Source organism: Passer montanus, unplaced genomic scaffold, assembly GCF_014805655.1.
Source record: "Passer montanus isolate IOZ18808 unplaced genomic scaffold, ASM1480565v1 scaffold59, whole genome shotgun sequence".
Classification (NCBI taxonomy): Eukaryota; Metazoa; Chordata; class Aves; order Passeriformes; family Passeridae; genus Passer; species Passer montanus.
The window spans coordinates 3,721,855-4,010,212 of NW_024370926.1; the positions used below are offsets into that span (position 1 = coordinate 3,721,855).

The 288,358-nt window shown below is 43.9% G+C and overlaps 2 protein-coding genes across 3 annotated transcripts; one reads left to right on the forward strand and one right to left on the reverse strand.

The window, feature by feature from the left end:
* The first annotated feature begins 60,936 nt into the window (after positions 1-60,936).
* On the forward strand, positions 60,937-203,497 carry CRHR2 (corticotropin releasing hormone receptor 2). Of its 2 annotated transcripts, XM_039726560.1 has the most exons (13): positions 60,937-61,354; positions 74,988-75,081; positions 103,529-103,648; positions 137,573-137,658; positions 144,428-144,534; positions 161,419-161,536; positions 163,919-164,072; positions 166,776-166,836; positions 170,938-171,010; positions 182,994-183,079; positions 185,489-185,624; positions 186,258-186,299; positions 201,769-203,497. In XM_039726560.1, the coding sequence occupies exons 1-13, from the start codon at positions 61,289-61,291 to the stop codon at positions 201,907-201,909; spliced, it is 1,284 nt and encodes a 427-aa protein (XP_039582494.1). In that variant the 5' UTR covers positions 60,937-61,288; the 3' UTR covers positions 201,910-203,497. The 2 variants fall into 2 exon arrangements, with proteins under 2 accessions (XP_039582494.1, XP_039582495.1); XM_039726561.1 differs by lacking the exons at positions 60,937-61,354; positions 74,988-75,081 and adding an exon at positions 102,944-103,386.
* A 54,050-nt stretch (positions 203,498-257,547) lies between these two features.
* On the reverse strand, positions 257,548-280,701 carry GARS1 (glycyl-tRNA synthetase 1). The gene is made up of 17 exons (XM_039726538.1): positions 280,512-280,701; positions 278,155-278,256; positions 275,625-275,727; positions 274,451-274,592; positions 273,714-273,802; positions 272,289-272,365; positions 270,830-270,975; positions 270,187-270,336; positions 268,534-268,696; positions 267,361-267,525; positions 265,045-265,152; positions 264,584-264,729; positions 263,315-263,400; positions 262,722-262,831; positions 261,300-261,393; positions 259,432-259,622; positions 257,548-257,895 (listed from the first exon to the last, which is right to left on the reverse strand). Exons 1-17 carry the CDS (start codon positions 280,647-280,649, stop codon positions 257,770-257,772), a joined length of 2,136 nt encoding a protein of 711 aa, XP_039582472.1. The 5' UTR covers positions 280,650-280,701; the 3' UTR covers positions 257,548-257,769.
* Between the last annotated feature and the right edge of the window lie 7,657 nt (positions 280,702-288,358).

Genomic DNA, 288,358 nt, shown 5'->3' on the forward strand with positions numbered 1-288,358 from the left:
GTGAGGTATGATGAAATAAAAATTAATTAGAAAAGGCACATTCCAAAAAAAAAAAGAGTTTTCTGGCAAAAATACATCTGTCTTTAAATTCAGACATGCTGCAGGGATAGAGATGAGCTGTTTGACTCCACTTGTGATATTCTCATCAAGCCCATGACACCACATAAGACAAAGCCAAGTCTGCAATTCTTATTTCAGTATTCCAGGGTATCCTGAAATTCCAGGGTATCCTGTAAGTTCAGGTTATAGCTCAGACTTGCAGCAATATCTGGAGCTGATGTGCATCTTCTCAGCTTCTAAAAGGCCACAGTCTCCTGTGGCTCTGGTTGTGTACAAGAAATCCAAAGCTGAGCAGGTTTTCCCAATGCTTTTTAAATAAATCTCCATCTCCTCGAGCTGCCATGGTGTGTGGTGACTGCACGTGCTGCATGTGACTGCACACACATTTTTGAGCTGTTGCTGCCATTGCATAAATCCCAATCCAGACTATTTTAGGTGCTGACAAGACGGGAAATGTGTTTTTCCCCTCAGCCTGACGATTTTTGGTTCCAGCCTTTCCAGCTCTTGTCTTGAAAAGGTGAACAATGTGAAATTATGAGAGCACACACAAGGGTGATAGGGAAGGCAGCACAATGCACAACCTTGCATGGGTTTTTTTTTACTGGGTTTCTGTTCCTAAGGACACTGGTGTTTCCTCAGTGCCATTTCAGGCTCACCATAACTGCAGACCCAGGCAGCTCTGGAGGAGGCTGGAGCAAGGATCTGCCTTTGGATGTGTGTGCAATGGAAAATGACCTCAGCAAAATGAGTTGTCACAGAGCAGTGGGGTGCTGCTGTCAAACTGGAGCCAGCTGCTGTCCCAGCTCCCCCGTGCTCACCTCCCTCCTGGTGTTTTCCTTCTCCCTGCTCCAGTGCCAAGGCAGAGGGAGGAATCTTTCCAACACATCCTTAGGGCTGCAGTGGGACCTGGAGTGACACACTCTGCTGATGCAGATGGAAAAGTGGCTGTCAGGGCTGACATCACACTCTGTTCTTGCATTGTTCCCAACAAACACAGCTCATTCATGTGAAACCCCCAGTGCTGGTCTTCCCAAGAGGCTGCTGCTCCCATGGGACTGGAGGGATTCATGCAAGGACAAATCCCTTGGGAGCACTCAACAGCAGAGTGGTGAAAATGGCACTGGCTGCTCTCTCTGCTCCAGGGCTGACACAGCTCATTTTCCATGTGTTACCTGGTCTCCTGAGTCCTGCACATTTAGAGCCAGAGGCAAGGCAGGCTGTTGGCAGGGACAGGGACTGGAATTCCATGCAGTGCTGGGCTTTCAGCAGAGTGCTTGGATTGCTCATTTGTAAAGGCTGGTGCTAATGCCAGGCAGCTCTGGGGCTATTTGTGTCCTTCCCTGAAGTGAGCAGCTGCTGTGGCATCCCTCACTCAACCCCTCATTCTGCACGAACCCCAGACAGACCCCACGTCCCAGTCAATCCTGTCTGCTCTGCTCACACTTTCTGGAGCTCCTGGCTCCTTTCCGTCTTGATTTATTGACTCTGTGGTCTCTGAGATCTAAAACCCATGACCACTGTCTCGTGCTTCCCTCCAGACTCACATTTGCCTTTCAGTTTCTGTGTCCTCTGTGTGCTCCCATCCACACTCAGTGAATTTTGGGTTGGTTTTTTTTTTTGTTCTACTTTATCCTTTATATAAAAATCATTAGTGATTAAAGCACCTCAACTCGAGCCCATAAAGAGATCAGACTGCTGGCTCTGTGGTTCTATTGGTTCAATTCCCTTTGAATGAAACATTTTGGCATCTTTGGGGGCTTTGGTTTGTGGATCTGTCCATATGTATATTGTATATAAAGTGTATATTGCTCACCACACAGGAGCTGGTATGGGGGGAGAACAGGGACGCTCCAGAGCTGCTGGAATATCATGGAGACAGTTGCTCAAGTCCTCTAAAAACAGCAGAACTGAACAAAAATATGAAATTGCCCTGTTTATTCCCATATCCAGAAGTATGTTTATAGGGGAAAGGATCAAACAGCAGCAGCTATAGGCAGATGTGCTGTCCCAGTTCCCTGATCTGTGCATATCACACCTTGGGTTGAGTTTTCCTTGGTCTCCTCTGCAGTCTCTGCAGACTGGCTGGAAATCCTAAAGTGGGTAAGGAGTGCAGAATATTTGCTGTGACCAGAAGCACAGCATGTGGCAAGAGGAAACTGATAAAAATCTGCCTGGTATTACAACCTGGATGGACACAACCAGGATAAATGGTTCCTGTCTGGGAACCCCATCAAGCAGGTCTCTGCTGGAAATTTAGATAAAATCTATCAGTCCCTGCCTTAGACCTGTGCATCCTGTTGCTGCTTGCTCCTAAAATGCATCCACATAGGTCCCAGGTTGTCATTGCTGGAGGTGCTTTATGTGAGCTGGGCCATTTTTCTTGGCATTCCATTAATCACAGAATGATGGAATCATTAAGGCTGGAAAAGACCTCTCAGATCACTGGGTCCAAATGTTAACCCAGCACTGCAAATCCACCACTGCAAATCCACCACTAAATCCCGAAGTGTCACACAGCTTTGGAACCCTCCTATGGATGGCAAATCCTCCAGTTTCCCAGGAAATGTTCCAATGCCTGACTCCCCATTCAGTGAAGAATCTGTTCCTTAGATCCAATCTAAACCTCCGTGAAGCTTGAGGCCATTTCCTCCTGTTGTGCCCTCGTATTTTTGTTGACTCTATAAAACCTGTTCCCTTCTCCCAGGGAATGTGTATCAGACTATTTATGTTCAGGATGCTGTCCTCAGGCTGGAGAGGCTTTGTGGAAACGCTCCCTTCAGAGCAGGAATGCTGCAGAGCCTTTTCCATCTGTGCTGTGTTTGCTGAGCTCATATGGTACCCTGAATGAAAAGCAAGAGCCTCCCTGTAGCTGCAGCATCTCTGTCTGGCTGCCACGGAGCAGGTGAGAGGCAAACACCCTGTGGGCAGCCTGTGGTCTGACAGAGACCATCTGTGGGACTGCTGACATGAATTTAAGCACTTTTTACACCGTTCCCAGGTTTTGCTGAAGGAAGGAACGTGCAGGAGATGCTGAGGAGCTCTAATGCAGCACGCTCATGGGGAATCTGCCAGCAGGTATTTGCTGCTCCTGTGCTGAGGGTTTGGTATAAAAGTTACTTTTGTGGCTTCTTGGAATGCCCAGTGCCCTCCATGGACCAGATATTTTTAATGAACTGTCAGCATTTGGCCCAGCAGGCCAATGAATGATTAGTAAATCCTGGTGCACGAGCTGGTTTGCAGAACTCTGCTAGAGATCAAACACCAGGAATGGGTAATATGGAATAAATTCACTCCCAGGGTGGGCTGCTTTCAAGCTCAAAGGCAAGCATGAAATACTGAGCTGTTTGCAGGCTCTGTGTTTGTTTAAAATCCAGCTTTTAAAACCTTTCTACTCAGAGGCCATTTCCCCTCTGATGTCCCTCCTGGGATAAGGGATACATCAGATTCTTGAAACTCGGTGGCAGATGGAGCAGTGGAGGTGTTCCTGACACCCTTACAACCAACAAGTGCCTGCAGAATATATCCCAGCAGCACCTGCTGCCTCCTGTGCTCTTCTTCCCTTTCCATGGAAGCAAGGCGAGGGCACAGTCCTGTTGTATAAGCAGAGCCTCTCCCTAGAGGCCCAGGAAATGTAAGGTCTCAAATTTGAGGACATTACATTTAAGGTCTCCATCCTGCAAGCTGCTCAGAGCCCTGCCAGCACGAGGAGTGGAAGTGGTTTGGCCCTGTTGTGTGTTTGGGACAGGCAGGAGGCTGGTGACAGATCAGGTGTCTGCACAGATTTTTCTTTGCTTTGCAGGCCCGTGTCAAGGAAATTCTCCCACCACCCCTGAGGAGTTCAGTGTGACATTGTAGTATCCAGATAAATGCCAAACATTCCCTTCCACTTTTCCAGAGCAATCACAGCCTTACTGCATGTCTTGGTTGGAAAAGACACGTGTCTGCTAAGGAAGGCAGAAGCACCCCGTAAAATGGAAAATATAAACCTCCTCCCTCTGAATTATTATAATTTTTGAGATAGAGGTGTTCTCAGGAGAACTGCCCCACCTCTGACAGATGGGAAATAGAATACCCCCAAACTATGTCTTACAACCCAGGACACCCCAGCACCTCTCTAGGGATTAATACTTGTCTGATTTGCAAGACAGAAGAAAAATCTGTGTGTTACTGATGGACTCACAAAAGGTTGCAGAAAGAGACTTCAGAACAAGGGAGGGAGCTCTGTCCCCACTGTGTCCAAAGCCAAGCTTTCAGACATCCCAGCTGTGCTGTGGGGCAGGTGGCAGCACCTCTTCCAGGCTGAATTTGCCACCTCAAGCAGAAAGAACTTCCCTGGCTTAGGGTCCAGCTGTACCACCCAAGAGACCTCAGCACATCGACAGGTTAGCCAAAAACCCACCTGATTTTACACAGCTCAGGATGCGGCAGCACCTACATCCAGCCTTCAGCAGATGCTCAAGCAGGCTCTGTGTCCTTAGCAAAATTTGGTGACATGAACAAATAAAAAACTTCTCAATTCTCCCATTCATCACAGCAAAAGCTGAGGTACAAATAAAAAACTTCTCAATTCTCCCATTCATCACAGCACAGCAAAAGCTGAGGTGGAAAGAAAAGGTTGTGCATTCTGACTTCCAGCTTTAGTGGGACTGGGGATAAAATGGGTTCCTGTTCCCTGTTGTGAAAATTGCTGCTCAAGACACTTTTCCATCACTGTGTCCCAAAAGGGGAGGAGGTCCTAAGAAAAGAGAAAGAAGCAGCTTTCAATTTTGGCAACATATGGTGCCAGTGTGATTTTTATGGTCATAACAAGGCTAGGTTGGACAGGGCTTGGAGCAGCCTGGGATAGTGGAAGGTGTTCCTGCCATGGCAGGGCTGGAACTGGATGAGCTTTAAGGTCCCTTCCAACCCAAACCACTGTGTGAGTCTATGATAACAATTCTTTAGTTGTACTTAGATCAAGGTGACAGCAACAGGGTAAACTGGGATCCAGGGAGCAGGTCTTGGATAGACTTTGTGTCTGAGCACTGCCACTGGAGGAATCCATGTTTTGTGTGTGTGCTCTACTAACAAAAAAAAAATAAAAATCCATGAATATATATATATATAGAGAGAGAGAGAGAGATATGTGTGTGTGTGTATATATATATATACATATACTTGTCTATTTTTATGTATATATTTCTGTTTGAACACATTATACAAACAGATTGCCATCCTGATTAGAATCACAGAACCACAGAATCACAGAATTGCAGAATCACAGAGTATCTTGAGTGGGAAGGGACACATAAGGATCACCCAGTCCAACTCCTGGCCCTGCACAGACACCCTGTGCATCCCTGGGAGTGTGGTCCAAACACTCCTGGAGCTCTGGCAGTCTTGAGTGGGGCTGTGACCATTCCCTGAGAGCCTGAGCAAGAAGCAGTGATCTTCACCTGGTCTCCAGCCTGGCTCTCCCCTGAAGCAGAGTTTGGTGAGAGGAGCACCAAGGTGAGCCCAAGCTGCTCTCAGTGAGTGAGGGCTGTGCTCTCTGCCTGTGCACAGAATTCCCTGTGTGAATTCCCGTGACATCCCTGTGCCTGGGTGTGCTCCCATGGGGAATCAGGCCCAGCCTCACTGCAGGCAGGATCTGCAGCTGTGGCAGCCTCACCTCTGCCAGGTGACTGCATTTGGTATTTCATCACCCACATACGGTCTGGTCTCTGCAGATGGGTTTTTGTTTGTTTATGATATTTTCATTCATTTTACTCTTCTCTTTCCTGCTTTCTTCCTGTGGTGTTTGCCTGGCAGTGTCGCTCTGTGCACAAGTGGTGGTGAGACACAGTTCCCTTCCTGCTCCCACAGACAAATCCCACTGGGCTGTTGTGCAGGAAAACTCAATTCACAGTCTTCTCTTCTGTAGCATTCCAACAGTATTTCCATCCTACCAGAGCTAGAGGCAACAAAGTTCTCCCTGATAGCCACTGTTTTTGATATAAAGGCCCTCACTTTTACATGCCACTTAAACCAAATTGCATAAACTCAGCCCCAAAATGACTTACAAGTTATGATGACAGCTTAACCATGAGAACAAATTGCGACTTTAAAACCCTGTAATTTAAATTGTCTGTAAGTAGGATTTGAATCTAACAGTCTACCATTTGAGGCTCAACAGTGCAGTAATTGCAGCTGTACACAGAATACAATCAAAGCACCAGGGGGGAAAAAAGAAAAAAAGAAAGTAAAGCCGTGACAACAATGCCAGAAAAATTAATTACCACATCAGCTCAGGCACTCTGAGGTGTTGGGCACTTCTGCAGCAACATGAGCTGTTCCCAGCTGGCTGTGCTTAACAGAGGTAAAACAGAGAAGAACAAAATCCAAGACAATGTAGGAATAAGAAGCACAAAACCTTTTGATCTCAGAGAAGTTGTGGACTACCCTTCCCTGAAAGTGTCCAAGGCCAGGTTGGAGGGGCTTGGAGCAACCTGGGATAGTGGAAGGTGTCCCTGCCCATGCAGGGGTTGGAAATGGATGATCTTTAGGGCCCTTCAAGCCCAAACCTTACTCGGATTGTTTTTTGGTCACACTACAGTAATTTTAATTACACCAGAGATTTTATATTACCAGAAACAACCCCTTGCTCAGGGCATAAGCTTAAACCTGTCTTTCCATGACACTTATGTAAAAAAATGTTTGAGACTTTTGCTTGAAAATGTTGAAGCTCCTGATTTCCTTGATTGCTAATAAAGATGGGTTCATACAGGCTGATCTGCCCAATTCATGCTGTGTGTCCTCTAAGCCCAGCACCAAGGGTCAAACTGAACCTTTTTAACTCCCCAGGTGATGTAACTTGTGCAGGATGTGGCAGGAGGGAAACCTCCAGTGCAGCATGTCTGAAAAGGAGAGTTTGAATGGGTGCAGCAGAAGGGAAGGCTGAGAAATCTTTTGATCATGCATAGAGAAAAACCCCAATAAAAGAGATCTCTGTTTTATGGGGAAGAACAGTGGATGCAGAAGAGAGCATTAACAGATTAAGGATTTGCAGCTGAGAAGCATGGAAATGAGGACAGGACATGGTTTTGATATCCAAGGATGACACAGATTCAACAGAGAAAACAGGGAAGAGCTGATGCAAACACAGGAGTGTGGAAAGGGAAACTGAGCAGCTGCATCTGAAACCTGGAGCTGGTGAAATGTGGGTGGCAGTGACCACCCTGTCCTGTGACCCCAGCCCTGCACACTGAGCTGGACCAAACTCACAGGAGCATCCCTGACATGTTTGCCCAGCTGTGAAAGGCCTCCCGTTCTCCTCAGTGCCATTTACCCTTGAAAGCTTTCTTTTGAGTCCAATTTAAATGTTCTCATGGCATTTTCCTTCCTTTTGTTTTTTTTTTTTTTTTTTTTTTTTTTTTTTTTTTTTTTTTTTTTTTTTTTTTTTTTTTTTTTTGGGGGGTNTTCCTTTTTTTTTTTTTTTTTTTTTTTGTTTTTTTTTGTTTTTGTTTTTTTTTGTTGTTGTTGTTGTTTTTTGGGGGGTTTTTTTGGTTTTTTTTGGGTTTTTTTTTGTTTTTTTTTGGTTCAGTGGATTTGCCTTCCCTTCTGCAGCCAAGTTTTCCACACTGGCAGGTGGGTCAGGTAAAGGCCAAATTCCGAAGCCAAAATGGTTTTGAGACTGTTCAATTTTAGGCAGACTTGTTCAAATGTGCTGCAATTTCAGACTTTGTCAACATCTAAATTCAACAGATTTTGGGTGAACAGAGAAAATGCTATTTCAGCTGAGTCCTTAAGCAAACTCAGCTTCTTAAGGCTCTGTGTCCACTTTTTCACTTCCATCCAACAACTTTTGGGAAAAAAAAAAAAATCCAGATAATTTCTTTCAAATACTACAAAAAGCAGCATCTTGGAGAAACCCAAATCAATGGTGACTGAGGATAAAAAAAAAAAAAGGCAGGAAGTTCTCAGCTGAAGACTTTATTTTCAGTGTCTGTGGCTTTCCAGTGTGTCACTCTGGAGTCTCTGCAGCCTGGGTTTGTGGGGGAGGTCTGGGTGAGTTCTGGTGGGCTCTTGTGGACTGGTGGGAGAGAAACCAGCCTGCAGATCTGGAGGAACTTGGGCTTCTCAGACGCCACTTCTTGATTTTCCTTTGCAGGACATCTGCCCATCAAAGAGGCTGCCAGAGGAACAAAGCTGCCTTGAAAAGCAGAACAACTTTTGGAAATGATGCTGCTGATATCAGGAGGCAGAAGCAGCTCCTGCACACCCTGGGGCTGCTCAGTTTCTTGAGAAGGCAGTGGGCAGAGGTCTGGCAGTGACCTGAAATGCCCATCCCTGAGCAAGTGGTGAAGAGTGGAGGGCAAAGTGATGGTGCAGGGCAAAAGCACACAAAATTTGTCAAGTTGAAGGTCAGACCTGATATTTAGTTGAAAATAATCCCTTTTCAGGTCACTTCTGGCTTATGGTTTATCAGCATGGGTTCGTTTCAATTTCATTCTTCCAGTCTGTGGAATTGATGCGTCCAGCTCCCACTTAGCACTTTTCAGCATGAATTAAAAATCTGACAGCTTGTCTGGTGTCTGCTCTTCCCTCTGCACTGCCAGAGTGAGGTTAAAGAAGGCATTAAGGATATTTTAGAGGGCCAAGGACTGTTGTGCAGTGGGAGGAAATAATTTGCTGCTAATGCACACGACAAAGTGAAACATTAAATGTAAAGGTCATTTTGGGGGTTGGAAAGGAATCGGTGCATTTCTAAATCACTGCCTCATATGCCTCAAAATGACTGAATATCTCAGGAGACAAAAGGCATCTGGAATATTTTGTAAAAGTCTGCAGGAGAACCTCATGGGTTGAGCAGGAAAATGAAGATCTCCTTCTCCAGCCATCCTGGCTTGTGCTGGAGACCAAAAACAACATTACAATATTGGGGAAATGATTGGCCAGAGTCCTCTGGGGTAAGCAAGGAAAAAAGGCTTTCTTTTACTGGACTTTTTCTGCGGGAAAATGGACAAGGATTCAAGTTTAAAGATGAAGACATTGATTCTGATGACATGCAGAGTCCCATGTGGTGTGACTGGAAGATGATTTCAGGTTAAGCACTGTGAAAGCAGCTCTCAGGAACAAAGAGCACTGAAGATTTTATGGACTTTTACAAGAGACGAGCTGGAAAAAGTCATAAAATTATGAAGAGCATTTAAATCACTAATTAAAAGTCAGTTCTACAATGCAAATAAAATGTATATCACAAACTTGAGCTGGAAGGGGAGCTTTTAGAGCACAAACTGTGCAGAACCCCTGAAATAAAGCACAGTGACCCAATCTGTGCCTGATTGGGATGAGGGATGAGACCAGAATGTTTAAAAGGGAGCTCCAAGTGAGTAGGAATCCCAAGCAGGAGGTTTTTGACTTGTCAGAGGGAGAGAGTTGAGGGGAAGAGCCAGGATATACTCAGTTTGTGTGTTGTTTTTTATCATCTTTGGGAGCAGTTCTTAAAGAAGGAGGCAGCCTGACCTACAACAGACATGCAGTAAAGCAGAATAAAACATTTGGAGAAGTGAGGCCAAGCTGTGGGAAACTTACCAAAGTAATTATTTTATCTGTTATTTTGAACCCTTTCAGTTTATTTTTCTGTTTACCCAACACCTGCAATTCCTTTGTTTTTCCCTTATGCCCATGTCTTTGCCTCTCTGCTTGTTCTCATTACTCAGCTCTGGAACATTTCCAATTGGGGCATATTTTTATTGACTTCTTGCTAATCCTGTGGGTTTTTTCTTGACATTTTGCTGAGGGCTGTGGTTTGCTGTCTTGGGCTAAACAGGACATCAAAACCAAGGTGCTCACTGGGTAGGATGGGCTGTGACTAAAAGTTTGTTATTGATATTGTTATTGGAATTGAACCCTTGCCACTGCCCACCTACACCTGCCTGCACAGTACTTTCTGTTAAGATCAGCTATGACAGGAATATTAAAAAAAAATGAGAAATTTAGAGATGTTAGATGAGAAATACGTAAGTTTTCACTTGGGTATTATCTTCTTTACTTCATATCAACAGGTTTTCTTGCATCTGTAGAGGTAAAGTGGAATTTCTCTATATTGTCCTCCTTCTGTTTCAATCTTTTTTGTCAAGGGTCCTCATTTCTGTGCTCTGGGGGTTGCTGTGTTTGATGCTTGCTCAGAGCAATACACCCACAGCCTTCCTTGTGACCTCATGTTCTTACAGACTGAGTCCACTGGCAGCACAAGGGGCTGTTGGCAATAAACAGGGAGTGTGGAATTGTTAATTTCCATCTCAGGTAAAAAAATATGAACTGCGTAGGCGGGCAGGGCTGGTGCTAAATTCATCAGGAATGGAGATTTATTCACACAGAGCAGCGTGGAGCTGCTGCTTTTCCCAGCAAGCCCCAGCCCAGCCCCTGTGGTGCTCCCTCCCTCACCACCACCACTCCCAGAATTAAACATCACCTCTCTGCTGGGTTCACCAGGCTCTGAACCATCCTCTGTAACCTGCCTAGGGCTGGCTGCAAAGTTTGCTGGCAAAATGACATGACTTTGGGACAACAGTGATAAAAACTTGGGCAGAAGATGCTGCTGAGCTGAGCTCACTCTGCTTTTCCTGTGTGCTAGGACTGAGATCCCACACAGTCCCTGGGTGCTCTCTTATCTCAATTTTTAGTAAATTCTTCTTCTTCAAGCCCCATGCTTGTCCTGGAGCTCGTGTTGGCATTTCCTCTGGGGCTCTGTCCTGTTTGCTCAGGATATTCTTGGTGCAGGACAAGACCTGCTGTTCACTCACCCCCTAAGCATGGACTAGAAATAAATTGTGATGACATCCTCCAGGTCACCTATATGATTTTTCTGAAGTCCCTTATACTGCCCTTCAGGGTCTGGTAGCGAAATGATATTTTTGTTTCTAGTTTGGAGTGTTTCTGGCTATTTTCCTTTTTTCAAAGAAACTAAAATAGCAGTCCTTCAGATTGGTAAATATAAAGGGTATCCCATGCATGAAGCAGTTCGTGATTATGTGCTGGTAGAGGTTCCAGGACATTATGAAAAGTACAATTTAAATACATGTTAGCAGCTCTTTGTGATAAGGCTACCCTCAACATTGTTTTGAAATCACACACACACAAAAAAATTATTATTCTTAAATATTTTGTTCAGCACAGTGACAAGCATGCCTGTAAAAAACCTAAGCTATTATTAGCTCTAAAAAGAGATCTTTTATTAAAAAACCCTCAAAAGATGGTAATCTACTTGCTAACAAACAAGTATCCCGCCCCTCTCTCATAAAATACTCAATCAGTTAAAGAGGGAAAAAATCCAGCAAATTTAAAGAAACACTAAAATCCTCTTCAGAACTGTTCCATCAAACTGGGTCAAGCTATTTTCAGGCTGAAGCAGTGACAGATTTCACCAGGAATATGAAACATTGATGTTGCCAGATTTGCAAACATCATTGATTTGGAGCTCGGGGGCCAGGAGCTGGAGATGGGTGTTGTCCTGGGTTGTAAAATATGTGTGTGTTCTATCACCATCTGTCAGAGGTGGGGCAGTTCTCTCTGTTCATGGGGCAGTTTTCTTTATCTCTCCCACAGCCAATCCTCCCTCCAGGAGATCTCTGCTGTCCATGGCACAGGGCTCAGCTCCTGCTCTGACTCTGGCAGTGGTTTGTTCTCTGGTTTGTTTTTGTACTATTGCATTTGTACTTTTTAAATTTTCCTAGTAAATAACTGTTATTCCTATCCCCCTATCTTTGCCGGAGACCCCCTTAATTTCAAAATTATAATAATTTAGAGGGAGGGGGTTTACATTTTCCGTTTCAAGGGAGGCTCCTGCCTTCCTTAGCAGACACCTGGCTTTTCAAACCAAGACAGGTGTAAAACTCTGTCCATGGCTGTCTTGTTTTCCTTGGAGGAAGCAGCTATTTCAGGAAGTCTTTACGTACTGAAAGAAGGATAGATTGTGTTAGATACCAGCATTTAACATCTTCCTATTTTAAAGGTCCTTGTGATAATTTCAGAGGGCTGATTAAAGGTGTTGGCTGGATGGATAATCTATGATATTGTAGGATTAGGGACTGGAGCAGGAGGTGAGGATCCAGTGCTGGAAGATTTGAGATTGAACTCAGAATGGAGGGCTGAGAGATGGGAGATGGGAAAAGGAGCATCACTTTTAAACATTTATTTGCATTTTAATATTTAACTGTTTCACACTAGTAAAAGCTCTTTTAAATCTGAAAGACTGGGAGCCTCAAGCAACCATGAGCTCCAGTGGTGACTCAAATTTTAGTTTTAATTAATTCATTTAACTTTAGGAACTCAAATATTGAACATTTGGCCCCAAGTTTAGCCTAACACCTCATGCTATGCATGGGACATATATGAATTAGATCTTTGAAGAAAACAGGTATCTATTTACTAATAAATATGTGTATTTGAAATTAAATTGTGATTGACTGGGGTTATACTTTTATCAGGCTTTACAGTTAAATATTATTATAACACTGCTCTGCCTTAATTAACGTCCTCACCAAGAATTGTTAAAATACATCACCTTTGCAGCTCTTGGTTGTTTCTCCACAGAAATTTGAAAGCTTCTGGTTTAAAGAGAAAAAAAATTGCTGCCTTGCATCTCTCCTGTCAGACACTGTGATGTGATCAAGAATAGCTGAGATGTGTAACTAAGATTTAGCCCAGTGTGCCTTTTCCCTGGATATCATCCTTGCTGTTTCCCATTTGATTTTTCCCACAGCCTCTACAGATTGAACCATGTTCCCTTTTGTAGAAAGATTTCACACATTAGCACAGATAGAGGAAATCTAGAAAGGAAGGAAATCCCTTCCCATTGTGGTTTGCTCCTATTCTGGCCATGTCACAGAATCAGAGTGGTTGGGGCTGTGAAGAACCTTAAAGATCATCCAATCCCAATCCTCTTGTCCTTGCCCAAGAGCTGGATCCTCTAACTGAAGGAACAGCCCCATTGTTCAGCCTCAGATGACTGCAGCCTCAAACCTCAGCCTGGCAGATCTGTAGAGAGAGGTCCTGACTGGGAACTGAGAGCTTGAATGGTTTTATTTGGGGTGGTTTTTGTGTGTCCAAGACACTGTGGAAGATGGAACGACCCCTCTCTCTTTTCTACAGATTGAAAATTGCTGTTTCATAAATGTCTAGACAGAGAGCAGTCGGGTTAAGAAAATATTCAGACGTAGCATACATAGAAATCAAATTATTTGTCGGAGGTTACAGATTATGGGGAAGAGTTTTGCTTTGACCTGACTCTGAAGAGGATAACTCAGAATCTCTCCATATTCTTTACTTCATTCTCCTGTTTTTCAACCACCTGTCAGTGAATACCACATCTCAGCTCCACTAAAACTGACTTTTCATTCTCATGCACTGTCATTTGTAAGTACACAACATTTATATTAAGAATAGGAATTGTGGCAAACATGAGGCCACTTGCATTGTGCAGGATTAGGCACTTCAGCTCCCCAAAAGGATTTGGAAGTAACTGAGTACCAAAGATGGTAGCAAAAGCTTGCTTTATGGTTTTTTTTTGGAAATCCTCCCTTAAAGAAGTTCTGTGATTTTGTGTGTGAGTGTGTGTCTGTGTGTTCTCCATTTTTACCAGGGAAAAAAGAGGCAAATTCTAAGGATGACAGATGATTGATGATTCTGGCTTCCTAAAATGAAACCTCCTCAGAGGTGAGTGACTTGTATTTCCTGAGCATGTTTCCTGATAAAGATCTTTCTGTTCTTTGACATTCCCATACATTTTTCACTCTTGAATTTTATTCTTGGTGAGGACTGCCAGAATTCAGGGATTGCATTTTGCATTCCATAAATCCCAGAATGTACAAAAATGACAACAGCACACATGGGTTTATGTGAGAGCACATGCACACATTATTCATGGCACTGGCTGGATAGAGAGCTTTGCTTTTCACTCCCAGCAATTCTTAGCTGAGGCAATCTCACAGCCATAAATTCACTACAGAAAACATGCTAAAACTTAGGCGAGAAATGAAAAGCCTTTAATTCTGGAAGTGTAAATGTATTCAAGCTAAGCTGTGTGAGCAAAATATGGCTTTTAAATCCTTTACCCTGCCCTATTTTACTGCAGTTGCTTCTGACTACAGATTTAATTGCTACAAGAAGACAGTGCTGAGGTTTTCAGCTCTTACTAACCCACTTTGACTGAGGCTTGGCTGACCTACAGAACCCCATGGAGCCACCCTTGTGCCAGTCAAACGTTCTGGGAACAGGTTGTACAGAGAGGCTCTGGATTCCCCAACCCTGGAAGCCTTCAAGGATAATTTCACAGAGCCCTGAGTGGTCACTCTGGTTCAGTGGAAGGTGTCCTTGCCCACAGCAGGGGGTTGGGACTAGATGATCTTTAAGGTCCTTTCCAACCCAAACCATTCTGTGGCTCTGTGACTCTGTGCCCACCACCCCATTTCTCTGCTGGTGTCACTCCACAGGCACTGCCATGGCTCCATGGCACTGGGGTTGTGCCAGGTGATGTGGCAGTGACTCAGGGGGAAGAGCTCTTTGGAAGAGATTTCATTTCAATGTTCATCCTTGTCACTCTTTGGCTTCACTTCCTTGCCCCAGTGTATTCCCTTGATGGATCACTACAGGGAATGTACCCATTCCCTCTGGGTGCATCACTCTACACACCTGCTTTAAAATGGATAAGAAAGACATTATCATTATTTCCATAAAGGAGTTGCATTGTTCAGAGAGCACATGCCCATTTCCAACACTATGCCATTGTTTTAATGAGTTTTCAGGGCTTTACCCAGGGCTGGCCTGCAAAGCAGGGTGCTCTTTTCACTGCCCCTCTCCCAGGGTCGTGGTCTCAGCACAGATGAGCGTGCCCATGCGGGGTCAGCTTCTTACTGACTCTGGCAGTGTTGCTTTGTATTACTGTATTTTTATTTTATTTTCCTAGTAAAGAACTGTTATTTCTACTCCCATATCTTTGCCTGAGAGAACCTTAATTTCCAAATTATGATAATTCAGAGGGAGGGGTTTACATTTTCCTTTTAAGAGAGGTTCCTGCCCTCCTTAGCAGTCACCTGTCTTTTCCAACCAAGACAGTAGCATTTACATTGGAGCAGGGAATTTCAACACAGCCCCACCATTTCTGAGGCCAAACCATGCAATTCCATTTGTCTGTGCTGCTCTCTGATGACACAGACAAGCTTCATTCCTCTCTCAGACAAGAAATCTTCAGAGGTTTAATTTAGAATCAGCTCCATCTGACATGAAAAACAGGGAGGCAGGGTGCTTGAAAGGCAAAGGCACAGACCTCTCCCATGTGTTTGGAGGAGCCCTGTCTGCTCTTGGCTGGTCAGACCCCACACGAGGCAGTGTGAGACAGGTGCCTGAAGGTCTTTCTTGGAGCAAAGTAGGAAACAAGTGGTACTGAACAAAACAGAAAATAGAGAGAGATGCTCCTTTTTTTCATGAATAATGATCAGTGCAAATGTCACTGAGAACAATGTGATTTTGCAGAGCACGTTTCCCAGTTAGGAAAAGCCATTACGATGTGACTTCAGGCAGCACTTTTAACTCCCCTATAGCCATGGACTGACTTTTTATTTAGTGGTTGTAGCTGTCAGTTTTCACTTGCTGGCATTAGGAGAACAGTGATGGTAGAGAATGCCATTCAGTGGTAGGTATTGCCTTCAGAGCAGTCAGTCCTCCCTGTGAAGGGATGGATGTCAGGAATCCAGGCATCCCAGTGCCTTCTTCAGCCCCTGAGCTCAAGACAGGTGCTCCTCTTTCTGTGAAAAGATTTGATTTCAGTGCGGGGAGGAATGACTCAAATCTCCTGGAGGTTGAAATCACCTGTGCATTGCTCAGCCCTGAGCAATCCCTTTGGCTTTCCGGACTCAGCAGCAATTACTGCGTGAGCGGATTCGGGACAAATCACTGGTATTAATTAGGATAACCTCCATGGGCAACTGTCTAATTTAGGCACCATTTCTATTTCCTTGTGTGCCTTTATGAAAACACTAGGACAGCTTCTTCCTTCTGCCTGCATGGGTGCTCATTAAAGCATTTCAGAAAGGAGTTGAAATATATTTTCCCTCTCCATAATTGCTCTCATCAATAACAAGTTACTGCCTGGATTCCAGCACACCGCCCTGAGCCACAGAAATGCAAAAGCAGGAGAAGGAGCAGATGGAATTATGATATTTAAACCCAATTCTGTGGGGAGTTCTCAAGTGACAGCAACCTTTGCTACTGCCATTCATTATGGAGGCTTTTTGTTGAATGTGTAAAGAGAGCCGTAATTATTGATTGCTCAGCAGGCTGCAGCTGACAGCTTAGTAAGAAGTATTAATAACTGGGATAAAGAAGTGACTAAGAAATCTTTTTTTTTTCAGCAATTGGGCGGTTTATTCCAGAGATAAATTGCAATTTTATAGCCCTTGAGAACATCAAGTGTAGGAGCAAAAAAGGTCTGCTCACACTTTCTGCCCGAGGAAACACAGAGGTGGAGCAGGTTGGTTGTAAGTTAACATTCATCAGAGGATGCTGAGCATTAACACTGAGCTGTTTTGGTGCTATTTCACTTTTCCCAAGCCACTGCATCCAGTGAATTTACAACTCATTTATGTGTTCATAAACAGGTTCTAAGTGCTCGAGTAATGCTCTGTACGAGCCGTAATTATGTGAACGTTAGGAAAGAGAGAAGTGGCTTTAGGTCTTGCAAATATTTCATTAAATTAGGCAGTGAATTTACTGGAAAATAAAGTTTAGAGAGACTAAAGCTATGTCTGGCACTTGGCCAAATTTGGTAAATTACTTTGAACTGAAAAAATCTTGAAAAAGAGCATGAAGAGGAAAGTGTTGCTCTCAGATTTGCTAAACAAAATATTCTGCTATTTCATTTTGAGAGCAGTGCTTTAGATTGAAAAATGACCCAAAAAATAATTAGTTTAATCCCCTTACATTCATGGAACATTTAATTTCAGTTCAAATGAAATGATTCAAAATTAGCTCAAATTAATTTTGACTTCCTCTTCACTTCTTCATTTCAGATAGTTGGGGAAAAAAAAAATTAAAATTAAAATCCTGCATCTCTGTGCTTATCCCCTGAGCTGAACCATCCACACTGCCAGCTTTGCATTAGAGAATTCCAGATGTAACCAGCCAGGTTTTCCAGGGATGGAATGAGCAGCACTGCAGGGTCTGGTCCAGAGCACCAGTGGAAGAGGTTGAGAAATTACAACAGCAGAAAGAAATATGAATTTACATCAGGATATTGTGGGCCAACACCCTGTAATTCCAGGACTGGGGGCTGATCTGCCCCTTCAGGCTCTCTGAGGCCAGGTTGAGAGAGAGAGGCACCTCCTGAAGGCATCTCCCAGGGCTTAGCCCTGTCCTGGAATGAGTGGGTGGGTGAGGAGGTGCAAAAGTGTAGGTGATTAATGGTAGCTGGAGGTGGGAGATCATCCTTTATGGTTGCTTCATGCTTGTGCACAGCCTCAGCCCCTGGATCTCAGTCTTAGAAAATGTAGGTCCTTACAAAACTATTGTTGGTGCTGCTCAGCTCTCACCTATCACTGGTCCTCACTGGGTACCTGATTTATTCTTACTGAGCCAAATGAAGACTAAAATTAATGTAATTCAAGTTTTTACTTTGAAATTTAATGATTTGTCCTATTAAAAACAGCCTTCTGGAAGCACAGTTTATTGAGTATTTTATTGGCTGGCATTTTTGTTTCCCTCACCAGGGAGAAGTGAAATTTAACACATAAACACTTCAAATGTTTCCTTTTGGACTGAACAATGCATGACGAAGGTCAAAACACATTTACTGTAGTTTTTCACTCTGGTACTTTGTTTAAATAATGCCACAATATTATTAGTTTGCTGTTTATGGATTCTTTGTACTCAATCTATTATTTTTTTTTCTGTTTCCTGCTATGCTTGATCATTACTGTAATACTTGGATGTCAGTAATGGACTCGGATTTTTACAAAAAAACACAAATTTGGACACATGCAGACCAATTCTGTGCCATTTACATCACAGAAAATAATTCATCACTGCCTCTGTAACCACTGGGTCTTGCTGGGAATGCTCCCAGAGCAAGATACAACTCCAAGAATCTCAGTGGTGGAATTAATACCATAAAATATCACTTTAAACTTAAACATTAAAGTGTGCTGAAGTGAGTCTCATATCTCTTTGATATTCAGTGGAACTCAGGTCCATAAATGCCTGTCTGACTTTTAAAAAATAAGACTTACTCAGAAGATTTCTGGAAAATAAGTACTCTGAAGCAATTTGCTGTGTAAAATAGATCATTCCAGGGAGGAAAAAAAAGAAAGTAATTGGTGCTATCAAACAAGCTGGAAGGTCATGGGTTGTTCTTGTGCCACACAGCAATCTCCAGTCCCTCTCCACCTCTCAACCTTGACGTAAAAAATGTCAAAAATTTTTAAACTTTCTCCTTTAGGTGCTTGAAAGTCAGCACAAGGCTTGAAAATGGATGGTCAGGATGAGAAATGCAGGTTTCCTTGAAGTGGTGAGAGAAAACCAAGCCCAGGGGCTGCTGTGAGCTGGGCCATGGGAAGCCCCAAGGACCAATTTCCACCTGACTGGAACTGGGGGGCCCAGGCTAAGCAGAACCAAGACTGTTCTTTCTCCTTGAAGACAAATAATGTGGCATTGTTTTTATCTTTAAACTGAACTCTGCCCTGACCCTCATCTCCAAAACCTGGCAGCTTCATCCAGTTGATTCTTGTTTTATCTAAAAGTGTGGAAAAGACAGAGCCAGCTGGGCCTGAAAAAGCAGCAGCTACATTAAGAAAGGAAACAACAAAATATTAATTTAACACTGCTGACATTCGTGAAGTATTTGACTATTCTGTGCTTAAAAAATGAAAGGCTTTGTTGTACCAAAGAGAACAAAAGCCCTTTGTCAATCACCACGTGTCTTATGTCCCATTTTAGTGACTTTATACACTTATTTTCCATAGGTTTCTGCAGGAAGCCTCTTTTAGCCTTCTGCAAGGAGACATGGTTAATTCTTGTTGTATTTTCTGTCTCCTTTGGTTTGATAAAATAAGAATAGCTCAAATCAATCACCAGGAAGGATGTCAAATCATTAGAAAGGATGTCACACATAGCAGCTCAAAATGAGATGGTGGGGGAAACAGTGAAGGTGGAATATTAGGAGTGAGAGTTGCCTGGAAAAGCAGGAGGTGCTGGATGCCCTCTTTGCCTCTGCTTTGGCACAGCCTCTGCCTTGAGTTTCCAGCTTTATGTCCCTGTGGCAATGGGCATTTCCCTCTCTCTGAGCCGCCTGCTGTGACTGACAGCTGAATTTTGAACCTCAACGAGCCATTTCAGGTTCTGTGACCTCAGTGAGTCTGCTCAGCACCCCAGTGGCTCCTGAGGGTTCTGTGAGACACCACAGCAGCCCTGGCACAGGAGCCCCAGAACTGCAGTAGGGTCCCAAGAGCCCCTTGTATCTCTGGAGGAACTTCTGCCTTTGCCCAGCTCTTGGCACCACAAAGGTGAGCATGGAAGGGATGGAGCAAGCTCTGCCTTGGGGATGCCAGGGTCACAGGTGGGGAATATGGGGGAATTGAGTAGTTTGGGCTGTGAGCTGGGATCTCAGCTACAGAATCCTCTTCCAAGCACCATCACCAGTTGTCTTGTGAGCAGGACCCAGGGCTTGTCCTGGGATGTCAGATAATTACCACATCTTCATTATCCCAACCTCTAATTAGCTATATCAGCTTAAAAAAAAATGCAATAGCTGTCATATTCCAAGATACCCCATATGCCTCCCTAAATCTTCCTTTATTACTGGTCTGTGTTTACCTGTTGCAACTGGTTTCCTGCTCCTACATGTTCACCAAATGGAAAATTGGTCCTTTCTGTCACCTTCAAATGTGTCGTTTTCATTATGTTGTGTACAGTTCTTCTCTCACCCATAACAGGAGACAAGACAGTTTTGTGCTGGCCAGTATTCAAGTTTTTCATTTGGCAGTCATGTCTGGCTATGGAGATCTACTGACATTACCAGGGATTTATCTCAGGGATGGATCTTTTTGTGTGAAAATACCCTGTGCCCATTCCTGGGGCTGGAGCAAAGAGTCCTCCTGCCTTGAGAAACACCCAGGAAACAAAGGAAAACTTCTGCCTTCAAACTACAAGAGCAATTATTTAGAAGCATGGACTCACAGAATCATTTAGGTTGGAAAAGCTGTCTGAGATCACTGAGTGCAACATTCCCCCAGCACTGCCAAGCCCTTCATTAAACCCTGTCCCCAAGTGCCACATCTACACAGCTTTTAAACACCTCCAGGGATGGTGGCTGCACCACTGCCCTGGGCAGCCTGTTCCAATGCCTCACCAGCCTTTCAGGGAAGAAATTTTCCCTAATGTCCAACCTAAGCCTCCTCTTGCACAACATGAGGCCACTTCATCTCCTCTCGTCCCTGTTTCCTGGGAGCAGAGCCTGACTCCCCCGGATGTCCCCTCCTGGCAGGAGCTGTGCAGAGCCACAATGTCCCCCCTGAGCCCCCTTTCCTCCAGGCTGAGCCCCTTCCCAGCTCCCTCAGCCTCTCCTGGGGCTCCAGAGCATTCCCAGCTTCACTCGCTTCTCTGGACACACTCAAGCAGATTTGGGATGTTACAGGTGAATTTAACCCCACTCCTCTGGTAAGCCCCAAAACTGGAGGATCTTGTGGCTCTGCCTGGATGGGACCATGATGATCTTGGAAATCAGCTCTGTTTATTGTGTGAGGTTTTTGTTCTGCCAAAGCAGATCACACAGCCCTCCTGTGAAGGCAGCAATGGGTGGGTGGAAATTTATAGGTCAGGAACAGAGAAAGGACCCATCCATGTACGAGATGGTCCTTAGGAAGCTCCCCAGAAACTCTCCCACTCTCCCATTATATCCTGTATATTCTCTTTGTTATATGCTGAACCCAAATAACCAAATTCTTCAGCTCCACCTCCATAAGAAACCCTGAGGGAAAGACTGAGCTATTCCTCTGAGGAGTAAGACAGGTGGGATCCAGTCTAGGACAACAAGGAGACCATCCTGGCTGACCTTTGAAGTTTTTCCAAGGTCATTCTGGAGTTTTCAAATTGGTATAATTGATTTCTTTTTTTTTTTTCCCACCTCCATAATTACTGGGAAACGATTTGTACTGTGGCCTCAGAGACAGTGAGCACTGGGAGAGCTTTGCAACTTATTATTCAGTGTGAGAGGCTTTCAAAGGAATTTTGAATGTATAATGAACTGTGAACATGGAGAGGGATTTCTCCCCCCTCACCCTTTTTTCTGAATTCCCAGCACGATGTGGATAAAATGTGAAATATCAGGTCAAGGCAAATGTGGCTGCTAAACTGTGCAGGGAATAACTGTGTTCCCTTATAATAAGGCCTCATTTCCCAACTGCATCTGTTTAGCAAAAATTACTCCTGCAGCAGGGTGTTCTTTCATGCCAGCTTTGGAATTCAGTATTTTCTTAAATTCCTTTTTCTTCTTCCTTGTATTGTCTTTTTAGGTTAACATGTGTCCTGAAAGGAAAAGGCAGGAGAATAGGCATGTAAAAAAAAAACCAAAAAAACAAACAACAAAAACCAACAAAAAAAACCCCAAAAATCCAAACAAAGACAAAACCCCAAACACCAAACAAAAAATAAACATAAACAACAACAACAAAACAAAAAACACACAAACAAACAAAAACTTTAAAAAAAACTAAAAAAACCCCAAACAAAAACAAAAAGGAAACAGGAGCAAGAGAAAGTCTAAATATGAGGGAATGTCAGGCAAGTGGTGTGAGTGGTAACTTCTGCACCAAGTGTGAGGCATATGCTGGCCTCACTCCACATCAGAGGTGGATTTGTTTCAAAAATTAAAATTAATCTTTTTAGCCCCTAATGTTAAGCTTCCATCCATAGTGAAAGAGGATTATTGGCTGTTGGAGGAGAAGGAAGGGAAGGTTTACAATAAACCTCTTCAAGCCCAGCAGCTCTGTAGAAGGGAAGTTACAGATCTCTGGAAAAATGCTTTCTCTGGGGTCTGAATTACCTGGGTGTAGGATCAGGCCTCATGTGCACCTGTGTGAAGGGGAAAGGGTTTGATAATCTCAGTGCCAGCCTTAAGAAACAATCTCTGGACTAAAAATGGTCAGCTCAGCTCAATCCTCATTTCCTTAAATTCAAACTTAATACTCCACCGTTCATAGGATCAAAGAATTGTTTAGATTGGAGAAGCCCTCTAAGATCACCAATTCCAAAAATCAACCCAGCACGGCCAAGTCCACCACTGAACCATGTTCCCAAGTGCTAAACTTACACAATTTTTCAACATTTCCAGGGTTGCTGATTCCATCACTTCCCTGTTCCAAGCCCCGACCACCCTTTCAGTAAAGAAGATTTTTCCTAACATCCAGTCTGGACCTCCCCTGGCACAACTTGAGGCCATTTCCTCTTGTCTTCTACTTCATTCCTTTAAAAAAACACTGGAATGCAGCAAATTAGACAAACTTCAATAGTGAGGCTAAAATCTGCTTTAAAAAACACATCTCCAGTTAGAGGTTGAGATGATTTATTAAGTACAAGCAGCTTGGTGATTCGCCAATGTTCTGTGATCTGGAAGTAAATTTCAATAAAAAAGATGTAAGACTGCAAGTAAACATGCAAATTAAGGAACGAGGAATGCACAGCTGATTTTAGTGCTTGCAAAGTGAAGCTGAAAAATAGGAATCTCCCATAATAATATATATCTGTATGCACAGACATCTACTTAACACACAGCTATCCCATATATTTTAAACTTGAAGTGGTGAATGTAACTCAGAATAGTAAAGAAGATGCTAATTTGACTGTGTAACAGAGTGAGAAAGGCAAAATAAAGGAGTGTAAGGTACAGGCTCTGTGTTTTAATGGGGAAAAGCAACTCACCTGAGGCTGGTGTCCATCTGCAGCTCAATGAAGCTGTAAGAATGTGCACACCTTGCCAACATCTGCAATATATCTGCAGATATATTATGATTTATCTGTGGTTTAGTTGCATCTACAGCAGAAAAAGCCCTGCTGTTTCCTAGACTGTTCCTTTCCCTGCTGCATGACTTCTCCCAGGCTTCATCCTCAGGTTTTGTGTGTCAGCAATTGAAGGAGACAAACCTCATAAATTATGGAGCTTTAAGAAAGGTTTTAATTAAACTCAGTGGTCCAGCAAAAGTGAAAGGGTGCAGTGTTGTGGTGGGGGAGGTTGATGTGCTCCCCTGTGAGTGGTGTCAGCTCTCATTGTCAAGTCAAGGTCTTTCAAACCTGGCGGAGACACTTCCCTAGAACCCACAAATTTAATAATACTGGGAATGTAATGAGTACACAGCTCATACAGACTCTCTTGGCAATCCTAAACTCAGAGCATCTGTGGTGCCATGGAAAATGAACAGCACTCACATTTCCCTCTGAAGAAGTAGCAGCACAAGTATCCCATCCAAACCCTCCTCTGTTGCAAGGAAAACCCAAAATTACATTTTCTTCCTGACCTGTGTTACGTCATTCCCAAAGGAGATAAATTACCAAAGGAAAATGGTTTGAGTTATTCAAGCTGAGGAGAATATCTGCACCCTTAGGCCACCAGTCACCAGCTTTCACTGGTGTAGAAAACATATTTTGTGCCCTCCAAAAGTTTCTTCTCAGGATCACAGTCCCACATGGGGCTGAAATGCAGCAAGAGATGTCTCCCATCTCACAAGGTTCGTGATCGTGGCCAGCAGCCCTGATAGGGGGAAGCTGATAAAGAAAATCTGAGAGATCTGCCAAGCCTTCACAGAAAGGCAGCAGTGGAGGCACAGGCTGAGCCCAGATGGGTTTCAGTGCTGGTCTGGTGCTTTTCAGAAGGAATAAATTCCAACCACGTTTTCATTAGTCTGGCATGGGGTCGATAGCAGAGTGAAGAAGGAGAGAAGTGCAGAGAGGAGAAAAATCAAAGGCAATGGGATCTGTATGCTGCAAAATGAAAACACTAAATCCTGGCAATTTGTATCCTCTGGAATTAGGGACATTTGGGGTTTGGTTGCATTTGATGGGCAATAAATAGGAACCAGGTGAAAAAAGGTTCAAAAGTTTAAGCAGATTCACCGTAAGTCCTACCAGTTAGTTAATTTTTATTTATTACTCCCCTTGATATAAAGACAACCCAGGATTTACACCCAAGTTCATCTCTTAGGTAACTGCTGGGACTGTGGAGCTGTGGGTAACCAGCAGGAGGAAAGGTTTTATATCAAAACACTCCAAACCACCTGAGATGCCTTATTTCAATTATCAATTTAAAAATAGAATTGGTTTTTGTTCCCTGATCCACTGATTCCTGCTTGGGTGATGTTAGAATCTCATTGAGGCCCAGGGGCAGCAAGCATTTAATGAGGATTTAGCTAAATGGGTGATTATTTGGCTGTGTCTCTTCTTCTTGAAAGGCTACAAGTTATCCTACACTGGTTGAACTTTTAAAAATACATCACCAGGTTCTAGTCTGCAGGTAAAAATTTGAAAAAAAAAATTAAAACCCCAAAGCTGTACCATATAAAAGTACTTAAAACTTGGTTAGACGTTACTCTACGCAAAGCTAATGCTCAAATCCTAATGGGGATTTTTTCCAAGATTTTTTTTTCCAAAAAAGAGATTTTTATTTTATTAGAAGAGCTACTACATTTCAGGAGGAAATAGTCAAGGATTTCCTTGGACATTTGACCTCAGTTGTGACTTAGGCCCCTGTCATGGCCATCCCCAGCCACTTTCCTGCACACGGCCTCAGTCCCCCACTTTATTTGCTTGTTGCCACAGTCAGACTCCACCAGAGAGGACTGTGGGCAGCAACAACACCATCTTGATTTCTCTGTGAGATGTGGGATGTGAGATTAATCATACATTCCCCAGCTTCTTCCCACTGGCAGCAGCATGTGCAAGAACAAGTGGGCATTTAGGGCCAAGGGGGATGCGAGTTTGGGGCTGCTGAAATCTAAAAAGGTTTCCTAAAAAGGAATCACTATGATGACAAGCAGGAGATGTCTGTTTCTCCAGGGAGAGACTGGGGGGGGGATTTCTGATGCATGAGAAAGGCAAGTCAATAAATAAGCATTTGCTGAAGAATAAAATAATTTATAGCCTCATCAGGAAAGCAGCTTTCTCTAAACATGGATGGCAACATGAAGGAATTGAACATCTGTGTGGTGCTTGTCTGCAGACCAAGGAGAATACATAAAAAATAATAATGTTTCTGAGAGCAGGAGGCCTGGGGGATTGGGTAGTTAGGTTTTTTAGGGGGGTGGTTTTGGTTTTTGAAGCAGCTTGCAGGCAATTTGCCCAGAGAAGTCTGCAATACAGATATCTCAAGGATCTAAGCCTCATGTGAAATTGAACTGGGCTTAATGTGTGTTTCTCTGGCAGTCAATAAAATGGGAGGGAGAGACAGAGAGAAATTTCATTGTTGGAAAAAAACCCACAGATCTGAAGAGCCAGGAGTGTCATTTGAAGTAACTGAGGGCAGATAGGGACACAATAGATTTTAAGGAGACTTTTTAGGTCCTGTGGTTAAAGGCTTTTACCCTGCACACAGAGGAGCACAGACAAACATTGTGGGGGGTTTGAGACCCCAACACCTACACAGAGGAGCAATCCCAGGACCCTGCTGGTCCCAGGGCTCCCAGGGGAGCCTCAACCCCACGTGTTGGGTGAGAGATGATGGAGACAAGAGGCTCCTTGCAGGATGTTAGGGGGAGCAGTTAGAGGGGAAAGGAGTATTTTGGCTGGCTTGGGGAGGAACAAGCATGGGAAAACAGTGGGATGAAGGGGAAAGTCAGGGAGATAAGAGACCTGGAAGGCAGATGTTGGGATGGACAAAAGTCTGGGCTGGAAATGGGAGAGGCAAGACTGCTGAGTAGGCTTCTGGAGGGACAAAGAGCTCCAAGCCAGAGAGACCATGAGGTCTGGAGATCTGCTGAGAGACTTCTTTGCTTCCTTTTGTGTAGATTCTTTATCTTCTTTGTCTGCCTTGGTCAGGATCAGGATTGAAAGCACTCGAGATGGTATTTCTTGTTTGGACTCAGATGTTTATTAGTTCTTATCTATGTCACAGTCTCACAAGCCCTGAGTTCTACAGCACTGCACTCTAAAAATACTACAAAATGGCCCCATGTCTATCTCTGCAAGGCCTTTCAAGGATAAACTGTCCCATTATGACACCTAAATTATTTTTACTTTTAACCCAATAACCCGTGCCTGCAATAGGGACTTTTTTATCCAATTACACAAAACCACCCAAACCCATGAAAAAGAATGTGAAGAAGAAGGACCAACCTCCACCCTACAACCTCCACCTTGCTTTATCTATGTTACTGTATTCTAAACCCTCAAACTCTGAGTTTCCCACCCTGTGATATCACACACTTCTATTCAAACTCCACACCCACAATCCCAGTTCTGTCATTCCATTTTGGAAGCTTCTCCATGGCCTCAGGTCAATGTAGTGTTCTCTTGGGGGTCAGTGCCTGGCAGCACAGAAGGTCTGGAATTCTCAGCAGCCAGGGCTCCAACACTTATGTGTCTGTGCATGAGACAACTGGAGAGGAGAGGATCCAAGATCAGCTTCTGGGTGGGCAGGGTCCAAGGCCACTTCCTGGAGGGATCTGTATTTTATTTATTGCTGTAGGAATCATCTTGCTCCTGGAATTCCATTTCACTCACCAGAGTGATTGCTCTTTGTGGGAAATAGCAAAGGTAAGAAGATTTTTAGAAAGATTTTTAGATTTTTTCCTGCTTTGCTTTTCCATTGTCACATTCTCCAATTTTCATCACCCCGTGTTGTCCTTTTGGATTAAAATCAACTTTCAGCTCCCTAGAACCATCTCAACAACACTGCCTTGTCTCCAGCTGCTGGTCCCCACCCTGCAGGGAGAGTCCACTCAGAAATGTCACATGAGTGACCCAGGTATCACTGGACTATTTCCTGATCCTCCAAAAATTGTTTGCCACAGCTTGTTTGATCCAGAGGAAGTTCTAAACAATAACCTAACTCCCCAGCACCTGAGACAAAAATTACTTTTTTTCGAACCCTGAAAATGCATCTGCAATTTTTCAGGGTCATTTTGAGATTTGGAGTCAGACATAGCTCAGGAAGGAATTATACAGGCAGATATTTGTCTGGCTGTCTCTGCCTAATTTCATTCCTGAAAACTAATGCTCTTTGCTGGGAATGGGTTTTTTAAATGAAGAATTTATTATCACTATGGTTTGCTTTATTTTCCACTATTTTTTTATGAAGCAAAAACATTTATAATTTCACACTGCATCACTGAGCTTTTCTGTCATATTTTTCATGTTCTTATGATAAAATAAGCTTAACTGACTGGTAGTTAAGTCCAAATTCCACACAATGAGGCAGGATCCATTTCTTTATTCCACCAGCGTGGGCAGACTATTTTATGTATTATTTCATGTTACCATTTCTGATTAAACAAAGGTTTTAAGCTCTTCTTTAAGTGCCTTAATATATTGGATTTAGGTCTGTTATAGGTCTTTTATATGGGAAATGCTGTCTGGAGACTGGGACAGCAACCCAAGAGTCAAAAATACTAAATGAGATTTCTGAGGTTATGGGCAACTTATGGTAGATTAATTTTGTCTTCTGATTCCTGCTATGGAAACAGGGAAGGAAATGGAAATTCTTTCCAAGGAGAGCCATAGCTGGTTACACAGCAATCTAAGAGTGGGTCCAAATTTTCCGTGAAAACTGAATGATAATTATATTGCAATGAATTTACAGAATTCCCAGAATGACCAGGTTGGAAGAGACCTTCAAGATCATTGAGTCCAACCCAGCCCCAACAGCTCAACTCAACCCTGGCACCCAGTGCCACATCCAGGCTTTGTTAAACACACCCAGGGATGGGGACTGCACCACCTCCCCGGGCAGCCATTCCAGAACTTTATCACTCTTTCTGTGAAAAACTTTTTCCTGATATCCAGCCTGTATTTCCCTGGGTGCAGCTGGAGGCTGTGTGCTCTGGTTGTGTCAGTGCTGCCTGGAGACAGAGCCCAGCCCCAGCTGAGCACAGGCACCTTTCAGGAGCTGTGCAGAGTGAGGAGGGCAGCCCTGAGTCTCCTTTTCTCCAGGCTAAACAAACTGGAGAAATCTGTGTTTATAGCCTGCATATTAGTGGAGTGTTTGGAGACCTCTGGAGAAAAAAAAGTAAGAGAAGCTCAATGACATTAAGGGGTATGAACTGTTCCAGCTCTGAGACCAAGGCTTGCCCACACCTGAGTGCCCAAAGTTTCTGTTGCCTGGGTCAAACACGGCATTGATAAATCCCTGCCTTGGAAATCAGGAGTATCAGGCACCTGCTGGGAGGAAAAGGAGCCAGCTGGAAACAAAACAGGAAAATCACCATCCTTGATATATCCAAAACTCAGCTGGAAAATGTTTTGGGCAGTCTCCCCTAACTTTGAACCCAACCTGCTTTCAGTGTGAGGTTGCACTGGAGGCATCAGAGGTTTATTTTCAATCTAAATTATTATAAATTATTATGAGTCCCTGGTCAATTTATATTCTATATTTTATTACATTTTATGACATTTCATGACATTTTGGATCTTTTTATGAAGGCTTATAATGAAATCTGGGAAATTTTATAACTTTATTAATCCATTAAACTGCAATACACACAATATTGATCTGTGTATGTGATGGCTAACTCCATCCTAGTCTGACCCAATACATTTGGAAATGGGGAACACATTTCTGTTAATTTATTTTATCTTCTCCTCCTCATTTTCTTGTCTTCCTTCACAAAGTAATGTTTTCTGAAGCTATTTAATTCACTGATTTAATGCACAAGGAAGTGTCAGTCACTGAGGGATATCCTGTCACTTCACACAGTTTTTCCCAAGTTTCTCAATGGAAATGTGGATGGGTGCTTTAAAATTATCCCTATAACTAGAATCTGGCAAAAAAAAAAAGTCATATATATATGGAAATGTAAATAATCACAAACCAAAACTAGCAAAACATTTAATTTTAAAAAATGCTACAACAAGAGGTTTCCACAGTGTTAAAGCACCTTTTCTTCTCTCTAGTCTTCTGGGAAAATCCCCCCAAAACAAAACCAAAAAACACAATATTTTTGGTAAATCAGTCTAGCATCTTGGGATATTTCAGGTTTTTTCTAAAGTTGTATTTTCATAGAATGCTCATTAATTAAAAAAAATATTTGCTCTGCTGATGGTGCCTTTCTGAGCGTGACAGGCCCAGCTGTCTTCCAACAACAAACAGGGCAGATTCAGTTGCTCCTGTGCCACAAACTTTTGTGATCTTGGCACCAGGAGAAAATGAAGCTGCTCCTGCTCTCAGGGAGATGTAACCTGTGTCTGCTGCTCGACATCCCCAGCTACAAGCACAGCCTGTGCTGTTAAAATTCCATCAAAATGGGTGAGCAAGCACACACCTCTGCAGGGATGATTGCTTTTCTCTTCCCTCTACAAATATCTGCCTTTGCCTGAAGATGAACATGAAAACACTAAAAATGAGAAGAGGGCCATGGGTCCATGTGAAGTGGTGGTGCTGGAGGAAAACTGCAGAAAATCAAGAGACTCAGACACTCCCAAGTACAGGAGCAGAATAAAATCATTACTCACTTAGGAATGTTTTCTTACCCCTTCCATGCCTGTTTTGGCTGTCTGGGTCAGAGCTGCCTTTACAAAATCCATGCAGTGCTCTTGAGAAAGGTTCCAGCACCTCCTTAGAGCCCTTCAGCCCTCCTCAAAGAGAAATAGCAATAAGGGAAGGAATGCCAGACTCCAGGAAGAAAGTCTTGACTGTAATGCCCCTCTTTATCCTCAGGTTTTGTTTGTAATGCTGTGGATTTAAAGGTTTGAGGGGATTTTGCTTAAAGACTACAGAAGAGTATTTAAGGGCTTGGACCAGGTAATACTTAAGCAAACTTGTGACTGGGGAGCTCTGGGGTGGACTCCACCTCACGACAGTGATAGAGATGCAAGTTTTGTGTGCTGGTGATGCCTTTTTAAGAGTTAAAAATGGACCAGGTTTCCTGTCTCTTTGTTTTACCTGATAGAAGAAAACATCCATGAAGCCTCTAAAGCCCAGTCAAGATGCAGATGCAAAAAAGCAACAACAGATTTGTATTTTTCCTTTTTTCCTACTATTCCTTTAACTGATATTCGTATGTTTTTCAGCCACAAGCAAAGATCTGAGATTTTAAAGGGCTATTCTTCCTTCACTGAACTTCAGTGCTAAGTTTATTTTGCAGATGGTCTCACTGGGCAGTAAAACCAAGAGTAAAAAGATTCTGCCTTCCTAATTTTTCCAGTCAGTGCTTCAAATGGATGCTCAAGTGAGCTCTGCCCATCACCATCAAACTGCACATGAGACTGGAGGTCTCAACACTCAGAACCCTCCTGTTCTCATGTGGGCAGTGGCAAAAAAGACTTTTGCCCAGAGATTTTTTGTTCTTAGAGAGGACGTTTTCCACCCAGCAGCATTTGTGTGACACACACACCAGGAGCTCCCAGCTGATTCTCCTGCCTTCACCAACATCTGTTCACTGCTCAGCTCCAGAGAACATTTGGCTTCTCTTGGTGAATCTTGGAGTACCTGCTCAGGGCAGGGGCTTCCTGTCCAGCCCTGCATCACACCAGGGTGTTGTGTTATCAGTTTGCCCTGATTTGGGGGATTCAATGGATCTGAAACACTCTGGTATGCATCAAAGGTGACCAGCCAGCTGGTTTTAGCAAAGTGTGGGAATCAGAACAGCAGGGAATGAATGGGACTTGGCAAAGTTCTTCACTGAGAAACTGCCTGGTGCTCATGGACAGCAAAGCTGCGTGACCTGGGAAAGACTGGTGGAACAATCTACCAGAGGAGAAAAAGTCCTTTGGGACAGCAACCATAAGGAACAATGAACAGGTGTTTCATTTTGCTTGCACAAAGCAAGTGCTTGATTTTCTCCCCCAGCTCCCAAGCAGCACTCCTTCCCTGGAGATGGTTAATCAGGACCAAACATCAATTTCTTGTTCACCCACACCCACTCCAGGCCCTGAGGTGGACAGGGAAGCTGGAGCCACACAGGCTGGTGTTTGCTGCAGGGCTCAGGTGGATGCAATGTGAATAACTCCAAGGAAACCCTGTCAAAGGCAACAGCTGTCTCTGGTCATCTTTCCCCTCCTATGGGTCTTAGAAAATACATGGATTATTCCTAAGCAGGGACATTGTCATTCTTGGTTTGCTGGAGCCAACTTTGCATGGGAGTGTCTTTGTGGAAGTCTGCAGCTGAAAGTTTATGGGAGTGGAGTATGTTTCCCACTCCTGAGAGTGCTGTTGGAAAATTAAGAGCTTCTGTATTGAAAATCTGATTTTTTGGAAGGTTTCCATGAGATCATATTGGTATAACAGGGTAAAAAAGAAAAACAAACCAACCAACAAAGAACTGACTCCAGAAAAGTCCATTATCAAGTGTCCACATGACTTTTAATTTTTGGTGGAAATTTCAGTCAGTAATTACTGAGGAACTTGTTATATCAGCAGAGGGCATTTTGTGAATCTAATGGCATCTCACATCCTTGTTCCTGGCAGGTGTCCCTGTCTTAAAAAGAAATTAAGTGATAAGAAGCAGAGAGGGACATAAATCCTGCAAAGTAGAACAGCAAGGACTTCAGTGAGGTGGATGTGATCAGCACATGAAATCCCATTATCTTTGGACCCATTAGTCTTTAACAGAGGAAATCTGGAGAGGAGGATGCACGAGTGTAGGGAGATTCCATCAGGAGACTGAAAAATATTGTGGGAATGAGCCCAGGACTTGCAGACAGAGATAATTTGTTGTTGATGGGATGTAGAGTATGTATGGTGCAACTACAAGGAAATTTAAGTTGTAGTTGGGATATTCCTGCAAGAACAGAGGAGGATACGGATATTGAGTTATATTACTCTCACAATCTGAGATGACTTTTGGTAAAGGTTACTTAAAATTACAAGAATAAAGAGAGAATAGCACTGAAATAGGTTTTTAAAGGTCTGGTATTTAAATTAATTAATAATTTTCTTCTCAAAACAATAAACTGAGACCTTCACCTGGTCTCTTGCTGAAGGGTTATTCCAGCTCCTGCACAGCAAGTCCAAGTCCTCCTCACAATGCAGTTTCTTAGACCAACAAGGCTTTTCCAGCTGATTGACAACTTAATTATTTTGTTTATAAATATAAATTTCAACTTTTTTTTATTTGATATTTGTTAATAATCCATATTAGGTTTGCTGTTGGCACAGGATCACTCCCCTCATCAGTATCACATCCTCCAGATATCCCTGGTGGAGGAGTGTGGAAGGAACTTGAGATGCTGTGGCTGGCAGCAAAAAAAAAAATTAGGAGGAGAGCTCTGACACTGAAAATGAGACATAAGAGTCAAACTCTTCCCACCACTGGCAATGGATATAACAAAGGGCAACAACCACAAGTTGCAGCTTGGGCGGCTAAGGCTGGACACACAATGTGACATTTCCATCATGTCTTGGTTTGAAATGACAGGTATCTGCCTTCAAGGCAGGAGCCTCCCTTGAAAGGGAAAATGTAAACCCCTCCCACCAAAATATCATAATTTTGAAATTAAGGGGCTCTCAGGCAAAGATATGGGAGTAGAAATAACAGTTCTTTGTTAGGGAAAAAAACAAAAATAAAATAAAAATGCAGTAATACAGAACACCACAGCCAGAGTCAGAGCAGGAGCTGCCCCTGTGTGTCAGGGTGGTGGCACAGTCCCATCCCATGGGGGCTCAGCCCTCCTGCAGTGCCAGCTGTGCTTCTGCTGGAGCAGGGATCCTGCACAAGGCTGCAGTTTTCCTCTGCAGCTCCAGGGCTGCTGGAGATGGGCCTGCTCTTCCTCTGGCAATGCAGGGCAGAAGAAAGCTGCTCCTCTGGGAATGCAGTGGGCAAAGGCTGCTGTGCTGTTCCAGGCTCAGATTGTATCCAGGTAGGAATGCTTGGCTCCTGCCCTGGGCGGAGCATCTCCCCATGGGATGCTGGAATTTGATCAGCCCTGCAGGGACACTCAGTGGCCATGGACAGCAGAGATCTCCTGGAGGGAGGTGTGGCTGTGGGAGAGATAAAGAAAACTGCCCCATGAACAGAGGAGAACTGCCCCACCTCTGACAGATGGGAAATTGAATACACACCCTTATTTCTAACTTAAGACACAGAGAAGCTGTCAGATTTCCATCCTTGGCCCAGCATCCAAGACTCACCACATCTGAATCAATCTAATGTTTGTGGGTTTGCTTGCTTCAAGCAGGAGGTCAGGCTGGAGGCATACAGAGGCTCCTTCCAAGCAGGGAGGAGAGGATCAAAGCAGCAGAAGTTCATGACATTTTATAAACCTATCTCCCACTCAACAATCATTGCAACACTGAATCTTTCCTCCCCTTGTTTATTGCTTAAATTTTAGTTTGCACACTACACATGGTGAGATATTCCTAGGAAAACGGTGTTCACCACCTCAGGATTCATACAAGAAATTTTTTGGGAACCCTCACAAATGTATTTTACTGACAGCCTGGAGGTCAGAACAGAACTATTATCTGATTCCTCACTGCCTCCTGTCCAACAAACACCTTCTGTGAAGGAGCCCAGCTCTCAGCTCACACAGCACCTTTACAGCCCACGGAGCTGTCACTATAACTGCTTTTTATCTCCAGTACACATTAACATATCTCCCTAGTCAGGATTTATCAGGAGAGGATGTTGTTATTTTCTGAAGAAAGGCCAAATATGTTTTTCAGTTGGTGTGTGATTTGGGGCGAGGAATAACAGCTGCAAAAGTGTTCTTTTCTCTTGCTGGCTGACACTGTACTTTTGCTCCCCACAGCTCAGACAGCCTCGTTGAACAGAACACAGAACACAAGACCTTTCCTCACATTCCCTTCTTATGACTGCCCTGAGGACTTAAAAATGCCATCAACTTGTTGAGGCTTAATAGGTTATCAGAGTCATCTGAGATGTCTGTGCATTTGTTCTTATCCCAGGGCAAATGGCAGGGTACACAAATTATTCCAGACTCCCTTCATTGACAGCCATACACCAAAATAAATGAGGTCCTTCAGCCCAGGGGCTGTGAGCACACACTGTAACCACACAGCTAAAATGGGCAAGGCTGTGGATATCCACAGCTCAGAACATTACCTGGTGCTTCATCTGTCATTGCAGAGAAATGGGAGTTCTTAGGGCACAAGGCACCTGTCAGGTTTGAAAAGTCTATTTAGGGCAAGATGAATAATGCCCAGCAAGAAGCTCTTCCTTCCCATTATCTCTGCAGAGAAACCAGGCAAAAAGCTCAAATGGCACTGTGGTCATCTGGCCTGATGAATCTCACCCACTGTCACTTTTTAAATCATCTTAATTGAGTGTCTGACATTTCAACTTGCAAACAAAGAGGAGAAAAAGAGGTGTCACAGACTGCCTGTGCTAAGAGTTAATGCACCAGCAAGGACTCAGTAGACAATCTCCATGGTTTCTCTATCAAGTTACTGTATTTATTGGTTTATAAATACAGCCATGTGGTATAATCAACAGATTTCAGGGCCCTAAGTGGATTCTAAGTGACATTCTGATAGAAAGAAGTACCTAAGGGACACATATCACAAATGAGGAACAGGTTAAATGTCAGAACTTGGAAATGTCAGTAACTAAAGTATTGCTGTTATGTAAGATATTTGTGAAGGTTTTTCAGGAATTTGTGTTGGTTCTGGTGCTGTTGAAGATTTCCTGCCACTTTTTGGGTATAGATAAAATGATGTGTGACAGTGAGGACAGATGAAGGCAGGACAGCTGTGCCCAGACTCTTCCTTTTGATGCTTGTAACAGAAAATCATCATCCTTTCCATGCCCAGGCCTGTGGTCTATACATTGACCAAATTCCACATCTGAGACGAGGACATGGAGAGGATATTTGGCTCATTTCCTTCAGTTTTTCCCAAAAGTGGATGCCAGGAATGCAGTCCAAGCCCTTTCCAGAGTGGCACAGAGTGCAGGCTGATTCCCTGATGGGAATAGCCAATATCTGGTTGAGCATTGCTGGTTCTTTTGTAACAAGAGATAATTTTGAATCATGGACAGAAAATATATTTGGGACCTTCTCCTGCACTTTCAAGGAAAGATCATGGTCAATTCAGTGTCCCATTACATTTTTTTTTTTGGTGATAAATATTAATTAAATTTTATCACCCAAACTACATTGTCCTCTGAGGAACCCTCTTACCTTGTCCATCCTATTGTCTGGTGTCCACAAACCTTAGAAAATGATGATATTTAGGTCAGTTCTTCACAACTTGTCTCTGTGCCTGAGCTGGTACCCCCTTGGGAATTTGAAATCTTCCAAAGGATCTTGCTGGTCCTTCTGGCAATGAGTAGAGAAGTCTCCCAAAGCCTTTGGGCAGGCAACTTTTGAAATTCAGTCCAGTCCTAGCTATTTTTGCCAGGTGAAGCTGATTTAAATATCCAATTTGCCATAGTGGCAGTACTGTACAGAGGACAAGAGAAGTTGTGATTAACTCTGGGTTTGAAGCATGAAGTGCCTGGAAAGCAGGAGATCCAGCTTGAAGTTTGTGGCAATTTTTCTTTGTGGGATAAATTGCAATTTGATTGATCTGAACAGTCTGAATTACTAACCTAAAATATTTTTATAGTGTTTTCCATGTTCTGTAGTCTCTGTCTGTGTCAGATGCCATGTAATGAACCATTTCTTGTTTCTATAACTGTCTGCTGTGAGGAGGTGGTGAGGTAACATAGAGTAGCTGTGAAAAAGGAGGGGCTAATTGGACAGTCCAATGTCAAAGGGAAAAATAAAATCATCTGCTGTGCTTGTGGGAACAAAACAATTTGGGTTAGTGCTCAAGTGTGTTTGCAGAGAGCATATTTGAAATGTGTAAACAGAATTATTCCCTGAGGAAAAGACATGCTAAAAGCTCTGTTCCCTGTGCAAGGAACCGAAATGCAGAGCAGCTCCCCAAGACATCCTGAACTCTGATGCCTGTGTTCAAACCTATGGAAAAAAATGCCAGTACAGAAAATGCAGACGTAGAATCACTCACAGATGTGATCTGACAAATATATTCATTCTCTGGACTGTTTGCACAAAGCAAACATGGCAGGAATATCAGGATAAACCAGGGTTTATTTAAAACCAGGAGTAAATATTTGCTGAACATCTCTTACATTTTCCTAGATAAAAGGATCAAAAATAAAAACCATATGTACTCTATCTGCTCTGCTGTTTAAAGATTCTCCTTATTAATAAGTCTACTTATTTTTAGCATTGCTAAAAATCTGATTTCCATGTTCTCTGTACACCCTGAATTAAAATATTCTAACCTTTAGCTTATGCATCATTCCTGCAGGGGAATAAAGGTTTTTCTCAGCATAACAATCTCAACTTTTTCACCATTCCTGAAGCACTTCACAATTTAGGCTTGTCAACTGTTGACACTGAGGCAGCAAAATGCTACTGTTGTGGGTGGGTGTGGAATCTGAGCCAGCTGTCTCCCACATCCACTTTTTAAAGTGAGGAACACGGAGGAAAACAACCCTTTGAGCACTGCAGTTCAGTGGCACAAGATTCCCCCATATTTCAGGAGAAGCTGATGTCCTCTGAGGCCACAGGCCATGGTTGCACACAGAGAAGTTGCAGAAAATCCAACTTCTCCCTCATGAGATTTTTTTTAGTATTTAGGTTTTTTAGTATTTAGATTTTATTTCGATTTTTTTAGTATGGACTCTGGTGTATTTTTGTTTGGGTGAGTAAACACCTTTGGGTTTGTGGCAGGGATCACCCCACACACACTGGGACAATGCTGTCCTAGAAACCATCAGCCTCATGATTTGTGGAGTCATTTGGGTGGAAAAGGCCTCTAACTTCACCAAGTCCAACCTTTAACCATGTTCAGCACTAAACAATATCTTCACATGCCACATCCACACCTCTTTGGAACACTTTCAGTGCTGGTGACTCCATCACTTCCCTGGGCAGCCTCTTGCAGTTCTTGACAATCCTTTTTGTGAAGAAATTTTTCCTTAGATCCAGCATAAACCTCTCATGGCACAACTTGAGGCTGTTTCCTCTCATCCTATTACTGATTATCTGGGAGAAGAGACCTGTCAGGGAGTTTTAGAGAATTACAAGGTCTCTTCTGAGCCTCCTTTTCTCCAGGATGAGCCCTCTCAGTTCCCTCAGCTGCTCCTCATCAGATTTGTGCTCCTTTGACCACTTTAAAAGCTGTTTTATTTCACTATCTTCTGTCTGCATCCCATGGCGTCCCAGAAGTTTTGTTAACCTGTCAGAAGTTCAATGAGGAGAGAGTGATGAATTGTCACTTATTACCTCTCAACTGCAGGAAAGAAGCCATTTCAGGTACATTTACATATCTATTTGCAGGGCTCTGGGTTGTGTTGCAGCTTTGATAATATTTATATACAAGAAATCATATCAGAACCCTTCTTATTTGGTAAATAACACCAGAAAATAAATTAGATTGAGAAATGGCTATGGAAGTGATTGCTCTGAAAGAGACTAATGTTTGCTCTGAAAGAGACTAAGCAGGTTTGATAAAAAAAATTCCTGGCAATTTAGTTTTCCCTTCAAAACTATCAGTGTTTTATGGAAATGAGCCGAGCGTTTCACCAGGGCTGTAATGTCTGGTCAAGTGAGGGTCTGACTGAAGGAGCAATAGCTCAGTGTTCATCCCAGGAGCTTTGGGACTGCAATTCAAATCACTCTCCTGTCAGATTTAGGCCAGGGACTTGTATTCACACTCCTGTGTCACCAAGGCGTGGTGGTGCTGAGTTATCCTTTAATCAGTAAACACCATCTAAGAACACTTTAGTAAAATAATTTTTTTTTCTGCCATCCACTCACTGTCCCACAGACTCTCTCTGCTTTAGCTTTCTGCTTATTTTCAGCCACACAGTTTTCATGTCAGCTGAATAACAATAATAAAACAATTATCACAGATAAAAGAACAGCTGTACCACTGCCCAGGAGAGAGGATTGTGTGGGGATGTGTGTGTCTGAACAGGCTGGCAGAAATAGAGAAATGACAGCTCTTCTCCTAGTCAGTCACAGCTCTTGGAAATATAAAGACTCAATACCCAGGAAACAAAATCCTGGTTTCATAAACACATTCACAACAGGGAAAAAGCTCTCTGGGAGGAGGCAAAATGAGGCTGCCATAGGCACTCACACATGGACAGGCTGTTGTTGTTGGTATTATCACTGCAGGACCCTGCCAGCACCCTGGGGGGAAATTTGTCAGGAGATCTGCTGCAATAATCCTGCGCCAGGCTCAGGTTTGATTAGCAGCCACTCTGGCCTGTCCAACGAGGCCAAGAACTGCCAACTCTTTAAACTGGATGACATTCCTGCCTTTCTGAGAGCACAGAAACCACAGCAGGATGGGAGCTGGGAGCTGCACCTCCTCTGGGACTGCTGTGAGCATTTAATCTCCACAAAAGTGTGTGGGGCAGGAGAAGGAGTGGCTACAGGAGAGCAAAATCCCCTGTCTGAGGTCAGTTTGGGGTCACTGCTGGTCCAAATTCTTCATTCACTGCTGGTCAGCAACCATGGGGCCCTCTGGATGCTACAGTGTCCTGGTTTGAAAAGACAGGTGCCTGCTAAGGAAGCCTCCCTTGAAATGGAAAATGTAATCTCCTCTCTCCAAATGATTATAATTTTGAAATTAAGGGACTCTCAGGCAAAGATATGGGAACAGGAATGACAGTTTTTTAATAGGAAAATAAAAACTATAAATATAATAGTACAAACAAACCACTGCCAGAGTCAGAGCAGGAGCTGAGCCCCTGTGGGTCAGGGTGGTGGCACAGCCCCATCCCATGGGGGCTCAGCCCTCCTGCAGTGCCAGCTGTGCTTCTGCTGGAGCAGGGATCCTGCACAAGGCTGCAGTTTTCCTCTGCAGCTCCAGGGCTGCTGGAGATGGGCCTGCTCTTCCTCTGGAAATGCAGGGCAGGAGAAAGCTGCTCCTCTGGGAATGCAGGGGGCAAAGGCTGCTGTGCTGTTCCAGGCTCAGATTGGATCCAGGTAGGAATGCTTGGCTCCTCCCCTGGGCGGAGCATCTCCCCATGGGATGCTGGAATTTGATCAGCCCTGCAGGGACACTCAGTGGCCATGGACAGCAGAGATCTCCTGGACGGAGGATTGGCTGTGGGAGAGAGAAAGAAAACTGCCCCATGAACAGAAGATAATCGCCCCATCTCTGACAGAATACATATAGAACACACCCCCAGCCACATCTTGCAACCCTAGACACACAGCAAGCATGGTGGCCACAGATACATAATTATGCTGATGGAACCCAGTGCTGCAGGGGATTATCTACAGGTGCCTGAGCAGGGCTATTGCTTTCCCCCTCTGATGCCCAGAGCAGCGTCAATAACTAAAAAAGTGTTGGCCAACTCATTTTTAATGAATGAATATTGCAAAACAGCCCTGACAAAAAAAAAAAACAAAAACAAAAAAAAACCACAAACAAACAAAACAAACAAACAAAAAAAAAAACAAAACAAAACAAAAAAACAAACACAAAACCGTCCTGGTGTTCTTTCTCGTGGCAGAAGGGTTGGAACTGCCTGATCTTTTACGTTTAGATATCCTTGTATAGGCAGCAAATGTAAGAAGCCAGTCAAGCCCTTTGAACCCAGAGTATTCTGTGATTCTGCAATTAGTGAGGGCCAAGTAAACCCAGCACCTCTCACAATAAAGGACAGAAAACATCACACACAAGAACACCTCCCTCTCCAGCAGGCTCTGGTGGCTTGAAGCAGAAAACAAGTGCTTGTTCCTCAATTAAGCCTGGTTCTTAGGAGCATAAAAGCTCCTTATTCAGAAAAGACTATTTACTGCTAATTGCTCCTTTCAGCTTGTAAACATGGCTCTTTGCAATCCAAGGATAACTCATCTGAAGAGTCATTCTCTTCCAAGGGACACACAAAAACCTGCCACAGCCTCTCAGAGTAGGCTGGTTCCTCCATGTCATACATTACATTCTGGCACAAACTGCTGGGGTGCAGGTCGAAGGCTGGGCATTACTTTCTGAAGTGTTTTGATAGGAATTTCGGGGAGGTGGAAAGGGGGGAAGAGAAATGAGAAATAACTGGGCAATTTACAAAGAGAAACTGGAGAATAAATCACTCATCTAAGGGTATTTGTTCACTGTTGATGAATGTGTTACAATTCCCTCCATGCTCTCTTTCCCCGTGTTGCCCTGATCAAGTTATGCTTGACCTTCTTTGTCTTTTCCAACACGACGTTGACTGTTTCTATTTTTATTGATCCATATAATCCCTTCATGGACTTGGTGACATTAATATCCTCAGGGGTCTGTCTGGGTTCCAAGTCACTGAGCTGTTTTGCTTTCCCTTTCCCATCTGTGCAGGGCAATGGCATTGCTCCTGACAATTAATTCAATAATCCACTGGATTGAGGAACGCCTTTCCAAGAATCTTGTGTGAAGTGTCTTGTAAAAACATCAAGCTTGATTAGACTTTCAAACTGAGCATTCTGAGCTGACAGTGAGCTTTGTGGTTTAGCAAGTACAAACAAATATCCTGATTTCCTCTGCCTAATTTAGAGCTGAAGAACTGTTATAAAACTATGAAAGAAACTAGAAAGATATCACACATTTTTTAATCCATAGGATTGGGAAGATTGTTTAGTTTAAAAGATCAGCCTACTGGTACAGGGCATAATTTTGTGATTAAGGGACAGATCCAAGGTTGAGAAAAGTGTTGGGACATTGAGACTATTCAAACCTGGCACCATTTTCTGACCAACAGGAAATGCTGAAGAGAAGAATATGGCAGAAACACTTTCTCCTCTTGATTCAAGCACTTTTGGGTAGTAGTTAAATATTGCCACAAAAATAGGGTTCAGAACCCAGAGGATGCCTGGGGGTGGATGTCTGAATCTCATATGGCAAGGGGAGGCAGAGGAATATTCCGCTTGGGTTGTTTCTACAATTTGCATTAAATATCCAGGAGGAAAAAAACATTCCCCTGACTTCAAGGTCTATTAAGGTTTCCACTTCAAGCTTTGCACAGTGCTTGGCTTGTAAGGTAAGTGGAGCAACATCTGGGGCACAGCTGTGTGCTTGAACCATCCTGGCTCCTCAGAGAGCTCATTCCTTGTGTGGGGGCTCTCTCCTGATGCTCAGCTGAAAACAGCCTGACTTTACTCCTGGTGAAACCAATGCAAAAGCAGTAATTTTTATATTGTCAATTTTATTTTGTCACCACAGCGGTGAAACATCCCCTGCATAAAATCCTGCAGGAAAAGCAATATCTGACTCTGACTTGAGCTGGAAAGGAGCTGTGATGCCTGGACCTGCTGCTGCACGCTCTGGTTTAGTATCTTCAGCTTCCTTTACTTCGCAGAATTTACCTCGAGCTGCTCCTGGGCAAAGGAGGACAAATTTAGCCTGTTTAAAGCTGCCTTTCTAAAAATAACCCGACTGAAGCACTCACCATGAGGGTCCTGCAGCTGCTGGGATTTCAAGGAAGAATTTGAAAGTTTGGCTCCACCTTCAGGGTCAAAAAACCTCGTGCTGACACAATGGGAAACGCAATGGTGAGGGAGGATCCTGTGGCAGGGACAGGCAGGCAGTGTTCCCAAACACACACTTCTATTTTTAAAGGAGAGCTGTCTTATGAAACAGATGACTTAGTGCTGCAGTCTCAAACAGGAAGTGTGAATGTGTGTTCTGCTAGCTGGGCAAGCAGGAAGATGGTATTAATCATTATTTTTGAAATGGAGAGACAGTGGGCACAGGACACCAGGCTGGAAAGGGTTGTTAGGATAGAAGAGCAGCATCAAGTCAAGGCATGAATATCCTGGATGAAAAAAAAAACCAAAAAACAATCCCTAAATCTCCTCAAATGTTCATGGCTATTATATTTCCATTACAAACTCTGAAAACCTGATCAAATAAGCTTTCTGCTTCTCACTGGCTGGCACATTGTAGGAAACAATCAGTGGCTCAGAATTTATTACAGAAATTCTCTGGTAACTCTGTGCTACCCACCCCTGTGGAAGAGGGGTATGAATTTCATGAATTCAGACATGAATTTCATGCCACACCACAATTAAGTGCTGTCAACTCACACCCTGCACTATGAGTACCCAACTAGTTCACACTTCACTTGTTTCTCCTGATTCTGTAACAAAACCACTGGAAAGAAAATTAGTGAAGAAAACCCTCAGAGCCCTCCAATTTTACTTTTGTGGGTTTTTTTGTTTTGTTTGGTTTTGTTTGGTTTGTTTTTTGTTGGTTTTTTTTATTTTTTTTTTTTTTTTACTCTGATTGGTTATGGAAAGAGTTCTGAACACTTGGTGCCAGAAAAACAGAAATCCCCTATAGATACATGGAGAAAGTTGTAAATAAGCATCTTCAAACCCTGCCATTTGGAAGACTTTTCATGATTTCAAAAAATTTAGCACTGGCAAGATCCATTTTAAAAATCCTTTCTGATCTTCTGGGTATTTACCAGAAACTGCCCAAGAAACAGAGAGTGTTAAAGCACAGGGCTGGTTTAGCTTGCTCTGCCCAATAACAATAACAATAATAATAATAGTTCTTGGATAACTTTTCATTAGATCTTAATAATTAGAGTCAAGATTACCTTAGCTTAGCCTAATGAATAAGACTTGGCAGTGGAGTATTTTTGGGGGAGGGGAGTTGGTTTAGGTTTTTATTTGTTATTTTTAAAGTCTTTTAAAAAGGCTTTTAAAGGCTCTCCAGCAGTGAATGCAAGGCCTGACTTATGATACACAATGGAAGAAGGAAGAAAAAAAAACCCAAAAAACCATCTACCTTTTATTTTTCTTTTTTCCTTTTTTTTAAAATTGTTTTAATTGTTTCATTACCTCAGTAACCCTCATTGTGATTATTATTTCAGAGGTGTGACAGTTTCATCTGAGCAGAAGTCCTGATTACATATGGCATTTTCAGTAGCAGCAAGGATGCTTTGTGCTCCCTCACTTTTCACTTCCTCATATCAGTTCAGTTGCACTCTCATGGAGCTGTTACAACTCAACTCAACAAACAAGATCCCTCAATCAGCTGGGGTGGGAAAAAAACAACCAACACAAGTAAACATTTTTCTGCCTGTTTCTGCCACTTCACATGTGCAAAATATCACCTACAAGCTCCTCAGGTGCACTGCTTTCAAGAAGCTGATGTAAATGGATTTTTTGACCACAGACTTTAAATGTTCTGGTATTTAATCTGGAAAATACTACTTGCTGCCATGGTTCAGGCTGATCTGGCAAATATTCTTTGGCCTTATCATCAGCTTGGCATTTAAAGGGAAAAGAAAACAATTAGAGACCACAATCTCTTCTTCCAGTAAGTGCCAAGAAATTCAAGTTTCATTCATCTTATTACAGAACTAAACAGCTGTTTCTTGGAATAAAGGAATTATGGTCCCCTCTCAAACTTACTTCTTGCATTTGCTGTCTGTATAAGATATCCAAACATGATCAGCCTGAGTTTATTCAGGTAATGTCTCCTGGCTGAAGCAAGAGAGGGAGGAAAATACCTGTTAATTATAGCTATGTGTTTAACTCCTAATTTTACCTACTGGTAGAGTAATGCTTGGCTTAAAGATCAAAAGTTTATCAGTGAGATTTAAAAAAGTACTTCAGAGGGGAAGTTCTAATCAGTCATTGAATATATGCTCCTCTCAAACTGTTCCACAATTTTGTGACCACTACTACCCAGTAGCACAAGACAGTTTTTATTTCCTTCACTTAAAAGAGCCTCTCTCTCCCCACTGATGAGGTTTTGGCTGGTGTGATTGCTCACCTCAGGGATTTGGAGCTACAAGATGCTATTTAAGCCAGATCCCAAGTAATGAAAAATTGCTCCCCATTTTGGGGGGGGTTGGGCAGTTTTTGTGATTTTCCTCCCCAGCTGCAGTTGCAGGTTGTAGCAGACAGCCCTGAAATGCCCACGGCAGGGAGCAGCTGCTTCCCAAGGCAGAGGGAGCAGGAGCTGAGGGTGATAAACCAGACAGCAGCCCCAGAACCTCCCTGGCCCTGATCCTGCCCTGCGGCACCCCAAAGGGAAGCTGCAGCCACAGCTCTCTTCAGAGAGAGGAGCAGGCACAATTTCCCAAGGATATTTCCTGGGAATCACAGCGAGGGACCTCTGAGAAATAGAAAACAATTCTTAGCTCTATTCTATGCGCCTGTTCTCTTGCACATGTGGAATGTGTTAGGAAGATTGTTTACCTGAAGGGAGTTCTTAATTGGATTCTGGTGATGGTTGTTTATATTAATTGGCCTATTAGGTCCAAGCTGTGTTGACTGCTGGGGACAGTCATGGGTTTTTCTTTATTATTCTTTTAGTATCTCTTTAGTACATTATCTCTTTAATATAGTATAGTATAATGTAATATAATATAATATAGTTTAATAAAGCAATTGTTCAGCATTCTGAATCATGGAGTCATATACCAATCATTCCCAGGTGTCAGGGGCACCCTAAATTAAATAGGAAGCCAGCCCAGGGATGGCCCTGACCTTCAGCCAAAAGTCTAAAATCCTCAGGCAAGCTCATGGTGATGAGGCAAGTGCAAGGTTAAGGCAGGAAGTCGGGGCTGGATGAAGTCTGGATAATCCTGTCCCTGCCATGCTGGCCCGTGGTGACAAGGCAGGTCCCAGGTGAGACTGGGTGGCTGAGTCCAGATCAGTGGTGTCCCTGTCCAAACACAGCTGGGACTGGCAAAAGGCAGATATTCATCCAGCATGACTCAGGGTGAGGCTGAAGGACAAGGACTGGACACAAATGCAGGTGGTGTCCTCAGGAGGGGTTGGGAAAGCCCCTCAGTGCCCTCAGGACTCTGGTTTTGTCCCCTTTCCCTATAAAGGGAACAAACACAAGCTCAGACACCTGCAGCTCATCAGATGCATCTCCCATCAAATCTAACACCCGTGTTTTCCTGGGTCTGCCTTGGTTCATAGCCTAAAATGAAACTCTGCCTCAAAGGAAACCTTTTACTCTAGTCAGAGGCAGGACACTTTTGAAAACTGGAATACCAGTTATTCATTACTATTTAGTTTCCATAGGAAGGATATACACTGCTTTCACAGAAGGGAATATCTGAATTAGACAATCCCTCCTCAGGATCTTTCAAAATCTGCCTGCTCTTGTGTGCAGGGCAGGCAGCAAGTTGAAGTCAATGAAATCCAACCTGATGTTGCTGAAATGCAGTAACCAACTAGGAAAACTAGAATTGGTATCCCTGAAAAGCACAACAGGCATTATTTAGGAAGGTGGCATGAAGCTTTCATGAAAAGTTTGACTCCTAATTATTGGAAAATCCAGATTTTCTTTTCTTTCTCTTATTGTGTACTACATCTTTGCTGATGATTGCTGTATTTTTCTCTTGCTAAACCTCAGGAATCCAAGCATTTATCTCCTTCAGGGTATGCTATGATGAGTCTCTCACAGTCACCTGGACAGCAGCTATAAAGAACATGACTATTTGTTTTCCATGTCTCTGTCAATTCAGTGTTTCCCAAACAAAGTATGTATGTAAAATCCCAGGATAAATTTCTGTGTGCCACCCATCTCTTTCTGTGGGACAATCTGCTCAAGAAGTTCCAGCAGCTCCATTCCCTGGTTTTCTTTCTGAAAGGTTCCAGCCCCTCAGTCTTGGAGGAGATCTCTTCCATTTTGAATTTTTCCCACACTTTCCCTCACCACCACAAAACAAAATAACTAAGCCAAAAAAGCAGCGTAGCCTTAAATACACTCTGAATCTGGGCAGGAGAAATGCCAGAGAATCTGTGGAATACTGCTGTTGCTCCTGATCCTATATGGAAAGCAATAACATATTTTTGTGATAGCTGACAGCAGATAGATTATGGATCTGTCTCCTGGGAAATGTCTACGTTCTGCCAAGGCTGAGATATTCAGTCTAGTCTCAACGAAGCTAATTCTGGACATGGAAACAATATAGTTGTGTTAGTAGGATGTTCCACTCAGATTAATTAGCCTTTCCAGCTGACCCATCCCTGCTCCCATGGAGAGGGATGTGGCCTGGGACACGATGAGTTTCCATGACTGTCATGCACAGAAAGGAAGGCTCACACCAGGGGACAGCGATGGGTAAAGCAAACCAGTCTCAAATTTAAAATATGCCAAATTGCACAAGGATTAAATCTTGTGTTCTTGATAAAATTAATCTGATTTTATGCTGGTTATTCCTCTGGAGCAGCCCTGGTAGCAGCCCATGTCTGATAAAGTGAAGGTGTTCGTGTCCATGGAGATTTTTGTGCAGTCACCCAGAATCCCAAGGTCAGCTGGTATTTACATGTCTTTGTATCTTAAAACCCTTCATAATTTTTTTTCCGAAGAATTTAGAATTGCTAGTGCAATACTTACTCTGATTTTCCTTATTAAATCTAAATATTTCTGTGTTTTCTACATTTTCGTTTCTCTTTCTGGAAGCACCTAATTATGGTGAAAAAATACACATTTTTTCTGTTCTGCCCAGTTTAACGGCGAAGGAGAATTTGAATCATCTTCCCCTTTTCTTAAATTAGGATATCTTGCCACAGCTACGCACTGAGTCCTCAGCACCTCCCACCATGCACTTTAACCATTCCACTTCTGATTTGAGAAACACATGTTTTAATTAAAACCTGAAAGGGAGACAGATTTTCTTTTTCACTTGAAATTCTGAACGGGGGAAAAAAAATTCGATTTTTCAGTGAGTACTACAGAAAAAAAAATCCCCATAAAATTTAATCAACAATTGCAATGGATGTCATTTTTTGGGTGAGAATTAAAAATTTATAATTATGATTGCCCCATTCCTGGAAGTGTTCAAGGCCAGGCTGGATGTGGCTCTGAGTAACCTGAGATAGTGAAAGGGATCCCTGCCTATCTTTAAGGTCCCTTCCAACTCAAGCCACCCCAGAATTTCATGATCTATGATTCTATGATTTCTGCTCTCTTTTTTTTTTTTTCATGGGAAATAAAGTAAAAATAAAAGAGGATTTAAAATGGAAATCACACCCTGCTGCCCCTGAAAGACTGACAGGAGAATATTTCTATGGAAGTGTTCTATTCTGATTTTTCAACACACTGTTTTATCAGCTTGACATATTTCCATGATACAATTTTCTTTTGACAGGTTGACATTTCCTCCTGGGAAATTCCATAGAATGTTTCTGATGGGTTCTTTTAGATGATCTGCAGTTCTAAAAGTGAAGGCACCACTTGTGGGATGCTGAAAAGAGTTATAATAATTCTGGGGGGGGAGTTGGAAGCAGACAGATCGCTGCATTTTGTGTCCTGCCTTAATGAATGCATAAACAAATTACAGGGCTTAAAGGAGCAGCTGACCTAGTGCCTCTTTATCATGAGAGCACAGATGCTGTACAAAATCCTTAATGTGACACTTAATGCCTTGGCTCTTGTTGAGCATTCCCTCATTAATTGCTTAAGACTCCAGATTTAAGCTCAGACATTGAGAAGGCAGAATTTACTATCAGTGTAAAATACACAGACTGAGAGGCATTTATTCCTTGAAAACAAATGAGCAGGATTGGGACTCAGCTTTTAAGCAGAGCTTCCCCACTGAGGCTGATGAGAATTCCTGCCTTTTTTGCATGCAGTGAGGGCCAGAACTGGCTCAGTAGTTCGAGTATTTTAAAAGTCTGAAGCCATATTCTCACTGGCTATGAAAGCAGAACAATTCCAGCAAAGCTGGCTTGCTTCAGCAATAGCACATTATCTCTCTTCTGCTTTAGATGATGTTCATACAAAGGCCTGTATTTTTCTCATTATTTAAAAAAATACCAAACCGAACCTGTGTGCTTTTATGTCCTCTACAAAATGACTGTTTGTGCTATTGCTTGTACTCACAACCACTCTTTAGCCATTGAACTTTTAACTCAGATGCATGAACCAGGCAGTCATTATGTCCTCAATTCTGAGACAACCAGAATTATTGATCTTGGACCTTGAACTATCAGAGGACAGGACAGTCTGTTAGGCAGTGGACTAAAAAAGGGCATGGCAAATACAAAACCAAGGGGATATTTGCTAGGTTACCCTATTTTTTGTTTCACAGTTGTATTCTGTAGCTCTAAAATGGACTATATTGCAAACATAGTGGTCTGAAGGATTAGGAGAAGATGTCAGGGAATATTTTACTGTTTCTTGCCTTGGAGAACAAAGAATTGTAAAACAAAACTACCAAGGGTCTCTTCCTTGAGCTGTGAAACTGCTGTGCTCACACAGACCTGTCCAGGAATCAGTGACATCTGCATTTTGTGTTCACTGCAGACAATTTGGTTTCATAACCATTATTTCTTCCAGCTGAGCAGCCAGGTACATAATTTCAGATTTCAGGGAGGATGTTTGCCAGGGCGGGTTGTGCTGCTGAGATGAGCAGAGCAGATATGCTCAGAGGATGAATCTGAGATACAAACCTTTACTAAACACATCCACCCTGATCGATTTTCCATGGCTGTGTTTCCTCAAGCTCCTGGAAAGTTTATCAGCATGTTTGTCATTGAAGTTTCCACTAACTTAAACCACCACTGCCTGTTGCTACATGAAATTAATCCAGACCTATTCACCTGACTGCAGACCTATTAATAACATTCTTTGCATGCTTCAGTAATCACAGACAAGCCATACATCTAAAAAGTGCTTTGGAACTACTGTCAAGCTCCTTTTTAAACCTCATTAAGATTGGATTACTTGGTTACATTAATCCTGGTAGCCTTATGCCAGTGGTCCTGACTCACAGGAGTTATTGCAACATATTGGCTGTAAAAATAGAGGAAACGGCAAATTCAAAGGTGAGACTGAAAGAAAAAGAATCACAGAATAATTTGGGTTAGAAGTGACTTTTTAAAGGTCATCTGGTACAACCCCCCTGCAATAAGCAGGGGCATGTTCAACCACATCAAGCTGCCCAGTCCAACCTGACATTGAATAATTCCACAGATAGATCATTTGTGCCACTGTTCTGCCACTCTCATCAAACAGTTTTATTATATTTAATCCAAATCAACCCTTCTTCAGTTTAAAGCTGTTACCCATTGCCCTGTCACTCCATACCATTGCAAAAAACTCCTTCTCCAGCCCTCTTACAGCCTTTTTAGGTACTGGAAAGTGCTCTCACATCTCCCTGGAGCTGTCTCTTCTCCGCACTGAAAAAAAAGCAGGAATTGGCCCCCACGGCCCTTTTAGTGTCACAGTGTTGTCCACAGGTCACATGAAGTGAGGAGCCATCATCCTGTGCTTTCAGGATTCAATTATTGTGTAGCTGAGGCACACAGAGCTGCCTTTAGTTCACCTCCAATAAATTCAGTAGCTGGTGCACCCACCATGCAGTAGAAGGGAGCTTCTTGCCTGCCATCCAAGCACAAAAATATTGTTTGTGGATATAAACACCACAAATTCCATGCTTTGCAAACTGATGCTGAATTTCATGGTAACAACAGAAGCATTTTGGCTCTTTCCAACTTTATAAGTTGGGAAAGGAAAGAAGACAGACTTAGCTTAAAACACAACATATCAGCAGTGGAATGTGTGAGATTTGAATTTCTGGCTCTCGTGCCCTTGACATTAAAACAAGGTGGTCTTTCCTTCATTTTATGTTTTGAGGGATTTTTTTCTGAATCCAAGAATCTAGATACCTGCTCCATTTTAGTTTCTGATGATTATGGGAACTGTTCTAGAAAGTCTCATAAGTCCTGTTTTTGGGAAGAGAGAGGTAAGGAGAAGATGGCAATCAGTGGGCTTCCTGCACAGAGAGACTGACAATATGTGAGAATGCAGAGTATTATATCCTAATCTCTGGAAAATTTGATATAATCTACCATTTACATATTGAAAATCAGCTGTCAAAATCATAGAATCATTTAAATGAGAAAAGACCTCTAAGAACATCAAGTCCAACCACTAATCCAGCACTGCCAAGTCATAGGCTTACGAACAAAGGGAGGAGAAATGGGCATTCCTACATATTTCTATCAGTCCCCTTGGATATCAGTGAGGAGAAATTCTGTCAAAAATGAGCCCTTTTTGAAGGCAGCACCACAGGGGTAGAGGCACTGCTGGGAGGGCTCCTCTGCGGCACTCACCACCACAGTGGCTGATGCCAGGTGTATCTAAATTTGCCTTTTCTTGGCTTTAAGTTTTACTTGTGTACCCTGCAGTCTTGTTCTGTAAAGGGTTTCCCCACTGGGCTCATGAAGATTAAGCCTGCTGCCTGTTTTAATCCTGATTGCTGCTTGAAGTAGGAGAACATGATTCCCCTGGACAGAGGGGTCAAGGGATCAGTTGGTTTTTGTTTGTAGAAGTAGTTAGAAGGCAGGAGTGGTTCCATGCCAGGAAAGGGGATGAATCCTCCAAAGCAGGCAGTGTCATCTGGAAACTCAGCTCTGGGAAAGCCCCTCTGTCATAAATGCCTTTTCCTTTCATTCAATACAGGTGTTTTTGTCTGTGTTTCACTCTGTGAGCTCTGTTTGTCTTCTCCCTAATTTTAATCAGGTAAAATTAAAAAAAAAAAAAAAATCACTCTGCTTTCCCTGGCTCCATTTGATTGACACCATCCTTGGGAAGGAGGTGTGTGGAAAACAAATCCAGGTGTTTGGGGAAGCAGGATATCAAGCCCATCTATGCTACACCTGGCTCCTGGTGTAAATCACACAGGTAGAGCATGACCTGACAAGGACCACAATCTATTGCTGATAATCACACTTCACTCTTTGCCCCATTAGGATTTCTACAAAGACTTTTCCCAAAGGAAAGATGTAAAATAAATTGCAATGAAATACAAAATTATAGATAAACCTGGATTGGAAGAAACCTCTGGAGATGTCGACTCTCCTGCTGCTCAAAGCAGGGCTGACCTCCCAGTCAGGCTCAGGGATTTTTCCAGTGAGGTACAGAAGATCCCCAAACTTAGTTTTTAAATACATTAGTTCCCTGTGGCACTGATAGGAACTCTTTGAATCTCTTTTCCTTAAATAATGTAAACTACATTGGAGCTCTTCCCAGTTTGGATCAGAAGAGATGTGCTAGCATGGTAAGAGACAATGCTGGTTTCATTGATTACTGCTGTTTCTTTCTGCCTCCATGTAGGGGACTTTCAAGATTTATACCTTTTATGGAATACTGAAACAGTTGGAATTTTTGTGGAGCACCTGCACAAATTTTAATTCAAAAAATATCCAAATATCCAAATTTTAATTCAAGCCCTATAAGGATGATGTGGTTTTGAAGCCCAGCTGAATTTTTTGCTCACACCCATCAGAGATTCCCAGGCTGGTGTGCAGGAGCCACTGTTCTCAGGACAGGAGTTGTATCTGTACATCCCAGCAGCATCCTGAATTTCTTCCTGTGGCTGGAAAGAAAGATCTGTGGGGTCTGTCTGACATTCAGCCACTCATACTGACAGCTGCAGGTATTTGGGGAATATTATTCTGTCCATCCTTAAGTGCTTTACCCAGAAGTTTTAAAGATTTCAAATGACCTCAATAAAGCCTTTGTTAAGTCTGTCAAATACCTTCTGTACCTGCTATTGGAGTCAAAAGGAAGTTGAACCGTTTTAGACACAAAATTTTGGTCTTATACAGACTAGAACTTGGTTTCTTGTGGGTTGGGTTTTTTGTTTTTTGGTGGGGGTTTTTTGTTTTGGTTTGGTTGGGGTTTTTTTTTGTTCGTTTTTGGTTGGGTTTCTTGGGGGTTTTTTTTGTTGTTTTTTTCTTTTTGGTTTTGTTTTCTGGGATGAGACTCAAAATTCAGTCAAGTGCTCCTATCAGCTTATCTGGAAAGAGAGTGTCTGGCTTGCTTTCCACCTAAAAAAAGGGCACATGACAAAAATTACACACCCTGAAGCATTTCAACTGCAAGTGTCTTTAGCTTAATATCTCTACCTCTGTTCTCATTAGAGGGTAAATTGCCTCAGCACTGACAATAATCTCTTCCCTTCCTTTTCATGCCTCAGGATGTAAAGCAGCATTTATTGACAAACAAGCAGTACCCAGAAAACTCCATTTCTGAGCAAAAGGAAATTCTTTATTACCATATTTCTGATAAATAAACATGAAATGATTCATCCCCTTCCTGCTACCATAACTCACAAAAATGCTGCTTGCAAAGGGTGCTGACACAGCAGCTCAGTACAGACTGGACCAGAAAAACAGGAGAGTAGATGGATGAAAAGATGGTTTAGAAATGCAAAGTGGTGAGCAACCAGCATAAAAATCTTTTCCTTAAAGAGCTGGAAGGAAATTTTTTTAAGTGCTTGGGTAGCTTCAGCTCTGCTAGGATGAATAAGTGGTGGAATTTTAGAGGAGTGTCTTTATATTTTTATGAGATGTTTTCCTGGTTAATCCACTGAGTCCACCCACTTTGCCACCTTCTCTGCAGTGTCCATGGAAACACTGGGGTAAAGCTAGAAATTAATTTTGTGGGCCCAAACAACCAAATTGTTTTTAATGGCAGTGGGGGATCCCCTGCTAACTTCATCTGACCCTTCAGGTGAGAGAAGAAGAATCCTCCTTACAGAGGATTCAGGTAAAATTCAGCCTGGAAAAGGCTGAGCCATCCTAACCTAAGGCAGTGTGAACAAGGCCATTATTTCTGCCTAAAAGAAGTTGTGAGCTAAAGAAATCTGATGCAGAGAGCTGCTCTGGAAAGGGATTTTGACTGATAGTCAGCCAGGCCAGAGGAAATAAGACAAGCAATCCTGGCTGAGCCACAGCAGACCCACCAGCATGTGTTTTTATTAGGTAGTGCCTGAGTGAAGCATTATTCTGTAAAATTTCAGACGCTTTGAAACTGCTGAGGCTGATTGCTGCAATATTTAGAGGGGTATTAACATGAGTGACTAAAAAGTCCTCCAGCTCTCCTGCCTGGAAGGGCTCTCATGTACAACAAGGCAGCACAAACAGCTTTGATTCACACTCTGGGAGCCAGATGTTCATCACAGGCAAGTGTTGCCAAAGGTGGCACTAATTAATTGCTGTGAACAAGACAGCAGGCTTCAGAAATCAAATGCTCTCATGCCTCAAGCTGGTGCCTCTCAGTGAGGATTTAAAGGTGTAGGGCCAGAGCATCAGTCACTGTGAACTGTCCTAATCCTGTGGCAATGAGGAACAGCAAAGTGTATGGCAAGCTGTAACATTTGCAGGGTGACTTCTTCTGTCTAAAGATTGGGTGGATTCGTGGGATTCACTAATCTCAGTTATCTCCCATTCCCATCTGAACTCACTGTTTTCAGTGTGAACTGTCCTAATCCTGTGGCAATGAGGAACAGCAAAGTGTATGGCAAGCTGTAACATTTGCAGGGTGACTTCTTCTGTAGCTAAAGATTGGGTGGATTTGTGGGATTCACTTAATTTCAGTTATCTCAAATCCCCAGCTGAACTCACTGTTTTCAACTTCTTTCACAGACAAGGGAAGAAACAGACCAAAGTGGGATGTGAGTGCTCAGATGGGCCACAGATACTGAGTTTGGGGTATTGCTGTGACTGTTGCTCAGATCTCCACTGACTCCAAAGGGGGAATGGAGAACACCCTATAAGACACCCTATAAATACTGTCTTTTTTCAGCCCAGTCCTACCTATGATGGTAATTTGTTAAGCCATAAGCTGTCTTGGGAACTGACATCTCATTTCCTACATCCTTGTTAAAAGTTTAGGGTCCCATACTGGACATCTTGTGGATGTCTTATGTGGAGACTGAAATGCTAACAGGAACCTCTGCTTGGTATTCAGTCTGTGTGCTTGCATTTATTTCTATTTATCAACATCATTTCCAGACCCACTGTTTAGCACATGGAGCTTTGTGCTGCTGCTGGCCCCAGAGACTGGCAACACTGAAACAGCTGAAGGGCAAGAAGTAAAAGGAAAAAAAAAATAATGATGTGCAAGTCCCTTGTTTCTCCTTTCTACCAGAAGATAAATATGTTATTTGTTTATTTATCAGTGTCTTGGCAGCAAGATTTTTGCAAGCAGTTGATATGCCAATGGAAAATTGTAAACGCAAACTCTATGGTCACACTCAGGATAAATATTACATCTGTGTCCAACCTGTGAGTCCTAACTCACAAGGATGCCTAATTCTCATTTTTTTAGAGAGAAAATTTCTCATGTTGCCCAGAGAAGCTGCTCCATCTCTGGAAGTGTCCAAAGGCAGGCTGGATGGACTGGTTTAGTGAAAACTGTCCCTGCCCATGGCATGGGGTGGAATGAGAGGAGCTTTAAGGTCCCTTCAAATTCAAACCTTTCTGGGATTCTGTGATATTTAGTTTTAAGTCTGAAGTAACACAAATGCATTTGTCTCCATGCTTTGAGTCACTCCAGCCACTCAGAATAGAAAAAAAACCTGCAGCAAGCATGATCCAAAATAGAAGGCAGCTATTCCTGGGAAGAGTGATGCTTTTCTTCAGGGATGACACAGCTCCATTAGGCTAGAGATGAAGAGAGATAAATTATGTTGACAGCTAAATTCCAGACAAGTGGATGTAGAAAATCCCCATTTCATGCGTTCTTCAACTCGCTAAGCCTGGTTCTTCTCCTGTGTGTACCACCAGTGTGGATTCAGTGAAACCCACATGGCTGCAGAGTGTAAAATTGGAGTATTATTGCTGGGACTGACAAATGAATATTTGTAAAACTGCTTCTGATTCATTCACCTGCCGACTGCTGAGTCAAATTTCCAGTCCTATCCACTAACACTGACAGTGTCAGGCAAAAATGACAAGAAATATCTTGAACTTTTTTGTTTGTTTGCCATGCTGTGAGATTCCAGAGAGCCTGCAAACAGTTTTTGGGGGAAAAAGAGAAAAATAAGTGATTTTCAAACCTTCCACTAGAAAAGGTAAATGAGCAGCATTGTCAGATGATGGCAAGCAATAAAACAAACATTGCACTGGCAAAAAAAAGGTTTTCCAAGGAAATTCCTGACATGCCCAGTGATAACCCCACACAAGGAAATCCTAAAGTGACTTGGCAGATATGGAGATAGAAATTGCTGATAGCTCAGCTGGTAAAATAATTGAGACCTCAAGGAATTCAGAGCAGCCTGTCAAGGGAAGGATCCTCCCAAAACTTTGGTGAAGCTGCACTTCAGCAGGGAAGTTTCTCAAGCAATGATAAAGCTTGTCAGAAATGAGAGTGAGCCCCAAGAGACATCTTTATTTGGCAGAAAAGGACTTTTTTTGTTTCATTGGGTTCCTTAGATCTCTAGTGATTACAATATGAGCTCAGCATTAAAATATTGAGGCACCTGCAGTTATTTATCTCAGTCCACAAGAGAAATCCTGACCATAGTAACATTTACATTGCAGGACTAGATTGGATGTATGAGCCTCTAGACAGAATGAATGCTACTCTAGCATGTAAGGGGACATGGCAAGCTGAAAATTAATGACTTATTTGAGCCCAAAAGTCCAGACATAATATTGAACCAGAAATATTCAGAGATGAAGGGAAATAGAAGAGGACAGGACTAAGTTCTATGAATTCCTTTGCAAAGCATAAATCTTCCAGTTTTGCTTTAGGTTCCCAAAAGTATTAGAATAAAAGTTCTTTACATTGAGGCCTCAACACAAAGCTATAAATTATTTCAAGCTAAAAGGACTGGGGGTTTAGCCCTTAAGTTGTGTCATTTATTTTAAGACTGCTGCTATAAAAAAAATCAACCCTTGAAGAGTGAGCATTGTATGAACACATTGCCTGTCAAGAGGAAAAACAAATACAAAATTTAGGAAAGAATCCTAAAAACTACATCCTGAAGAAAGAATTTCAGCAGAAAAATCATGAGTCAGATTTTAGTGTAATCACAGTGGATTAAAGCTGGATGCAGGAACTGTCTCAGGCTTCATTTGATTGTTTAGTGCCAGATCTCCTTCAGTGTGGTAAAATACCAGTGAACACTGCAATCTAAATGCAAAATGCAGAAGACATTTCTGATAAAAGAGTGAAAGAGAGAGGCTGAATCACGCATTTCTCTCTGCTATTTGGAAATCCAATATTTATTTCCACAGAAGTGACTTGAAAGTTATTTGGAAATAATCAAGTTGTACCAAGAATCCACCAAAATGTTGTATCTACTTAGAAGTGTGGCTCTACTTACTCAGTGTGGCTTGAAATTCTGAATCCAAATTAGGTGATTCCTCTCATGACACATTTCCCCACTCCCCCATTTTTAAGGTGAAACATCTCTGATAATACTTTTCACCATATTTTTAAAATTTATCTCTGAAACTGCTTTGCCAGGGAACTTTGAACGGTGTCCAGTTGCCAGTTGTCCTTTCCAGCCTGGAACAAAGCACCTGAAAGCCCCAAGTACCCAGATCAGTGTCCCCAGATGTGGCAGCTTTGCTGTCCCACAGCTGGCTGGGCAAAGGGGAACACCTGGCAGGGCCTGCAGCCACCAGAAGAATTGTCCCAGCCCATTTGGGCTCGGTGCTCCCTGAGGTTTGTGGTGCCCTTGGGAAGTGAAGAGCTAATTGCATCTCCTTGGCAATAGGATGTGCCAAACACGGAGCACCAGGAAAAGCCCTGTGCTATTCCATGAGAATACAGTGGCCACATGAGTTCCACAGTAAAGAAAGCCAGGAAATCTATTTTATGCTGAAGGGGTGATGCTTTCAGCTAATTTTCCTTCCTTCTCCCCACTCCCAAGGTTTATACTGCACCCCAGAGACTTCACTATTAGGGACCATTTCAGACAATGGAATTTTCTTTAAATATCACCATTTTTTCCTCCAACCTACTTACATCCCTCCTTCCAGTGCCATTGCACGTACTGACCTACTGAAGAGGAAGAAGCTCTGTGCCTTTGCTTTGTCAGAGTTTTCCTGTTTTCCTGAGCCATGCTCATTACCCCCTCTGACCCACCATTATTTCGGGAAACCATCACATTCATAATTAATAAGAACCCTCCAGCTAACTTGCCTCCCTTGCAGAAATTATTCTGGTTGCAAATGTCATCGTGGCATTCACTCATTCTGCAAAAATCAGGGGGATCTCCTTCCATTCCTTCTCCCAGCTTGGCCTTTTCCAGGTCTGGCACACCCAGATCAATTCCTCTGCCACTCTGACACAGAGCTGAGATGCAGTCAGGAGGGAACAGGGCAGCACAACACTTCAGAGAATTTTAGCTCTTCTGAGCTGTCACATCTCTGAAAGGGCTCTAACTTTATTCAGTTAGGGGATGAATAAAACATCTGATACATAGTTAAAATTGGATTTACTCACATCCTGCACAAGAAGCTCAAAACCTATTCGAGTTCCAAATGGGGACCCAATTTGTCCCCAAGTGGGGACACATAGAAGAGAGATCTGGAACTCACCTCGAGGGATGTATTTGGTATTTTCTGATGTTTTCTTTTAACTGAAAGACATCTCATCCCCCTGAGAGGTCCTCCAGTGTTTCAGAGAGACAAAGCTGCCACCTGATTCAGCCCAATTTCACCCTTTGGTTACTGATGTCTTGTGTGATGTTTGTGGTTATTATTAAAACTGCTTTTCAAATTATTTAATTGTATTGTAGAAATCCTCAGGGTTATGGACACAGCAAGGACCTTGCTGTGTTAGATGTGACATCAAGAGCTGGCCATGCCCTTCCTCCAGTGAGAATTTGTTCTGTACAGCTTCACCACTGACAGCAGTGGGGATACTGAGACTTGAAGTCATTTCAGGAGCTTTAAAGAGGAATAGAAATCACCACCAAACAAGCAAAAGGGGGTTATCCTTGTATGGGCATGACTGCAAGCCATGTCTGAAAGTCATCTGGGCAAGAACTGAGCAACTGGATCCTTGCCATGATCCCATGTGGAGACTCACTCCATCTCCAAGTATCGATCTCAGGGGCCTTGGTGTGATCCCTGGAAGAACGAGGCTTACATTTCTCATGCCATCTCCACACATGGCTGTGTGGATATCTGTGTCTATACATCTCTGTTTCCATGTTTACCTTGACCAATCTGTGCCTGTACATCTGTTTCCATGTTAACCTTGACCAACCTCACCCATAAATCCAGCCAGTGGGATTCATGACCCTGAGAAAAGGACATGAATGGGAGAAGAGTCCCCAGAATCCCCAGAATGAAGGAAAAGCTACAACATGAACTCTACCCTAAAAGAGTATCCAAAGGGGAGTGACCTTATAAGCAACCCAGACAACAAAAATCTTTGGTAGGACTTTGCAACCCAGCTGCAAGGGGAAAAGCCTTGGGCATGAGACTGTGGGAATGATTTGTTTAGTCCTTAGATAGTCACAGTTTTGGGGTTGTTTTGCTCTGTTTCAATACAACTTTTAAGATTACGAGGCTCTGGACAGCACAATAAACACAGATAAATCAAAAGAGAAAGTCATGGAAAACCTTCCTGGTTCCAGGGCACTTGATGTGTGTGTGCACAGCTCCAGGCCTCTTTTACCCATTCCCATGAGTGCATGGAATCCTGTCACGTGTGAGTTTCCAGTCCCGGAGGTGGATGTTTAAATGCAATAAAAAATTGGGCTGGATTTATTCTTCCCTTTTGCATTTTCATGAACGAACTCATCTTAATTGGAAGCATGCAACTTTGGGATATGGCTTTGTTTTCTTTTAATAATGAAAGGAAACAAATGCTGGTGTGCAACAGGCAGAAAAGGGAAGACTAGGCAAGCTTAAATATGTACATGTATTCAAACTGTTGAATAACCAGAGGAAAAGGGAAAATAATGCTGCTTTGTGAGAGCTTTTGCCAGTCTCTTAGAAGGATTCCAAGTTTTCTAGTGTATATAAGTGCCCATCTCCTTGCTGTGATGTTCATGCTGTCCTAAATGGGATTTCTGGAGGAAATTAGGAATGTGAGTGTTGTTGTAGGTGTTTTAGAGAGGGTCAGAGGCTGTTTGATGCCTTTCTGAGCAAATGTCAAAAAGCAAAATAATTCAGCAAGGCCTTAAAGGAAGATGTCCAGGTATTTCTGCATCTGAGTAAGGCTTGCTAAGCTTTTGCAAACCCTGAGAATTTGCTGGAAGTCTTTCCTCTGTGCCACTATGGCCTTTACGCCAATTGATTTTGATTTAAAAAACTCCAGCAAACAACAAGGAGGGTTGTGGAAAGATGCTGTCTTAGGGGAAAAATAAGAAAAGGATCCATCTCCCTGAAGGAAACAGCTGGCAACAGGTGACTACACAGGCAGGGTATGGCACTGCTCCCTGAGGAAATCCAGCTGGGCTGGGAGTGAGCTGGTGCTGTCTGCTCCTGCCCCAGAACCGTGACTGAGAGCTGTGTGCCTCAGGACACAGCTGGCCTTTTGGGGACAGTCCCAGCTGCAGCTGGGGCAAGGTTCTGACTGTGATTCACACACAGCTGGCTGTCCACTGGGCAGATGGGGTGGAGCAGAGGGGAAAATAATCTTGTTAGGCTCATTGCTGGCACAGGGAATCCCAGGGTTTGGTCTGATGCCCACACCTAACAATGCCACAGACACATCCATTGTATGGAGAGGCCAACTGGACATGGAGAGCAGGGAGTGATAACTCTGCTAGACCCAGGAACTGGGCTCCAACAGGGCCAGGCATCCAAATCTGTAAGATTCCAATTCTCTGATCATCAACATCCACCCCAGAGCAACCAGAGGGCCAGAAGCTCCTTGGGCAAGTCAGCAGGAAGATGAGGGGTGAGCTCGCTCTGCAAAGGGGTCTAGCCTGGCAAGTAACTGTAAATAAGAGCAGGACAAATGTCTTTTGTTTCAGAAACCAAATGCATAAGGGTCAGCCAAATAGGCAGGTTTGGGGTTGCCTGGATAGAAGAGTGTACATGCATTGGGGAGTCCTAAAAGGCTTGGGGGGAAAAGGGCTTCTCATGGCAGCTGGGAATAGCAGAGGAGGTGCCCCAGAGCCTTTTGGAAAGGTGTGCTGATGAATTTGGTGACCAATAAGCCAGAACCTTTGTGGCCTGGGGTACAGAGGGAGATGGGAGATTTGCTTCTCATTATCTTTGAGGTGGAGATCCTCATCACACCTGGTAATGTTGCATGTTGGGCTTGAGGGGTGTCCTGTTACTCTTGGAGGACAGGCAGGTGGTTCAGAGTGCACAATGTAAGGAAGGATTCTTCCTTTCCTTCCCAAGCTTGTAGGCTGACACAGAATCACAGAAAGACTTGGGTTGGAACAAACCTTTAAGATCATCCAGTTGCAACCATCCTGCCATGTGCAGGGACACCTTCCACTATCCCAGGTTGTTCCAAGCCCTGTCCAACCTGCCCTTGGACACATCCAGGGAGGGGGCAGCCACAACTTCTCTGGACAGCCTGTGCCAGGTCCTTGCCACCCTCACAGGGAAGGATTTCTTCCTAGTATCTGATCTAAACTTTTAGCTTAAAAAGCATCATATCGCTATGTGCTCAAGCAAAGAGTTGCTCTCCTTCTTTTTATAAAACACCTCTGCACACTGTGCACACAATGCAGTTTCTACCTGGGCGCTGGGGGAAGCCTGTTGCTCCTTAAAGTTTTCAGGCAGCGGAGTTAACATTTTACCTAATTCCTGGCAGAATGGAGTGGTGCTGAAGGTATTATTAATGTTACTGGGGGGCTGTACCCATTGCATCTAATTTTGGAAAATTATCCCCACTGCGCCCAGAGCCTGGGCAGGGAGAATCCTCTTGCTCCTGGACACTTTGGCGGCAGTGGAACTTCCAGCGTATGGGAGGGTGGAGGAGGATCCCCGTTATTTCTGGAAGCTGGTGGGGAAGAGGGCTCTCCATCACCCAGCGCCCGGCGCGGGGGCTCCCCACGGCCGCTGCCCGAGTGAGGGAGGCGCGGCCCCGCTCCCGGCCAGCGCCCGATGGAGGGGAGAGCCCCTCTGGCTCTCGGAGCCGGGGCACAGCACGGTCCCCCTCGCCTCCGGAGCCTGTGAGGGTCGCGCTCCCCCGGGGGCCCCCCGCCGCCTCCATCCCCGAGGAATCCTGGGCGGAGGGCGGGCTCGGCTCCCCCCTTCTCCCTCCCTCCCTGCCGGGGGTTTGCTCTGGGACGCGGCGGCAGCGCCGTGCTCGGCTCCGGGACGGCGGGCAGGGGTCAAGGGCAGCAGGCGGGGGGCGATGCCGGCGCCGGGGCAGCGCCGAGGGTCCGGCTGAGCCCCGGGCACCCCCCGAGCCCTCATGGCGGGGCCGGCGCCTCAGCGCAGCCTCCCCGCGGCAGCGGCCGCCGCGCTCCTGCTCCTGCCCGTAAGTGCCGGGGACGGGAACGGGGCGGGGGGTGCGGGACAGGGACAGGGACAAGGACCGGGACAGGGACAGGGAGGGAGCGGGGGGGACGCCCCACGGCCGCGGGGCAGCCCCGGGCGCTCGGGGCTCCGTGCGGGGTCCGTGCCCCGCGCCCTCGCAGGTGCGTGCCCGGCTCTGGGGCACCTCGGGCGGACCGCTCCCTGCCAGGTGCTGCTCGGGGATCCGTCGGTCCCCGTGGCCCTTTCCTGCTCCATCACAGGTGCTCTCGCAGACACACTCTGCCCGCTCACCTCTGGAGCGAGTCCGTGCGCCCTTTTTAGTGCCCCTGCCCTGTGAAGCAGCCACCTTGGCTCGCCAGAAGAGGTCCCAGCACAGGGACCCGCTGGGGCGGCAGCTCCTCGCCCCAGCGGGAAGGGGTTTTCCGGCCGTCTCCTCGCTCCCTGGCGGTGCCCGCTGTCCCCGGCCTCTGTCCCGGTGTCTCTCCTGGCCCCATGTGCTCCAGCAGCGATCGCAGTCAGGGGTGGCGATGGGCAGGGCTCAGCCCACGCACCCCGCCAGGCACTTGCTCCGAGTTGCTCCGAGAGAAACCCGCAGGAAGCTTTTCCGCGTGGTCCTTCTCCATCACCAGCATCCCCCTGGGAGATGCTGGGATGAGGTGGAGATCAGGTTGGCCTCTGTCGGACTGGACTTCAAAAGCTTTCCCGGTGCTTTTTGGTGGTTTGCTTGTTTTGAGACGGTTTCAAGTGTGGTTAAGGCAGACTTGAAAAGAAAACGTGAGAGGTTAAGCAGCTTTGAACCTGTGCAGAATTTGTAAAGGCTGTTCCCACAGCTTTAAAAAAGTGTCAGTGACCCTTCTGAACCGCAGTGTAATTGGTCTATCTTTAACATTTCCTTAGATAAAGAAAGAGAATCTGTTCTGTTTCCCTAAGTTCTGTCTATTTTTATTTGGTATGGGTTTTGTTTGTTTGTGGGGTTTTGTTTGTTTATTTTGGGGGTTTGTTTGGTTTTTTCTCCCCTCTCTAATTTAGAAAGAAAAAGAAAAGCCAGGTCAACAACAGGCTTCAGAGACAAGCAACAATTTAATTTCTTTTTTTTTCCACAGTAGCTTTCTTAGAAGTGAGAGAATACTTTCTCACCTCCGTCAGTGTCAGGTTTTTTTTATCCTCAAAAGAAGGAAGAGATCAGTGCACATGGGACCACAGTGGCATGGGTCTGCACACTTGCTGTTTTCAACCCCAAACCACTTCTTCCTGATCTTTGTTTCTTAGTCTCTTTTTTTTCTCCCAGTCTGTGTTTTCTCTTATTGATTTATTTTGGTCCATAAAAATATCTCAGTTTGTCTTTAGAGTGTGGGACTTGTCAGTGATGTTATCAGAAGTACTCAGGTACTGAGTATTTTGCCAGACTAATCCATTCTCAGTGAATCAAGAAATGTTATGTGTTTCCTCTGTGACTATAATTTATGGATTTTCCGGGCTCCCAGTTCTGCTGCAACTTTGCATTTGAATTATTTCTGCAAATTTTGGTAGTTGTGCTGCTGCTTTAAAAACAGAACTGCCTCAAAAGAAAGGGAGGAGAAAAGGTAGATTATCAAAAAGTGAGGTTTCCATAAAATGTGTTTAGTCCAAGAAATGCGAACTGTGAGTGTATTCCGTGTGTTTTTATAGAGGAGCTTGTTTGGGTGGAACATGCTGGTGTCTGACGGGGGCTCGTGTTCACCTGTGTGGGAAATAACATTTAGAATCTTCAGAACAGCTCTGGTTGCTCCAGCTGTAGCAGAAGCTTTTACTGCTCCTTTGGGGAGTGTTTTAATCCCTGAATGTTGTCAATAAATCTGGATCTCTGCTTTCCAGCTGGAGGGAACTTTGCACCAAGAAGCTTAAGAGCGGTGTTTTAAAACTTGGGCTCAAAGCCAAAGCTCTTAAGTTCTTGTTTAACTTGAAAACACTTGAAAGTGGACTCAAAGTCAGTGACTTTATCCACATTTGTGAATTTGAGGAAAATAGCTGCTTGTGGGAGCAGGCCCTTCCCCAGTTAAGGGAGTTTAAGTTTTCACAGCAGCCGAGCAATTGTGTTTTATGGGAGCTGCAGGTTTGCAACGCCCACAAGATGAGGCAACTTTCTGGTACAGAATTAGATCTGGCTCATGAAAATGCTGGTGCAAATGACCTGACAGATTTCACAGGGCTGGTCAGCAAAAGGGTGAAGACTTGAACTGAGATTTATGTTCTCTTAAAGGAGTTCTGGATGTATGATGCACTTGAAAACACATTTAACTGAATGTGGGAAACAGAAAACAAACCATAAAATGAAGGGAAATGAGTCTTATGACATTTTTATATAAAGACCTTGCTAAGTTCAGGTAGTTTGGAAAGGGGGGGATTATTCATCAAAACCAAAAGCAAAGCTTGCTATCATTTATTTGTTCTCCTGGAGCTGTTAAAAGAGCCGGGGCAGTGTGAGTGAATCAGCCAGTGATGACAAGTTAAATAGTATTCCTGGTCTGAGGCTGCCAAAATTCAGCCCTATTGTGAATTAATGCAGCATAAACATCTCATCAGGAGAAGCCTTTCCTGGGGCAGTACTTTGTCAGGGTTTAGTTTGTAACCATCCCATGGCAATTATTGGATGTTGGAGGGAGGTGGCTGTATCCTGGTGTTGGCTGGCTGTAGTTTTGCCGTAAAACATTTCAGTGATGATGCTCATCCCTGCCCTTAGCCAGCAAGAAAGCAGCTTTAGCTTTTGTGCATATAAGGCATCTGCTTACATATTATTATCCTGTCAAGAGCAGAGGAAAAGCTATGATCAAGTTCTCTAAACTCTGTGACCTTCATATTCCAACCAGAGCGTGATTGTGGAGGAAGAGAGAGCTGGGATCTCTTTGCAGCCTGTGCTTTATCAGGTGCAGAATTTTAATTTCAGCCTCACAGGTTCTAACTTCACTGCTACATCAATATCTCCAGAAGAGCTCTTCAGCCTTCAGAAAAAAATTCCAGGGAGTGACTTGTGCTCATGTGACTGAGCTCCTTCAGCATCTAAACCAGGGAGATGCTGCACAGACTGAGCACGGAGCTGGTCCATGATGCTCCCTAGCTCCCAGGTCATTCCCAGGAACTGTGTGAGATCCCACCAGATTGCTTGGGGCAGCAATGTGGCCAGGAGCCATTCTAAAAATTGGACAGTCGGAGTGATTAAGGACTTAGAACAGACCTTTGCACTGCTTGATTTATTGGCTTAGATGGAGAGTGCTGTGCTGCCATCGCTCTGGGCTCGCTCCAGGGAGGGGTTTTCCTCTAAGGCCAACTCTTCATTGCTTTGAATTTGGTGATCAGCTCTTGTGTCAGGGATTCCTGCGAGTTCCTGCTGCTGATGTGCTGAACTGAGAGATCCACCACGAGAAAAACGGGGTAGCGGATGATACTGATTTATTAAGGATGCGTTTTCCTGTTTTCTTTTTATTTTCATTTTGCCCTATATATTAGTAAACCAAATATTTTTAAAATATTGTATTAGAACGAACATTTGCACATTTCTAGATTCTTTTAATAGTTCTGCAGATCTTTTTTTGGGGGGAGAGGGGGAGGTGAGGAAATGTGGGTGGTAACAACAAGCTGCACATGCTGCTGAATCTGTTCCTTTGTAGTTTATATCACTTTCAGGTTTTGCAGCACTGCAAACCCAAAAAGGAGATTTAGGGGAAAGCTGATTTACTCTAGATTAAAAGTTTATCCAGCAGATGACTTTTTTGCAGGAATTTTCTTTTCCACACCATGTCCATAAATTGCAACAGATCGTACCCATGTCCTTATTTTTTGTAATTTACACACTTTTAATCCCAAATGTAGTCTGCTCTTCCTTAAAGTGCAAACATTAACTGTTGGATGTAAATCTGGAGCTGTCCAGCGAGCCCCTCTCACCTCCCTGCCTCATGTGGATACTCAGTGGCCTGTGTTAAAGCATTGCATAAACATTGTCTTTGCCTCCTTATCATTCTGTTCATGACAACTGAACTCTTTGTGATGCTTTGCTTTATCAAACTATTTATTGATACAGAAATGCTTTCTTTTACTAATAATTCTTTCAATTTTAACAGCTTTGAAGGTAGCTGTATTTGATTTAAGTTGGCAAGTGCTGGGTAAAGCATTTTAATTTTCCTCTCTGAGAAGTTGTATAAATTTGGCTGTGGTCCTTGCTACAAGAGAAGACACATAGAAAGTAGATCAGTCAACAGCCAGAGCTGTCCTTCAGGTGACTGTCTGCTTGAATCTCGTCAGTCACATCCAAATACATGAAAATTTCATTTCCAGTTCGTGGTGCCAGCGTGGGGATGTTTGTGGGATGCTCCCTGCAATGCTCTTTGACAAGGAGCATGTTCTGTGGTAAGCACTGCTCAGCTCCCTGGCCCTGGGCTCATCTGCGTTGGCTTTCACGAGCAGATGTTCTGCTGGATCTTCTCAAAGGCTGGTCCTTCTGGCTGTGGAAGAGAAAGAGAAAAGCACCTCACAGAGATGAATTCCAGTGTCCTGTTCTGACCTCTGACTCCCAAATCCCTCCTTGCTGTGCAGAGGAGGCAATGTTGAGAGCCAGGTGCTGGGAGTGTGCTGCTCCTTCCCCAGCTGTGGTGTGGAGAACTTGGAATCTGCCTCTCCAAACATCCCTTAAGCCTCATGTGCCTGCACAGAAACTCAGCATGTTTTCACTAAATAAGAAGGAAAATCCATTAGATAATTCAAGAGCTGAAAAGTACTTCTTCCACAGAGCTATTAAAAAAATGAAGCTAATTAAACGAAGCCAATTAAAGCTCTATAAACTTTTGCATAACGCTGGCTGAGTAATTGTCCACTCTGACTTGTGTATGCCGGGAGAGTAAATAGTGAGTAATGCAGATGGAGATTAAAATACATTAGCTGTCCTCACTGCAATGCTAAACCCTTGCCCTGGTAATAGTAGCTGAAGTGCCAGAGGGCTGGAGAGGAGCTGCTGCTTCCCAGGCCTGGGGGATAATCCCTGTTGCTGTTCCCCACCTCCCTGGGATGTGGGAGAGCTGCTCAGTGCTTTACCTCTGCACTGCCATGGTTTGGGAGGTGCTGCTCTGGCTTTTCCAGCTCAAAGGAAGGAGGAAAGGAGGCAAAAGGGAAGGGAAGGAAGTGTGCTGACGGGCCTGAACAGGTTTCCTGTGGGGCTGCCAGCCAGGCTCTGCTCGCTGAGGTATCAATTCCCTTTGAGTGGCAGGAGCAGATCCCAGGCCAGGGCATGGCTTGGGTTTCAGGGGGCCAGCAGAGGCTTCTGAGCCACGCCAGGGCTATGCTGGGCACTGTGGTCATCACAGCTCTTCCCTTGCTCTTGCTTGTTTTGTGAGCAGACATCCCTGCCAGGGACCAGGCTGCTCCTTCTGCCATCAATTGGCTCCTTCAGAGCAGAGAGGGAGCCCACGGTGTCCCTCTGGCTGCTGAGAATGGTGTCTCAAAGCTCAGGAAAGTATTTTGACCAGGTGTGCTTCCAGTCAGATGAACTGAGGATCTTTCCTCATCCTGCTTCAAAGCTCACCTGCTGGGAGATCAGCTGTTCATGCTGTCTTGAACTTGAGACACTTTCCAAAGTGAAAGAATCCCCTACTTTATCAAAAGAAGTGTCTTCATGAGGATTTTGAAGTCTTGTCAGACTTGCAGTATTTCTTTCCTTCACAAAGAAAAAAAAAGGATTAAAAGAAAATTTTATCTTTAAATACAGTAATAATTTTAAAATGTCTTTTCATACTATCTGGCATAATATTTCAATTATAATTGTGTGAACACAGTAAAAAAAATCTTAGAAACATGAGTGAGAGAAACCTCAAAGCCTCTGGATTGCTGATTATTGTTCAAGATATGGTCTGTAAGCTGTTTACTGCATTGCTCATTGAAAGGTTTGGGGAATAATTGTTATCTGTGATTCTTTTTACTATAAGGGCTATAAATCATATAGAATCAAGGAATGAAAAATAATTTGTGCTGGAAGGGATTGCCAGAAGGCAGGGTTAATTCCAAAACCAAATCGTTCTCATCCAGTTCAGCTGTGAAAATCTGCAAAGATGGAGCTCTCACAACATCTCTGGAATGTCTTTTTACACCATCTCTTTTCTGATGCTCAGTCGTTGTCATGGTGCAAAATTTTTTCTTTATGTTCTGTGAGATTTTCCCTCACTTCCATTTGTGAATGATGCCTGTCTTGATGCTTTGCTGTCAGCTCCTGAGAGGAATCTGACTCCTCAGAGGAGAGTCTGTGATTCCCCTTCAGGTAGTGAAAGATAATTCCAGACCTGGAGTTAAATTTCACTGTAATACTTGGTTTTCAAATCTAGAAGTGGGCTCCAGCCCAAGAATTAGCAGTTTAAGGAAGGATGGAGAGAAAGTTCACTGCTGGTACCCAGTGCCACCTCACTGGCTCATTTTTAAATCCCTGTCAGGAAATCTTGGGTCTGAGGAACATTTTGTGGAGGATACACAGCTGACATTCCATGGGAAGCTGAGCAGATATCTTCAGCTGATAAAGTCTTGATCCAGATGGACTTCTTATCTTTTTCAGGTGGAAGAGACCTGAAAAACAAAGATTAGGAGCTCAGATTTGTTGAGCTGGAGCTGGGAGAGGTGGCTTTGGAAGTGTAGTGGCAATGGTGACAGTAGATGGGTGAATGATCCTTGCAGAGGCTCTGCGTGTAGATAAAGGTTAGATGAGGGAGGTATTGGCATTCACTTGGGTAAATATGACTTTTAAACATGAGCTGCTCTGGATTCCCTGAGTGTTTTGTCTCCAGTGCATGATTACCTCACCCTGGAGTCCATGTTTAAATCAGAAGTGATGGATTGACAGTGATTCCTTCCTCCACTGAGCACTGGGGAGCCTGAAGCAAAGGCTGCTGGAATAGGGGGGTGAGGTGAATCACACTGGAGCTGCTGAGAGGATTCACAGGAATGGGAATTGGGTAGGGAAAAAAATAACTCACAGACCTAAGGAGAGGGCAGACACGAAGGCAGGAGAGCCCTGAGGGGCTTGCTCCCCTTCCAGGCTCTGAATATGATACCCACAGGTGTGGGGAATGACCAAGAAAGTTCTTCAAGGACGTGAGATTGAAAAGTCTTTCCATGAAACAATTTTATTTCAGGAGAGCTGCAGCTTGAGATTCAAATGCAGTTGTGCTCATTTTTAACATCTCAGGTTGCTTTGGAAGGACTTGGAGACTTGGTTGGACAAGTCCAGCCCATGGGTGGCCTAAGACAGGTTTGGTTTGCATCTCATGACTCAGAAAATCCCTCAGCACCTGCGTGGATGAAGAGCCTCCCCTCTAAAAGCTGCTTCAGCAGAGCATGTAGGCAGTGCTCACTGAAGGCAGATCTCCAAGTTTCAAAGACAACAGTGAAGTTCAGTGGTGGGTTCAGTGTAGCAGGTGCTCAAGGGTTTGTTGTTTTTTTATTTTAATTTATTTTTGCATAAAGATTGATTTAAGTTCATGCCTTAAAACTGAGCATGTGTTCAGTTGCTTTATTGAGCTGGGGTCCTAATTCCCATTCCATGAAAACTTTTAGTCTCTTTCCAGACTTCCTGGAAGAGCTGCAGAATACATCTGGCCTCTAAGATCATGGAGCAGTGTCTCCTGGAGCATTCAGAGTTCTCTAGAAAGTAGCAATGTTTTATGTGGCTACTTGGATTAACTCAGGGGGAGTTTAAAGAGCTGAAGGATGACTTGAAAAGGAGCCTATTTTTCTTGAGCTGTGCTCAGAGTCTTTCCCTTTACTGCAACCTTAGCTGGCTCACGTTTCAGGTTGCAGGCTCCTGTGAAAACTTGTATTTAGACTTTCTATCCCAAATGGAAATTATTTTTCTGGTGAAGCCAAGCCAAACAATTGTATACTGCCAAGTGCTGCTGCGTGAGTGATTTTAAGTTACTGTGTTGAGAAAGGCCAAAAACATCTTGATGCAGAGGACTGACCTTTTTGGTTCTCCAAAAAACAAATTGTTTCCAATACACTGGCCCTCTGACTATTCTTTAATAAGCATCTCTTTCAGATGCGTCTTGTGGATGAAGTAACCACATGGCAGTGGATATAAATCCATCCTGGCCACTTCTGAGGATGACTTTTCCCTCCTCTGCTGTGCTAATCTCTGTTTTTGTTCTGGAAGTAGCAGCTTTCACTCTTCTGATTGTGCATATTCCTTCAGGTGATTAGTAGTCAGCAAATATCCCAGCTCTCCTCATTCTCTCCCATGTGTTGCTCTCTCTTAGAAGGAAAGAGCTTCTCAGATGAACACTGGCATTTTTTATAAGAGCATTCCAAGGAATATCTGGTGGGGTTTTTTCCCCAAAGCATCTGTTTCCCCACACCAGTGATGTAGAACTTGCCAGATGCCCACCTGCCCTGGAAACTGTTCCAACAGAGGATGGATTTTGTCAAGGAAGTGTGGGATTCACTTTGATTTTGCTGAGTTGAGCTCTTTCACTAATTAAATTTTCATTGTGAAGTTAGATGCCTGTGTATCCCTAAAATGAGCTTCTCTGCACACAGACTAAAAGTTTTTGCTTTTAATTGGGCCACTGTTCTGAGCATGTCCATCCCAGAAGCTGGGGTGAGAACTCAGTCTCATTGTGGAGATGGAGTGAATTTATTTGCATTGCCTAATTGAAGAACTAAAAATTAAATTCAGGTTTCCCTTTTCTCTCACACTCTTTTTTTTTTCTTTTTTTGCCCTGAGTTCTGAGGCAAAGCTGTTAAACAGCAGCTTTTCTGTGTGCTGAAGACAGTTTTGCTGCAGTTTTGATGTTGAAACGAGGTAGCACTTTCAGCCTCAGATGTTTTAAAGAAACACATGGGAAAAGCTGGAGTCTTAAGGGCAGTGGAGGCTCCCAGAGATGAAAGGTAGGAGGAAGCATCTTCCTGACCTGATCCATGCCACTGCCAGAGGTGGTTTCTCAGCAGTGGAAAATGCTTTGGCTTTATAGGGAGCACAGTGGATAGTGCAGGGTGAGACTTTGTGTGGCAAAGAAAACATGAGATGGACCCTTCTCCTGTCAGCTGTGCTCTGAGCACATTTTATGTTAATGACTCCACATTTTCCCATGCTGGAAGGTCACTTCATCTTGCTCAGTAAAAGAAAGAGCCCAGATGATTAAATAAGATGTTGATGTGCTCGTGTCTTCTGCAGCCATCATCTCTAGGAATGTTTTGACCTCTCCTTTTCTATGTAGTGTCTAAAGAAAATTTAGGAAGGATGCATCTAAGTGACACTGTCCTTATAGTGAAAAAGACCCGGTCAGTGGAGGTCATTCCAATTAAAAGATTTAAAATACTGCAGATGAACTGCATTTGGAAAATTCCTGCTTCTCTTCCTGAATTCCAAAGGAATCCCTGTATGATCAGCTCAGCTGCTGCTCTCTGTTTTGAAGTCTAAGCTATCCAATACAAATCCCACTGCTTTTCTGGGAGTGGCTTTCTGCTGAGCTGCTGTTGCACTTCCATGGGATGGATTTCTCTGGGACCTTGGGAGTACTAGAAACTACATTTTTTTAGAAGAGTTTTTGCTCTGTTGCTTTGAGGCTCTGTCAGATGTCAGCACCTCTCAGCATGCCACCAGCAGATGTTTGACAGGGAGGCCTAACAACTGTTTTTTTATTAGAGCTCTGCAGTATGGCATCTGGGAATTCTTGTGTGAGGATGGGAAAGGGGAGTGTGTGCATCTGTCCATGTGTGGCAGCATCCACTGCCTCCAAACTCACCTCCACCTTGGCAGGGGGTGTTCCACTGTTGTGGGTCATCCTTTCCTCTTCAGTCCTTCCCTTCAGCTTGCATTCCTGATGACTTCACCCATGCTGCTGCTGTGAAATATTTAAATTTACCAGATGGTCCTTTGTGTCTCTGTGGTAGCCCCAGGCCCGTGTTGACATTTTTGGATCCTATCCGTAGCTTTGGGAGCTGGTTTATATTCCAAAGCCATTCCTTTGTATTCCTGTAGCCCCTTCTTCGATGTTTGAGAGGAGAGAACTTCTCCCATCCAGGTGAATTTTACAGCACTGGTGTTCATTTGGTTTTATATTTCTATATTGCTCCATAGTGGAACTCAGTACTTCAAACTAGGACACTTGGTTAATTCTTCTTAAAATTAAGTTAAAAATCCTCTCTAAGCTGGATTAAATAGCCACAAATCCTGGTGGGAACTGTGAGTAGGCAACTCTTGTGTCTCACAGTTATGTCCTCTGACAGAGATAAAGATCTTTCATGAATTAATGAAGAGTAGTGACCATGTCCAAGGGGAAATGCTGAGTAAAATGCCCATTGGAGTGGCAGACTGTGCCACACCAGAGCAAGTCATCCTTTTCCCAAAGTCCTCTCAGATGTGAATGGGAAGTTGACCAAAGGCTGTGTAATTTTATTTTTTTTTTTTTAACACTCAAGAGCTGAACTGCTTTTAGTTGGTGTCCCTGCTTTGGAAAGTAAAGGATTCATTTTCACCTCAATCTTTGGCTTAGCAAGTTAGTTTTATTTGTTCATAAATGTTCACAGTGGCTCAGAGGAATTAAGTTGGACATTTCTGTGCATGATTTAGGTAAATTTTCAGGACAAAAAAGAACGGGTTTGACGGGCAGAGGTTATGGAATAGCTGTTTTAAGAGAAATGCAGTTTAAGTAAAGTCATGCATTAGTGACCCAAAGCAATTATTTCTGTACTTCAGAATATAATTTCTGTGCAGTCATGGGCTCAGTTGTTTATCTTTACAATTCTACATTGCTGAAATGTTTCTCTTTCTTTGTTTTGCTGTTTTTTTATCATTGTAAGAGGAGCTTTTCAAGGCTGACCTAGAACAGAGGCTGGACAGAGCTAAAGAATAAAGCAGGGATTTATTAGAAGGCCTCCATGGATCAACCTTGGGCAGCGCAAGAGCCCAGCCAGGGCTGCACCCAAGATGAACCCAAATGGTCCCAAAATGCACGAGCGCTGCCGGGGTCTCTCCCTGGGCTCAGCTCTGCTCCATGTGCACATTGCAGTTCAGTGTCCAATCCCAGCTGCAGCCCCTGCAGTCCCATCCTGCTTGTTTTTCTCTCTGCAGCCCACGGGGTTTGTGCTCTTGGGCTGAGATTTGGATCATTTGTCCTTGGTGCCCAGCTGGAGCAGGAATTGTTTTGTCTCCCTGCTCTGTGCAGAGAGCTCACCATGCCCTTATGTGAAGCCCAGACCCACACAATGAAGCAGCACAGAATCTGAAAATATAAAAGCTAAAAACTGAGGCATCATTTGGGTTTGTCTGCTTTAAATACAATTAAAAAAAAATAAGTTTTGCACACAGCAAAGCAGTTGACTGTGGTTAGCAGAGAGAAAATGAAACCAAAAGTAACATAATATGTGGAAGGCACTTTTTCCCCCAGCCAAATTAACCTGAGCTGACCCTAAGGCAAATGTGACATTTAACCTTTCCTATTCCTGCTCAAGCTGTGCTGAGCTTGACCTCTGTCTGTTCTTTCCCATCGTCCTGGGGAGGGCACAGCTGAACACGCGGCGTATTTACAGTACAGGGGGATGGCTTGAGTTTCTTCTTTGAAGTGAGGCAGTGCTTGGGCCTGGGAATGGCAGAGGGGTGAGGGATGGAGGGGAAGGAATGCCTCTGCTGTGTCAACTCACGTGCCTGGGTCTGACATGAGACAGAGTCTGAGTTTTGGGAGCTCTGTGCCTCGGGAGGTGGAATCTGTACCTGGCTTTATCTCCCCGACCTGACCATGCATGGAGGGTTTGCTATGGAAGGCAGGAGTTTTGAGCCTCCCTCATGTTGGAATTTGAAATGCAGGGAGCTCTCAGAACTTTGGGCCTGTAAGCCAAAGTTTAGGATTAAACACAAGATTTAGACTTTAGAAAAGGCTTCCAAACTTAGGTGCTAGAAGTGAAAACATAGATTTGTAGTTTAAAGCAGAGATCTGTTAAGTAGAAGAAAGACTAAAGTTTTAGAGTACAGTACTGTAAGTATGTGTGTTATACCATGATGAATTAAAAAAGCTTACACTGTAGTATGACTGTCTAAAACAAAATATTTAAGAATTGGGTCAAAAGTATGTCTTTGTTAGTAGTGTTATATTAATAAATTTTTAAAAGGTCTTTTAACTAGAAGTCTTGGGACTTTTTGAGTTATGTGGTAAAGATGTGATCTGAGCTCACCTTTCCTATCTGTGTAAAAGATAAGAAAAATAAATCACGTTATCTGAAACAACTTAGAAGACCTGTCTCTAACTCATTCAAAATTCTTCACAAATCCTCACACCTGGAGGAGAAAACTGCCATTTAATGGAGTTTGTATGAAAAGAGTGAAGTCTGGGAAAGGCTTTCTGTTTGTACTTCAATACTTCCTATTTTATAAAATAACAGCAAAGTGAGAAATTGGTAGAAAAAGGTGCTGTACAAAGAACAGTTGTTCTTTAGATACCAACATAACATTGCTGATGGATTCTATTGTCATGAGCATTTACCCTCCTTTTTATTAAGTGACAGAGAATTCAGTGACATAAAATGGGTTCCTCAATCACTTAACACACCTTAGAGCACTGAAATATAATATCAGCCTTCAAGGAGTAGGGTTGTTTCCCTGAGTAAATGCTGCTGAATTGTGTTGGAGTCATTCTGTGTAAACAGAAAAGCAAAGGCATTTTGTGTGTTACCATGGCTTTATATCCCCCTCAGAAAGATTTTCAGTCAGAAAGATTTTGTTTCATAGATTGAAAATGGAATTCTCTGTCATTCATTTGTCACTCCTGAATTTTCCTGCCACGTTTCATTCTGCCTTTCTTAAAGGACTTTCCAAGAGCTTCTCTTGCTCCAAGCAGGATCCCAACTTGGCTCTATATTTTGATGTACAACTTTTGGGCTTCTCTCCTCTGTCTGCACTGGGCGCTTTATTTTGAGTGTGAAAATTAAAATATTCCCATCGATTTTCAACTCTCTTTTCTAAATTTTACTTGGGGGTGTACTGTTACCTTGTACTGAACCTGCAGCTTTCTCAAAGTGCCCATGTTGGCATTGCTGCTCTTTCTCACTGTTATTTGCCCTCAGTAGAAGGCTCAGCCCTGAATGCTGAGGGTCAGAAACTTGTGTGTCTTCCATTGGCTAAAAAGAGCCACAGGACACTTTACAGGGATGCCAAATTATCCTATGTATTCCATGGAAACACCTTCTTCAAGCCCTCTGAACTGCCCTTTGCCAGTTGCTGTATCTCTTGAATGTGCAAGGATCTTTGGCACCCACATAGCAATTAAGAGTTCACTGAAAAAATCAACACATGATCTTTAATAGGATGTGATTCAGCTCTGCTTAATTCAGGCATCTACTTTCAGGTGAGACAGAGTGGATCCTGAGCTTTGTTGAAGGCATTGAGCAGCTCCCACCAGGAGAAATCCAGAATAAGTGGTTAATTTGCAGTTTCCTGCATTAGTCAGGTGAATTCCATGTGATGCCCTGGAGCCAAGCAAGTACAACCACAAACCTTCTATGTCAGGGGGTGTTTGTACCTGAGTAAATCATGAGTGGGAACTGCTCTGAGACTGCTGGGGCTTGTTGTACTCAAGAATGAAGAAATCTGTTCTAGGCTGCTGCTTTACCTGCTTGGTTTCTTTCTGTTTTTGCAGATAGTTCTCCACTGTGAATCCTCTGTGAACCTGCCCTTGTCTGTGCTGCTGGAAAAGTACTGTGAAGCTTTGTCAGCCCGCACCAATGTCACAGGTATTTATTCCTCCGTTCTTGGTGGCTTCTTGTTACTGGAGGATCCATTTTCAAAGTGTCCTTGCTGCAGGAACATCTTTTCCTGCTGAGGTAAACATACTGTCTCTAGCCTTGGTTTTTCCTTGGTGCAGTGGTGTGACAAGGAAGGAGAACTTGGAATTTTACTCACCTGGAGAATTCTACACCTGGAGGAGTTCCCTTCAGGGGAACTACTGACAGCTCCTTCTCATAGTTTAATGTCTTGAATTAACTGTACTTACTGACTGATGTGATAGTTGAACATTAGTATAGTTGAAGTGTCTTCTCCATTTATCCAGACCACTTTTTAGAAGCAGGGCAAAGCACTTGTCTCTTGGCTAAAATACACCAGCACAAAAATGATGCTGTAAGAGATTTGAAACTGGATCCAGCTTTGTTTCAGAAGTGGGAGAAGCACGCTCAGAGCCACTCCTCTCCAGCGTGACTTGGGGGTGTGTGCTGCAATGAATGGTGCTTCTGGGGGAAAAACTGCATTTCTTCCCTTCCTCTTCACTTTCTTTCTCCCCCTGGTGAATATTTGTGGAGGGAGGAGCTTAAAATATAATGTAGATATTATCATTCAGCCAGTTCTCCATCCCTGGGAAACAGCAAAGGAAACGAGGCTCAGGGAATTAAAAATCTTTCTGTAAAATATGTTGGATCAATTATGTTTTATTCTGACTTAATTCCTTAAGGACAATAAGCTGATCTAGATATCAGACTGAAGTGTGAAAGTTGTGGTGCCTGAACTGCCTCTCAATTTGCATATAAATGGGTGTGTTGACCTGAGTTATGAACCTGCCCCAAGCTCTGCCCCTTGGTGCCATTGTGTTCCAGGGACCAGCTCTGCCTCCTGTAGCAGATTTGTTTATATCAGTTTAATGACCATCTATTCCATTCCTTAGCTTGAAACAAAGGGAAGATAAATGAGGTTCTATATTTGGACCTTTCTTTTAGGTGTTCTTTGCTTTTTCAATGTGTTTGTAAATATTATCGTAAAACTTGCCACTTATTCATGAAGTGTTTTTCCTTGTGCAGAGCTTCTATTTTAGAAAAAAACCCACAAATTTCACGCCAGGCTGTCTTAGAAGTCAGCAAACAATTTATTTTTCAGTTGTTGACAAAATATAATTTTCTGGGCTGTTTATGTGATGCATGAACACACGGCATATTCTCCAGTGGAGTGTGGCTACTGGAACAGAATTTTAATGGGAAAAGGGAAGAGTGAAGCTACAGAAGCCTCTCTTCTATTCCAGTATCTTTATGAGGTATCACTGATCAGAGGTAACACAATGCTCTGAAATTAATGGAAGTTCATTTTTATAATCAGTCTAACCTGCAGCTTTTATAGAACAAACTTTCTATGATACTTTAAAATCCTGTGAACCTGTACTGTGCTTTGAGAGTTGGTTTATACAGGTAATAAACCTCAAATACAGTTAAATATAGTAAACCCCAAATCTGCTCCATGGTCAGCCTCAGGTACAAGCATAAGGGGAACTTTGGGACACCCTGGGGAGAAAAATTCACTTTTTTGCTTAGCATGGACCAGTGTTCTTTTCTCGGTATGGTGGGTCATCAACAAGAACATGGTGGTTCCCATGACCTGTTGTTTTTGTGCTCCATGAAAATTGGATCTTCCAAACTGTCTGGACTATTCAGCTATGAGCCTTCTCATTTCAAATGGAGGTCTGCAATATAAACATCACCTCTTCATGGTCTGTAGAGCTCTATTGGTACAGTTAAAGACCAAAGCATGATTTAATCCTAAATTAAAATATAAAATGGAGCAGAAGATGCTTTTTCTTTATTGGGGTCCAAGCATAATGAGCTTCTGTAACTAAGTCTGCTCTAATATTTCAATGTCCAAAATTAGGTGAGCTGTGTTGCAGCCCTCATTTTGAACCTGGTAATGACAAGGATGAGACGTGGGAACACAGGTGAGCTCCATTCAGCAGCGTGGATGGAGAGAACCAGACCACAGAGCCTGAAGTGTCTGAGTCTTTTCTCTGGCTCCTCTTCTTTGACACAGTGCAGATATCATATTTTAGAAGGGGAGAAAAAAATCAAGAAAAGAAACCCAAGGAGAGCCATATTGAACAATCTTTATTTAGCTGGGAGAGCAGTAAACATTAAGCTTTGTAATTCGTTATCTTCCCTGTTTCTTTTCCAGAAGATGCTGTTAATTAGTCCAATATGTTAATTTCCTCCTCTCATAATTACTAATTTCACCCCCAAATATGTTCACACTAAGTATCCCAAACAGATGGCATAAAATGCTTTTGAGAATGTAATGCATGGGTAATTTCACAGAATGGCTGAGAAAATGACATTGTAAATTCATTCTGAAACAATTTAAACCAAGAAATACTTTTTCAGAGTTAGAAAGCAACATAACTCATTTTCTCCTTTGGGCATTTTTTCCTTGAAAAATCCCTAGATGGCACCTTAGGATGGCTCGGATTCAGTTTTTAAGCATAATGATGTTGACAATGAGTGGTTTAGGTCACTACAGAATCACCATCAAAGCCATTAGCAGAAGTATGTTTAGCATGAATTTCTAAAAGTGTGAGTTAGCAAAGTTCAGTGTCAAGGTCCACTCTATCACTTTTTACATGGATGAATCACACAGAGGGAAATCAAGTTAGAATTGAGATAGACTGATTAACACAGAGATGAAAAATGCACAAGGATAATGCTCTGCTGAGTCATGAGGGTCAGAGCAGATCTCTCTTGCTTGTTAAATTCACTACAGAGTTTAGGTGCAGCTCAGTCCAATCTTAGTCCCAGACCTGCTGAATGGTTTATATCTAAAGGATTACACATGTAATTAATTAGCATCACCTAAAGCACCACCATCAAATGTATCCCAGCAAAAGGTGATCTTAATAGGATGTTGTGAAAACACCAATTTACCACAGATGGGATTTTTACATGGCTTCTGAACCAGCAGCAGTCTGAGGTTTTTTCACGGTTTGTAGGTGGATTGTGGGAACTCTGGCTGCTGAGAATTTTAGACTTTCTGTGCTGACATACTCTGACCCCCAAGAGAACACTGCGTTTGACCTGAGGCCATGGAGAAGGCTTCCAAAGTGGAATGACAGAACTGGGATTGTGGGTGTGGAGTTTGAATAGAAGTGTGTGATACCACTGGGTGGAAAACTTAAAGCTTAAAGTTTTAGAAAATAGTAATAATATATGTGAAGCAAGATAGAAGTTTTAAGGCAGTAGTTGGTCCTTCTTCACCTTCTTCTTCATGGGTTTGGGTGGTGTTTTGTGATTAGACAGAAAAGTCTTCATTGCAGGACACAAGTGGTTAGTTATTAGGTTAAAAGTAAAAATAATTTAAGTGTAACTTCTTAATTAGATAGTTTATCCTTAAAAGACCTTGTAAAGAAAAATAGTTAGCCATTTTGTACTTTATTAGTCAAATATTGCAAAACTCATGCCTTGTAAGACTGTAATATAGATAAGGAATAATAAACATCTAAGTCTAAACATGAAATATCAAAGTAAAAATAATTTAAGTGTCATTTCTTAATTAGAGAGTTTATCCTTAAAAGACCTTGTAAAGAAAATCAGTTAGCCATTTTGTACCGTATTAGTGAAATACTGCAAAACTCATGCCTTGCAAAATTGTAATATACTAAGAAATAATAAACATCTAAGTCTAAACACAAAATATTGTCTCGAGAGCTTCAATCCCAACATTAACAGAGGCAGAAAAGAAACCAAACACCAACAGAGGATTACAAGATTTTTAGCAGTTCCTAATCACTGACTAATTTAACATTTACAGAGGCTGTCAGTAGAATTTATTACAACTACAGCAGTCAATCACAGAGCTAAGATGACAACATTCATACTACACTTTCTGTGGGTATCTAAATTTCCATCCTGGCCACAATCTGGGTAAGTAATTACTGGAATTTTAAAAATTCCAGTAACAGTGGAAGGTAAGGAGTGTTCCAAGGCTGTCAGGGAATGACTGAATATTCTCACTGTTGCTCCCCACTCAACATGGTCTCTGCTCCCACCCTGGACACACAGAAGACCTTGGTATGGGGTCAAGGGACACTTCACCATCAAACTCATTTCACAAAGGCCATGACCTAGCAGGAATTCCTGCGATCATAGAACAATCCAGAAGAGATCTGGGTCATGGGGGAAATGCACTACACCAAATGGGAAGTTTTTTGTGTTTGTGAACCTGAAGAAAAAAGTTGTATTTAATTATTACTTTGCTTTCATATATAAGAGGAATTGGTTGAAACAACAGAAATTTTTTTTTAGAGGATTCAGCTTAAGATGTTTCTGATGTTGTAATTTCCTGGTCTGGTTTGACTAGAATTAGTGATTTCCAGGATGAGCAGGTGGCTATAATTTTATATATATGTGTGATACAGGCATTGAGTTACAGCTTGAATTTTTATAGGAACTTAGATGACAGAGGTCCTCAGTTCACACTGATATTCCATGCATTGTGGAATGTTTTTTCATTATTCCCCTCACATCCCTTGACTTTCTCATCTAACGTGTTTCCACAGGAGACTGCAAGTCTTGGCTTGCATCTGATCCTATTTAATTTTGATCTGCATGGAAATCTTTTGATCCCCCTATTTGTTCCATTGACACATTTGACCACACAGTCTTTAAGACCTTGTCAAAATACAGTTCATCTGAAAACAGGAATTTTGTCCAAAAAAAATAAACCAGCATGTGGATGGCCAATGCTACTGTGCCTTATCAGTATACAAATTATATTCTCTGTTTTTCTTCTCTTTCTTTCATTTCAGTCAGTTTGAAGGTTGCAGTTTGCATTTATGGTGTTTAAGTGTATTCAGACAATCCAGTAAAGGAGAGGCTGTAAATCAGATGTCATGTATTTCATTTCAAGAAGTCCTGGGATGCACTGAAAGGAAGAATTATTTGTACCTCCTGGTGACTGGATTCTTTTGAGCTGGGGGCTGGTTCCTTGCCCTCCCTCTGGTCACTTTGTAGTGAAAGGCTTTTGTCTCCCAGAAATTGTGGAAACATCCTGATTCTGAGTGGTGCAGGATTCCACCTGTACAAATCCAGGCTTACACTACTCCTGTGGTGTTTCCTCAAATCTCTGGGGAATCTGTGGTTTAATGAAAGTGTTGGTGGATGTGGGAGGAATGTATCCAGGGATAAATCCACAACTCATCAAAGATGCTCACCAAGTCTCCAGCCAACCTGACATTACTTGGAGTTTGCCTTCATTTTCCCAGTTGCTGGGACAGTGTTTTATTCTAGAGGCTCCTCACAGAACTGGGAATGTATGAATAGTGCTGTTCTTGGCTGGCTTGTTAGTTTTAAATAACCAATTTCAATAATTCTTGAATCAATGATCCTTTCAGTGGATGAAAGTTTTATGACACACAGGCATATTTGATAATTTACTTTCCATCCCGAACTGCGAAGGTGAGCCCCTCTCTGCTCCAGGGGTTATTTATTTCTGCACATCACACTATCCTGTTTCCTGGAAACAGAAGATTTGCCATCATTACATCCCTAAATATCCCTCCAGAGTAATGGTATGGCAGCAATTCTCGCTGCTTCCCTCCTGATTTTCCCAGCAGGCCACATCAATGAGCAGTCCTATTTAGAATGAGCCTTAGATGGGCGATTTATTTTCACAGATGCTTTCACTCCCTTGGCGTCAGCCTGCTGGCTGCAGCTCCCCACGCTGCTCCTGCAGCTGCCTGGGGGACAGAGTCACATCCACAGCACCCAGTCACTGCTCCCAGGCAGAAAGATAACCTCAGACATCAATGTTTGCACCATCACCACTCCAGCTGGGCACCAGCAACCTTCCCAGCGCTTCCTATTTTCAGATGTTGCAACAGCACTGTTTAAAAAGAGGTGATGATGTTGGTTTACTTTCCCACTGCCCCAAATTACATACTTTCCCACTGCCCCAAATTTGCTTGTGCTGCCCAAAATAAAGTTGACAGTGCTGGGTGTTGTTGAACAATTTGTATTACCACCCTTATAATTTTAAAAAGTTGCATTTTTTTTTTGAGTCTGGTGCAGTTCCAAACTGAGGATATGGAAATTCTTTGTGTATTAGGAAACTGTAGACAGTCCAGCAAGTTTTGTGGTGCACTAGAGAGGATTATTAGAGTAATAGAAAAATGTAATAGTGCCAGGGTTGTGGGTTTGATCCGTCTATGGCCCATTCACTTAAGAGTTGGACTTGATAATCCTTGGAAGTCCCTTCCAAATCAAATTATTCTGTGATTTAGGTTGGAAAAGGCCCTTAGGATCATCCAGTCCAACCAGTAATAGAACCCTACCCAGTCCACCACCAAACCATGTCCCTAAGCACCACATCTAAGTTTGCTGTAGAAACAAAATATTTATGAGGGGTTTGGGAGTTTTATTTTTTGGGTAGGTGTTCTATGGATGAGATAGGTAAACACATCTAAAGGTTCCCACTTTTATCCTAGGTGTCCAGAGGCTGATGAGCTCTTCCAAGTCTTCAACAAATCTCTAAGTTGTGTAAAGAAGGCTGTAAAATGCACAGCATGGAACGTGTTTCAGTAAGAAGTTGTCCCAGTGTCTTGACCCCATGGAGAAATTGTTGCAGAACCTCAGTAAAGCGCCAAAGGAAGTAATCTGCCCTCTGATTTTACATTATACAGAAATGTAAAGACCCTGGGAACAGACACTGAGGTTTTTTCCATATTTCAGAAGAGAGGCACACCTCAGTCCTGGCACACCTCAGTCCTGGCTCTGTCACTTCTGTCTGGTGCATTCTCAGCAGTCTCTCAGTAGTGACTGCCCCACTCCATCAATATATCAAATCTTTGAATTTATACACTTGCTACAATAAACACGGTTTGCTGAAAGAGGTTTCTAAATTAGATAGCATTTTGTGTACACCTGATAGATAATAAAACACACTGCAGAACCTCTCATTTTGTCAAGTTCCACAGAACACATCGAGTGCCTTTTCTGTTCACACAGAATCATCTCAGTGTCTGCTCCTAAATGAAAACAATCCCTGTCCTTTAAATCAGCATTTCTCTCTGGGTTTGGGGGATGATGAGCCCTTCAAGGGTTAAAATAACACCATGGCAAATCTAAGAGTAAACCCACCAGAGTGGTACTAGAAGGCACTATTCTGAAGGATGGGTGGTTCAGAGGATGTCCAACATCTGCAGAGATGCAGGATCCCTATCTTAGGAAATGGGAGAGATTGTATGGAATAAGCAATTTTTTTGTGGTTGTTTCTGATTTCAGTTTAGTGCCCAAATGTGGGAAATGGATTTATAGAAAATTTTCAAAGCCTGACAGAAGGCTCACACTGTGTGCATCTATATGCAAACCTTGAGATCAGAAATGCTGACTTAGAAATGCCATGGAATGGGACAAAAATTAAGAGAAATTGAACTAGAAACAAGCTTCAATGGGTGGCCTTACAAATAAGACTAGATACTTTGGAGAAATAAAACTATGGAAGGTGCATTGTAATAGGACCCATGAGGGATAATTTTAGATGATTGGCTTTAAAACATTTACAGCATGATGTGGCAAAAGCTAATAAGCCTAGAAACAGTGCATTGTAATTAGGAAATAGTTGGCTTCTGATGTGATTGTGATGTTCTGGGTCAGAAAAGAGCTTAGTTCAACACCCATGAACCCATGACCGGGTTGACTCTCCAGGTTAGCAATGAGCCTCTAGATGTGCTCTTGCTGACACACAGTTGTGGTCTCACCTTTGTCTCCCTGCTTTGGACAAAGCCAATGTTTCCATGCTTCTTTTAGAGGGGTGTCCTGACCACACTCAGAGCCAGATTCACCACGAAGCCAGACCAGGGTGAGGCCGAGCTCCATCTATTTCCCTGTGAGGATAAACTCTGTGTGTCTTGTGCCTCTGTGTATAAAATCGTGCCTGCCAGTGCTGCCTTCCTTCACTACCAACTACTGACAGCAGAAAAAGAGGGTGACCTTCCACCCTCTATTCTTGGTGTCCTCAGGATGTGCCCAAAGCTGTTTGAGGATCTAGCAGTGGCTGCTTTGAGGAAGAGGAAGGGAAAGGATGCTTCATACTTGCAGGTGCTGTTCTGGCTTACCTGAGACTAGAATTTGAACACAGAAAATGGATCAGAGGTTCAGCTTGAAGAAATCACCTTGGGTAAAGTTGTGGCTGGCAGCTCCTTGTTTAACTCTTGAGTTGCATCACTTGGTTGAACTTTGATGAATAAACTCTGTTATGCAGGGAATTAATTTGCCCTGAGATAAGAACATCTTATTATATAATCATAGAACCATAGAACAACAGAATTGCCTAAGACCTTTAAAATCACTGAGTGCAGCCCTTAACCCAGCAGTGCCCAGTCCATCACTAAACCCTGTCCCAAGTGCCACATCTACACCTTTTAAATAGTGACTGAGCCACTTCCCTGGGCAGCCCAGCGTCCCATGTACACAAAAATAATAGTTAAGCACTAAAGCTTGTCAAAGTGCAAAGCAACCTGTAAAACTCCAGTTCTACATTGCTCGGCTTTCTTATTCCATTACCAAATAAGAACTAGAAGGGTTATTTTTTTCCCCTCCAGGCATTCATCTTACTCGTTAAACTGTCAGAGGGTGGACACTGGCTGTATAAGAAAGAGATAATGGAAAATGTTAACATGGTTTATGTAAGCCACTTGGACTTGAACTGTTCAACACTTCATGCCCTGTGCATCTTTTTTTGTAGCAGATTCATTCTCTTTGTCGTGCTACTGCTGTGCATAAATGGTCAGACAAAAGGATTGTTTATGGATGCAGATATTTCAAGTTGCACATACCAGTAGCTACAGGTGACACAAATGAGAAACAGATTGCTAAGGGTATAAAATGCTGCGTGGTCTCAGCTCCACTGATGTGGAACAGGAGTCTGATTTCAAGGCTCCCTCCTCACCCGCTGGACTCTCCACCTTGTGCAGATATCCCTGGTACATCAGGCCAAGCATTTAGAAGCTGATCTCTTGCCTGCTGTCACTGTGAAATACACAGGGAGTTATTACCATGCCAGAGAAACCTGGTCCTGTATCAGGAAATCCTCTGGGATGAACATGGGAGCTGGGAGAGTGTTCATTTATCTCCTGTCTCCGAGTTGTTCCCTAAATATCCACTGCTGGAGACTGGAAGATATAGTAGGTAGAGCCTCAGGCAGAACCAAAAGGGCTGCTCTGGTATTTTTGAACAAGCCTGGGTTTTTTTTGTTTATTGAGTTTAAAGGCAGCCTAAGGCTTGCTCAGCTGTAGATGCCTACTTTGCAATATCCAGAGTTACAGGAAATTAATCATTCCCCTAAGAACCTGCTCTTTCTTTGAAAGTATCCCTGAGGTAATTGCACAGGAGGTGGGAGAATATTACTCACTGCCTCCTGTGTAAATAAAGGGGGAAGAGTTAATATCAGAAGTGAGATGTATTTGCAATTTTGCTGTTAATCTGTTCAAGGAGAGTGCTGGTGAGTTCATCCCTGTGGATGTGGGTGTGAAATCTTTAAATGAATCCTCAGTGTGGAGCCATACCTCAGTGGGCATCAGCTCTTTGAAATTTGTATCAGCTAAACACAAGTTTTCTGACTAAGATGAGCAGCTTCTTATCTGAGCAAATTGTGGGTTGTTAAATATACCTTTACCTATATATGTATAAAAATATACACATATAAGTATGTATCAATATCTTATTATTTTAGAAATCAAAAGTATCATTATGCTGAAACTGTCCTTCCAGTAACCACTGGGTAAGCTCAGTTCTAGGATTTAGGAGTATAATCAGGTTTTTTTTGCTGTCTTCTCTCCAGAGAAATGTATCTATTCTCTTGTTTGAGTTAATTTTAAACTTTGCACAGATCTCCATTTTCTTCATGGATAAATAAACTCAATTTACACATTTATTTATGCAGGATGCTCACGAATTTTTTTCCCCCTCTTACTCCTTGAGGTTTTAAAAGTTCTTGATTTTCAGAGGAGGGAAATGCTATTTCAATGCCACTGTTGCCACCTAAAGTGCTTGTCACTTCTGCTTGGGTGAGTGCCCAGTTCACTCAGATGTGGCTGCTGTTCTCTCACATTGTTTTGATGGATTACTGGTCTTCTTTTATTTAATTTCTTATGAAACCTTCTCAGATCCAAATATAAAATTCTTACTAGCAGAAAAAATACAGGGTTTTTTAGGTTGCTGTAAAATAGCTTGTTATGCTACAAATCTTTGATATAAGTAATACATAAATTCACCCAGTAGATCTACTTTTTTAAAAAGGTATTATTTTTTACATGATGACAGTGAAAATTAATGTAGCCACACATGTTATTAAATTTTTTGGCTATTATTTCCCCTACCTGGAGGATAAGATTTTTATGACCATTTTTTACAGGGAGACAGAGAGCTCATGGGCAGCACTTGAAACATGCACAGTAAATTTGTTATGTCTTCTACTTCTCTGTTAAAATCATCAGAATTCTATCAACATCCACAAGACAATGAAATAAACGTGTCTGTTTGATTGGGGAAAACACACAGTAAAGGAAAAACCTATGCAGCATTATGTGGTATCTGTAACCTTGTTTTTCTGCAGTCCCATAGTCCACAGATGGAACAAGCAAAGAATACTTGATTTTTGATCTGCATTGCAGATTTCAGAGCACTTTGTCACTCTTTATCTCATTCCAGGAGGCCTGACTGTGGTGTGTTATGTGAAGTCCACAATTTTGCAGTCACTTCCTGCTTCCAGTGTTTCAATAAACAGAAATTCCTTGTTTTGGTTAACTTTGTGTAGATTAAAACTTAAAAAACTCATAGCAAAAGCAGAATCCATGGAAGCTGAAGGGTAGATATTTTTACCTCTGTTCTATGTATGGTGAAAGATGAAAAATGAAATTATTTGCCAAGAATTCAAAGGCAGTCAGCAGAGGAATATCAGAACTTGAGGCATTCTCGCTGTGCAGGCTGCCTGCAGTACTTGGTTGGGCCTGAACCCAGAGCAATTAAAAGCAAGCAGCTGACATTTTTGCATTGCAGAAGTTTTAAATATTCCGTGGTAGCCTGGCAAGCCCACACACAACCTGAGAGCTTTCTAATTGATTGGTGCAACCGCTCTTGCTTTTAGCTGAGTCTCTCAAGTGTTGGTATCTTCATTTGAGCTTCCTCAGAGGTGAAGCTCATCGTTACAATCCACGCTAAAAGAATGGATTCCATTTGAATTTTTGGTGGCTGTTGTGAAGTTCCAGGGAACAGAAGTAATGATTCTGGAGAAGGGAGTGCTGAGGTGTTCACAATGAGTAGTGCAGAGACTGCTGAAAGCTCAAGTAAGGGCAGTGGAGATAACTTGTCCAACATCCCAGCATTAGCTGGAGCTGGGTTTGAAATTCCTCTCTCTGCCCCGTGCTCCATCAACCACTCTCTTCCTGTATGAAATGTGCCACTTAACACATTTTGATGTGGAGAAAATAGGATATAAATGTTAAAACACTGACAGTGGTTGGTGTGCTTTGTGCTGCAGAAACACCTTTATGCCCTACAAAAGATGGTATTTAAAAGGTTTTATGGAGCACGGGGAAGGTGATCAGCATTAGAAAAACATCTGTCCTCTTTATCTGTGCCATGGATACAGCTGGTTTTTGATATGGAAACGTTAATGGGGGATGCTGTGGGTGAGTTTATATTAATCAATTAAGAGACAAAGTGGGCAAGGCTGTCATGGGAGAGGATAAGGATGTGGGCAAGGCAAAAGTCTCACGTGATCATGTCCAGCCTTTGTGTGATCTGAGCAGTAGCTGGAAAGTCTCAAACATGGTCAAACCTGACAAGGAAAACTGAAGCAAAGTCCAAGTGAGTTAAAGCAAGCTCTTGAGTCACTTTGGTCCTGGCAGACCTCACTGAATATTGCAGAATATTCTGGCACAAGGCCTAGGAGGGGTCAGCTGTGGGATTTACCTCAAAGAGAATTTGCCCAAACACCTCAGCACACGCGGTTACAGGGTTTAAGGTGTGACAGAAGTGCTGCTAACCTTGTTACCATGACAGCCTTTGGTCTATACAGCACTTCTCTTCCTGGAATCTCTCAGACTGCCCATGAATAAGGAGCAGAAGTGCTTCATGCCAAAACTCTTTTTTTATTTCTCTTCATGTCAGTGCTGTCTGAGTCAGTGTTTGCCTTCACCTTCTATACCCTGTTCCTGAGACAGTAAAGATTCAGTGCTCATTTGGGAATTTCACTGAGCAGCTGGGGCTCTGCTGAGTGTGTCCTTCCCCTCTTCTCCAGACTTTTCCTGTGCTCTCCTTCCTCTTCCTTCCTGCTCCTTCCCAAATCTGAGATGTAAGACATCCATCTCTCACTCCATCTTCCTCTTTGGACCCTCATGTCCTCCTCTACATCTTGTTGCACATTTTTAGGTGTCCCCACCAGTCTTTATTCACCTTACAGACCCTGCTGGGCTGTTGGGAAGATGGGGATGGTGGAGATGAGGTGGAGCAGGATCTAGAGCTGGACTTTGCTCTTAAAATCAAGGTATCTGGGACTTTTTAGGGTTTTCTTCTCCTGCTGCCATTTCTGCACAAGCTCAGCAGTTTAAGACTGAATGGAGAAGCAGCTGCCACAGGATATTTAAAAAAAAAATTTCCTTCAGCTCCCCTGATGTACTGAGGGATTCCCAAGGACAAAATACAACTGCAGCCAGAGTGTTTAGTGTTTGCTGTTCCTTTCTGGTTAGGAATTTCCAACAGGATGGCAATGATAGTATAAAATTTCCCATAGGTAAAAAAAAAAAACCAAAAAAAACCCAAAAAAAAACAAAACAAAAAAAAAACCCTTTTAAAAATCTGCTTAAAAGCTTAATACTTCTGGTTGCTCGTCATTGCCTAAGTGAGAGTAAACCAAATTTTACCTTTAGGAAACTCCAAATCATGCAGATTTAGGAATGTGTTTCATTTTTGACAATTCCTGCTAGATATTTTAAAAATATTTTAAAAATCCTGATTTCTGTAAATGTTTTCCTTTAACAAGGGAAAAATTTTTACAAGCTTGGAAAATCCATTTATTTTAAAAAAATCATATTAAATCCATAAAGGAAAAAATGTCCTTAAAATCAATTTCTTCCCATTATGTCTAATCAGAAAAGGATTAGAAAATTATTAGAAAATTATTAGAAAGTTAGAGGCTTGTCTGAGTAAATGCAGAGATTTCCACACTTTAAAATAATGAAGATAAAATTCATTCTCCACTGTGGGTGCCTAAAATTAGGAGAGAATAATTCTGCCCCTCATTTTTATCCTCCTATTTTCTGCTTACATTCAATTGCAATTAAGGTATCATCAACATTCTGCAGCCCTTGGCTTGCATTTTTTATGTGTTTCTCCAATAAACTGAATAGTAAATATCCAAGGAAATTGCTGTTCTGAACAACAGGGGTTCAATTAGAGTAAGCAGCAAGTTCATTTTGAAGAATGATCCTGGAATCATTGGAATCATTTGTGTGGAAAAGTCCTTTACAGTCATCAAGTCCAGCCATAAATCCTGCGTTGCCAAGCCCAGCACTCAACAATGTCCCCAAGTGCCACATCCAGAGTGACTCCACCCTTCCCTGGGCAGCCTGGCTCAATGCTTGCAGCCCTTTTGATGAGGAATTTTTTTCCTAATATCCAACTGGAGGCCATTTCCTCTTGTCCTATCACTTGCTGTTTGCCATATAACATTTATTTTCCATTGCTGTGGGCTTCTGCTTCCACAATTTGTGTGCCACTGAAGACCATTTTTGGTGATTCATAATGAAGGAATCTACTTTAATGCTGAAATGACTCCATTTTTTTGTGTCATCAGCACATTTGGGTGTAGATGATGTAGTTCAGAAATGTAAAGGGGCTATTCAGAATTTTGGCTCCTTAGAAGTGGAGTGGTTGTTAAAGTGCAGGCAGAATTATTTGAAAACTTTTCAAAAAACATTTTGTCAGTAGCAAGAGGGACAATTTGAGCCAGGTGATAAAGCCAAGAGGAGGACACATCATGTCCAAAGGCAAGGGAACAAGGATAAAAAAGATGCAGAGTCTGTTTCTGGCCTGTTCATGCTTCAGCCTCAATATTTTGTCTTTCTGGAGAGGGCCAGGTCACCCAAGTGTCTGCCTGCCTCTGAATCAGCTGCAGGTCTTTGCTGATTTACAGTCAGTGTACAGAAAGAGGCACCTCCAGAGGGATGAGAGAGAAAATCACAGGATAAAATGAATTGATTCATGAAGGCATTTGTATTCCTTGCTGGAAGGTTACCAGCTCTTCTTGGAAAACTTAATTTTCTATACCTGGTTCTTTGCAAATCCATGTAAACTCTACATTCATGGATTCCCAGCTGCTTTCTATTTTAATAGTTTTTCCTTTGTTTTTACTGTTTCAGCCCATTAATGAAAGCTTTTAGGAGACCAATGAGTTCTCATTTTCTGGGGCACTTCTAATCTCAGAGATGGAAATTCCAAATCTGTCTCGTGGTTATAAATCATACTTTTATTGTTAGGATTCATTTTCTCATTAGGATAGGATCTAGAAGCTAAACCAGATCAGCATGTCTCTTGGGATAAACACTGCAGATCTCAACATAATCAGAATGGAGGAGAATTTTATCCTTTAAACAGTAAAAGTTTATAGTTGCTTGTTTGTCTCCTTCCTTCCATTTGTATTTATTCTGGAAAGGATGTGCTTCAATCAAGGATGTTAAGAGATTTTTCTTAACTGCTGCTCTTAAAATTACATCAGTCCCAAACTGATGGGCTGTATTAAAAGTACAAATGTAAATGCTGAAAAATTAAAATCTCTTTGTTATGCAAATGAAAGATACTCAGCAGGAAATCCCCCAGATCAGCACTTTGCAGTAGCTGGGTATTTTTGAGTGCTTTGTAGGAACCTGGTGATGTTGAGTTCTTGGTCCTGAGCAGTTCAACTCCTACTGGGTCCAGAAAATGGGGCAAAATGGGTTAGTTTAGTGCTGTAGCTTAGCTGGTTGTTTGTTACAGCCTCCCCCATGCTTCAACACACACCATGGATCTGTGAAGTCAGCAGGTGCAGTTACAGGATACAGCTCATTATTTCTAATTATTTCTTCACTTTCCTCTTAGTTGGTGCTATTGGTTGGTAAAAACAAATTGTAGCGTCACAGAATGGTTTGGGTTGGAAGGGATCTTAAAAACAATTTAGTTCTGCCCCTGCCATGGGCAGGGACACCTTCCACTATCCCAGGTTGCTCCAAGCCCTATCCAATCTGGTCTTGGACACTTCCAGGAATGCAGGAGCAGCCACAGCTTCTCTGGGCACCCTGTGCCAGGTTCCCACTCTCACAGGGAACATTTTTTTCGTAATACCCAATCTAAAGCTGCTCTCTGGCAGTGGGAAGCCATTCCCCCTTGTCCTGCCACTCCAGCCCTTGTAAAGAGTCTCTCTCCATCTTTCTTGTTGGCTCCTTCAGGCATTTGAAGGCCACAATTGGGTCACACCTTTTCCAGGCTGAACAAACACAATTCTCCCAGCCTTTCCTCCCAGCAGAGCTGCTCCATCCCTCTGATCACTCTGATGCCTCCTCTGCACTCACTCCAACAGCTCCATGTCCTTCCTGTGCTGGGCACCCCAAGCTGGACACAGGACATCATGGCTAGGAACAGGATTCCCACATAGCCAAAATAAAATCATCATGGAAAACTGTACAAAAAACAAAAGCCAAAGCAAAGCCTCAGTGGAAGCATTCAACTCTGCTCAAAGTGAGGCTGTTTCTACAGGAAAGATCTTCCAGGCCTAATTTCAGTTCTTTTTCCCCTGCAGATGGAATTCCTGTCCCTCAGTCTGGACATTTACAGCACAGACGTGTCTCAGGGAGCAGGTCAGCCCAGGCTGTTTTGTTTTTATTGTTATTGCTGAGACACTTTTAGAAGACAATTTATCTGATCCAATTTAAGCGTGTCCTTTATGGTGACAGAAATCATCCCAGAGAATCCATTGACTTCACAGAGTGGATCCTTCTTGAGTTTTAAGGGAACCTGGAGACTTCTCTGTCCCGACAGCTCCTCTGCAGACCATAAACTGAGACAAATGATCCCAGCCACATCAGCTGCAGCTCACAGGAGTGCTGGCATGAGCAGTGCCCATCCATCAATTTTTTATGGACTGCTTAGTTTATATTTTCTGCAGGTTTTGCCTCCAGCAAAGACTTTTAGGGAACATAATCCATAAAAACCAGTATAATTCTGCTGAAGAGGGGTGATGTTTTCTTCTAAAAAATATAAATTGCTTATTATATAAGAAGTTTCTTATAAGGAGATTTTTTTTTCTTTAATCTGAGGAGGGTAAATTGGGCTGTTCTTTTGTCTCCACAAAACAATCAATTATTTTAAATGAAACCATGGCTTTCTTGGTGTGGGGGAACACTCAGCTATTGATTTCTGTGGAGAGTGGAATTTTAATGTTAAACTCACATGACTGTGTTGGAGAAATAACTTTTGCTTATAATCATAGAATGGATTGCAAGGGACTTTTAAAGTTCATTTAGTTCCAATGCCATAATAATAATAAATCAAATATATAAATAAAATATCAAAAATAAAAAATAGAGATGGAGAAAGCTTTAAAAAGTTTAATATACATCATGTAGAAAAAGTTTAATATACATAATGTAGACAACCACAGTTAAGTCAGACACCTCAGACTTCACTTCTGGGAAATTGCAAGCGTTGGAACAGGTCTCCAACAGGTCCATCCTCGGCTTGAACATTTATCAACATCTAAAATTTAAGGATCCTACCCATTTATTTCATTTGGGAAGCTGCAGATTTCAAAAACATCTAGGAAACTGATGTAAATTCCTGCTCAAAATTTTACACCTTTGTTCTTCTGTCTGCATTTTATGTCACCTGGCAAGCTAAAACTCCAGTACAATTCAGACTAAATAATTAAGGTGTAATTTAAATGACCCCTAGGATGTTTCAGCCCAACTCTAGCTAATTTTATATTCAAAGACAGAAGCAAAGGCCAAGAAAATCCATTTGTCCATTATCACTGGCATTTTTTTCTATCTCTGTTAGACTGTCTCAAAGGATTTGGGATAAAATGACCACAGGCAGGGCTCCTTATTCAAAGCCACTTTTAATTCATGGAAAATAAAGTATTTTCTGCCATGCCTGATGGGCTGGCTGGCTTGTGTCTCAGTTAGAATTAAAAATATTTAAGGTAACTCAGAGAAGTCATACCAGGATAATGTTAAAATCCACATCCCTCCCTGGCTGGTCGCGACAAAATTGATTTTGATTCAGGATATACCCAAGAGTTTGGTGAGCAGTGAGTAACAGAGATGCAGGGCAAAGTTCATCCCAAATTATTATTCTGGGGTAATCAAAGCTACTTGTCTTTTATTCTGGTACTCAATATGGCCTTAAGAAAAGATAGGAAAAATTGTTCTGATTCCACAAAACAATTTAGGTTTAACTAACTCAGCCCTTTTGATCCAAAAGAAGCAGAGGAAAAAGAAACAATCAGAAATTTTGATTTGCCAATGGTCTGATGTTTGATGATTGATCCATCAAGAGCAAATTGAACCAGCCTGGGAAATTGGTATTGGGGTGGGAAATAAGTTCGAAATGAGCTGGCAGAAGGCTGAAATCACACTTAGCTGGAAAAGGAATTGAGTTGTGATTTCAGAGTGAAGCGATGCGGCGTGGGGAGGAATAGGTGATGAAGGCAAGCACTGCTGGCCATCTTAAACCCATAATCTCTGGTGCAGTTCATAAACTTGTGTGGAAAAGGAAGTTTTCTCTTCAGGGAAATTCATCTCTTACTGTAACAGCACTTTTTGCTGCCAAAGGCAGGACAGTAAAATGCATCTTTTTCCACATGCGGATCTCTGGACGAAGCAGTGAACTCTTCCTGTTTTGATAGCTGCTGATTTTGCATTCAGGTAACTCCAAGCAGGTTTTCTTTTGCTGTGTTTCTGTCCTCGATCAGACGTTTCCTTTGCAGCAATGAAGAATTAGGAGAGCCCTCCAGTGGCCGAGGGAAAGGGATGAGCTCTGCCAGAGAGCCAGACCAGCCTGGAAAGCAGGGGCAGAAATATTTCAGAGGTAGGAACTTCCAGCCCTGTTAGGGATGGCTTATACCCCACTTACATTAGTCCTTTGATCCAGAGGATTCCCACAGCACCTGAAAAACTCTGTGAGTGAAATAATATGTGCGTATTCCTTCATTATTTCTGTCTAAAAAAGGGCTATTTGTATGAAGGGGATAAACTTTAGGGATAAACTGATAGCTTTTATACTTAATAACTTTACAGGAATTGAAAATGAAAACGAACTTTGTTCTCACAAAGGTAATTCTTAGTATTCAGAATGCAATAAGTGCCCAAAAAAATCTCTTCAAAAGAAAATTAATAGTTATTATTCCTTCATTTTGTAGTCCCCAAAGGTAAAGCTGTGATGAGTAGGTCCTTGTTGCCTAAAATATTGCAGTAAGGGATGATTCTGATGATCTTATTAACTGGGAAAGGGCAGAAATGCTGAAAAATAATTTTTCCAGGCATCAATCACAGATTTTGACATCTGCTTATGATAACTGGCAGTTAGCAGCATCATGGATGGGCACTCTGGGAAGTGGTGGGAGATTTTGGAAAGTTAACAAGGAGATTTGGTGAGTTCAGAAGAGAAGAGTCACTTGCTTAGCAATAAGATGTTGTTATCTTGCCTTTGCAGTTGAGTGTGAGAGCATGTGGGTGACAAAATGTTTAATCAGAATGTTACGTGTTTTCCCCGAACTCATTATTTAATATTTATTGGGCTGAGACGTGCAGTTTTCCAAATGAAAACCACATTAACACATCCTGGGGAAAGAAACCCAGCTGTGCTGTCAAGCAGATTGGGAGTGCCACACTTCCCAGGATTAATTTGTTGCTGCACCTGTTATTAAAATCTCTATCCCACTATCAGCTACTTGATGACATTTACCCATGTTTTACATCTATGCTGAAATAAATCTGTTTCTGTAGGTGCTTATTTCAGTTTGCAGCTGTTTTGCTTTGATTCTTGTGGATTGATCCATGACTTTTTTAAAAATCCACTGTAACCAATGCTGATGGAACCAAGTTACAGATTGAGATCTGCATATCCAATGTCTTGATGAGAACAGAAGAAACTTGGGTTTCGAGGCTTTAAACTGTTTTCCAAGGTTTATTCTTATTCTGGAAGTTCTTAGCCACAATATGGATGCAGACAATTTACAGGTGGCTCAAAATGTATGATTTAAAATAACAGGATTCTATAAGTTTTATACAAGATCATTAAAATTCAAATAAAAACATAGTATTTAAATAAATACGTGTGCATTTCAAAGCAGCATGAAGTCCTAGCTTTTCATTTCTGTCTGACATGTAAGTAAAACTCCAGTACCCATCTCAGATATGTGGTGTGTTGGCAGGTGACAGCTCTTTCCAAAGTACAAATATATATTGAGGTGAATAACATCCTAATAAGCAGAATATCTAAGAGTTGTAAATTTGAAGAAGGTATTTGTCTCCAAATTAAATGAATCATTTCTTTCTCTGAAAGTGTCCATTTTCCTGGAGACTGTTAGAGAACCTGATTTAGTCTAGACACCCAAATTTTAGTTGGCTGGAATTAGGTGAGATGAATCCTTCTGCCTCTGTGAACTTCTCAAATACCCTAAACCATGCAAGACCAGAAGTACCCTGAGCTGCAGAATCAGAAATACTGGCTTGAGGGTGAAAATATCAAGGGGTAGTGAGCCAAGCTAGGGAGGAGATCTGGAGAGGGATTTTTTATCCCAGAACGTATCAAAATTATGTGAGATCACTGATTCCAGACACAGGCACAAACTATTGAAACAGAATTAATGTTCTGACATCCTCCCTGTTCTTCTGGGGCTGCAAACGTGTGCAGCAGCTGTTTAAAAATCACAGATCAGGCAATTATTACATTCTTTTTCCTCAGTTATCATGGCCATAATAATATTATGATAATCCATTTTCATGCCTAATCATTCCAGCCGGGGTCTGGTGTGACTGGATCCTCCTCACTGTCTGGTGAAAATGATGTGTTTGAGAACCACTGCCTCAGTTCTCAAAGTCAGTATTCTGCTCATGATTCCTGCCACTTCATTTCCAGGCATTTTCTCTGGTGTTTGCTGAGTGGTGGCTGGCAGGGAGATGCAAATCTATTACACAGTGTTTGTGTTGTATTGATTTCCTTTGGTAAATAATTCCATTAAATCTAAGACATGGAATCTGTAAACATAATGCTGCTGGCATTGTGATAGTCCTGTCCTAACAGGACATTTTTCTCCTCATATTTATTCCTGATGTGTTTAATTTCATATAGTTTTGTTTGCTCTCCCATGAAGTGATAGGACCAAAGTTATGGGATTACAGCTGCCAAACCCTCCAGGGAGACAAGGTGGGCCAGTGGGGAAAAACTCAGCAAACAATTTGATCTTTGTTCAGGGCATCTGGAATGGAATTAATCTGATTAATGCAGACATTTACATCAATACAACCTTGTTCCTCTTATAGACAGCAAAGGTCTACTCAGGGTAATAGGTAGAGCTGAGGACAAAATCAATCTCATCTGGTGATTCTCATTGCAAAAGTTCTTATTTTTTTCTGTTGGTTGCACACCTCAGTGAATTGGCATCTCTGGGAACATTTGCGCTGGGGATACCATAAGAGATGTGTCCAAAATTTGTTTCTTCTGTGAGATGTGTTGCAAACATAACAGCTCAGCCAAGGGGAGAAAATTGTCAGGAAAACTTTAGTTGCTGTACAAGGCTTGTGCTACTCTTTGGGCTTTAGGAGGTTTCCCACATTTATGAATGATTTAAATTAACTTAAGGCATAAAAATCTACTACATAGAGTAAAACTTATGTAAGAATAGTGAAAGCCTCCCTGTGACATGCTGCCGATGGGATTCTTCCCTTTAGTGACAGGCCCAGATTTTGCCCGATCTGATATCCCCAGGTGTCCCAGAACACTGGAGATGCCTGAGGACAAAATGTTTGCCCTGTGGCTACTTCAGAAGGGATGGATGTGCCCAAGGTCCTGAGTTTCTCTGCCAGCCTCCTGTGGCTGTTCCAGACATGCTGGAATACCTCACATCTTGCAGGTCACACACTTTTCGGTAGTGGAATCAGAGTCTAGATCCTTCTTGCCTATAAATGGCAGCTTTGATAACTCATGGAAGGCAGAGGGTCAGAGCAATCTTGAGAGTTGGCAAACCTGCAGTGTTTCAATCTGTTACAAGTCCTTGATTTTCCACTTGGTTTGGGCCCAGAGGAGTACAGAAGCCACTAGCCCAGGGTCCCAAAGCCAGACTGATGGTGCTCCTCAAAGAAAACCCAAGCAAATATAAGTTGGGTGGTTTAAAACTGGGAGTCATGACATTGTGGCTACCATGTGTGCTAGGCCATGAAGGCAGGGCCCAGACCCCAAAGGGTTAACTGTCTTACTTCTGGTAAAGTTGCTTAGGAAGCCCAATTGATTAGATCATGGCAATTTGGAGCAGGCTGGTTTTGTTTGTGTGTCTTGGAAAACACAGGCATCTGATAAGGAAGGCGGGAGCTTCTCTTGAAATAGAAAATGTAAAACCCCTCCCTCTGAATTATTAGGATTTCGAAATTAAGGAGTTCTCAGGCAAAGATGTGGTAATAGGAACAACAGTTCTTTTATTAGAAAAAAATCGATAAAATACACAGCCCCAGCCACATCTTGCATTTGCAACCTAAGACATGGTGATGTGATTTGGGTAATTTTTAGAGCTGGGATATTGAGCAAGATGATCATGTGTTATTTGTCTCTCTTTGTGCTTTCTGAGCTACCTGAGGTTTCAAATTCAGGCACCGTGCAGTGCCTGTTAGTTCCCAAGGAAATGAGGGATTGACTTCTGAACATTTTGGTGTCTTTTATTGCTGTACATCCTCCCAGCTTATGATGCATGGGAAGACTACTCAGATCTTCCCAGCATGCAGTGAAAGGCAGCACAACCAAGCAGAGTGGGAGGCAGGGAGAGCAAAAGTTTGGCATATCCTGAATTAAGCCGCAAGGAATTTTGTGGCTGATGTGTGCTGGGCAGGAGAACAGGACAAGACCCCTGAATCTTTACATCCTTTCTGGCAGTGGTCCCATTGTACATAACAGAAAGAGTGGGACTAATGACACACATGCTCATGGTCATCATTTGTTCAGATGGGACTTAACCCTCTTTATTTTTGCTATCTTTTGTGCTTATGCTGTAAACAGGGCACCAGGCCATTGCCAGGCATAGATAAATATATCAGATGGGCTGCTTTGTGTTTTTGTGTGTGTCTGCAAAGCACTGACTCTGACTTTGACCCTGTATAAATTCAGAGTTATTCTGGAATGCTGCTGTGCTCTTATGCAGTAGGTGATGTTCCGTACATTCATCTAAAACAGCTCACTTCAAGAAAAATAGCTCTGGCAGTTTATTAGTGTGTCAAGGTTGGTTCTTTTGTGTGTTTTGTGTTCTTGTAATCTCCCTGCAGTGTCTCATCATTTGTCTCATATAACGTGATTCACTCACACAGGTTTTATAGCTGTAGAGAATGACAAGTATATTAATATACCAAAAGAAATATATTGATATTGTATTGAAATACATTGATTTGACAGCATAAATAATAAATGGCTACAAGCCATTTATTATTTACACTGTTGGATCATTTTACACCCCCAGTAAATATTTTCTAGCATCAATGAAGCTGTGAAGATTCATCACCACAGACCTGCATTTATTAATTTTATCTTTGCTCAGTGGAGTCATACTTCATTTCTAGCAATAAAGGATGTCTCCTGTTCCTAACAAATGAGTCTATCAGCTGAAACAAAGATCTCTATGTATCTATGTCTTATCTCCCTCTCCACATACAACAATTTTCAACTTTCAGCTTTCAGTGTAGGTCTCAAGTAGATGCAGAAAGAACCAGATTTTGATTAAAAGTGTAGCTCTCAGTTTGAGAAGGGTTTTTCTTCAGTCTACTAAAGTCTACTCCTGCAGCAGAGTGGAATTCATTGTGAGGAGCCCCAATGTGGTGTGGCAGAGAAGTCAGCCTTACGTGACATATCCATGGCAGTTCTAGAGCTGTCTTTGGAGATCTCTAAGCTGTCCTCAATATCTTGCTGCTAGAATTCCCTTGCTCCCTGTGGTCTGAATGTGCTTCCACTCTGAAAATTGCATTTATCCACCTGGAATGGGAAGATAAATATTCTGCCAGCTCATGGCCGTGTTGTCACTGCATTTGAGATGTGCAGTCAGAGCAGTTTTACAGTGAAGCTTGAGAAGGAGGGCTTTGAGTGTTGTGGCCCAGAAGCCACTTGGGTAAATCTGTACCTTCTTCAAAGTTCTGCATTCCTTACAAAGCTGAAAATTCCCAGTAACTTGAAAGTTTGATGCTGGAAGGTCATTGCAATAACACAGGATTACTGGGGGACACTTTTCAGAGAAGAAAATGAGATGAGAAAAAATTGATTGTACCATTTGAAACCCTGCAGCCTCATATTTAGAAGTGACAGCTCCGTGAGTGAGTTAACAGAGCAGTTTGTACATGAGATGAAGACTCTGGATGTGGATGTACACACCTGGGTTAGGGGAGGAGAGCTGAAGAGCCAGCACTGGCACCGTGACTCGGTGTGATACTTCCACACTGATGAGGTGAAATTCCTGAAAGCCAAATGGCACCGAGGCACAGAGGACATTGGTGTCACCAGATGGACAGATGATGTGCATTTCCTGCCCTGAGCCTTGTTACAAAGCAGAGCACAGGGTGACTGCTGTGCCTGGAGAGCAGGAGCTCTTCACATTGACAGACAGAGAACATGAGTGATGAAACTGTCACTGTGGTGGGAGGCTGAATACAGCGGCTTTTCTTTCTCTGAAGAAGGGAAATGAGGAGAGAACTTGTGTTCTGGGTTTTTTCCCTCCTTGTTTTTTTTTTTTTTTTCCCTCCTCTCAATAATCATCCTGGGTCTTGAAATACCCAGGAATCTCTTGGGTTTGTGTAGATTGAGTGCCTGAGGAGACATCAGGTGGTTCTTGAGCTCCTTCCACCCTCTCCAAACACTTCCAGTGACTGCCTGAGTCTGCATAGAGCTGAGTTTTGATGTTGCTGGGTAATCACAGCTCATCCTTGCTACTCACTGTTAGTGGGGCAAACTCAAAGCTGTGCTCTGGCTAATTCCATCAGCTGTGGCTTGGAGTGGGTTGTAGATGAAGAAAGCAGCTGTGTAGCAGTGGTGTGAGGGCTGACATACAGAGGTTTCCATTGCCATTTATGAGCAGAGCTCGTTCCTTTCCCAGAAGAACTGCAGGTGACCTTTTAAGAAGTCCTCTTTAAAGGGTGTTACTGAGCTCTCTGTGTGTGCACAGGTTTATTTGTTCTGTTCCAGAACCTTGCACATGCACCCAGTGAACAGCAGCATGCAGGAACGACCCCACTTGGAAGCTGGCAAAGTTTTTCTGCCTGCCAAGAACCAAATCCCAGCTTTCTTGGGATGCTGAGGAATTTCTAAGGCAGATCTCTGCTGCCTGGCGAGGTCTGATCTGTGTCACGTGCACCATGGCATCAGCAGAGAAGCAGAAGTGTCAGCAGCTGCAGATATCTGTCAATCTTTCATATAACTGAGTTTGCTGGGGATGCTGAGGAATTTCTAAGGCAGATCTCTGCTGCCTGGCAAGGTCTGATCTGTGTCATGTGCACCATGGCATCAGCAGAGGAGCAGAAGTGTCAGCAGCTGCAGGATTTCTGTCAATCTTTGATATAACTGAGTTTGCTTCTTGCATAAAGAACAACATTTTCACATCAAATGAGTCCAACTGACAGAGTCAGGATTTCACTAGATCCAGTCAGAGAGAAACTTTGGTGGTTAATTGTGCCCAGGGATAGCTGCAAAAGTAGCTTTGCATCAAGAGGTTACAATAACATTGGGATTATTAAATAATGGTGCTGATTTGTGGACTGAGGAACAATAAATTATTTTCTTCATTCGGACTTAATCCTCAACATTCATCCCCTCTATATTTATTCTTGCAGTGGGATTTATTATTATTATTAAATATATGGAACACAACAGGATTGTACCATACATAATGCTTCTAAGATTTTCTAAAATTTGAACTGAAAAGATGAAAATCAGTTTAGATTGAAGATTTTCTAGCTCTTCTCACTTAAATGAAGAAATCATTCTCCTGATCCTGAAAAAATATTTAGTTTAATTCAGGGCTATTGTTTCAGGTGTTAACCACTATAAAGAACAGAATTGAAATGAAATCCAGCTTAGTGTTCGACTCTGTAATATTTGAATAATTTGAAAAATCTTCCAAGAGTTTATTCTGGAAAACACAGGGCAGAATTAGGAACATAAAACATTTACCAAATTTAAAAGTAGTTACTTTTTTTAAAAAACTGTCATTCTTTTTTTGTAATTTATTGAGTGATGCATTCCTCAAAATATTCAGGAAACTCCAGTGCCCAAAGCCTCCGAGCAGAATTTTGATTCCAGTGTGCTGAATAAACAGCATGAAAAAATAGAAAGAGCAGACAGTAGGTGAGAAACGAAGACTTCTGGCCAGGGTATGTGATTTTTCTCCTGCAGAGAGGCAGCAGAAGCAGAAAAAAAAATAATCTTACAACATCCTGGACCAGTGTCCTGCTGACTGCTCAGTCCTGCCTGTGTGGGAGTGACCACTGGGCACATTCAGGTGCTGTCCTGTGAGAAGGTCTCAAAGCCACCCCTGAGAAGCTCAGCTTGAGGAACAAAAAGGAATTTTATGAGCTCGACTGAGCTGTCAGGAAGGAGAAAATGAGAGTTTTGAGCACCCTTTATCCCTCACTCTTGGAAGTTGAAGAAAAAGGGTTTTCTCCTCAAAGCACTGTTCAAAGCCAGCCAGTAGGTTGGTTGTGGTCATGTTACATGACTGATGCTAAAAAAATGTCCTCGCCTCCTTTTTGGGGTTACAGGTGCATGAGACAAAGAGGTCTGTTGGTGTTGAGAAGGGTTAATTTATTGCAATTGAGATTTCTCCAGAAGGGCTGCAGTTTTGGGAACATTCACTTGGGAAGGAGATCAAGGCTCCAGAGAGAGAAGCAGATTCACTTGTCTCAGAATATCGCAGTGTCTAGAGAGTTAGTACACTTGTTATTCTCGTGGGTTTTCACATATTTCAAATAAAAATACTTATCCCAAAACCACAGTGGCACTCCTCCCCTCTCTGCCATTGCAATCTGAAAATCTCCAGATTCCCAGATGGCAGAATAACATCCTGGCTAGTTCTCTCCTCAGTGCATGTTGTTAATTTATTTGTTGTTCTAACCCAGTTATTTTTTCTTTTCCTCTCTCTGAATGCCACAATTCTTTTGGTCCTTCAAAAGTGAGGAATAAAGCCCTTCAGTCTTAAATATGAATAAAAAGAAAGGCCAGGCCTTTGCAGGGTGGGTGATAAATGTTGTAGGAAGTCCTGTACCATTGCTTTGAGCTCAGTGTAAGCACCTTGTCCAATCTAAAGCTGTGAACAGACTGGAAATGTTTCATTTTGCTGTCTTTGCTTTCTCTTTCTGCATTCCTCTCTGCCACTTCCATATCTCCTGATCGTGGTATACTCCCTTTCACGTCAGTTTTTTGTTTGCTTCCCAAAATCCTTCTGAGTCTGTGATCATAAATGATCCTCAGCAACACATGATGATCATAAATGATCATAATGATCATAAATGATCCTCAGCAATCCCTTGTGGTTTTTTTTGGGATTTCCTCATAGCTTGGTATAGCAAATCAGAAAGGCTGGTCAGGTCTGATCTGCTCTGCAGCGTGTCCCAGCGTGCAGCCCTTCACCCAGTTCCCACTCTGCTAAGTTTTGATTTCCCAAAGATAATGAGTCTTCTGGACAACTCCTTCCAAACTTCTCTTCCTTCCCCTTCACCAGACCCTTCTCCTGCTGTCCCACACTGACCTCAGTTTGTCAAGCCCTTTGCTCTTCCCTCTCTCTCCACCCCAGGATTTTCTGGTTTAGAGGCTCCTGGTCAGTCTGGGTGCTCATCCTTTCTGAAAACCTTGCTCTCTCCTGCCACTGGAAAATGAGAGGGGCATTTCTTTTCTCCCCCTTCCCTTGAATGATGCATCCTTTGCTTCAGAGCTCTCTGTGCCTTGCCCTGCTCTGCTGTCCACCCCATCCCATCTGTGTGAGGGGCTGAGAGACGTGTTCCCTTGGTGCCTAGGCCCTGCTCTCCCCACTCTGCCTCTTCTCTGGGTCATTATTCCAGATTTCTTTATTCCAGACCAGGCTGGACGAGGCTTGAAGCAACCTGGTCACTTGGAAGGTGACCCTGCCCATGGCAGGGTGTTGGCATGAGATGACCTTTAACATCTCTTCCAACCCCAACCTTCTGTGATTTTATGATTACTCCAGATTCCTTTATTCCAATGCCTCTCTCCTGTCTTGTCATCTCCTTCATCCCTGCTTTCATTATTTCTCTTCTTTCTCAAAGCCTGCAGAGCAGCTCCTGGGCCGGGTCCCTCCTCTCCCCCCTGCCCCAGCATCCCTGCTCATCCTCAGTCCCACCAGCAAAGGCAGGAATTGCTTCGCTCCACAAAAAAACCCAGGAGTTCTCCTCCTCTGATGGCTTTTCCTGTTCTCCCTGGCTTTAATTTGCAGCGAGTATTTTTTTTTTTTTCCTTTGCAAAAGCTCTCATCCCTGGAGCTGACAATAAAACCGTGCCTGTGTGTGTCGGAGGGAGGGCGGGAGAGGCAGGAGCAGAGGGAGGAAGGGAGGGGGATGCAGCAGCGCAGCGCTCTGGCACGGTGAGGCGGCATCTGCCAGCCGGGGGACACCGGCGAGACGAGAGCCCCTCACTCCGGGCTCAGCCCGATGCCATTGGCTCCCGAGCCGCTGGATTTAAAGGGAAGAGCAGCTCGGAGGGCTGAGCACAGGCAGACGAGGGCTCGGCCAAGTTGTCAGCGCGCTGCGAGCAGCGGCGGCTGGAGCACAGAGACTGCGGGGTGCCCGCGCCTGGATGCTCCTTTGGCTCCAGAAGGGGAAAAGAAGAAGAGAGGACCAAAAAACAAAAGCAGGCAGAAAGGGGTGAAGTAGCCTGATCCAGTAGTCCCGGAGGAAATAATGGATGTGACCATCTCTCAGTTCATCTTAGAAGAATTTGATGTGAACTGCAGCCTCCTGGATCGTTTGCACGAGACTTTTTTGGAGAGTTCCTCTCTCCCTTTCCTGGGCTTTGATGGTAGGAATTGTTACCTGGTGCAGCGCTCGGGAAAAGCTTTAGAAGTGCTGAGATTCGGTTCGTTTTGTGATGCAAAGTGCGTGGCTTTTGTGCTTTCTCAACTGCTTCTTTTTGCCTTTCTGTCCCGTTTTTCCCACCCCAGGTCCGTACTGCAATGCCACCACGGACCAGATCGGGACCTGCTGGCCCAGAACCTCTGCGGGGGAACTCGTGGAGAGACCCTGCCCCGAGTTCTTCAATGGGATCAAGTACAACACCACGAGTAAGTACAAACTCCTTTCCTCTCCCGCAGATCTCGCGTTCAGAAGGCGCCTGGGGACACCCAAAATCTATTTTCATTAAAGAAAAAAAAGAAAGAAAAACACAATAAAAGGAGAAAAAAAAAGTTTTCTTGGGAATCAACATTTCCTCCACATTCCAGCTTGTATATTCAAAATTTTTTGCCTGGAATGATGCAGATTTCTCAAAAGCGCAGACTTGTGGACACTGTTTCCTCTTTGCTGAAGTACATTTAGGGAGATCCGGGCAGGAAAAAAATCCTCTGCAGTCTGAGGAGGGTTTGTTGTGCTTTGTGTGTTTGTGCATGTGTAGCTGCCTACAGCTCAGTGTGTTTGTAGCAGTGCTTCACCCACCTGGATAATTAGACAACCTTTGGCTCATGGAATACGAAATACTAAATACTACCACCTAAACACTGTATTTTGAAAGGACAGTCCCTTTTCCAGGCTGGCTGTGTGAGCAGGGCTTCAAACCCTGCTGGGAGCTGGATGTAACAGACAGAAAGAAGTCTGAGGGCTGCGATCTGTTTTAGCAACTTCATCAGGGACTGGCTGCTGAGGCTGGAGCTGCATCAGCTCCAGGAGAGGAAATTAGGAGGCAAATAATATTCAAAGCAAGAGAGCATGGGAGCTCCTTAGAAATCTCCTGGATGCTTTATTCTTCGAGGTAAACAATCATGATGACTCACTACAAATTTGTTATTCAGGCTGTGGGACCCAAGCACTCATTTCCTTTTGCTTATCTGTCAATACCCTTTGGACCTTTGATTAAGAGTTTTTAAATATATTAATTCCAAATATGTGCATCCACTTGTTTGTCATTCACTCTTTCAGTGTGGTTTTGACTGTAGGGATAATTTAATTCCATGTTTCACTCTGAACTTTTGCTTGGTTGGGTGTTGGTGATCTCATTTGCAGGTAGTGTTAATTTTGTGGGGCCAGCATCCCGTAAAAGAGTGACCCTGATCTTATTTTTAAACTTGTAGAAAGTGAATTTATTCCTTCCCCAGCTCTAGGTATCATGATCAGGTAATTGGCCAAAAGTTTGGTGTGTTGGCTGTGTGAAACAAAGTCCCCTGCCAGGTTTGTTCATAGGGACAGACTGTGGCAGAGTAAAAGGTTGCCTCAGAGAACTGCAAAATCATCCTAAAGCCCTGTAATCTCAGACCTGAGTCTTTGCAGTAAAACAGGAGGGAGCCTGGAATGGGCTGAGTGTTGCTGGCTTTGATTACAGCAGGTACTTCACTACTTGGACAAGTCTCAGTTGAGACCAGAAGAAAAATTCTGAGAATTAAGGGCAGTGCAGAACATATTGAAAAGAATTTAAATGTTTTTTCCTGTATATGAAAGAAAAAAAAATTGAATACCCAAGTTTGATTTTCTGTAAATTCTGTTGATGCTTTCACTAGTTCATCAATGACCTGATTTAAAGTTCTTCCTTGCTCCTCTCCTCCTCAGTGGTGGCTCATGCTTGTATTGCAGTGCTAATAAGTTTTCTTAAATTCTTTGCTCTTAAAACAATGGCATGTTAATTAAATTAAAGACTAATGGAAATATGTTACTGAAATGCTGAAGCATTATTTTCTGATGAAATGGGTATTTTTCTCCTTTCATCAAAAAATGAGTAGCTACCTCCAGTTGATCTTACACACTTCCATGTGTGTGGTTCCTCCAAGCTGTTGTGCAGAAAACAGAGGGAAGGATTATATCAAAATTTGGTCAAATTTTGAAATCAGTAACTCCTTGAGAAATAGCAGTTAAGTGATTAAAGCTTGGGGAAGCAATAGGAGAGCAGGTTAAGGTTTGAATACACAGGTGCCATCTCTTTTGGCATTTGAAAAATATAATTACTGCATGCAGAACATGTCCATAATTTAGGAAAACCAAATATTAACACATTCTGACCACTTGCATGATTTCACCAAGTTGGTTTTTGGGCTGCCTCATTTGTGATGAGGCTGATTGTGCTGAAAACCTCAGCTGTGTTCCCCATGCAGATAATAAAATGAGACAACTGATTAAAGAATGGGAAATGGATCTTGCAAATCTCAGAGGTGAATAATACAGCTCAAAATGAAGGTCTGATAGGAGATGGCTTGAATCGACATAAGATTTCTGTCTAGGACATGTAGTTTTGTTCTATTTTGTTTTGCATTTTGATGAGGCAGAGAGAGAAATTATGGTTTGTTATATTGTACTGATTTTTTTTTTGTTTTGAGAGCAAAATCAGACCAATTTAGAAAAAAACACCTTGCATTGCCTTTCTTCTGCTAAGAGCTTATCCAGCTCTAAGTTGTAACTCAACGTTTATTCTACTACCAGGTGTCCCATGTTCATGAGCTGCCACCTTTTAGGAAGTAGAGCTTTTTTGGCATTGATTTTGTATATCTGTGAGTAGATTTTGTATATCTGTGAGTATATTTTGTGTATCTGTCAGCATATTTCTCATTTGAAAGCCTATAAAAATTTGGATAATTTTCAGTGATTTATTTTTCAGTTTTAGAAATTAGGCTCTCAAATATTCCAATTTCCTAAAAGCAGCTTATCAGCTGCAGGGAATGAGCCCAGCAGCATTCCCTGTCAAGGAAAGCTTTTGTATTGTAGACACTGGCAAATGCAGACTGGGAAGTGCCCAAACTGTGTGAAAAGCTTTTGAAAAACTCTGAGAAGCACAAGACACTGGTCCATGGCCAAGTTTTCGTACTCATGGGGCTATTTTTGCACCTCACTGTAGTCTGTGTGCGTGTAGGGGATGGAATTCAAGACAAAAACTGACAGGTAGGTTCTTCCACAGATCAGCTCATCAGAGGCTTTGGATGCACCTCCCCTGCTTTGTGTCCATCCTGTCACCTCTCAGGCTTTGCTGTTCACTCTGACTCAGATGGTGAATGCTGTCAAACCCTGCCAATGACAGCAAATTCAATCAAAAAGCATTTAAAAAAACCCTTTAGAAAATGAACTTATGCTTTAAAAACTCCCCTTCTGTTTGCCACACTAGAATAAACTGTTTGTGTAAAATATTTCCATCCTGACTGCAAGAAATTCCCGTGGTGATTCTTGCCTGGGTCTGTGTTTCTCTGTGTCTCCTGGGAGCTGCTGAGTGACTCAGATAAGTTTCAGCTGCATTCGTAAAACAAAGTCTGTCAGTCTGTGAGGATTTTTTATCCCTGACATTTTGTTGATGTTTGGGGGGTTTTTTCCTCCCTCTATATTTGGGAAATAAAGCCATGTTGACAGATCACGCTCTGGTTACCCTGCAGTGTGAATATGGGCAAAATGCTCTTTGACCAAGGATCTGAAAATTATGCCATCCACTTACAACTTTGCAATTTTTATGTATTATTCTCAAAGGGGAAAAAATTAAAAGAAACGGGGGAAAAAAAAGTCGGTGTTGGTGCAGTGTGTGACTGTGCACTTGTCTCTGCTCAGGTTCTATATTTAGTGGAAAATGACAATATCATTGCTGCCCTCTAGATGTGTTTATGCTTTGACAGTGTGAAGCTTTTAGTTTTGTTTTAGGAAACAGATTAATTCACTTATTAGGATATCCTGAAGCTTGATTAATTCAGCAAATGGCCCGTAATGAGTCTGGTTTTGCTGCTTGCTAAAAAGCAGCTGTTCAAGCATTTAGTTAGAGCGTGTTACAGGCTAAAGTATGCCTACATTAACACTTCCCCTACCGATTTCCCTGTGCAAAGGGAAAAAAAAACAGGGTTAAATGTTCGTCTAATGGACAAAAAGTGTTGGCTTTTATAGCCTCAGCTGACCTGAGTTTGCCTCAAACTCCTGGTGTGGCAGGGGGTGTTCTTTGGTGACACCGGTCCATCACAGGCTGCTCACTTTGCTCTGGACTGCAGGCAAGAGCTGCAGGCATTCATAAGGTTTTTCAGATTAAAACCCACAAAGCTGGGTGTTTCCAAGTAGTATCAACAGCTAATTTTAGCATTTAAGCTCTAATACAAGTCAGAGCTCTAACTGACAGAAGGAGTGAAGCCTAGGGAGTTTCTGAGCTCAGCCTAAATGAGCAGCTCAGCTTTGCAGCCCCTGCAGAAATGATAGTGCTGTTTGATATGCCATGGGGTATTTTGTTGCTGTTTCAGCCTTGTTGTAGGTTTGTGTTTCATCTCCCAGGCCACACAGGTGTTGCAGATGCTCAGTGACAAATGATCCAATGCCCGTGTTCAGGCAGCTGAATTCATCCCTGGGCATGTGTTGTGCTGAAGTGATCCCACACCTGGGGATTGAGATCAAACTGCTTTTGTGATCAACAGGAACAAAAGGTCTCTGTAGCTCCAGCTCCGTGCCTGCAAATCCCTCTCTCTCTCTCAGTTAGGGAAGTTCTTTGACTGAAATAGCCACTTCACAGGAGTGTTTTGGATATCACACAAAGCATCCTCCTCACCTTCTCCGGGGACTGTGCAGCTGAGAACAGGCACATAATCACTGCTAACCTTGCCCTGATGGGGACTTGGTTCCTCCTTTTCTGAGGGGGTGTGCACCACCTTTTCCTTGGCCCTACAACCAGCTGCCTGCTGAGAAAGCTTTGGAAAGGGTTGGTGACTTAGCAGCTGTTGTTCACATGGATGGGCATGATGGGGGAAGGAGCCCCTGGCACAGGGATCACACCTGTACCTGTTAGCAGGGCTTGCTCCTCACTGAGACAGAATTCCTGCAGTCCATGGTTGTCTCATCTTGAACGCAGAGAAATAATCTTTTTGTGTGCTGAGGGAAGGGTGAAGAAGTGAATTAATAGCTCTTCTGGTTTGCATTTCCCCTCTTTTGAAGGGATTTAAAGGGATGATTCAATTTTTAAAAAGAGCTAATTTTCGTAGGTTAAAATCCCATTCTTTTATGGAGATCTAACCTTTGCTGCTTTTCCTTCTGATTAATTATTGTTCACAGTTCTGGAGATGTGGCTCCAGCCTGCATATAAAACATGAGCCTTGGTAGGAGATCTTGGTCTTAGAGTCTTGTTCGTATTTTGTGGGCAAGCCCTGTCCTGATAATTACAGAAATGTGCACTTTTAGAAGTGACTGGCCCAGAGGCTCAATTAACATTTTCATTTATGTTTTATCTCATGTATTTTAGTGTCTTGACCACTTCTGTTGATCCCATTCACATGACTTACTTGCTCCCCAGAGGTTTTTCTGGCTTGATTTCTAAAGGCCGTGTTTTTGAAAGCAAAGTCCTGCTGTAAATGACAGAGAGCCCTGAAGTTCTGATGGCTTTTCATCATTATTGGAGAGAAATAAAATGCCCATCATGGGCATGCATGTGTGTTTCCACATTAAAAAAAATTACTATGAAACCCTGAAACTACTCTCACCTCATCTGTCTTCTGTAACCTTGTTAGATGTCCAGAAGGCTTTTATCCCACTGTTTAATGACAGGGGATTTGGGATAAAAATAAATGTTTTGTAGTCAATTTTAGTTATGGAGTCACTAGAAAAAGACTTGTTTTGCTAAAAGTCTGCAGCCTTGTAGTAGCCATGTATCAGCCATCCTGGGGGGTAAAACAAAATATTTTCAGCTAGGAAGTCAAGAGTACATGAAAGTTAAAGGAAGGAGACTGATGAGAAATGCAACAAAGTCAACAGCGGAAAAAGAGAAGTCCAGAATTGGAATTCTGGGGGAGGAAATAAAACATCATTTTTAAGCTCGTAAAGGTTCTCTCTGAGGAGATCAAATCTGCAGCTGATTAGGTCAGCTTGTCTCCAATAGCTCTGTGTCCAGATTAAGATTTCAACCATTTTTGTTCATTTTCTCTTGCTGATTTTGCAGAGAAACACAAATACACACATCTCCCATACAAAGATTGGGAGGCTCTGGATTTCAGTCATGCACAGATGGGAGAGGCTTCACGTGTTTTCCCCCAGGTTTTTCTTCTTTTTTTCCTTTCCTTTGTGAGGCATAATTTGTGGTACGAGATGGCTCTGATTTTGCAGTCTGGAAGAAAAGTGTTGGAAAAAATATTTACGAGGAGGAATGAAAAGAATCCATTTTTCTTGCTCCCACTACTATCATCATGTAAAACATGTGATTTCTTCATTGAGCCCAGGACACAAGTTAATTGCATGTAGTAAAATAAGGAGATTGTTAATGTTACTTCAGTCAACATTCAAGGACATTTTCTCCAGCCAATTAAACATGGGTTTGTACTTTTGTTCTTTGCTGATAACTTGAGATGGCTTTGCTGTGGTCCTGTTGCACCTGATTTGGGTTCTCTTCAGTTTAGGGCAAAATTCACCCAGAGTTCACCAAAACTGGAACTGTAGCTGCCATTCTGCACCAAAGTCAGTCAGACCTGAGCAGTGGCACATCTTGGAGAGGGCTTTAAACCCTGGGACATCGGGAGGGTCAGCAAATAAAGGGTTGCCCACATTATTTTGGAGGCCTCTTCGTGATTCTTTCTTTCACTAAGGCAGCTGCCCCATCCATCTCTCTGGAACTTGCTGTTGTCTAAGCTGGCAGTGACTTCCAGCTGGCAAACAGATGGACTGAAGTCCATTTCTTTCCACAAGTTTGGAATTAGATGATACTTGCAAAAATGTGTGCTTCTAGAGCACGGGGAGGAAGAGGGAATGGCTCAGGAGCAGATGGGGAAGGGAAAGAATTAAATATATCAAAAATCCTCATCACACCATATCAAAATGAAAGGAAAAATCCCACCTAGCTGCATGCAGTGTGGACACTCCCTTACGGATTGGGATTTCTTGTTTTCTGGTGCCTTATGACCCATTTTCCACCCAGACAAGCAGTGGGAGGCTGAGGTGGAGCCGCGAAGGTGGAACGGGGCTGTTCTCTCCAGGTGCTGAACACCTGAGACTCTCTGGGGCTCACCTGAGACTCTCTGTGACCCGGCGGGTTCCAGCCTGTGTTTGCTGTCACAAAACCTGGGGGACAGCGTCACTGAGGCCACGGTGACCCGCCATTCCGCCTGCCAGCCACAGGGTGTCACTTAGAGTGCAGGTAAAGCCAGTGTCCCCTGCAGGGTGGATGCTGCAGGGTGACCCTGCACCGGGGCTGCTCCGGGACAGAGCTGCTCCCCATCCTGCTGTACGGCCGAAGAGCCCCACTGAGGTGGAGCAGGGACAAGGACACGGTGGGGAAGGACGTTCTGGGAGGGATCCTGTCCCCTCTTCTATGGGGTGTTGCCTGCTTCAGCAGGGCTGCTCTGAAAAGGTGCGGGAAGGGCAGTGCTAAGCTTTGTTCCCAGGTGTGTGTTGGGATGTGGATCTGTGCAAAGCCCAGTGCAGCCGTTCAGGGGTGAAACAAACCTGTCAGAGGAGCCTGAGCAGGCAGCAAGAACCTGCCCTTGGATGATGCAGGGATTGCTCGTGGCTGGACACGCTGTGTTCATCACTGCATTGCTGTCCTTTGCATCCATCTGATGTCTCAATACTGTCCCCTGGCAGCAGCTGTTGGATTTTCCCTCGGTACCTGGCAGATGCTCCAGGTGCTCCCACTGGACAGCAATAACTCACAGGTGTGTTTCCAGTGGGGCAGTGCCACCTCAGCTCTGACCTGCCTGCTGCTGTGCTCTGCAAAACAATTAAATCAATAAATCAGGCAGATTTAGGTTCTTTAGGTTTCCCTCTGTGCTCTGCTGTGACATAGAAGTGTCTTTGCTGTTTGTATAATGGTGAATCTTTGCAATTTCTGTGGCTTGGGAGAGCAGACCTTCAGGCTGCATCCTTGTCCAAATAAAATTCCCAGGCTCTGACAGTCATTCAAGGCTTTGCCCAAGGTTTGCTGTCCTGGGAAAGGGAACCTCCTACTCAGTTTTGGACCCCAACATCCAGACTTGACACCCAGATTAGAACAGCCATTCTTAGCAGCTTGAGAAGTTGATGAGAAATAAGGTTTCCCATGGAAATTGAAGGGGAATGGATTTTTAGTAGATATTTTCTTTTTTCTTTTTTTTTTTTCAGTGCGGTTTTCATTCCCCTCAGATGTTATTCTTGGAGTTCATAATTGGTAGCTCTTGGGACAAATTCATAAAATCAATAAAACTAGGATTGCTTTATGCTGACTTCTTTCTCTGCGGTGCTGGGAATAACAGAGGAGCAGATACTGCTCCATATGAGACTTGTGCTGGGAGAAGCAATACTTTGAAACAAATTGTAGAAATAGAATAGAAACTCAGTATTTTTTTAAAGAAAGAAAATACTCTAAAGTCTCATGAAAAGTTTTCCCTGGGAAAACAGAAGAAGGAAGAACCTTTCCCAGTTTGGTTTTATTGTCCCAAACCCCTGGTGGCTGGAATGCCCTGACCATGCTGTGACAGAAGAATTAATGCAGAGGAGCTGCATCCTTCTCAGTCAGCCAGGGAGTAAACAGAGCTTTGGAAAACAGAAAATGTGTTCTGGAAATGAGACAAACACAGAAAATAGGAAATTAGTTTGCTAGTGCACCATCACCATTTTAACTAAACTAAGATGGGACTTCCTAGGGATTCTTTTTCTCATTTTAAGAATTTTTATCTAATTTAGGAATTGCTGAATTATGCCAGTAATCCCTGAAACACCAGCACTTGTGTATTTCAAAGTACATCGTGAGCAGTCAGGACTTGCTGCAGGATCTCCAGGCTCCACAGTGATTCCTGCTCTGCAGCTGGAGCAGCTGATGCACAGTTTGGGAGAAGAATGATTTCAAAGATTGTTGGTTTTGGGCTGATCTTAACACACTTGAACAACTGAAAACTCTGATCTCTGTGTGGAAGCCAGTGTGGAAAATGGGAGTTTGGGAGCAGGAAATGGATTTCTAGGATTCATTAGGAGAGGACACCCTTTTCCTTTGCATTACAGCAGAGTAAAAGGCTGGGGATGAAGGGGAAAGGCAGAAGCAGGGAGATTTCCCAGTGTTGCCTTGCACTGAGAAAGCTCCTCACAGGTTCCTTCCTAGGGGAATTTTTCATGTTCCAGGAGCTCTGCAGGGATGAGAGAGACCTCTGACTTGGAAAGCCCTTTTGGGAAGTCCATTTCATCAGGGACTTATTTTAATTTTCAGGATGTGGATGGTGGTGACTTGGGTGGGACTGCAGGGATTTGGACAGGGCTGCACCCTAACACACCCCAACAAGGCCTTAGGAGAGAGAACCCCTTTCATTCTTCATGGGGAACACTTTGTATTAAAGAAACACAGGATCCCATAGGTTCCCATTTGGTTAATTTTGGCCATCTAATCCAAACTTCTGAATTTCCCACTTTACATAACTATCCTGTATAAACTCACCCACTTTTCCCCTATGTCATTAATTACCAAATTAACATCTGAAAATGCACATTTCCACCAGAGCTGCCTGTGACTCAGAAGTCTCCTTAGCAGCCCAAAAATTAGAAGGCTTTTGTTGGGTGTGAAAGTGAGGGAACAAATTCCCACTTGGGTCTGCTTTCTGTTTCCAAGCCTGTCTCAAAAGGGACAGGGATAAATCCAAGTGCAGTTGTGGTGGTTCACTGCATCACTCAGTCCCAGGGAATGGTTGTAGCAGTGGGAATTCTGGGTTTTTCTGCTTCTTACTCCTTTTTGGGGAGAATGAAAGGATCCCCACAAAGATCTTTTCACACAGTTAAGTCATCCTTGTCCACCTACAAACCCATTCTCAGTCTGGATTTTTTTTTGCCTTAATCTGTTCTTAATCCCTTCATCTCTCCTGTGTTCACAGCATGTTTCTCCTAGGGAAATTAAAATCCAGCGAAAGTAATAACAGCAGTTTTATTCACCATGAGCACTTTGCTTTGTTCCTTCAGTGAATGCTGAGGGGGACAGAAGGATCTCTGAGCTGACCCAGTGAGGTGAGCATGTCAGAAGAGCACAGACATCAGAGCACTGTGGTTCACTTTATCCTGGGAATATGTAAAAAGCTCTCCTGAAACTAGATATGCTAGATAGGAATAAAATATGCTAATCTGTACTTGGATTTTTCAGCAAAGAGGGGCAAAGTCTTTCCTAGGGATTCCTATTTTATTGATTCTCTGTTAGATCTCAGCTGCAAATCTGTGGCTGAATTCCTGAGATTACAGATGACCACACTCACTGCAATTCCAGGGCTTTGAGAGAATCAGGGTGGTTATTTTTTCATCACCTCTTTGAGTGGTCAGATACCTGCCTGTCTCGTGGCTGACTTCAGTGCATTATCCCTCCTGGGCTCTTTATCCAACCCCATTCTCATTTCCCCAGGCCCTGAGCAGGCACAGAGAGAGGCATGAATGGGGTGGATGTGAATGAGTCACTGATGCTCTGGGATCTGCTGAAAATCAACTGTGTGTGCACTCAGCTTCTGGTGCACCTGAGCTAAAATTCACCTCCTGAAACCTCAGGGAAAGAAATTGATTTCTCAGTGGTAGGTCAGTTATGTGTGTGTGAGTTTTTAGGTTCCTGAGTAGCTTTGAAAACTTCACTGGGATTTTATTTCATTTCCTTCATGAAATGAAGCACTTTTGTGAATTTTGAGCATGCAGATGAAGAAGCTCTGGCTTTGCTTGGTGAAAATAAATCTGGTGTGGCAATAGGACATTGCAAGTTGGATCAGATGAACTCTACAGGCATTTCTGTGGTTCTGTGATGTCCCTACAGATCTCAGATAGATCCTTTAGTGGTCTCTATCACCAACTGTTTGTTTTTCATGGACACCTATGACAGTGGTTTTTTTCTGTGAAGAACTTGTGCTACCAGGTGTGCATCAGAGTGAGAGTGGTCTCAGGCTCTTGCTGTGATTCCATTTACCTATTGATGTGTAATATGTGATTTTCCTGCACCATTAAAATGGTTTAGTTCATCCTTTGCTTGCTTTTAGGGGAATTGAGTGATACTCATGGGGCACTGACCTTTGTCTAGTTGCCATGTTACCTCAGTGAAAATCAGCTGGAAAAGGCAGGGCTAATTGCTTTGATTTAATCCTGAAATGTCAGTGACTCAGTGATGGCTCATTCATGGAAGTTATCTGCTCGAGGTGGAAGCACTGGATAAAAATATCTTCCTTTGGATGAACTTTAAGTGCTGGAAGTTTCAAATCATAGCATCAGAGAATGGTTTGAGTTGAAAGGGGACTTCAGAATGACCTAGATCTGACACCTCTGCCATGAGAAGGGACAAAGGGATGGGGCAAACCTATGGGAAGCATTCAGAAAGCATTTCTGGGGAAGAACTGCAGTGCCTCACTGCCAGCTGTGGCACAGCAGGCAAAAATCTGAGTTGCCATCCCAAAGAACAGCAGGTGAGAGAAGGGAATTGAGGGTTAAATACCAGATGTAAAGAGTAAGGGTGATACTGTCCCACATCCAAGGCATAACAGACACAATTCCTGACTGCTGGGCCACCTGAGCCTCTGAGCAAACTAAAATTCAGCAGAAGAAAATGTCAAACACAAAGTATTTGTTTTGTAAATGAAAAGGGGACATGCAGCTTGAATTTTAGTGTGTTTGGCCTAAGTACCGTCTCCCTTCCCTTGTCTCAACAGGAAAGAGATGTCCATAAATTGGTTTTCTTCATTATTTTTCTTTCTGTCTCTCAGAGGATGTTCCTGTCCCCTGATTTGGTGGGCAGGCACATGGCAGGACCACAGCCTCCCATTAGAACCACTCTGGTTCTGGCTGTGCTGCCTTCAGAGTGAATTCCAGGAGTTCCCTGGCCCCAGCCTGCACGGATCCATCTGGGTGAGGTTGTCCTGGAGCCCTGCTGCAGCCAAGGGGCAGCATTTGTGGCTGTGCCAGTGGGAAGGAAGGGATGGAGGCAGGTTCCAGCTTGTTTCTGTCAGAACAGGCAGCAAACGGGACCTGTTCATCCCCTGCAGCTGGTCCCTGCTCAGGTTCCCATCCTTCAGCCCTGCCCTTTGTAAATTAACTCCAATATTTCAGGCTTTCCAACCTTGGAAAGACTTCTCTCCTCCTTCTTTTTTTGGTTTAGAGTGCAAGAAGTTCCCTGCTAACATGTCACCTTTATTTCTCAGTGTCATTAATTTCTTTGGGGCTGAGCCAGGAGATTTTGAGGAGACAATCTGTGTTTTGCAGTGGTTTTTAAGAGTTTCCATAGAAAGACTTTTGGATGTACAAAGTGCTAAGCAGGCAGCTGTGTTTGAGTCCAGGTCTCTTTTTCAGTAGTATAAATCTTCTCAGTATGGAGATGTGAACTGAATGGAAAACATCCCCTTTTTGTGGTCTGGGAAAACCAGAGATACTTTCATTAATACTTTCAGAACTGCAGAAATATCCACAAGCTTGGATATTTAATTTGTGTAAGTGCTGGGTCAGCAATATATTTGTGAGTTTAGCAATAAGATTTCACGGCTCTGTATTTGTTTTCATGCCTTGCTGTCCTGATGCAGACCTGCTGGTCTGTCTGTAGCACCTGCAGGTTTTCTGTGTGCCAGATGAAGTGCTCAGTTATCACAATCACATTTATGCAGCTATTTGCTGCTCTTCTCTGCAATGCAGAGTTGTTTCCTAGGCTACATTTCCTAGTATAATACATATCCTCTTGTCAGATCCCTTCCAGTGGATTTGGCTTCATTCCTTGATCCAATGAAGATAAATTAGTGAACTGTCCTGCTTTATCAGTGGAGTTGGGCTTTGTTTTCTGTTTATGCAGCTATTTGCTGCTCTTCTCTGCAATGCAGAGTTGTTTCCTAGGCTACATTTCCTAGTATAATACATATCCTCTTGTCAGATCCCTTCCAGTGGATTTGGCTTCATTCCTTGATCCAATGAAGATAAATTAGTGAACTGTCCTGCTTTATCAGTGGAGTTGGGCTTTGTTTTCTATAAGCTGAGTTGTTTGGTTTTTTTTCCATTGCTTTCTTTTTTCTTTTTTCTTTTTTTTTTTTTTTTCTGAAAACACACTTCAAATACATCAGGCAACTTTGTAGCATGGATGAAGAAGAATTTCTCAGGCAAAAAAACTCTCAGGCAAAATGATGTGAGACAAGGAGAGGAGGAAGCAGCCTTTGATCAGGCTCTCCATTGCCTTTTTCTAAAGTGCTAAAACCTAAATAAAATGCAAAAACCTAAATAACAATGTATTGATTCCCTGAAGGTTTCTTGGTGTCACCCCTTGGGTGCAGGGGACACTTTGGGTGTGATGAGCAGTGCAAGGTCAGCAGCCCACAAGTGCAAGAAATGGAGCAATAGTGAAACCAGCAGCTTAATTCTGGGACCAGAAAGTGGGAAATGGATTCATAGAGAATTGTCAAAGCCTGACAGAAGACTCACACAGTGTGTGCATCTGTGTGCAAACCCTGAGATGAGAAATGCTGACTTAGAAATGCCGTGGAATGGGACAGACATTGCTGAGAGAGAAATGGAAACAGAAAAAAGTTTCAAAAGGTAACCTTACAAATAAGACTAGATACTTTGGAGAAATAGAACTATGAAAAATACATTGTAATTAGATCCATGAGGGATAATTTTTAGATAATTAGCTTTGAGGCATTGACAACATGGTGTGGCAAAAGCAGATAGACCAAGAAATGCTTATAGTGTATTGTAATTAAGAAATAGTTGGCTTCTGATTGTGATAGGGTAAATTATAACATCTGTATTGCCTTACCCTTCTCATGAGACTGAAAATGGAGTGAAAGTGTTTAAAAACACCTCAGTTGCCCCAGCTCTGGGTCAGAAAAGGGCTTAATCCAACACAAAAAGTGCAGAATCAGGGTTTGTACTTAACAAGCAACAGAAGGAGAAACAAAGCTCCTGTCAGGAAAAGGAAGGGAAGAAGAAAACAGAATAGGAAAGGAGAGGGATCAGCTTTTGCTGTGCATTGTGGGGTTTGATGCACAGCGAGTCTGACAGGCTGACTCTGGAGCTGAGCTTTCTGTGTCTGCTCAGCCCAGCTCTCTCACACCCACCTGCAGGAGCCACAGCCAGCACTTGCAGTAAATGAGCATTTTCTGAGTGCCCCAGGCAGTGCTGATCCCAGCTGTGCTCTGGGGCAGGCAGAGGGCTGGAGGCAGGCAGTTTTCCAGGTGCAATCCTTATTCCTGAATGGGTGTCATCAGCTCTCCCCTCTGCCCAACCTTCACAGCTGCTTTCACTGCCAGCACTCGCTGAGATGAGCTAATTACACAGATTATGCAATTTTGCTGCACATAATACATGTAATTTTGTAATGAAGGAGTGGTGCTATGTAATAACAGTTCACACAAACCTGCCTTTGACACAAGGCTCTGGCAGGAAGCTCAGCAGGAGAAACTTCGCATAAAAGAGTTAAATAAGACCATCAGATCATTGATAGGGAAAAAGATCTCCAGACATTTCTGTGTTCTTCTGGAATTGCTAATGTATCCACAGAGATTTATTTTTTAATAAGTAGTAGCAGTGTCCTGAATGTTCACATGAATTTCATTAATACAAGCAAATAAATTATTCACAGAAGACTTGATTTCATCTTTTATTTGCATGATCAGGCAAAAGATTATTTTTGCTTGTTGCAACACTGTGGCTTGTTGCTGTGATGGTGTTTGTTGCAGTCTTCTCTTCATAAAATAATAGAATAGTTAAGGTTGAAAAAGACCTCATCAAGTCCAACCATTAAACCAGCACTTCCCATTTGCCTCTTTCTGTGTGAACAAGATTATTGATTATTGATGGTAAAATGAGCTTCATTGTGCTGGCACTGCTGTTGGGCTTAAGGACCAGATTTTTTAATTTATTTTTTTTTAATTAACTCTAAACAAACTCTGGAAAATATTTTCCCCAGGCAACTACTGGGAGGCCAGAGAGGAAAGAGAGGAGCTGTGCTGGGTTAACGTGGCAAAGGTTTGGTAGCAGAGGAATGCAGGAGTGGTTATTCTGAGAAGAGGTGGTCAGGGGTTGTCCCCGCATTTGAGAGAGCCAGATTAATTAGCTAAACTGTTAATTACTCACTAAACTGTCTTTTTCTCATGCTACAAGTTTTCCATCTTATTTTATGCCCTAATCCTTATGAGGAGAGGTGGGGAACAAGAGGTGTGGTGGGCACCTAGCAGTCAGCCAGGGTCATCCCACCCCTGGGGGATATCAAATTAACGCAGGAAAATTCATCCTGACATATTTTTTTTTTCAAAATTCTTCAAGCTTGTGAATACAGTTAGGAGGGCTGAACGCTGCAAATCACAAGCTGCTGTCCCAGGGAGAGGCTTCCAGAAGGCAAACTGGGGCATTTGATTGGAATTTTAAATTGGAATGTTTATTCAGTCTCATGTCTGACTGTATTTTATTACACCAGGTGGAAATGTTTTAAATCCAGCCCGTGGTTTATAGCTAAATGCACTCCCTGGTTTTCAGTCTCAGAGCACAGTCAGGATTCAGAGTGCTGACTCATTTTTATCTCTCAGTGAAGTCATGAAGAAATTCTCTCTGCTGTAGCAGATATCCTTTCCCAAAACAGACATACCAGACTAAAGTGATGCTATTTTTACATGAAATTCCAGCTCAGTTGTCTCACTTCAAAGAATATCAAAATTAGTCTTTTTTCATTGAAACAAAGGCCCTGATCTGTGGCATCATCATTCCCTAGAAACATTTTTAAACTTCCCTGAAGTTTCTGATGTCATTTGGCATGACATATCCTGTTTGGCATGGTCCTTAAAATCCCACAGTAATTAGAGTTTCTGCCTTCTCTAACATGGCTGCAGAGCTGAGGATCTCAGGTTCCAGTCTGGTGCCATCAGCTGATTGTTGAGGAGCTGTGCCATGACACCTCCAAGCTCTCCTCCACTAAATGCTCTCCATTCAACTTCAGGAACTTCAGTTTCTGCCATTTCAGCAGCATTTGTAACTCAAGTTCCCTCTCAGTTGTCACAAGCAGGGTTGCCTGTTAAACTGCTGCTCTCTGGCTCCCCAAACCCTCCTACAAATGTGTTCTGTGTAACTCAGTGCCTCAGTTCTGAGGCCAGTCACTTCAACAGATCAGAAACAACACTATTTCAGGGTGGGAGAAAGTGTAAGTGGAAAGAAAGTGGTAAAAAAAGGAGGAAAAAAAAAGGAGAAAATAGATGTAAAGGAGAGTTTGTAAACTGGCTGTGGTCACTTGTAATCAAGCAGCATTTCCTGCAGTCTGAAGCATCCTGTGAGTGATTTTATAAATTATTTCAGTACAAAGGTAACAGAGGCCCTTAGAGTCATTGGCAAATGCATTTTGTACTGTAAATCTGTTTAGAGGGATAATGAGCTGTATTGTTCTCTCAGACTGAACTAAATCTTAAGTACTTCTCTGAAGTTAAATGTTTCTTCCTGACATATTTGTGATGTGCAGTCGTGTAACAGCTAATTACAGTGATTAACTGCATTTCACAGATGATGTCCAGAAGAAACTGTTACATGAGGTATATTGCATCTCCTTTGGGTTTCAAAAATAACAAGAGCAAATTTTAATTACCTTTGTACTGTCATTAGAATAATCTGCTGATCTCCTTCTATTGATTAATCCAAAGATAAATTCTTGTGCACAGGAAAGGAAGAGACATTTTCTTCTAAACACTTCATGTGTAATTACTTAAAGAATCTTCTATCTATAGAAAGATTGAGATTCTATTTTAGGAGGAGAAGAGTTTGAGGGTGGTACATCAAATGATCTCATTTCATATGATATAATTAAGATCAGACAGCTGAGAAGGAAAAAAAAACCTGTTAATCATTTAATTTTAAAAGCCATTATTGGAAACTACTCCAGGATGTTGTAGCTGCGTAACAGTAAAGTCATCTTTTACTCACTAACATTTCATTTGGGAACTGTTCTGGGGGAATTCTCTCTTTATAAGGCAGAGGAAATGAAGGTTCAGCTGTGAACTCCCTAATCACAGAATCACACAATGGTTTGGGTTGGAAGGAACCTTAAAGATCATCCAGTTCCAGCCCCTCTGCCATGGGCAGGGACACCTTCCACTAGACCAGGTTGGTGAGAGCCCATCCAGCCTGGCCTGAAACACTCCCAGGGATGGGGATTCTCTGGTTTTGTTATGGACAGGACTGACAGAACCATAGAAGCACAGAATATCCTGAGCTCCAGGGGACCCACAAGGATCATCGAGTTCAACTCCTGGCCCTGCACCCCAACAGCCCCACCCTGTGCATCCCTGGGAACGTTGTCCAAATGCTCCTGGAGCTCTGGCAGCCTTGGGCTGTGCCCATTCCCTGGGGAACCTCTACAGTGCCCAGCCACCCTCTGGGGAAGAACCTTTTCCTGATCTCCAACCTAAACCTCCACTGACTCAGCTTCAAGGCATTCCCTCAGGGTTTATCACCAGAGAGAAGAGATCCCTGTCTGCCTCCCCTCTGCCTCTCAGGAGGGTGTTGAAGACCACAATGCCGTCTCCCCTCAGTCTCTTCTCCAGATGAATAAGCCAAGTGCCCTCAGCCTCTCCTCATAGGGTTTCCACTCCAGACCCTTCACCATCTTCACTACCCTCCTTTATATGAGTTAGGAGATGTCAAATCTTAAATTCTTATTGCCAGGGTCAGGATTAAATGTGTGAGATGGTGTTTCTTGTTGGGACTCAGATGTTTATCAGTTTTTATCTATGTCACAGTGTCACAAACCCTGAGTTCTGCAGCACTGCACTCCAACAAACTAAAAATGGAGCCCAGTCTCTCTCTACAAGGCCTTTTAAAGTCTAAACTGTCCAATTAAGAAATGACACCTAAATTATTTTTACTTTTAAGCCAACAGCCAACCACCCATGGCTGCAATGGGGACTTTTTAATCCAATTACACAAAACCACCCAAACCCATGGAGAAGAAGGTGAAGAAGAAGGACCAGCCTCCACCCCAAAACCTCCATCTTGCTTTATCTATATTACTATATTCTAAAAGCTTAAACTCTTAAGTTTCCCACCCTGTGATATCACACACTTCTATTCAAACTCCACACCCACAATCCCAGTTCTGTCATTCCATTTTGGAAGTTTTTCCATGGTCTCAGGTGAATGCAATGTTCTCTTGGGGGTCAGTGCCTGGCAGCACAGAAAGTCTGAAAATCTCAGCAGCCAGGGCTCCAACAAGGAGCAGTTATGTAAAAGCCACCCTTGCTGTGCTTGTTGTGGCCATCACTCTTTTGGGCTGTGATCTGTGGCTGGGGTTTTTTGTTGTGCACTTTGAGGTCTCCTCACTGCCTGTCTTCAATCCTGCACCCATCCTCCAGTTTCTTGTTGTTACACTGTTCTTTCCTAACTTCAGCTTACAGGAATTTTGGAAAGGTGCTGTTCTCCATCACAGTACCACAAGGGTCTGGGTCTCTGCCTGAGGCTTCTGGTGCTGGAAGTGAAGCCAGTGCTGTACAAAACCTCCAGATACCATTCCAGTGGAAACACTCTAATTCCTAAGACTCAAAATGTTCTCTTGTGAGTAATCAATCCATCACTACATCTGCCAAAATCATGGAGGGATCAAAGTCCAGACTTGGGAAGTGTTGACATCTCTTCAGGCTGTGGCTTTCTGCATGGTGTGCACCTCAGGTAACCCTACCACACCAACCCATCCTGAGAGAATGTACAATTTCATTCATATCTTATTACTGTAGAATTCTTCTAAGCCTAGTGCTAGAAAACTGTAGCACTGAACCTCGAGATCCAAAATAAGGGGGGCTTTGTCCATATGAGGTGGCCTTTATCTCACTGAACTTGAGCCATCTCTGAGTGATGACTCCTCAAAGCCTTCTCGACTCCACTTCTGGTCGACAGGGAGAGGTGAAGGGACCAAATCACCCTCTGAACCTCGAGATCCAAAATAAGGGGGGTTTTGTCCATATGACATAGGCATGACATTGATGTCCGTATCAATTAAGCCTTTATCTCACTGAACTTGAGCTATCTCTGAGTGATGACTCCTCAAAGCCTTCTCGACTCCAGTTCTGGTTGACAGGGAGAGGTGAAGGGACCAAATCACCCTCTGAACCTGTCCATCTTTAGCAATAATCCCAGAGGTTTCCACATCTGAACTGCTTCTGTGACTGAAAACAAGTGAGGAAAGCCTTTTATCTTATCTTGAAGGTGGATGGGCTCCTTGGATGGGCTTGGAGAGGCACCACTGCAGCACAAGCAAAAGGGGAAGATTACAGAGTTATTTAGGTGTATTTTGAGAATAAATAATTAGAATGTAGCACTATGGACCTTTGTATCATCATTTTTAAAAAGCTTTTTTTCCCCCTTTTCTTTATTCCTCTTCTTCTATGTTGTCTAGAGATAAGGTCTGACCCACCTCTGGAATTTCTTTCCTTCAGGGGTGGCAAATGCATTCCTGAAGGAAGAACTGCAGGCGTTCCAGGTCTTTGCCATTTGGCTTTGCTCTGGGAATGAATGGGAGGTGTCAGAGTAGTTGAACACAGGCTGGGTTTCCCTATTTCACTATTTTAAAATAAAATTCATGGGGTAAAAAAGGGAACAAACAGAGCTTAATGGAACAGCACTTACTTCATCCCTCAAGGCACTGGTCCAAAATGAGCATTTCCAGTGGAACTGTTAAGTAATTGCTTATTTTTCTTAGAGAGGAGACTTGAGGATTTGGATGCACATTTGTGCAGAGGTTTTATGTTGCACTGCAGATTCTTTCATGTTCACATTAAATTTAAAATAGGTCTAAAATTTCAAGCTAGCATATTTTTCAAAAATATAATGTAGCTTTTCTATACCCAATTCATGATGTGCACAGGAGGCTTTTCTTGCCATAAAACATAATTCACTGCTCTTCAGATGCAATCAATATTTCAGTCTACCTTTTTAAAAAAACGAAGTTACCTTTTAATTTGTCTATCAAAGAAAACAGCTCTAGTATCACCATATCACCTTTCCCACGTTTGATATACAAGTCAGTAGCTCATTATTACTTGGCAGAGGAAGTCTAAAGCTGAATTAATTTGAAAAGTGTTAACATTTCAGACACTTTTTTATGCACTTTGGGTTCTTTGAAGTCCAAAGCAGTTCATCTGCCCTTTCAAGCATCTTTTTCTTTTTTACCCTGTTGTTTGTAGGGGTTAGTTTTTTTTGTTTGTTTGTTTTTTGGGGGTTTTTTTGGTTTTTTTTTTGTATTCTACACCACAGTTGTTTGAGGCAAGCTTGGGATTTAAGGTTTTATGGTTTGGTACCAAGGAGAATATCAATTAAGCAGTCCTCACTTGACTACCCAGTGGTTAAATATTGCTCACTCAGTTTGCTCTTGGGGAGCTCATTTTGTAGTTGAAAAGGAAATGGCACTGAGGATAAATCTGCCTCAGTGTAAGAGATGTGATGTATGAGTTTTCAGTAGTTTTTCTTGTCATAAGAGAAGATCTGAGAAAATCTTGCCAAAGTCAGTAAATCTCTAAATGGCAGAGTCTCAGCTAAGTGGAGGTGCATTATGAGCACTAAACATTTCTCTGAGGTGAATGAGCACTTCCAAACATGTTTGCCCTGATCTAATTGCTCTCTTTGTTGAAGGAGATGGTAAATCTTTTTTAAGAGACCTTTTTTCTATCTAATTTCTAAAACTCTTCCTGCATTGTCACTGTAAACACCTAATCTTAGTGCCCGTCTTCCACATCAGCATGACAGGAAACCAGCAGGCATTTAAGGAGCCAGGAAATCCAGCTCTGAATGACAGGAGCTTTCTGCAGCATCCTCCCTTCTAGCCCTTCCTGCAGTTACCTGTATTAAACTAAATCTGGGAAGTGCTGAAGCATCACCAACTCTTTTATCCTCTTTGGAACACTTGGAACATTTCCTGCACCTCCAGTTCTTGGCTTATGTCCTTGCTGGATGCAGCATTTCTTTAGGGATGCTGTTGGCCTAAGAAGACTGCCCTGCTTCCCTCTTTTACTGTTTAATTTCAATCCAGATCAAATTTATTGTGCCATTTCCAAATCCCTGGAGGCAGTGTTTATGTCAGGACAATGTCCCAGGAAGGTGGTACATAAATCTGTGGCATGGTTAAACCAGGAAATTTGGGGTTTGGAAACTTCAGTTCTAGATTTGAAGATAAGATCTTCATATCAGCTTTAGAAAAAAAGGGAAAATTTGAAGAATAGGGAAAGAATGTTGAGGAAAACACTGAGCTGAGCTGAAACAGTGACAGGTGTCATTTTAGTGCTCTGAGAGGGGTCTGGAATATTTGGGGGTGGGGAGAAGGCTGTTCTGTCCTTTCTGGTACTGTGAGGAGATTTCTATGACAAGTCTGAGGTTAATGCCCTGCATGTAAAGCTGAGCAAGGTGTGCAGTGTTCAGTGCCAGCATGAGATGATTGATCTTTCCATCCCCATCCTCACCTTCATGGAACTGCGTGGAGAATGAATCCCCCTGTTTCCTGCAGTTCCCAGAGCTGTTTGAGTGGTACAGGCAGCAGTGAGATCACAGGTGTGTGGGTCTTTAAAAGATGTGTGTGACGATGTTGGAGCTGCCACACCATGTTTGCCAGGCTGCAGGGAACCCAAAACCACATGGGATGGCTCAGAGGTGGCCCACTTATCATTCCTGCTTGAAATAAGCTCAGGATCTTAAGATTCATCACGGAGTTTAGCCAAGAAATGAAGCTGGTGGAATGCTTTTCTTAGACTGTCACAGCATGTGCTGACAGCATTTTATGTGCTATAAAATTAGAAGAGATTTTAAAATTCCCTTTCTCCCTCCCATGCCATTTCAAACCCCCAAAGAGACAATAATTACCAGGTGATAAGAAAGCACCTTCCCACATAACAAGCAGGCTTCCCAAATGAGAGATGCATTGTGTTAATCAGGTTATGGCAGGGGAACAGCCTCTTCACCTCTTTTCCAGCTGCCTTCTGCAGAAGATTATTCAAAGTCTTCCTGGCCAACAAGTGATCACTCAGCTCCTTGTGCATGGGGGAATCTCTTGTGGAGGATCATTTGTGTGGGGGCTGGGAGATGTCTTGGGAAGCTGGGCTGAAGCAGACAGTCCCATCTCACCCTCAGAGAGCCAGAGGCATATCTCTGATCTGCATTTTCTGCTTGATAAGGTGCTGTGGGCATAAAAACAGCCCTTACAGAACAACACAGTCCTTCACAGTTCCCTCTCAAAATTAATCTTGTACTTCTTCACTTCCTTTTTGATATCACTTGCAAACCAAATTTCCTGGTGTCTGTATAGCAGTAGCAAACATTATATGAAATATTATTTCTCTCTGGTTTCTGATCTCACTTAAAGTTTCAGTAAATGCTGTCCTGGAGGGAAGGACTGGCGCACGATTCATATTCCATGCTGTATTTTGGGAAAGTCTAGAAATGCACCAATGGGAGCAGCAATAGAAAGAATGGAAAGGGGATCCTGGGGGGGGTCAAGAAATTGATGAACTTTTAAATCCAAGTTCCATCATCAGCCTAGCAATTTCCTATCTAGAAACTCAGCTATCTCCTGCTGCCCTTCTTACCAAATAAAGCATCTCTGGACACTTGAGTTCCCCATAGCAGGGCTGTGCTGGGTGATTAATTCAATAAACTTTTTGGCACTGTTTTCAAGGATGGGAAGAGAAGAACTGAGAGGGATGCAAAACTGGAGCTCAAAAGCCCAGTGTTTCTTACTGTAATTTATTTAATGAAAGTTTCCTGTTCCTCATTGTGGCTGTGTAAGAAAGAAGACGTGAGGTAGATGTTGTTTTTCTCCTGGCAAGAGCTGTTTTTAAACCTTATCCTTCACCCAGTGGGAAAAGGAATTTATGTGGAAGGACAGCCCACAGAAAATGTAACACTATTAGTATCTGTAAAAAGTTTTTGAGAATTGGAATTACTGTATTTCCCTGTATCTGCAGGGACTTTACTTTCTCATCTCAAACAAACCTAATCTGTGATGGCCTGAAGAAGCTGTTTATAACCTCCACATCTGCAATCTCCACAGTCAAAATTCAGCCTCGTGATGTTGCTGAACATTTCGCTCATCCTGTAAAATTGTTTGGTTATGGAAGGGGTTGTATTCAGACACCTTAGGTTCACTTCACAGAAATTGGGACAACTTGCCCATTCTCGTCCCCTTTTTAAACTTATATTCTTAGAAGGGGAAATGTGGTTCAGCAAAATGGGCTCATGTCTGCCAAGAAACATCTGGAATTTTTTATGTTCCTATATTAGGCTTCGCTATGAAAGCTGGCAGGGGCTGCTTTGGCAAGTGGTCACTGGTCTGATGTTTGCAGGGCTTTTTTTGTCTTGCAGACAGTCTGTTTCTTGCCTGCCTTCTCCTGATGAATATTTAGGCTTGGGGAAGACACAGGAGCCTCCTGGCAGCCACACGCAGCACGAGCTGACAGCAGCGGATGTTGTGTTTTTGTCCTGACGTCCCAAGACGTGCAAGTGTGACAGGCCCTGTCTGAATCATCCTTCAGGGCTGGGGTTTTTAAAAGGCAAGGATTCTTATAAAATGCTGGGCGTATGATCTGGACAACGGTTTGGAATGGGGGGAAAAAAAATAAACCAACTCAAAACCAACTAACAAAGAAAATCCCTGTAAGGCCGAGCTTACAGGGATTGTGGTGTAGGCAAACCCCCCCATGCTGACTCAGGGATAATAATAATCAGGTTTTTCAGATCTTCGTGGCTTTTAGCCTAACTCATTCTCTGTTTTGTGTGTGATATTTTCTCTCACCTCTTATTTTTTGTCTCTCCTGTGTGCTGCTTTCCTCTCACGGCCTCTGCTCCTGGACCAGAGGCTTCATATGAATTCCTTGTCAAAAGGTATTTGAGCCTTACCAGACAAATACCACATGAATGGGTGCAATTTGGAACCTGCTCTCATCTCTCCTTTTCTCAGCCACCTTTCTCTTTATTTTTGCAGAGTTCTAAGAGCAGGTTAGTATTATTCCCAGTAAACACTGCTCCATCATGAGCCATTTCTGCAGCTGCTGTGCTTTGCTTTTGTGACTGCAACTCATAAATTCCTGAATAAATTCCAGGCAATGAAAGCTCTTTGAGAAGAGTATTGCTTCCCACATTCCCACTTTGCTAAGGCAAGAGCTAAAGTAGAGGGAGGCTGCACACGCTCTTTTCTTTCAAGAGGTTGTGCAAATTGTCTTCTCCAGTCATCTGTCCTAAACTTCACCCTTCAGCTCTTTTCCTCTCCCTCTCCTCCTGTGTTAATCAATTAATGCTTCTCAGTTCCACAGTGCTTTACTACAGGTAATGAAGTACAGTTACACCTCTCATTATCATTGCATCTCTCCGTGCATTCAGTAATTATGCCAGGTGACTAATTGAATTTTGAATTTCAGCTAAGAAGCAATTACCATAAAGATGAAACATCATTACCAGGCTGTGCCCTGCCAGCTTTCCTGGAGGGGGTTAGGGAGGGAGTTTCATGGCTCTGTGCTCTCCTGGTCTGTCAAACTCAGAGACAAATGGTGCTGCAGCCCTGGGTGATGCCTTTCCTCCTCCTGGTGCTCGGCAGGAATTCACTGCCACCACACAACAAAGGGAGAATTAATGACCTCTTGGACTGACCAGCAGCAGGAACATTTCCTTAGACTACACCTTTCTGTTTTTTAGGGAGCTGTGTAGGTGGAAGCTCCCTCTCCATACAGGTGGAAGTGTTCTGGGCTGGGGAATCTTTCCTTGTAATTTGTGCATGATCCGTGCAAACACAAGTTCAATGATAGCCTGTCCTTAAAACAAAAATTGCATTACCCTGAGTGAAAGGAGGGAAGTCTTTAAAATAAACAGAGAGTGATTGTTCCACATCAAATACAGGCCCATCCAGGCCAGTGTTTTGTTTACCCCAGCACCTAAATTTAGGAGAGAAGATGCTGCTATTTGCTGTAGGTGATTAAATCCCTCCTGTTATCAATGTGGGGTCAACGGAAGAACAACTCCGCTCCATAAAGTAAATGTCAATGGATCAGCTGAATCTGTCTCAGCTGTGCTGGCTGCAATCTTGGGATCAATTAATTAGCTTAAATTTGGGGATTTAGTACAGTTTAATGGCCTGGGTTGAGTAGATACCATGAGGTGACCTTGAGGTGACCTCAAATAGTGCTGGATGTCTCTGTGGCAGCATGGACATTGGAACCTTCACTCACACATCAGCATCTGCATCAGGACATCAGAGTTTAAATGTCTTAATCTTGAGCTCCTCTCTAGAGAGCAATGTAAGACTAGGACAAATAGGACCATTACAATAAAAAAAACCAACTATTTCTTAATTACAATACATTATAAATGTTTCTTAACCTATCAACTTTTACCACACCACACTGTAAATACTTTAAAACCAATCATCTAAAATTACCCCTCATAAGTCCTACTACAATACCTCTTTCATAGTTCTATTTCTCCAAAATATATAATGTTATTTACAAAACCATCCTTTAAAACTTATTTCTAATTCAATTTTTCTCTCAACATTATCTGTCCTAGTCCATAACATTTCTAAGTCACCATTTCTTATCTCAAAGTTTACATACAAATTCATGCTATGTAAACCTTCAGTTAAACTTTGAAAATTCTCTCCCAGACTTTCCTGGGTGTTCTCGTATTTTCCAGCAATCCAAGTGCCAGTGACTTGCTGAAGTACAAGTGATGTCTGTGCATCTTCTTTTGTATGTGACACTGGGCTTGTCAGGAGAGATTAATTTAAATAACTAGGTGTGGAAATAAGCCCAGCCTGAATGCCATAATTTTATTTTACAACAGGATTTTGAGGAACCACACATTTTCTGATTTCTGTTCAGCTAGAAGTGGTTTGGGTTGGGAGTTTGGTTAGACTTTTATATTTTTTGGGCTTTTTTTTTTTTCTCTGGGATGTTTTGGGGTATTTTTTTGTGCTGAAAACCAGGTGAAGGGAAAAGATGCTAACCTGAGAAATAACCTGTGCTTTGTAATCTCCCTCTTTTATCTTCTAAAAGATACGTGTTGGTCTGAGCTGGAAACCTTTGGGTTCTGTGTGTGCTCACACCTGGGGTTGTGCTGTCTCAGGGATTTACCTGCAGACTGCACAAAGCCTTGGGAGGCTGCAGGCAGGATTAACCAAGCATTTGTCAAGTGCTGCTGAGCCTCTTCACTGGCTTTTCTCTCCCTGTCTTCTGGGTGTTCCTCAGCTGTTTCTGTAACAGCCCAGCCCTGACATTTCAGATCAAGAGTTTCCTCAGTCACAAATCAAGAAATAATTTCTTAAGGATATTAATGTTATATAGGGATAATAAATATATAGTAATTTAATAATAACTCTATTATTATTCAGTTATTAAGAGGAGGGTTATCACAGGAGCTATAAGCAATTTGGGATGAGGAAGGCAGCTTCCAAATGATTCCCAGATCATCCTTCTGAGGAGTGATTGTCTTGAGGAAGGGCAAGTTTGGGATGTGCCTGTCAGTGCCCACACCTCAATCCTGAAGCAATTCAAAATGAAGCTGTGAAGAAACAGAGTATTTACTAAAAAAGACTTGTATTTTATGGACCAGGTTTTGCTAACCCTGGAGGCATGAGAAGTGAAAAATACTGCAAGAAATTGTGTTTCCTGAGGTGAACCGTGTGGGAATCAGAAAGTCAAACAGAGTGTGTGGGACTTTGTGAGAAGCTTTACATTAGCAGGGATTTCACTGACAAGGTTGAAAAGAGCCACTTTTCTGCCAGTTCTTCACAATTCAGTCTATGGGATCTTTCTAATGCCACTGCTTGCTGCCAGGAGCCCCAGCCTGGGCCAAGGAGAGTTCAAGGCCAGGCTGGACAGGGCTTGGAGCACCCTGGTCTGGTGGAAGGTGTCCCTGCCATGGCAGGGAGTGGAACTGGATCATTTTAAAGTCTTTTCCAACCCAGAATATTCTGTGATCCTCTGTACAAACAGAACTGAGTACCTCAGGTGCCCTCAGTCTCTGTAGGTCCAACAGAGGGTACCTTGGGCTAGAAACCCAGAGAATGTTTTTCTAAACTCTGAAGGAGCCTGGAGCACTTCTAAATTTCTGAAAGGTTCTGTTCCTGCCTTTGCTTTTGACCTGTTCTGTGACCTGGGTGAGCCACTTGAGCTCTTCAGCTGATGGGAAATCAATGCAGCAAGTGAGCATAATTAGGCTGCTCCAGCTTCTTGCAAACCTTTTTAGGATTTCTTGGCAAAGGAAAACAATAGAAAACTCATCAACATTTCTAATGTGCTTGAAAGCCTGAGGACACATCGAGCTGAGCCAGACAGAGCTGAGTTTAGAAATATTTTTCTAGGGGAACATTTCTTGCCTAAATGATGATTTATCTGTCTTCCAAGACTCTCCTATAAGTGCATTATATTTCTGTACAAATACCAAAAAATAAAACCCAGCTGTGACATCCAGAGAAAAACTCTTGGCTTTCAAGTTGATGTTGGCTGATGTACAAAGCAATGAGCATCAGTTGGATAACTATTCTTGCCTCTCCTTATTTTTGTCAGAATATCCCTCATTCACAAATAAAATATGTGGAGAGAGATTTTTTTTTTTCCAGTCTCCTGGATGTCACAATTACTTGCTGCTGTCACTTACAATTTCTAGAAATAGTAAGCAATTGTCCTGATGCTTTGTGAATCCTACCTGGCTCCAGTTGTCACTGCAACAATCAGAAAAAAATAAAGCACCAAGGAGGGAGCGTGGCACATGAATAAATAATTTAAAGCCCCATGATTCAGCCCCTATTTTCAGAAGCTTGCTGTTTTTCTGAGACTTTGAAAAGGGGCTAAGAATAGTCTATACATGAAGTGATGTGTGCCTTATGCAACACAGGTTTTTTTCTGTCTCATTTGATCAGACTCCTGTGAAATCTGGGCAGCCAATCTGAGGAATTTGTATCATGCAGTTCCTGTTTCATTTACTGGGGATCATGGTTGATAAATACCCAAGAGGAAAGTCTTGTGCTTGACACTGAGCCAAATGTCTTATTTTGAACATTAAATGAATAAAAATTGTTTGAAGGAGACACTGGGAGAATCTTGCAAGGTTCCAATGTTTAGAAACCCCTGAAAAAAGGGAATCCCTTAAACTGGGTTTGAATTCTTCATGAAATCCAACAGTGGAAGAGACCAAAGTTGAACTCCATGTTATGAGCAACTCCTGGGCTACAACATTCAGGACTGGGATGTTTTGGGTTGTTTCACTCCTGTATTCTTTGAATGTATCTAAAATTTTTTTCAAGGGGTAAAACCTGGGTCAAACTTACATTTACCAAACCTGTCAAGTGATTTTTTGCTGCCCCAAAACTGTGCATCTTGTGAGCTAAATAAATGGCTGTTTCCAAATCCATTTATTCAGCTCAGAAGATGGCATCCAGCTTTAATCATGGCACTGAGACAAAGCAGGGTTTCTCCACTGTTTCTTCTGATTTTACAGAGCAGCATATCACAGAAACTATTTTAATTTATATCTAAGGGAAAAATCTCACTTACTTGGGCTTCTTCTCCATTGGAAAATTTGGCATAAACACCTTCATGCTGAGGGCACCATGGGCTGCTGGGCTGTGCCCTGAAGCCAGAGTAGGAAGGGATTGGTGAGATGTGGACAAGACTGGCTGCACATTGATATTCTAAAATTACAAAGCTGAAATCCACCTGTGGCAAATACACAGAAATTGTGGAGAAATTGGCTAGAAACCTAGCCTGAAAAGGATGGCAAATTGCTCAGCTAGATCAGAGGCAAAACTGGTTCAATAGTTGTCTTAAAAGTGAGGAAAAAAATGTAGATATAGGATAACAGTGAAAAATAATCACAGTGGGGAGATTTACCAGTCTGTCTGTAATAGTTGTACAGAATAATTAGTGAAAATTCCTGGGGTTTCCACTTTCTCATCTGGACTGAACAAGTCCTGTGGGTAGGGAGGTGGATGACATGACCCACTGTGCTCGTGCCAGGTGTTCACTGCATCTGTGAGTCTGTGCCACAGTCACCCCTAACCCCACTTCCCAAACCCTGTGTGTTGTAGGGAGTGTGTTCAGTGGGGTTCTGGTTTTCTGATGGATGGACCCTTCATTTCAGCTCAGCTGACAGCTACCATAGATCAGCAAGCTGCCAAAGCAGCCACATGCCCTCAGCTCAGGGATTAACAGGCTGTCTCATTTATTTATTCATTTTCCTGTTTATTCCCTTCACTCCAGTAGCTGGTGAACTTGGCTCAATATTCCATGGCCATTCTATAGAATTCAAGAGATGAAAGGCATAAATAGCCAGGGAAGTCACATTTCCATTTTAATGATAGCTGGAAATGTAAACCTTGTCAGAAAGTCATCTACATGAAACATGGCAAGACAAGTAAAATCTCTTTCAAAAGCAGCTTAGTTCCACTTGTCAGGGACAAGATCCATGACAGCAGTGCTTGCATCCAGTGTCTGGAGTTGTCTTTCACTCACTTATGACTGGGAGGAAGTGGTGAACTTCCTGCTGGGAATGACATCCACTTACCTTCACCCAGTGCTCCTGTCTCCTGTTTGTGTCGTGCTTTTAATGGACTTTTACTGACTAAACACAGGGCTCCACCAGGCCAATCCATACATATTGAGTTACCACTACCTGAAAGGCTTTGTGTTCTTCAACAGGGTCAATAAAAAAAGAAAAATACAAAAGTACCACTCATCAAACATTTCCCTTTGCATACCCCATTCGGAAGTGCAACATCATCTGCAGTTAGAAATGAAATTAAGGGCTAGGAATGCAACATCATCTGCAGGCAGAAATGAAATTAAGGGCTAGGTTTTACCTCATAAACTGATGTAGAACACTGTACCTGAGCTGTGTTTTAAAGCTGTTCCAGAGGATAATTTCATGCAGTTAATCTCAGAACTACAGGATGGCTGAGATCCACCTGCAGCCAATTGCCGTGGGGCATGTCTTAAAAAGTTTTTAAGTATCTTCAAAAAGGGAGACTCCACAACCTCCCTGGACAGCCTGTTCCAGTGTTCTGTCACCCTCACAGCAAAAATTTGTCAGTGGATTCTAAGGAGTAGCCAGATCACAGCTGGGATGACAAATACTGGATGTTGCTGCTCCATTTTCTGTTCAGACATGCACTGAGGGCTCCTCAGATGAGTCTCTGGCAGTGTTGTTAGTAAAGTGTAATAAATCGAGGTGGGATTCATTTTACATTAGTTCAGATGTGTAAAAGACACGTTTCTGTTTGGGATAAAGGTCCTTGAGCTGATTTGTGAAAAACTGCTCTCATCCCATGCAAGTTTTCCCAGAATCAATCTGGTAATAGTGGTGCTGAGTTGAGAGAGTTATGGGAAAACTGAAAACAGAGTTTGGATGTTCCCCCCCTTTACCAAACACCAGAGTGTGAGGAGTCCTTCAAATGAATAAATAAAATCTGTGAGTTTCTCTCATGTTCTTCCATGTCAGATGAAAATCACTTTCCATTATTCTTGATGTATGGGCTCAAATCTGGGTGGATCAACTTTTTCTTTTTTCCTTTTTATTGAAACTACAAATATCCTGGAGTTCCTTAAAAGTCCTGTTTGCCCTGCAAACAGAGTTGTGATTATCACATTCTGGGTTTTTTTGATAAATGCAATGCTTCTATTTGGGTTTCTAGTATAAGACTTTATTAATGTGGTAAGAGTTTTTCTTTATTTGACTTTTTATAGTATGTATTGTGAATCTGTTAAAATTGTGGTGGTTACCCGGAAATCTGTTAAAATCTGTAGTCATAAGGTACTAGATCATAATTGTAGAAAGTGTTCTTTAATAGTTGTTTGACGTAGGGAGAGTTTAAGTTACTCTCTTTTATTGTTTGTTTTAAGTTTTTAATTATGTCGTGTGTCAGTGGTATTTTTTTGGGGATTTGTATTTTGTCTGTTATAAAATAACAGACAATACAATACTATAAAACTCACAACTTATAAAACTATAATATAAATAAGAAATAATAAACATCTAAATCTGAACACAAAATATCATCTCAAACCCTTCAACCCAACCTTAACAAAACCAAAAAAAACCCCAAAAACCAACAACGCAACACTAATTTTCTTCTCATTCAAAGAACTTTTGCTCTCCACCTTGAATTTCTCAATTGCTCTTAAATGGTTCTACTAAGAATATTTATTCCACTAAGAATAAAGTTCAGGCTCTGTGTAGCGTGGGTGTGTGGGCATGTGTGTATAAATACATAAAAGTGAGACATTTCTGTGGGTGTTAGATTGTTTATCTGGCTGTATTCTGTGAAGAGCCATAAAATAATAGACTGAGCTGGACTTTCCCAAGAGCTGGAGTCAGGGAGAATTGGGGATCCCAGCTGAATTCCTGCCAAGGCTTTGCTGTAGCCATGCTCAGATTTTTTAACCTACCTTTTTGTGATATGGAATGAGGTTTTTCAGGGGTGGAGACCCCTTTTGCATCACCACAGAGTCCAAGAGAGCTGTGAATGCTGCTGCTGCTGTGTGTCTGGGCTCTGACTGCTGTCCTTGGCTTTCCTGGTGGAATATGACTCTGATCAGCACCCCTGAGTCAGCCCTTGGGAAAATGGGATGATGCATTTGCAGCCTGGAGGGGCTGAATCCATTCTGTGAAAGCTGGAAACCCTGAGCACTCCTGGATATTCCTTTCTGTTCCCTTTTTCCTCCCTGCCTCTCTCCTGCACTGGTGATTAAGCAGAAGAAACCAAGAGCCACAAATCTACAAAAGGAAATCAACATTTTTAAAGTGGAAGAAGACACCATAGACTGAGGCCCAGGAGTGAATATTGGATGATGTGTCAAGAGCTCTGTGCATAAAGGCTGAGTGCTGCCTCTGCCATCCTGACTCATCTACTGCTCATTATTCATTTGCATGAACATCAAATCTCCTTGTCCAGTTGTGTTTTACAATAACAATATATTATTGTGTTATACAATAACAATATATTATGTTATACAATAATAATGTATTATTATGCAATAAACAAGTGCAAGTGCACACAGAGCACAAATAACCACATGTTGTAACCACCAAATCTCTATTTGGTGTACTCCTTCTTGAGAATAAAGTCAGGAAGGAAAGGGAAATTATAAGAGAAAGTGTGCTGAGTTCTTCAGTATGTCGTTTGTCTAGGAAAATGACATACTGATTTTGCACAATTGATTTTCAACTAGGAAAAAATAGTGCTAATAGCTATAGTTTTTATTATTAGCTCTTGTTGCCCTAGAAAGATCATGTAAGTATTTTTTTTCTTCTTGGATGTTTATTGTTTGTTTCTACAGTGGAGTTCTCCATTATGAGTCTTCCTTTTTTTTTTTTTTGGTGGCAGTCATGAAGAAGAACTGAATTTAATCCACTGTGCTTCTGCACACAGTGCATGAACAAGAGCTGCTCCCTCCAGGTGCCTCCAGTGAGGCTCTTACCTCACCCAATAAATGAGATGTTTCTCCTTTAAAGCACTGGCTAAAAGAGCTGCATTTTGTCATTAGAAAAGAGGGAGGGAGGGAAAAAAAGGGAAGGGAAGGGAAGGGAAGGGGAAAGGAAAACCTTTACTTTGGGGTATAAATTAGCAATGACAACTGGAGTTTGGAATGAGAGATTCCCAGAAGCCAGATCTGCTTGCTGCTGGTGTTAAGAAGTGGAGGAGATATCTTGTCCAGGATCTCCTCCGCTGATACTGGAGGAGATGAGGAGATCCTGGGCAAGAGAAATTCAGAGTTTGATTTTCCCCCCTCCTGTTCATGCCCTCACTGTGTGGGAGCTGTGCTGTGACAGCTCAGAGAGCTGCACTGATGTGGATTTTACATCCCCAGTGCCTCACAGGGTGGATTGTGTTTGTGCTCTCCACAGCTGAGCTGGAGGGATACAACCAGGGAAAAATGAAAGAGTCAGAATGAGTAAAACAAAGGTTTGAATTAATAAAATAAGGGTTTCATATGAGCAGTACCCTGGAAGTGGGACTCAACATCCAACTAAGCATCAGCTCATCTGGAGAGTCAGGAGTTTGCTACAGAGGCTCAAAATCAGCAACAATTCTGCACAGGGAGCTTCAGTACTGGCCAAAGGAGGGGACAAATGCAAGGGCTTTTAGGGATTCTAAAACAGATTCTACCACCTAAACCCCACTCAGACTGTTTTGTTTTGTTTGGCCTTATCACTCCAAAAAGGAACAGTGGAAAAGTGCAACTAGACACCAGCAATATGAAATTCAGTCATCTCTGTGGGTACAGTGTCATCTGGAGCATCTGCAGGGACTGTTATTTGTTGACTTCCCTTCTGAGTAAGAAAAAGGACCTTTTCAAAATCTTTTTACCTTTTTCAAAAGCACCTTTTCAAAAGTCTCTTGACCTTTTTCAAAGGCTGGTGTCAGCAGCACATTTAGGACCATCTGATTTTCCTGCACTAAATGACCATGGCAAAGGCCCAAAAAGAAATTGGGTAAAGGGCAGCAACAACATCATGAAGAGCCCATCAGGAAGTTGCCTGTATTGGTCCTTTGGGGATCTTTCTGGATTTCCTGTTTTATTTTAATTCTCTTGTTTCTAAGAAACAGTTCAAAATAAGAATGGAAAAAAACCAAGAACCTCTTGCTTGGAAATGGACGTGCCTTTGAGGAGTGGAGGAAGGTTTGTACAGGAAAACTGCAGTTTTCTCTCGGAATTCCTTGGGATGAAGAGAGTGCTTGCCAGAAATTGAACTCCTTTCTTTACCCCAATATTGCCACATGTAGTTCACAGAGCCCTGCGGGGTGATGTTGAATTTGCACATTAAATCTCTGCTTCAGTAATTTGTGATTTTTACTTTCGATCTGTGAGAACTGGCACCTTGGGAGAACACCAGGAATGGTTTTAGTTGCAGTGTTCTCATACCTTTGCTGTCTACTGAATTGATACTCTGTAAGAAAAAACTATTAATAAACACCTTTAAATACTCATTGCCTGTAGATGTGTTTGTTATTTATTTCTCCTCTTCTGAGTGGGTTGCTGCAGTCGTCACAGAGGTGAGATAAGTTGATTTGCCTTGTAAATAATGTGTTTTGTCAGTCTTTTCTTGAACCTGTGAAATGTCTAGGCTGTTCTAAGTCCAGCACAGAGTGTTCATCTCTCTTTTATTTTGGTCTGTACCAGGAAATGCCTACAGAGAATGCCTGGGCAATGGGACATGGGCTTCCAAGATAAACTACTCTCAGTGCGAGCCTATTCTGGATGACAAGGTCTGTATTTTTCCCTTCATTCTCTCAATGACATTTCTCAGCATAAATGAATGCAGAACTAAACTTAAGGTTAACGTGCTAATTTGGGACCTCTGAGAGAGATTCCATTTCTGTCTCTGCAACAAAACCTCCCTGTGAATTGAGGCAAATCATTTATCCTCTCTCCATATCCCCTACTCACATGGCTTTTTTAAAAAGGATGCTTTATCTCACTCTGTCCCTGATGATGTGTGTTTATGCAGATTTTTCCTAGCTTTGTTCAGAGCCTACAGCTGCTACAGTAAATGTTAGCAATAATAACAATAAGACCTAAAGCCTCTTTGACACTAAAAAATAAGTTCTACCAGCTGATTCCACCCCATATCTGCCCATTCTGAGGTCTCATCACAAGTGACCTTTATAGATCTCAATGTCACTTCTCCTTAAGCAAATATAGAAAGGGGCAGCAACAGAAAAAATACATAAAAAGTAGACTCAGGACCCAGCTGTCTTTAAGAAATTGAACCAGTCTTGCATGATATAAGAGTTATCAGATTTAAATTAGCATATGGGATTAAGTTCCTTCAAGGCTGTGAGGAATTATGCAAAGCCCTTTTCAGATGTCTCAGAGGCATCATAGCCTTCCTGCTCTGTGCAGAGAGCTCACCATGCCCTGATGTGAAGCTCAGACCCACACACTAAAGCAGCACAGAATCTGAAAAATATAAAAGCTGAAACCTGAGGCATCATTGGGATTCATTCAACTCATTCTCTCCTTGCAGTTGTGCCATGCCAGGGACAGAGAGGAGGAAGATGAGATCCCACATTTAGAACTCAGGGGCTCTCTGTGCTGATGAGCCACCCCAAAGAGCCAGGATGTGCTTTGGCTGTGGTGCAGCATCCATCCTCTAAGATCCAGTGTGGTCAGTCTGGGTTTTCTCTAGTTAATCACAAAACAAATAACAAATAAAACAAATAAGAACACACCAGCTGCCAAGGAGGAACCTGTTCTTACCCCCTGGCTAATTTAATCCTCCCTCTTTTTTCCTAGAGGCTTCTAGGAATTAACAAAAGTTGTGCCAGAGGGACAGTGGAGAGGCTCCCAAGGCAATTTAGGCCAACCTAAGCTTGGACCGCCCCAGTGCAGCTCCTCATTCCCATATAAAATGAGAAGCTAACTTTCTGCTGGGTCATTTTTTTTGATGAATCAGGTCCCTAAAGCATTTCAGTGCAGCTTCTAGGAATTAACAAAAGTTGTGCCAGTACCTGACTGCCATACAGAGGGACAGTGGAGAGGCTTCCAAGGCAATTTAGGCCAACCTAAGCTGGGACCACCCCAGTGCAGCCACTCATTCCCATATAAAATGAAAAGATAACTTTCTGCTGGGTCATTTTTTTGGATTAATCTCAGTGCCTTGTTGCAGGAGTGCTGGGGCCAGCACAAGCTGGGAGACTGGGAAGGACAGACTGACCATGTCTTAAAAGTGAGCAAGAGAGGGGATGTGGAGCACTCAATATCTGTGGTGTGGTTTTGAGCTGGGAGCAATGAGCTGCAGCCACTCAGGAAAAGGCTGCTGCATTTTAATAACACTGGTTATGTTGTTTGCACGGCTCCCAACAGTGGCTGTCTGTGCACAAGCAAATACAGAGAGGTTTTACTTTAAGAGGATGGAGAATTGTTGTGACTTGAGGACAGGATTATTCCCTTTACTCTGTTTTTGCTTTTAAAAACTTTGCAGCTATGGTGATAGCTTAAAACTCCTTAAATAGCATGTTTCTTAAACAGATGAAAGTGCAGATGTTCCCCCACCCTTGCTTACAGAGGCTTAAAAACTCATTTATTAGATCTTTAAAGATTTGTGACAAGCTTTGCAAATATTAATATTTGTGAATATTTTTGAAATCTCTCATAATGCTCAGTGTTACAGATGAATACTTTGTGATCTCAAAAAAAGAGATAGAAACAAGGAACAATCCCCACAGATTTTCTCCATTTTGATTAAAGGTGAGACTCAGGCACACAAGTGGGTCTATTGTTATTTACTGAGTTTAGCAGATGCTAAACATCAGCCTGGGGGTAATGCCCTGTGACTTGTGTTTATTTTTAATCCAAAAAAACCAACACTGCTTTTAAGCTTGACCACTCACAGGCAGAGTGCTAAGAATCACATTATTTTAATTCAGTGATTGATAACAGGGGACAGCAACAGGACTTTTCAACATCCATCCCATCTTTTATGACAGTTTTGGTAATGTAGCAATAGAAATTTTAGGCTTTTTTCAGCTGTGGGTCAGTCTTAGGGGGCATCAGCTCAGTAAAACCCATTCACTGGGTTATATTAATGCATCATTGCTCTGCTTGTGGTTGAGACCTGTGGCAGTGGCTGCTAAAACTGCTCTGGGACTGATTTGCTGCTGGATTCCCACTCTGACTGAGACCTAGTTCCTTAAATGTAGTTGTGTTGTAGTTTAAAATGTCCTTTGGAATACCTGTGTCCTTCATTTCCAGAGAAGGGAACAGAGCTGGGGAAGGCTCTGGAGCACCAGGAGAGGCTGAGGGAGCTGGAAAGGGGCTCAGCCTGGAGAAAAGGGGGATCAGGGAGAACCTTGTGGCTCTGCACAGCTCCTGACAGGAGGGTGCAGCTGGGTGGGGGTCAGGCTCTGCTCCCAGGGAACAGGGACATGACCAGAGGAAATGGCCTCAAGTTGTGTCACAGGAGGTTTAGACTGGGTATTAGTGAAAATTTCTTCTCTGAAAGGGTTTTCAGGCATTGGAACAGGCTGCCCAGGGCAGTGGTGGAGTCACCACCCCTGAAAGTGTTCAGAAAACTTGTGGATGTGGCACCTGGGGACAGGGTTTAGTGGTGAACTGGGTGGTGCTGAGGGAATGGTTGGAGTCAATGATCTTAGAGGTCTTTTCCAACCTTAAAAATTCTGATTCAGCAGCAGCCATGGAGGTCCCACCAGGACCAGCTGGGAATCACAAATGTCCCCAGGGCACCTCAGGAGACACAAGGTGCCTGTGTGTGCACAACTACTCCTAACCCTTCCCTTGGGTGGGTGCCCAAGTGTTGGTGTCCTCCTGTCAGACTGATCTCACCCTCTGAACAAAGAGCTGGCTCCTCCTCCAGGCACAGGAAAAAGACACAGAAATAATTTTGATCCAGCTGGCTGTTTGGTGGCACGGTGTGTGACAAATGGAAAGATTCTCCTCAGCCCACAAGCTCCTATGTTGGAAGGGCCTTCACTGCATCCGACACAAATCTCTGCTCTTAGAAGAAAAGTGAGCGTCTCAGGCAGCACAAGAGACATCTTAGCCTCAAAAAAGAGCTATAAACCAGGAACTTTGGTGTTGTGGTCTGTGGCAGCTGTATGTGAATTTGCTTCTGCTGATGTTTTGAGGTGGCTTCAAGCTGAGCAGCTGAGTTAGCACCACGCTGAGCTCAGGCTAATGTATCCTGCACAGGAGCACGGTCACTTCAGCCACAGCAGCTCCCAGCTGGCTCAGGACGGGAAAGCAGTGAGCTCAGAGTCATCTGGCATGACAAAGATACTTCCCAGTTGCTTCTGCAAGTCTTTGGAGAGGTGTCCTTAAGCTGTGCTGGTGCTGAGATCATCCTGGCACCGGGAGGAAATTGGAAGTGACTGACTGGCAATGGCGTGTGGAGCCTCCCAGGGAGACATGAGCTGTAAACGCTGGCAGGACCTGTCAGTAAGTTCTGTTGGAGGAAGCAAGATCCGTGTCAGATGGTCTGAGAGTGCTGTTACTAGGTGGTTATTGATTCAAATCACTCCCTGAATTGTTTAGGGCAGGTTAAGCAGTCACGTTCCAGCTGGAGCAAGGGGAAAAGTGCCCTAGACAGAATGAGTCTGTCATTAGCCTGGAGGCTGCCTGTGGGGAGCCCAGCATGCCTCAGATGTGCAAAGAAAGTGCAGATAAAGACATTGTCACTCCTCAGTTTAGAAGCTCTGGAGACACTTCTGCCCTGCCTGGTGTAACATGATTGTCACTCAGATGTGCAAAGAAAGTGCAGATAAAGACATTGGGCTGTCACTCCTCAGTTTAGAAGCTCTGGACACACCTCTGCCCTGCCTGGTGTAACATGATTGTCGTGTCCAATGTCATGGAATGGCATTGCAGTGGTGTGACCTGCTGTGGTTAGGGGGTAAAACCATCCCTGGATTCCCCATCTCTGGATTCCCCATCCCTGGATTCCCCATCCCTGGATTCCCCATCCATGGAAGTGTTCCAGGTCAGGTTGGGCCAGGTCAGGGCTCTAGTATTTGGCATTCCTGACCATGGCAGAAATCATTAAGGTCCCTTCTGACCCAAACCTTTCCAGGATTCTATGATCTCCTTCTCTAGCTCATTTCCAATCTAGCAGCCCCCCTCCTAAGCCTGAACAGAATTTAAATCTTTGTTTTAGTGGAGTGAATCTTCCTGAAAGCAGAAGGATATTGGGTAACAGGAGAAGGTTGTTGACATTTTAAATGCATTGGTGTCCAAGAGGGCGAGCCAGAAAAGAGCTGTGCAAGTCTTTTACATGAGCTGAACTTTGGGGAACAAACACATGATTTTCTGGGCACGTGCTTTTCAGCCCTGAAGATGTTGCCTCCCATTCCAGCACAGGTGTAGATTGCATGTAGGCTGGTGGAAAGTGATCTTGCCACCCTGTCAGCTTAGTTTTCCCTAAGCACCAAGGCAGTTCTTGTTTCTGTGATGTTTGAATTTGCCTTCAGGAAATCTTATTAGCATCAGAAGCAGAAAATATGAAAATCGTGCCTGTTTTTCCTTCAGCATCACTGCATCAAACAGGAGATTCATAATTTTGTTTTTTCAATTAATTTTCTCATGTTTTGAACCACACCTTCTTAAAATTTGAGTGAAGTTGAAATGGTGGCCAGGAGCCAAAGGAGGGTCAGACTTAAAGACCAGGAACCTTGTGCTGGAAAAACACAAAGTTTGCCATCTTCCAGGAGATTTCTAGCCCTAAATGAGCAATTCTGAAAACAGTTCTTAGTCAGATGGTTTTGAGTTTTGATGGTGCTGTGAGAAGCAGTGGATTCAATGATCCTTTTAGATCCCTTGAGATGTTCTGGGATCCTCTGGCTCTGTCAATTAAGCACGAGAGTCAATGAGCCCTGCAGTTTGCCAGGGCAGTGTTGAATAAAACAGCATTGCGCAGGTAGGCACAGCAGGTCAAGTGAGTTTTCTTTCTCTTCAGGTGTCCCCTTCACTGAAGGATCAATAAAACACAGTGTGGAATTTACATTCTGTAGCTTCGTTTTGTTGCTTTTTTTCTTTTCACCTCCAGGCAATTCAGAAAATGGGCCCGTGGATGGGGAAGTTTATTTTAGGGGATTTTATAATAGACTTTAAAATACTCTGCGTGGTTGAGTTGTGTCCAGAAACAGCACATTACTCTGTGAGCTGAAGATGCAGGCAGGTTTCATCACAAAAATGATTCCAAGAGAGCTCCCTGGCTCTCTGGCAAAGTGCTGGAAGATGCTTATCTTCACAGAACAATGGAACAGATGAGCTACAGCTGCTGCTTGTAGTTTCAGCCAAACATTCATTCACTGGCAAATTCCTTTCACTGGAGTAAAATGTTAAGGGAAATTGTAAGGGAAAAAAATGAAAAAAGAAATTTAACCAGAATTTTTTTAAGTGATGCTATTTGTAGGATTTTACTTTCATATTTTTATCACAAGAGAGGAAATGTAGGTGGTTGGTTTTTAAGAGTCTTGTTCTTCTGAAGGAGGGCAACATCCCAATGTGGGGAAAGATCTGCTTAACTTGAAAAGAAATAAATGTCAAAACTAATAATAAATATATTTTTCAGGGGCATTTAGTCTTCCAGTAACAAACCTCTTTTTAGCCATCTTCAGTATTTATCTAAGTAGTGTCTTTCTACTTCTTCCTAGCCAGGCAGAGAGAGGAGATGCTTCTCCTTTCTCCAAAGCCAACAGCAGCCCACCAATCAAGATGTTTCTGCAAGGCCAAATTTTGATCACTAAATCCCTAAATTCACTGGTTTAGATGGGAGCACTTCTGTACTTAATTTTATGTTTATGGGATCAAGAACTTGCCAACAATCTCCCCCACACGCAAGGAAATAGACACTAATACAGAAAATTTCACCACATATTTGGGTTGCTGCTAAAAACAACAGGATCCCTGGTTTATCAGAACTGAAGGGACACCACTGGGTGCCAGCTCTTTTAGTCTGCTTTGGTTTGAAGGATTAAGATCACAGCCTCCAAGGAATGTCCCTCAGAGGAAAATCTGCCTGTATGGGAAGCTTGTTATTTTTTCTTACTGACATTTTTGTGTGAAAACCAAGCCATTTGAGTAGGAGAATGGCATAACCTGGCTCATTAAGACCGTGCTGTTTCCTAAGAAAATAATGTTTTATAACTTTTGCAACTCTGAGAAGATGCGTCTTTGGTAGGTTTGTCACCTAAAATGACAGAGGTTTAAAATAAAAAAATCTGAGGAAATGGAAAAAAAAATAATTAAAAAAAAAAGGGAAAAGTGGGGAGAAAATAACTTTTTTTGCAGATATTTGTAAGAAACTATGGACAAATGCCAAACTGAAATGATACCAAGCCTGTACTTGTGTGCCTGGGCAATATGTTTGCCTTACACAGAGGCATCAGCCCTGGTACTATTATGTCATTATTAAGTTGAGAAAAAAGTAATGACTATTTTCTGAAGTGCTAAACTGTTCCTGAATGCCCATGCTTGGAGACTGATGCTGATTTAATCCTGTTGTCTCTCTACCTGCAGAGGAAGTATGCGCTCCATTACAAGATTGCTCTCATCATAAACTACCTGGGCCACTGCATTTCAGTAGGGGCCCTCATAGTTGCCTTTATGCTTTTCTTGTGCTTGAGGTGAGTAATGTGTTTGCATGTTTCTAACTCCACTGGGTGACATTTTCTGGGTTGCTCCAGCCCTCTCCTGACTCTGTGCAGTCGTGGATGGTCCTGAAAGTGATCATGGCTTTTATATTCCTGAGCACATCCGTGGTTTTGCTGACTAATGTGCTGGGTGAGCTCCTCCTGAGCGTAGGAGCTGGAGCCTGTTTGGGTCAGGGGAAGAACTGAACATGAGTTACTGATGCAGAAAAAAAAAAAAAAAATCAGTGAGCACACTGTTCTTCATTAAGGGAGACCAAGATCTGAGTGTGTCAAGTTGCAAGTTTTAGGGCAAATCTTGTTTTCTCACAAGGCAGAACATGGTAATGTCTTGCATTCCCTGACAGCTAAAACCCAGATCTAAACCAAAGGAGACAGAACAAAATCTTTCCATTTTGCTTTGGGCTAATTTTGGGTTTTCTTTCATTAAAGGGCTTAGAAGTTTTCTTAAATAAAAAGAGGAACATCATTAGTGGAGCTTAATCCCCAGCAGTGCTCATGAAATGATGAATGCAAATCAAGGAGACTGCATAGAAACCCTTCCCTGATCTGGGCCAGGGTGCTGAAGGGAATTTGGAAAATGGAGATGTCAGAGAAAGCAAAGTTAGGGCTACAGGGAAGAGAAGGGACAGGAGGAAAGGTAAATTAGTGGAAAACAAGTAGATGTGGATCAGTCATCACATGTATGTCCACAGCCTGAATCACAGAAATGTATTTTCACAGGAGTGGCCTATGGGTTAATTCTGTGCTGTTTCTTGGATTCCATGCCTGGCATTCCTGCATCATTTGTGCTGTGCTGTCCAGGAGAGTTCAACCTCAAAACCAGCTCCACTGAGTTCTGTGCAGTGATAATCCTTAAGAAAAACCCTGTTCTAATAGCAGAGGATAAACTGTGGGTGGAGGACATCCTCCCCCTGGCCAGGAGTACAGCAGGATGATTGACAGTGACCCCAGTGCAAGAATTACTGTTTTCCTGGAGCAGAGCATCCCCAAAGTCTTAGCTAAGTCTTCTGAGCATTCCTAACAAGGCCTTTTCTAATAACAATAGGAATCTTTTCGCACTCCAGCATCTATAAACAGAATAATCTATGCTAATGGAAGCAAAAAAAGCACCTTAAAACATTAAATGGGAACTTTTATGATGCATCAGTTTAAACTTCCATTTCAAGCCCTCTACAGTGCATATAAAGCTAATTCCCACAGTGCTTGGAGACCTGAATTAATTTGCACTGAATAAAGAATGCAAATTATTCATTGCAGGAGCTATATTCCCTGCTTTTATGCTCAGTCTTTTATAAATGCTTGAGTAAATAACACAAAAACAATTAGGTAGGATGATATAAATGTTATCCAGCTTGAAACACGGAGGTGGCTCACCTGCATTCTTCTAAATTGTTCTTCTGTTATTTAAACTTTAAGGTTTAAATTTTGCTGTCAGCTTCAACATTAGAAACAACAACTGAGTGGTGGCAATTAAGAATTTCCCTGTACACGCTGTGAAGTAAGATAGTCCATCCCTTCAAATTCACATTGTGTTGTGTAAAATGTGTCCAGTGTGCAGCCAGAGTTAACCAGCATGAGATTCTTCAGGGTCTGTCAATATACATCCATTTTCCAAAGTTCTAGAGATGTTTCAGTGAAAGCAACCCAAATTCATGTTTCCTTACAGGTTGTCCCTACCCAGATTTTGGGTTATAGATGTCTTCATCACATTTACCTCTGTAAAGTGTCCCAAGAACAAATCTGTTTTGATAATCAATTTCTATTATTAGGTGTAAGAGCCTAAATGAGAGATGTGGGCTCCAGGCGGCTCTTCCAAAATGCAGTTTATTACATGCAAGATGTTAGAGCAGTCCAGGGTCGTGGGCGACAGAGCCTGTGCCTAGAGCTGTCAGCTGCAGCTGCAGGCAGGCCTGGAGACCCTTAGTTTAGGTTACAAATGCATTATATACTTTTCTTTGCTGAGCATCTTAATACAGTAGAACCAATCTATACCTTAACTTTTATCTATAGCCTATCATTACTAATACAATTACCATATTCATGTTAGTATTCTCCAATCACTAAATGTTAGTACATTACAGTTTAAGCTAGAAGTTGTTCTTCAGTTTTCTTGCAGTGGAAAATTCTGAGACCTTTTTTCTACTTGCAACATTTGCTGACTTGTTTGCCTGTGCTATCTTTCTGCTTGGTAAAAACATCTTCTTGTTTGAGGTGGGTTTATCCTTTGTTCTGAGTCATAAAAACCCCCTTCTAACTAACATACCCTTTGCCTCCTTGGTTATCCAGTAAGACTGGCTCAGCAATTCTTTTCTTCTATATCAAAACTTGCTTCCATCTCTATTCTTTCCTCAACTTCTACATTCCAAAATCTTTCTGCTAACCATACATATCTGTGAGACTTTCTTGTCAAACTTTCATCCTTCCCAACAATGTGGGGTTTTTTTAATGCTGTTTTATTTTGAATGGAAGAAGGTATGATGGAATTGGGTGAAAGGAGAGAATTTAGGTAATTCCTGGTCGAAAAATACAATCAGACCTAAAATAGAAATCTGCCAGTTCTTTATTCCTGCCCCACTCCATCCATCTACCTCACTCCATGGGTGCCTGCTGAGGATGACAATAGAGGAGATCTCCAGGAAGATTCAAGTTTTACATCTGTTCCAAATTTTTGTGCTTCTCCCCCAGGACCTTCTCAATTTTCCATTGCTCTGTCAGTGCAGTGGATCCCAAAGGCAGCCCATTTCTCCAAGGGGAGGATGGAGCTCGGTTGGAACAGAGCTGCTGGCAAGGCTTTGGGATCTCTCACTCTGGGGGTTTTAGGAGCAGGTGAAATATTTGGCTGGCATGGCAAAAGGTGTTACTGGGGTGTTCAGCTGGTCAGGAGGGTGTTCTGCTTTTGGAAATGAGCTTCACCATCACTGGTGCTGCCCCAGCCCAGTGGGGCTTAGTCCTCAGTTGTGCTGAACTGGGAATGGGGAAGGAACTGGATCCTGACCCTGTTTTTCCAAATTTATCCTGTCACCTTGTACCCAGCTTCATTCTTCCTCCATTCCTTAAGCAACTTCATCCTTCATTCACAATCCACCCTCCATTTAGCAGAAAAGTCCTTCTGCTCTAAACACTGAGGAGCCACACCTGTTTTAAGGGTCAGGAATCTCAGATGTAGCAGCAGGTGATGAAATCATCTGCCGTTTGTGTCCATGAGACCCCAACACACCTGGGAGGGGATGAGAGCTCAGCCAGGGGCCCCTTTTCCTGTGAAGACCCATTTTAGCCTTGTTTTCTCCAGTTCTGTTTCATCTGAACCTGTGCAATGACAACCAAGCCAATAAACATTTCTTTCATTTAGCAGCTAAATAATAAAAAGTGAAGGAGAGGCCTTGATTGTTGCTGGCACAGTGGCTGAATGCCAGTGAGTCACTGTGGCAGCAAGTCAATATCAGTTCCTCAAGGTCTAAATGTTGGTGGTCTTAAAATTTTGAGAGCTGTTCTGTCTGTACCATGCAAAACCAAACAAACTCACCAAGAGAAAGGAATTCAGCAAGAAGGAAAAACAAAGGATTTGTGCACAAAGTGTCTGTAGAAGTGGATTGATCTCCAATACAGGCCTTGGAGAGATTTGGTCAGGGCACTTCACTTGGCATTGTTGAATGGATCTGCACTGCTGGGATTCTCAGAGTCTGTTTGTTCTCATTAAGAGTCAAGGTTTTCTCCCTCCTTCCACTGACTCAGCCTCATCGTCCCACTGAATCACAATCTTGCACTACTGAAGCAGAAATTTTCCATAGGAGGAATTCTCTATCAGTAATACCAATCAAGCTGAAGAAAAAGAAAATAATTTTAAAAGAATCCAAAGGATTAAAATACTTATTTTGAATGACATTTTTCCTTTGCTCTTGCTGATAATGCAGAAACCCAGATTGCTTTGTCCTGGATTTTCCCTTGTCACTGTGCTGTTAGAGCATCCTCTGAGGTAGAATAAGAGTCCTTTGTAAAACTCCTGACTTGTTATTACACAATGTGCTGGCAGTGGCCAGCAGAGACCTGAGTGGATTCCATCAGAAGAAGTTTTATTTGTGCAGTGGTTATCAGAGAAGAAGTAGGAGAAGAAAGGTATTTGTTCTGGGAAGCATCCATGTCCCTGCTGAGTTTTGAATCCAATAAAGGACAGTGCTGACAGGAAGACAGGCTGCAGATTAAAGATGATATGTCCTTGCTGGATAAAGGCAGCTCTAAAAACAACCAAACCCACAAACATTGTCATAACATCTTTTGTCAATACTATGGTGGCAGTGAAAGCAAATTGAGGTTTTGAGGGAAATTCTGCTCTCCTGTAGCCCTTAAATTTAGCTCTTTCTATTTCCCCGGTAAAGCATCTGATACTTTTTTTTCCTCATAGGCCTAGGGCAGTGTCCCCATTCTTTTTTATGATTACACACAGATTTCCTAAATACCACATATTATTTCTCCCCAAAAGACTGGAACATTTTTTTTCCTCAAACAATATAGTCACTGCTTTTATTCTTTTTCTCCCCCCTAACCATCTCCTATCTACTTTCCTTTATCCTCTCTTTTTCCAAGCTGCTTTGAACTAACCTGTTTCTCTTCAGTCTGCTGCAGAATTGGCAGGATTGCTGCTGCAGGCCTGTGTTTGTAAGAATGGAAGAATCTGATGAAATGATTTGTAGAAACCTGTCAGGAGAAATGCAGAGCATCAATACAGAGCAGGTTTCATAGAGCAAAGTGAAGTGACACCTCTCAGAACCTGCAGACCGAGGATATCTCAAGTGGGGAGGAGAGCTGCATGAGTAATTGTGGTTTGCATTTAAAAAGATGAGGTTTCTGATGTGATTAAAGCAGAGCACAAGGCACAATCTAAGGCACAATCCTTTCTTCTTGTGGAGCAAGAGGAAGGAGCAAGTCCCAGGTCAGGACAACACCTGACAGAGTTCATGTCAGTGCTCCTTGTCCCCCCTCACCTCCTGCCTCCCCACCCAGCCTAGCTCAGTCTGTTCCATCTGCCACTTGGACAGCAGAGCCTTCACTCATGATTCAGGCACGTGGCAATTTTAAACTTCCCCATGAATCCTGGGCTGGGATGGGTGCAGTAGAGGGTTTGAACACAGCTCTGTCCCACCCTGTAACGGTCCACAGTGAAGGCCACAGAGAAAGGCAGATATCAACACTAAAAATGAAGGGATGGGACTGTTTTTGGGTTAAGAATGATTTATTGCTTAGATAAGCATCAGTCTCAGAGGCTGTGAGATTTTGGAGGAGCAAGTAGTCAGCCATAGCTTAAAGTAGTAACAAGTTTCTTTGTTACAAGGTAATACAGAACTTTCTAACTTAATAGACAGTTGCTACAGGGTTTATTTTGCTTTTCTAACCTATTACTTTTATTTACTTCTGCTGCACTGCAGATACTGTTTTTCAATAGGCTTCTGTCTCACATGCACATAGATGCTTCTATTATAACTACTAAACACTTAGCTTATTCTATACAGCTACACTCTTACATTATAAACCTTTCACTATCTTATTAATACAATTTTTCACTTATTTGAGGCATATGTTTACTTACAACTGTAGAAACATAAGTTTATGATTTTTTCTGTTTAATGTCTGTGTACTGTATTTTTACATCAATCTAACCTTCTTCTAAGGTTGCAGATCAAATCTTTCAGTGTCTGTGGAAGGTTTTGTTTTTCCAATTCCCACAGGCAGGAATGAAAATTATGGATCTCTGTAAGTAAGAACAAATCCAATGAGGGGGGCATCTTTAAATACAAAACATCTGAAGTGCTTGTACTGCCTGAATCCCTGTGAAGAGTCTCTCCAATGAACTCAGATGAAGGCCAGGAACACTTTTCCTATTGATTAACCCCGGGCCACTGCCTTTGCTTCCCACTGCCTTTACTTGTCCCCTCTTCATCTCACATCTGTAGGACTGGTTCTTTACACTCATTGTGTAAAATCCCAGACAGCAGGGCCCCCATGAGCTCCTGGAACAATACCAGTAATTAAAAGTGTGCCCAGAGAGCTCTCTTCTTAAAATGTGAAAGGTTTCACAAGCTGCATCTGAAATCGTGGTATTGTAACCCAGCACAATGAAAGCCACTGAGGAGTGTTGTTGCTGCCTATAAATACATCACCATGGGATAAACACTGGAAACTGAAGAGCTGCTCATGATCAAGGACAGTGTCAGTGCAAGGAAAAATGGGTACAGGTGCTCTACAGACAGATTTGTGAGTGGGTATGAAAGGATGATTCCCAGCCCATAGAGCAGAGAGATCCCAGAGCAGTGTGGCAGAGGAAAAAATTTGAGTCAAAGTAGAGTATCAGGAATTTATGAAATGTTTTTGCTCAGTTCCTTTCTTCACCTGAGGTTTGGAGGCCACTTCTGTCCTGTGCTAGAAGTATATTACTGCTGGTATGTTTCTGTCGCTGCCAAGATTTTGGCTATGAGTTTTTGGAGATGGACATGAACTTGTTTGAATTCTGATTACAGAACTGCTCTTACAAGGTCTGTGTTGACTGACAGGCTGAAACTTTTCTGTGTTCTACTCCTGATGACAATGGAATGGTTTTGGGAAAAGTGCAGAAAACATTGCAACTTTTCCAAGATTTCAGAAAAGGGAGGAAAACAAAGTTGGGTCTTTTCAGTTTATATATGAATCATGCTCAGGAGTGCAATTTGATTAAAAAAAAACCACATCCTGAGTCATCCCTGGGAAGGAAAATCAGACAATAAGTTTTCAAGATGATGTTTAGAGTTATGAACTGCAGATGCACCTGCAGCTGTTCAAGTTGTAAATGGTTCAATGTCAGTTTTCACCCATGGAATTGCACACGTAGGTTCCTCACTAACTCCACTGTAGCTGTTCAGCACTCAGAAACCTTCTCTTCTGCCTAATCTAAAGGATAATTTTGGTGCTGGAGTGTGTCCAGAGAAGGGGACAGGGCTGGGGAAGGCTCTGGAGCACCAGGGAAGGCTGAGGGAGCTGGGAAAGGACTCAGCCGGGAGAAAAGGGGGATCAGGGGGCACCTTGTGGCTCTGCACAACTCCTGACAGGAGGGGACAGCCAGGGAACAGGGACAGGATGAGAGGGAATGGCCTCAAGTTGTACTAGAAGTTTAGGTTGGATATTCAGGAAAATTTCTTCACTGAAAGAGTGGTCAGGCATTGGAACAGCCTGCCCAGGGGAGTGGTGGAGTCACCTTCACTGTAAATTCTCAAAAAAACTTGTGGATGTGGCACCTGGGGACAGAGTTTAGGGGTGTTGAGTCAATGGTTGGATTTGATGATCTTTGAGATCTTTTCCAACCTAAACAATTGCATGGTTCTGTGAATTCTGCTGCTTCACATTGCTCTGTCAGCTAAAGCATGTGAGGGGGGAGACATGGATATTTCTGTCACCCCCAAAAGGGCCATGGACACCCCTGGCAGCTCAGGATTGCCTCTGCCTGTTATGGGAACAGCAGCTTTCCCTGGGGATGTGCCCAGGCTGAGCCACTGGACTCATTTCGAAATGCCCAGTGAGCACCATGAGAATGAGGAATTTAGACCAAGCCCAGGAATTATTATTTGGGAGGTTTCCAATCTTTCCTGAGTTCCTGGCCAAGTGCTCCAAAGTAATTAAATATTTCACACCATGTCTGGGTGTAGATGAGGCCAAGGAGAGTGTGAACAGCAGCATCAGCAGTTCAGACTTTCCTCCTTGGTTTATCACCACAGTATCTGCAAATGTAGATAATGTAATAAACTTTGCTAATTGTGTAATTGTATTAAAAGTTTTTTTTAAAAAAGGATAACTTTTGAATTCTCTAGCTGGTCATTTAAATTAACTTTGTTTCAGATTTTTTTTTTTTTTGTATAATCCCATAAGGGGATTATGAATGAGGACATGCTGTGCACTGTATTTCCCAAACAGCAGCTGTAAGCCAGATCAACCACTCTGAGCTCTCACTGTCTGGCTTCTGAAGTCCCATCTCTGATTTGTGCAATCCCACTGCAGTGGCCACTCTCCATGGAAATCATTCGCCTTTCCACAGTGTGGACTGATAGCTATAACCTGAGTCAGAAAACCTGAGCTGCAAGGTGTTTTCTGCTAAAGAGATACTTTGCAGCCCTGTGTTCTCTTTGTTCAAAAATTACTGGCATCTGACCACCATTTAGCAGAGCAAAGTAGAGCAGAGTCCTAAATCTTTTTCTTCAGCCACAATCACAAGCTACACTAAATAAAGTCATCTGTATTTTCATCGTTCGTGTGAAAATTGGGAATTCTCTCCAGTGGATGTCTTGATGGCACAGTGAAGGTTGGAGTTGTGTTTGTGGAGTTTGCAGGGGCTGGGTTTCAGTTCTCCCTTATTTAAGCAATGAGCACAGGCAGTCTGGGGGTGCCCTGCCTGTTGTGTGTTGGCTGCATCCTTCCCAGCCCTGGAACATCAGTGCTGGAAGCCCTTGTGTCTAAAGCAGGCAGGATGATCTATGTCCTGCAATTAAAATCTGGCTTGAAGGCAGGAGAGCAATGCTTTGGAAGAGACAAACACACAGATGCTTCCACAGTGGGTTTATTTTTAGGGTCTCTGTACATCCTAAATAATCATGGAAGCTGCTGCTTCTCCCCTTCACCTGAGCATTCCACTCCTGTCCTCCTGATAAAGCTGTCACCTCCTTCCAGGCTTCCATTCTTCCCTTGCTTTTCCTGTGGGAATATTTACATTCCCCCAGGCCACTGCCACCAAGAAGCTGATTTTCCCTGCCAGCCTCTCCAGCTGCTGTTCCCATCTGGAAGCATTAACAGTTCCAGAATATGTGCACTGAGGGAGCACACAGGGGAAAGAAACCATGGGGACCTCAGGGGAGGCTTCCATGTGGGTGAAAGCAAATAGGGCCTGACAGGCACAGAGCCTGGGAAATAACTTGCTGTGAGGTATTCTTCCCACTCTGTGCCATTTATGGGTTGTGCATGTGCTTTGCCTGCCCTAGAAAAGACTAAAGAGGGGAAATAATTTTTTAAGTATTGTCCATGATTCTCCTTCTGGCGTGTTCCAGTTGTGGGATGGGAAGGGCTCCAGCAAAGTGCACTCCTATTTCCCCTATCAGCTTTGGGACACCAGTCTTAATTGAACATCATTATTAATGGAATACTACATGAATTAATAGAAGGTTTCCAAGCTTCCTTAATAAAGTTTTCATTTGCGATTTTTTTCTATGCAGATGATTCAGCTGATTCAGTGAGCTTTCAACCACTCTGGCACATTATTATGATTGTTAATGTTAATTGTTTGTCTCATGCTTTGAATCAGAAAATAGTGGCTCTGTGCATCCCAGAGGAAAAATACCATGTATGGATAGAGTGAGAAAAAACCCAGTAAATCAACAGAAAGCTTCTTTCAGTTTTACCAGAGCTATTTATAGCTGTCCATTTCTGAATCAGTGAGGCCACCTTTGCAGAAAGGATTGATGTGATTTTCTTTCTGCCTTTCCAGATCTCACAATTTTGCAGGCAAAAGGAATGGGGTTTCTGTTTCTCTGCTTTCTCTGTCAAATCACACAATTAAGGTCATTTGGTGGAACTAATAAGCAGGACATCCTCTCCCTACCAACAATCAGAAGCTCTTCCTGCCCACCTCTGACCCAGGCTGCAGTCAGCTGCTGGAGAATTTTGCTTTTTTCCCCCCTTTGCTGCTGTTTTCCTTCGTGGAAGCCCAGCTCTGACACCTGCATGTGAGGTAGTTCAGGATGCTGGTGGTAGGAAATTGAGTCAGGGAACAACATGGTCTGTTCTCAGGTAAATAAAGGGGTTCTTGTGGACAATTGCTCACAGTACACCTGGCTCTTGATTTATTGATAAGGAAGGCCAAGGAGAAGCATGTTGGCTTTCACCTTAATTGCTTCTTCATGTCCAGCCTGCTGCAGAGCTGAGCTGAGTGCTCTGTGTGTGTGTGGTGAGAGGGGGGCTCATCCCAGATCCCAGATTATCTCATCTGGTTTGGCCAGCACAGCCAGAGAAAGGCTCTGGTGCTCTGGATTCACTGGAATACACACATCCTCCTACAGACCATGGAGAATCACTGAGGTTGGAGTAGACCTCTAAGATCATTGACTCCAACCATTACCCCAGCACTGCCAGGTCCACCACTAAACCCTGTCCCCAAGTGCCACATCTGCATGTTTTTTGAACAGTTCTGAGGATGATGACTCCACCACTGCTCTGGGCAGGCTGTTCCAATGCCTGAAAACTCTTTCAGCAAAGACCTTTCCTGAAATACTCAATGTAAACCTTTCCTGGTACAACTTGAGGCTGTTCCTCTGGTCCTGTCCCTGTCCCCTGGGAGCAGAGCCTGACCCCCACCCAGCTGCACCCTCCTGTCAGGGAGTTCTAGAGAGTGAGAAGGTCTCCCCTGAGCCTCCTTTTCTGCAGACTAAACACCCCCAGCTCCTCAGCTGCTCCTCATCAGACTTGTGCTCCAGATTCTTCCCCAGCTTTGTTTCCCTTCTCTGCACAAGCTCCACTACTGCTGTTCCCAGATTCCTGCAAATATAAAACAAGGCACTCCATAACTCAGTCTTCCATGAGAGTGTGCTGTCACTTGCTGCACTTCTCTACCCAAATCCTCACATCATCAGTCTTTGAAACAGGTTTGCTGTCATGCAGACCAACCCATGATGAAAAGAAACCAAAATTCTCCTGGTGACACCATGCTCGGAGCCAGGTATTGATGGTCTGCTGGTTCTTCCTCTTCCTTCCTTCATCATTCCCTCCAAATGGAAGGATGGAGAACGGTATTTGTGCTTCTTATCTCTTAACCAGTTGTCTGGGTCACGAAGACATGAAAACATGAGGACGTGAAGACATGACAACATGAGGAGATGAAAACATGAGGATGTGAAGACGTGAAAACATGAGGAGATGAGGACATGAAAACATGAGGAGATGAGGGCATGAAAACATGAGGAGATGAGGACACCTCTGCTAAACCCACAGCAGGACTCCTGTGCATCAGGCCCTCATCAGAACCTCCTGCCCTTTCAGGAGGATGTCTCTGGATACCTTTCAGCAGGGAAATACTGGTTCTTAAGAAATCACCCTTCATTTACAAAGCCAAGATGCCTCCAGTGGCAGTATCTTTTCTCTCCATGTCAGAAACTGTCTGTCCTTTTCTCAAGGAAATTCTATTCTTTCTGCCTGCTCCTTCACTCAGGGTGACACACACCCCTTGCTTGTGCCTGTCTGACCCTGCTGTATATCAGGGGGATATTTCCTGCCCAAAATCTGCTGTCAGGCACAGCCAGGAGTGAGATTGCTTCATGAACAGAGTGACTGTAGGGTGCAGCACCAAGCACTCCTCCCAGCTTGCTCCCACAGCCCACGGATGAGCAGTTTCTTGCTGTCCAGATCCAGGCTTTTTCTGTTCCTTCACCTTGCAGCTCCCACAGAACAGGAGGGGGTGCATTTGTGAGGAAATGCTTCCTCATCCAGCCCTTGGGAGTGGGCAGACAGGCAGAGAAGAGGAACCCGCACAGACAAAGGTGTTCTGCTGTGCTTAACAGGTTATGAGCTCTTCAGTCCATCATGTTAGTGGAGTAATCCATGGTCTGACCCAGTGAACCTAAACCACAGAAGGAGTCCAGTGACTCCTGGGAGGAGCTGGGGCCACCAGTGAGGTCATTTAATGCGTTTAAATGCAGCCTCTGAGTCAGGAATATCTTCTGACTGCCAGGAGCAAGGAGGTAAAAGAAAGGACCAATTTGCTGTTCAACTCCCCTGTTTCCAATGCTCTTTCCCAAATTAATTTTTATTGATCCCCACAGGGACTGAGTCCCAGCCTAAGTGACACATTGGTCAGGGTGAACATGGAAGTTCTTATGTCTTTATGTTCTGACCTCAATCTTCAAGTTTGTGGTCAGTGAATTCCTGCAACTTCTTTCTTTATTCCATCCATCCTCAGACCCATGCACCAGGGAAGAGTCAGCAGAAGAGTTCAGACAAAGCTTTGACCAGTGTTTTTTGTCTGAAAAGGATTAGAGTAGGAAAGAAATCATTAATTCCTCCTCAGTGGAAGCCTGTAGCCTCAGTGTGTGTGTCTTGTGATTTGCCAGACTTCAGGATCTCTGGGGTGGTGATTTGTGCTGCTGTTCTTGCTCCATTCTGCACACATCAAGCCTTGTAAAACAAGTGGAAATGGCATAAGTGATGTTACCTGACATGAAGAGGAATAGTAAACCTTCCATCATCGGATCCTTTGGGCTGGGGAACTCTGAATGGCTTTGTAAGTCACAAATCCCTGCCAGCAGTGCTGTAATTGTGTGTGGAGCAGCAGTTCAGCACCCAGTGCCCTCAGCTCCCATTTCTCCCCTCTCCCCCGTGATTCTTTCCCTCTTGAGAGGCAGCTCTCTGCTTTCTGTGCTCTCATTTTCTTCACGTTGCCACTGCCACCACCCCCAGATTGTGATATCCCCTCCTGAGGTAAGAACAACCTCGAATTTCTTAGCTTCTGGATTTTGGGGGATTTCATCCATGCCTGCAGAAAATCTCAGCTCACTAACCTCTAACAGAGCTTAATGTGTTTTAAATTCCACCTCCTGCCAGTTGCAGAGTGATGGGAATATTCTTTTCATGTGCGTTCTGTGAGGGCAGTTATTGCTGCTCCTGGAGCACAGGTTTGGTTAGTTTTCCACTCCACAGAGCAAAGCCAATAATTAATCAAGGAGAAAGGAACTGTGGGGCTCATTGTCATAGAAGACTGATATGAGTGTTTAAGTTTTCAAAATGGGACGGGTCATTTTCGTGAATAACAGGGTATTTACATTTAAATTAAGGCTCCTAAATTTAAGCTACCTCCCATCTACAAAGAGCCAGAATAAAAACCTGTGGGGGATAAATGACTCCTATGAGTATTCTGAGTTTTTTTTTACTCAGGCTTTGAGATGAATGAGTGTGACAAGGTCAGCCTTGTCCTTTCAGCAAACATTACAGGAGCTGCAGGTCTCCTGTTGTTCAGCACTTTTGTTGCCCAGTTTGGGAAATGTCCTTCATTCAGTGCCCACCTCAGACTCCAGCCTGGCTGCAGAGGTGAATTCTGTGCACAGGGTGAGCTCCTGAGCCCAGCAGAGCAGTCTCAGGTGAATAAAGCCTGGAATGAGGAGACCCTTTCCTCAGCACCCCTCAGATGCTTCACACCTGCTAAATTACAATAACTGCACCCACAGCAGTGCTTGAAAAATGAGAGCAGCTTTCTCAGGTGCCTGCCAAGAGATTGTTCCCCTGTTCCATGGACTGCAGCCCTGCTGTGCCCTGCAGCCTCCACACACTTTTATTATCCTGCACATTCTCCCTCTCCACTGCAAACCTAACATAATTATTTCTCAAGCTTTCCCTGCTCTTGGCTGTGAATTGCATTATTGCCACTGATTTCTGTGCTGGTGGTAGTTAGGAGACAGAACTATGGGCTCTGGGCTCATTGTGAGCAATAACAAACTTTCAGTGTCCAGTTGGGATTCTTATTAAAAGAAAATGAGAGGGAAAAAACAAACAAACAAACAAAAAAGGAAAAGGTTAAAACCATTCTGTGCCTAGGGTCACATCACTGCCTGAAATGTTTGAGGAAGTCTGTGACACTTTCAGATATCTCTCAGATTATTTTTCATGGCTCTGTTAGACCCAAAGACAGGAAGTTTTTTAGCAGGTAAAAATACCTATTTACCATCCAAGCCACACACCCAGTGTCTCCAGAAGGGAATGGGGCAGTGGTGTGAGGTTACTCATACCCAAAATATGGCTTTTGCTCAAGGCAGTGGGACAGGAGAGCCAGCTGTCCCTGTTCCATGTCCAAAGCCAAAGCTTCAGGTTTCATTTTGGTCAATTCCAGCTGCTGGCCACATTTGTAATTTACTTAATTATTGTATTTGTGGGGTGTCCTCATGGCAGGAAGGAATGATGAATCTGACTCCATGTTCTCAGAAGGCTAATTTATTATTTTATGATACTATATTATATTAAAGAATTCTAAACTATACTATACTAAACAATACAGAAAGAATGCTTACAGAAGGCTAAAAAGATAATAATTAAAACTTGTGACTCTTTCCAGAGCCTTGACACAGCTTGACGTGATTGACTAATAAATCAAAATAATTCGCAGCAGAAACCAATGAAACAATCACCTGTGGGTAAACAATCTCCAACCACATTCCAAAGCAGCAAAACACAGGAGAAGCAAATCCGATAAGAATTGTTTTCCTTTTTCTCTGAGGCTTCTCAGCTTCCCAGGAGAAAGTCCTGGGCAAAGGGATTTTTCAGAAAATATGAATGTGACACTTAATTTTACACCAGGAGCACACCTTCCCTCAGCAAACAGGGCTTTTTGAAAACAAGGAGTATTTTGATAATTATCTGTTAAGGTTGGGGGTTTCCAACAAAGACCAGACCCTCTTGCTCTGGGTCCTGCACAGACAACACTAAAAGTTTGAAGGATGCAGAGTGATGGGCAAAGAATAAAAACCAACAGGAGCCAAGAAGCAGTAAGGAAGGCAAAGATCATCTAGGCACTAGATAAAAACAGAGAATCATAGAATTGCTAAGGGTGGAAAAGAAGAGATCATCAAGTCCACTGAGCTTGTCAAAGAAGACAATGTGGTTTTGATGACTGGGTTCTTCCTGGGAGAAAATCTCTTTTTTATGATCCAAAAATCTACAACTCTTTGTTTGATCCTGTTTGCCTGTGTTCCAGTCCAATGTCCTGCTGTAAATCTTGTGGCAATAAGATTTCCCCTAGCCAGATTTAGTGATGTTCCAGCTCATGGGATGATTAAACTAAAAAAATATCTAAATATATCTCTATCTAAATGGATGCCTGCAGCAGGGATTTTTTTCCCCCACTTCTTTATCTTACCTTTGCCAAGAAATACATTCAGGTGGCAAGTGTGCCAGATCTGTTTTGTTGCAAAAGCTCACAAAAGCAATTAATTTCATCTCAATAACTCACAGTTTGACCTGAATTTCCTGAGTTTTAGCCCTCTGCCTCCTTCTCTCCCTAGAAGCAGTGTTTCAAACTCATAATTTCATTTGCTAATCCTTGATCTGGAGGGAGTGAATGGAACAGGTAGGTGAAGGGGAGCTGCAGGATGATGCAAAGAGGACAGCCCTGAGCAGGATGTTTCAGAGCCTGGTGCTCTCCTGGGACTCAGCATGGGCAGCTTGGTTGCCCCATTTATTTGAAAGCCAAACCCTGAACCTCAGCCTTTTGTTAAAAGTGGAATTCTCAAAGTGAGATGGGTCTGGCATGTCTGAGAGCAGCGTTTTGGAGTTTGTAGCTTAAATAAAAGAGAAGGGGTCTGAGCAGCTGGAGATTTGTTCTCCAGATTAACTCATCATGAGTCACTGAGGCTCTCAAACCAAATACCAATTTCATTCTGGCAGCCTGACTCGTTAATCTCAGAGGTGATTTTAACATTGGCTTAGCAGGGTTATACTTCTGAGTGTCTCACTGTAAGTATCTCACATGTGGGAGGTCTTCTGTTTGTTTTTTTGCTGAATTGGTTGAAATCTCTGAGAGATTTGTGAGGCTGAAGGACATCACAGAATTGCTTCTGGCCCTAGACTGACTCATTTAGTCCTAAAAACAGTACAATGAGTGTTTTATGGTAGGAAAATAGTGTTTGTTGTTAAGAAGAGTGGCTTGTTTGCCTTGCAAAAGACCTGAGGCAACAAAAAGTTGGTTTCTGGATTGTGCCTCTCTTTTTGTTGTCCCTAGGGTGAGATCAGTCCCTTCCAGCTGAGCAGCTTTGAGCCACTTTCTGTGTTTGTCCCACATTATCTGGCAGCTTCCCTGGCAAGCAGGGAGCCTGATATGGCCACTGCCAAATCCCAGGAAGTGCTCTGGCTGTTTGAACCCCTGTGGAAGTGGTTTTCATAAATGGAGGGGTCTGCTTTGAGCTGAGAGAAGATCATTTAATTGAAGATTCTGTAACTGCAACGCTGCAACTTGGCACTTGCCATCCTTTACCAGTTCACAAAGAATCAGAAGAGAAATGTTCTGGTCTTAAACGACTGAACATATCACGAGTAACTCTGTCTTGCATCAGGGATGCTTTGTTTTCTGGCAATAGCATCATGCCCTGGCTGCCTCCTGGAGCTATTTCCAACAGCAAGTATATTTCAGATGTGCCCTCTTTTGTTTTATGGCACTATGTCCCAGCTTACTGAAGCTCATATTTTACACTGTGCTCATAATTTACATTGTACCTGCATGGGGGCTGGGGAGGGACTAAAACCAGACACAAATATTTCCTGATGAAGGAGGATGTGCAGCTCTGCCTCATTTTAGGTACAAGTTTAAGCCAGCTAAGCCCAGGATTGAAAAGCAGGCAGTTTATGCTCTCCTGTTGCATTAATTCAAACTCACACAGGTGAGCCTGTTCAAGAATTACCCAAATGTAAATTATTCCAGCTTTGCCAGTCCAGCACAAATATTTGTCACTAAATCTCCTCCTGTGAGCAACTCAGCAGCTTCCAGGGAAGCCTGGTTGTTCAGAGGCTTTTCTATCAATTCCAGTTGTTCTAGAGATGGAGGGAAGGGAAGCAAAACTAATAACCAAGGATAAAATAACAGTTTGAATGGTTTTTCTTTTTTTTCAGTAGATCCAAGCTGTTTCACTTGCTTGACTTGATTCAGTCGTGTTGTCAAGACAAATTGTTGTACGTGGCTTTGCAAAAACACAAACCTCTTGTTGCACAGAGTAACAGAGGGATTGCAGGGGGATAAACTGTGCAACGAACAGCATTTTTTCATTTGTTCTGTGTGGTTATTGATGTGTGTGTGGATATATTCATTATATATTCCCTGCTCAGGAGTATCAGATGCCTGCGGAATATTATCCACTGGAACTTGATCACCACGTTCATCCTGAGGAATGTGATGTGGTTTCTGCTTCAAATGATAGATCACAACATCCACGAGAGCAATGAGGTGAGTGCAGGGAGTGGCAGGGCCCTGCCCTGGTGCTCTGGGTGCTGAGTTTCTTTGTTTGGATAGTTCAAGGGACACTTATCCATGTGTTCAGAGAGATTTCCATGCTTCCTTTCATTCCAGTGTCAGCTGGGCACTCATCATCCTTGATTAGCTCTTCAAATGTAAGATTTGACATCTGAACTTCGGTCCCATGCTTTGGGAAAACAAATAGAGAAATCATTAGTGCCCACATAAAGTAGGTGTCCATGCATAAATCTCTATTATTACTCACCAGATTTTCTCCTTTGAGAAAATGTAAACTCTGTTAATTCAGTTTTTGCTCTGACTGTGCTTCTGGCAGTCTCACACTCCAGAAGATAGAGTTTAGGAGCCTTATGGTCAACAGTTCTGTGTGACTTGCCCTCATTATTATGCTGCAAATCTTTATTGAGATTTTTACAGTTACTTAGGAAAAGAATCTGTTGGAGACAGGACTCAAATACCTCTTAAAATGTGAGCACGAAGTGACAATGAAAATATAAACCAAATATAAGGATGGATCATCACATGCCCCAGTTTTCATTAACTCATCTTTTCTCTGCAGCCTTTTTGGGAAAGGTGCTTCATACAAGCTTGGTGATAACTTTGTTATGTGATTGTGGGATAAGTCAGTCAAAATAACCCCACCGGAATGAATGGGAACATCATTTATTCTAGCTATTGATGTGATCTCTTCTGTGCTGATCAGTGGAGATTAAATAACAGATACAGAACATCAATGTGGAAATATTTTGCATTAAGTTTATAATGCTTGCAAAAAAAAATCCAGAAAGAATTGGTGAAGTTATCTGGAGCCTAATGGTGGGTACATGTGGGGATAAAGAATCCTCACCAAATAAATAGAATGGTGTGAACTAATTAGCTCTGCAATTTTATTCAATTATATTCAATTTTAATAAATCCACAAAGGACTTGATCAAAATTCATTTCCTCCTGGTCTCCTACAGAAGTCATGCAGGGGGAGATCTCACCACCATTATTTGTATTTGTTTGTCCCAGAATCCTCTCAAGCCACCAGCCAGTTTCTCTTAGTTCTGACACAGGAAAAATTGACTTGGATGTAATTCTTTTTGTACAATTCGGAAAAGGAAAAGGAAAGGAAAGGAAAGGAAAGGAAAGGAAAGGAAAGGAAAGGAAAGGAAAGGAAAGGAAAGGAAAGGAAAGGAAAGGAAAAAGGAAATTTGGTTTAAACAAACATTCGAAAACAAAATATTTAAGCTTCTTCTGGTTTGTTTTGGGCTTTAATCCTATTTTGAGGGTGAAGCCAAACTGAATTTCAAATATTAATTAAATAATACAGAAATGAAAGTGTCAACACATCCAAAAGATTTCTTCTTTGTATTTCCATTCAATACAGAGACGTGATCACAACTTGTGGATGGGCTGTCATTTTCTGACTGTGCTTCTTGCCCAGTAAATTCTTAAACCTCAGAATTTTACTGGGCTTGGTGGTGCATCTGCAGCTCTGTTGGCTGCCTGTAGACCATCAGTATCTCCTACGTATGAAGGCTAAAATAAAATTAACTGAGGGTGAAAGCTGGAAATACTTCACTAGAATTAGTTAAAAAGGCTGGAGAATGGTGAGACCAAAATGACCAATATCAGTGATAGCAGAGAACCCAGGTAATGAGAGTTGTGCTTCAGGGAATGCACTCAATGTCTGCTTGGTAAGAAGGAAGTTTTCCCAGACTTGGGTGAGCAGCACTGTGGAAATGACCCTCAGTTCCTTGTGATTTATTGCTGGGATGTTCCCATCTGGAGCTAATTGTGCCTCCCACAGCTGTGGTCTCGCTGCCCAGCCATTCTGGAGAGAAAAAACCACGTTTTCTCACATTTTACAAAAAATTCCTGTTGAGGTCGTAGCAAAATTCAGAGATTACACGTGACATGGTGTGACTTACAGAATAAATCACCAGTGTCAGGAACAGAGGGGATAAATTGGCTGATAAAAACATGCCTTTGAATTATTTTTTTCTTTAAATATCAGTCATGCTCCTTTCCCTCAGTGGAAACCAAGCAAGACCATGACATTGACACAGCTCACCTGTGGTGACATGACCTGCTCCTCTTGGAGGCTTGTTCTGGAACCTGAAATTTCCAGACAGGTTTGGATACAGCAGATCCTGCTTGTTATGGTCAAAGCCAGCCTCAGCAGAAGGTCACAGATGGATCTGTGAGTTCTTGTCAGCACCTAAAATATTGTGATTCCAAGCGACAGGATAAATCTGCATCCCATGAATGAATTCTACCATTGATTTTTTTAAGGGAACAACAACATGCAGAATCTTTGAAATATTCTCACCATGATTTTTAAATATTTTTTTTCTGTTCCCTTTCCAGCCCTGGTGTCGATGTATTACCACTGTCTACAATTACTTTGTGGTGACCAACTTCTTCTGGATGTTTGTGGAAGGCTGCTACTTACACACTGCTATAGTGATGACCTACTCCACTGATAAGCTGAGGAAATGGGTCTTTCTCTTCATAGGATGGTGTAAGTGACCTTTGTGGATAAAATGGTGTTCTGTGGTACCTGGCACTAAAGTGTTAAAGACAAAGACAGGCAAGAATAAATATTATAAATCCCCCTGGGGTGAAATCTGGACCACTCAGTCTGAGCAGACACTTCTAAGTGAGGAGCTGACTTGAAAAAGAACCTCGCTATCTGCCAGTCCAGCTCCACAGCTGCTGAGGGATTTGTTCCTAGAAAACAGCCTTTAGCAAAGAGTCACACATCATCTTTGGACTGTCCTTGGGGCTACTCAAAGACTCAGCTGTGGCAAAGCTGCCTTTGGGATGCTGAGGTCAGTTATGGTTCCTGAGGTCAGAAAGGGATGTGGAAAAAACTGGAGAGATTCTGAAAATGTGGTCAGGGATCTAAAGGACATGAGCTGTGATGTGGGGCTGAAGGAGCTGAGCTGCTTTAATCTGGCACAGAGGAAGATGAGGAGGGATCTGTTTGGTGCCAGGAGTGATCTGAAAGATAATTACAAAGATGATGGAGCCAAATTCTGCGTGGTAAGAGCAGATGTGATAAAAAGGGACAATACCCATAAACTGCAGACTGGGAGGTTCCAGGTGGATGTTAAGGGAACAGAAAATGCCAGCAGATGGTGGAGCACTGAAACATGTGACTTAAAAGCTGTGAAAACTCTGACCTTGGGGCCATTAAAAATTCAGCCAGGCTAAGCCCTGGCTGAGGTGGGTGAGTATTGATGGTTCTGCTCAGATAAGGAAATTGGAGCAAACACCTTCAGAGATCCTTCCCAACCAACATCTCCATGTTTTGAACTCTGCCAGGAGATGTTTGGCAGGACAAGCCCCAGGCAAAGAGTTTGTTCACTTGAATGAAAATCTGAGGTCAAACAGAACTAGTGAATCTAGCAGTTCTTCTCTGTTGAAGGAAGAAAGGTGGAAAAAAGTCACCAATATTTTCTTTTGTGAAAGCAGAATGACATTTTGTTCAGAAGTGCCTCTCTCTCTCTCTCTACAGAAGTAATTGGATTGCAGTTCTGAAGGCAGAAACAGCCTTTGAAACAAAATATGTCATTCAATCCAAAATCAGATGGGAGGAAAGAGGAGTTGTAGTAGAAAGAAAATGTTTATTTGGGGAGTTGATTCAATTTTTTCCCCAATAGTTTTCAATTCTCTCGGCAAACCGGAAAATCAGCTGCTTGCACAGCTCTCACACACCCACAGACTGGTTTGATCCCTGGTGTTTTCACTCCCTACCTCTGTCAGAATCCTCTGGGTCTCTCATTACTCATGTAGGAGTGCTGTGAGCTGAATAAACATTTCCAGCCACCTTGTGGGTGCATTCTGGCTCTGCTCTGCCTCCTCATGCACATTTTTTTACCAGTCTTATTCTCAAATCGCTATCCTTCACTTAACAAGGAAAAGTAAAATGTTTTCCTTCAGGAGAGAGGGCATGGCTTCATTTTCTCTGTCCATTCCTCCCAAGAACATGGGGAAATGAGTGCACCAGAGCCTTTGATTGTGTGGTAACAGGATGAAACAAAACACAATTATCTGAAGGGCACAGGAGCCACCAGGGATGATGGGGCAGGAGATCAGAGCTGCTCTACTCCTTGCTGAAGTTAAAGATGACCCCTCAGCAACTCAGCCCTGTCCCCTCTGTGTCATGGTTCTCTTTCCATCTCTTCAAAGCCTCCATTTCCCACAGAATGGAAAGTGGGAAGGTTAAAAGAGACAAATTTGTGTCAGAGACAAATGCACCTCTGCTCCTCCATGGGGGTTTTTAAAGTCCTGTTACTCTCACTGCAGATACTTGTGAGAGTCACTGGAGCTCTGTACATGCACTCACCTCCGTGATTTCAGTGGTTCCAGAGACATGAACCTGCACTTTGGAATGGGGGATGGAGCTGGTGAGGCTGGACTTGTTTGGGTTTTCCTGAGGTGAGAAGTTAAAGGGGGAACGGAGAGGGGAAAATCTCCCCTTTGAATTTTGACATCCCCTTGCCTGAGTGTGAGTCAGGAGGCCACTTCCATTTATTCTGCCTCCCTTCCAGGTGCCTCCTCCAGCAAATCCCCTTCAGACCAGCTGGTTTGGAAGGCCTAACTCAAACCATTTTTAGGGAGTGCACTGATGTCTGTATAGTTAAGAGTAGCTGGATCCTTCAGAAACAGAAAAAAAACAAGAATTCTGATCCTTCAAGATCTCAAGCTATTCTTTCTCAGTCATGTTTCATAAGGAACAATGAACTCAAAAAATTGTTGAAAGTTTTGAAATTGTACTTCTTATAGAGATCCCAGTATGTTTACAAGCTTCTTGGAGCCTAGGAAATAAAAACCTAAACACCCACTTCCAAGTACTGTCTTTTAAGATTCTGCTGTATCAGCTGCAGGAAAATGAAAAGGGACCAAAACTGGCTTTAAGTCAGCCAAAATACTTCTGCTCACTTCTATGGAAATATAGGTATTTATGAGTGTTTGTTAATATTTTTACTAACTTTCCTTACTGGTACTAAAGTTCTGTTGAGATGATCTTTTTTCATTCATAAATTAAAAGGTCTTAGCAGTTGTGATGTCTCAAGCACACCAAGCTAGGACCACTATTATTTAGAGTCTCCCATTCATTAACTCAGACTCTCCTCACACAAATCTGAATTTACTTTGGTACCATGGACACATCCATCCATCCATAATTAACTCCTAATTTTATTTTTTGCTCCTGCAGGTATTCCCTGCCCAATCATCATTGCCTGGGCCATTGGAAAGCTGTATTATGAAAATGAGCAGTAAGTGATGTTAATATTTGTGTTTGTGTGGCTCTCTAAACAAATTAGGACATGAATACACATCCAAGCCATATCCCAGGTCACATATTCCTGCTTCCCCTGGCTGTGCATTTCCTTTTTCCTCAGTTTGAGGAGCTGCTCCTTGTTCAGCCATGCCTGTCCTGCCTGATTTCTTACACGTGGCATTGGAGAGCTCTTGTTCCCCAAGAAAAATGTCCCTAAATTGCTGCCAGGCCTGGTCAGTTCCTCTGTCCCTAAGGACAGGCTCCCAGGGGGATCTCATCCCCTGATTCTTCAAACAGCTGGAAGTTCCTCTTCTAAAATGCAGGGTCCTGACTTTGCTCCCTGCCAGAGTTTTTGTCCGTTTGTCCTGAGCCCTGGGGGAGTCGTGTGCTGCTCCCAGGAGGTCACAACCAGCCAGATGGACACAGGCAGCAAACATGGACTTGCCTGCAGCTTCCAAGACTCTTTGGGACTGCCCAAAATTCAGGAAAAATGGGAATTTCTTCTTTCTCTGTCTGAGTATCCATGTAAGTTGTGTGGAGGTTGAGCTGGGGTTCAGGTTGTGTAGCTCATCATAGTTTAAAAGCTCAGAATAGAAAGAATGTTAAGAGAATGCTTCAAGCAACTTCCTGACTTTTTAATCTTTGTATTTAATAGAGATCTTTAATATTAGAGATATTTAATATCAATTAATATTAATTTAATAGAGATCTTTGTGTTTAATAATTTGCTGCCCAGTGAGGCAACTATAATTGGTACTGTGGCAAATATCCTGCCTGGGGTTTATCACTTCTTTAGCAAAATATGGCAACTCTGGGGGGGAAAAAAAAAAGTGCTGTTAAATCTCAATTTTAAAAATCACACACAAATTATTAAGGGCTATTGAAGTAATTTCATTGATGTGCATTTGTTAAGGGGAAGAATATTAGTGAGATCTAATTAACAATCGTGATAAAACCAGTGGTGGGTTTGGTTATATAAAGAACTATCAGAGAACCCTGAAGAATATTAAGTAGTGCTATTCAGCAGAAATATGTTTTACATATCTGAGACTTATCACAACTGTCTTCCTGAATTCTCCTCTTCAGTATTCAGGGGTGTTTATTTTATCTTTCCAGAGGTAAAAAAAAAAGAATAAAAAGTGTTTAAATGGCTTTTATTTCACATAGATCCACCAAATAATTGTCAGAGATGCACCAAATAATTATCAGTGATTTAAGTTTCTCTTTTTGCTTTCAAAGAAATTATTTTATTGCAGGAATAATGGCTTGTGTTTGATTTAAAATAAGAGTTCAGATGATTGGCAGAACAGTTTGCAATACCTTGGCTAAAAGTCCTAGTTGGAACAGTTAAGACTCTAAATATGAAATATTGCTAATCAATTGCAGACATTTATAATGTTTCTGGCAAATAACTGTCTCTTCTCAGCGTTAGTAACCTGATTTAATTAGAATTATTGAGATTACAGTGTAACAGATCTGGTTTACAACCTAACGAGATGAGCACAGACCTAAAGAAGCTGTTGGGGATTTGGGGATTTTTTTCTCCACTACCTACAAAAGGAACCTTGGAACACCAACACCCCTGGAGAGTCCTGTCTTGCAGAGTCTGTCCTTGGCCACAACCTTGTTTTCTCAGTGTGGAAATAAATCCACATTAATTGTTCACTCAGCACAACCTTGGTCTAACACTGGACTTCAGATAATAAATTTCAGCATTTTGGTCTTTGAGCCAAGCAGCATTTAAATTCCAAAGAGAAAACAAGCAGCCTTTGCCCTGGAACCTCATTTGTGCTCTACCAGCTCAGTTCCAAATTCTTTGCTGACTTTTTCTAGCCCACTAAGTTCTGCCACATGCTTCAGTCTGCTTCATATTAGTCCCTCTGCTAGGGCAGCCAGATTCCCAGGAACTCTTTGCTTCTCTTAGTTCTCTGAGTTTCAGGCCTTAAAAAAAGTTCTCCCAAAATACCCTTCAAAATCTGCTCTCAAATGTAGATCTTGCAAGTTCTGGAGAAATTTGTTTCCTGCCCTGGCATATCTTGTAATTTTATTTTTTTTTTTCATGTCTTTCCAGCTACATAAAAAAAAATAAAATTCAAAAATACAGTTTCATTCATTTAAGGCTGCCCTGGGGATTCTTTTTGGATGATAACTTGGCTGGAGGAAGTACCTTATTCCAAGTCTTGCTCTCATGCCCAAATTTTAGAAGATGATTTGCAAAATTATCAATTCACACTCAGTGCACCAGGGAATAGCAGACATCTTTTGCATTTCTAAAACATTCAAAGCTCCCTCATTCATTTGGAACTTAAAGGATGTGGGAACTGAGCCAAGAAAAGGCAAATAATTGTGAGGTACTGAACTGTTCCTGATTCCAGCTGCGTACCCCAACACTCCTGTCCCGTCAGATCATCTTGCAATGGGCAAGCAGCTCCTCCTGTTTTAGCAAACACCACATTTTGGAGAGGGGCTTTGAGGCCGTGGTGTGATCCACAAGGATCCCATCTGAACCAGAGCTTTCCTGATCCCTGTTCATTTCCCCTTGACTCATGAGGTCGTGTTTTACAGACTCCAACCTCTTTGAGGCAACCTATTACATCTTGCTGCTTGTAAAAGTGCAAATGTGGCTCTGTGGTCTCCCTGGCTCAGGAATTATCCCTGTTTCCATGGCTCCAGTGGCACTAAATTATCTGTTTCACAAAGCAAACTTGGGGAAGGCATAACTTTTGCTATATAGATTTGTTATGGGGTATCCATGACAGGGAAGAAAACTCTCAGACCCTTGGACTCCAAAATCTACTTCCTGAGGGATCTGGAGCTCCAATGATCTCAACCTTAAGGAATTATGAATGCAAAGCTGTCTTAGCTTGGTAGAATCCTGGATGCAGACCCTGTGGCTGTATCTGTAAAACTGAATTAGCTGGGCCTGGATTAATTCCAAGGCTCGACTTCCAAATAGCATGGAGTAATTCACACCCGTATCATTAAATCTTCTTGGCCTCCAAAATCAGGGGAGCTGCAGTTTGTGGACTGCTGGGAATGTCCTCTGGCTCCAGATTTGTTCCCCAGGAATAGTTTTGGCCTTGGTTAGTTTTTGGCCTGGACCAAAACTACCCCAAGGAAAAGGGAATGGTGTGAGTTCAACCTGAGCCCTGTCTCTCATTCATGTACCAACATAAACAGAGCAGATTTATTATCCTCAGGGAGGAGGATGAAGTGAGTATCAGTGTGGGTTGCTGTGAAATCACGGGGTTCTTTTCTTGTGTAACACAGCAGGGAGAAAAACACTTGGAATTGGTGGAAGTCAGGCCAGAGCTCGGTCACGTGTGACACGTCCAGGCTCTCCTCTGCTCTGGGGCCACTTGGCTCACCTGTGATTTCTCTTCCCCTGAGTCCATTTCCCAGCCTGTTTTGGGTTGTCCCAGTTTGGAAAGGAATGTTGGAGCAGGAATTTGGTGGCTTCAGATGGTGGCTCTGCTCTGTCTGCTGGCTTTGGTGGCCATGGAATCACAAGGGTTGGAAAAGGCCTCTCACCAACACTGCCAGGTCCTCCACTAAACCCTGTCCCCAGTGTCACATCTACATGGTTTCTGAGCACTTCCAGAATCCCCAGTGTCCCTAGATTCGTTCAAAGCCAATGAGATGACTCCTTATCCATTCAGTGCTTTATTTAGACAGCATTTCCATGAAACTTGAGACATTGCTTTAATTAACAGCCCTTACTTTGTAAATGTGTCTCTGGGCACTGCAATGGATAACAGGGTTTTTTTCTCTTACATAAAATACTTCTTTAATCCCTTTCTCAGACATCTCCTGCATCCTTTTTACAGCAGGTTCTCACATTTCTTATAAATATTTATACAGGAAATAGCCAAAACCATAGAGGGAACATGAATGTTTTAATGGAAGGGGAAAGTGGGGCTCAAATCTGTGTCCAACCACAGGTGATGAGCAGCATAAAATTCCATTACTTGCTGATTATTTATATATAAACAGTGCAGTGAGCAAAGGAACACCTCTCTGTAGTGTCCTTCATATTGCAGTCTAAAAGTGAATTTACCTTTACAAATTGTTTTCTTATGTGTTTTGTTTTTCACAGGTGCTGGTTTGGAAAAGAGCCAGGGAAATATATTGACTACATCTACCAAGGGCCAGTGATTCTTGTTCTCCTGGTAAGTGTTTATGTGGGTGGGAGGACACTGCCATCTCCCACTGAGAGAAAATTTCATCTGTCATGTTCCACATCTGCTTTTATGAAAAATAAGACACAAACAAGGCCAAACATCTTCAGGTATTCTCTGAAGTGGCCTCAGCAGATACTGCAAGAATTGAAGTGATTTGGTTTTGGCTGTTCCTTTGGGTTTGGGCAATTCTTTCCTCCTCCCTCTGCAGTGCTGTTTGCCTTTGTACAAGGTTTTGACAGGTGGAAAGGAAAAATGTTTGAAGCCAGGGGGTGCATTACAATATCTGCTCATCCACCTGGTCTCATGGTGACAACTACAGCAATTCTGTCACGCACATTATTTAGAAAAACCTAATAATCACAGTCAGGAGTTGCATCTTGCACCATCAGCTCCATTTCTTCCATCACCAACACTGCTGTGTGTTTGTTTCTAGATTTCCTGTTGTGAAGTTTCCTTCCCAGTGCTGCCCACGCTTACCAGGCTGTTTATCTGTTTACCCAACACTGTCTCTTGTGCCAACCAAGATTAGGCAGAGGGAGAAGGAAGCTCATTCATAACCCATTTTGAGCCTTCAGCTGAAGCGCAGTGGTGCTTTCCCAGAAAAAAAAAAACAAATGAAACTGAGTGTGGATGGAAAGTATTAGTTAGCTGTTAGTAAGGACAAAGCTGAAAAAAGGATTCTGCTCTTCCAGGCAGATGAACCAAGAGTGAATTCCCAGGGCTCAGTGGGTTCCCCCTCTTAGGGAGCCAAGGTGTCTGGGTTTGAAAAGCCAGGTGTCTGCTAAGGAAGGCAGGAACCTCCCCTGAAATGGAAAATGTAAACTCCCTCCCTCCAAATCATTATGATTTTGAAATTAAAGGGCTATCAGGCAAAGATATGGGAATAGGAATAGCAGTTCTTTATTAGGAAAATTAAAATGCAGATGCAATAGTACAAAAAAGAAAACAAACACTGCCAGAGTGAGAGCAGGAGCTGAGCCCTGTGTGTCAGGGTGGTGGCACAGTCCCATCCCATGGGGGCTCAGCCCTCCTGCAGTGCCAGCTGTGCTTCTGCTGGAGCAGGGATCCTGCACAAGGCTGCAGTTTTCCTCTGCAGCTCCAGGGCTGCTGGAGATGGGCCTGCTCTTCCTCTGGGAATGCAGGGCAGGAGAAAGCTGCTCCTCTGGGAATGCAGTGGGCAAAGGCTGCTGTGCTGTTCCAGGCTCAGATTGGATCCAGGTAGGAATGCTTGGCTCCTGCCCTGGGCGGAGCATCTCCCCATGGGATGCTGGAATTTGATCAGCCCTGCAGGGACACTCAGTGGCCATGGACAGCAGAGATCTCCTGGAGGGAGGATTGGCTGTGGGAGAGATAAAGAAAACTGCCCCATGAACAGCAGAGAACTGCCCCACCTCTGACAGATGGCAATATAATACACACAGATCTTACAAGCCAGGACACAAGCTTGTCTGGAGCTGTCCCTTATGTCACTCCAGTCCCCACAGGGAAGGTGCAAATGCTCCTGAACAGGCACCACTGGCAGCTTCCTCAAGGCTGAGGAGCCTCATGTTCTCTCTTTGTCAGTGCCCTGTTCATGGGATTCAGCATGAAAAAAGTTTCTGTTCTGCCCAGCAGCTGATCTGTGTACTGGCAGCAGGAGAGCTCATTTCTGTTTAATTGTTAAGATACAGCAAAAAGATCGCCTGAAAAGAGGAGAGAAAAAACCCCATCATAGAGTATATTTTTATGTAAAAATACTTTTCTTTATGTTCTAAGGAAGAGAAATTGCAATGGGTGTGATATACAGAATATAAATTGTGTTGCTGAGGGAGCCATCACAAAACCAGAAGGAGCCTCATAGTAAATTGACCTCACTGATACAGAGATTCCCTCACAAATAAATCCTATTTAGACAACACAAGGTGGGAGATTTGTGACGTGTGGAGTACTTGGGTTTCACATCATTGCCTGGAAATCTGTGACTCTGAATTTTCCATAAGCCCTTTAGTCCACAGGATCTGTGAAATCATTGGGTAGCATCTCTGACAGATACCATAGAGTCATGAAAATGGCTTTTTTCTCCCCAGAACAGCACTGTAAATATTTAAAGACCCCAAAGACACCCAGAAGATGGAGGTATAGTTGGGAGCTGCCGCTTTCTATTCAGGTCATTATATCTGCCTCTAATTTGGAGCAGCCTTGAGACCCCTCTAAACTGGGCTGAAGAGCCCAGAGCTGACACTGAACTGAACCTTCCTACCTTGGCCTGCCTGCACTTGAGCCCTAATTAAAACACTAATGAGCTAGCAGCAGTAATTGCACTGTGGGGTGGAAAGGAGCTGATACCATTTGAGGGCAAGCTCTTCTTCCCCTCACTTCAGGGTTATTCCTGCTGGGGGATGAAAGCATCCCTCTGCAAACAAAATCTAAACTGCAAATCTAAAACCTCCTGTTACAGCACGCTCCTGATTCCTAAAATCTGCTCCCCTGCTTTTTTTATTTTTTACTTGAACTGTCAGTTCACTTTTGGAGTGTTTCTAATTAAAACCCACAACTCCACGGTATATTAAAGCCTCTTGACATGCTCGCTTGTTTGATCCTTATGTGAATAAATTCAAGCTGGAGATAATGACTGAAGCATCACTTGCTGTTATTGGAGTCAGTGACCCTTTCAAGGGTGCTGTGAAAAGTGCTGGATTAAAAGCACTGAAATTTGACGTGTGCCATGTACCCAGGGCAGCACAGTCTGCCCTAAATGGGATTATGGCTCTGCCTTAGCACAGACAAAGGGCTGCCTTCCTCTTCCCTCCAGTGAACAGTGACCACCACAAGTGGAAAACAGGGATTTCAAAAAGAGGACAGCTCTGTGACATCTTCCAGTCACTGCTTATGAGTTGGATTGGAACTAATGGGGGATTGAAGTGGAGCTGCAGCTGTGTTTTGTGAAAGAAAAAGCAGGACAGGGCACAGGCCTTATGGGACAAGGGGGAATGGCTTGGAGATGATGGAGAGTAGATTAAGATGGAATATTAGAAGGAAATTCTTCCCTGTGAGGTGATGAGGCCCTGGCAAGGGTGCCCAGAGCAGCTGTGGCTGCCCCTGGATCCCTGGCAGTGCCCAAGGCCAGGTTGGACAGGGCTTGGATCACCCTGGGATAGTGGAAGGTGTCCATGCCATGTCAAGGGGTGGAACTGGATGATCTTTAAGGTCCCTTCCAACCCAAACCATTCTATGACAACTCTGTGAGACAACTATCCCAGGCCTCTGCTGGAAAGAGACACAAATGTTACACGAAATTGGTGTTATTTCCAAAAGAGGACCAACACTAGAAGCTGAAATTCTAAATACTCCATGAAATTACTGCTCCTGTGCATCTGGGAAAGTTATAGTTGGCTTCACCTCCCTGAGTGGAGAGCCAAGAGCTCAGTGTCTAGCCCAGGTGAGCTTTGGTTACCCCTTGGACACATCTTGGTGTATTCCAGAAGCATCATTGCACCAGCCAGTGGCAACAAGAGTGGAGTGCTGAATATTCCTAGAGGGATAAACTTGCTTCTAAAGATGCAATTCTGTTTAAATATTATTTTTAGGACTTTTTTTTTCTGACAAAAATTACTTCCACTGGTCTTGATTTCTCATTTTCTCACCTCTGAGCATTGAGCTGTTGCAGCACAGGATGGTGTAACACAAGGAACAGGTCATGCAGGAGCTCTAAGCCTCACTGGGAAATAAAGACTGGCCTAAAAAAGGCCTTTGATCATGGCAGCAGCCCTCAGGTCCATCCCAGATCACATTATTGTGTCATATCTCAGGTACAAAACCTTGAATGAGGCAGTGGAGATGCTGGATTGATTGATTGATTGATTGATTGATTGATTGATTGATTTTCTACTTGTCTGTGTAGAAGGAGCTCAGAGATTGACTTGGGCTGAAAACAGGGAAACTATTTTAGAGACAATTGCAGAAAAAAAAAGAAACTGAATATAAGTGCTGATTCTGTATATTGGGCAAGAAACCTGTGCTTTTATTGACAGAACATCTGAGGAAGAAAATTTAGGTAATAATTTTTTTTTGTTTCATTCCTGAATTGATTTTGACTTGTACATATCCCACAAGAGAACTAACAATTGAGCACATTGGATGCTTTGAAATTTAACCTCTGATAGCACTGGAAAAACACACTCTATTAGGTATTTTCTCTTCAAATGAGCACATTGGGGTTTTTTAATTCTTTTCTCAGAGTCACATAACTGAGTTTTAATCACACACCCCTCTCTGAAGCTAAAGAAGGGGCAAAGGGGTGGAAAAAAAGCCAGGGAAGCGAATTCCTTAATAAAATCAGTGAACCCTCCTGATTTTATTAAGGAAAATACATTTTTTGTGCTGAATTTGAGATGTAAAACTGCCAAGAACTGGTGAACCACGAAAACAGAGCAGGGTCAGAGGACAAGTCTCAGAGAAGAGGCACCAGAGGCAGTTACCTGAGCTGCTTTTTCCCTCAGTAACTTCTGCTGTGAGCTGACCCCAGCTATGAGCTGCTCTGCAATATTTCTCAGAGTTAAGACTATATAAATTTGTAATTTTTCAAACAGGCAGATCAATTTTTTTCCCCAAAAAACCTCTCATTCAGCTTTAATAGATTTTTTTTTCCCCTCTTCTGCTTGAGAACTGAACAGTTTTTGAGAACTGAACATTTTGCAGCCTCTGGGGGGATTTTTTGTGCCTGATTGAAAATAATTCACTACAACCAGTTAGCTGCTGGAGTGAGTGGGTGTGTATGAGGTGGGGGAGGCCCTGGAGTTTACTTCTGCCTCTGCCTTCATCATTTATTTGATTTTGAATGAGTTAGATTGCTGCTCAAAGCTCAGCTTCCCCAGCTATGAAGCCACTTTAATGATTATCTATTTTTAAATTATCTATTTAAGAATTATCCTCCCTTGCTTTGAGATTCCTGGATGACAAGTAGAGGAGTTAAGGGTCCTTATTTCAGTGTGGAATTTTGCTCAGGAGAGAAAAGCTCAGATAGCCAAGAGGTCTTTATGATGTGCTGCTCAAAAATGCAGCATTTTTGTGGTGGCAAGTTCAAAGCTAACCCCAGCAATCAAGGTGTGACCATACAAATGGATTTTTACATCTGCATCCTCTTGCCTGGTTTTTTCTTTACCAGTAATTCTAGGTGGGTTTTTTTTTTTATTTCCTTTCTTCTGCTGGGAACTGGGATGAGGTTTTCAGGGAGCCAGTGAGCGTAATTCCAGCATTTCTTTTGTGAATGAAAACTCCCAAAGCTCATAACTCTCCATGTGAAGCTGAGATTGTTTTGTCTCCCCCTTGGTGTTACCTTCCCATCAGGTGATTTCCTGTGCCAGCTTATTGCCTGATCACTCAGTCCCTGTAAAGACTGAGCTCTTTGCAATCAGTCTTGATTTTTGCTGCTCTGAGCAGTTTGATGCCACTAAAAATCTGTCAGCCTGTTCTTCAATCCCTTTTACAGATCACTGAGATCGGTGTGAAACAGCACAGATCTGCTGCTAGCCTCTTTCCACTGAGAAATCAGAATAATCTATGTGTATATATACATATATATGTATTCCTGCCCTTCTTTCCTTGTGTTCTTATGCACAGTGCTCTTCCCTTCAAGCCTGCAACAGCCAAATTTCTCTGGGAATCTCTGGAGTTTGGAATTTGAATTCCTTTCAGAGGATTGTCCACTGGATCTCCCTTGTTCTCTAATGGACTCCTTAAGAGGACTTCACAAACCACATCATTCTACCCTTCACACCTTGTTTCTCTTCTTTACAAAGAATTTGTCCAGATCAGCTTCAGGTTATGGGAAACATCAGCATCTCAGTGCAGCAACCACTGCCTGATGCTGTGGAAGGCCTTGACAGGAAAAAAAATAATCAGTAAACACCTGAGTTAGTTCAGTTTTTCAAAACCAAGGCTGTGGAAAGACAGGGTGTTTTTAAAGTTTGTCACATCAGAGAGTGGAGGTGCTTAAGCTTATCAACAAAATCAGCTGATTTATTGACAAAAAAGGAATTTTTCATAAGTGAGAGTTATCCTTCCACTGTCCCAAGGTGCTCCAAGCCCTGTCCAGCCTGGCCTTGGGCACTGCCAGGGATCCAGGGGCAGCCACAGCTGCTCTGGGCACCCTGTGCCAGGGCCTGCCCACCCTCCCAGGGAATTTCCTCCTAATATCCAATCTAAACCAGCTCTATTTCAGTTTGAAGCCCTTCCCCCTTGCCCTGTCACTGTCTTTAATTCTTTTGATCTGCTCCATTTCAAACACCACAGTCCACATTGCTGAAGTTCTTCTGATCTTCTAAGGAATTTGAAGTTTTCTCACTTGCTATTTTATATAAAGTATCTCACCTGTGTATGTAGCTGTATGCATTTCATTTCTGTGGGTTTTTTGCTGAAAAGAATTCTCTAGTCCTGTGTAAGCATCCTCCCTGCTGATACAATTGCTTCTCTGAATATTTTCTTGGTTTCTACTGACTCTCTTCACACTTCTGTTTCCACTTCTGCATTGTTCTGTTCAGAGACTGAGATTTTATTATTATTATTGATATCTTTTTTTTCATTTCCCCTTCTCCTTCCTATCTGAATGGCTTATGTTTTTTCTCAAACACTGATCAAATTAGTATTCCTATTGATTTTTTTTAAATTTCTCCAAATATGAGATGGTTCCTCCACTGCTTTGCAGTTCATGACCTGCTGACATCCCTGACTTCTTTTTGCAGGACTTTTATCATCATTTCTGCTGTTCTGCATGCAGGCTGTGCTAGCTGCACAGAGCACAAAGATAATGTGCTGCTCTGATTACAGCCCATCCAGAATTTATCTCCACTTTTGCCACCATTGCTATGATTGACTTTTTGCTATTCACATTTTGTAGTTGTGGAGTCAATAAGTGCTCATCAAGGTGTCCAGTACTACATACACTCTACAAATTTTCTGAAATTTCTACTTCTGTGTAATATTCATTCTTCTTAATCACATAAGGATTTCTTAATCACATAATGATTTCTTAATCAAATAAGGATTTCAGGAATCCTTATTCCTGATTGTACATAAAAGTGTTTTCCAGCCCTTTGCCCAAAGGACTCATTGTAGTGCCTGTGACCTTTGAAGAGGAAACTTTTGTGATAAAAAGCTCTGTCTGAGGATCAGATCAGGCCAGCATGGTAGGACAATTAAAACAAAGCATTAATTAACTGGCAGAGTGCTCATCTGAGGTCAGGGTGGCAGCATCCAGAGCTCCCACTCACAGGACTGCTCTGATCCCAATCTGGGTTACTTAACCCTGAGGTGATTTTACAGCACTGCATAAAAATATGAAATCTAAATAGAATAATTTTTATGGTTCCTGGGAATGAAGAGGAACAAACATTCTAGGAAGCAGAGGAGCACAGGCTTTCTGTGAAGCATGAAATACAAAACCCAGCAGAAAATGAGCAAAATAAAAGCCAGTTGTCCATTAAATTCTCAAAAGAAAGAGCAGAGCTTAATGACCTCCCTTTTAAACTCCTGGGCTTGGGGGAAACTGCAAAGAAGCCCTCAGAGTCAGCATTGCCTCTTTTGTGCACTTTGGCTATTTCATCTTGATAAGGGAGATAAATTTCCTCTCAGCTGGAGTTTGCTTTTTATGAGAGAAAAATTTCACCCAAAATAATTTGCTGAAAAGTTTCTTTTGATTCAAAAGAGTTTCTGGGCTCGTGTGTTCAGGTTGTGCTAGAACAGTGCCAAAACAGATGGCTCAGATACTTTCTGGATCACGGGCTTGTAACTCCATTTTGGGGGTCTGAATTTTCATCCCAATTTAGAAATGGAAAGACTAAACTGCTGGCAAGAAATGAAAACTTTTTCTTTCCCATCTGTACTTGGAAAGGGTCTTATTCCAGCAGTAATGATATTCTTAGCATGGCATAAATAAAGAAGAAGAAGAAATAAGGCATTTTGTTCTATCTTCAAGACTTTGCCTTTGGATTCATTTTATCTACCAGTAAATGTCAAGGTAAAAATCCTTAGTTATGTTTTCCATTAGGAAGCAGAAAACATGGATAAACAGAAATGAATGAAAATAGAAAATGAGCCTAAAGATAAATAAAAAGGATGCACTGCCTTTCATCATTACCTCTCTTAAATGACCTTTCCTGGGTCTCCACTGATGGAACTGATGTGTGGGTTTTGTTAGAGCTGCCCAGCCCTGAGGAATTAATCTGTTGACACAGAGCTCCCATAATAACAAAGAAGTCCTTGACAAATAATTGTGTACTTTGGTCAATACAGCACTTAGGCTCTTTTCTAGGAAAACTCACTTTGCAGTGGAGTGAGATCCTTCTCCCTCTGAAACACTGCAGTCTCGCTGAGGAACAAAGAGCAGAGGCTTCATCTGCTCTGCCTGTACATCAGGCTCAGCCTGCTAGCCACTAGAGCTGGATGGATTCTCTCCAGCTGAGAAAACAGCTCCATTTTCATCTCCAAGCCTTCAGCTGTCTGCAGCAGCCTGTTCCCTGCCTGATTCCCAGCTCGTGTCCCCTCTCCTGAGCCCCCATCATCCCCATGAGCTGTGGTCTCAGGCCCAGCAAGGACAAATGGGCAATTAAACCCCCATCTGATTATGCACTGAAAATTGATCTTCAGATCAATTCAGAAATAGTTAAAATAGTTTCTTCAGACCTCTCTGGGTGCTGCTACAAGCCCCCACTGAGCCAGGTGTCTTTCTGAAATGGAGTTGAGAGTGCCTTTCTGAAAAGGCATCAGAGTGGAGAGTTTTTTTTAGAGAAACCATTAAAAGTGAACACATTGAAACATGCTTCTAGAAGGCAAAACCAAAAATAAGTATTTTGCTGTGACCACAATTTCATCATTTCCCTTGGATTTTTTGCTTGCTGAGATCTGCATTGTAGGGGTGACCCTATCCAAGTCTTAAAGATCCCTCAGAGAAACCTTAATAGAGACAAAATGTTGGTGCCTCAAAATATTTTGAAGCTTCCATAGACTGTAATGTCACAGAACCTCATTGACACAGCCCCATTCACTTTATTGATGCTCAATGTCCTTGGGATGTCCTGAAGATCAGTGGAAGATCTGTGTGGTCCAAGCCCTATTAGTCAAAAGACACTAATTTAAAATATATCAAATGAACCACTGTTGAATAGTTTCCATTTCTTTGCAGTGAATATAAACAGATCTTGGGATAACCAACTGCTTAATCTGACAAGAAATTATGCCTGCCCAACTCAGTTCCTTGTGCTCTTGCTATTCTAATTCTCACTCTAGGGATTTATAGCCAAGGCTAAGTCACTTGGCTTCTTTCTCTTAGATACTAAACCTAGAATGGGGAAGAATCAGTTATTCCTTTTCCTGGAGAAACTGGGAGGAAGCCAGCAGCAGGAGGTGTGTGTGTAACAGGGCTGCACCCATGTCCTGTCCTGCTGCTGCAACAGCTGGGCAGAGAAACTTAGGAGAAAATGGAAAACCAAGCCTTGAAGGAGCTTCACACATTCTAAAGGAGGTTCTAAAGGCAGAAAGAGCTGTGAATTATTTTTCTAACCTCCCTTTATGCAGTGAAAAAGCCAGAGGATTCTCCTGACTTGATGGTCCCCTGCATCCAAGCCATGATCTCCTGGGCACACACATCAGACCCATTTTTCCAGGACCTTCCCTCCAGCTCAGGATCCTCTCCTTCCACCTGTCTCATTCACCAGCCTTTAAACAAACAAACAAACAAAACAATTCTCTGGTTTTTCTCCTGACTTGATGGTCCTCTGCATCCAAGCCATGATCTCCTGGGCACACACACCAGACCCATTTTTCCAGGACTTTCCCTGCAGCTCAGGATCCTCTCCTTCCACCTGTCCCCTTCACCAGCCTTTAAAAACAAACAAACAAACAAACAAACAAACAAACAAAGCAATTCTCTGGTTTGCAGGTAAAGGCAGACTGGTAAAAGAAAATTACAACAATGATGGAAGAAGCAGAGTGAAAATCACTCTGAAGTTCAGACTGAGGTTCCTCAGGAGGAGGATTCAGTTTGAGTGGCCAATGCTGCTGTGACCTTCTCCTAGAAAATGTCCTGGCAGGGTTTCTCAGGCACCTGGGGAGTTTTTTTTAAGTCAGCACTGAGGAATCTGCCTTCCTGGTGCTCTGGAGAGAGGTGAGGTCTCTCAGCAGCTTTGTGCCACGTGTGCCAGTGCCACTCACAGGCTTCAGGGAGGCAGGGGTGCCTCAGGTGCTGCTCTGCTCTGGGCTTGGGCACCTGAGCTGGGAGAATTAAAACCCCACTTTTATGGAATTAGAGTGTTTCTGGTGAAAGAACTCCCAGAATTTTCAGTTAGCAATTCTTCTGGACTGATGAATCACACCTCTGCAAATGAATTTCACCAAAGGCCAGAAGCCCTCATTTTCTGATGCAGGCTGTGGCAATTTGAATTTCCAGCTCAGATGGCAGGATGCTGTCACATTGAGGCAGGACTCATGAAACTTGAAATGCCTTCTTCAGCCCAGTTCACCACTCTAATGCCATGTGATCAGTCCCACTGATACTTGGAATTTGCTCTTACCTTGGAGTCTATAATTCAGTCTGGCACTTTTCATTGCAATTGCAAAACTGGCACATTTTGGATTGGTGCCTTTTTTGCATCCTTGGTAGAAATGACCCAAGCATGGCTCTGAGCTGACAGAGAACCTCAAGATTCAGCAGAATTGCAGAGAAGGAAGTTTTCTTTCTGTGGGTGAAGGTCACCTCCATTCACCTCCAGCTGAGCAGAGACTGCCTGAACACCTCTCTTTGTGTTACTCATCAGTCACCAGTGTGAGAAGTTTAAGATTCAGCTCAAACCACAGATATGGAGCTGTTTTTGTCTCTGATAAATAAAGCATGAACCAGTATCAAGCTCTTAATATGACAAAAAACAAATCAGAGAAGAACAAACACACAGGCTGCAGTGCTTTGTTTACTTCTTGTACTCCCCAGGGCCCTGCTCTGCTGAGGAAATAATTTCCAAAAACGCCGGTTAACTCCTAGAACAGCATTTTTGTATCTCACGTAGGGTGTTTACACAATTCCCAGTGCTGCCAGTCTCGCAGAGTCTGCTCAGGTGTTTTATTGCTCCATTTGCTCTGAGCCATGGAGCAGGAGCCACAGGGAGTGCTCTGATGGATGCCAAGATATGTAAACACTGAAATACACCCCATAGCACGGGGGGTAAAAGGAGCATATTTTGAGAACACCTTTCAGTTGGCAGCTCTGCTGGGGTGTTTGTAAATATTCAGATGTCAGTCACAGAATTGTTCCATTCCGGGGCTGAAAAATGCCAGGAGCCCCTGGGATTGTGTGTGAGGTAAATATTTTCTCCCAAGCTGTGCTGGGACCTCAGCAGTTGTTCAGTTCTGACAACTTTGGGACAGACCCATGTCTTGGAAGCTGCCCTGCTTTATGTTCTGAAAGCAACTCCAAACCTGCTCCTAAGAGCCAAATCCTTCCACTGATCACAGTCTAAAAATCAATCTTCTCTTCGGTTTGTTGGGTTTTTTTGATGTTTGCGCTATGCAAGAAAGTTGCCAGCAGATGCTACAAGAGTAATTAGAGCAAATATCAACTCTCAGTGGGGAGGCTGCAGCACAAATAATAATTACCCAGCTCAGCAAATTGAAAATGGGAGTGGCAAATCCATCAATCCCACCTTTAGTTCCTTATTGCATCCAGAAAAGGTGAAAAGGGAGTAAAAATAAGCTCCTTCTTAGGGCAGTAATGATGTACTCCATTTTCACTGCTGTTTTGGAAACATTAAGAGCTGTTGGATGTTTGCTGTATAATCTGGTATTTCTAGTAAACTTCTGAGTCTGTTGCAATCAGTGGTGAAGCCAAAAGGCTGTTTTCAGTCAGATTGAAACTGTAAAATGTGCTTTTTAAGGTGTGTCGCATTCTGTGAGCCATTGTATTGCTGACTGGTTGCATTTTTTTTTCTTCTCTCTCCCTTTTTTCCAGATAAATTTTGTATTTCTATTTAACATAGTTAGGATTTTAATGACAAAGCTGAGAGCTTCAACCACTTCAGAAACAATCCAGTACAGGTAAGTCAGCTTGTGATTTCTGGTGCTAACAAAGCTCTGCTTGATTGTCCTGTCCTTGTCCTCTCTGTCTTTCCAGGTGCCACTGTTGGTGGAGCTCATAAATCAGGCCCACAGTATTTATTTATCTGTGCAGGCTCTCCAGAAAAGCCTGCCTGCATTTTTTCTGTCCCCTCTATTTCACTTCAGGCCTACACATACCCCAACACACATAGAATCCCCTCCTTTCCATGAAATCTGAAGGATTTGGTCTCACATGAGGACAGATTTCTCCATTTCTGTATGTACACAAGTTTTATATAGTAAATGCTACATCCAGCTCTGGGCTCCCCAGCACAGGAAGGACCTGGAGCTGCTGGAGCCAGTCCAGAGGAGGCACCAGGATGGTCCCAGGGATGGAGCAGCTCTGCTGTGGGGAGGGGATGGGAGAATTGGGATTGCTCAGCCTGGAAAAGGCTTTGGGGTGACCAAATTTTGACCTGAAGGGAGCCTGCCAGAGGGTGGAGAGAGACCATTGAGAAGGGTCTGCAGTGACAGGACAAGGGGGAATGGCTTCAAATGGATAGACAGTAGGTTTAGAAGGCTATTAGGAAAAATCTCTATCCTGTGAGGGTGGGCACGCCCTGGCACAGGGTGCTCAGAGAAGCCGTGGCTGCCCCTGGATCCCTGGAAGTGTCCAAGGCCAGGCTGGATGGGGCTTGGAGCAGCCTGGGATGGTGGAACGTTCCCTGCCCATGGCAGGGGGCTGGTTCTGGATGATCTTTAACCTTCCAACCCAAACCATCCTGGGATTCTGTGATTAGTGGGTGCATACAGGTGTTTAATGCTCCATTTAAAATGTGGGGAGGGGAATGAGGGGTGATTGTGCCCCTTCCTTCCTGCTGGTGCCAGAATTAGTGGAACCACTCAGTGGCTTGCATCACAGAGCTGATCCTCAACTCATCAGTGGCTTCATTTGGGTTTGGCTTCTCAGGTAAATCAGTTCCCACACCCAGCAGAACCCCACAGGCACTGGCATGGCAGGAAAGAGAAGTCTGGAGGGAAGGTGGCCTGGCCCTTGAGACACCAGTGTGGGATCAGATCAGCCTTGACAGCCTAAAAGCAAACTCTCACACACCAGGAGATGCTGAGTGCCCTTTTCGCGTCATTTGCAGTGTCTTGGAAGATATTTGACAGACTTAGGGACTAACAAGTCCTTGCAGCAGGAAATGGCCCAGGTTTTGTGGAGTGAGATCAGTCACTCTTAACTCATTTCTGGATAAAATCTCAGCATATCAAGCTGAGTTACATCTTGATGTCCTGAAATCAAGCTGCACTTTGGAGGCAGTTTTGCTGCAGTAATGGCCTTTGTTTTTTCACTGATTCCTTCCTTTTGCTCCTGTCAGGGTTTTGTTAGTGAGCTTAGTGCAGTGGTCTGAAGTTCAGACCCTTCTCTGCACATTTCCTGAGAAATGAAGGGAAAAACACCCCTTTTTCTTGCTCAAACCTCATGCCATAAAACTAAAACTGGCCTGCAAAAGCCCTGATTCAAACCTCAGGACATTTTTATCCCTTCTGCAGCTTGCAGGGAGGCATTAGAGGCATCAGAGTGAATCAATCTGCACCAACTGCCATTGTTCTTGAACAGATGACAATGATCTTATCCTTGCAGGCTCTCTGAGGGAATTGTCTTTTCCACAGCCTGAATGGAAACCTTTAGAATTCCAGCAAAGCCTGGGGCAGGCCTGGATGCTGTAAAGCAGAGCAGTGCAATCCTTTGCTAAGCAGATATTAAATTGTGTGGCAGTGGGAACTTAAGGCTGTCACTTTATCCTGACACTGGGTTTGTGCTCCCCTGTCTTTATCTACCTGTTATGGCATTATTCAGGGATTTATACAGATTTAGCCAAATTTCAGCCTTTGTGTTCATACAATAACATGCTGCTCTCAGCTGACACTGTTACAGCACCAATAATAAGGATTAGCCCCTAATAATTCTGTTAATCACTGATGATTATTGATGATCACTCTTTCACCACCTGCTTTGTGATTTGTGGTTCCCAAGACAGCCCTGAGCAGTCGAGCTGGGTGTTGCAGGACGTGTTTACACTGCAGACAACATCAAATGATGGGCACAGAGCAGGTCTCAGCTGAGCTGGGCACTGATCACATCTCCCTGAGGTGGCAGAAACCACTCAGCAAACCTGCAGGGAATCCCAAGGCTTCAAGCCTCACTGGTAGGGGAGAAAATGAGGAAGAAAGAGGGGGATATAAATAAGATTCCCACTCACCCCGTGGAGTTCAGAGTGTGGGGGGAAGCAGCAGATCCAAAGGCTGTCCTGGCACACTTCCCCAGGTGAACAGGACTGCTCATGCACTCCTTCCATGCTCCTCCTTCCCTGTGTTCACTTGTTTTCTGTTCCCTGCCCACAGGAAGGCAGTCAAGGCCACCTTGGTTCTCCTGCCCCTGCTTGGCATCACCTACATGCTTTTCTTTGTCAACCCCGGCGAGGATGACATTTCCCAGATTGTTTTCATCTATTTCAATTCCTTCCTTCAGTCTTTTCAGGTAAGAGAGCAGGCTTGCAGCTCTGTCAGCTGGAATTTTATCCTCTGTACAGCTCCACCCTCGCTGCTTCTCAGACATGGGACTTCAGGCAGTGATAGAAATTATAGTTGCAAATAGCTCAGCTTAGTTATTATGTGAATAATACATGTACAAATGTGTCATGTGGAGAGGGAAATCCTCTCAGGTGTGGACTGGAGGGATTCATCTCCCTTAACTCAGCACTGGCTTCAGCTCCTCACATAAAATCAATACAGAGAAAGAAGATGTTTCATTCCACCTGCCTGAGAGGGGATGCGGGGTCCCCCTCCCCAGGTGCCTCTCTCTTCCCAGGGCACACACTGGGCTCACAATTGGACTCAGTGTTGCTAAACCAAAGGAAACAGCTCCTGCCTGTTGGATTTGCTGCTCTGTTTGGGTTGTAAGAGTCTCCAGACAAGTTTTTGTTTATTTAATCCATCAGTCTCACCTTTAGCTCCTCATTGCACCCAGAAAAGGAGAAAAGGGAGTAAAAATCAGCTCCTTGTTAGGGCAGTAATGATGTGCTGTTCTGTGCAGCCAGCAGCCCTACTTTTAATTAACATTAGAAGTGTTGAAATGTTTCTCTAATAATTGCCTGCTTTCTCTTCTTTCCAGGGTTTCTTTGTGTCAGTATTTTACTGCTTCTTGAATGGTGAGGTAAGTAATTCACCCTTGGGAGGTGGAATTTGTTTAGGTGCCTGATTACAGAGACCTGAGATGTTTTCACAGGGGGTCCCAGTCCCATCAGTCTCTTGTAGAAGGCTCTTAATGTGCACCTGAATTTCCCAGCTTTTGTCCTCAAAATTATCAACTTCAGACTACTACCTGTGAGATCAGGGCAGAGGGAAAGAAGTTTTGTCAGATTATAAATTTTCTGTTCTTCATCTTAAGACTTCTTTGAAGTTACTCATTAATTAAAAATATGATTTCTGGGCATAACTAATTACTTCTGAGCTAGACTGTTGTTAAGGATGTGCTGCAGGTGACCCATTTTTATAGTGCCATGCTGATCTGAGTGAGTTTGTCCATGTGGGTCACCATCTGTGAGTGATCAGTGCCTGTTGCATTCAGAAGAGACAGTTGAAAACAGATGAAATTATGAAGTACTGCTATTCAAGCAAGAAATGCTTCACTAATATCCCCCAGTGTTTGCTTTCCACCCCAAAGTGTGAGAGATTTAAATCTTTCCCCTGCTTACATTGTCAGGGTCTCATTTACTTGAATTAAAATGTTTCATCTTTGTCCAGCTAAAATGTTAGTTTCTGCAGAAATCAATTCCATATTTCATTATTCTTGCTGTATTGGTATAAACTTTGTTTGTGCTGCTTCTCAGTTTCATTGTGGGCTATGAGAAAGAATGGGCATGGCTTTAAAGCAGCAGTATTTTTATTTTAAATATTTTAATTTTACAAATTTATTTTATTTTAATGTATTTCTTTTGTTTTATTTTACATTGGTATCTTTCCCTCTTCCTCATTAATTCTGAGGTGATGCTGACAAGAAGCAGCTCAGTTTTCTGAGTTAAACACATGCCACTTTTATATCCTGGCATCAGATTTCTCTGTTCTCTTTCCAACTTTCCTTCCATAAATTGTCACCATCCCATTTGCCTCTTAAAATAAAACAGGGAGTTTAAATCTTCCTCCAAAATACAGGTGCCCGTAGAGCTGCATTTACCTCAGGCTGTGTCAGGGGAGGTTTGGGTTGGGTATCAGGGAAAGGTTTTTCCCCAGAGGATGCTGAGCACTGCCCAGGCTCCCCAGGGAATGGGCATGGCCCTCTGGATGAGCACAGGCTGGGATTGTTGGGGTCTGTGCAGGAGTTGGACTGAATGATTCTTGTGGGTCCCTTCCAGCTCAGGATATTCTGTGATCTATTTGTCATATTCATCAGGTCTGCACTGTTCAAGCAGAAGGGGAAATTCCTGTAGACAGCAGGATTTTTCAAAGTCTTTTTTCCACTGGTGTCCCAGTGACCATCAGGGGCTGGAACCCAGGCTGTGTAATCTCACAGCCAGTCAGGATTTTCTGTCACCCCACTTCCATTTTGTGGCACTCAGACTTGGAGCTGTTGGCTGTTCACAGCAGGTTTTCACTCTTCTGGCTGTTCTGGCATTCTTTCAGCTCTGTTTACTGGGAGAAATATCCAAACTTCCCCTTCCCTACACCAGTCTGAAGCTGTCTGTCCAAAGCCGTGAGCCAACATCCCATCTCCTGTAGCTTTGATGAGTTCAGACATAATCGAGCCTGTCAAAGGAGGGTGATTCACCTCATGCACTTCTAGGCCTTGAGAACAATCTGGGAAATCTGGACTGATTCCAGAACTCATTTTCCACTGTGTCACACTGGGAACAGGGATTTCTGAGGGAGTCAGTCCAAGGTTGAGACACCCAGCTTGGGATGTTGATTCCTTTCCCTAAACTCAGATATCTGGTGCTGCTGGGGAGGCAGCAGAGGATCTGAGGCATCCCCGTGGCTCTTACCAGCTGATCCAGGATCTGAGAAGATTCTCATCTGACTGGGAAGTGGGAAAGCCAGGTGGGATCCAGTGGGGCTTCTCAGTTGCCTCTGTGTCAGTAATTTAAGCCAGCCAATACAACCTTTTTGCTTTTTAAGCTTTTCATCAGCTGGGTTTACAACAGGCACCTCCATTTGCTCACCTGAGCAGCTTCAGTCTGGGCTGGCTCTCCACTGCATGCCCAGACACCTTGCTGCCATGTGGGCACCCACAAAAGCTGAATTTTGGAGGAAAATCTTCCCTGTAGCATTTTTTGACACCTAATTTGCAACTTCCACTTGACTGACTAAACCATGGCAACTCTCTGCTTCTTTGAGGTGAGCCATAAGTCCAAACCACCCAAATATTAAATATTGTCTGTTTCAAAACTCTGAAAAAACGTTGGGCTTGTCTTAATCTACTGTGAGAATGTGTTTTTTTGGAATATCATAAACCTTTTACAGGATAGAATTTCCTGTTCTGTTCTAGCCTCAGTTTTGCACACCATCAAAGAAAACTGCAAACTCAGTGAATTTTCAGAGCTTTCTTGGTGTGTATTCACATTGTCCAGAGCACAGATTTGCATTTTACAGTACACTATTTTAAAAGCTGGGCTGCTCCCAGCCAGGCATCCCTAGTAGATGTGATGATGAAGGAAATGCCACTCAATCCCCATGTACCAGATAGACCAGAGGTACCAGATTTTGTTCAAATAAAGGAAACCTGTGAGGAACAGACTTTCAGTAGCCTGAAAGCTTCATAAAAATGACTGAAGCCTTGTTAGTTTCTCTGCAGTGAGCCTGATGTTCCTGGCTCTGTGGTGGATGGGCTGATAACTTGCTGTCTCAGAAGGTTTTAAATACTTCAGGTTTTCCAGTTATAGCAGAGCTGGGTTCTTTAAATGCATGTAAAGGTTTTTATCACATTACTCATCCCCCACAGTGCCAGGCTTGCTCTGAATGATGACACAAGCAAAAAGCCTGGAAAATCCATCAAATTAAGCTTTAATAATGCTGTGATCTCAGCTCCATCCATCCCAGCCTGTGTTTGATACACATCCTGCTGAGTACTTACAAGCTGCCAGTAACTGTCTGTAGTAGAGCTCAAAAATTATGGGTTGCCCTCAAAAAAAACCCCCAAAAGTCCTTTCATAATATCTTCAAAGAGTGCTTCATGTCTGAGGGACTTGTCCCTTCACAATTTATGTGTTTCTTTTTGCTATTGGACTAAAAGCTGCTGCATTAGTAGAAGACAGAGGAAACCCCATTGTGGGTTCCTCAGGTGTGAAAGAATGGCTGTAGGGATGTTCTACTCCCTAGGAAACCACATTAAAAAATCCTGATTTGGGGTTTTTCCTGAGGCTCAGTGTGTGATTTCACTGAGTTTTCTCCTCAGGATGTATTTTTGAGGAAGAAGTAGAATAATACGAACTAAATGAACAGAGGTGATGTTGTTTTCAGCAGCCACTGAGGGACCCATGCAAAATTCCTGCCCTGTCAGGGCTGGAATTGGATGCAGCCTTTGCAAAGTTGTGCTGGATTTTAATATTCTCAGAATAAGGAGAGGCTACAATTAACCCCAGTCCTTATGAGGAAAGGAGATTGTGCAATGAATTTACTGCCTGTTTTAAAGTGCATGTAGAGATTTTGCAGTGAGATTTAGTAAATGTTGGGACTATTTCTCAATCTGATGTGAAAATCACTTGGTTTGGGTACAGGGAAAGCATTAATAGCAGTTACTGGAATCTGAGCAAATGGCAGAAATATTACTTAAGGCTGCATTTTGATAGAGCCACAGGAAATGGAACCATGTGTCCTGACAAACCTGCATGAACTGAAAAATAAAGAGGAAAAGTCTACAGGCTCTGGTGGCTTCATGCTGTACCCTTCAGCCCAGTTCCCACAATATCTGAGCGGTGCACTCTGTGGAGCTTCAAAACCTCTGTACAACTAAAACTGGGTTCAAAAATCAAAATCAGCATCTTAGAAACACTCAGGATGTGAGAGGCTGTTCCAAAGGAGAGTTTGCCTACAGAGTTGGCAAGGGTTGCACTCAGTGATCCTCATGGATCCCTTCCAAGCTGAGATATTTTGGGATTCAGGGGTTCTGTTCTGTGAAGTTTCTGTCTCTTTGTCAAAGTTCTGTCTGTGAAGTTTGGAAAATGAAACAGCTGAGAGTTTTTCCTCTGTAACTTCCATTGATTTAAACAAACATACCACGAGATCTAACAAAAAATGACACCTTGGTAACCCCTGATACCACCATAAAATGTCCTGATTTTCAGTGATTTTCTCTCACAAATGTGGCAGCACTGGAGGGAAAAAGTGAAGCTGTAAAATTCAGTCCATGCAAAGAATTTCAAAGGAGATGAGTTTATTTCCTGCATTTTTGAGTGGACATTTGACCTGGGCATGCAGCCACCCTCCCTGCCCTCATTTCCACAGAACACAGTGCTTCACACAGCTCCTGGGCTGGCTTTGTTGGCTGCATGAGAGGGGCTGTCAGGCCCTCAGCTGAAGATTAAAAAATCGGTAAATCAAAGAACCAATCTGAGATAATCCAGTTCAACCATCCACCACAAACTGCCAAGCCCCCACCAAACCATGTCCCCATCCACAGCTTCTGAACACTTCCAGGGATGGAGATTCCACCACTTTGACTGTCAGCCAGTTTCAATGCCTGACCACCCTTTCAGTGAAGAAAATTTTCCAAATATCCAATCTAAACCTCCCGTGCTGCAATTTGAGGCCATTTCCTGTCACTTCTGACTTGGGAGCAAGAACCCAATCCCCCCAGGTGTCCCCTCCTGTCAGGAGCTGTGCAGAGCCACAAGATCCCCCCTGAGCCTCCTTTTCTCCAGGGGGCTCAGCCCAGTTCCCTCAGCCTCTTCTGGTGCTCCAGAGCCTTCCCCAGTTCTGTTCCCTTCCCTCTTTCCAAGCCAACATCTTATACACCAATTATTGCAGTGAATCCACAGAGGAGAAGCAGTTTAGATTAAAAGTTTACAGCTTTTTATGTTCTATTGTTTCTGAAAAGTTCAGAAGCTGTTCTGAATGAAGTGTGTGTGCCATGGGTGGGCACAAGGGGCCGTTGGCACTTGACTCATTAATTTGTTTGGAGACTTCATGGGAAAAAAAGTTACATTTTTTTGGACATAGAGAAACACTGGAGGGCAAAAATATGCAAATTGCATTTAATCCAAGTGGAAAAGAGCATCTCTGGACTTCCAAGAAAATTGACAATGAGAGGTTTCTGAGAAATTGAGGTGTTATGAAAACTGGCATAATGAAAATCTGTATGCACTTGTGTTGAATGCCACTTCAGAAGACTGAATGCAGCTTGTGAACTTCTGTTTCAATGACTGCAAAAAAACAAGATGCTCCTTAAAATTTTTTCAGTCAACTCAAAGATCACAAGACTGAATTTAATTTCATATAACACTGGATTTTTTAAAAAGTGTTTAGGATGGAGATTTTTGAACAAGGATGGAGGGAGTTAAATAGAAGAGTATGTAGTGAGACGACAAGGGGGAATGGCTACAATCTGAAAGGGGCAGGTTTAGATTGGATATTAGGAAGAAATCCTTCCCTGTGAGGGTGGTGAGACCCTGGCACAGGATTCCCAGAGCAGCTGTGGCTGCCCCTGGATCCCTGGAAGTGTCCAAGGCCAGGCTGGATGTGGCTTGGAGCAGCCTGGGACAGTGGGAGGTGTCCCTGCCATGGCAGGGGTGGCACTGGATGAGGTTTAATGTTCTTTCCAAGCCAGGCCAGGCAGTGATTCTGTGAATGGTGTGAAACTGGGCTGCAGGAATGAATTCCCACACAACTCCTGCTGGACCCTTTCCACTGCAGGTCAGTTTTTCCTTTCTTTAGTGAGCACCTTCTGCTCAGGGAAATGTCAACGTTGAGTCAGGAAGGGAAGAAAGGTGACACTTGACTCCATACATTCTCAGAGGCAAAAGGCTCCTTTATTACAATCTTACTGTATTTATAACCAACATCATTCACCCAGAACCTGTGTGGTTCTTAATCAGCACCCCTCACGTTACTGGCTAATTAAGGAAACACCCTTTGGTGAACATGTTATGAGAAAACAACTGCTCAAAACACCAGCTGCAAGATTGTTTTAATTCTTTCTCTCAGCCTTCTCAAAACTCCCCAGAACAGTTCCTGGGAAAGTTTATCTGTTTCTCTCTCTGACCAAACTGTCAGTATCCACAGGGGAAGATGGATTTCTCTTCTGCCTCCCAACATTTCTCTTCTACCTTTCACTCATTCCAGACAAAGTTTCTTTAAAGGAAGATGGATCTTCCATCCACTTCCCTTACTGGTGTTGTGTCTACCTTTTAGCCAGACTTTAACAGTGATGGTTTTCTCCTGAGACAAACTAAAGCATTTCAGAGAGAGACAAAGAGTGCATTTAAAGTGTTTCATCTTCCAAAGAGGGCTGGCTGCACTCCTGCTACCTCAGCAGTGATGATGGAAGCCAGAGGATAACAGAGGAGTAAGAATCCCTGCTCCAGAGATCACTTTTCCTTGGTACTAGGTGCAATTTCCAGTTATCACCAGATCCTTCAGAGAGTTCAGTGATCCCTGCAAACTTTTCCAGCCATGATGGGAGAGCCCAGCACAGCCATCCCAGAGCAGGATCCTGGGAATGGAGGTGACAGTGTTTGAGAACAACCTACAGCTACAAAGGGATGGTGCTTGATGAGGGGCTGCTCAGGGAAGACCAAGATCCACTCTGAAGCTGAATGAAGGGAGCAAGGCAAAATTAAACAGGGAAGTAAAAATATAATAGTGAGGATGATTAGGCACTGGAAGAGAGGCTCAAAGGTGTTTTGAGATCCCTGTCCTTGTTTGTGCTCAAAATTACTTGATAAGACCCTGACATCATTTCAATAGTGGATAAAACCACTGTGCTGGATGTGCTCTGATCATGGCATGGGAGCAGAGGCCTTCTGATGTCCCTTCCTACCTTAATTATTCCGTAATTAATGAGTATTGTATTTGTGGGGTCCCTCATGGCAGGAAGGAATGATGAATCTGACTCCACGTTCTCTGAAGGCTAATTTATTATTTTATGATCTAGATTATATTAAAGAATACTAAACTAAACTATGCTAAAGAATACAGAAAGGATACTTAATCAATGCTAAAAAGATAATAATGAAAACTCGTGAGTCTCTCCAGAGTCCCAACACAGCTTGGCACTGATTGGCCAAAGAGTCAAAATAATTCACATGAAACCAATGAAACAAACACCTGTGGGTAAACAATGTCCAAACACTTTCCAAAGCAGCAAAACACAGGAGAAGAAAATGAGATAATTATTGTTTTCCTTTTTCTCTGAGGCTTCTCAGCTTCCCAGGAGAGAAGTCCTGGGTGAAGGGATTTTTCCAGAAAATGTGAATGCCACACATGAGTTCTGTGTCCATAATAAGGTGCCTTTCCTTCATTTCTATCCATATCCTGGATAGATACATAACCAGCCAGACCTGAGTCTGAAAACATCCTTTGAGAGCCTCAGGACTCAGATTCAGTATTATCTGACCAATATCAATAATTATCCATGAATTGACATTTAAAATGCAATTAGCTGGCTTGGAGAAAAAACATCATCAGAGAGGAATAGATCAGATGCCACTGTAAATTATTCTCACAACAAGGTGCGAGGCAAAGATAAATATGTTTAATTTTTTTTTCTGTTGACCCTTTAGCCAGGCATCATCTGTCTCTCAAAATCTATTAATCTCAAAGTGGCTTCCTTTGATCTGATCATCTTGGGAGGCTGTTCATTAGAACTGGCAGCTCTGAGTCACCCCTGAAATGGTTACTCATGCCCTGCCCATCAGCCCAGACAGGCTTTACATTATTCATCCCAAGCCCAAAGGACATGTATTCAGCATTCATTAAAATGTCTGAATAAATACAAATATGGAGGTGGACTAATGGGCTAAAGTTTAATTCCCTTTGCCCTGAGGATCCTTCCCCATCCCCTTTTCCTCCTCATGACACCACTGCTGATGTGAGGGTGACTCCAGAGCACCCCACAACAAAACCAGAGGGGCTTGGGGTGTGTGGGTGCCCCCCTGGCCTCCCTCTGCTGTGGGAAGTTCTGGTCCTTTGTGGCCCAGAAGAAAGGGGCAGCATTTGTTTCCACACAAAAAACATGTGGCGAATCTTTATGATTAGTCAAAATTGTTGCAGCTTCTTGAAGTGTTATTTATGATAACAAAATTGCACTACCGTGGCCTTACAAATAAAAATTTGACATCCCAGGCTGGGATGCAGGTGCTGTGAGAATATCCCCAGATTGTAAAGAATTGCTGCCCAAGACCCTGGGAAAAACAAAACAAAAAGCAAAACAAAAACAAAACAAACAAACCTCAACAACAAAGATTGCAGACCAATTGAGCAGAATAATTTTTTTAGGCAGAAGAAACCCCATAACAATTACATAAACAGTGGTGTGATGTAGGGTACCTGTTGAAAAAAACCCCAACATTCTATCCAAGCTTTGTTTTTGTTTCCTTTGAGCCTTGCAGGTTGTTTTGACTACATCCCTTCCTGACCTCAGGAGGATTAAATACTGATAATGGCATCTTTATGGGGATGTTCACTTCAGTATTTTGTGTGGTGGTAACATGAGCACCCTTGGCCTGAGGGGCTGGCTCTGTGGGAGCCTTGCACAGGTGCAGTTGCTCAGTGATGCAGCTGATTTACAAAACAGGGATAAAGACACTCCTGTCTCTCTGGGAGCATCAGAATTCCTCACCTGGAGATGATCCAAGGTCTGCCAGCCCCGGGGTCTCTGTGCTGAGGCCACTCTGTTTCTTTGCTTCAAATCATTCTGTGCTTAATCCTTCCAAGGGCCTGGAGAGGTTTGACCAACACAACATTTATTATTAAATACAGCATTTGCCATCCCTCCCCCCTGAGGAACACACTGAACCTTTGGAAAACTTTTGAAGTACCATTTAAGGCATCACCTTACATTTATTTAAGTTCTGTTAAGTAATGGATGGGATTTCCCCAGCCCTCAAATCTTAAACACCTCAAACATGCACATAACCAGCTGAGCTTCTCATCTTTAGCTTCCTTTATGGGCAGTGATTTCCACAAATGAGACCTATTTTAGTTGCTTATTTTTAAATGAGGTGTTTCCAATACCTTACCAAGTCTCTGCTGGATGCAGGGAGAGGCCAGGACTTCCAAAATCTCATGAAAATTAATTTCACTGCAGAGTCAGGCACAGTGAGATCAGTGCTTTGAAAGTTAAAAATCCATTTTGCTGGTCTGGACATTGCCTGAAAGTCCCTCTAGTTCATCTGTAGCTTGCAAAAAGATCAATTTAAAATTCATCAACCTTCCACAATTTGCAAAATTAAAGTCCAAAGTTACTCTCCAGTCACCTCCAACTGCAGCACAAGGATCTGAAACACAGCAAAACAGGTGCTTAAATGTAGGTGGAACTTGTTGAATGCCCCACTGCAACCTGTTTTCAGAGAAAAAATAACAATCTTTAAAAAAGACCTTGATTTAAACTAGACACTTACCATTTTAGTTTTATTGTGCGATTTTGGAAGATTTCTCTACAGCTTCAGGTTAAATGTAGTGTTCTTTGGGGGGTTAGTGTTTGTTAGTACAGAAAGGTTACAATTTTTAGCAGTGTTCTAACACGAGAGGACCTGCTGTCCTTCTGGCCCTCGCTTGTGAACACTTCCAGGTGAGGGATGTCACCTGGGGACAGAGGATGGTGACATCCCAGTAGCCTTAATTCCAGCTTCCATTGCTGTGGCAGCTCATTTATTCCTACTCTTTCTACCAAATATATATATAACTATTGTATCTTAGTATATTATTATATATATAAATAAATAAGTTTATCTATTTTATATATATATAATTTACTATATATTATTTAATAGATAATAAACAATGTAATATAGTGTATATATATATATAATATATATATATATTATATTTTAGTATATTTTAGTATTATTATGTCCAAAAGCCCCAGGTGAATGGGCCCCTTTGTTCTGTGCAAGTGGGTCAAAACTTCTTCCTCTCTGCTAATGACACATGACATTTCTTCCAAAATCTGATTTTTAGCATTACTCAAGGCTCTTATCTCAGCTCATTTCTAGTTGAAATGCAGTTTCTTGCAATTTCTTGCAAATGAAAATTTTTGCAGTTGATGGCTGCAAGAAATTAGCCAGCAGCCAGTATCTAGCACAGGTAATAGCAGCATAAAGTTGATGTCTGTTTTGTCAACAGAAGACCCTCTCTAAATGTTTTCATCCTACTCTCCATCTCTTTCATTGTTTTTGTTATTCTGCTGTGGAGGAGGAGGAAGAGAGGTTTTTAACAATATTTTTTATTTAATACGATCTGAAATTTTGACAAGTCCCTGGTTAGGTGATCCAGTCAGAAGAGAAAAAGTCACCCACTGATTTCCTTTCATCCCATTATCCTGATCCTTTTTCTTGACTGTTCCAAAGCAGTGCCCACACTCTGTAGGCACAAATAATGTTGGCAAACCTGATTTGACCACAGCTCAGAAACTCTGATTATTGACTGTACACAAAGCAGAAAGAGCTGAAAAGGATCATTCTGAAAAAGGATTTCTTTATTTGCAAGAAAAAGACAGACCAAAGGTCAACACAGGCACCCTGCTCAGAGCAGGAGAAATTTTGGTCCTCTCAAGCAAATAAAGTTCCACAGAGGTGAGGCTGATGATTTGTGTTCCCAGGACTCTTTATTTGCAAGAAAAAGACAGACCAAAGGTCAACACAGGCACCCAGCTCTTTGCTCAGAGCAGGGGGAAATTTTGGTCCTCTCAAGCAAATAAAGTTCCACAGACGTGAGGCTGATAATCTGTGTTCCCAGGAGTCCTTGTGGAGCTCTAACCACTGATGACAGCCTGGAGCATCCTTGGGCAATTTCAGGTCATAAATGTGCTAATGCTGACTCTGGGACATGGTCTTGACTCTAGAAATGCTTGATAAACAGAGGAGGCTGCTCTTACAGAGATTAACAACCATGCTTGATAGTTGATATTTTTGCATTCTCTTTTTCTTTTACTCTTCCACTGTGCTATAGCTTTTTTTGGTGTCTTTTAGCCACTGCCAGTTTTTCCTTTTCTTCCCTAAAGTTAACCTAGCATCTTGTTTCTGAGTTCCAGTACAAGATATAAATTTGACCTTAACCTTCTCTGCTTGCACTCTAGTGACATACTAATTGCAGTTAATTATTCTGTCATTAAAAAATGCTTTGTCCTCACCCATGAAAGTGCAGAGCCCATTTCCATGTGCCCAGCCATTAGGAATAGATTGAGCTGTACAAGAAGACAGCATTTTTGGTTTTGTTTTTTTATCCTGTCTCAAACCATATCACAAAAGCCAAGTGCTTGTTCAGACTCACATCTTTATCTCCAGGTGGCTCTTTTTGACTTGGTTGGCTTGAAGCACAAATGATAAATCTAATCTGGCTTCACTGGCTGAGTAAGTATCTCTTCACACTGGTTGCTCAGGGAAAAAAAAAAAAACCACATACAAAAAACAACAACAACAAAAACCAACAACAAAAATACCCAACCTACAAAATTTCAATGCAAAAGAAAGGAGGAAAATTTTCTCAGCATTTGGTGACATCTGGGGAGAAAGGAGCATTCGAGAAGCAACTTCCCTCTGCAAAAATTTCAATGCAAAAGAAAGGAGGAAAATTTTCTCAGCATTTGGTGACATCTGGGGAGAACGAGCATTTGAGAAGCAACTTCCCTCTGCGTCTCAGGTCTTCATGGGACAGTTTCCCATGACAGTGGTCTGACACTTCGTGTGTTACCTAAACCTTAGTAAACCTTGCTCTGAGGTGCCCAGCGTTCAGTTGGGCTGGGTTTGTACCCAGAGGAGCAAGGATTGTTTCATTTCACACGTCTAAGTGCCATCCTCTGGGGAATTGTTGCTGTTTCTGCCATCCTCAGAGAATTGTCTCTCTTTCTCCACTGTCTGTACTGGAAGCTTAAATAATGGAACCAATAATTGGATGGGGCTTGGAACAACCTGGTCCTGAGGAAGGTGTCCCTGTCCATGGCAGGGGGCTGGAATAAAATTAAGGTCTTTTCCAGCCCAAATAATTCAGTGATTCTGTGGTAATTGGCCAAGATTAGGTGTGAGTCTGTCAGGGGAGGTGCCCCCCCTTGCATGGACTCTGGCACATGGATTTGCCTCTGGGTGTGATTTATATCCTCCCTCCCATCCAGAATCAGGGGCAAGGATCCCTCTGCCACTGCAGGTGGAACCGTGGTAGGTTTGCAAATAGTGAATTCCCAGAAAAGTACTACACCATGGCACGGCTTTCCAGTGTTCCTCCTGTTTTCCCAGTGAGCCAGGGAGGTCAGTTTGGGGAGAAAAGGATGATGGTCAGCAGTCCAGGCTGCTGCAGTTTGTGATTGAGTCCATCCTGACTCTGCTCTTTTGTATAACTGTGCCATTCAATTAATTTTATAACCTGACCAAACCCCATCATGAAACTGATGGAGAGGTGTTGTAGCTACTGCTCCATAATGAGAGGCTCTTCCACAAATCCTCTGCACTGTTGTTTAACCACATTGTTCTCATTCTCATCTCCAAATCATTCATGATGATCATGCTCTTCCTGGCAGTGCTGTCTTTAATTCCCCTTCTATTGGGTGTTTTCTCCTTCTCCACTTTTATTCCTTGATGTTCTTTGTTTCATTAGGTTCTGTCTGACCCCTACTAAGTGTAAAAAACAATTATTATTTATTTTGAAACAAATAATTGATTCAAAATTAGAGTAAACCCAGAGTAGCTTTCTCCTCACCTTACCTTAGAAATCTGCAGCTGCTTGTCTTAAATCACAGAATCACAGCATCAGTTAGGTTGGAAAAGATCTCTGAGATCACTGAGTCCAAGCTGTGACCTAAAACCACCATGTCAACCATGGCAGTAGCACAGATCACACTGAGAACACAACCAGAGAAATAAATCCTCTGCTCTGATTTGCCCAATCTCTGCCTCTAGAAGGGCTCTGATAGAAAAGTCACATTTCCAGGTTCAGGATTCCTCTGAAAAGGCACAGAGAGGCAATTGCAAAACTGTTTTCCAGGCTGGTACTCACAAAGCTGCAATATTCCATGGACAAAGCTGTGGTGGGAGGGGATTGTTTGCTGACAGTTTCTCACATGCAGTGCTACAGCCCAGGGCCCTGAAAGCCCACCCAGGAATTGGAAAATTGAAACCAGCCAAGAGAAGGAGAGCAGTTTCCACTTTTCTCTGTCCTCCCTGTGAACTCTTCTGTGTTTTAACCACCAGGCCTTCACCCTGTTCATCTGGGGCACCTAGGACTGACAGGGTGTGGTTTGGGTTGGAAGCACCTCCAATCCTGGACCTCTTCAACTTATCTGAGCACCCTTAGAAAGGACATCTGAGCTGCTCTGAAGTGGGGCTGGAGACTTTGTGTGTTCCTTGTGTTTTGAGTGGACCTCACAGAGCCCCTGCAGACAATCCCCAAGCTTTCAGAAATGAAGAAAAGCAGTGATTCTTTATCTCTGGGCAATTTTTTTTCAACTCCACCTTGCCTGCAGCGCCATGGTGGTGACAGACACGCCCAGGGTGGCTTTGATTGACCTCACCCAGGTGCTGAGAGCTGAGAACCTGTGCCAGCGTGGGCTTCATAGGCTCTGAAAGCTCCTCCCAGGCTTTGTGCAATTGCCATGACAGCTGATGCCTTTGAGGTTTCCTCCACAACAGCATCGCTGCTGATAATACCCAAAGTTCCCCTTGTCCGTGGTAAAATTAGGCTTAAAACAATCTTTTACTTTTTGGGGGATGCAGTGAAAATAAGTACATGATAAAGACTAAAAAATATCCGTGGTTAGATGTCAATATTGTCTGAACTTACCTAAATTTATAATCCAGACATCTTAAATAGAGCTTGTTGTCTAGACTCATTTTATAACCAATTAAAGGAAATAGGTATTTTTCATCTGACCACAAATATCTGGCTTATTTTGGACACCTGCTTTAGAAGGAGATGAATCATCCCCTTTAACCACACTGACTGGTTCCCTCTTGGTCAGGAGGAGATCTATAGGTCAGTAGTTGAGGTTTCATGTCTATATTACATTATTTATAACTCCTCTTTGTAAAAAAATATGGTTTTGGTAAAGGAGGCCCTGGCTTGATATAGAAGTTTTATGTAACAATGCTTCAAAGTTCACCAGATTCCAGGTTGGCAGCAGAACATCAGCATCCTTTCCAAGTGTCATGAACAGTCCAGGCTTTGGACTCTCCAGGAAGCTGGGCCCAGATTCCTCTCACCTAATTTTGTAGGCTTATTTATCTCCCTGGGTTAGGGGTTTGAATTGGTTTCCTCTCTGCAGTAAGCAGATATCAACAAGAATATCCAGAAATTTGTCCAAGTGCTTCATGCCAGGTTCTGACTTCGAGTCTTCCCTGCCAGGGATTTTACAGGGATTTGGTCTATTTTAGGAGTATTTCAAGTCTTCCCTCCCACTATTTGAGGTTTAGGGTTCCTTTCTCCTGTTTTTCTCTTGCTTGTTTATGTATATATTTGAGCCAGAGTTCCTGGGCTCTTTCTATGCTCCATGCAAAAAAAAAAAAAAAATACACTAAAATTCAAGGTTGATTTGATCTCTTGGTCAGCACCTACTTGAGGTTGACCTTCTGCTGATGTGGAGCAACCTCCACTGCCTGCTGGAGGTGCTCACAGGGCTGGCTCAGGTGTGCCAGAGCTTGTTTAGATCCCCTGTGCTTCTTCACATACAGGGGCAGCAGGAGCCCCTGGGATGGGGCTCTCCAAGAATTCCATCAGGTCTTGGACAGACCTTGGATGCACCATCCATCAGATCCACCCATCCTGAGGGCTCAATTCAGTTATGAATATTTAGGCCTGTTTGAAATCTTCTGGGGTATTTTAGATACCAGATATGAGACATGAGGTGTGTAAAATGTTTTTTTCCTTGAGTCAAGCACTCAAGAGAATATCAGTGAATTAGAAGCTCCCATTCAGCCATCTGAATCAGTCCCTGTGATGCCTTGAGAGGCTGACCTGGAAGAGAGGCTAGACAGAGTTAATGGAATAAAATGGGGATTTATTAAAAGTCTTTCAAAGGATACACCTTGGGCAGCACAAGAGCCTGGCCGTGGCTCTACCCAGGATGGACCCAAGATGGATGCTGAGTCATGAGTTTTCACACTTTTATAAGTTTTGGTCCATTTCCATATTGGGGTTAATTGTCCAATTACAGCTCCAGGTTATGCAGTCCCATCCTCCCAGTTTGCTCTCCTCGATTTGCTGTTGTTTGTACTTCTTGGGCCTAAAGCTGCAGTGGTGTCCTTGGTTCTGGGGCTGGAAAAGGAGTTTTGTGTGACTGAACATGAGGAGAACTTGCTAACACTCTATATGAAGTTCAGAGTTACATACCAATGCAGTACAGAATCTGGAAAATATGAAAGCTAAAACTTAAGGCATCATTCCCCCCCTTTAGAGACGTAAGGCATCACCTGTGACAATATTATCCCAGCACTGTCCAGCATCCCTTTACACCTGAAATTCATGTTCTGCCCTGTGTTTCTCCCCAGGTCCGTTCTGCTGCCAGGAAGAGGTGGCACCGCTGGCAGGACCACCACTCCCTGCGGGTGCGTGTGGCACGGGCCATGTCCATCCCCACGTCCCCCACAAGGATCAGCTTCCACAGCATCAAACAGACCGCGGCCGTGTGACCGCCCCACGGACACCACCACCCCGTGGCCTTCAGAGCTCTCCTGGCTTCACTCCCACCCCACAGCCCCTTCCTGCAAGCTCTCCTCCTCTGGCCTCGCTGATCTCTTTCCAGTGGAGGGCCCCATCCTGTTTGTCATCTCCCACGTCCGTGATGCTGCTTGGAGGCGACCAGGAAAAAGCCTCTTGGAGCTGGTGGTGGTAAAGCAAAGAAGGAACAGGTTCAACCCTGACTGCATCCTGTGGAAGTTCACAGTGCAAAGTCTAAAACAGCACACTGGCAGGAATAATTAAAATTTTTTTCTCCTTCCTTTCATTTTTTTTTTGGTTTTATTCCCCTTTTTGTATTGTGGTGACAAAGACTATTTTCAACACACTGCCCATCTCACCCTGTACATTGATTCCAATGATTTCAACAGTTTTGGTGTATAATAGCCCATCCCTTTCTTGTTTTCTTTGTAAAAAAGTTTCTTCTGTGCAAAACTGTCATTTGAGAACTTGTGGCAGCAAGAAAAAGAGCGCCTGAAAGGTGATGTGAAAAGCCTGAAATTATCTGCCTTCCCCATTTCTCTGTTGGACAGACTGGGAATTGTCAGGGCATACTGGACTGTTCCACACAGAGCACTTTGCCTGGTGAGCACCATGCCCTGCTCTTACACAGATTTTCAAAGGACAGGAGTAGCTCGAAGTAGCTCTACAAAATACTCTCATTCCTCTTAGCCCCACGCTTTCAGCACAGTGTAAATGGAAAGCCTTTGGAAAGTGGTTTGTTTTCAGCTCAGAGCATCAGGGTGGGGAAGGACAGCTCTTCTGGGTTTAAAAAAACACAAAAGGGAAGCACTGTAAAGATAATAAGGATGACAAGAGGATGTTTGTGTTCCAAGGATAATGCTGCCTGCTGCACAAAGGTATCTATTGAGCATTTTGAACTAGAGCAGTTGTATCTACCAGGCTTTTTATGTGATGTTCAAGAATACTGTATATTTTCAATAATAAACACTACTCTGGGTTGGTTTCAATAAAACCAGGCATCATTTTTTTTAACTCTGGAAAGGAAGAGGACACCTGTCTTGAGAGTGGTTTTGCAGCTAAGATCAGGGAAGGAAATCCTGTTTGATAATGAGCAAAGAAGAAGAACAACCTCGTGATAAAATCCTAACAAGGGGGCATTTAAATACAAGAAGAATTGCCTCCCTTCTCAGTTCGTGGTTTTATACTGGATCCCTGTCCCTCTGCACTCTCTCCACTGGGCTTTGCCACAGCAGTAAGAAAAATGTTGTGTTATGTATTCTCCATCACCTGCATCTCAACAGAGCTGGAGTAATTTGCTCTTTCCACTTTTATCAAGCTTACTCTGAATTTTCTTCAGATGTTTTATAGGACTTTTCAGCATGAGCTTGATTTAAACCTCCAGATTTATGTTGCTCTAGTTTTCAGGGGCTGGAAAATCTCTTGGAAAACACTGTTATAAATCCCCTGCTTATGGGGGGTAGGGAGGGGGGGATGTCTGTCCTAACAGCTCAGTCATATTCAACTTTGAGCTTGCTGGCAATGAACAGCAAATTTAAATAAACAACATTTTGTAACTTTTCCCTCTCCTAACTCATTTGGATTCATGTGCCTCGAAGAGATAACAGAGGGAGGAAGGAGATTTGAGTGCCTGATGGGAGAGGAGCAGGTCAGTGCTTTTATTCATCCCAGTAGCAATGCACAGCCCCTGGCATCCTGTGTTTGAAGGGAGGAACACACCTACAGGTTAGAAACATGTACAGTGAGTACCTCTGTGTTTGTTCTGGCTCTGGGCTGTGCTGGGATGAAAAAGGGATTTGCAAAGCAGCAGATTCTGTCTGAAATTGCAGATTATTGGTGCTGCCAGGAGTGTAGCAGACATCCAGACATGGAGCAGGTCTGAGTAGAGAAGAAACTTGGCAGCTGAAGCAGTGAACTAATGGTTAACTCTGGGGTCTTTTGGAGGTTAGATTTTACCTCAGTGAACCACTGGAATGTGTCAGTGCCAGGGCACCCACTTTGTGCCAGTGTTTTGGGCAACTGCTGCAATGTCCCTAGTTACACTTACAGTCATATTCCCTGAACATTTAAGACAATAAATAGGTGAAGACAGTTAAATTTGGTTTGTGTCTTAGTAAGTCAGGTGGCTGATCTCCCACTGCACTTGGTACCTACCCAAGGAAATTGTGCAGCTTGAAGAAAATTAAAATAACCTTTTAGACTCTGCAAGCTCTCATGCCCAGGACTTTGGAAGAAGTTCAGAGTTCACTTTCCTGACAGCAATTGTGCTGCTTCTGTGTCTGCTGCACTGTCTGGTCCCAGAGGTGAACAGCTAACATCTGTCACCAACAGCCTTTGGCACATCCAAGCTGGATGACAAAATGCTCACCTTTCCTGGGAACACCAGCCAAAGTAGCTGCTGATGACATCCCAAGGCATGGGGCTGCTCAGAAATGGATTAATTTGAGTTTAGCTTTTTGGAAATCAGCCCAGGAGAAAAACACCTGGGAGCAAAACAGATAAGCAAGAACTTCTATTTTCCCTGGATAGCCCTTGATAAAAATGCTGGAGGTGAGCCACACACCCTCATGTCAATAAAACAGAAATATTTCTGAATTTGCATGGAGTGATGTTGATCTTGCCTTTTAACAGCGAATCAATGGTTTGGTGGTTATCCAGGATACCTGTGAGCAGAGCTGCTGAGATGTTCCCCAGATGTCTTGGGCAGCAAAGGGGAGTTCCTTGGCCACGTGTGGCCTCTCCTGAAGGTGAGGACTTGGCTGAGGAGCAGCAGTGTGGAAAAGCACCCACGGAGCTCATGGGTGCTGAAATCAACCCAAACCAGGCGTGTGACCTGGCAGCAAAGCTCGGGGATGTTTTGGAGGAAATGATTATTCCCTTCTACTTTGCACTCCTTAGACCACAGCCAGATGCTGTGCCCAGTTTGGTGACCCCAGTACAGGAGATATTAATAAACTAAAGCAAGATCAGCCACAGGGACACCAAGATGCTCAGGTCTGGAGCACTCTCCGTGTGCAGAGCTGCAAAAAGACCTGATTCAGAATGAGGAAAGGATTTTGGATGGAGCTAACAACAGCCTGCCAGTACCTCAAAGTTGCTGACAGACCCAAGCCCTTCACAGTGGTTTGAGACAGGAGGAACAAAGAAACTGTAGAAAAAGGGCCAGATAAGATGGAGAAAGGAGCAAGTTTTTCCTCATAAAGACAGTTAAGCAGTGGGAGAGGTTTCTTAGTGAGTTTGGGAGATTCTTTAGAGATTTTTCAAGACCCAAATGGGTAAAGCCCTGAGCAACATCCTGAGCCTGCTGTGAGTAGGGGGTTTGGACTGGAGACCTCCTGAGCTGCCTTACAACCTGGATTATGCCATACTCCTAGTACTGGTATTGTCAGTCATGCCTCTAGGACAAGAGAAGAATGAACATGATCAAAGTTTGGCCTTTTTTAGCATGTGCAGCTCAGGGGTTTTGAAAACAGACTCGTGTCTCCTCTCTTCAAAAGAATCATCCTTTGCTGTCTCCTGGCAGAAAGGCAAAGATGAATAAAGTCACACTCTTTAGGGAAAACTCTCCTCTTTACTTTGTGATGCCTTTTAAAACCACGTATCCCTTTCAACAAAATAACCATTTATGGCACAAGTCTGGGATGATGTAGCTTTTGGATCAGCAGGAACAGTCTCAGCTCATCAGTGCCAGGAAAACGGCGGTGGATCTGTTGGAGTGACAGCATCTGTGCACGTGTGTGTCTATGTGTGTGTTCATGCACACGTGTGTCCATGGCCCCCCATGAATTTGAAGAAGATGGATCAAATTACTCTGGATTTATAGTTTATTGTGCAGGAGGAAAACAAAGCTGCTCGTGTTCAGTGAGTCATTATGGAAGTGAACGACTGTGAGCACTCAAGTGCTTGAAACAAGACTCTCCAAGGCTCTTCCAGGAAAATGTTTGCAGTGCTGAGCACTGCAGATCATGTGTGTGCCAACTGGAGTGGGGCACAAGTGTAAGCTGACTTTGGATCTGGCCTAATTGCTTCCCTCTGACACTATTTAAATCTTTTTTCCCCCTTCTCCTTTGCAATAAATGCCCAGTTCCAGCTTGCAGTGGAGCCAGCTGTGCTGCAGTTACTGGGATGCAGTGCTTTAGGACTGGGTTTGGGTTCCATCACTGAACATGTGCAGGACAGCCGGAGAATTGAGGCCTGAGCACGGGGTGTGGAATCCACAGCTCCAGCTTCCAGCACACCATCACACCCCTGGGGATGTGCTCTGCAGTGAGAGAAGGTCGTGTTCAACCCCAAATGGCTCTGGGGTGGAAAATGTGGTTTGAGTGCTGAGATGGAGTCACTCAGGACAGTGTGGGGCAGGGGCTGTGAAGGGACAGGCCATGCTCTGGCCACCCTGGTCTCTGGTCAGACTCATGGTTTCATTGCTACCTACTCCTGCAGACAGCCACCACAAAGCTCTTCTCTTAGTCCATGGGGAGAAAAAATAGCAATTTTGGGATTACAATCCTCTGAGTACTGGGTATCCCTATGGAAATAGGGATAGTACAATATCCCTATGGAAAGGATATTGTAGGTTCATGAGTGTGAAGGTTTCACTTAAATCCTTAAAATTTTCATAGATTCATTCACTTCATTCCTTTTCTCATATATCTCTTCCACAGAGCTGGAAGAAGCATCTCATGAGAAACTTTTAGAAAAGAGATAATATCTATAAATTTACTGATGGTAAAATATGTAATTAAAACAAAAACCTGGATCACCTGGACAATCCTGCTGGGTTCTGGTTTCTTAAGTTTCTCCACTTGCTAATTAGTGCAGGAGAAAGCAAATCCTTCTGGTTGGTGTAATTACCACAGAGCAGTGCTGTAGGGACCTTGTGCTCTGAGGGGCCAAAGCTTTAAAGAACTCTGTTGCTATAGGACACGAAATAAAGTTATGTGGACACTGGAATCTTTAAGGTGAAAAGAAGGGAGGTTTAATTTCTGACTCCAACATTTACAGATTTTTAAAAGTGACAGTGGATTGGGGGGTGAGAGTGCCACCTCTCCAATGACACTGGACAAACCCAACAGTCCATCGAATTTCTCCTCCTCCAGAAAAAAATGCAAAACAATTCATTATTTACATAAAGTGCGTTAAAAAGTTAATTACAAGAATGTAAACATCAGAAGGCTTAGAAGAACTCAGAAGAACAGGGTGACAGAACTCCTCCAACTTTAATGAGTTTCCCAGATGCTAAGGAGCCTGCCAGGCTCCAGGAGGGCTGTGTGTGCTCAGCCCTGTCCAAGGGCTGTGAAATTACCTCCTGACTCATCTCCCCTCTGCACTCGAGGGCTGCAAGGGCTCCTGTGAGAGGCTGAACCAATTAATTGCACTCTGCTGATTGGCATGTGTCGAATGAGTGGTTCAGCCTGCCGAGGTGGCAGAATGACAAATTGCAGGGTGAGGGCACAGGGAGCAGCACCAGCACCCTGCAGGGGTGTCCTCAGGGTCCAGCAGGGTTCTGTTCATCACTGGCACGGTGCTGATGAGCTGGGAATAGTGGTTAACCCAGCTCATCCTAACCCTGGCCAGCCACAGCCAGCCTAAAAGTGCAATTCCACAGTAGAAATCCTGCAAGGCTTGCCTGGGATTTGGTGGTTGACTCATTCTGACCTTTGCTGGTTGCTGACTTCCAGCCCAGCAGTTCAGCCAGGGGCCAATGGACCAGCAGAGGCAGCCCAGGGATCGTGGCTCAGCAGGGATCCCCGGCACATGGGAAACAGGGATTGCTGTGCCTAGCAGGGCAGGAACGCTGGCTCTGAGTGCAGCAAAGCAGAGCAGCCCACCAGGGCAGCCCAGCTGCTGCTGGGGGACATCTGAGGTTGCCGTGGGTTTATGCCTCCCTGCAAGGCTCCCTGTGCAGCAGCCAGGCAGGGACTGGACTCAGTTTTGTAAATCAAACAGATAATTTGGGTTGGATGGGACCTTTAAAGGTGATCTGGTCCAACCCCCTGCACTGAGCAGGGACATCTTCAGCCAGGTCAGGTTGGTCAGAGCCCTGAGCAGGTACCTGTGCTCAGGCACTTCAGAAAGATCAAGTCTAAGGATTAAAGAATCCTTCTTTTTAACAGAATTGTCATGTTTGGGATGCAGAAAGAGGCGTTCAAAAGATATAGTTTGCTGCAAAATCAGTCTCATGGAAGGGTGAGCCTGTAAGGTTGTTACATCCAAAGCCATCACATCAGAAGCCCTCATAATTCTAGTTACAATGTCTTGTATAAATTTCTTGTCCAATCAGCTGCTTCCACAAAGCTCACTATCATCTGCATAGCCAATTGCTAATTGCTACATTTTACACAATTTGCTGCAATGTGTCTTTTTATATCCAGTCATAACTCTAGAAACTTATTTCTGTATCTTTTACTTTTTACCAACTCTACAAAGTTCTATTTTTAGACTTTAATTTTCTAACAATAGAACTAAATAGTTCTAGAGTTCTATAGAAGTATAATTAAATTTTAATTAATTAATAATTAATTTATAGTTCTATACAAGTATAACTAATTACTATCTTGCGTAACCTATTTATTTTCTTATATGAGGCATATTTCTACTTGCTAAACTTAAACTACCAATCTATTCTTATTTTGTTTGTTTCACTAGTCTATTCTAAAGCTCCAAGCCTTCCCCAAGGTCTTAGGTCAAACACTGTATCTCTATCCATCTCCATCTCCATCTCTGAGCTTGTATGCTCAAGGCCTTGGGAGCTCTCTCTGCTTGCATTTCCCACAGGACTGGATAAGCTTTTGGAGAAAAAACCCAAACACAAATCACAGAATCATAGAATTGCCACTTTGGGGTGCACACGTCCCTCAGTGCCTGTCCACAGAGCAGCTCACACAGTGTGGGCTCTTTTTGCTATGTGAAACACCAAAATGCATAAAACCCCATGACAAACCGACAGGTTTGCACAACTCAATCCACATCTGAAACCTGCTGTACCCGTGGATTTCTACTGCAAATATGTGAGACTCAACTGACTTTATGAATACCCTCACACGTGCTTGTGTGCTTTTCAGTGTATATGAACTTCTTTGACGTATTTCTGACAGATCTTCTGCAAATATCACAGATCCACTGAAGCACAGAATGGTCTGGGTTGGAAGTGACCTTACAGATCATCTCATTCCAGCCCCTGCCATGGGCAGGACACCTTCCACAGCAGGAAAATGCTCAGTCCTGGGTTTGGAGTAGGAGAGTGATGATTCCACTGGTCCTGAGCTACATCCTGTGCATGAAGGTGCATTGTCTGCACAAAGTAGCTCAACACAAGCATCCACTAAGTTTGCTTGAAGGTTTTGTTTCAGCTTTGCTGATGAGCATTTTCTCCTTTTAATAAAATTACTCATTTTGCATGTTTTACACACTCACTGAGAAATATCTGTGCCCAGCAATATTCCTCCACATTTGTGCTGTGCTCCAGGCTCACCTTCACATGCTTACAGCAGCTGCCTCTCTCATCCTCATGGTTTTCCCCTTCTTGGTGTTCACAGCCTTTCAATATGTGCACATACTTGCTTTGCTCAGCACTGACAAGCATTGGGAAGTTGCTTGCAAAGCAAAAAAAGAGAAAAAGTTGCATAAAAACATTTTCTTGAAGCTGCCAACATCATAAATCTTCAGGAACCACGCAGTTCCCTCCCCTGCTGAACTCATAAAGGCAGGGATATAAAACCAAACAGCTCCAATCTGCAGCCTCTCCAGCTCTCTGTGCTCCCAGGGACTGGGAGGAAAGCCTTGAGCCTGTGCAGCCCCACAGCTCCTTCCATAAATCACTTCCTCACACTTCTGCAGTGACAGGAGCTCCCAGCCACGAGATGTTTGTGGTCCACGTGGGACAGGCTCCTTGTGAAATGATTGCAGCAGCCCCAGCTGCATCACAGAGCTGAAACGCTGGGCAGTCAGAGACAATTAGAAACCAAACTCATCAGACCTCCTGGTCCCAAGTTCAGCAAGTGAGGATCACATGCTGACACCCCGTCACTCACACATCAGCATCTTTTTGGGGGGTGTTATTCATCAGTTGTTGAGAAATGAATCAACAACCTGAACAATCAAACTGTCTCAGCTCGGTTATTTTGCTGCTCACAGGCAGTTTTATTGGCACAGCAGTGTGTACCACCAGTAGGCACATACATCTCATCTGTGTCACTGCTGAAATGAGGATGTTTTGTTTGCCAGGACCAGATTAACATCTGCATCCAGAATCAGGTGGAAGACTTTCTTAGGTTGAAAAATGTTAGTGGATCACTCTGGCAGTGGTTTGTTTTCTTTTTTATACTATTGCATTTGTATGTTTAGTTTTTCCTAATAAAGAACTGTTATTCCTGCTCCTATAGCTTTGCCTGAGAGCCCCTTAATTTCAAAATTACAATAATTCAGAGGGAGGGGGTTTACATTTTCCATTTCAGGGGAGGCTCCTGCCTTCCTTTGCAGACACCTGTCTTTTCAAACCAGGACAAAGACTCACCTCAAACCCTGCAGAGGTGATGCCAAATATGCATCTGTTTCCACACGGGGAACATTTGCTCTGTGGGATTCAAAACAGGCTTTCAAAGGTGGGGGTTTCCCAAATATCTTTTTGCTTTACGACAACTCCACAGTATTCCTGGCCCACCTCTGTCCCTAAGGAGCAATTTTGAATCTGCTGCAGGAGAAGGTACCAACACCTCAATTCCTGCCTATCCAAGGGAAGGTGAAGCTCCCACCTCTCCATCAGGATCCACCTCACTGAGAAGGACAACCAGGATGAGGTATCCCCATGTGTGTTTTCTACATTCCCTGTTTTCTGGTAGGATTAAGCTGAGAGGGGTAAAAGAAAATAAAATAGAGACAGCAAAAGCTATAAAATAATTGTAACGCACACAAAGAGCCAAGGAAAACATTCCCAAGTCACAGAGGAGTTTTTCACAGCAGAACTGCAGGTCTTGGCTGGAGAGCTGAAGGAAGAAAAATCCATCAAAAGCAACTCTGAGGCTTTCCTGACTCAGCTTTGGGACTGGGATGTGCTATTACCCCTGGGGCAGGCACGTGGCTGGTGGGCAGCTGGAAGGAATTCCCTCTGTGGAGATGGGAGCAGGCAGTGCTGCCATCCCCAGCAGTGCTGGGAGAGCTCAGCCCTGTGATAAATCTGGGGGTGGGGGATGGCTCCTGGCTGCCCAGCCAGAGCTTGCACACAGGGAAAGCCTCTGCTGTGAGGAAAGGGGGGGAGAATTGTTCAGCCTGGAAAAGAGAATTCTCTGAAGAGATCTCACTGCAGCCTTTCAGCACCTAAAGGGGTTACAGGAATCACAGAGAGGGACTTGTGACAAGGGCAGGTAGTGGCAGGAGGGGGAATGGCTTCAAACTGGCAGAGGGCAGGGTTAGATGGGATATTAGGAAGAAATTCTTCCCTCTGAAGGTGGGGAACCCTGGCACAGGGTGCCCAGAGAAGATGTGGCTGCCCCTGCATCCCTGGAAGTGTCCAAGGCCAGGATGGATGGGGCTTGGAGCAGCCTGGGATGGTGGAAGGTGTCCCCACCCTTGCCAGAAAATTTGGAAGTGGTTTTAATACTCTTTTTTAATACCCTTTAATAATGCCTTTTACATGTCAGATCCTCTGGCTCACCAGAGAATTTCTGCCATTTTTCCACATTTTGCAGAAGAGATCTTGCAGTTTTCAGTGAATTTAATTGCCTCCTTCATGAACAAGAAGGTAAATAAGGCAGAGTTTCACATGGTGCCAAACATGATTTATCTCCAGTCCTCTGTTGTGGTTTATTAGCTAATTCATACACAGCTTGGATCAAGAGTCATTATGAGCTCATATTTTTCCAGCACAAATTCACTGTAAGTAAAGAAAAATTAGCTGCTCACATTAGTGCTCAGCATAAAATTTAAAGGGAATTATTCAAGGTTTGACATGAATTAGTAAATGCACAGGCAGTGGCATTTTAGAGTCAGACACAGGAAAGCTAAAAACCTCTCTTCTGCCTTTTTCACAGATGCATGTTTTATTTGTAGTGTTTGGAGAAATCAGTGAGTGCAACTGACTCATGGCCATTTCATTCTTCTCTAACTTCACAACAGCAATCAGGAGCTTTCAGCAGGTGCCCAAGTCTGAGATGGAAAAGATCTAGGATACTCACATCCCAGCTTTTTCCAGATTTTTTTTCCTTTCTCTACTGATCAGGAATATATGATTAAATATCTATATAATGGCTCCATCAACAGGTTTTTCAGACTCAAATAATTTACCCACAGAAGCTCAAGGCCAGGCTGGTCAGGGCTTAGAGCAACCTCGGATAGTGGAAGGTGTCCCTGCCCATGGCAGGGGTGGAACTGGATGAGCTTTGAGGTCCCTCTCAACCCAAACCATTCCATGATTCTGTGACAGTGATGAAGGAGGCATTAATTGGAACATTTTCCACTCTTGTTTTCTTTGTGCCGCTCCTGGCAAAGGGGCTGGGCAGGTAGCAGTGGCTGATTTTTAAGCAGCCTCAAAGCACTTCCATATCCCCAAGGCTGGGAGCAGCCTGGGTGAGAATTGTGGAGACCTGAGTTCACAGAATTCCCAGAATGACCAGGTTGGAAGAGACCTTCAAGATCATCGAGTCCAACCCAGCCCCAACAGCTCAACTCAACCCTGGCACCCAGTGCCACATCCAGGCTTTGTTAAACACCCCCAGGGATGGGGACTGCACCACCTCCCCGGGCAGCCATTCCAGAACTTTAGCACTCTTGCTGTGAAAAACTTTTTCCTGATATCCAGCCTGTATTTCCCTGGGTGCAGCTGGAGGCTGTGTGCTCTGGTTGTGTCAGTGCTGCTGGAGACAGAGCCCAGCCCCAGCTGAGCACAGGCACCTTTCAGGAGCTGTGCAGAGTGAGGAGGGCAGCCCTGAGTCTCCTTTTCTCCAGGCTGAGCACCCCCAGCTCCCTCAGGGGTTCCTCTCAGGATTTGTGTTCCCAGCCCCTCGCCAGCCTCCTCTGGCCGCGCTCAGTGTCCCAAGGTCCTTCCCAAACTGAGGGACCAGAGCTGGGCACAGTCCCCACCCCAAGCCATTCCAGGATTCTGTGACAGTGATGGAAGAGGCATTAATTGAAACAACATTTTCCACTCTTGTTTTCTTTGTGCTGTTCCTGGCACAGAGGGTGTGCAGGTAGCAGTGGCTGATTTTTAAGCAGCCTCAAAGCACTTCCATATCCCCAAGGCTGGGAGCAAGCTGGGTGAGAATTGTGGACAGCTGAGCTCTTGCAGGAAGCTCATGCCAAGGTTTTAACAAGCTCCCAGCAATGTTTGCTTTTCCAGAAAAGTGTACCCTTATTATGGAAAGTTCTTCTTTGTCAAAAGTTCGCCCCTGGACGAGATCTCAGACATTTTCCTCCAGCCCTTGTTCTTAGCACATAGAGATCAGAAATAACGGGGACACTTTGAGATAAAAACTATGAATCTTCTCAAGCAGCTTTTATTCAGACATTCCCACTCTCAGGCACCACTTTGTGGCTGAACCAAACCAAACCCCAATCATTCCAGGCTGATGGCAGAATTATTCCTGCTGCCACAACGGGTGGTTATCACTCTCAGCCACATCAGAAGGGAGAAAGCAAAACCTGAAATCCTTTCCATTCCCTTGGCTACAGCAGCTCTGTCCATCAGGAGTTCACTGGAAATCTGTCATTGCATCATAGCACAAGTGAACTTCACCAGGACCACCTCAAAGGGAGGGAAAAAGTGGAAGAAAACATTTTAAAATATTTTCTTGTTGGAAAAACAAATTTCTTTTTGGTGTTAGTCTTCTAAACTTTTATCACTTTTATCTTCTAAACCTTTATCACTTCTATAGTTTTTAATGAATATTAAGCCAGACTTTGGAACCAAAAATTATTTTCAAGATTAAAAACAATTTAAAAAAAAACCATGCAAAAATGGGCAATGTCAGGAATGCTATAGCAAATTAACTTTTGGTATTCATAGCTTTTACCCCTTGAGAGTTTACAAAACTAATGAGTTCCATTAGTCAGCTCTTCTTTCAAGTGCTTGCTACTTTCTAGAATTTGATCAGAAAATTCAAGGTCTCATTTTTAATCCATGGTTACTCTGTAATTTAGCCGTCATAATTAAAACCTTGGCCAGGAGAATCTGGTTAATATTGAAATAAAACCCTAAATAAATTTGAAGTGCAGATCTTGCTGTCTTCATTCAAAATGTCTTAGTGCCCCCCCCAAGTGCCTTGATCTCCTCTTTATTTTTGTCCTTTATGGATAGAATAAACTAAAATCAGTCACTTTAACCCCATTTTGTGTTATTTTTGGACATGGCCTTGCCCTGTAGATGAGAAACTCCAACAGCTGCTCAAGGTACAATGAGGACACATCCTCTGGTGCTGGGTAAAAGGAACCATCCCAGCTCATGTGGGACATCCAGGATGTAGGAATGAGCCTTTGAGCTTCTCACTCAGTAAAGGGAGAGGAACAGGCACTGAGACCACAACTCACCTGTCCTCTCACAGGCACAGGTGAGATGAATTCCCCTTTTATTCCCCTCTTATTTTATATATGAATTCCCTCAGCACAGAAATTATCCACATTCTGAACCTGCTTAAATCCACCTGGATTGTTTCACTGGGGCTTCGTTTTTATTTTGGTCTAATGTGATGTTGAATCACATCTATTGTTTTCCATGGAGCTCCTTTAGGATCCAAGAGGTGTGAGTGGGAGGAGAAAACTGCTAACGATATCATTATCATCCTTTTAGGGGAAATCACCTCTTGAATCAGACTGTCACTACAAAATTCATTTTGCCAACTTGAACATTGCAATAAGTATGTTATGCAGAAATTCTACGTGGGGAAAAGTATATAGAGAAAAAAATATTTTAAAAATCTGTCCTCAATGGAAACAATAGGGGTAAAGCAACCACTAACTAAAAAGAGAGGAGAAATCTCTTCTTCTGGAGGGATAGATAGAACAGAAATAAATAGAACAGAAATGAAAATACTCAGAATCTTCGTAGTTTCTTTTTTCATTCACTTTCAGAGGAAGCAGCCAAGGAATACCTCAGGAGATCCTAAAGGACAAGAAATTCCTGAGAGCTGCTAAGGGAATGAGACCCTTGGACAGTGCCTGAGACCATTCCCAGTGTGAAATTGGCCTTTCCAGACTGTAACAGGAGCTGGAAGTCCCCACCAGAGTCAAATGTCACTCTCATAATTACTCTTCACTTCAACAGTTTTACCCCATTATAACCCCAGTGAGTCCTGCTGCTCTGATTTATGTCAGCATTCACCCAAAACATTCCCTGAACACCCACAGCATTATTTCTAAATATCTCTGGTTTGAACCATGGGGGAATTTGGTTGTGGAATCAGCTCTAATTTAAAGAACACAGAGGACCAGAGTGAGATCTAACAAAAAAAAAGTACTTCCACCCCATGCTCCAGCAAAACAAAGCAATTTGGTGCTCTTTTGGGGCTGCCTCCTCCCTTATCTGCATATCCACCTACCTGAGGCACCAATGAAACACAGAGCACACAGGTCTCCCCTACAGGGATAAGAAAAAGCCATAAGAAAATGCCAGGTGGGACAGGGCTTGGAGCAGCCTGGGACAGTGGAAGGTATCCCTGGCCCTGGCAGGGCATTGGAACTGGATGGTTTTTAAGGTCTCTTCCAACCCAAACCATTCTGGAATTCTAGGATTTTAAATGTTCCTGGTGAGGCCATGGAGATGGAGGTACCACTGCAGGAATTCCTCTCTCCATCATTCCTTCTCCTGGCCCAGAAGAGTCAAAGCATAACACAAGTGAGCATTACAGAAACTCAAGCACCTCTTATTTTTTAATATTTCTTCTTTTTTTTTATTTGTAAGAAGCATCAGAGTGTAGAGTGAAGCCAAATTAAAGAAGAAAAACTCAGAACAAAGAGGTGACCTTGTATTTAATCTCTGATTAATGCAGGTTATTTATTGTGAATAGCACCACTACAGACTGTACCTTGTGCTTGAGGCACTTTTCTGTCTATAAATAGAGAGTGCTCAAGGCTGTTTGAAAATATATATAAAAATGAAGAAATAAAACATCCCAAGAGATCATGTTTTGAACAGATTAATCAAAGGGCAGCTTCTACTGGAACTGAGGTCATAGAAGAGAAAGTACACTGAGATATAGAGGTGTGGCCTGCCTCATCCCAGGATTCTGAGATTTCTGGTGTCTTACTGGAGAAAAGCAATGTCTGTGGAGACATCTGAGATGATCTCTGTATTGCAGGTGACTTTTCCTGAGCTGAATTCCCTCCTGGAACTGGGAACTCTTTGGATCTGAAATGCCCTGTGGTGGTCCCAGTTGTTGGTTTCTCTGGGTCTGGACTGAAGGCACTTGAGGCAGTATTTCATGTTCACACTCAGGTGTTTATTATTTCTTATCAGAAACAGTCTCACTGCTGTGAGTTCAGCTTTTCATTAGCAGGCAAAAAATAGTTACAATCTCTTGTCCCAAGGTCTTTTAAGACTAAACTATCCAATTAAGAAATGACACCTAGATTATTTTCCCTTTTAACCCAGTAACTGATCCCAAAGAGCCCCAGTGTGGACTTTTCTGCCCAATTACAAAATGCCACCCAAACCCATGAAGAAGAAGGAAGAAGCAGCATGAAGAAGAAACCCAGGACAGCACCCTGTGCCTTCCATCCTGCTTCCATCCACAACATACTAAAAACCCAAAACCTAAATTTCTCACCAAGTGACACACCCACACTGCTCTCTATAATCTATTTCACACTTTTGTGGAATCTGGTCTATCTTGAAGTCCAGGAAACTTTCTCCATGAATGAGGGTCAGAGTCAGTGCTCCCCTGGGGGTCAGGGCACCCCAGAGCAGACAGAGAAATATTCCCAGTGCCCTGGGTTTCCACAATACCCCAGGGTACTGGAGATCTCTCCATGGAGCTGGGAGATGGGACAGGTAAAGCCAGCTGGGATAACCCAGGTGGGGCATAGAATCATCAAATTGGAGAATAATTGAGGTTCAAAAAACCTATCAGTGCCAGGTCCACTGCTAAACCATGTCCTTCAACACCTCCAATAGCAGGAGATGCTGTCTGGGCAACTGAATCAGGACTTCTGTGTCTGTGTACTCAGTCTCCTCCACGTGGCATTTTTCTTTCCCTCTTAGCCCCAAAGAGCCAAAATCTGGTAGGATCTGTGATCTTAGGTGATTTGTCCTTGTCCCCAAGCACCTCACCACCTCTAACATGGTTCTCCAAGGAGAGGCAGTTGTGCTGGTTTTTTGGACTCTTGTGCATTTCAAGGACCTGTTTCTGCCTGGATGAGGCACTCACTGCTTTGGACTGTCACAGTCACTTACCCCAAAGAGTGAAGAACTGCGTTCCCTGGGAATGGAGGGCATTTGGTGTGGAAACATTGAAATACAGAGTCTGAGCAAGGCTGATCTTCTGCAGAGTCACTTCTCCCCACTTGCACCACAGAAATTTTTGCCCATGCAATGTAAAATCATGGCAGTTTGGGAGTATCTGCTGCACTGCAACCACTCCACTTCCCAGTCCCTGCTCTCACTGAGAGAAATTATTTCTGTGTGACAAGGAGGTAAGGGAGGTGAGGTCACATTAAGGTATTCATTAGCTGGAGAAAACATGGTGTTTTCTCCAGATAATGATGTTTTCTCTCAGAGTGTTGAACAGAGGAGAACTGCCCCAGCTCTGACAGATGGTGATAGAACACACACCCAGCTATATCTTGCAACCTGAGACGTCAGGCTTGAGTGGTTTAACTGAAAAAGCTGCCTCTATCAGATGTAATTCATTTATACCACTCTGGACAGAAGTTCTGTGTCCAGTTTGGCAATGAAATCCTGCATGAGCATCCACACCATCCACCTTCTGGTGCTGACCCCAGGTAGAGAAGTGTCCTCTATTAAATTGCCCTGTGCTCCTTCTGTGGTCCATAGAGAGCCAAAAAAAAAAAAAAAAACCACCCAGAAGTAACAAAATAAATAAATAGATAAACAAAATTACATAAAATAGTAAAAAAAAAAAAAAAGCTCACTGAAATGGTTTAACTGAAAAAGCTGCCTCTATCAGATGTAATTCATTTATACCACTCTGGACAGAAGTTCTGTGTCCAGTTTGGCAATGAAATCCTGCATGAGCATCCACACCATCCACCTTCTGGTGCTGACCCCAGGTAGAGAAGTGTCCTCTATTAAATTGCCCTGTGCTCCTTCTGTGGTCCATAGAGAGCCAGTTAATACCATCAGGTGGCCAGAGTATGACTTAACTCATTTAAAAGAGGAATTTCAAAGAGAATTTCAGGCCTCTGCAAGTGTCTGTTCCTCTCTGATGGTAATAAATGAGCTGAGGGGGACCGGTCTGGTTTAGACAGAGACCCATTGAATGACAGAATAACTGGAGATGGAGGCGACCTTGTGTCACAGAGTCTGATCCCCTCTCAATGAGCAGGGACAGCTTCAATGACATCAGGTTACTCCAGCCCCGTTTAGCCTGGCCTTGAATGGCCACAGGGGCCTGGCCTTGAATCTCTGACAGATGGTGATAGAATACACACCCAGCTATATCTTGCAACCTGACATCAAGCTTGAGTGGTTTAACTGGAAAAGCTGCCTCTGTCAGAAGTCAGTCATTTCTACCACTCTGGACACAAGTTTTGTGTCCAGTTTGGCAGTGAAATCCTGCACAAGCAGCCACACCATCCAGCTTCTGGTGCTGACCCCAGGTGGAGAAGTGTCCTCTATTAAATTGCCCTGTGCTCCTTCTGTGGTCCATAGAGAGCCAGTTAACAGTATCAGGAGGCCAGAGCATGACTTATCTCATTTAAAAGAGGAATTTGAAAGAGAATTTTAGGCCTCTGTAAATGTCTGTTCCTCTCTGATGGTAATAAGTGAGCTGAGGAGGACTGCCCTGGTTTTAGACAAAGACCCATTGAATGACGGAATAACTGGAGATGGAGGGGACCTTTAAAGGTCACAGAGTCCAACCGGCTCTCAGTGAGCAGAGACAGCTTCAATGAGATGAGGTTTTACTCCAGCCCCATCTAGCCTGGCCTTGAATGGCCACAGGGGCCTGGCCTGGAATGATGGGGCAGCCACAGCTTCCCTGGGCAACTGTACCAAGGCCTCAGCACCCTGACTGTAAAATTCTTTCTGATATTTACTCAAACCTATCCTCTTTCAGTTTGAAGCTGTTGTCCTTGTCCTGTCACTCTAGGCCTTGTCCCCAGTCCCTCTAAATCTCTCCTGGAGCTCCTTCAGGCCCTGGAAGGGCTCTGAGGTTTCCCTGGAGCCTTCTCCTCTCCAGTTGAACATTCCCAGCTCTCTCAGTCTGGCTCCATAGGATGTCAGATGGATCCTGCCTGATCTTTTTTCCACACAACCTGCTCCAAACCCAGCTGAGGATCCAAGGCTTTTATTGAGGGCAATCCTGTGCTAAAAGCAGTGGTCACCACCACAGCATGGCCTGGTCTGAAACAGCCCAGCTGTTACACATGGGCAGCCAGAAAACCATGAGTAACAGCAATTTTCTTGTGTCAAAATGTTTTGCTAACTGCAGGATACAGTAAAAGGGGAGAGAATAATCTTGAAGGCTTCTTTTTGCCAGTTCAAGGCAATGCCTTAAGTTTTAGCTTTCATATTTCCCAGATTCTGTACTGCATTGGTATGTAACTCTGAACTTCATATAAAGTGTTAGCAAGTTCACTTCACAGTTCAGTCACACAAAACAATCCTTTTCCAGCCCCAGAACCAAGGACACTGCTGCAGCTTTAGGCCCAAAAAGTACAAACAACAGTGAATTAAGGAGAGCAAACTGGGAGGATGGGACTGCATAACCTAGAGCTGTAATTGGACAATTAACCCCAATATGGAAATGGACCAAAATGTCTAAAAGTGTGAAAACTTGTGACCCAGCATCCATCTTAGGTAGAGCCACAGCCAGGCTCTTGTACTGCCCAAGGTGTATCCTTTGAAGGCCTTTTTAATAAATCCCTTCTTTATTCCTTTAACACTCTCTAGCCTCTGTTCTAGGTAGTCTCTCTAAGCATCAAAGGTTCTGCTAAATATCTCCAGTTCATGAGTGCTTTGATGCAGCTGAGAAACTGCTCCTGAAAACACATTTTCCCTGGAGCATCAACACACTGTGATCTAAACAAAGAGGGCAAGAGTTCTCAGCAAAAATCCCAGCTCTTTAGGTCTGACAGTATGTGCAATTTTAAATCCATTATCCACCAATCTGCCAGCTGTGCTTCTTCCACCACTTTTTCCAACAAAAGTATTATATCAGAGTCTGGTAGCTGTCATAAGGCTTTGATTCGTCTTCAAATTGCCATTCTGGATTTAATATGACATTGTTAGCTGAGTCAAAGCGAGAGAAATTTCTCTAATTCCAGCATTTAACAACCTTTCTGTCTGCTAGCCATGCTCAGCCATGGCAACAGGGGAATGTCATCTTGGATCTGTGTTCCTGGGCCCTGTGATAGGCACTGGCCTAATCTTTGTGTTTCAGGCACAAAAGTAAACCCACAACACAAGCCCACCCCACCTTCTGAGACTGTTCCCTGACTCATTTTTTTAACAGCAGGAGATAAACAGCTTTGACAAGAGAATCCTCTTCACTGCAAGGGAAGGAGCTGATGGAGACAGAGCCAACGTGCCTGAAATAACCCAAGAGCCCCCAACACCCAGGTCAGGGACATCTACAGAGCAGTGGCACCATTGCACCTTCCAACAGTGATGGATGTCTGCATTTTCCATGACATTTTTCTTGTGGAGGAGGAATCAGGAGCCCAGGAATAGCTTTGTGCAAGCTCTGGTTCAATATAACTCACGTGCACACCCACAGTTTGCAGGGCAAGCCCTTGGCAATCCCAGCAGAAACATTTGGGATTCAACAAGTAGCTCTTAACTGGAGCTTTCCAAAATTAGCAAACTCACTCCCCACCCACAGAGGCCATCCCTGCCCAAGCTGTGAGTGCTTTTTTGGAGTAAAGTAGTATTTGTGTAGCTTGCAATAGCTCCAACACAGCGTGGAAAATCCTGCTTGTTCAAGCACCTTGTTCTGATGTACAAAAATAGACAGGGTGTGTGTTATCCTTCCATGTGAATGGGAACAGGGTAGGAAACAGGGACCATGAAAGGAAATTATGGAGGAGTTGTGCTGCGCTTTAGTCCTTTGAACAGCCTGGCCTGGGGCACCAGCTGAAGCCACAGCAGGAACATGGACATCTCCTGGAAATCTCAAAGGAAGACTGAGTCAAGGCTGTGATTTCCTGGAAATCTCAAGGGAAGAATTGCTCAAGGAAGACTGAGTCAAGGCTGTGATTTCCTGGAAATCTCAAGGGAAGAATGGGTCAAGACTGTGATTTCCTGGAAATCTCAAGGGAAGAATTGCTCAAGGAAGACTGAGTCAAGGCTGTGATTTCCTGGACATCTCAAAGGAAGACTGAGTCAAGGCTGTCATTTCCTAGAAATCTCAAGGGAAGATTGGGTCAGGGTTGTGATTTCCTGGAAATCTCAAGGGAATGATCTTCCTCAGAGATGTCCAGGAGCCAATCCCAATGAAAGCACTTAGAAATCATGGGATGAGGCAGTCATCCACTGAGGCTAAAGACTGGGCTTGTCTTGATGTTCAGCTATGAAAAGACAGGAAGAATTTCAGAGGAAAAGTTTTACTGGCTCCTCTGGTTTATGCAGCAGACACATCACCCATTTAGCTGTTTGGAGTGCTAAACCTACAGAATGGAAAATAAATCAGGGTCTAAAAAGAATCAAGGTAAAAGGACCCAAATAAATGCATTGAACTGCTGAGCACCAAGTGAAAATGCAAAATGCTCAGCACAAATTACAGATGTGTACAGAAAGCAGCCATTCCTCTGTCCCTTCAGAAATGCCTCAGTGAGAGAAGACCATTCCCTATGAGCATCCCTTTCTCAAGCTGGACATGTCACATTCCTGACACATCCAGGAGCTGTTTATTCCCTCTGTGAAAACCCCAGGGCAAAACAGAACAATCATGGAGTCTCTGCTCAGTCTGGTTTCACCTCACAGTGCTGCAGAGATCTCTTCTCCGACCATTCCCTATGAGCATCCCTTTCTCAAGCTGGACATGTCACATTCCTGACACCATCCAGGGGCTGTTTATTCCCTCTGTGAAAACTCCAGGGAAAAACAGAACAATCATGGAATCCCTGCTCAGCCTGGTTTCACCTCACAGTGCTGCAGAGATCTCCTGATCCTTCTCTTACATCTGCCAGGAGACAGCAGCTGCTCAAAGAATCCAGGAAGGGCAATTTGAGAAAAGATCCATCCTACCTAGGTTGGTTTTATGCCATGAAAGCTTTGAGAAGGTTTCTATTCCCACTGAGAAGCTCTCTAGTTCCCATTCTACCTGTGAGTATGAAATCCTTGCTGGATTTGCAGAATCTGTGCTCAAGGGGCCATCAGATGCATTGGCCTGTTGGGGACTGGAGTCTTCTGTTCTCTCCCCATTTCCTTGCAGACATAGAAGCCAAAGTTCTGCAACTTCAAGCAGGGATTGGTCTTCTTGCTCCCAACCCTCATGTCTCCTTTTAGCCTCTCCAAAAAGACACCTGTAAGTCCTCCTTAAGGATAATCTTAGTTGGCATCCTCTCCAAACACCTTGAAAAACTCATGAACAGACCCCAGATCCCCAAGAAAGTACCAAAGATAAATTTCCACAGCTCTGGGGGCAGTTTTCCTCTCTGCAGACCAGAGAGCTCCGTGAGCCACTCGCTGCTCTCCTGAGGGGCTTTTGTTACCCACGAAGCAGCACCGGGAAATTTCCTGTGTGTGTTGAAAACTGCCACTGCAGGTTCTGGGGAGGGTCAGTCTGTCTGTCCCCCTCCTCTCTGTGCTACCCTGATGTGCACCCAGCATGGCTGTGATGTCCCTGCTCCTGCACCCCTGGGCCCTGACATCTCCTCTGCCTTTGCAAGCCCTCTCATAACCCGAGCTCCCCTGCAGGTCATGCTGGCTCCAGCTTTTCCCCTTTCTAGAGAGCTGTTTCCTTCTCCACGTCCTCTCAGGCCTGCTGAGGAGCTCTCCAAGGAGTTTGCAATGTCAAAACACCCTCGTAAATCAGTTCTCTGCAGCTTTCCCAAGAATGAGCGCACAGGCGCCGCCGTGTCCCTTGGAGCCATTTCCCACCGTTCCCTTTAAGAGAATCCAAGCTGCTCCCTGGATTCTCAGCCCCCAAAAATTCCTCCAGTGTTTTTCTCATTGCGTTTCAGAGCGCACAAGTAGGTGTTTGCAAACAAGCCCAGCCAAACACGAAGCCCCACACTCCCCCATCCTGACTCAACTCAGGCATCAGGGGGAAATTTGACAAGCTGTGCAATGCATTATCTCATCCCTGCTGCAGCTTTCACCCACGCCCTGTCCAATCAGGAGCCAGTTACCCCACTAAAAATGTCAAGCCAGCTCAGAAAAGGATGCTCAAAAACACCTCATTGCTTTACAGAACCTTATGCTGTTCATAACTCTTTTCTGCAAGGTTTTGTTTTGTATTTTTTAATTATTGTTGCAACAAATTGGCAGCTCACCCCACCCTGACACTGGACAATCAGGTGGGTGCTCAGCTGCAACGAAGGAACACTTCCAAAGTTGCCATCCCAGCCTTCAGGGCCTGGTGGCTGTTGGTAGCAAAGTGATTCCTCACACTGACACAGTGAAATCCACTAATAAGCTCCTGCTGGGATATTCTTTCTCACCTATCCAACAGCATAACTGCTGAGAAACTCCCTGCCAAAATAAATGCCACTGAGAACTCCACCTGTCCTTCCCTGGATTTTCCAGCACAAAGTGGCTTGAACAACAACAAAAAGTGGCATCAGGAGAGGAAGAGAGTCTGACATAAAGCCCATCTCTGACCTTATGATTGCAATGAGTCTTTTGTAACACACAGGAAAGCCAAGTGACACTGGAGAAGACAAGGAGGGAAGGGGGACCATATGTCTCACCTCCCTGGCTGTCAGCACATTTCTGACTTGTTAGAAAACCTGGTCCTCGGCCAAATGCTCTGTTGTGACTTTTCTGAGCAAGGCCTAGAGGGCACATCCTTGCACTGGCAGTCCTTGGCTGTGTGCGAGATCCATGCTGACTCCACAGTAGCAAAATGCCCTCAAGAAGTGCACTCAAAAGAGTGATGTGGTTTGGGGTTGCTTTGATAGGAGTAACTCCCTGAAAACCCCAAACCCTGCAGTCTGGAGGTGGTGCTCTCAAAGAGAATTCTCAGAAATGTCAGCAGTGTCTTTGTACCCATCCCTCTGTGCTCTAAATGCATCTCAGATTTTAGCACAGCACCAGCTCAATAGGATGCTTCACTCAGGATTTGTGTCCCCCTGTATTTTCATCCTGGAAAAAAGTACCCATGTTTGAGACAGGGTGTTAGGTTGTGGCTGGTCTGTCACCCAGGTCCCCAGTCTCTTCCAAATGCCAGGTGTCCCAGGGAGAAGCAAAACCCCACTCACCTCTAGATGGCAAAAGGCATCCCCAGAATGTCCTGTCTGGTGCCTGGGAGTAATTCCTGCCACCCAGCAGTGCCAGAGGGACTCCTAAAGCTTTCCATGAGATAACCCCACCCCAGACCCCTGAGGGAAAGGTAGAACTGGGTGCACCTGCCATGGTGGAATGCCTCCATACCCCAATCATTTGGGACAGCAGCTTTGCTTTCCCTCACTGGAGCTCCACAGCTTGGTGCCAAATATCTGCTCTACCACCTCCCTGCCCCTGTCCTTCATGCACAGTCTCCATTCTTCTGAGCAGCCTCCTCCCTTCCCATCTGAATTGCTGAAAATCCTGGAGTCTGTAGAATCCCCAGGGATTTTCCCTTTATCAGGCCACAAATAAGTGCCACCCTGAAGCCCTTTCCATCTTGCTCACCACATCAGCTGATAAACCCCATCAAACTCCTCCATCTTTCGCCTCCTTCTGCTTTTCCTCCCCCTCTATCCACCAAATTACACAAAGCCACAGGTTCACAGCTGGTTCATGGGATCAGTGCACAGAGCCTGAGCAAAATCCAAGAGGCAAAGCCAAACATCTGGTTTTTTATCCTTATGGCAGATCCAGGAGCCATAGCTGCTCTTTAGCCAGGGAGAATATCAAGGAATAAATCTCTGGCCAAAACATCTTTTAAACCTGAGCTGAGCTAAGGTGTCACATTGTCTGGGCTGTGAGCTGTGGCTTTACCCTGTTAGGACAGGTAAAGTGCTTCCCCCAAACCCAAACTGGCATTCAGACACTGTGAGGGGTCCCTGGCCTAGGCTGACCCTCTGTTAGCACAGCCAGTCCTTCCTAGGAAAACACTGACTAAAATTAGCAGTGGGAAATACAGAAGGGCTGTCAGGAATAAGGTTCATAGGCCAAAAAAAGAGTTGGAAGTAGAAATAACTTTGATTAAATTAACTGGTGGGTCTATAGAAAGTAAACAAACTGTTGGGTGCACAGGATGTTTCCTCCAGGAGCAAATGCCTCCAAGCTGCTACTCAGCCTTCAAAACTCAACGTGATTTCGAGCAATCACACAGATTGTAACCAGTTGCTAAATCTGGCAGAAAAACAAGGCTTCCTTGCTGTCCCAAGTGCATATGGAATTCAGGATGCTTGCCAGGGAAGGGAAGATGGATGTCTGGGAGTGTGATGTGTCTGAGTGATGGGGAGAAAGCAAAATGTTTCGTGTTTATTTTTGTCTGGGGTCAGTGTTGACTCAGAAGGAAGGAAACAGAAACTTGGGGAAACAAACAAAAAATAACCAGGTTTTCTGATGGCTGGAGCTGCTCTTGTCTGCAGGTGCTGAGGGAAACTGGTGTGGTCACTGGTCTCATGAGTCATTTGGAGGTGTGAGGACACAAAGCCCTTTCTCTTCTGTCTGCAAACCAGCCTGGGGCTGGGAAGCTCACAGGGAGAGTTCATTGAAACCTGGATTAAATACTCCATCCTTAGGCTGAAGATATTTTTAGACTGAACTTTGTTTTGCTGTAGAATCTCCCACTCCCACGAGCTCTTCTTAGCTTGATTCTTCCATCAGCTTGGAAAGCACCAAAGGAGAAAAGAGAAAGATAAAGCTCCCTACAGGTCACTAAGGCCACATCCATGCAGCTCTGCACAAGGCTGAACAGCTTAGACACACCCAGGACAAGGGTGAAAGAGCAAAGAAATCCACAACTGGGCAGCTCATCCCAAACTACACATCACAGAATCACAAAACACCAGGCTGGAAGGCGCCTCAAGGATCATCTGGTCCAATATTTCTTGGGAAAAGCACAACCCGGACAAGACAGCCCAGCACCCTGTCCAAAAGAATCACAAAAGTGTCCAGTGCTGGGAATCTACCACTTCCCTGAGAGATATTATTCCAGTGGCTGATAGTTCTTATTAGGAAAAAGTTTCCTTTTGTGTCCAACTGGAATCTTTCCTGGAGTAACTTGTACCCATCACCCCTCATCTTTTCCATGTGGCTCCCTATAAAAAGGGAATCTCCATCTCTGCGGCCATTCTTTACATATTTTGAAACACCTTTGAAAAGAAAACCTTGATCAATTACACTGAGATCCATGGAAATGGACACAGTCCTGTGCTCCAAAAATGTGTACCTGAGCTCCAGACCCAGAAAATCAGAATTATGAAAGAAAATAAGTCAGCCTGGGTAAAGCTGAGCCCATATTGCCCCTGGGACCTGAGCTTCAGACCTAGAGGGTCTCTTTCTTTTCTCCTCTGGAGGCACAAAGTTTTCAGGTGTTCTGCCACCTTCCAGACTGCAACAGATTTCCCTTGCCAGAGAAAAACAAATCCATGTTCACCTGCTTGTACAGGTCCTGGAGGTATCTCTTTGGCAGGCAAGAAAAAGTCTCTCGGTAAAATTTAAGCCCTAATGTAAAATTTAATCCTTATTCTTCAATTAATCACTTCCTCTGCAATTAGGCTAAAGCTGGCATATCAGATATCTGGGTCAGACCTCCCAGTTCCACTTCCAGGTTTCACCTTAATCAGACACAGAGAGTGATGAGGGCTGGTCTCCAGGGAAGGTCACTAATTTCTGTGGGGTAATTAGTGATCCCTGCAGTAAAAAATGCTGTTGTACTTCCCCTCACAAGCTTAATGCTTCAAGTGATTGTACTCCAGTCAGCCAAATAAAACCCAGGCTGTTCATTAGTTCACAGGAAGGATTTTTCAGAGCTGTGACTGTGCATGAGGCTTTTCTTTCTCACATTTACATTGTGCTAATCTCTGGTGTGAAAACGTGAGAGCAGCACACATGGCCACAGGGCCACAGGGCTGGAGAGGGCTCCACGTGGTGCCGTGGGTTGACTGGTTTATTTCTCTTGCACCTTCCAAGGTTCCTCATGCTGTGCTAAGAAAGCATCATGCAGGAATGAGGAGAGCCCGGAGGCAGGAACACTGCAAGACAGAAGCTGATAAATTGCAAGTGGGTAAATGAGGTGAAATGGGAAAATTATAGACACACAGTACTTGACTGTATAGAACTCCTCCAGGAATAAAAAAAATAGTGTTACAGTAGCAATGTCATCACTGCCTCTCAGACCATCACACCATCAGGGCTTTGGAGCTGGGATCCAAAGGATCCAAAGGCTGGATCTTTTGGGAAAATTGCTGGTAGACTCCCAGCAGAACTTATCTTTCCACATTTCCAGAGCTGCTTTAAAGAACTGGAGGGAACGTCACCTTGTTAGGAGAAAGATTCCTAGGGACACTTCTAGGCTCCTCTGGAAAAGCATGTGCCCAGTATCCACGTCTCTGTATTGGGAGGACAGGCTCAAAAGCAGAACAGAGCAGGTGAGGGGTGCACCTTGCACAAATTGTCCCCTCTTGGGAGCAGAGAGATCAGGGGACTGGAGCTGCTGGGAAGCCACACATTCCAAATTCTGGCTGCAAAGGGCAGGGGACTCAGAGGAGAAGACAGCAGAGTGTGCATCTGCAGAGTGTCTCATCCCAGAAGAAGGATATAATGAGGTGTTCATTATTTCTGGTTTTTTTTATGGATGTGTTGGTGACAATTTGTCTCTCTAGCTCTTATTTACCGCATATAGTCTGTTACATACATTCAGAACATACAAAAATATTTCTATTTTAAGGGGGTATTTTTATACTAAATACACTCAGAAAACCTAAATATCAGCACAGCCCAAATAAACCCTGATCCCAGGACCCACTGTACCACCTCTGGCACTGGCAGAGGTGACAAGCACCTTGCTTGCTTGCTTGGTAATTGCAGTTTCCCGCTGTCTGCTGAGTCTTCTACATCTCTGAGTCATCTTATAGAATATTAATGGCACACAAATTACTCTTTGAAATGCTCTTCATAGGCTGTCCAAGCCAAAACCAAGAGTGAATCCAACAATGTCAGTGTTTAGGATGAAACTGCCTGGGTTGGAAGGGGAGGCAGGATGTCCCAGCTCTGGGGCTGCTCTCCTGCTGTTGCAATTAAATTTATGTGAAAAGGCAATTTTAAAAAATTAACCAAGTGGAGTAGATTGCCAAGAGCATGACAGTGCAGGTGGGAATATTTCAATGACAATATCCTCTGCAAAACTTGGGTAAATCACAATGAGTTCCACCAAACCACACACGACTCGTGAGAGTCTTTGCTGAGGAGCAGCACCAGCTGGGAACATATCGGAGGAATGGAATCTGGGGTGAAAAATCCTGGAAAACTCCAAGTTACAATTCCCCATCAGTCAGGTCAGCTTGCCTTTTCCCACACAATTCCCAGACACAATTTGGAGGTCAGCAGGAGGTGGGACACGTCCATCCACATCATGCCTGTGAACAGACTGCACCAAAATGTTGTAATCCCTTTTTTCAGAGACATGGAGGATCTTGGTCTCAGGAAAGAGTTAAATTAGAAGCTTGTTGCTTTTTTCAGCATATCTGTATCTTTTAAACACAAAGGATAATACCTGCAATCACATAGCACAATAGATGTTTTCTGCTAGTTAGGATTTAGCACAATAAGACTTCTTTGTTTGGGAAGGAAAAAAATTATTCTCTGCTTTAGGAAAAAGAAAGGAAGAAGAAAAATCATATATCTTCCATTTAGGTTTCTATTGAGAGAGATTATTATGAAAAAAACCCTCATTTTAAATACAATAATTTAATTCAGCTCATTTTTAACTATTATGAATTGACACTAACAAGTGAAGAACGTGGCTCCTTTTTCATCCCTTTCTTCCTGTGCTTTTATACTTTTGTCAAGGTCAGAGCAATTAAGCTTTCCTCTTTCCACATGATCAGCTGGTCAGAAGCCCAGGAGAGGAACAGGCTGACCAGGCAGAATGTGATTCCAAAGGCAGGATGCTGAGGAGAAAGGGAAGAGGAGAAATGCTCAGGTGCCATTTCTTCAGATGAAATATTATGCTGGGAGGCATTCAGCCCTTGCTCACTGCAGAAACGTGTGTGAAACCTGGTGAATTTTATGTTTATTGCTTACTTTTAATAACCAAGATTCTGATCAGCTCAACAATGACCTCCAGCACACTGGAGCATTTATGGTGCCTTCTCTGGAACACTCAACAAATTGTGACAGTCTTCAGAATAAAGTGACAGAGTGGCTCATGACCAACATGAATTTCTGTCACCTGAGTGCAGTGGTCATGTCCATGGAAACCTCGCCCAGCCCATGGAAACCTCGGGGTGATCTCTCTAACCTTATTTTTGGGTGTTAAATGAGACAATTTATAATAGCCTGGCTGCTGATCCAGGAGGTCACAGCAGACACCATCAGAAATCTCCAGCAGCTCTCATTAAGCTGACTGAATCAAGCCCTTGCACTCCAGAGATGGGCATTTGGACACCTAATTCATGAATAAACTGAGTTTGGACTTTGAAATGTCTTTGCCTCCCCCACAAGTTGTCCTGTCACCTCCAAAGGCAGCCACCTCCACTCACCACCTGAGTCAGGCACCTCCAGGCCCATTTGAGGTCATCAGAGACAAATTGGCTCTTCCAGATCACAAGTTACCCACCCTGGGTTTGGATGAGTGAGATCTCCTTAAGAATTTCTAATCCAGAAAATATAAACTTATGAGTGATTGTCTCCAGATGCATGAAAACAGCATTTTGTCTTCTCCTTCCCAGTTATCATCAATGATTTAGGCAAAGCCTTCCAAGATTTCTGCTCCCAATGGGAGGGTTCATGAGTAGAACCTTCTGTTTTATTCAGGAACCAGTATTCTCTATTTTATATATCCTCTCTTTTCTCCAGGATTCAGTATTCCTTGGCTCAGAAGAGTGTCGGTCACAAGACAGGATTTCCAACCCATTCTGTTTCTGCATGGAATAGGTTACTCAGAGGTGACCAGAGAAAAGCCAGCACCAGGTCAGGGTTGTGGAAAAAGGGATTTAATAGGATTTTTTAGAAAGAACTCTGAGGTCTCCACCATAAAATGGAGGTATGAGGGAAGCAGAACATTCCAGCCAGGAGCTAGCACTCCCCTTATGTCCCTTGATGGCCTCCAGCATTATATTTGTGAGTCTTCTCTTCTCTTCTCTTTTCTCTTTCCCATGTGAGCTGTCCTTCCTGGAAGGAAAGCAATTGTTTCCCACTCAGATCTGCCTCCCTTCCTGTGGCACATGTCATAAACTACAAATAATGAAAATACACTACAAAGGCACGGAAATCTAACACATCATCTCATCTCACAGACTCCTCAAAGGATAACACAGGAACCTTCCTCAAGTAATTCCACCCCCTCTCCTCATCTCCCTCGCTTCTTAATATCTCCATTTTTCATCAAAACATCCCATCTGCCTAAAACCACAGACCTCTCATCTGGGTAAATCCTGTAGCAGTGGATCTCATTTGTATGTAAAAAATATATCAAAAGAGGCACCAGTGTTTTTAAAGAAGCTTACTGTGTTTTCATCCTAACAATTTTCCCCTCCTACTGTCAGGGAGCTGTTTCTGTCACTCGTTTCAGGCAAGAAAAAGAAGTAGTGATAAAAGGAAGAAAGCTTGTGAAGTGGCACCCTGCCAAAACAGCAAAACTTGTAGTTTCCCCTTCTTCCCAAACCATATCAAGCCAAATGGTTTCTCAAAAAGAGTGATCTACAAACTGAGAGTGCTGCAGAGACATAAATAATAACATCAAGGGAGTAAAGGAATAGAGGCCATGGACAAGGAAACTCCAGGGACAGAGGTGAGAAGGAAAAGGGCTCCTCAAAACAACATGTGCTGGCCTGGGAGCCACTGCTCACCAGGAACCACAGGCAAAGAGTGTCTGCAGCATTGTCCTTTTTCCTTCAATTGAGTTCTTTATTTCTGCCAAAAAAATTGTTCAGTGATCCATCTCTTGAAATGTGAATGATCTCTGAAGGCGAAATATTCAAATTTTCTCTGAAAGCAGCTGGTTAAATTTTTGTTGCCTTCCCATGGGAGTGTTTGTCTCAACTTTCCCTTTAAGCAATTTTACTCACCATGTCTTCTTTTTCTGAATCAGAGAAAATAAAAATACATCCCTATCATCTTTAAAAAAATCACCACATTAAATAATACCCTCTGATATTAATTATAAATTGTGCTGTTGGCTGCAGAGAACAGCACATAAACTTTTGGCTGATGATCCTTACAACCTGCATAGAACTGCAAACATCCCTAAAATTAAACCTTTCAACTTTCTAATGCATTCACTTTTTCAACTCTTTTCTTCTCCAACTCCTTCTGCATGTTTGGGAGCTGGAATGATTGACCCTCTCTGCAAACATCCCTGCCAAGGCAGACACAACCTGCTGAAACTGTCAATTGGCTCCTGTTGTGTTCTCTGTCTGGGGATTTCACAGGCAAAGCCTGCCAAAATGAGCAGTTTTCTGTCTTATCACAGCACCACAAGGGTTTTGCAAGAGGAAAAGTGGGCTTTCCATGCTTTCCTTGTATTATGTGGGATAACTAATTCATGTTTGGGGAGCTCAGCTCATCCTGTGAAAATTTTTGGACTTTGACAGTGGTAAAAATCTGGTAAATGATGATTTCCTGATGATAATTAATTACAAAGGCATCTGTTAAAATCAGACTATTAAACTTGAGCATCACTCCTAGGCATTTTAAAGGACCCATTCTGAAGCAAGATTTTGTCAAGCCTTTAGATGAAATCTCAAGACTGATTTATCCACAAAGTCCCATGGATAGCTGAAAAAAAAAAAAAGATAGCTGATGAAGGGGGTTTGATTTTTGCAGGAGAGGCGCTGAATTTTATGTCATTCTCTTGTTTATTCAACTGCCATGGGCAATGGCAAGGCAGAGGGGTTGGCTGAATTCTAAAATGAATGAATGTAAAACTTGGTAAAGAGCTGACTGATTAGAGGTACTTCTCAGCTGATGACCGTCAATTAATGCTAATTTCCAATGAGCAGCAGAGAAAATAATGGATTCCCGCTGGCTACACTGAGCTGTCTGCACAGATCAAATGACTTCCTTCTCTGCATGGCTGCATGAAGCAAAGAGTGAAGTCTCAGAGCATAATTGGGTTGGACTTGATGATCCTGAAAGATCTCTTCCAACCTGGTCATTCTGTGAATTCAAAGAAAAGGCTGAAGGATCTGGAGCATCCTGGCTGTGTTTACACTGTGAAAATCTGCTTTCGTTTTTTGGATCCAACACTCCACTCTGCCCACACTGCTGGAAAGTATATCTTGGTGATGCCTTCTTCCCTGCCTCCTGTAGCACAGAGCTGACTATGGCACTGGCATCTCCTGGGCTGGTGGACTTCAGATTTTCTCTTGAACAATTCTCTGACTTTTCCCAATAAGTCTCAGACACCCATCAGACACTGCAAACACCTTCTTACCTTCCAAAGGATGGCTCTGGCACAGAAGAACAGCTCTCAACTAGACAAAGGAACAGGGATTCAGCTGTTTCATGGCTCTCCTTCACCCCTCCTTAACAAACCTTCAAGGAAGGCCAGGGTTGGACCCTTCAGAGAAGGGGACACAACTCTGTCACTACTTGGCACCAACCATGCAGGGCTGGCATTGCTGGGAAGCTCCAAGAGTGGTTCCAGAGGCTCCCAACAGACCCTAGAACTGGATACTGGCAGGAGATTCCAATCTCCAGCCTGCAACCCCCAGTGCTAGGGCACAGATTGATGCTGCAGAAGTTGCTCTGCCCAGCTGGAGTTAATCTGGGCAAAGCTTCCTATGGACTGGCCTTGCCTCTCACACTGCCTGTGCTCTAAGTAAGAAAGAGGGGAGGAGATGAGAGCTTGGCAGGCGGATGGGAATGGGAAATGGTGGGATCACCACCCCTGGAAATGCTCATAAGGTGTACCAATGTGGCATTGTCTTAGGCTGGAAATGTGGATTCAATTTCCCTTTGTCAGAGGTGGGGCAGTTCTCTGCTGTTCATGGGGCAGTTTTCTTCATCTCTCCCACAGCCAATCCTCCCTCCAGGAGATCTCTGCTGTCCATGGCCACTGAGTGTCCCTGCAGGGCTGATCAAATTCCAGCATCCCATGGGGAGATGCTCCGCCCAGGGCAGGAGCCAAGCATTCCTACCTGGATCCAATCTGAGCCTGGAACAGCACAGCAGCCTTTGCCCACTGCATTCCCAGAGGAGCAGCTTTCTGCTGCCCTGCATTCCCAGAGGAAGAGCAGGCCCATCTCCAGCAGCCCTGGAGCTGCAGAGGAAAACTGCAGCCTTGTGCAGGATCCCTGCTCCAGCAGAAGCACAGCTGGCACTGCAGGAGGGCTGAGCCCCCATGGGATGGGACTGTGCCACCACCCTGACACACAGGGCTCAGCTCCTGCTCTGACTCTGAAAAGAAATGAAGAAATGTAGTGTCTGTAGTTCAGGAGACAGATATGTACATACTGTTGTGTTTATTTTTAGTATTATGCAATACACCAGGCAAGGATGGGATATTTTTTTGTCAAAGACACACCACAAGTTATCCTTTCTCTTCTCAAACCTCTAATGTTATTTTCTGAATCAGTTGATAGCATATACAGCCAATCTAGTGGTAGGAACTTCTTCCTAGATGGCTCCAGCCAGCAAGCACCTGGGAGCTACAGCTTGTCAGTAATAAGGTGTTTTGTATTACAGCATTGCTTATTTTTGTTTGTTTGTTTTATTTTCTTCCCTAACAAAGAACTGTTATTCCTGCTCCCATATCTCTTCCTGAGAGCCCCTTAATTTCAAAATCCTAATGATTCTGAGGGAGGGGGTTTACATTTTCCATTTCAAGGGAGGCTCCTGCCTTCCTTAGCAGACACCTGTTTTTTCAAACCAAGACAGGCACCTGGGGACTTGGTTTAGTGGTGGACTTGGCAATGCTAGGTTAATGGACTCAATCTTACAGGGCTTTTCCAACTTTAATAATTCTCTGGTTCTATATTTTCCCTAGAAAAGCTTCCCCTCTCAGCAAAAATGTCACCAGAGCTGAGAAATTTCCTTGGAGATTTGTGGGGGAGCCTGTGGAGGGATTGTTCCTCATGGGTTCTGTTGTGTTGAGCATGTCAGCTGCCATCATCACCTCTTTGGGGTGTGGATCATGAACCCACCAAGTTTCACAAGCAGCCTTTTCCCCCACAAACTGCCTGGCATATGCTGCTCAAAATGAGAAGGAGGAAACTGGGTAGGGATCTTTCTGGGAGAACCTTAGGTGTGTGAAGGAGGCCAGATGGAATGAAATAACCCAGAAGAGCTGAGATGTCACATGTTTGGGAGCTTCTTAATTTTTTTAGTGCCATGGAAATGAATTTTGCACTGCCCTTTGCTACAAAAGTCCCCTTGTTGATCACACTTCCCCCAGAGAAAAGAAGGGGGCAAAGCTTCACATTTCTTGATCATCACCAAATACAGATAACCTGAATAGCTCCTCTGGAAAGATTAGCACAGCACTCTCCTCCCTGCATTTCCAGCCATCATTTTCAAATTACCATTTTCAAATTTTCAAATTCCCCTCATTTTCCTCCCTGTCATTTTACAAACGCATCCATTACCATGGGACACGACTTTTGCTTTGTTAGCACATGAATTAAGGGTTTCCGAGACAAGGCAGAAGTAGAGTTGGCAGTATTCTCCTTCCACATTCCTGTAATCACTGTGGGTCAAACAAAAAACAGGAGGAAAAGAAGAAACATGCAAATATGGTTAACTGGGACCTGCAAAATCAGGAGCAGAGACATGAAGGGCTTCTGTGCAAAATGTCCAATGCAGAAAGGCTGGGAGAGATGGAGGGAGGAACATACACCAAAAAATAAATATCTGGACAGTAAATGCCTGTCAAATTCAGTCAAAAGGAAATACCTGGCTTCCATCTGGGTTAACCCCTTCAGACCTCCTGAAACCTGCAGAGATCTGATCAGTCTGGGGTGGGCCCAGATAAATCATGAGGTGAAGAAACTATTTTCTCTTTTACAACAAGGTACTCTACAGTGATTAATTCAGCTGCCTGCTTGGTGAGGAAGGACAGGTGCTCCCTATATATTGGCTTTATTTTACTAGAGCCTTGATTTTTCTCACTCTCTGTACACTCAGTTCCTCTGTGCAGTGAGACTAAACACTTCTGATATTTCTGAAAACCTCAGTTATTCTGTTTCACTCACTGCTGCACTGCTTGAAATCACATTATTACAGAGAATCTCAAGTTTCAAAAGATTTTTTTTCTTCAAAAGAGAAATTCAGAGCAAACTTTTTTCCCCCCTTATCCTTAAATCCTTTTTAACAGATTTCATTATTTTAGAAAGAGTTTTAACTCAAGTGTTTCAACTTTGCAATGTTCAACCAGCATCTCTAAGGAACAGCTGACATGAGCTCCAATCTGACTGATTTCACAGGTCCTGCTATCTTTGCTTTGGAGAAAAAAAAATCTCCATCTACTGATAAAAATATACTGAGAATTCTAAATTCTGACAAGTATCTTTATTTCTGACTGATCTTTTTCCTCAAAAAAGAGGTCAAAGCCTGCAAGTTATTGCAAGAAACAGCTTTCCAGCACAAATGTCCTCCTTTGGATGAGGAAAACGCTCTTTTCTGCACCTCCCTTGGTGAGCAGAGTGGCCTCCTGAGTGCAAATATCCATCTGTGAGGACATTTGGATCCCACAGAATTGCCCTGGTTTTGTCAAGTGCAAGTTCACCTGCTGTAATGTGGAAGAATATTCCAATTAGATGCAGAAATATAGTTTTTTATTGCCTTTGCACAGCCTTGAAACCCCCAGAGTGAAGACAGACATGAAACAGAGCCTTTAGAGACTTGTGCTCCCCTGGGGCAAAAGCTGGAAGATGCTGGGGCAGAGCACCTCAGAAGTCATGAAATATTTATGTTTAATCCACTGAGCCAAATCCACATTTCTAAACCAAACCTCACAGGTTTTTTTATGTTTTTTTATGTTTAATCCACAGAGCCAAATCCACATTTCCAAACCAAACCTCACAGATATCAAGGAGACTCTCTGCAGACCAAGCAGAGGATTTATCTCCCCTGATTTTGGTGGTCTGGGTGTCCAATCTAAGACAGATGTCCACAGAAATAGGATTCTCTAGAGGACAACTTCAACCCTTTTCCTTGGGGTGGGCTAAATCCCATCATTTAGTGACAACACAGGGAGTGTAATGAGCAAAACTGCCTCAAATGTCTGAAGTTAGCTCAGATGAGATGAATCCCAATGTCCTGCTCAGCATGGGTGGGATTTTCAGGATCTGCTCCACAGCAAGATGCAGCAGAGCTGGGAGAGTTTTGGGATCTGCTCCACAGCAAAATGCAGCAGGGCTGGAGATTTTGGCATTTGTTCCACAGCAGGATGCAGCAGAGCTGGTAGGGTTTTGGGATCTGCTTCACAGCAGCATGCAGCAGACTAGGAGAGTTTTGGGATCTGCTCCACAGCAAAACGCAGCAGAGCTGGGAGAGTTTTGGGATCTGCTCCACAACAGGATGCAGCAGGGCTGGAAGGGTTTTGGGATCTGCTCCATAGCAAAATGCAGCAGGGCTGGAAGGGTTTTGGGATCTGCAAGATGCAGCAGGGCTGGGAGGAGGAGCCAAGGCAGCAGGCAGGAGAAATATGGAGCCGAAACTTGGAAATCCTCTCCAAGCACATTGGATTGGCTGGGATTGTGCCACCTCTGTGGATTGCTGTTGGATAAACAGCCCCATTTGTTTCAGACACACCACGTTTCCACTTTGCAAAGCTGAAACACGCTCTACTAAATAGACACAATCCAGCAGCCCTCCCAAAGAGCTCATTACCCAGCATTAGAAGGACTGTGGCATGAATTCTGCTTCCTTCTGGAATGAACACTGGGATTTATTGACTGAGAAGGTTGGAGCTTCTTCATCCCTGGAGGTTTCCAAGCAGGTGTTAGACATCCCTGGATAATGTAAGCACTTCATTTCATAGAAGAAAGGTTTGAAGTTTGGCTCGTTTGGATAAAGCTTTCTTCATGCAGGCAGAAGAAATGAAGTGGCTTTCTATGCAGGATTGTGCCAAAGGAACACAAAAGAGGGATGCTTCCAGCCAGGATGAGTCACTGATTTCTGTTTAGCTTTTCAGAAAGAGCTGGTCACTAACAACAATAAAAAACTAATTTAAAATCATTCCAAGAGTGAATTAAAGCACTGCAGCCTAGATGTCCTGTCCTCCTTTACTGACCATCTAGGAAAGTGGATGGAAACTGGGGTTTATTCCCAGCAGTGTGTTAGTGCTTTATAACATGGGGTAAAACTGCTTTGGGCCTTGTTTTGCCCACTGGTGAAACTGGAGTTGCTGGCACTGACCTTCCCTTGCAATCCCCTGCCAGGGAGCAGAGGAGCGAGGCGTCCCTGCAGGGGCTTCCAGGAGTACCCAAAGATGCCTGAGGGCTGAAGGGGCTTTGGCGCTGCCCAGGAGTGGCTGAGGAGAGGGAAACTGCACTGGGATGTTTTCCCAGGCTGCAGTGATCCACAGGGCTGGGGTGCCTGAGGGCTGCTCTGAGTGGTTGGTGTGACAGCAGGATCTCACTGTCCTGTGGCAGTGATGCCTTGAGAAGGCTGACCTGGAACAGAGACTAGATGGAGCTAAAGAATAAAGTATAATAAAAGAATAAAGAATAAATAAAAATTATTAGAAGGCCTCCATGGATGCACCTTGGGCAGCACCAGAGCCCAGCCAGGGCTGCACCCAAGATGAACCCAAATGGTCCCAAAATGCACGAGCGCTGCCGGGGTCTCTCCCTGGGATCAGCTCTGCTCCATGTGCACATTGCAGTTCAGTGTCCAATCCCAGCTGCAGCCCCTGCAGTCCCATCCTGCTTGTTTTTCTCTCTGCAGCCCACGGGGTTTGTGCTCTTGGGCTGAGATTTGGATCATTTGTCCTTGGTGCCCAGCTGGAGCAGGAATTGTTTTGTCTCCCTGCTCTGTGCAGAGAGCTCACCATCCCCTGATGTGAAGCCCAGACCCACACACTAAAGCAGCACAGAATCTGAAAAATAGAAAAGCTAAAACCTTCAAAATTTAAAAGATAAAAGCATCACCAGCAGATCAGACACAGCTGCCAAGGATGGCACAAGCAGAAGCAGGCTCAACTCGTGCTGGGCTGACTCCAGGCCATAAAACCATAAAATCACAGAATGGTTTGGGTGGAAGGGGCCTTAAAGATCATCTCCTTCCATGGGCAGGGACAGTTCCCACTAGACCAGGTTACACCAGGTCCCATCCAGCCTGGTCTGGAACACTTCCAGGGCCAGGCAGGAAGAGAAGCACCTTCCTTTCTGTGTCTGGAGGCTGAGCAGGTTCCTGCCAGCAGGATTCTCCATGCCCTGGGTAGACCAGGTTACTCCAGGTCCCATCCAGCCTGGTCTGGAACACTCCCAGGGCCAGGCAGGAAGGAGAAGCACCTTCCTTCCTGGGTCTGGAGGCTGAGCAGGTTCCTGCCAGGAGGATTCTCCATGCCCTGGCTCAGGACCCAGCCCGGAGCAGGGCAGACACTGGTGCTAACCTGAAACACAGCACAGACACCCCACAAAATACTAGAGCAGAGAAGCTCTGACCTAAGCAAATCTGGGGGGCTGGAAGAGCAGAATCTCAGAAAAGAGAGAGCCTGGTTCCACTCCAGCAGGCGCCCATATTCAAGTTCCATTGACTCCAACAGCAGAACAAAGTCCTGGCACTTCAAAGATTTCTTTCATGGTGCTTTTCCCATTAATAAGCACCATCTGCTCCTTTCAACAGGAGAACCATCCCCTGGTTTGCTCCCAGCACTTTGCTCCCCAGGGACTGGCTGTGTTTATATAACCAGGGATGGGCAGAGAGGGGACTGACAGCTTCCCAGAGCACAGGAGCAGCTCTGGCTGACAACAATGGGGCATTTGGCTCCCAGCAAAGGCACTGTGCCTGCCTGGAGAGTCCTCCTGTTTCCAGTTCTGCAGTAGAAACCACTAACTCAGCCTTGCAGAGCAGGAGATGAGTGCTTGGGGTCACTTTAAATGACTTATTGTCACACAATTAGCATTTGTATCAGGGAGTTGCAGCAGTTCTTTCTGGAGTCCACAATACAATGGATTTTTTTTTTTTTTTAAGCTGGGAAAGCTTTTGGAGTGTAAAAGCAATTTTTTTGACTAAAAAGTGCAGAAATTGGAGGTATTCAAAAGTCAGCTGGACATGGTCTTGGGCAACCAGCTCTAGGTGGCCCTGCTTGACAGGAGGTTGGGCCAGGTGACCTCCAGAGATCCCTTCCAGCCTCAGTCAGGCTGTGATTCTCTGTGAAATACCTTAAAATACAGGAATAATCCATCTGCTGGGCTTCATGCAGTTTTCCTAGAGAACAATTTGATATCACCATGGACAGCCCAGGGTGCACACTCAAGATAAATCTCTGCATGGCCTAAGAAAGAAAGGAGAGAAGAGGTAGGAAAAGAAGTATTGTTCTGAATTTATGCTCTAATCCAGAGCAATACCAGATTCCCAGGGAAGCCAGACAGAGCCTGGTGCCAGTGCTGTCCTCAGGTGCTCCATAAGGCTTCTCTTCAATGGGGGGAAAGAAATACCCCTGGAACTTGCCCTGAGTTTTGTGTCATATCCTGATTTTCTGAGTGTAGTGCTGATACTGGATGTGCTCTTACAATAAAATATTGGAATAACTGAGGTTGGAAAAGACCTCTGAGATCATGGAGTCCAGCCATTCACCCAGCAGTGCCAAGTCCACCACTAAACCCTGTTCCCAGATAGCACATCCACATGTTTTTTTCAGCACTTCCAGGGACAGTGATAACACCAGTTCCCCAGGCAGTCAGTTCCAATGCCTGACCACATGTTTAGTGGAGAAATTCTATTAAATATCTGATCTAAACCTCCCTGTGCATGACTTAAAGACATTTCCTCTTGTCCTACCTCTTGTTCCTGGGAGAAGAGACTGACTCCCACCTGGCTTCACCTTCCTGTCCCCCCAAGCCTCCTTTTCTCCAGGCTGAGCCCCCTTCCAGCTCCCTCAGCTGCTCCTGGTGCTCCAGAGCCTTCCCCAGCTCTGTTCCCTTCTGAGGACACTCTCCAGCCCCTCAAAGTGTTTCTTGTTGTGAGGGTCCCAAAACTGACACCAGGATTCGAGGTGGGTTTAATGTGAGGCCTCACACTGCACATTTGCACCAATCCCCCTCTTAATTTCTCTTGTTGTTCACTGGAGGATAACAAGTCTCTCACTCCACTCTGAGGTTTCAAACCAGATGATTCCAAGAGTTTTGAATTGCCCAGCAAATGAAATCACCCCTTCAAACAACAAAGCTGCTTGGGCTGTTCTCATGTCTACTCTGCTGTTTTGGTTTGAAAAGACAGGTGTCTGCTAAGGAAGGCAGGAGCCTTCCTTGAAATGGAAAATGTAAACAGGGAAATAGAATACACACTTAACCCAGGACATCTGCTCTTGCAAAAGATTGGTGTTGAGTGGCAGGAATTTGTTAATTTTGCAGGCCAGTGCTTGCTCCAGGTTTTGCTTCAAATAAAGGATTTGTCTTGCTCCAAAGAAAATGGGAGAGCACAAGAGATGAGTGAAGGTGTTTCTTACACCATGAAGAGCTCCTGATAGAATGTCACAGCCCACCCTGGCTGAATGGAAAACAGGGAAATTGAGCTTTTTCCATTCCCAGCACTCTTCTCTCTCATTTAAAGCCTCCTCTCCTTTGAAATATTGTTTAAAATACAAGAACCAGGATAGCACTTATTTTCTCTACCTCCAAAGAAAGTTTAAGATAGCAAGACAACCAGGCTTTTAGTGTCAAAAATCTCTTCTCTCCTGAGCAGGCACCCAGCAAATCCCTGGGGCTGCTGCAAGCTCACACTGCCAGCTGCTGAGCTCTGGGAATGTGGGCACTTCACCAGGACTGCTCACCTGGGCAAGATATTTATTTATGAAATATTTAAATATTTATCAACAGCTTCAAGAGCCTTCCCTGATGGGTTTCTCACAGAACCAGGAGCAATGTGAAGCTTTGGGGTTGCACAAGGACCAGTCATGCTCTGGGTGTCTCAGGGTGGTGGCTGAATCACCAGCAGCATGAGAGTTACTGACCATAAATATCCTGGAGCTGAAGGGCTCATAGACATTTTTTCCCCAAACCATTTGGCTTCCATGTCCTCCTGGAAGGATTTCCTCCCCATTTCTTCACCTGCAAGTCTGGATTTTAAGGCTTCTTGGTGGGAATCCCAAGGGTTTGCTGGCTCTGCTGGCTAAAACTCAGCCTAAACATAAATCAGCTGGGCTTTGAAGGACAAAGATGGCTTTCCATATAATTTAAAAGAAATAAATCTGTGAACTACACTCCAGGCCTTTTAAGAAGTCATTAAAGCAGATAAAAAAATCTTGCTGTTTTATTTTCTCCACCAGCTTGTTGGTCCACTGCAGACAGATAAAACCACTTTGAAAATGTGTTTCTACCCTCTAAAATGAATTTATTATCCTTATTCAGTCCTGTAGACTTTACACATAGACATCCCGACAATCCTTTCTCAAGTGGAAGAGAGTGAATGAGTCTTGAGGAGGGTGACAGAGGGGATCAGGGAGATTAAACTGAACAGGAGCTGAAAGAAGAAGCAATAACTGCCCTGCACCAGTGCCGACTTGTCCTTTCAGCACAGGCTGAGCATTTTAATTCGGGGTTACTATTTTCCTTGGTCCAAAGAAGTGAGTGGTGCTTCTCTCCCAGGGTGTATTTTTACTATATGGAGGCTGTACAAGAAGTAAAGCAAGGAGGAAGGAAATGTTCTCTGCACTAGAAGGCAAAGCAGGAGAAAGATCAGCAGAGCAGCCAAGTGAAGGCTCACAGTCAGGAGTGAGAATGGGACACAGTGATTATCATATCTGGATAATTATGATTGGATTCATTGCTAATGCAGCACCTAAATATTGCCAGTGCAGTATCTAAAGAATTACCCCATCATCTACATAGTTTAGATTATAAATAATTTTATTTTAAATAGATTATTACAGATTAAAGTTGGGTTATGGTCCCTCCTGTTGAGTCACAAGTTTTTCTCACATTCCCATAATGTCTAAACTTCTCAGAGAAGTCTAAGCTGCTTCGTCTCAGATTTGGTCAAATATCTGTGTCTAAAGGGTTACAATATAAGCAGGTTTGGCCACAAACACACAGGTTGACACTCTCTGATCTCACAGAACTCATGGTTACAAAGCATCAAGGCAATGGAGCTGCTTTAGGATTTTATCTCTGTATTTGACCAGATTTTAGTGCCCTTTATCACCCATCCAGAAGTGAGTGTTCCTTGCCTTGGAGCTGGACATACTCTGCAGGGATCCACCCAGAAGCAGCCTGGACACACCAGCTTGCCCAGCTGGCCCAGTGCCCAGCAGCATTTTATCCCCTTTTCAACAAAATCAATCACAAACACCTCAGCTCCCCCATCCCTGGAATGCACCATTTAAAGGAGCATCCAGACAGCTCCTTCTGCAACACCCATGTGGTGTTCAGAGAATCATGGAAGAGGTTGGGACCTTAAAAATCATCTCATCCCACCCTCTGCCATGGGCAGGGACACCTCCCACTATCCCAGGCTGCTCCAGGCCCTGTCCAGCCTGGCCTTGGACACTTCCAGGGATCCAGGGGCAGCCACAGCTTCTCTGGGCACCCTGTGCCAGGGCCTCAGCACCTTCACAAGGAAGAATTTCATCCTAATATCCAATCTAACCCTGCTGTATTTCAGTTTAAAGCCGAAGTGTTCTTAGGACAAACCACATTTCCTGTCAGAGAGCCTGGAGGGGGAGATGAGGGGTGTGGGTGGGATGTGCACAGACTCAGCTCTCTTGCAGGGCTGGCACTCGGGGCAGCTCTGGGGATTTGGTCACACATTGATCAGCAGCTCTCCCAGGGCTGTGTCCCCCACTGTGACATCAGAGGGGGCTCAACCCCTCCCTGGCCTCCTGGAGAGGGAATTCACAAATTCTCTTGCCTTTAGTCTCCACTGTCACGTCCCAGGGAGGAGAAGGGCTGGGAAGAGGCAGGAGAAGAGGGGAGGCAGCAGCACGTCGGGGTTTGTTCCTGACATCAGGATTTGCATGGCAATTCCTGCACATCCCTGCCTGAGCCAGAGCCCAGCCTGCAGAAACCAGCTCAGGGGGGCAGAGATGATATGATATGATATAATATAATACAATATAATATGATATAATATAATATAATATAAATAATATAATATATAATTAATATAATGTGGTATAATATGATCAATATACTATAATTAATATAATATGATATAATAATAAATCAGTCTTCTGAGAGCACAGAGTCAGATTCATCTCTTCCCTCGTCCTGGGGACCCTCACAAACACCACAGGAGGACCTGTGGGGTTTTCTGTGGGGAAAGGAAGAGCACTGGACAGCAGCTGCTGTGTTGGGAAGGCTGCTCTGCTCACAGCAGGGCTGTGCTGTCTGTTCAGCCTTGTGCATGTCATTTAGACACTGATAGCTGCAGGTTTTTATGTTGCCTCATAATGGGGTGGCTGCTTTGGGGTAGAAAGGTCCAACCACAGCAAAGAGAGCAGGACCAGGGGATGAAGGGTGTCTGGCGCAGGGATAAGTGTCCAGGTTTTTGCAGGACCCCAGTTCCCTGCTCACCACTTCAGACTCTTGGAGATGTTTGGTCAGTCCCACAGTGGTGCCAGCACGTGGGGCAGGGTGAGCAGGGCATGGAGGGTGTCAGAGCTGTAATGAGGGATGCAGGACTCCAGGGGCTCTTCCAAATGCTGTTTATTACATCCAAGATGTTACAGCAGCCCAGGGTCATGGGTGACAGAGCCTGTGCCTACAGCTGTCAGCTCCAGCTGCAGGCAGGCCTGGAGACCCTTTAATTTGGTTACAATGCATTATATACTTTTCTTTGCTGAGCATCTTAATACAGAAGAACCAATCTATACCTTTATTTTTACCTATAGCCTATCATAACTACTATAATTATCACATTCATGTTACTATTCTCCAATCACTGAAAGTGAGTATGTTACAGTTTAAGCTAGAAGTTGTTTTTCAGTTTTCTTGCAGTGGAAAATTCTGAGACCTTTTTTCTACTTGCAACATTGACAGGCTTGTTTGCCTGTGCTATCTTTTTTTGCTTGGTAAAACCGTCTTGTTTGAGGTGTGTTTTTCCTCTGTTCTAAGCCATAAAAACCCCTTCTAACTCACATACCCTTTGCCTTTTTAGTTATCCAGTAAGACTGCCTCAGCAATTCTTTTCTTCTACATCAAAACTTGCTTCCATCTCTATTCCTTCTTCAGATCCTACATTCAAAAATTTTTCTGCCAAGCATCCATATCTGTGAGACTTCCTTGTCAAACTTTCATCCTTCCCAACAGGAGGGGTTTCTGATTTGGGGGCATCACAGCCACAATCCTTCCTTCTCCCTCCTGGCAGAGCAGAACAGAGTGACCAGGAGCTCTTCTCAAGAAAACAAAACCAACTTCAGGTTCAAGAAGCCCATGGACTGTAAGAAGCAGATAAGTCACTGTGATCTGGCCAGGCTTGAAATCAGCACTGGGGCCATTTGTGCTTACACCAGTTTTTAATTTTGAGCTCTTATCAGAAGAATATGATGGATATGGAAGCAGCCACAGACACTGCAGTTGTTTTCTTTGTGGCAGGAGGGGAAACTGTGGGCTTGGGCTGCATAATGAAGCTCTGAGAGATGCAGGCCAAAAAAAGAAGAGATTTCCTTGCTAATCAGATGCTCAGAAGCAATTAAAGAAAAGCAGGGGGTTGGAATAGCATAAGAAATTAGTTGTAATTTTGAACACTTTATTCTCTTGTATCACATTTGCCTTGCTGTGAGAGCTGTTTCCTAAATTAACAACAACAATCCCTAGTGCCACAAGGCAGTGAGGGGCTCCCTCAGCCTCAGCTGGCACCTCTCATGTTTGCAAATCTCAGGAGCAATCCCAGGCTCACCTGAACAAATAACTGGGCTCCCTGCTGCCTTATCTGCCCACACACAATTGTCCATCCCTCCTGCACTGTGTGTACCTAGCACAACATCCCACCTCTTGCTCTGAAGCCTCCTGATGTGATAAATTGTGGCATCTTTAATAAAACCTGTGGCAATATTTCCTTCTAAATAGGAAAAAGCGAAGATTTCGTTTACCCATCCTCCTTCATTTTGCCAAATTTCATTTTTATTCTATTGTATAATTAATCAGGCAGTGGTGCATATGACAGCTTGGCTTAAATTTAGTTCTCACTTCCCCTGTGTAGCCTTGTCAGATACAGCTGGCAGGTCAAACACGGGGTTGGGGTTGTCTGAAAAAACAACACAGAACTCTCCAGCCTGGATCAGATCTTTTCTCCACCAATTTCAGCATCTTGTCTCCAATGGCAACCAGCTCCAGGCGCTCCAGGGAGTGAGAGGTGCACAGGTGCTGGAGGGAAGGATGGACCAACACCCAACCTGCCCAAAGGAGCTCCTGAGCTGCCATCAGAGGGTGGCAGGACACTCCCACATCCTCCTCATCCTGGGTAGCTGCTGATCCTTGTGCTCACCCCGAGTGCCCATGGGACAGCCCAAGCCACTGAGAGCTTGGTGGCTGCTCAAGGGTTCAGACCTGTGGAAATGTCAGGGGGTAAAATGGGAGAGATCCTTTCCTGCAAAGTGCAGAACTCCAGGCACTGTGAGAGCATTTCAGTCCTGTGCTGATCTCTGCACCAGGGAAGTGCAGCACAGAACTGGCAGGTGCACAGGGCTGTGAGATTGACTCTTTACCCTTTCTCCATGTAGGGTTTCTCTCCTAGTTTAATTCATTTCACCTTCCCACCAAACACCAGCAGGTTGATTACAGGCACCACTGCAATCACTTCCTTCTACTCCTTGATCCCAGCTCTGTGCAGATCTGTTCTTCCAGGTTATTAATCCCAGATGGGTAAACTGGACCTGTGTCTTGCCTTTTGCTGACCTGATATGAGGAATGATCTCCCAAAGGAGGACAGGGCTTGGACATGCCATGTCAGCACCTCTGTGTTTCCTGGAATGACTCTTCATATCAGGACATCAAATCATGATGCAGTGGAGAGAGGATTTGGCAGGTGAAAGTCTTGGAGGATTAGGGTGGTTTATGAGGAAAGGAACTTGGGGATGAGATCCTGGTCTGAGAAGACACTGGGAAATAATTATCATTTAAATAAAAGCAAACAAAATCAAGTTTATAATATATATATTTGGGAAACAGAGAGAGAAATGGAGAGAGAAACAGAGTATCTGAGCAAAACATTCACACATTTATTTATACATACTGCCTAAATGCAAGAGACTTTATTTGACCAAAAGTGAAGCATTACCTCAACAAATAAAATAAAACAAACAAACAACAACAACAACAAAAAAATCACAAAATCCCCACAATATAACAGCAAATTTTCCCAAGTGTGAGGTTTTCTAAGTGGGAGAGCCAGGCAGGGCTTTCACTGGCATCTAGTGGTGCATTGCAGAGGCAGCCGATGGCACAGCTTCACTTCCAAAGTGGATTTCCCTGGGATAGTGGAGACACTTCAGGATGGGGCATCACCACTTCCAAACTGGGTTTAAAGAGATGGTTTTGGACACAGCCTAACTCTGTCAAACTGTCACAGTTTTCTGTGCGAAACACTTTGTGCATGAACATAAAACACTTGGAGACTGTGTTTCACCACGTGAACAAAACCTTGGGATCATACCAAGGAATATTTGATCTCTCTCTCCTTGGATTTTGGGGCTTTGCGTGAGTCTGAGGGAACATGAGGCAGATCTTGTCTGTTTGGAGGAGAGGCTGAGCTGGGGCTGGGGAAATGCAGACATCAGTGGAGAGGAACAGGAGCCCTGAGAGTGCAGGTCCTCTGCCCTCCTGGAGGAGCCCTCTTTGGAATAAGCTAAATTGTGCCCCAGTGGACAGATGGACACAGCTGGGATGGCACAATCCTGGCCCCTTCCTCCAGAACCTTCTGGAAGCAAAGTCACAGAGGACACAGGCTCAAGCTATGTCAGGGAAGGTATAGGTTGGATACCAGGAAAAAAAAATTCACCAAAAGAATAACAAAGTACTGGGATGCTCTTCCCAGGGATGTGGTGGAATCACCATCTCTGGATGCATTAAAAAAAAGACTGGACATGGCACTGGGTGCTGGTCTATGGTCTAGTTGAGGTGTCAGGGTATAGGTTGGACTCGATGATCTTAGAGGTCTCTTCCAACCTCATTATTCTGTGATTCTGTGAAGTCACACAGACAGTCTCCACCTCTCCAGTTGCTCCAGGTGAGTCCCTCTCCATGTCCTGTCCCAGCTCTCCCCCTCCATGGTGCCACACACCCAGATGGGCTGCTGGAGCTGCTGGCTGGGATCAGGCAGGATTTGTGGGGAGGTATTAGGGAAAAAGAAAGGATGGAAAGGGGAAATGTTGACCTGGGCTCTGCTGTGGTCCTGCACCATGGTCTCTCCTGCCTGTCCAGGACCTGCTGGGGGACTCTTGTGCAGCAAAGCAGAACAGCTTGAGTAAGGCAAACTGAGTGAGGGCTGTGTGTCTTCTGCTGTGCATGTCCTGCCATAGAGTGAATTTCCATGAATTCTCTCTTCACTGGACTGGTACAAGCTGCAGTGGAGGTGCACCCTCAAACTGGTGCTGCTGCCTCACGCTGCTGGTTGTACTGGGGTAGGAAATACATCAGCAGACTTTAGCCCAGGCATGAACAGTGTGTAGAGTAAACCTGAGCTCCAGAGAACCTGTGAATTTTCCTGTGTGACCCAAGCCACACACCTCACCATCTCCTGCCTCAGTCTCCCGAGTTAAAGAGGAGAAGAACAGCGTGTTTGCAGCCTTGAATCATATTTAGGAGAGGTTTGGAGGTGCAGGTGCATTCAGGAATGACAATTGTCCAGCCTCAGAGACAGGGAACAGCCCCTAATCTCTGCTCCTGCCCTTCCCTCATCCCTGAGCCCCGGGAGAGCTGAGCTGGAAGTAAAGGGTGAGTTTGGATGCAGAGGATGTGGAGAGTAGAATGACGGGGGGGAAAAAAAAAAAAAGGTAAAAAGTAGGCAGGAATTTCTTTTCAGCGTTGGTCTGAATTGAAGGATTTGTTGGCTTTTGGCAAAATTTTTTTTTTAAAAAGAAATCTGTTTTTTCACTGTAGTAAGGATTGACTTGAGATAAGCTAGGCACATTTTTTCCATGGAATTCAGGAGGAATTTGGCTGAGGATCACCTCACTGACGATCTGTGGGTATGACTTCAGCATCAGTTCTGTCTCCAGCATTCAGCACGGCCTGTCTGGGTGGAGATGGAGCTGGGCACAGGCTGTGGTGGGCAGTGTTTGAGCAGGAGAGCTCCTCTCGTGCTCCATGGGACACAATTGGTGCTGCTGTGGTGGGAACCAGAGGGTCCTTGGCTCCAGAGCAAACATCTGCTCCAGCACAAGTGCCTTGGGATGTTTACTTGTCCTTTGAGAACAGGATGGTTCCCATGAGAACTGCTTGGAGAGTCCCAGGCTGTGGAGAATCCGATGTCCCCAGAGATGGGGAGTGAGGGGAGGAAGAAGAGCAGGGTGAAAGCTGGGTGAGCAGCAGAGCACTGAGTATCCCACACTTCCAAAGGAGCTTTACCTGCTCAGATCTGACCCTGAGGAATGAGTATTTGCCCACCACCACCCCCCTGGCTGCCTCTCATCCCATCCAGAGCCAAGGGGAAGCAGCCAGGTAGCACCACATGGGCCAGGTGGGGCTCAGGGTGTGCTTGGAGCCACCTCCTCCATCTCCTGATCCAAAGCAAGCCCCTTCCTTCAGAGGGGTTTCTTGTGCTGGAGCAAAGCCAAGGAGAGAGATCTCCATCAGAGCTCCAAAGCTTCTGGCTTGTCATCCCCTGCAGATCTGAGTGAGGCCATAGAAAAATCTGTGACCTCAGCCAGCTTTCAGGTCCCTTCCAACACAAACCATTCTGTGATTCCATGATTTCATCCCCAGGAAATGTACCTGGTGCAGCAGCACAAGGTCACAGATGTCAGGGGAACTGTTCCCTTCTCCTCCTTTCTCCTGCCTTCTCCTTCAACAAACTCTGTCAATGTGTCACCCCACATCTTTAACCAAAAACCAACAGAACCAACCAAAACAGAATGAGAATGTGAAAACATCTTCTGTGACAGGGCATGATCCAGAGTGAAAAATGGAAAACTGGAGCTGTGTTTCCCAAGATTTCAAATTAATAGCATTTCCTTCCCTTGAGGATACTAAATTCCTGTAAAAGACAGGTATAGTTTTTCAGCCTGATTTTGGAAAGGGAGAAACTAAAGGAAACATTGGATCTCAACAAAATCCCCAAAGCAGGATATGTCAGAGGCACACCCTCATCCTTCTGTTCCTCCATCCCATGCTTTGAAGCAGTTGTGGACTCATTTAATCTGAATAATGACATCAGGAGGAATTGGTTTGACTTCTAGGTGGCACACAGGTGAAATCAGAAAACACAAACTGCACGAAATATGCAGTGCCCAACACAAACTGAACTCTTTTGTACGGTACTATTATTTTAAATTAATAATTAATTTCTTTAAAAACTTTCTGTTCTTTTAATTGGCCTTTTTTATCCCTGCATTTGTTTCCCTGGTGGTAAATCCACCAGCCCTAATCAGGCAGAGTGATAACAGACCATGATAACATGAACACACACCAAACCACCATGTGGAAAGCTGGGAATGAATCCATTCACTGGGAAACAGGCAGGACTGCTGCTTCCTGAAAGCTCTGTAGCCTATTTTTTTGTTGTGTTTTGTTTTGTGCAAGATGTTCCTGCTCCAGTAATCTTTGCACAGCTCTGCCCTATTTCTGCAAGCTGCAGACACAGCGAGGCTGGCTCAGCCCTTGCCCCCCAGTCCCCCCCTTCTTGCCCCTGGCTTGGGAATTTTCTTACAGGAATGAAATAAAATTGGGGAATAAATCACCCAGCACCCCTTTTCTCACTGATTTCTTTTGCCTATGTTATGTATTGCTAATTATCCCTCTGCACACAAATAGAGTTTGGGACAGTGGAGAGGCAGCCACGGACATCACAAAATCGTGGCAGAACTCCTGCCCTGATGAGGTGACAGCTTTTCCAGCCAGTGATGAGTACCAGACCGTGTTCCTGGAGCAGGGATACAAGGAGAAAAGGCTTTGCCTCAGCATCTTCCAAATGAGAGCCTGGAGGACAATTAGAGAGCGAGCAGGCCTGTCTGGACACGGCTTTGGAAGAGAGCAGCAGCTCCGTGTTTATGGGATGTGCCTGGGGCTTTCTAGAAAACTCTGACAGCTGTGGGGTGAGTGGAGATACATCCTCATAACAAAGCCTCTCACCTGCAAATCTTCCCAGTGTCGAGTGGGGAAATTAAGAAAGTTTGGAATAGATGTGTTTTCCCTGCCTCAGGGGTTGCAGGTCCACAGGGTGAGATTTTTGGGGGGGCTTGTGCAGGGATAGGAGTTGGACTCAAGGATTTTTGTGTATCCCTTCCAACTCAGGGTATCTTGTGATTCTGTGATCCCATACTTAATCTCACCTGAACTCCTGGTGTTTACATCAGGCCACCCCTCATTCAAAATCAAAGGAAAGAAACAAAGAGATGGGGAAAGTGATTTTTCTGCTCCTTTTTAAATTATGACTGGGACTCCAGGACTCTTTCTTTGTCTCCATGAGCAGCAGAGGGGAGCCAGGCTTGGAGTGAGACATCCCCATCAGTCCATGGTGCTTTTAGCCTACAGAATAATTTTATAAATTATTTGATTTATAATTTATAAAATTATTTTGGAAGAACAGTCAGGAGTTTTTAGTTATCAGACACAATTGGTGCATGGGGTCAGCACTGCAGATACCTGTGGTGCAAAACCCCCCCTTGGCAGTGGTGGCTGTGCTGATGGAGCTCTGCCTGCAGGATCTCTGAGGGAGTTTGCTGCTGCAGGCAGGAGGGTGGAAAGGCTGCTATAAACCTCAGAATTTCCAAGTTATATATTTTATGACTTTGTTTCCATTCAGTGGTAGGCAGAAGGTAGCTGGGCAGGACATGGAGTAACTATCAGGAGTGAAATATTAATATATGATCCAATGTTGTTTGCTGTTCATGCAACAAAATAAATTGAATTTTGTACTAATCCTTCATTTTAATATCACATCCCAGCATGCTTTTGCTGTGTAGGATCCTTCAGCTATGAGATTCACCCTTCCCCCTATATTTTTTTCTGTATGTGCTCTGATTTGCAGGTAATTTGAAAAAAAATCAATAAAATATAAATATATATATATAAATATATATATATGTACATTTATATATAATGATATATATATAATATATTTTATATAAATACATAAAATATAAGAATATATATTTTATATACACATACATATGTACATATATATGCACATATATACACATATACACATATATACATATATACATATATACATATATACATATATACATATATACATATATACATATATACATATATACATATGTAAATATAAATAAAAGCTGTACTAGAGAAAGATGTGCATCAGTGCTGTCAGATGCAAGTCATCCTGAATGTGGGGGGAAGTGAGAGCTCGGGGTGGAAGCATCCACTTGGCACCATCATCCTCATCCTGATTCAGCTGAGGGGAGGATGGTGTGAGGCTGAGGTTTTCCTGCAGGAATCACTGAGAAGGAGCTCAGCTTTCCAAGTCTCTCTTTCAACATCTTGGAAAAGCACACTCAAGGTCCTCACTCATGTTGGTGTAAATCAGTCTGGAAAAATCTGTCACAAACAGAGGTTCCTGGGATACCCCTTTGGGGGCATCACTTGGTGACCCAGTGGGATGTTCCAAGGCCAGCTTGGATGAGTTTTGGGGCAGCCTGGTCTAGTGGGAGGGGTCCCTGGACATGGCAGGGGTTGGAATTGGATGAGCTTTCAAGTCCCTTCCAACCCAAACCCTTCCATGACTCCGTGATTGTTTCCTGAACTGTTTTCCAAGCAGCTCTTCACTGAGCAGGTGAATTTCTGGATTCTCCAGCCTCCATCAATCCCCATTCCCATTTGCTGGTCGAGAGAGCATCTCTGCCCCTTCTCCCCCACAGAGGACATTTGTTATTCAGAACAAAAATATTACATTGCCGTGTTTATTTCATCAAGTCAAAATTCATAGGCAGCATCTGTGCAGAAGATAAAATGTTCTGGGACAGTTTAGTCCTTTTCTTATCTGAGTGATTAGGGTTATGTAAAGTCTTTTCTCTCAAACACAGAGATGGGGTTTCATAAGCAATGGACCAAAATAGTGCCAAGTATCCAACCACCTCCCCTCGATCACACAGGATTAGTACAATTAATCTGTGGGCATTAGTGACCAGCAGGGTTTTGCTTGGAGGATATAATATATATTTATTATTTCATATCTGATTTCCTCCCAAGAGCAGAAAATTCAGCTGTAGGCTTTGCTCTTCATCATTATAATTTTTTGCAAATGGGTCTATGGGATTTGGAAAATTATTGAGGAGCTCCTGCTCAGAGGAAAATTAAGCTCAGGGATATTGATTAGATGGGAGGTGATTCTTCACTTTGATCTAGTGCTGTGCCCTGCTTTGGGGTCCCCAGCATAAGAAAGACTTGGATCTGCTGGAGCGAGTCCAGAGGAGGCCATGAAGATGCTCCAAGGGATGGAGCCCTCTGCTCTGGAGCCAGGCTGGGAGAGCTGGGAGTGCTCACCTGGAGAACAGAAGGCTCCAAGGAGACCTTGGAACCCCTTCTGGGGCCTGAAGGAGCTCCAGGAGAGCTGGAGAGGGGACAAGGACGTGCAGTGATCAGACAGGGGTGTGCAGGGATAGGACAAGGGCCAGAGCAGCCAATGGCCACCAGAAAGTGCAAAGCAGAGGAAGAACAGCCCAAAGACAAATCCTGCCTTCCCTCCTGCCTTCCTGCCTTCCCTGTCACCTACTAATTCTATAAATTATTCACCACTTCCTGTATTAGAAGAGAACATGAACTTCTCTATTTTACTCCTTCAAACGCTTCCTAAAAGTGGGGGTGATCCCAAACTGTCTGAATCCACAGCTGATCCAAGGGATGCAGGGGGAGACACTGGGGGGCTGAAGTGTGTCCAGGGAAGGGAACAGAGCTGGGGAAGGCTCTGGAGCACCAGGAGCAGCTGAGGGAGCTGGAAAGGGTCTCAGCCTGGAGAAAAGGAGCTCAAAGGGGACTTCTTGGCTCTGCACAACTGACAGGAGGAGGTCAATATCTTGTCCCAGGTAACAAGAGATAAGATGAAAGGAAACAGCCTCAAGTTGAGACAGGTGAGGTTTAGATTGGATATTAGAAACAATTTCTCCACCAAAAGTTTAGTGGTGGGTTTGACAGTGCCAGGTTAACAGTTGGACCTGATCATCTCAGTGCTTTTTTCCAACCTAAGGGATCTTATAGTAACTTAGAAAAAAAAACAAACACAAAAACAGTGGGGTTTGCCAGCACTTTTCATTGTTCTGAGCTTTATGAGATGAATGGGCAGTGTTCTCCTGTCCCAAAGCAGGGAGATGGCTGCAGATTACAGAGGTGTTACATGATCAGCCTGGATGGGAACATGGAAATGAGGGTGGCAGAGCCATGTGGACTTAGACTGGGGCTCAGCAGCCCCTGCTTATAAATACTAAACCCTTCCTGTGTGGCACAGAGGGTGAATTGCAGGTCACAGCAAAGATAGGAATCAAAAAGGTTTAAGCTGAGCTTCCAAAATGCATCTGTTGGAGCCATCTTTGTTAGGACAAGCCTGTCACCTTCAGCAGTTTTTATTTTTTATGAGAGTGAGTTTTGCAACACACCAGCGAGGGAAGGTTCATGTTTTTATCTTCAGACTCCTTCCCACAGCATCCCATTCCAGCAGCAGATTAAAACCAGAGGTTTCATGACACCTCTTTGCAAAACCTGCTTGAGACCGAGCCAAATTGTATCCTGGAGTCTTCCAACCACAGAGGCTGCAAGCAGAAACTACAACCATCCACTCTTGGGATGGTTGGATGGAGCTTGGAGCACCCTGGTCTAGTGGGAAGTGTCCTTGCCCTTGGCAGGGGGCTGGAACAAGGTGGTTTTAATCTCCCTTCCAACTTGAACCATTCCATGATTCATTCCAGGCACAGTTCTGTGCACTCCCCTGAGGATGAGCTACCATGAGTTACATTTCTCAGCCTCTCACAGGTTTGTTGTCCCACCTGCATTAAAACCCATCCTGCAACACCATTTGCAGCCATTGAATTAACAAAGAGTTAGAGCCAGGCAGTGCTGGAGGTTCAGGGCTGCAGCACAAGGGAAACACCCAAGAGAGTTAAAAATAAACAATTTCAGTGCCTAAACACCATCTTTCCACTGCTATTTTCTGCCTGACAGCTCCCTCTCCTGGGAAGCAGGTGCTGTGCTGCTGAAGGTGCTCCCTGCTCAGCTCCCATCCGTGCTGAGCAGCAGCAGGACGAGGACAGAGCCTCCCAGGGTGAGTTTAGCCAGAGTGGCATCAGGCAGCCCCTTCTGAGCTATTTCCAGCAGCTGCTTTTGGAGGAGGTTGGAGATTCCTGCATGACTGAGTGCTGGTCAGTCACAGCACCCAGTTCTGGGGTACCCACAGGGGATGGGAGCAGCTCCCAGCACTGGCAAACTGCTGCTTGGGGGTGCTGGAGTGAAATCTGCACTGTCCTGCCAAGGACTGCCCTAAATTTCTGTCCTCAGATATGTCCCAACCCTTTCATTTATTTGAAACACAGGTGAGCCATCAACTTTTAGGAAATCGCATGAGTTTTAGAGCACTTGTGTTCAGCTGGGTACGTCTCCCAGGCTGTGATATAAAAAGGGGGTGAGCAGCTCAGGGGTGCTGGGCAAGGCTGGGGCACCACCATCAGCATCCATCCAGGTCCCACCTCCTCCAAAATCTTCATCCTTTGCCCTCTGCAACAGCAGGAGCACCTCTCTTGTGCCTGGCATTGGTCTGGCCCCCTCTTGAACAAATTAAACATCATGCAGCTGGCTCAAGAAATTGTTTTCTATTTCAAATAACATGATTTTTAACTACAAACCACACACAGAGTGATCTGCAGCCTGGGCTAAATCTCCCCTTTGAAGCCCAAGCAGTGAAGTCATGACAATTTGCTGTCTAATTAGTTCCCTGGCAATGGTTTCCCACTCCCTGTGAACTTTCCCAGTCACTGCAAAGTTTTCTGTGTTTCTCCATGAAGGATACAGCCCTGCTGCCTGTGCTGGGATGTTTAATTACCTTTATCAACCATGGACAGCAGCAGGGGCTGGCAGATGGATGGAGAGGAGTTGTCCTGACTCTTCAGCCACTGCTGAAAAGCTGGACAGAGGGAGTGTCTGGCAGTGAGTAGGTCTGACACCTGCTTGGAGGCAGAAATGTCCTTCAAGGCAGCTCAAAACCCAAATAATTTCAGGGACTCCTCAAAAGCAGGGACTGAGGTCTTTGGAAAGCCCTTCCTGCCCTTCTCCAATGCCCCTGGTCCATGTGCTTCTGGAGCTTAGCTAAAACTGAAGGAAATCACTCAGAAACATTCCCTAATTGCTGTTTGCCTGCCAGGCTGAAGCAGGCATCAGCTGCCAGTGCAGAGAAAGCTTCCAGTCACATGAATCCCATTGATGGTTTCAAGCATCCTCTTCTGTATCCTTTTTTTAAAGCCCTTCCGTGCTGGGTATCAGAGCTGCTGATGCCAACACAGCTAATGCTTCCCAAAGAGGATCAGTGCACCTACAGCTGACAGAGCCAAATCCTGATTTGGGGTGCAGAAAGGTGGGGATCAGTCCTGGTTCAGTTACCACAGACTGCCAGGTGGGGCAGGCAGGTAAATTACAGAGGTGAAAGTGTCCTGGGCTGCATCAAAGGCAGGGCAAGGAGGGGGATTCTTCCCCTCTGCTCTGCCCTTGTGAGACCCCACCTGCAGTGCTGTGTCCAGATCTGGGGCTCCCAGCTTGGGAAGGACCTGGAGCAGCTGGAGTGAGTCCAGAGGAGGCCACAAAAATGCTCTGAGGGCTGGAGCCCCTTTACTATAGAGAAAAACTGAAAGCTGGGAGAAGAAAAAGCTCTGGGGACACCTGAAGGGGCTAAAGGGGCTCCAGGAGAGCGGGAGAGGCACTTGGGACAAGAGCCTGAGTGACAGGACAATGGGGAATGGCTGAGACTGCAGGTTTAGATGAGGTGTTAGGAAGAAATTCTCTCCTGTGAGGGTGGGGAGGCCCTGGCACAGCTTTCCCAGAGAAGCTGTGGCTGCCCCTGGAAGTGCCCAAGGCCAGGCTGGATGGGCCTTGGAGCAACCTGGGATAGTGGGAAGTGTCCTGCTCATGGCAGAAGGTTGGAACTGCATGATCTTTACTATCCCTTCATACCTCAATCATCCCGGGATTTGGGGATTTGTGATTTCTGACTTCTCTTTAAATGAGTGTTTAAACCCAAGCAAAAACTTGAAGAACACTTCCCAACCCTCTGAAGGGAAGCTTTCTAGCCCAGGGATTTCTCAGTGGGTTGAGAGCCTGCAAGACAAGGTGTGAGGCCTCTCCTGCCTGGCTTAGGTCAGGAAGGTTTAAGGCTCCCCAAAACCAAGGTCCTCTAACAGCACAGGGATTTGAACTCCTCCAGTGCCCAGGGAGGTGAAAGGGTGCCTGGATCTTCTCCCACCTGCTCAGGGCAGTCTCTGGTTTCAGCCCTTGCTGCCAGAAGACACTGAATGAAAAAACAACCCTGCCAGCTCTTTGCTGCTCGCTCCCTCAGCCAAGGAAACCAACCATGTCCAGCAGGAGCAAGAACTGGAATGGGATTTTCCACCCCTGCTCTGTTCTCCTGTGTGCTCCCAATTCTGCAGAAATATAGGTATTAAACACCTGCAGCCAAAAATGGAGCACTGAACCCATCTCTTGAGGTGGCTGCTTGAACCACAGTGGAGAAAAGAGATCTGGCACTGGGATCATCCCTTCACAAACACCATCTGGGACCACCTTCCACCAGACGCCAGGGTGATCCAAACCTAGGTGAAAGTCTGTGCATGAACCTGTAACACCACAGCCCTGAGCAGGAGGGCAAAAATGAGAGAAAAAAGGGGCATTTCTAAAGAAAGCACAAGGCTGCAGGAACAGAGAGGCAGGCATATACAATGGTGGTTTTATTTGTAACACCTTCAGCTCAGGCTGCAATTATTTCAGTTTTTAAAGTTAAATCTGATCAGCAATTGAGGAAAAGAAAAAAAATACCCAAATATTCCCTGTGTGCACAAATAATGCAGCTTTGAATAATATGGTAGTTTATTTCATATTAACATGAACAGTAAAAAGTGGACATTTTGACAGGATTTTACTTCAGGTCCTTTTCTTTATTCCTCTATTGTGTCCTTTTTGCCAGTCTCTTGTCCCTCAAATTGTGGATACTTTGCCTCAACATCAGCCCAGGTGAGATAACCGTTGGCCAGGTCTCGGATGATGCCAGGAAGTTCAGAGATCTGCAGGAAAAGCCACAAAGACATAAGAAACACAAAGTCACCAAAATCAAGCTGGATATTTGGGGATATGGACAATTTTTACATAAGCAATGGAACAGGTACAAAATATTTCCTGGAAGGCAATTTTTGGGGGCACAAAGACATAAGAAACACAAAGTCACCAAAATCAAGCTGGATATTTGGGGACATGGACAATTTTTACATCAGCAATGGAACAGGTATAAATTACCTGGAAGGTAATTTTTGGGGAGAAAACCATTAATTAGGATACCTTAGATCAATCTGTTATTAGGGTGATCCAGGAGGGAATGGTAATGTTGTGCCACAGTTTGGGAAGGGGAAAAAACCCCACTACACACATCCAAAAGATGCTGTAAGCCAGGATTCAGCTAGGCCCTACCTACTGTAAAACCAGCACCAAAGAAGCTGCAAGTTGCCTTTTCTTTGCTCCTCACAGCACACTGTCATGGTGCAAAGGATCAGCCAGAAAGCTGAAAATGTGCAGAAGCTGAAGGATAGCAAAGTCTCATCTCTGCTGCTGGGCAGTGAGAGGTCACCCAGGTGACAGACAGACAGAAGGGTGCCCTGAGGAACTGGCACTGCCTGTTACAGCCAGCCAAACCCCAGCCTGCTCAGCAGCCCCAGGCACTGCAGGTGCTTCTGTGGAGCTGCAACTCAGCCTCACAGGTGAGCACCACCTCCTCCTGTGCCTGGGGTAAACACCAGGGAGAAAAGAACATCAGGGAGAAAAGAACAACCTGAAAACCTCCCAAGACTGCAGATCCACAGCTCTGAGCAGAGGCAGAGCCCACCACAGGGAGGTTTCTGCTATTCCAGTCTGCACTGCAGCCACACTGGCAGTGTGCTTAGGGCACACACAGCTTTGGGGCAGTTCATCAGCTCCTGTGGTGCAGCACAGGCAACACCAGCTGCAAGGCAAACCCCAGTGTTCTGCCTCTTGGTGCCTGTGGATTACAAGGAGTCCAACCTTTGAAAGCCAGACACAACCCAAAAGTTGTGTCAATGCTTTGAAGTCAATGCTTTAACTCAGCAGCCTTCTCTTGGAAAGAGCCACTCTGAAGAGCAGTGTAGCCAGCACAAGGCATGGCTTTCAGGTAAGATCAACACTTCTGCATGCAAGAAAAACAAAAGCTTCTGCCCACTTTATCAGCTGGGCCAGCATCTTCTGTCTGACCCAGATCTGTGCCTGGGGATTTCTCTCAACAGCTAAATTGCTACAGAGCTGGAGGCAGCTCCCACAAGGACTGGTGACAGATCAGAATCAGCAGGGGATGCTGTCCCCAAGGCCAAAAGGAGCACCCCTGCCTCTGCCAGCCCCCAAGCCCTGTGTGCTGCACTCAGCACTGGTGAGGTCACACCCCAAGTTGAGCTGTTGGGGCTGGGTTGGACTCGATGGTCTTGAAGGTCTCTTCCAACCTGGTCATTCTGGGAATTCTGTGAGTTGTTGTGTGAGCTCTGTGAGTTGTCTGAGTTGTTGTGTGAGCTCTGTGAGCTGTGTGAGCTGTCTGCGCTCACCTCGGCGCGGATCTGGCGCATGGAGTCGCGGTCGCGCAGCGTGGCCGTGTGCGGGGTGCGGTTGACGGTGTCGAAGTCGATGGTGATGCCGAAGGCCACGCCGATCTCGTCCGTGCGGGCGTAGCGCCGGCCGATGGACCCCGCCGCGTCATCCACCTTGTGGGAGATCCCGTTCCTGGTCAGTGCTTCGGCTGCAGGGCACAGAGCAGGGATTGTTACACAGCCCCAGCACAGGCTCCCTGTACCCCTGATGCCTCAAGTTTTAGCTTTTTTATTTTTCAGATTCTGCGCTGCCTCAGCGTGTGATTCTGAACTTTATATAAAGTGTGAGCAAGTTCTTCTCATGGTTCAGTCAGACAAAACAATCCTTTTCTAGCCCCAGAAGCAAGGACCCTGCTGCAGCTTCGTGCCCATATACAAACAACAGTGAACTGAGGACAGCAAACTGGGAGGATGGGAGTGCATGACCTGGAGCTGTAATTGGACAATTAACATCAATATGAAAATGAACCAAAACTTATAAAATTATGAAAACTCATGACCCAGCATCCATCTTGGGTCCATCCTGGGTGGAGCCATGGCCAGATTCTTGTACTGCCCAAGGTGTATCCTTTAAAGGACTTTTAATAAATCCCTATTTTATTCCTTTAACACTGTCTAGCCTCTGTTCCAGCCTCTCTAGGCACCACCCCATGAGGCATCATCTGTCCTGGGTGCAAGCAGCATCTCACAGCCCCAATTTCAATCTGACAGAACATCCAGTGTTCCATTCTTTGTAGGACCACAGGGTGAAACCCACCCTGCTCTCCCAGCTCTCCACACTGCACCACAACTCCCACCCCAAGTGCAAAGTCACCAAGTTTTAACCCTTGTCACCAGTGCCATGACTCTGCTTTAACACCAATATGAAAATGGACCAAAACTTATAAAATTATGAAAACTCATGACCCAGCATCCATCTTGGGTCCATCCTGGGTGGAGCCATGGCCAGACTCTTGTACTGCCCAAGGTATATCCTTTGAACGACTTTTAATAAATCCCTATTTTATTCCTTTAACACTGTCTAGCCTCTGTTCCAGGTCAGCCTCTCATGGCATCACCCCATGAGGCACCACCTGCCCTGGGTGCAAAAGCAGCATCTCAGAGGCCCAGTTTCACTCTGACAGAACATCCAGTGTTCCATTCTTTGTAGGACCGCAGGGTCAAACCCACCCTGCTCTCCCAGCTCTCCACATTTCACTACAACTCTCACCCCAAGTGCAAAGTCACCAAGTTTTTCCCCTTGTCATCAGTGCCATGACTCTGCTTTAACACCAAACCCCAGGCTCAGTGTGCAGGGCACATCCAGAGCAGGGAGCCCAAATCCCAGGCAGAACTGGTGCTGACAGCAAAAGGCACTGTCTGACATGCAACTCCTGTTCCTACCCTTCATCTGCTCAGTTTTATGGCCCCTGTCTTTCCCCATAATGCCCACTACCAGATTGACAGAATGGTTGCAGGCTCAGCAGCTCTGGGACAGACTCAATAAATTAGGTGGCAAAATAAAAGCAAAGTAAACTTTAATAACAAAATAAAAACCCCCACTGTTCCAGCTTCTCCTAAGCAGTGGGAAAGATTTATTTGTGACACAGAAGGAAAAAAAGCAATGTCTTTTACACTCCAAACCAACACAGAGACAATAATGGTGGTGGGTTTTTTGAGTATAGCTGAGAGTTTGATGGATACCCAAAGCTTGTGGATACTCAGCTGGTTCAGGTCAGCAATTCTCCCTGTGCATTTTGGAGAGCCACATGATCCCAATGCTATTTTGAGAGCCCTCTCTTCCCAGTGCACAGCCCCATCAGCCCCAAAGTGCTTAACACACTTACATAATTCCTTGACAAAAGGCATGAATTCCTGATTCTGGCTCAGAGGAAGAACGGAGCACTTGAACGGTGCTACAACAGCTGGGAAGCTGAAGTACTGTGGAAAAAAGGAAAAGCACAAGTCAATAAATACAAGTTTAGTGGTTGGATCAGACTCTTAGGAGGTGAGAATAAGCTCTGACTAAGGCTGGAGGCATGGTGAGTGTTCAGGGGGAGTCTCTGGCCTACTCTAGGACATCAGCAGTGATACCTCACACCACTGGAGCAGGACTGGTTTTCTTCAGCCTCCATTCCCCCTTATCTCCCGACACCTAAATGTTACCTCCCAGCAGAATGGGTCTGTTAGAGCCCTCCTAAAGAAATCTAACCTCATCTGAACTACAGAAAAATTAAGGGTGGAGGTGTCTTTCCAGGAGATTTAGTCCTAGGCACAGTCTAAACCAAACTTCCTGTTTGAGAATCCACACACATGGAGCATATGCAGCAAAAAGGTGTTTAGAACCCTTCACAGACACCCTCAGAAAAAAAAAAAAAACATGCCAGAAGTGAGGGAAAAATAATAAGATCTTTCCTGACAATCAGCAAGGTATAAAAGGGACAGAAGCAATGCATGTGAGATGCACCACAATATAAAGCAGCCCAGGCTATATGGAAAGTAAATGGGTACTAGAAGGAAAATAAATCCAATATTTTATACTTCAGGAGCAGTTTGGGATTCCAAGTCAGCTGTGTCCTAACTCTGGGCTCCTGAACCTTGTTCCCCCACTCATAAATGTACCACATCCTGTGGCACACAGAGACACATATAAGCACTTTTATTATGTTATATTTCTTTTTTCTGAACACAGTCCAGGAGCCAGGAACAACAAGCAGGAAGCAGCACCAAGTTTCCAGCCAGCTTCTCATGTGCCACCAGCAATGGCACAGAGCACCACACCTGGGCAGTGGCTGGAGGAAGCTCTGTCTGTAACACACACTTCCCTCTGGCTCTTGCTACAGCAAAGCTTCAGGCCAAGGTTTTAGGGGTGTCCAGAACCAGAGAAGGCTGAATTTCACAGGGGTCTGAGCAAACAGTTAGTCCATTGTCCATGCTGCTGCACAGGAGTATGATTCCAGGAAAAGCAGCAGCAAGAAAGGAAATTAAACACTGAAGATATGCCTGTCTCTGAGCAATGGAACACTGTAAGTGTGGATCCAGAGGAGGAATTTCTCATCCCCTTGCAAGGAATCCAGCGAGAGCCTCATGCACACATGAGCAGAATGCTCTCATGGAAAAATGACATGTACTCTGGCAAAACCAGCAGTGTCACACCCCAGCTGGGCTTTCCCATCTTTACTGGGATTGTGCAGTGCTCCTGTAGCCCTCTCCCTGGGTGTCAGGGGAGGGCAGGTGCCTGCAGCTGGCCCAGCCTCAGGGGCACTCACCGTCCTCTGCTCGTCTCCTTCCCGGATGCGGAATGTGTGCTCGAACACTGTGTACATGATCCTGCCAATGCCAAACGAGGGCTCAATGACATTTGGGATGATTTCTTCCACTGGAACACAAAATAATACACATCACCATTAAAAAGATGTTTAGACGAGAAAAAGATGTGGTTGCTGAAGCTGTCCTTCTGCTCAGAAGTTTTGGTTATGTGTAGATGAGTACATGGAATAAAAGATTAAACATTTCTGCTCTCAATACAAATACCTGAAATACAGACTTGGACTTAGCTCATGTACAGGACATATTTAGGCTGTCAAAAACAACTCAAGGCCCTTTCTCTGGCTTCTCTGAGAAGCTAAACCCATGCATTTTGGAAAGTTTCCTTCTAGCCCCCTTTCCTGTATCAGGGCAAAAGCTCTGTGGAGATGCAGTCACTGACTTTCCAAAAGCTTTCTTTCTCTTAAATTTCAAGGAAATTACATTTGGCATTTTTCCTATGCTGTGTTACAATATTAACAGGACAATGCTACCAATAAAGCTCATACTCAAAGTGTATCCTGACGATGATCAAACAACAAAGAATCAAATTTACCATGTAATGTTTTCTGAAATCTCTTCACAGTAACCATGTCCTTTGTTAATAGAAAAGTTTTCCCTTCAGTTTCAACAGTGAATTCCCTGCAAAGGAAAAAGAAGTAATTTAAAAGCTACAGCAATAAACAAACAAGTTTTATTTCCTTAATTGCATCACTTGGTTGACTCTGAGAGTGGGATGACAGAAGCCAGGGAAAACCCCAGAGATGAAAGAAACATGTAGCATACCCATTAAAAGAAATTTGCATTAATAATAAAATTACTACATGTACATTAAAAGCAACCATTTTCATAATCACAGTGAACTTTGCTGTGGTTAACAGCCTGAAGCAAAGTCAATTGGGGAATTCTCAGGATGACACCTACACACCAAAGAGAAAAAGGGAGGCACACAAAGCAGGCACTGGACTGTCAATAAAACCAGGGATATTGACTGTAACTCATCTACTGAACCATTTCAGGGAGATTCTGGATGGACTAAGTTTCTTCTCTGCAATAATTTTTGTGCCCATTTTGAGTGCTACTGTTTTTTTCTGCACTTCTTCATAGAGAAGTGCAAGAAATACATTTTATCTCGGGGAAGAAAGAAAGATGTGTTACCATTCTGCAATGTATTCACTTATCCTATGCCTTTCACCATTTCAAGCAGGAAATTAAGTTTGGTTTTTTTGGTTTTTTTTTGTTACTGCACCATTAGCTTTCCCCTAACACAGCTGTTGGCCTGCTTCAGCCAAATCTGAAAACTGTAAAGACTTCTCATATTTTCAGTTGTTAGGAAGGCAGGTCAAAGAAAATCATACAAATTCCTGCCACAGTAAATTAAAGGCTGTAACAGGTCCTAAAGCAGCTCACTAAAGACTGGAGGATACTCAGGCAAGTTTTGCTTCTCATTTAACTATTTTGTTCCATTGGCCACAGAATTATTTTATTAATTTTAAAGTTCTAAGTCAGTCCTGGTCCACTCTCAAACCAGAGTGGGGAAGCTGGTAAAAAAATCTCATTTCACTGAACTATTTCTCTTGTGGGATGATCCTACTAAAGCCAGCAGCTCATTCCCACACAGACAAACAAATATTTCTGTGCATGCACCCAGAGATATGTTGGATGGGTGACCAGCAATGCCTGGTGAGAGCACTCAGCCATCTCAGATGACCCACACAGCCTGCTCTCACAAGGAAACTGGTTTCAGGTGGCTCAAATAAATGCAGCAGCCACTTGGGGCCCACATCAGGGTGTCAGAGGAAGGCACCACACACACAGAGCTCACCCTTTCTCGTTGAGCAGCTGCTCCATCTCGTTGATGTAGCACTCATCACACATGGAAAGGTATTCCATCACCACCTTGGCATCCTTCTTGTAAGCTTTGCCAATGGCTCCCTTATTTGCCTCAAACTGAACAATGTTGACTGTTCTGTACAAGGCTGTTAAGGAGCTTGTGAGGACAGAAAGCAGGGCCTGGTTCCTTCATTATGTCAAAGTTAATTACTACACAACACAAAGACATCTCCTCCACTACTGGATGAAGGAACTTCCCTCCAAGAGAGGAAAGGAGTAACAAATGCTCAGTTCTTTCCAGGCCACTTCCCAAAGTCATGCTGGCCTGTAGTTGTAGATTTCCCTGTTAAATATACAGATGTAACTTGAAACAGAGCTGTGCAGATCTCCAAGACATCTCCCTGTCCAACCCCTCTCTACTTAAGGAGAAGCTGGTTTATTCTGAAAGGATATGGGTTCTTTGAGATGCTTCTCAGCTATGAGAGGAACTTTGGTGGCACGGGCATGGCAGGAAAGGTCATAGCAGGAACGATCAGCACAGCCAACGATCTCAATCCAACCCTGAAAAAACAAAACTGGAAGCTTTCACCAACTCACTTTTTTGTCCACTTAACCATCAAATATGTTTATTCACCCTTAAGCCCTCCCTGCTCCCATGACTGTTTTTTCTACATAATTAGCTCTGTTACAATAAGCAGCCCTCCCTTACCAGTTGCTCCCTCATTTGAGTGATTCCATTTGTTTCCAGAGGAAACAATCAGTCATGTACCCAGTGCCTGTGTTCAGGGCCAGCTTTTCCACATGGCTTGGCAGAGCACAGCCCTGTGCCAACAGCTCAGGCTGGGGCCAGAGCACACAGCCCTATCACTCACATGCCACAGGCACACAAGGCATCATGTCCCCAGGGCTCTGCTTGGCCATGGGACACACAGCAGGCAATCAACCACACTGGAATTGTCAAAAGCCTGGCTTAGGAGCTTCTACAACACAGATCACATGCAAGGGAAGCTCTTAATTCAGTATTTCAGCATGTTATGGCAAGGAGGAAACTCAGAATACTGGTCACACTGGATTGGTGAAGCAGCAAATATAACCTCCCTCTGGATTTCCTAACAGACAATTCCATGTAAGACAAGGCTCAGCAGCTGCTTCCCACTCACTGTCACAGCAGTGTGGGATGTACAGGCAGACAGATGTTATGTGGTTTTCCAAGCTGGAGTTATATAGCAGGGTGTCAGAAAAGGTGTGTCAACAGAAAAAATCCCTGTGCTTGACAATCGTGGTGTTTCAGGGTGTTCTGAAGGATTTTTACAGAAATTAGGCTATTAGGGTCTTACAGCTACTTCTCAGAAAACACAGAATACAGGTTTATGTGGTTGTTCAACGTGGAGAAGAGAAGGCTCTTCTTGTGCCTAAAAGGGTTCCAAGAACTGGAGAGGGACTTTGGACAAGGTCATGGAGTCACAGCACAAGGGGAATGGCTCTAAACTTAAAGATGGCAGGTTTACAAATAAGAAAATTCTTCCCTGTGACAGTAGTGAGGCCCTGGCACAGGGTGCCAGAGAAGCTGTGGATGTGCCATCCCTGGAAGTTCAAGGCAAGGTTGGATGGGGCTTGGAGCAACCTGGGCTAGTGGAAGGTGTCCCTGCCCATGGGAGGTGGGTTGGATCTTTAAAATCCCTTAACCCACACCACTGTGTGCAGTAAATTTATAGAATGGATTGTAAGCTACTCAGACCACTATCCCTTCTTACAACTGAGCACTGCAAGCTGATACAAACATTTTTGGTCAGCTAAGTAACAAACCAAAGCATGGTTCAGCTCCCAAGGTGCTCCTTTCACACCCCTGGAATTGCTGTGCTCACTCCTGGGTTAGGCTTTGGACACCCTGCTCTATGAGCGTTGTCCTGATCATCCTGACAAGGCTTGCAAGGTTGAATAATTTTATTTACATGGTGTGTCCCACGCCATGTCCAGTTTTGGGCTGGCTGGAAAGATAGGCTGTGGACTTGTGGAGGTCAGATATGGACATTCAGAGGAAGCCACTCCTTCAGGTCTTTTCTATAAGAAGACAAATCACTCATCTGAGCTGCAGGAGGTTTGTTTTTTTCCTAATATTCAGTTTGGTAGAATTTTACTGGCTGCTATTCCTCTAATGTGCAGTAATAAAACATCACTAGTGATGAGTCTAAATCCATACTAACAATACAGGGGGGAAGAAAAGGCACTGAACAAGGCTTGAATGAAAAAGCTCTTAATGACTCAGCAGGAAGATGATAACAAATCCTTGAGGAATTTTTCTTCCAGTACCAGCTGTCTGAACTGGCAGGAGTGAACTCATTTGTCACAGCATGGAAGAGGGAAAGGAAGAGCAAGCATTCAAGCAGGAAGCAATCTGCCCTGGAATAACACCTCCAGCAAAACAAATCCTTCCCCACTGATTTTACAGAGGTTACAGACTTTGGAAAGCACCAGGACTCAGTTCCCTTTAACTCCAGATGAAATTTGACCAGTGAAGTGTCCCCAGGCTACTCCAGGCTACAGCAAAAGAGCCTGGACCTACCAAAGCAGCATGAACAGTTCAGAAACTTTGTGGAGGGAGCTGAGCTGCCCCTTGGTCATGGATTCAGAATATTTCAACTGCACTATGTGTGTTCAGTCCAACATGGAGCTGGACAGACACATCCGACCCACAGCCCTAACTTTAAAAAGCCAGAAATAAACCAGACCTGACAGGGGGAACTTGCTGTTTGCACTTTGCCCACTTACATAGGAGGTTTTGGACTCTGCATCCCAGCAGTCACAGGCATAATGAGCCATCTCATTCTCCATGTGCTGTCGGAAGCGCAGCTTCTCTGGGGAAACGCCCACCTTGGTGAGGAAGAGGTAGATTCTGCCGATGAAGTAACCGAGAACAGAGTTATTGATCACACCCTGCAGGGAGAAAAAGCAGGAAGAAACACCCACGTGAGTTCCTGAGGAAGCAAAGTAATGATATTTTGAACTTCTGCAGGCAACCTGACATGTTACAGACAAAACTGTTAAGTTCTGTCTCCCCTGAAGCTGTTATAACTCTTCAAATTCTCCTTGTGCCACTGGCACCATCTCCATCTGATCCAACAGTGAGTTACTGTCACTCCAGGTTCCTTCCTTTTTTGGGGGACAAAGGCTAGTTTGTCCCTCTCTCATTGGAGGCATCCCCCTACACTCCTTCAGATCACCTCCTTGTAAATACCCCACTGTATGCAGCAGTGCAGTCACTGGCATTACAACAGCTGCACCCTGCAGTTCACAGCTGCAATACAACAGAGGGGTGGTGTTCTTTTTATTTTTTTGGCTCTTGTTTTTGGGATTTTTTGCTTTGTTTATGTTTTTTAAAGGCAGTGTTTTGGTGGTTTTTTGGGAGTTTTTTACATTTGGAGATTGGAGGAAATGGGGTGGAGGAGGTTGGTAAATCAACTCATTCACAATTAGATTAATCAGGTAGTGATTCACCTAATTATGCAAGCCACGTACTCATGGGGATCAGCAGCTGAATATGAGATTTCCAGATACTGCTTGTATTAATATTCCTTACTGCCCCTCTTCACTAGCTAAGTGTAAAATTTAGCTTATACCCCTATACCAATACCACCTGCACTCTTCTGGTAGCAAGGGCCAGGCCTAGATCTCAGTCTCACTGATTCACAGAAGAGAAACTACTCATAAATCTGGGAGCAAACCCCAGACTGGCACCAACACAACACAAACTTTGCGCGGGGAGCTGATCCATGCCCTCAGTCCTGGATTCAGAATATTCCAACTGCACTACGTGTGTTCAGACCTACACAGGACTGGACAGACCCATCAGTCAGAGCCTTAATTTTAAAAAGCCAGTTTGTAACTCAGCCCTGAGAGCAATATGGCAAGGAGCAGCTGGGTGAGGCTGCAGGGGAAGGTTACCTGCTGGACGGCGTCTCCCAGGCGCATGACGTGCGCAGACTGCCCGCTGACCTGGGCCTTGGCCGAGTACAGGAGGATGTTGAGATCTGCCACGTTCTCAAACTTGGGGTGGTTTTTCTCACTGGGGTCCACAAAGTGCTCAATTTCTGCCATGGTGAATTCCCTAGTGAAAACAAAACAAACACACACACATTAAATATTATATGCATTAGACCATTGTGCTTCAGCTTCTCACAGCAAGCCAGTAATTTAAAATCCTGCAGACCCTGGACAAGACAATGGGCAGACTGGAACATGAACCAGTCTCATCACTGGATCTAGTTTCATCTTCAAATTCTTAACAAAACTTTCTACAAATTCATCTATTGCTCTCCAGGCCATGGTTAACACCACTGTGAATCAGAGCAGAGAACACCACCTTTGGAAGTACTTCCAGAAGTTCTCTACAGTTTTTCCAGACTGCTGTGATGCCCATATTAGAAGCAGTTGTTCTTTACAGGATCTGCTGATTAAATCAGTAGCTTTAACTCATGTCAGAGGTGCCAAAAATAACCAGGTGAGGTGGTAATTTCCTGAAGATAATGATACTGCTGCACACAGCAATGGCATGAATTCTGTTATAAGAACTTGTCTTTAATATATCTTTACTCAGAGATTGATTCTGAGCCTTCTTGCTTGAAACAATTTTCCACTGAATTAGCTCGTTATCAACAACCTTTAAAAAACCTCTAGGTAATCATTAACTGTAAATGACAGCCATCAGGGTGTAATTTGCTGTGATTGCATAATAACAGTCTCCAATAAATGTGCCACAAGCATATCATTTATATTTGACTGAAGATGATTTCAGTGAGAGAAGTTCTCATTTCCAGATGAGCAAAACAGAACAGGAGGGCTGAGGAAATTCCTGAGTTCCCTCTGTACTAAGGATGCCATGGCCTCTCAGTGACATTTATGGCACCACAAAATAATCAATTACCAAGTTTACAACATGTACTGTGCATGGGAGCTCTTGTTCCAAATTATATGGAAGAGACTTCCAATTAGGATAGATCAGTTTAAATACAGAGATTATGCCTAGTGAAAGGCAATAATCACTTTTATCCAGAGACAGAACTGCAGATAATTCCCAATAACCCTGAGCCTTCCAGCTTGACTGATCTTGCAACACAAACACTGGTCCTGAGTCAGGTTATCTACCAACTTCCTCTCTGGAGCAAGCTGCAGAACTGCAGAATCTGCAGGGCTGAGACAAGGAAGTATTGCTGCAAGGTCAAGCACGTTTTGATTTCAGTTTCAAAGCAAATTGCACAAACATAATTAAGCAAGCAAAGCCCTGTAGAGAACACAGCTACCCTGGACATGATTCTTTTAGACTAAGATGGAAGCCAAATTCTGTCAGTGAAACTGAGTTTATCTCTAATACAACAACTATTTCAGAGATTCTACTTCTCACAAGCCAATCTTAAGAGTTCTGTACTTAAAACCTAAACTGTGAATTCATCTGTAGAGCCTGAGGCTCACCAGGCACAAAATCAGGATTCCTCTGGGAGAAAGCACTGAAGTGCAACAATGCTGCACAAACCCTGGAACCAAAGGAAGATGCTCCCTGTTCCCAGGTGCCCTCCTGCTGAAAGAGGAAGTTGGCAGTACCTCACTCTGATAAGGCCAGAGCGGGGTGAGATTTCATTCCTGAAGGAATTTCCAATCTGGGCAGCAGCAAAAGGCAATTTGCCTTGGTTAAACTCCAGCAGACGTTTGAAGTTGAGGAATATTCCCTGTGCAGTTTCTGGCCTCAGATAGCTGAAAAGAGATGGAGGAGAGAAAAAATCAGGACGATTTAAGGGTGGGAAAAGCAGGGAGAAAGGCACAGTTGTTACAAAACTCACAGGTGCAAGTTTTTCTCTTGAGACTTTTAATTCCAGACAAAAAAAAAAAAAAACCAAAAAACAATTAAGCAGGGAAAAAACTGAAGGGGGAGAAAACTTCACCTCCTGGTATCCTGAAGTAGATTTTCTACAGCCATGAAGTCACTGAAAACTGGAGACCAGCATTAACTGGCTTCATGAAAACCACTCCAACCAGCAAGGGCACAGCTGGGATCTGTATTTTGGGTGCTTTAAGTATTTTCATGATTCTCCAACAGGCCCTTGTTTCTCCTGCCTTTCTCTAAGACTCCAAGGAATGCTAACCTGCTACAGGAGGCTGGGATTAAGAGGCAGGAGAAGGCTACTCCAGAGATTTCATTTTTATTCCAAATCATCTCTAAAGCAAGGAGAATGAAATTAGCACATACCCAGGCATATTTCCTCCAGGCCCAATGGAGGTCTTGAACATCAGATTGAAAGAAACAGGAGGGGACAGGTCATTCCCAGTGACAGGGGACTTCACATTGTAGTTCACAAAGAGATCTGCAAGCTCTTGCTGGCCATAATTGTCCAACTAATACCAAAACACAAGAGAATTATTTTAATTACTAGACAAGACAACAGGAATGAATTTCCTCTTTATCTTTTATTGAGCGTGATCTACAGCTCTGAATCACCTGCCCAAAATATTCCCTTCTAACCTAAATTTTCAAGCAAGCTGAAGTTTGAAGCAGTGACAGAAGAATACACTTTGCACATTTGCAAACCCATTTTAGTAATAGGTCTGGGATTTAGTCATACCACAGGATGTCTGAGCTTAAGAGTGGGTGTAAAGCACAAGAAAAGTCATTGGGACTGCACCACCACCCACCAGAACAGATCTTTTTGAACAGATTCAGCTAAACATGGGGAGCTCTGTGTTGGGAGCAAAAAAAATACAGCAATGAGAGAGAAGAAAGCTAAAATTTCTGCAGGGCTTTGTTTGCATTCATTTCTTTTTCTTCTGCTGCTTGAAACACAATATTCAAGCTATGCATTAGATGCCCTTTCAGAGCTGTTCTGCATTTCTAGTTGTCATGATCTTTCCTGTACCAGGAAAAAAAAATCCAAAACCAGGAAATAAAAATACTCTATTAACAGAGAGATTTCCCTGAATGATAGTCAAAGTTCAGTGTTGTAGTGTGGAAAACCTAATGACAGCTGCTCAATGATGCAAAACACTGACAAAAAAATGTTTCTCTGGGAGGAAACATTCATTCAATGCATGGCTTTGGAAGCATTTGTCCTAGAAGTCATAAGAACAAACATTAAAAACAAAGAAAAACAACAACAACAAAAAAAAGCAAATGTTTGTACAGTTGTTCAGGAATGTCAGACTGAACACCAACTATTCTCATGGTAAACACAGGAAAAGTCTTTGTGGGGAGCCAGAGAGAGAGGAACAAATCTCCAGTGCTTCAAAGCACTGAGACAATTTCAGAACAAAGCAAATCAGTGCTGAGCAAACTCAAAGAAACCCTGACAAAACTTGTGATCCATCTCTGTTCCCTTGTATGACAATCCCACAGAAGGGACTGACAAATGTAAAAGCTTTTTGCAGGGTATCAAGTGAAACAGAGCAGACCAACTCCAAGACTGAGCTTCAGCCCTACCAACCCAACACTCAAGAGATTCATTAATACAACAGCAGAAACTCTCCAAAACAGTCAGGGAGATGTGATCCACCAGGAAGCTCAGAGTATTTGTTAACAATTAAATTTTCTGTGTTTGAGAGATCTCTGGGGTAAAGACTTCTGAGCACCTTCAGGAAGAGAAAAGGGCCACTGCCTCTGGATCCTATCGCACACCCTTCTCTCTGAAGCAGCCACCTCCCTGTGCAGCACTCACCTGTGTTAGAACATTTTCCATTTCTGCCTTTTTCTCTGCTGTGCACTTCTTGTCAGACATCAGTTTCTGCAGGTGAGCTGGAAGAAAAGTTGGTCATGAGTTTAGATTGCAACTCCATCACTGACCCCAGTGTGAAGCAGCTCAGGAGGATCCCCCAGCATGAGTTAAGTGATGTCCACAACTTGTCCTGACAGCGTCCACCAGGGTAATTCCAGTCATGTCCTCAGGGCAGTTCACTGCACGGGTGTGCCACAGGGAAAACAACACATTCTTATCCAGTTCCTTTCCAATATAATGTCTGTAAACCCAAGCAGTCCTTTGTAGTCTTTTTCTTACTTTCTGTTATACAGACTAGAAATTAAATGTCTGATCCCAAGCAGCAAGGCTGGTTTTGTTCTCAGAGGCAGGTCCAGAGCTGGTAGAGTGGGGCTGGACTGCATTTCACATTACAACACAACATCCTCCCTGACACACAAAGGCACAAAATGATGCCAAGTCTTCCCACTCTTGTTTGAAAAAAGCAATTTGACTTTTCAGTCAGTAACAGCTCTGTTTGGCAGTAACAGCAGGTGGCTGTTCATAGGGAGGGGCTGCACAACACAGGGACACACTTGTTTGATGAGGCTGCTCAGTAAAGGAGGCAGAGGTTGGACGGGCTTCTTCTGAGGTGTTTTCTTTTTTTGACAAAAGAAATTCTTAATGAATATCATGAAAACTACTTTAATGCCAATACAGATTGTTCTGCGTACTTGAATTTAAAGGAAAAAGCTCAAAAACCAAAGAGCACAACTCACTCAGGCAGAGTGGAAGAATCCTTCCATTCACAGTGGAGCTGTATCTGAGAAAGTTTTCAAACAGGCTTCTTACTTCTGAGATTCCTTCCTGTGACTTTCTTGGTTTGTTTTTCCAAACAAATTTTAATAACCAGAAAGAAGCGTGAGGATTTTGCAAATCAAAGAAATGCCTGAAGTCTATTTCTAAGGTACACATGAAAGTCATCCACTGCCATGTAATTGACCTCTCACAGGAAAAACATACTCTGACCCCTCACAGCATCAATAAATTGTTTCTCAGTACTTAAAAAAGCAACTGAAATTCAAGAAAACTAAGACAAGAATGCACTGCAGTACAAGAATTTTGTTATATAGGGAATCCTTGGCTTAGACAACACAGTCATCTTACATAGCCTGATGACACTGGGTTTTACAAAAAGGGACACAACTGTGTTTTCACCAGAGATCCTGAACCTCACTTAAGACACGAACAGAACCTATGGGATTTTTGGTATGGTATGATTAATTACTGAAAACACAAGTATGAAAGACTTGCTACACCAGCAGGCTTTCCTTGAGAAAGATTTTGTTTCCAGTGCTTGTACCACTGCAAGAAATCCCCAGGCCTACCTAACTTGGAACAAAATCAAACCTTTTAAGAGATGATCAGCACGAAAACATTCCCCATTTTTCACATCTTTCACCATGAAGTCAGCAAACTTGTCTACGTGGCCAGAAGTCCTAGAAGAGATGACACAAAACAAGGAATGTGACAGCTGCCAACAGACAACCCCAGGTCTTTGTGATCCCAGTGGACAGACCTTTATCAAACTGAAATCCTTCAAAAACTGCAGCCTCACTCCTGCTTCAGATTACATTCATGTTAAGCAGCATCACCCCTCAGAAATTATGATCTGTGGGAAGGATCAATGCATCTAAACCTTAAAATGTGTCAAAAAGATGCCTTCAGAACTGCATCATGATCAAAACTAGACATAGCTGCAGTAGTGAGGAGTAACCAGTAATTCAGGTGGAGATATTCTCAATATTCTATATCTCAGCTGCATGACAGTTTCTGCCCTTTTCCTTGTCTTCTTAATGTTTTGGAAAAAGGAATAATGACAATTTCTTACCTAATGGGACTGCTAGGAAGCTTTGAACTTCAAATGTGAATGTCACTGCTTTCCCTGACTTAGAGAACAACAGCTTCTCACACTGACCTGTGCACTGGTACCTAATTATGGTGTGAAACTGGGTGACCCACACTCAAGATCCCTGTGGATAATTTTACAGAACACTGTAAATGTGTGTTTTGACCAGAAATTACATGCTGCAGGTAAAAACAAAAAAAAACCCAAAAAACAAAAGAACACAAAAACCCGTATTTACTTTAGAACTGGCTCAGGTGTGAGCATGGTGCAGTCAATCTCCAGGATTTGCTCCTCCTGAATAAAGTGATGTCTCCATGCTTGGATGATGTTGTTCTTCAAAGCACACCCAACAGGCCCGAAGTCATACAGACCACTGACTCCTGCAAAGAGGAAAAGGTAAAAAAGAAGTGTGAGATTGTACAAAGCTGCACTGCTTGGAGGAGATGTCTTCCCTTCTCAGCATTTCCATCAGCTGGTTTCATTTTATGAGCATGAAGCACGGTTCAGATGCAGAGCACTGAGGCATCAGGTAGTGACACAACCTAAAACTGATAAACTCCTGCAACCAACAACTCTAAAAACCACATTCCCTCCACCAATGGATTCTGTTTTGTGGGAGCAATCTATGTGAAGGAGGACTCTGAATACAGAAGAAGTGACCATGCACGAGCTGAAGCAGTGTTATTGTCAGTAATAAATGACACATATCTGCAAACTACCAGTGTGGCTGCAAAGATTTTTACAAAAGCCAATAAAACAACTCAGAGTGTTTAATTTGGTATCTAAGGTGAAAGAGCAGTAACCACAGAGGCACTGTGCTGCCTCCTGGGATGCTCATATCAGCCATCTGAAGAGGTTTACCACATTTATTCACCTGTGCCATAAATTCATTGGCAAAGTTCACTGAGGGAACAGGTTCTAAAGTTCACAGTGGGTTTGAGCATTATTGGTCTCCTTGTGGGCCATTCACTTAAAAGCTGGACTCCATGATCCTTGTGGGTCCCTTCCAGCATAGAATATTCTGTGATTAATTTGCCAAGAGAAGCTCAGGTGCAGATGAATGGTTATAAATAAGCTGATGATCTCCTTAAGCCCCAAACACCCTACCCTCAGCAAAGAAGCCATTTTCTACCAATGTAATGCTCAGGACATGCATCCTAAAGTCCACTCATTTCTCTTCAGACAGCACAAGACAAAAACTGAGCCCCATCCCAACCCAAACATTTCAGGAAGGGGGAATTTTTGAAAGATTTACAGACTCAAGCAGGAAAGTTTAAAGCAAACTTAAAAAAAAAAAAAAATCTTGTATGCTACATTAATATAGCATTGCTACAGTGCAGCATTTCACCCAGCCAGAAAAACGAGAAAATTAGTCTAAAGGGATTAAAATGTACATTTCTTCAAACCCATACCTCCATAAATAGAAAAGGCTTGGTCATAGAAAAACCTCCTTTTGAGAGTGTCTTCCATCTTAACTCTGTCCACGATGTCATCTTTGGGCTGTAAGGCCAGCTCCTGTAAGTCAGGCAAAACAAAATCAGTCAATAGCTCCTGATCTGGCAGGAGGAGAAATCCTCTTCACTCACCACTGTGAGTCAAAAGTCTGCAAAGATCACTTTGAAGAAAAGGTATCCTGTCAACATCCTCATTTTCCAAAGAGGAATCTTCCTACTGAGATTCAAGTGCTCAATTATGAACATTTTTGTCTGAATGCAGCATAATTTCAAACACTTGAGGTGGACTTATGACCTAACTTCCCCTGAGTGAGTTATCCTCAGCTTCCTTCACAATCACTGAAAAAAAAAAGCAAATTTTCAAACCAATTCTGACCTTCTTCCATCTCCTGACTACGAAAAGAGCTTTAAGAGACCATCTCAGACTGCACACATCCAACTCTTGGCATACACAAACGTTTCAGTAAGGTGTTCCTCACATGAAAGAGTTTTGACTATGAGGATTATAAGCACCATCATCCTTGTGCTCTGCCAAAGGGATGATTTTAGGTATTTGTGCATGGAAAATCTATTTGTAACATTTTTTTCAGCACTCAGGAAACTTGGGAGTACCTTAATGCCCTGACAAGATACTGTGACAATGTTTAAGAGAAGACTCACTACTTTAGCTGAAAACCTGTGATTTTTGCAATCTAATCCATTAGTGAGGTCAACAGACTTCAAAGATTTCCCTCCAGGCAGTTGTTTTGATCATTAAGGCAGAGTTAAGCCCAGAAGTGCAATAAATTCAGATCCCCTGAAGTGCCTCACACTATCACTTGGAAAAGCCTTTGGGTAAGAGAAAATATTGTGTATTCATGTATTTTCCCCTTTTCTATCATCAATAATGATAAATGTGGTTTAATTTTAAAAGCACTGTACTCTGTGTACTCAGCTGCTCCACCCGGCTCAAAGCTTCAAATTCAGAGCTGCTCTGACATCTTCTAGTAGGAACCACAGGGCTTGAAAACCACCACTGCTGCCTTCCCCCAAAGGTGGAAGGGGCTGTGATCCTTGCTGGGAACAGCATCAGAAGAGAAACACTCCCAGTACTGGAGTGCTGCACTCCCAAGGGCAGATGCTGCATTTACAAGGTCACTCTTGCACTGACAGCCCACACAAATTGTGTAAGTGCTAAGAAACCTCCCCACTGTATCCTACAGGCACCCTCCAACTCAGAGGTGGGCTCACAGGGACACCAGGACTGCAAACCTGCCTGGTGACATCCACAGGGACACCAGGACTGCAAATCTGCCTGGTGACATCCACAGGGACACCAGGGCTCCAAACCTACCTGGTGACATTCACAGGGACTCCAGGGCTCCAAATCTGCCTGGTGACATCCACAAGGACACCAGGACCCCTCACCTGCCTGATGACATCCCCCAAGCTTCTGAGGTTGGTACACAAAACTGGGAAAACACCTGGATAGTATTCCCTGCAGGATGACCTAGTTATCAATGCAGGTTTCATGCACTGGTTTCAAAGCCCAGTCCCTATGCTGAATACTCAGTAAAAATGACATTTTATAGGGTTCAGTGTATGTAAACAGGCAGCCACAAGGCCAGACCTGGCAGAGAGCATTCATCCCACGTGACCCTGTAGGACAAACAGGGTCAATGGGTTTCAGTTCAGGTGAACTCACATTCTCACAGTCACAGAAAGTGCTCTATATACTCATTAATTTATTTATTTTTAAGAGTACCACCCAGGCACAACTACAATCTCATGTTTACATGAAATATAAATTAGAAAGAACATGGGTGAATTTGCACCAGTGACAGCTTTTAAGCATTTTAAGCTTCAAAAGTCTCTTTTTGTTGTTTCAGTCTGGGAAGGGGAGGGAAGCTCACAGGGTAAGAAAGTGTATTTTACTTCTTTATTGATCTAAAGACAACAAACCTCAAGTTCCATCATTTAATTTGCACAAAGACTTCAGAGCTTGGCTGTATTGAAAAAGGGGGATACAGTTTCGCCTCTAAGGTTGAGAATAACAACAGGTTATTTGAAACATCTACAAAAACTTTGTTACTGTAGCAAAATGGGTGGTTTCTAAATAAACACATTCTATGACAGTCAGGGAATTTCAGGCCATAAACAATCTGAAAATTCACCACAGTGGACAGCATGTGCTCTCACTCTGCACAGAAAAAAATCTATATAGCAAACAAAGATTAGTGAATATACACTCAATTTCAGCTTTGATTACTGGGCAACTTGAACTCATATGTATTTGTTTCCACACTATTTTAATGCTAACAGAAATGAATATAACAGGTAAAGAATGAAATTGCCACTAGCTGGAAACCTGTAAAAACTATTTCAGAAGTGATTCAGTCTAGCACTGAATTTGGACTGTTTAGACCAAACCTGCAATAAAGAATTAAGAAGAGATTTCAAGGTTTTTCAGACAAAACTGCGGAGCTCAGAATTTAATTTCCAGACTCACCTTTGCTTCTAGGACCCTCTTCCGAGCTTTGAGCTCTGCTACAGCTCTGTCTATGTCCACCTGGGGAGCTTTCTCTTCCTTCAGCTTCCTCACCAGCTCTCCCTAGGGGAAAAAGAACATTATAGATTCATTCTTTGCCACAGATGAGATCTTTGTTCCAGCTCCCCTGGCAATCCAAAAGGAGATTTCTGTCCAGCCTGCACACAGGTCTCCAGAGGCTGCAAGTGACAAACACACTTTTAAGAGTTAGCAGAGTAGACTTCATTAGGGATATCCAATCACCCCCACACAATTGTTAAATCACAGACTTGCTATTCAATGTGGAATTATATTCCTCTATGTACATCACATTTGCACAAATTCCTGGTTTCTGTCTTTTAAGAATCCTGTCAGGATTAACCCCATCAGCTACAAGAACAGAACCAATCTGCTGTTTCCTTCCTGTTAACTACTTAAAGAAAAACGTGAAAGTTTCACTCTGGGGCTGAGGACTGCAACTGCCATTCCTGGGTAACGTGGCAGAGGGAGGGATCTGATCTGGTGTTTTTTTCTTTTAAAGTAGTAAGTCCAAATTGCCTTTGTTGAGCCAGGGGGGTCGGCAGTGGAAAAACATCAAGGCAGCAGCAAAGCAGCTCCTGCTGACTCAACAGAGCCCTCACCCTGCTCACTGCTGAGCATCCAAAAGCAGCACACAGCAACTCTTTGTCTTGACCTATAAGTAAAGAGTGCTCAGACATACGAAAGGAGAAGGAGGAAAAAAAAAAAAAAAAACAAACACAACTGAAGCAAATAATTATGCCTGCTGACAGGACTCAATCTAATTAAAGCTCCGATCTCCAGCCCTGCCCAGGAGGAGGAGTGCACAGCAGCACTCGATGTGGCAAATTTTGCTGCAGCTTTGTCCCACAGACCAGCAAAGCAGGGAGGGATCCACCCCTGGATCACGGCAGCTTATTGCATCAGGCACTGCTGCAGGAAGATAGGCTGCTCCCTCTCCATAGGCTGAGTCCCTTAGGTTTAATTAAACCACTTCTCCTGGAGCTGCCAGACACACACTCCTGCATCCAGGGGCATCAACCACCCTGATCTTTGGTATCCCCTCCCTCTCCTCCTGTGCAAATATCTCCGGGAATTACTACAGCCAGTTGTACAACACAGTATGTGTGGCTCCAGCTGGACTATTGTTTATTTTTCCCTTGGTGCCCCACACACCAGTTTCAACCCCTGAAAAGAAGGGGTGCCTTGATATTTACAGGCAAATGACAGCACCCAGAATCTTAAACTAAATAAATTGGCTGGTTATAGAGATCAATGCTTTATTTACAAGCAGCTCTCTTGCCAAGGCATTATGCTGTACAGTGATTCATAATAAAAACTCACTGAAGTGCTGGCATAATTAGAGGGCCATAAATCCACTCATTTAATGGGGAAACACACGCACAAATCTCCGAATACAAGGGACACACGCATAGCTAAGGAGAATAATATGGATTCAGGCACATGGGGCACACACAGGCACAGGTCTGGCAGGTGGTGAAGAGAGGAGAAGGAACTCCACAAGGTCCATTACCATACACAGCCAGAGTATCAAGATTTATTTAGGAAACGAAAAGACAACCAAATCCTTCTCAGGTAAGAAGGATGATGAAGGTAAAAGCAGGGAGACAGGAAGACAATGCGATGCAGCCCCAGCTAAAAGGACACATCACCCACCTAGATTAATCACAATGATGAAATGGAAAACACGCAAAAGGAATCACCATCCCTTACTGCATCAGGCAAATATGCAACTCCAAACGAACGTCATTCACCTCCGAAACCCGGCACACACTCAGCTCTAGGGGGACATCACGGCGTGACCCCCAAAGGGACGAGGGGGCTGTTTTACACGGGAGACAGGGCAGAGGCCTAGGGCAGGGCACAGCCAGGGCCAGCCCGGGAGGGGACACCCAGGTAGGCTGACGCACGGACCCAGCCCTGCCAGGCAGCTCGGGCACCGCGGCGAGGGCGAGGAGCCGTGAGGGGAAACCCACACGCGGTACGCTGCCGTGCCCGAGGGACCACCCCGCAGGGCTGGGCAGGGACCCCGGGGACACCCTTGGGGACACCCACGGGGACACCGATAGGGACACCCATGGGGCAGCCTTGGGGACACGGATGGGGACACTCATGGGGCCCCTCCAGGCCGCGCAGCGCCCGGAGCCGGAGCCGCCGCAGCGCCCGTGGGGGATGCGCCAAGACCCCTCCGCAGGGCGGGCAACCCCCGGGGGGGGCCGGGGGCCACCTCCCACAGCCCGCCCGACCCCCGGGAGACACCCCCGAGCCCCTCGGGCGGGGCGCGGGCCGGGCCGCGTTACCTGCTGCCGCACCGCGTTCCGGAGCGGCGCCAGCAGCGCCTCGGCCTGCGGGCCGTCCATGGCGGGGGGGGCGGCGGAGCGGAGCGGGCGGGCGAGGCGGCGCAGCAGGGCGGGCAGGACGCTACGGGGAAGCGGCATGAGGAGGAGGAGGAGGAGGAGCGGGCGGAGCGGCGCCCGCCCCCCGCATGATGAAATCGCGGCCGGGGTAAAGCGCGGCGCGGGTGGAGCGCGGCACTTTCCGCACTGGGGCGAGCGCCCGCAGATTCGGCACGGGGGCGCGCGCGGCCGGCAGGGGGCGCGCCGCGCCGCCAGTGCGCGCTCCCGCGCGCCCCCCCCACACCTCGCCGTGAGGGGAGCGGGGAAAGGAGGAATATGGCACCGGCCCGAGGGGACACCCCTGGGCAGAGAGAGTTTGTGTGTGGTGAAAAGTGCTACACGCTCCCGAGTGGTCTGCCCCGCTCGCCCAGGTGACGCATGTCACCCCAAAAGTGTGGCTGTCCTCGGGGATGGGGGCGCCCCGCTGTCCCTGAGCACGCCCCCAGCCCCACAGCAGGGTTTGTGTGTGGTGCGTGGGGTAGGGGGGTGCCTTCTCCCCTTCAGGTGACACATGACAGCCCCTAAAATGTCGCTGTGCCTGCGTGGGGGACACCCCACTGTCCCTGAGTATCCCCAGGCCCACACCAGGGCTCAGGCTGTGTCCCCCTGCAGTGTGCGTGAGGCAGGGTGGTTCCTGTCCCCACACAGGTGACATGTCACCCCCACAGAAGTGTGGCTGTCCTGAGCATCCCCACGGCCCCACACCAGGACAGCGACCATCTCCACCCTCTGTTCAGCGTCCCCTTGTCCCAGAGCCACATCCCGGCCGTGGGGCAGGGGACGAAGGGGGACGGCGGGGGGCTGAGGGCGCGGTGATGTTGTTTTTCCGATCAGCTGCAGTACTTGAGCTCCAAAGGCTTTGTAGCTTTTGGGCTCGGCGCTGTTTTGCTTTGCGCTGATCCAGGGCCGTGCCTGGCTGCCCGGGGCTCCGCAGGGTGGGCTCGGGGCCGCGGGCAGGAGGCCAAGCCCTGCTCTCCCCGCTCTGGGGGCTCTTCCCTGGGAGCCAGGCCAAGCAAGCCCTCAGCAGGCAGAGGATGCACTAAGTGGATTCTCAGATGGTGAACACAGGCTGTGTGCTCTCCACCTCCTTCTAGAACGCTTCTCTTCCTTCCACCCCTGCCCTTTTCTTCAAAGCCTATGACCATTTCAGACTGCTGGCCCTCTCTTCTACCTGATCAAAACTGGCCAGGAAGGACACAAATTTGCAGAAGAAAGTCTCACAGAAGACAGATATTTGCAGCCTAATGTCTAAGCAAAGAAAACATTGCATTTTGAGGGAAAATTGTTATCATTTTTAAAACCTGTTCTGTAACTTAAGAGATACAACAAAGTCAACAACAAAATAAAAATAACCTTTAAAAAAAACCCAAAGCCTAAATATTTCTGAGCAGCAAAACCCTGCAGTGGGCTTACAGGAGGTCATGACCTGAGCCAAACAACCACCACCACCTTGTTACAATTTCACAGAGGACTCTGCCCTGTGGGGATGATTCTGCCCTTTCAGCCCAGGGAAATCTCAATCCCTACACACCCAAAAGGGCTCTTTCATGAACATGATCCTCAGCTGTCAAACCCAGCTTGCTCCTGGAGATAAATGAACTAAAAGTCTTCTTTAAGTCCACTCTTCTTCACCAAAACCAATATCTAGCTTGAATTACTGAGAAGGACAAAGGTGCTGGAGGCCAAGCCCTGCTCTCCCCGCTCTGGGGGCTCTTCCCTGGGAGCCAGGCCAAGCAAGCCCCCGGCAGGCAGAGGAGCACGGTGCCACAGGAGAACTTCCCATCCTCGGGAGTTAAATCCTCCGTGGAAGAGAATCCAGACACTGGTTACATAAAACAAAATTTAAAGCAAATTTAAAATATATATATATATATTTCCCACACATGCTTTCCCCACTGCCCTCCTCCTCCTCACCCTCTCCCCTTCTCCCCCTCCCACTGTCAGAGCCGGGAGCATCGGCACTGATGCAATGTTGGCGTAATTGGAGTATTCAGGCTGCTATTTTGTACCTGTCTGTTTATTTGAGAGACAGCCTCAACCTCCTAATGAACGCGTCTGAATATTTATCTGCTGCTCCTGAATGGTGCATTTGTGTTTCAAATGCTTAACTGTTATTTTTATTTAGCTGCAAATTGCTGTTTTTATTTCACTGGCGTACCTGCTTGGAAATTGCTCTAGCATGAGGTTAATGCCGAGCTGTTTTCTATTTCTGAATTCTTTTTTAATTAATCCTGTGCTGATAAAAGTGTGAGGACTGGCTCTGCAGTCCCCTTCCAGCTTGTCATGGAGCTAAGGTGTGAAGATTGTGGAATCAGCCTCAGAAGGAACTGGCTCATGTGGAGGAATCCCAGCCAACTGGAATGGAGAAAACATAGGCAGAACCCTGGGAGATGGGAAACCCCAGTGACCAGGGGCAGCTCTGTTGTCCTATGCTACACTTGAAAGTACCTGGACCAAGCAGCAACATTTCTGAAAAATCTCTTTTTTTCCTCCTCCTAGAAGGTTTCCTCCCCTCCTCAGTGGCAGAGGCTTGGTCCCCAGGGCAGCACACTGCAGATGGACATGGACCAGACTGGTGCCTTGAGCCTTTTCCCCTGGATAAAATCCTGCCTTGCACAGGGTGCTGACCTCTCCTTGGAAAACAAAACAAAACAACAACAACAACAAACCAACCAAACAAACAAAAAAAGGCCTGGGACCAGTTCCCAGCACTGTCACCAACTGGTAAGGGGCAACCTCACCACAATGGCCAAAAATTCCTCCTCCCTGCCCATTCCCAACTAACTGTGGTTGCAGCACTTCACACAAACGACTTCAAGAAGCATCTGGCTGAGAGCACCTGTGGAGCAAGACCTGGCCTTGTGAATAAATCCTTCATGGTGTATTTGACTGCCCAGGCTCTGGGCTAGCACAAGGTTTGGGCTGTACAGTCAACTTGAACTTCTAAAGTTGTGTCGGAGTGTTTTTTTAGATAAAAGAACAAAGCAATAAAAGAATAAAAAACAGGGAAGGAAAAGGAACATGAACACATTTTTGGAGCAAGGTTAGAAGTGGGTGAGTGGGCAGAACACAAGGAAACCCCAAATGTCCCTTTTGTGATGGTACTGCTGAAGATGGAGAGTGTTGATTTGAAGTCCTCGGATCCAAGGCACACTGCCGGATCCATGTTGGGTTGTGCAGGATGGCAGGAAAATCAGGCAGGGTTTTGCACCCAGCCATAGCTGCCATGAGAGACCATGAGCAAACCCAGACCCCCAGAACTGGGTCACATCTGGGGTTGGTTGGTTGGACCTCACCTCCAACCTGATTTCAGTGGGAAGGGCTTTGTGCATCCTCTGCCACTGGAGGGGCTGTGGGCACAAACCCAGTGTCCCTGTGCCATCTTCCCCGTGCTCTTGGATCCTGGGGGGCTGCCAGGCTGCTCTGACACTCCACCAGAAATGATCTGTGTGTCTGGTGCTGGTTTGCCAGGAGGACCCATTGCTGGCATCATCTGTAACTCCTGGACACACCATCACCACTGGCTGACATCTCAACAAGTGCCCAGGGCCCAGCTTTCCCTCTCCTTTTAAACATGTCCCAGCTCTGTGCCCCTTTGCACCTGATAAGCATCCTCGTGGGGGCTGTTTGAACATGTCCATGTTAGTTTTCTGCTCTGTACCCCTCAAAAGGACCCCAAGGGGCAGGAGGGGATCTAGGAAGTGCATTACTCCATCCCCTTCTGGCGTGGCCTTGGAAAAGCCATCTCCATTTCCTTCCCTGGGTATGAAATGGGACACTGTCACCCCCAGAGTAAAGGGGAGCTCCCAGCAGAGCAGGGGAGATTTACTGCATGGTGGAATTTGCAGGAAGATACAAAGGAAGGGGGGTTCAGGCCTCGCCCCCCCATTTCAGCTGCCAAACTTCTGGGTGCAAAAACAGAGAGGTGTCAGCATTCCTGAAAGATCTGGGGGTGTTAAAGACATACGAGGAGGAAGTATAGGTTGGATATTAGGAATAAATTTTTCACTGAAAGAGTAATAGAGTACTGGAATGCTCTTCCCAGGGAGGTGGTGGAATCACCATCTCTGGATGTGTTTAAAAAAAGACTGGACATGGCACTTGGTGCTATGGTCTAGTTGAGGTGTTAGGGCATAGGTTGGACTCGATGATCTTAGAGGTCTCTTCCAACCTCATTATTCTGTGATTTGTGAAGAGAAGAAACGTGGCTGTGTTCCCCCCCCCGTGCCGCTCTCCATGGGGAACAGCAGCAGCGGGGGAGCAACGAGACCACAAATGGGAGGCAGGAGGGAGCTGCAGTGACTGAAGGGATGGAGGGGAGGGCAGAGCCCTGCTCCTGCCACGGGTTATTTCTTTTAATGGAAGGAAAGGAGGAGAAGCCCTTCGCAGAGGCGTAAGGAGAGGAAAGGTGCAGGAAGGGGAGGGGGAGCGAGCCACAGGCAGGAGCCCATGGCTGCTGGGATCGGCGCGGCTCCTCAGTTGGCAAACACATCCTCGCTCCACCGCATTTCCGTCTCGGCGCGTTCTCCAGGCAGATGCTCCAGCCCCGCTGGCAGAATCCCCTCGGAACCCCCAAGCCCGAAGGCGATTCCCGCGCATGCAGAGGGATGGCGGGGGGTGTCGGAGGGGTCTGGGCTGCGTTCGGGGGTTCCCTCGGCCGGGGCAGGGAGGGGAGCGGGTCCCGGTGCCGCTAGATGGCAGGCGGCCCCGCTCCGCTGCCGCTCCGCTGCCGCCGCATCCCGGCCCCGCCGCGGGGCCCCCCGGCTCCCCGGCATCCCCGCTGCGCTCTGCGAGCAGCGCCCGGGACAGGCTTTCCGTGCCGGCATCCCTTGGAAAACCGAGGGGCACACGAGCCAAAGGCTCTTTCGCAATGCGAGGAGACGGCGGGGACAGTCCTCAGAGGCTCCGACGCCTTCCCAAGACAAAATCCTGCTTTTTCCTTCCCTCCCGCCTCCGCTTTTGGTTTCCTCCTGTTTTTCTTTCCTTTTTTTTATTTTCCCTATCCCTCTCCAAAGGGCTGCCCGCTTTCCCCTCATTTCAAGCATCAGGGTTGCAAAATCAGACAGATGCACCCTCTCTGAATGCAGGCTGAGCTGCAGCAACGTGCACACAAGGTCCAAGCTGATTTCCCAGCACTGGGGGATTTTTAAGCTGGCAGTAAACTAGGCAGGGCCTAAGGCAGTCTCATAAATAGCTTCACCCAGCTTTCCTCTACAGGACTGCATTTTTTCAGCCTTTGAAACAGTGTGGCTGCATCTAGCCTGCTCCTAGAGCACAGCCCCCAGCTCCTGCCTTCCCCCAAGGAAAAATGGTGAGGGAAATACCTGGCCTTCATCCAAACCCATGGCACAGAGCATGCAGATAACCACGGGATAAATTTCTAGGCCCTGTTATCATCTCTGGGGGTCAAGCTGGCTGCAGCCACCTCTGCTCCTTTCAGTGTGTCCCTCCTCCTAGGAGCCATTCCAAGGGTGATGCTGCTCTGTCCCTGGGCTACCTGCAGGGAAGGATGTTCTGAGGGTCCATCTACATGTGGAGTTTCTGCGTGCTTTACTGTCATCACCCCTGTGCTAGATATGAAGAACTGGAATATTTGGAGTGCGTGTGTGGGAGACGCTCTGGATGTTACCGAAACTCACCCCCTCCTGGGACAGGGCTTTTTTTAGACTGAAATAGGAAGCACAAACCTCACCCTGAGCTTCCTCTAGGGTTTGGTTCTTCCTAGAGGTTTGTCCTTACTGGAAATTTCTTTTCTGCACCTCTGGCCCGGATCCAGCCAAATGCTAAAGCTCAGGCTTAGCTTCAAACCTGCATTGCCACAGTGTCTTCTTGGCTGGGTTGGATTCTCTTGGTCCTCCTCACCTTGGGAAAACTCATGCCTCTCCATGCTCCTGCTGTGAGATGATGGCAGTGGGAAGCAGGAGTATCAGTTTGCTTTGCTTGTGCACCAGCCACAAAACTAACCCTGTACGTGTGCAGGAAGAAAGTTACCAAATCTGTGAGGACATGTGAAGATTTGGAGTCCCCAAGCATGAGCACCTGCTGCATCACCCCTGATGTCCACAGCTCAGCCCATCCTCATCCTCTCTGCTCTTCTCACCAGGGGACAGTCAGGAAATGCTTAAATTGCCAGTAGTACCAGTGAATATGGCCAAGGAAAATCACAGCTGCTGTCACCAACAGGGACTCAAAAACCTTGCTTCCATATCAATGACAAGCCACAACACCAGTTCTCCATGGACTAAGACCACCAAAAAAGTCTGATCCATTTGGTCACACCCTTCCAACAGCTTGGACCCTGATGATCTCCCAGGTCTGGCTGTGTAAAAGCTCTGATGAAAATTCATTATGATTTCTCAACCCTTCCCCTGCCATGAATTTAAATTCCTCAAACCCTAATGCAAGGAATTGAAGTGCATATTGATTAAGGGCCTTTTATGGATGTCTTGCAGAGCACATTAAAAATTATTTAAAACTTGCATTCCAGTATTAATGACTCTTGTCTCTGGCACTTTGCAGCAATTCAGTCTTGACTTTTAATTGAAAATCTTTAGTTAAGACAAATTCTTACAGCCAGGGAAGATGAAGTGCTTCGCCAGGTATGTGCCATGGAGGAGCTTTCAACCTCCAGGTTCCCAAGTTCCCCAGTAGCTGTGAAATTCTAGAGAGAAGTCTCTGTCCTTCAAGTGGGTGGGTGTGGGTTGTTCTTGGAGGAGCCAGGTCTTTGGGCTTCCTCTCGAGGTGCTACAGAACAGGTCTGTCACTGCTCCATCGCTCAAAGCAATGACATAGCAAAGATTAATAACCTCCTTCAAAAGGGCAGTCGCTGCATCCATGGGCAGAAAAATGTGGCACCTCGGGGCTGGTGGTGCTCTCACATCCCACCTCCAGTGGCACTAGTGAATATCCATGAGCCAAATGAATCTGAGCCAATTACTGCTGTCACCAGGTCAAACACCTCGTGCCTCCTTAGTCATGTTTCCTTCTGCCTCTGCAGCTGATCCAGGGGGCTTCTTCCCAGCCATGAAGCTCAGGTTTGAAGGAGCACCTTAGCTTGAAAACACTCGCAGAGAGGATGTGGCATTTTGCAGAAGGAGCAGTGTGGCATTCACACTCTCTGAACAGAGAGAGACATCATTTTGTCTCCCTGGATTTTTCCTGGAGAAGCACAGAGAGAAGAAGAGAAAACAATTCTTATCTCTACTTGCTGCTCCTGTTGTTTTTGCACATGTGGAATGTGTTAGGAAGATTGTTTACCTGAAGAGATTTGTCAGTTGGATTCTGCTGAGGATTGTTTTGTTTCCTTGGCCAATTGGGTCAAAGCTGTGTCCTGGCTGTCTCAGACAGTCACGGGTTTTTTCTTTAGTATCTTTGGTATAGTATCCTTTTAGTATTCTTTAGTATAGTATCTCTTTAATGTAATATAGTATAATGTAATATAATATAGTTTAATAAAGCAATTGTTCAGCATTCTGAATCATGGTGTCAGATGTCAATCATTCCCTGCATTGGGGGCACCCTGAATTCGATAGAGCAGCAAGAGATGTCACCTTGGGACTGTCAGCACCTTGGTGGAGACAGCACTTAATTTAATGTTTGCTGGCTCGATGGTGGCTGACAAAGGAGCTGGGAGTCTGTATTGTGGTCTGGTGTAGGAAACCAGGATCTTGCACGTTATAGAGCCTTGCGTTATCAGTGTTATCTTCCTGCTCCATGCCTGGAGCCTTCAGCATGACAGGGAAAGGGGCTGT

Coding starts and splice junctions, on each gene's coding strand:
- CRHR2 (XM_039726560.1), top strand. CDS start 61,289: ATGGCGGGGCCGGCGCCTCAGCGCAGCCTCCCCGCGGCAGCGGCCGCC. Junction 75,082..103,528: donor AGCCCGCACCAATGTCACAG/GTATTTATTCCT, acceptor TTCCCACCCCAG/GTCCGTACTGCAATGCCACC. Junction 183,080..185,488: donor TCAGAAACAATCCAGTACAG/GTAAGTCAGCTT, acceptor CCCTGCCCACAG/GAAGGCAGTCAAGGCCACCT.
- GARS1 (XM_039726538.1), bottom strand. CDS start 280,649: ATGCCGCTTCCCCGTAGCGTCCTGCCCGCCCTGCTGCGCCGCCTCGCC. Junction 278,257..280,511: donor GGAACGCGGTGCGGCAGCAG/GTAACGCGGCCC, acceptor TTTTTCCCCTAG/GGAGAGCTGGTGAGGAAGCT. Junction 264,730..265,044: donor AGAAGCATCTCAAAGAACCC/ATATCCTTTCAG, acceptor ACAGCCTTGTAC/AGAACAGTCAACATTGTTCA.